Here is a 249,360-nt window from a genome sequence, read left to right as displayed (position 1 = left end):
AAATATGGTGTGGCCACGAGGGAATAGTATACAGCATGAAAATGAGAACAGCGAAGACTAGGAGCAGGCAGGGAAATGTGCTTTCAAAATACGTAAAAAAAGGGCACCTGGGTGGCCCAGTGGGTTAAAGCCTCTGCCTTCAGCTCAGGTCGTGGTCCCAGGGTCGTGGGGTCGAGTCCCGCATCGGGCTTTCTGCTTGGCGGGGAGCCTGCTTCCCCCTCTCTCTCTGCCTGCCTCTCTGCCTACTTGCGATCTGTCTGTCAAATAAATAAATAAAATCTTTTAAAAAAATACATAAAAAAAGAGTCTACAAAATTCTGTGTTAAACCCAATATTATGATGTATAAACAAAATTATTGGTAAATGTTATCTTAAAAAATAAAAAACACATCTACCTGTTGTTAAAAATTAAGAGAAAGTACAAAAACTAACTTGTATTGGGGGATGGAACTGGGGAAATGTTTAAAAGATCATTTCCTCTAATGATGATGTAGTTTTCAAAATAAAAATCGAAGTCCTTAGATGGAGACTAAATGCTAGTCTTTGTTGTGAGGGCTAGGGACCTCATCTTCTATCTTTTTGATCTCTCTTCCTGTCCCGCAGAAGGAGCTCTGAGCTGGGCACACAGCTTGTATTCAGAAAATGGCCCCCTGACGGACTGACAGCTCTGACCCCAAACACAAGCAACCTTGTCTTATCTTAAACACTATTACTTATCTGTACTCTCCAGTTTCCTCAGACCCTCAGACTCCTGCCCAGTCCTAGGTGAATGGCCTTAAGCAATCTCTCTGAAATTCAGTTGCCTTGTTATTATTATTATTGTGCAATCCATAAAAGTTTGTTGACAGAAACCGCCTCCATCAAATATGGGGAGGGAGTGGTGGGGGGCGGGGGGGGTGCGTTGCAGGAGAATTCAGGAGAAATGGAAGCAAGGAGGGTAGGAAAGAGTGGTCCGGGATATGAGGAGGGACAGTGGGCCTTGCCAGCTTTCCATTTCACAATGTGGAAAGGTTAGCAGGCAACTGCTGGTGGGTTTCCCGCAGGCTGGCTTCTGCGGACCTAGCAACCCCCACCCAGGGTGCCACCACTAGGACCCCCGAGAGCCGCTAGCTGGGGACTCTGGGCTTCCTGGAACAGCTCCGTTTTTTTAAGGACTGGGAGTCCGGGACTGTGCTAGGCTTGACATAGGTCTTATTTAATCTCCAGGACAAGTTCTGTACTTGGCCAGGGGACTGCAAGGCTCCCCTTCCTGGAGATCTCCGCCTTGACCCCTCCCCCGGAGCTGAGTGTTTCTTGCCAAAGGAGAGGCGAGAGGCGAGTGGGTGACTCCCAGACACCACGCCTACGCGGAGATCTGAGGCCGGCTCTGCCCTGGGGCAAGAGAGAGACGAAGCTCTGATGTCGCCCCGGCCAGACGCGCAGGGACACAGGGGCTCCCAAGTCCCCAAACAGGGGCGCAACTGCCTGGGGGCGCCCTGTTCAAATCACATCCCAGCGACTTGCTTCTCTTTTCTTTAAAAAGAACCGAAACCCATGCTCACGGGCTTGAAAAACAAAGGCATCTGTCCCTGTCCCATCAGTGCAGTCCCTTTTAATCCCCAGCCCTGCTCCGCGGGTCAGCGGGCCCTTTACTAGGATCCCACGCACCGCTCGTCCCCGCGGAGCTCCAGGACAGAGAGGAACCGGCCTAGGGGAGGTAGCCGCGACCGTGCCAGGGACCGGACTGCAAAAGGGCTCCTAATTCTCGCTTTTCTCCCACTTCCTGCTCCAGCCCCGAAGGAAATCCTGAAGTGGCCGCTTGGGATTGGGCGCCTCTCGGAGTCTGCTCTGCACAGAGCATGCTCCGTGGCGCCCGGGGCCAGAAGGACACCTAAGCATTGGCCCTCGGCACAGCCCCCTGCGGGCTGGTGAGGGTGTGGACAGGTGCGCTGAGCTGTGGTCCAGGTTGGCCCCGCGCAGAGTAGACAAGCAGCTACATTGTCTACCTGCCTCCTGGCTCGCTTGAGAGGTAGCACAAAAGTTACCAAAGGCAGAGAGAGGCCTGGACCGCTACCATTTCTCAAGCACTCCGCATATTAAAAGAAAAGGAAATTCCAAAACTGGATCACAGATAGGTGATTCATATTAACCGTTTATATATTGAAGAAGTTGACAAAAAGACAATGTCCTGTAATAGTGTTGTTCACCAGATAATGAATGGATTAATGAACAACGTAATTTATCTGTTAATGGGACCTGAATTTAAAGTTGTGTGATAAACATATTTCATTGCTGTTATTGTATTGCTGTGGCTTTACATGTAACCTCATCTAGAGAAACGTCAAAAGTCTTAATTTGAGTCTTTAGCTCCCCTGGAGCCACCCCTCCCACCCTTCGTGGGAGGGGTCCCACGAAGAGGATGAAAGGTGTCTTGGAGTCAGAGTTACCCAACGGACCCTAGCCCAACACCCAGACAATAAGCATTTTCCTCATTACTAAACAGTGACTGTGAGTCAGAGTGTGTGCTAGAACTTGACAAACATTGTTGCATTTCATCAGGACCAGAGCCCAGTGAAATGTCACGATGCAGTTACTATGGGAGGAAGCAGGAGCACTGAGCCACTGCCTGGATCCCCTTCAGGGAAGGACTTGTCATTTCGGCTGCGAGAGGCAGACAGCCTTAGGCTTCCAGCCCCTTCAAGGACTTCCTCCCCTGCGAAGAGCAGCCTTGTCCAAGGGCATGCCTAGCTGCAGGCCACCTGTGTCATTTTGAAGTGACATTTTGGCCCAAGGTGGAACACTGGATCTGGTCTGATGGATCATTTTGGCCCCAGAGCTCCCTGTGGAATAGATCCAGCCTGTCAGGTCTATACGGTAGCTCCTACACCCTTGCTCACCCTGGTTTTGCCTCCACTCCCTTGCACAGATACGGAGCCCAAGGGCCCTTCTTGAGAAACATCCTGCACACTGCATTCTGTCCCTGGGACCAGGGAACCCAGCCTGCAATAGGCCCAGAGAGGTTAAGAGACTTTCCTAAAGGAGTACCTGGGTGGCTCAATGGGTTAAAGCCTCTGCCTTAAGCTCAGGTCATGATCCCAGGGTCCTGGGATTGAGGCCCGCATCGGGCTCTCTGCTCAGTGGGGAGCCTGCTTCCCCCTCTCTCTCTACCTGCCTCTCTCTGTCTACTTGTGATCTCTGTCAAATAAATAAACAAAATCTTTTAAAAAAGAGAGAGAGAGAGAGAGAGGACTTTCCTAAAGTCACTCAGTAACGAAGTAACAGGGCAGAGTCTGGGCTGGGGAAGCAGAGGAGCGATAGGGTCTGCAGGGCTTTGTGATAGAAGAGGGAGGGGCATGAGGTTAGCCAGAGGTTTCTAGAATCCCAGAAAGACCCCTCAGACCCAGAATTCATGGACCCCCCAAGGGACAGATCTTCCTGCTTCACTGGCAAGGACACCCAAAGCCTGGGTGCCAGCAGCTCAACTAGACCAGATCCCTCAGGAATGAGCTTTTGGACTTCCTCCTTGGAGGAAGTGAAATCTGCAACAAGCTTTAGAAGTATGAGCACAGGGACACCTGGGTAGCTCAGTCGGTTAAGCAGCTGCCTTCTGCTCAGGTCATGATTCCTTGGGATCGAGTCCCGCCTCAGGCGTCTCGCTCAGCAGGGAGCCTGCTTCTCCCTCTGCTTGCCACTTTCCCTGCTTGTGCTCTCTCCCTCCTCTCTCTCTAGCAAATAAATAAACAAAATCTTAAAAAAAATATGAGTACATATGGAAGCACAAAGGCCATACCAAGTGGTAGCAACAGGACGACGACATAGTAGGAGGGGCAGGAGATGGTCTGCTGGAGTGACATTATTGGAGGACAGGCAGGCTGGAAAATCCTGTGGGGAGGGCTCTGAATGCCAGTGATGTGATGTGATGTGCAATGGGGATAGGCAAAGGCATTTCCTTAGCCTCATCTCATTCCAACCATTCTCTCTCTCCCTCTCTCTCTCTCTCTGCGTGTGTGAGATCCTCCCCCAAATCCATTTCCTCTCGGGGCTGGCCTGTGCTGTGGCCTGGTCTGGCAGTGGCTGATACTGAAAGTAACTATTTATAGCATTTGAGGACAGACGGGGTGGTAGGGCCAGTTTCCATGACGCTAGGGCTCCTAGTTGGTGGCTTCCTCCCTGCTGGGTCCCCACCGCCCCCTCTGTGTCCATCTCCTCGTCCATAACCTCTGACTTTCTACTTCCATGTGTTCATTCCCTGGGCAGCCTCAGGGGTGGTGCTGTGTGAGAACAGAGCAGGGGCCAGCAAGCAATGATAATGTCACCCTCTGTCCCTCTACTCCCTGTGTTAGGCCACATTCCAGGCTGAGGAGAGGTCCCAGCCATCACCGCCAGGTGCAGTGACCTGGAAGTCTTCTATTCCCAAGACGGGCCACCTAGCCTCTGCCTTCACCTCCCACCTGCTGACCGCCTGAGGTTATAAATCCCAGAGTGCATGGAGGTCAGATACAACCTACAGAGGTCTGGAGGTGAAAGAGTTCAGGAAAAAATTAAGGTGAGAAAATGAAAATTGCTGCTCTCCTAGCTGGACGTTTAGCTCCTATTTTGGGACCTGGAAACACCATGAAAAGAGGATTCTGCCATGTGTCAGCTATAACGATTTGGCAAGTCATGTGGCCCCATGGTTTCTTTCTTCTCTTTCAGTCAACAACTATTGATCAAAAGCTTCCCACACTGTTCTATGTGCTAGAAGATTAACAGCAAACCAAACAGCCACAGATTTTCTCCCTTGGGAAGCTTACATTTTAGTGTAATGGACAAATAAAATAAGTAAACTATGTGGTATGCTTCATGTAGGTATGTTTAGGTAGGTGTGCACATATTTAAATAAGTATTTGTATGTGTCTGTGTATTTGCATGCATATGTTTTCCAGCCAAAAGACCCCACAAGCAAAGATACTCCAGAGCGATGAGTACACCTGGCATCCTGATCTGGGTTTCTAAATGCCACAAAAGGAATCCAGGACTTTCAAAGAAGTTCTAGAGCTATAGCAGGATAGCTACAAGATTAGCCTGGGATAGCTTGTTATGTAGAAAAGTAAGAAAGGGCTTGAGAAGGTGGCAGGCACAGAAGCCTGTGAAAAGGGCTCTCCTTGGCCAAATCTGAGGCAACTTATTAAAATAATAAGGAATTCTAGCCTATTGGGAAAAATAAGAATCTAAAATCCACACAGTAAATAGATGGCTAGCTAGAGAGATTAGACAGACGGACAGAGGCAGGCAGTCAGGAAGTCTACTACTGTAAGTCTGCTTACAGTAGAACTTTGAATCCCGACTAGTAAATGTAGAAGGAGTACCAGAGTTTGAAAATCATCATTTTGCAGCTATCGTAGTAAAGATTAATTTGGGCACGAGTCATTGTTGAAGGCAAAATTGAGAGTAAGAGTGTGATGAGAAGCAGGATGTTTGCATGATTTTTTTTAAAGATTTATTTATTCCTTTGAGAGAGAAAGAGAAAGCATGGGAGGGGAGGGAGGGGCAGAGGGGAAGGAGGGGGAAGGAGGGAGAGTCTTGCAAGCAGATTCTGCACTGAGCATGTTGCCCAACACGGGGCTCGATCCCACGACCCTGAGATCATGATCTGAGCTGAAACCAAGTGTCAAACGTTTAATGGACTGAGCCACTCAGGTGGCCCTGGGTGTATCTTCCCACAGATTGCTCATCAGATGCAAAGGGAAAAATAACAATATGTGGCAAAATCGAAAACCACCTTGCCAGAAGGCAAAATTAACATCACTGGTGAGGAGCAAAAGTACCCTGTGTGTGGCTGAAATATAGAACACCGAGAAGGATACAATATTGCTTATGTAACGCGCCCGCCAGAGAAGAGTAACCTGACTAATCACATCGGACCACCCCTTTTGAAATCTAAAGAGATGGGGGAGGGACTATGTTCTTCAAAAATGGTAATGTCATAGAAGGCAAAGTTTACAGAAATATTCCAGATTAAAGGAGAATGAAGAGTCAGACCATCTCAATGCAGTGTATCTGGGAGGACACTCCCCTGTACTAGAGGAGAAAAATTGATGTGGGTGGGAGTTTATCAATGTTCAATTCACGGATGGAGAAGTAGATTACGATTATGTAACAGAATAGCCTACCTTTAGGAAACGCACACTGAAGCTTTTAGGGGTAAAGGCATGCAACTTGTTCTCAAAAGGTTCAGGAAAAATTATGTGTGTGTGAATGCATGCCTCTGTGTGTGTGTGTGTGTGTGTGTGTGTGTGTGTGTGAAGGGAGGGAGGATGCAAATAGGATAAAATATTAACAACAGGTAAATCAGCGTGAAGGATGTATGGGTGTTCTTTGTATTGTCCTTATGCTTAGAGCTTTTCTGTGATCTTTTTTTAAATTTATTTTTTTAAAGATTTTATTTATTTATTTGACACAGAGAGAGAGAGATCACAAGTAAGTAGAGTAGCAGGCAGAGAGAGAGGGGGGGAAGCAGGCTTTCCGAGGAGCAGAGAGCCGGATGTGGGGCTCGATCCCAGGACCCTGAGACCATGACCTGAGCGGAAGGCAGAGGCTTTAACCCACTGAGCCGCCCAGGTGCCCCAAACTTTTCTGTGATTTTGAACTGATCTCCAAATAAAATGTTTTCTTTAAAAGGAAATCATATAGAATGACAGATAGTGTTACATTCCGTGGAGAAAAGTAAACACGAGTTGCAAACGTTAGTAAAAGTGATGAGGGAGGACTTCTTCAGGAAAGCAATCTGAGCCAAGCCCGGAACAGGTGAGTGAGTATGTAGCTCTCTGGGGGAAGTGCATTCCAGGCGGAGGAACTAGCAAGAAGGGAACCAGTCTGGCACCTTCCTCAGCAAGGTGGTGGGAGGGGGCGCTGGAGCAGAGTGCATGCAGGTGGAGAGGTGAGGTCAGACAAACACGGGCACCTAGCTGGACAGCACCTCCTGTGTGGGGTGTCTGAGAACCGCCGGGAGCAAGAGGAAGGTCTGAAGACTTTGCGCTGTGGCTTCCCATGATCTGCTTTTTGTTTCCAACACTCTGTTCGCTGTGTTGAAACAAAGGGAAGAGGAGGCAAGAGCCGCAGCAGGGGAGCAGTAAGTGGGTTGTTGCAATAATCCAGGCGAGAGGTGATTATTGGCAAGGACCCAGGGTGGGAGCAGAGGAGTCTGCGAGCAGTGCTGGGATTCTGGCTCTATTTTAAAGCCTTTGCCGCTGGGTGGGAAGCGCAGTACAGGAGAGGGGAGTCAAGGATGACTCATGTGTTCTGGCCATGCAGCAGCCGCAAGGATGGAATGGCCATTAACTGAGATGGGGAAACCTGTGGGAGAAGCAGCTTTGGGGATATGCTGAGGAATTTGGTCTGGACATATTTAAATGTCAGGGGCCGGGTAGGCAGTTCTGTGGAGAGGAGGAACAAGTAGTTAGTTGTACGGAGGAGTCTGGGGTTCCTGGGGTGGCTGGGAGAAACTCAGGCAGGAGCTGGGCACATGGTGGGGGGAGGTTTAGACCCAGGAGTGGATGAGGGCACCAGGGAGTGGGACAAGAGGGGACCAGGGTTTGGGCCTGGGGGATGGGGAGGCGCTGTCAAAGCAGGCCTGGGGAAGGAGCCAGCGATGAGGCGGGACCAGGACTGAAAGACGGTGGTTCCTGGGAGCCAAGGGAAGAGGGTTTCAAGAAGAGGGAGTATTCGGGTGTGTCAGAAAAGTCCAAGGAGTTGAGAATCGAACGGCCCATGGGATTAATGCTGTTAAAGTCATCGAGGGTCCTCATTGAAGAGCTTTGGTAGGGTGGGGGCAAAATCCTAATTGGAGTGGCTTCAGAAGAGCCAAAGAGCAGGAGAGCCAGAAACGGCAGGTGCACACCGCCATCCGAGGCATTTCGCCGTAAGGGTAGGAGAGAAACGAAGTAGTTGCTGGAGGAGGAACAGGATCAGGAGAGGGTTTTCCTTAACTGGAAAGGGCCACGGAAAGGTTGCTGTTTATAAGGAACCTCATTGTTTTTAGGTAAACAGACACTACTGTTTCTCTTATTCTCTCCCTGGGCTGCCCCTGCTCTGGGCTGACCCTCTCATGCCCCCTGGATGAAGGGTCAGCTTCCTCTGTCACATTCCTTTATGCAGCAATCCTTGAAAGCTCTGGTCTCTACTCCTGGAGCCCCCTCCCCATGTCCTCTGGCCTGTTTCACCCGGAGGTTCCCGGAAGTGTCCCCTAGTTCCAGGCCACCTGCTGTGGCACACCCCCTGCATGACGGCCACCTGTCTTGCCCCCAGTGCTCCATGTTAAGGAGCCCCATTTTCGTTCTTTGGAAACTTTTCACAAATACTAAAGACCATTCACCTACAGTTGGAGTTCCAAGTTAAAGTGCTGAGGGCACCACTAACCCCACAATCATTTTGTGGGTTTAAAGCACAAAGAGGTTTTGGGGAGTGATATCAGCCGAGGGAGGGTGTTAGAGGATGAATTCTCAGAGACAAAGATGTAAAGACAAATCCAAGTGAAGTGTCAAGGAAGAACTGACAGGTCTTGTCAACAGTTGAATGACAATACATAGTTGTTAAAAGCCTTAAATATGGGGTGCCCTTTGATCTTGTCGTTCCACTTCTAGCAATTTGTCTAGAAAAAAAGTAGACATTTCAGGTACTAAGAGCATATAAAAGGTTCACCATAGAATTGTCCATAATTGCAAAATATTGGAAACATCCCATGTGTCAACAACAGGTATATCATGGCACATTTATACTGTGGAATACCATGTAATCATTAAATGAAGATGTAGAGGTGAACATGTCTTGTCAGGAAAGGCGTTGATGATAAGTGAAAAGAACAAGTTACACACACACGTGTAAACACAAAAGAGATTATATCTCAGTGGTAATGATTAGGTGAGTTCTGTTTTGCTTCCATAACTTTGTATTGCTTAATTTAAAAAGTAGAATAAAAGTAACGTAGAAAAAGTGGGTAATATTCAAGTTAGGAGAAGAGAGAAGATTGCCCAGGCAACAGATTACAGAGAGAAGCTTGGGGGAACATCCAAACTGAAGGAATGAAGGGAGGAGGAAGAGCCAGGAAAGAATTCGAAGATCCAGTGAGGGGAAAGGCAGGAAGACCTGATGGGAGCCAAAGAACCAGTGAGCGCCCAGGAATGGCTGCTGGTTAGTGACCCAAAGTCACCCCAGCTCTCTCCCACCATGCCCACCGCCCTCGGGCAGTTTCTTTACAGCAAGGAGTAGTCATGGGATCAGCTCCAGCCAATGAGATGTGGGAAAATGTCTGCTGGGGGGCTTTTGGAAAAGATGTTCCTTCCTTAAGGAAAGCATGTGCAGAGAAAACCTCTGTCCTCTGTTGCTCCCTGTTTCCTGCCTTCAAAAGCAGTTGTGAGGATGAGATTCTTGGAGCTGCCGTGCTACCCAGCTTGGCATCATGAGAGAAAGGCCAGGGGAGTCAGATAGACTAACCAGAGTTCATCTTTTCTGTGAGATAATGAGACACATCTGTCACATAAGCTGTCCCATTTGGGGGCCATCTGCTATTGTAGTTGAAGACATTCTTAACTGATAGATAATATGGAGAGTACAAATTCTTGGGCGGGGGGCTCTGAGCTTGGCAGATCTGTAACACTGCATAGGGGAGCCCCAGGGCAGGTGACAAAGGGTGGGTGTGGTGAGGGAGTCCGAGTACCGAGGCTGGACCACACTTTGGAGAGGCTCATGAGTGGTAGAAGAGAAGATGATATGGAATTGGCGGGGGCACCTGAATTTTTCTTCTGTGTCCTCGCTGCTATCTTGGCTCTGGCAGAAGACTGAGGAAATTGACCTGTTTTGAACTTTTAATGTTCAAGCACATAGTAGGTGCTCATCAAATGGTTATCACTGTTAGCATTATCCCATGAGGGGATTCTTGGAGATGTTATAATCTCTAGGTGAAGTTTTGACGTTCTGAGGTATACTGGTCTGCAGACTCATCCCAGCTGTCTGTCCCGGCTGTCTGTCCCAGCTGTCTGTCCTGGCTGTCTGTCCTGGCTTGGAGGCAGCAGGTTGCGAGCAGTGGAAAATACACCGGCTTTGGAGTCAGACTGAAACCTGTTACGTGCTGGATATCCTTGAGCTGAACTCCTCTGTCTCAGGTGCCTCAGCTATTAGTGGAGATCAGGGTTGGTATGAGAAGTAAATGAGAAAATGCATGAAAAACGCTGGGACAGAGCAGACACTGGAGGAACAGGAATCCTCTGGTTGGGCACTGCAGGTTGCCTTTCAAACATCATGTCCTTTTCCTCCTTTGTAACAGAAACCACGTTGGTCCTGGTGTCTCCCCTTCCCCGGTGACGAAACCCCAGCCCAGAGAACTGGAGTGGTGTTTCTGAGGACTCACAACCAAGGCACCTGAAGCAGCACTGAAACCGAGGTCTTCTGACTCCCAGCCCAGTGTTGTAATAGCCCTCCCTTTGGGAAGAATTAGCACATTTACCCAATATGACAACTAGGTCTTAGAACTTCTTTTTAAAAAAAACATTTTATTTGAGAGGCAGAAAGGGAAAATCAAGAGAGAGTGGGCAGGCGATGGCAGAGGGAGAGGGAGAAGCAGACTCCCCCTGAGCAGAGAGCCCGATGTGGGGCTCAATCCTGAGACCCGAGTAGACCTGAGTTGAAGGCAGATGCTTAACCGAGCCACCCAGGCACCCCAGTCTTAGAACTTCTCCCCATGAACAAGAGACAACTGCTACAATGGCTTGTATGACCTAGTCTTGGAAGTGACATGCCATTTCTTGTGCCGTAATCTACTGGTTCCCCAGACCAGCCTTGGCAGAGTGCAGAAGGGCGTGAATGCTGGGAGGTAGGGATCACCAGAGGCATTCATGGAAGCCGGCTACCACGAGCATCTTGGCATTATTATGAAGACAGTTTTGGCTTTATACATCTGCTGAAAGGGCCTAGGGACTCCAGCAGGCCCACGGGACACACTTGGAGATCCAGTGACCTTGATGATACAAACTCATATCAATCTATGTGATTTAGGCTACTATCTAGAAGATGATTCTCACCTCTCCCTCTTTTTTACAGATTCATTTAAGTTCGTCGGTTTCATTTTTTAAAAAAGGAATCTCCATGCCCAACATGGGGCTCGAGCTCATGACCCTGAGATCAAGAGTCGCCTGGTCCACTGACTGAGCCAGGCAAGCACCCCTTTTGGTCTCACTTTAAAAACCGGTAAGCCAGAGGGGCCAGAGACTCTTACTGTACCCAGTGTTTTGCCTCTGCTGACGTCAGGGTGAGAGTGCTAGAGGAGCAGAGTACTTGCGCCCCAGGACAGACAGCATAAACCAGGGTCACGTGGCCATTCGGGTGGCTCATCACGGGCTCTTCCATCTATGGGTTCATCTTCAATTTTCTTGAGTATGTTCAATCCGAACCTCCCGCCTGGCTAATCCATGCCACAGATGACTTGTATCAAGCAGTAACTCCTTTCATTTGTCTGAAGGGCCTCAGCCAAGTGTTCCCAAGACACTTTTGATCGCAACATGCCAAGACCTGGCAAATACACCTAGGTACAACTCACGCAAACATTCTTCATGTCTTTTGAGACACGAATCCTTTTTCTTTCAGAGGAGTCCTAGTACTTTTAGCACGCGATACAGTTGTGCCATGCCCTCAGGGTCACATCAAACCCCTTCTCTGGGGGGCCATCTTGTGCTCTCCACCACGTTCTTCTCAAGACTTTGGCCTAAAGAGTTTCAGCACACAGCCTGCATCAGCTCACAGGCATTTGTATCGAGAGGGCAATGGTATTCCATTTTCCAAAGCTTGTCACAGTAACGCTCGGAGCCTTGCTTGCACAGGGGAACATTGAGTTATCGATCTAGATGCCTTCTTCCTTCTTAGAGCAGCACACCCCTCCCCTGGCCTCCTCCTCTCCCCCAGTCCACATGATGTTGGTGAGGCTATCGCTCCTACTACACCCGTTTTGGCCAGCAACTAGTCAAAGGAAGGATGACCATCCAAGTTGGACCTGGCAGGGTCTGGAACTGTTTTCAGGGAAGCGCAACAGGAAGGCCTTTTTCCCTAGAAAAGGGAGTCAGAGACCTGTAAGAATGAGCCCAGAGCTGCCTACAGCTCATGTTTCCTACTGCAGCCCTCGGTAGGTGAAAATGGAGCCAACCAAGTCAACGGCGCCAAGAACAAGACAAATACGAGAGTTTGAGAATCTGGATTCACTCCTGCCTGAGGCTGGTTCCAACTCCCTTCTTTCCAGTGACTTGACCCAAGAATGGCCAGTGGTGTTAGGTTTCTACCACTTATCATCGATGGGAGCCCTCAGACAACTCTTTCTGCCAAATTACATTGTGAGGGATCTACTCCCTGAAGGAGCATGTGTTAAGAGAAAATAAGACAGCTGGGAATGCAAGTAAAGATCTAGAAAGAGGGCTGACCAGTGAAAAGGCAGACGAACTAAGGAACAGCGTTCCATGGAAGCAGATGACTGGGTGGTGGCGAAACAGACACTCCCATGGACTTGGCGGGAGTATAAACCGATGTGATACACTTTGGAAAGCAATTTGGCAGTATCTCAAGATTTGAAATGTTCTTGCTCTTTGAGCCAATAATTGTATTCAATGCAGCATTGTTTATTGTGGGGGGAAAAGCTGGCAATGTTTGCATCAATAGGGGATTGGTTAAGTAAATTATGGAAACATGTCCAAGCTCTATTGTTAAAGGGGGGGGGAGTGTATAAGACTATGCAAAGCTTTTGTTTATAGACGTGTGTGTGTGCGTGTGTGTGTGTACTGTGCAAAGAAAGCGCAGAGGACCATACAAAGGGTAGTCAACTGCAGTAATCTCTGTGGGGAGGTGACTGTAATTACAGAAAATTCTCACCTGCTGTTTGTACGAGTCTAGAATAATTTGAGATTAATTGCTGTTCTATGTCTGCTGCTATAAGAAAAAGGACTGTTAACACATCCCTTCCTTCCTTATTAGTATTGTGAGTTCTAAGATCTCTGGCCCCAGGGGTTCATTTACTTACCCATTTACTTGATCAAGTGACTGAGTGCCAACTATATTAGGCACTCTTCTTGGTGCTGGGCACATAAAAGCCAAATGGAATCAAACCTCAAGGATTTTACAGGATTGTGAAACAAATGATCAGATGCTGATGAGTTATGAAGCACAGAGGAAGAGAAGGGGGAGAGGATGCTGGGTGGAAACAGTAGGGTCCTCTTATACATAGTGGTCAGAGAAAGCCTTGTTGAGAAGGCAACATAAAGATGTAAAGAGAGGGAGGAAGAAAGCCATGCAGCTCCAGCAGCAAGGGTCTTCCAGGCACAGAAGACAGACGGAGGATCCTGAACTTGAAGGGTGCTTGATGAGTCTGAGCCCATAAGGAAGAAGAAGAAATGAAGCCAGAGGTAAGGGAGGGGGGTGGGACAGTGTACCACTGGACCTGAGGCCATGGTACCCCTCAGTGATGTGAGAAGCCCCTAGAGGGTTTTGGATAGACTTTAAAATGATCATTCTGGTTGCTCTTAAGACCAGAGTAGAGGCAGCAAGGGCAAAAGCAGGAAGGCGAGTTAGAAAGTGACTACAAGGACCCAGAGAAAAAATGGCTTGGATTCCAGTGCTGATGGCTTGACAACGCTGGGTTCTAAACGACCTCTGAAAATACAGCTGATGGATTTGTTGGAAGGGATGACTGGCCTGAAAGTAGTGCCTGTGACCCCAGGCTCAGTCCTGAGGCTGTCAGACCCCTGGAAGACAACGCTTCTCCCCTGTTAGACCTCTAAGCCCACCAAGAGGGATGCCACAGAATCACCCCCAAGAGGTGGCAGTGCTGAGTTGACAGAGGTGGAGAAGGACAGAACCAGGGGAAGGGGGAGGTTTGGTTTTGTGCACAGCAGGCCCCGCCCCACAGAGATGGGAGCAGTCCTAGCCACGATACCAGGGGAGGCTGGATGCCTATGCCACCATCTTCACACACTTGGTTTGCGAGGGGACAGGCTGCATTTTCACCCACCAAAGCAAGAGAAGGCTCATAGCCCATTTAACTCCATTTAGAAAAACCAAATGCGTATCATTTCCATACCCACGTCTTGCGGAGCAAATCAAGACCCACTGCAAAAAAAAAGGTTTTTTTTTTTTTTTTTTTTTTTTTAAGATTATTTATTTATTTATTTGACAGACAGAGATCACAAGTAGGCAGAGAGGCAGGCAGAGAGAGAGAGAGAGGAGGAAGCAGGCTCTCCGCTGAGCAGAGAGCCTGATGCAGGCTTGATCCCAGGACCCTGAGATCATGACCTGAGCTGAGCCACCCAGGCGCCTCTATACGGTTCTACTTTTGCTCTTAAAGACACATTATTTTTGTAATCAGAATGGAAAGCACGGTGGGATGGTCAATAGCGGCCAATTCAGAGGAGGTGACAGAGTTAGCTTATTGAGAAAGGAGTAAGGTAAGAAGTGCGGTCTTCCAGGAGCAAAGCCTGATGGTATGTGATTAAGAAGGGAAAAGGAGAGGATGTGATGTCGAAGCCGTGAATATAAGTCTCCCTTGAGAAACTTGGCGAAGGAAGGAAAGAAACAATGAATGGTAAGAACAAACATATGCCACGCAATTCTGAATAAAGTTTATTAAATAATACGTACAGCAAATGTAGTATCTCAACACACCCATTTATCAAATCGATCCACGGCAATAAAGAAAAATAAATGAAGAGAACAATCTGTTTCGGTATAGTACATGCTCTCCGTGTGTGATTAAAATGGCAACACTTTAAATTAATTGGTTATGTATAATGTCAGTTATTTTTCTCTCAGAATATAATCTTCTCTGTAGTGACCTATTCTAGCAAAAGAACTTATACCTACTGTAGATAAATAGGACTGCAAAAAAAAAAAAATCAAAAACAAAATTTAAAAAAAAACAAAAAAACCTATAACTGAGATAACAATTACCTTCTCTCCCAGAAAAAATGATTATTTGAAATTTTAACACTTTACAATGGCTATTTTTGTGCTAAAAATCTGCAGGTGAATTATTTGGAATTCCTTCATTTAAATAAAAATGCAAAAAACTTCATGACTTCCTTATTTTACCCCCCTTCAGTTCAAATTTTTAAAATTATTTTTCTATACAAAGTAGGTACATGGGCTATACAAAGTTAAATATACATATTTACAGTCCTACTTCTTACGCATATGATTTTTTTTTCTTTTACTGATCCGAGAGAGACTGCAAAAGATAAGTAGTTGGGGCTTGCCTTTACCCAGAAGCATGGCGAATATATCAAAATGTGTTGCAAGGCATGGTGCCAGTTAGTTGCGCTTGCTATTAATAAACTTGTATAAATATCTCGCATAAAAATAGGTATTTTATATTACTAAATGTCTGAGGACAAAAGAGCAATTGGAAACCTTGGTTCCTTGTTTTGTCATACATAGGAAGCTGAAGTTTGATGCAAATTTTCACATGATTTTGTTAAAGACTGGCAAATCGGTGAGGCATACCTGGGTTTCTGAAGATCTACAAATGCGTGAGGCTGGCATCATACGCGAATGTGGCTTTACAAATTGGTTTTATTTTCTAGCTGTATTTAAAGAGGTGTTCAAAATTACCTACTGAATCAAGAAGCACCCCTCAAAAAAAAAAAAAACAAACAGAACTATTAGAGTAAGATTATTATTAATGGTTTGCATCTATGACAGACCAGGAAACACGTTAGCCAATATAGGAGTTACATTCCAAAAATGAGTGAAATGCTGTCGTGCAAAACGCACGTGCATATGCACTTGTACTATATTCCCTCAGAGAGAATCAAACAGCACCCCCGGGGGAAGTGGACCTTCCAAACAGGGAGTCTGATTTAAAGACTCAGAGAGGCTCCTTCTACCCAGGAAGATCCTCCCCCACCACCGGCACCCCTACCCCCACCATTAGTTCCATAGCCTCATCCCTTGGGGTTAAGGCTCTTCTCTGTCCTAGTTAAAAACAAATGTCTCCAGGAAGAAGTTAACACATTCCTCTTATCAGTCATTTACACTCTAGTGTGAAGGAGTCAGCAGCATTTTCTTTCCTGAGACGAGGACTTGAAAGAAGGACAGGGAGAGAATGAGGCTGTCTGATGGGGGCACAGGGGTGCAGAGCTGATGGGTAGCAGGTGAGTGGCAGAGACAGAAGGTGAGGCAGAGGCACTGAAGACAGACTCTGCCTCCTTGTAAAGACTCCAGACTCTGGGACAATGGTTGGGGGGCAATTCTGAGCTATATGCAGAGAGCCAGGATTCCTGTACACAGTCTACCTACCTAGAACTGCTGTTCTTATTTGTGACCTTGGATGTGTATTTGTGGGGAGGATGAGAGTCTGAAGACTCTGGAAACAGTTCCAAGAATTTCTGGCCATAAACTACCCTCAGACAAAGGTTCTTCCAGCAGCCTAGTTGTTCAAGAGTGAGTTCATGGAGAGAGAAACACGACAATGCTTTCTAGAGTCTCTCCAGGGAAAGATAACCTCCTCTTCTCTCATATACCCTTCTTAGCACATATCACAGTCTCTCTTGACCCAATAGTTTTGTGTGTCTGCCTCTCCCATCACCTCTGAGTTCCCAACAGGCAGGTGGGCCAGTCCCTATTTCTTCAAGAGATCTCTAACAGAGAGGCTGACCAACATCCTTAAGTTGGATGGAGTTGTGACTGAGCACCCAGGGTGTCACAGGGGCCTCCTTCCTCCCATGTGGCCCCACGGAGGACAGACCTCCCGGGAGCGGCAGAATCACTACCTCGCACATAGGGCCACAGCCTCTGTGCTTCCGAAGAGCAGCCTCACCAGGGTGAGGACCCTGGGTGACTACCTCGTGGGCGGTTCCTGAACCTGCTTCAGGGAGTACAAATGAGGACACAGTGAGTCTAGGGCGTGGGGCACGTCCTGCTCCTCGGTGGCGCCAGCGTCCAGCGTGCAATGGTCTCTGTTCAACGATTCACTAAACGCCATCCCTGGTTCTCTGAGAGAATAGGCCTAGCCACCTCAAAATGCCCTGACCAAAAACAATCCAGAAAAGAAAGGTTAGCACTGGCATTCTGGTAAATGAAATTGTGCCGAAGGTGACCATTTACAAAAGTCAGTGATATGGGAAAGGGTCACGTTGCAAGCGACCTTGACAGCTACAGAACTTCCTAACGTCATCACTTGGAAACACAAATTTAACTACCTGACCTGGGCACCCCACTTCCACCGGCAAACCTCATGTGCTTTTCTGTCTGAACACCAGGGGCGTCGAGGGCCATGGCGCGTGCAGGCTCAGCGCACAGGGCACCCCCATGCTCCCTCCATTGCCCCATGTACCCTGGGAACGAGGCACATGGTCTTGAAGAGCCTAGTAGCTTCCACCACTGTCCAGGGGAGGCCTCGGCTGCCTAAGCAGATTTCCAGCAACGTTGGGAAACCGGTGGGCTCTGGGTGACTGGGGTACGGAGCCTTTGGAGAACGGCTGGGGATCTGCCTGGTGTCCCAAGGGCTGCTTCTGGCTAAATGGCCACGTCGAGCCAGAGCTGCTCAAGGCCAGGGCAGCAGGAGGCATTTCTGACCTCACTGATCCTGGACTATGTTACAGGTCAGATTACCCAAGAAGGGGAGAGGCGGGGAACGCTTGGAGTGGCTCCCAGAAGCAGCTAAGTAAATACAGACTTGCCTCATTCCTTTTTCCTCAGTCCGGCTTGCCTGATATGCTGTCAGCGTAGACAGACTCGGGCTTTAGACACAACACTTCTCTGTCCCTCTCTTTTGCTTCTTACTTTATCCACTGCATTAGTTTTCCTACCGACTCAACGTTTAAATAAAGAGACCAGTTCATGAGTTATGCTTCATCCTCCAATAAAAAATAATCTCCGGTTTTCAATCTTCTATAGATACAAAGGCTTTACATAGTTGCCTGGAAAAGTACCAAATTGCCTTGTCCTTCTTGAAGTACCTATAGAAAAACAAACAGAACATAAGCAAAATCAGAAAGCTCACCCATGAGTTCAGAGAGAGCCCTCTGTCGTTGTTGTTGGTTTTTAAATTAATTTATTTGAGAGAGCGAGAGTGCACACACATGAGCGGGGGGAGGGGCAGAGGGAGAGAGAATTCCAAGCAGACTCCCCATCAAGCACGGAGCCCAACTTGGGGCTCGATCCCACAACCCTGAGACCATGACCTGAGGAAACCAAGAGCCTGACGTTTGACGGACTGAGCCACCCAGGCGCCCCTGGAGAGAGCCCTTTGATAACAACCTTGCAGCGTGAAGGACAGCGTGTGGTTTCCAAAGCACTTCTCCCTGTCTCATCTCTTTTACACTGCAAAATAATGCTGGGTCGTAAGCCAGGCAGGCACTCTCGGGACTACCCCCAGCCCCCTTTCCAGACGAGGAATGGGAAGCCCAGAGAGCTTAAGTTCCACAGTTTAGCAAGCATCAGAAGCAGGCTTGGAACCCAGGACGCCTGACTCCCAGCCCACTGCTCTTTCCAATACTTCTCCTTTTTTGGAAAAAGATGAACCCATTTATTCAACACAAGATACCAGGGATTTCGAATTTCTAAACTGTACGATTTCTGAAAGTCCCCTGGATAGGGGCACACATCAAAAGGAAATTCCTCTCCGAAGCCCGTGCCTAAGCCCTGGACCGACTCTTGTCTCTGCTGCTCACCTCGCCAAGGCTCCCGCTGAGGCAGGAACACTGAGCTACGGGGGCACAAGGCCTTCCTGCACTGTTCCACATCCCGAACTGCCGGATCCCTAACCTGGCTCCTTCCCTTGGGACTGACATTCTAAAGCTGGGGCTGGGGGTGGTGGCAGATGCAGGCCATGTCCCTGGTCCGCACTCACTGGCCAACAGCACAATTGGGACACTTGCATCCTTTTCCCAGTTGGCGTGGATACAGCTTCACAACCCCAGGGACCACAGCATTCCAAGCAGCCATTACCGGCAGGTTGGAGCTGTTGCCCGAAGCTAAAAGAAAGCATCAATGCTAAAGACATCTAAAACAACTGGTTGACCCCTGAGGGAGGACCCCCCCCCCCCCCCGCAGGAGGCTGCAGAGAACTGAGATGATAAGGGCCAGAGATGTGCTCCTATAGCTGATTCGCACCTTTGCTTATGGACAGGAAAAATGAGGTCCGCTAGGTTACTTGATTCTCCTCTGAGCACTAGGCTCCGTTCTGAAGCATTTGAGGGATTGAGGTATTCCCCTCACCCCACCCCATGTTCTCGTAAAAAATGTAAATAGTCCTGGAGGGGTTTAACAGTGAATCTACAGCAGAGCTGCGCTCTCCTACGACTGACACGGACGGTGACTGGGCACTGGAAACGTGCCCAGTCTGAACCGCTACACCCGATCTGCAAAACACACATCAGAATTCCAAGGCTGAGGAAGACCGTTTACATTCTTCTTTTCATACTAACCATTTTTTATACCGATTCCGCATTCAAATGACAACATTTTGAATGCAATGGTGTTAATAAACTATATCCCTACAATTAGTTTCACAGGTTTCATTTTACTTCTTTCAAGGTGGCTTCCAGAAAATTTTAAATTCCATTCATGGCTTGACGACACTCCATTGGAGTGTTGCCGACTTCGCAGACCTGACTTCCTTCTGATCGGAGCAGTTCGAGGATGCTGAGGGGCCACAGGCTTCTGGGGACCTGGAGAATGGGGCAGCTTTCTAAGAGGCCGGTGAGTCCCAGGCAAATTCTTCTGGCTTCCCATTTCTGCTGGGGCCTTGCCATCCTCACTACCCCAGCCCTGAGAGGACTACACGTTAACAAGGATTTTCCAGAGAGATCAGGAAGGAGCCGGTCTTAGAAAGAAGATAAAGGTAAAGCCATTTGTACAAGGGGAAAACAGAGGCAAAAAGTGAGTCAGTGGCTCCCAAGAGCATATTTGTGCCTGAGGAGAAAGAACAGAAGCTCTGGGACGGATACTCCTGAGTCTGAGTACTGGACCCACGACCGGCTACCTGGGTGACCTGGGCTACTTATGTCACCTCTTTGGGCTTCAGTTTTTGAGTCTGTGAACTGAAGATAATTCTTGTGTCACGGGCTATTTATCGAGAACTTCAATAACCAAGCATATTGAGCAAGTATCTGCTTTGTAGTGAAATCTCAAAAAATATTGATCTTTCTTCTGTTCTCTAACGGTGAATCTTTTGTTTTAATTAAGCAGGTTGCTTTGATTAAAGTTATGGGAAGCCTGTAAATAAGTAAATAAGGTCTTTGGAATGTCTACACATACGCTTGAGTTTCACGGTTGAGACCTACGCTCAAATTCTCTTGTGTTGTTTCCTAAGAGTATAAAATAAATAAAATTTTCAAATGTAGAACAGATAAAATGTGCAACAGAAATACAAACAGAACTCCAGTAATCTGACAATTGCCCTCCTGTGCAGCTGCATTGGCGTGTTCGGATTTTGGGTCCGGTACCATTAGTGTCACCCACACGGTCTTCAGAGCAAGCAAGTATGCCCAACAGCAGATCCGGATCTGAGAAGGTTCTGTTTTCTGTGCAGCGAGGATTGCCTTTTATGTGGCTTGTCGCTCCTAGTTACTCCTTCGATACACAACTAGTAAGAAAAGCATGAGGAGATCACTTACCAACAAACCATCCATCATCACATTTTTCCATGACATCAACAATATCTCCATCTCGGAGTTCCAATTCATCATCATTCTGGGGTATATAGCTATACAATGCTTGGTAGCTAAACCTAAAAATGAGAGACATTAATTCAAACATTGACAGGATCAAATAATGAATTTTTAAAGCCCAATTTAGTTAAACCAACACATGGGTAGTGTTTCGTACTCATCAGTGGGGATGGAAGTATTTTAATGGCTACTTCCCTGGCAGGGTAGACTTTGGGGGGATCCACTCAGCATAGAATAAGGAAATGAAGACTGCTAGGGATGGGGAGCCTCTGACGAGTAAGGTTATGACAAGTCCTTTTATTTAGTTTCCTTTAGTTACCGTAGCTAAACATTTTGTTTATATCCCGCCACTTTATTTTTTTTTAAAGATTTTATTTATTTATTTGACAGAGATCACAAGCAGGCAGAAAGGCAGGTGGGGTCTGGGGCGGGAAGAAGGCTTCCTGCTGAGCAGAGAGCCCGATGCAGGGCTTGATCCCAAGACCCTGAGACTATGACCTGAGCTGAAGGCAGAGGCTTAACCCACTGAGCCACTCAGGTGTCCCATAGATTCCCCCTCTATTTTTTTTTTTAAATAAGATTTTATTTATTTACTTGACAGAGATCACAAGTAGGCAGAGAGGCAGGTGGGGGTGGGGTGGGGGGTGCGGTGGGCAGAGAGCCGGATGCGGGCTGGGATCATGACCTGAGCCGAAAGCAGAGGCTTTAACCCACTGAGCCACTCAGTCACCCCAGATGCCCCCTCTTTAAAGTTAACCAAAGTTTTTTCTTTCTCTTAACATAGGAGAAAGTATGCAGATTATCAGGGACAATCAGAAGTTTAAAAAAAAAAAAAGAAGAAGAAGAAGAAGAAGAAGTAACTTAGGTCCAGAGATAGACACTATATTCTGGACATATACACTGGAGAGCATAAAAAAATTGTTCTACATATATACACACATATATGTATATATATAGTTATATGGATATAAAGATATAAAAAGTACATTCCAATTGCTTACCTTGAGTTTCTTAATATGCTAATACATATTTCATTGTTTTTATTTTTTAAAGTTTTTAGGATTTTATTTATTTGACAGACAGATCACAAGCAGGCAGAGAGAGAGAGAGGAGGAAGAAGGCTCCCCGCTGAGCAGAGAGCCCGTTGTGGGGCTCGATCCCAGGATCCCGAGATCACGACCTGAGCCGAAGGCAGAGGTTTTAACCCACTGAGCCACCCAGGTGCCCCTTTTTTAAAGTTTTTAAGACTTTTTTTTATTTACTTGACAGAGAGAGATAATGAGAGAGGGAACAAACACAAGCAGGGGGAGTGGGAGAGGGAGAAGCAGGCTTCCTGCTGAGCAGGAAGTCTGATGTAGGGCTAGATCCCAGGACCCTGGGATCATGCCAGATGCTTAACCGTCCAGGCCACCCGGGTGCCCCTAAAATTTTTTATTTATTCATTTAAGTAATCTCTATACCCTTGACCCCGAGATCAAGAGCTGAACTCTCTTCTGACTGAGCCAGCCAGGTGCCCCTTGTTAATTGTTTTTAAATGTGATGTCCCTTTCCCAAAATTCTTGAAAGCTTTTTGCTTTCTTTGTATCCCAGTGATGTCTGGGAGTAAGATTTTTATTTACTTGTTAGTTGGCCTAAGGCAATCTGGTCTGTGCTGTTCCGTCTGTCCTGACAACAGCTCACTGGAGGATGCTGGCCCTACTTGTGAAGAAATCCGACACGGAAAAGTTTGTTTTCATTTATTCCTTAAGAAGCATCTTCACGATTCTGTGTATTACTATTCTGAAACACAACAGTAGTGGGCAAAACTCTGCAAATGAGCCAACCAGCTACCATTTCCAGTAGACGCCAGCGAATTCCAGTGAGTGGGCAAATGAGACTAGAAACGAGTAAGAGGAGCCAGTCCCCGGGAAGGAGAGGTTCATTTTCCTCTGCTAAAACTAAGGGACCGTTTAATTTTATACATTTATCCAAGTGTATTGATGATCAGTAGATGCCTCTGTCTACCAGAAGGAAGGTCTGCAACGAGGCACGAAGAGTTGCAGGTAACTTTCCAGTTGGAAAGCGAATACATTTTTGATGTTTCCATACTTGCCTGCTGTGTCCATCCAACTTGGACTCCTTAGAATACCTCATCTTCCCCTTCACTTCCACGACGGCTGCCTTGCTAACCTCAGCTCTGGGAGATGACTCTGGATACCTGCTTCTCTATCCTCACTCCCACACAGTGGAGACAGGTGGGCGAAGGTCCCACAACCTCACTGCTTGGGTCCCCCATGAACTCATGACCCTGAAATCAAGTTGCATGCTCTACTGACTGAGTCAGTCAGGGGCCCCTTCAATGTGTCTTTCAATGCTCATTCCAAATCTCTCTTCTTCTGGGAATGGAGTTTACCCTTATATGCTTACAGCACAGGAGATAGTCAATGATTTTTTTTTTTAAATGAGTAGATCAACTCTATTCCTCTAGGCAGAATGAATAACTCTTTCCTCTATATTCCCACAATACTAGGACTGAAGCCAGTCACCATTGCCCTTATTTGCCCCGGATGGCAGTTCAGTCTTTCCTGGTCTCTATCTTTCAGTAGTCTGTGACCTCCTTTAGTTACCAGCCCAGCACCTGTTTCGTGTTGGCTGATGAGAAACGTGGCCTCCACTAGAAATCCTCAGAGAAGCTTGGGGTGACTAGTTCATTCCCCCAGATAGCTGCCCCATACTTGGTCAATGACTCATTCTTTAAAGCCAACAGTCTACTAAAAACAATGAGAAAGGAAGTTCAAGTGTACTTACAAATCTTGTGAGGTTTGACTCCTATCTGGGGTGACTCTTCGCTGCTGGGCTTGAGGTTGCTGAGAAATGATTAAAGATGATTTATTGTCAGAAGGGGATACCTTGTGATGAAAGTCAAGGGGATGAGAGACAGTGCTGCAGTAATGAACAGATTTTTCGGCAATGTTTATGATCTCATTGCAAACTGCTTCCTGTGAGTGGCCCCGATATCCAGAAACCCCCATAAACAGTCAACATGGGGACAAAAAACAAAAAACAAAAAACAAAAAAAAAAAAAAGAGAGAGGAAGAGATGTAACATTCCAGACGAAGCACATAAGTCCAGGGAAACAACAGAGTTGAAGATCCAGGTTAAAAAAAATAGATATTCCAGTAGTGGAGTGCAGGAGGGATCCAGGTGTAAGCATGGAAAAAACAGGTAAGATACAGAAGAATTTGGAATTTAGTATGAATATTAAAAAAAAAAAGGCAGCAGCATAAAAGCCTGTAATTAGTGAGCAACTGTCACAAATGGAATAACTTCAGGATAGAAATGCAAGTATGGATTCCCCGATCATGCACTAACCGTTACTTTCATCCCACATGTAGGCAGAGTACAGATATTGTCTCTAAATTCCTCTGCTCTCTGAGAGGGAAGGGGTGGGCCTAACATTTCCCTCTGGGACAAGAGCCATATAACTCTTGCAAATAATGGCTCTGCGAGTTAGCCAGGCATTACTCCAGCTGAGACTCTAGAAGTCAGTAAGGATTCTCTTTAGGAAAGCTACGGTCTTATTCAACAGGCATCTTACCACATAGCTCTTTTCAGATTCTGTGAGATCAGGTCCTGCTCTCAATGAATGATGAGAAGGCTGTGATCACCAAGCAAATTATAAGGGAGACATTTTAGCAGATGTCACATTGGAACGGATTCAAAATAAAAGTGTGAGCAAATACACGTACCACACCATCACACTCGATGACGCAGGAGACTCATGGCCTACGGCCATCGAGTTTCCATGACAACACGGTGGGCGCACAGGAGAAAATGCAATGTACAGAATTAGAAGCAAGCATCCAGGCACTGGAATGGGAGGTTAGGGATATGAGCACAGTGAGCTGAGCATGAACACAGGGTCCCCACACCGGCAGGAGAGAGACACAGAAGGGCTGCCTTAGGGAACAGTTATGAGCCTCCACAGACACACACACTGGTCCTTTTGCTCTCAACTGGCAAGCATCTGCGGAGGGGCTGCTGCCCCAAAGCCAGTTTCAGTTATCTTGCTGACTGGAAGCCTCCGCTGGCAACGCAGGCTCATAAAACTAACAGGTATGCCACATCTGTGTACTTATGAAAACAAACAGAAATGCTTCTGAAAAACTCCTTGGTGATATCTGAAGTATCAGACAAGACTGTTCCCCCAGAGAAGTCTGCACAGGACACCCTCCAGCCAGGTAGGAGTTCAGATATCTCACAGGGCAGAGCTTGCTTCCAGAAATAGGACTGGGTGTCCTGACACAGCTGCAGAAATGAAACCATCACTCTTCACCCACTGGCTCAGCTACCACCTGCTGACATGGAAACGCAGGTGCAGTTATGGCCAGCAGACCCGTTATTAAAGTGGGTCTCCCACAGGATAGGCCAGGAAGAGTGTCTGGAATCATCTCCCTGAGAAAGGATTCAATTCCAAGCTCTAAGAAATCTCCCTAACTAGGTATTTGAAGAGCCATCCTTCTTGGAAAAACCCTCTAGGTAACGTGTACCAATAGCAACAAGCCCTGGTCACTAGGGGCCTTCTATAAGGACACTCAGATCTTTTATATATGACCCACTTGATTCACAGAGAGGCCCAGGGCCTCCCCTGAGGTCATACAGCAAGTCAGTGGTAGATTTGTTTTCCGGATTCATCTACTGTCCCACTGGATCTTTCATCCTTAGACCATTTCTCATGTCATTAAGAGTGCTCACGGGGGGGCGCCTGGGTGGCTCAGTGGGTTAAAGCCTCTGCCTTCGGCTCGGGTCACGATCCCAGGGTCCTGGGATCGAGCCCCACATCGGGCTCTCTGCTCCGTGGAGAGCCTGCTTCCTCCTCTCTCTCCCTGCCTGCCTCTCTTGCCTACTTGTGATCTGTCTGTCAAATAAATAAATAACATCTTTAAAAAAAAAAAAAAAGAGTGCTCACGGGTATTATTTTCCATGAGTCCCACAGAAACCCTGGAGATAGGCAGAACAGGGTTTATCATTCTGTTTGATTTTAAAACCCAGAAAGCTGATGCTGGGGGAGGGGGAGTTTGGGGCATGCCCCAATGCCGTACAGCTAGCAAGAGGTCAAGCTGCTGGGCTGGCCTCGTGTGTCACCACACCATCCCCTCAAGTTCATCTCCACTGTAAATGACCTCAAGTTCATCTCCACTGTAAATGGCCTCATCCTTTAGCATGTCTCACAGGACCGAATGCCACCCCAGACATCACTTCTGTATTCTGTCCTTTTGGGAAACCTCTTCAAGTTCTCTAAACTTCTTCAAGACACCAATCCTTTAAACCCTGGACTCTGGCAGAAGTAAAGGAGGAGCCGGACCTGCCAGAGGCCTTTTCAGGGTCCTTCTCTAACATCTCAGGACCTGCTGGTCTTTGCCAGGTGACCTTGTGTGGCCTCACCCATCCAGCCTCTGGATCAAGGCTTCTGTGTAATCCCTTCCTTGATCTCAGGTCATTGCCGAAGTAACAGTATTTCTAAGCACTTGCTATGTGGGCTTTAATGGGGCAGAAGGAGGAAATGTACTCTGACAGGAGGATTTTGACAGGAGGGAAAACTCTAGAAGTTCGAGCTGTCCGGTAGAAGGGCTGCCTGGAGAGGAAGGGAGCAACCGATCCCAGCCACTGTGCTATCACTCGATGGGATGCTGTGGGGGTATGGCTTCTCAACCCTTTGTGTGTGCAGCTTGGAGCCCTGTTAACAGGCAGAGTCCGAGTGGACACACCTGGGGTGCATCCTGAGACTACATTCAAAAATTTTTAATTTTATTTAAATTCAATTAATTAACATACAGTGTATTATTAGTTTTAGAGGTAGAGGTCAGTGATTCATCAGTTATGTAACACCCCATGTCATTCCAGCACATGCCCTCAAGACTCTACATTTCTGCTGATGATGCCTCTGGTGCTGGTCGACATTAATCTGGGAGTGTAAGGCTGTAGGGGACCTTAATTATCCTTCACTGAGATTCTTTGGCTAGAATGTGCCAAGACTGATGAGTGTGGGTCACACCTCATGAAAATGAAAGTTCTCATAGTAACCAAAATATTTTCAAACTGTGTCTGGTGGCCTAATGACCTCAGGTCAAATGCAGAACAGAAAGAGGATGTGGACAATCTCTACACTTGGTGGCCAAAGCTTACAGAAGCCCTGTAGCATCTTTCGGTGAACTTAATCTCAAAGGAGTGACTAGACTTGATCATCAAGCAAATATTTGGTGCTTAAGAGAGGTTTGGTACATTAGATATGTTAAAAAGGACCTGAGTATTTTACCAGCCCTTTTTTGCAAAGCACTTAAAAACAAACACACCCCCAGCTTTCAAAGCACATAGAGATCCATGACCTCATCTGACTTTTACACTAACCCTTTGACTTAGAGAAGGTGGAAAAGGACTTTTAAGGCTCAAGGAAGCATGAAGTTTGCACAAGGGGACAAAGCCACTGAATACTGAGTGCTCGGTGTCTAAGCGACATACACTACTTTCTTCTTGAGTCCCGTTGGGACAGCTAAGACCATAGCAACACCTAGCTTCTGCCCTTTGTGACAATAGGTCACTTCTCTTCCTGAATACTTTTTCTTTATGTAAAAGGTACAGTGTGCAGTAACAGATATGGCCCAGTCCTTAACTTAAGGATGCACAGTACTGAAAGGGATACTGACCCAGCTAATACCTTCCTTGGTTTCGGGTCATATGCAAATCAGAGGATAATCGCCATCATTGCCTTCACATCTAGACAAAGTTGACATCTAGTACAAACTGCAGTCATTCAGGTACCTCACCGAGAGGTAAGGATGATTGGACTCCTTACCCACAGTTTGTGGAAGGAAGGACAAAAGCAAGATAAACATTTATCCTATTACCTAAGGTTCAACTTCTCCCTGTTTGAAATACATTCCTTACATTTAAATCAAACATATCATGTAGTTGGGACAGAAACCAGTTTTTGATCGGGGGTGTGTGTGGCAATGTGGACCCTCAGGAGAGACAGAGACTGCTGATATCCGAGGCAGGGATTTGCCTTTCACTTTGAAGGTCATTTACCTTCAGATTTTTTTCCTTTCGGCATTTATTTTTCTTTCCCTGGCCCCATTTTCTATTTTATTTTATCTTATTTTATTTTATTTCATTTTAGAGAGAGAGTGAGCACAAGCAGGGGGAGCAACAGAGGAAGAGGGAGAAGCAGGCTCCCCACTGGGCAGAGAGCCTGATGCAGGGCTCGATCCCAGGACCCCAGGGTCCTGACCTGAGCCGAAGGCAGACACTTAACCAACTGAGCCACCCAGGTGTACCCCCTCCCCCGGCCCCATTTCTAACTGTTGTACCCCTTTATATATCTTTTCCTCTGAACCGATGCTAATATGGTAGCCAATAACACTTGAGATATGACCAGTATGAAATGTGCTGTAAGTGTAAAAATATAAACTGGATTTCAAAAACTTAGCACAAAATGTAGAACGTAAACTATACTACTAATAATTAGATTGATTATATACTACTATATAATTACATTCATAGTTTAAATATTACAGTAGCTATGTTGGACTAAATGAAATATATTGTTAAAATTAATTTCACTCATTCCATTTTACTACCAGGAAAGTTTAAATTACATACATGATTCACATTGTATTCCTACTGGATAGTGAGGCTCTGAACCCTCCCCTGCCTGTACTTAAGCCTAAAAGTAGACAAAATTCTAATTACGACCTCAGCCAAGATTAAGAATAAAGAGAGCATTATCCTATGCCAAGCAAAATTTCAAATTATTGGAGATACATTCGAGGTTCCCCCCCCCACACGTTTAGAAAAACAGCCATCAGCCCCCCACCCCCAACACACACAAGCTGCACTCCACCCCCCCACCCCTCCGGCAGCAAGCAGGGTTAGTTGCTGATCTGGAAACTGTTTCGCGTCTGTATTTGCACACACACTCACAAACTGCCCCCCTTGGCCTGGACTGCTGGTTTTATTGTCCCCAAGTGAGCAGTCCTGCAGGAAGCCTTGCTCAGTTGCCTTTCTATCTGCAGCTCACAAAAGACCCCCAGGAATCTGACCCCAGTCTCCCTTGGGCTATTAATCCCTCTGGATCCACAAACACCTGGTGCTCCCAAGGAGTTAGCAAGGTTCTCGTCCAGCTTTGGGTGTGTGCCAAAGCCTTGAAACCCCAAATAAACTCTCCATAGGGTAAAAAACAGCAGGAAGTCCTGGAGATGTGAACAAGATTAAGGTCCTCAACCTCAGAGTGGTCCAAGTCCCCGGAAGCATCACAGGTCCCTTCCGCACTCCTGTTCCCCCACCCGCCTCCCCAACCCCCGGCCCTCAGTCCCAGTCACTCAGAGATGACATTCCTCAACCCACTGCACACACCTACTCTGTCATCTGCTCAGACCCCACCCCACCTCTCTTTCTGGTGACCCACACTGGCCTCCCAGGGGAGACCAGACTGGGTGCAAGGAAATCTGGGTTCCAGGCCAGGCTACAACACTAATTCATGGTCTTTGGAGCAAAATGTTGAGTTTCTCTGGATTTCAAATTCTTAGTAAAATAAGAGGATTGGACATGATTTACATAAACATCCTTTTTGGCTCTGAGGTTCTCGCATAAAGGTCAAAGGGCATGCATCCTATGAACTGAGAGCTAGGGTCTGGGAGTGGGGAGGGGGGTGCTGACCTGGCTTAAGAATGGAGGCACCTCACTCACAGCCCCCTGAGGACCGGGTAGAGAGCTTCTGACGCAGCCTCCAGATGTGGACGGAGGGCTTCCTCTGGCAGTGTGGGGGGTGAGGGGTTGCCCTGCGTGGTGGCTGATTCGCAGCTCTTGGAACACCGCAGGCAAACTTGGCCAGAGGAGCCAGAGGCCTGACTGATTCAGGCTCCTGGCTTTCTAGAACACTTCCACAGGACCCTCACAACAGGACCAAGTTCTCCTTGAGCTCATTAAGAAAAAGATCCTAGCTTAAACATAAAACACAATTACAACCAATCGGTCCAACTGTTCCCCACCTAGATACAGTCTCCTTGCTCCACACAGAACACATTCCTTTGTCATCACTCGAATCTGATTACAACACCAAACTTAAACGCTCAGCCTTCTTGTCATGGTCTACAGTGTGTGGTCTCTTTCCCTCCTAAAGCAATCAGAGGAGAAATGGCAAATGTGTATTCAAAGATGAAGAAGCAAAAGCTTTCCAAGAGGACGCCTTCATACCCAAGGTGAGAGAGAATGGGGAGAAGCACTAACTTACAGAATGCAAATTTTACGTTTTCTAAATTCTGGATTTGTGGAACACAGAGTGGAAGGATTCTTCCATCTTCTACTTTCTTCTCCTCCCTGTCCCGCCATCTTCCTCTCTTAGGTGGAATGGGGTAAGGAGGATAAAGCAAGTTGCTTCTGTCTTTTCCCTGTTACCTCGATATCACGTAATGGGTATTTACAGAGTCCCAGGGACAGGCTCTGTGCCGGATATGTTAGTCTCCATGGCCTCTCATTTCATCCTCGTAACTCAGCAGGGTGGTCCACATTTACCTCATCCTACGAAACTACAACATGTGTGAGCTGGGAACTGAGGAGCCCGGATGTGAACCCCGGGCTCTCAGACCCTGGGTCCTGTACACCCCACTCCATCCTGATTCTCCATGCTTGTGCTCTGCCTGAGGGACCCATCAGAGTAGCCGGAGAGGTCACTGACCAGGAGGTCAGCTCAGGATGTACTCTGTAGCAGGCATGACGGTTGCTATGGCTACCTGCCATGGCTCCTAACACCTTTGGAGGGGTGGACACTTCAACTTTAGGTCTTAGTTCCCGACCTCAGATGTTGAGGGAACACCTGCTGGTTATTGTGGGAACTGCTGCCAGCGCCCCTCTCTATCCACACCGTCCGAACACATTTGAAGATTTCCCTTCCAGGTGAGGCAAATGAGAATGCTTCCCATTTTCAGCTGGGTATCTTACCACTTCTGATTTCCTTAATTTCCGTGCTCAAAGCAGGCCTATGTCTCTGTTCTTATCTTTCTGGGAACAAAGCTAGCTTCCGCATAGTAAGGGGCATCCCCTCTGAATCCACCAAAGCCTGTTTCTGTCATCACCTGAGCAGCATTCTCTCCTCGCCTTTCTCTGAGGCTGTGAAGTAGTTTGTCTGGTGCTTCTCAGTTGCTTTGAGGACACACGGCTTTCCCCAATACTGATTTCTATCGTTGACTGGCTTCCTTCCCTTTGGGACCCAAACAAATATCGCAAAAGTTTTGTCACTTTTCTCATCTCACGATAAAAGTAGAATAGACTAGGGGCTCTTGACTTGGGGTGCACGGACTCCCAGGAAGTTCTTGGATGGACTCAGGGGTGGATCTCCTGAAACTTGATGCAGAATTGTGTGTGCACGCCCCTCGTCGTCCCCAGACTACTGGGCCACAGTCCACAGCTCACCTCACATTCTCAAAGGTTCTGTGACCCAGAAAAGTCTGGGTCACTGGAGTAGAGGATCTGAAATGATTCTTTTGAATTCAGAAATTCTATGAGGATCTCTCATGCTCATTGTAGGAACTCTTAAAAACCAAGGCTGGAACCCAGTCAGCAAACGGTGCCTCTCTCTGGGGAAAGCTCAGCAAATCGTTGATGATGCTAATGACTGAAGATTTGTAAGATGATCTTCCCCTTCATGGTCTTGATCATCCTAAATCTTCTTGGCCAAAATGACGCCCGACAGAATCCAAGAATTTGGTGGATAATTCTGAACTCTTGGGCGTTTTGTCTATATGCATGTTTTTGTCCTAGTACACCCCCCAAATGAAGGGGAAAACTTTTCATTTTTCCGTTGTGAAGGTCTACAATAAGCTCCTTACTTAAAATTTTGAGTTTGTTCTTTTTTCCCCCTTTCAGTCACACAGGATTTTTAGCTAATCGTAAAACAACAATGCTAAAAAGACCTTCAGTTCTCTTGTCTAAATCTTTTGTTTATGGATGAGGAAGCTTCCAGAGAAGGGAAGTGATTCATCCAAAGACACACAGCAGGCCACCGGCAGCACTGGGCCAGAGCCCAGGGATCCCGACTTCCGACACAGTGCTTTCCCCACTACACCGTGGTTCCCCGAAATACCCCCTGCCCTTTATTCATACCTTCCGCTGTCTAAAGGACACACACCTAAAAACGTGAGCAACTGACCCAATGCGATTTCAGTTTGGGAGTCTACAAAGGCGTGAAAAGCCAAAGCTTTCACAAGTGTTTATCCACCCCCAGAGTTGGGGGCGGCAGGGGTGGGGCTGGACTGGAGAGGTGACGAAGACGGAAGGAAGCAGCCACACAGGGACTTAGCACCAAACAGGGAAGTCTGACAACGGACTCACAAGAGGCACGTGACCATGAGGAAGGTGACTGGATGTTTCCGGTGGGTGTCTACGTGCTTTCCAGCTCTGCTCCCAGCCCCTTCCCTGGACGCCCCTCTTCCATCCACCTGTGGACACCTGCCCCACCCAAAGCTCAAATCTCCCACACCCCCTTTCATGTTCCCACCTGTCTTGGCTGGGTTATTTGCTTGCCTCAAATGACACCCTCTTGGTATTTGCTTATAAACGTCCCTATTCTTGAAGTCCAACGTCAAATGCCACTTTTCTTTCCAAAGTCTACCAGACTGCCACCTTCTCCCTCCTGTTGCTTATTGTTTCTCCTTATCTTGAACGTTCAGGGTGAACTACCTGACTCTCCTTCCCTGTCCGCATTATAATGATTTGTGAGCATTATCTTATCCAACCCCCCACCCGCCGCAATGGAGATCATACATAACTTTAACTGGGGTCCGTCACTTTTTTATCTTCTCTTTCACTCAACAAGTACTTATATTTACTGAGTACCTTCCATATATCAGGTGTCATGGTCCCTGACCTTAGGGCGCTAGCACTCTAATGGTGACACAGACCAGTGAAGGTAAGAAGACAACAAAACTGAGATACCCCAAATCAGGTGCCGGAGCTGGGGACACACAGAATCGGGGCACTTAATCCAGTCTTGCAGGGGCAGGGGGAAGCTGTTGGGAAAGGCTTCTGGAAGAAGTAACATCTAAGTGGAGAAGTGAAGGGCAGCTGGGGATCATCTGGGCAAACCAGCAGGGAGGTTGTGGAAGGCAAAGCCGGCTTGCTGTCTAAATGGCTGGATCACATGAGGCCTTCAATATATTAGCAATGAAAGAAGAAAGGGTCGTAACATTTCAGAATGTCTTTTCATTTAAGGTATTCCGCTGAATTCCCTCCACTTACTGGTCAGATGTTCAACCTAGCTTCCTAACAACTATCATAAAATTGAACTTTGGTTCAGTTCCCCGCAGCAAGGAGAACAGTGACTGGCGATTTTCCGGATCATGCACGCTGGTCTGGAATGCATTTATCCAAATAAGTGACACAGCCCGAGGCCCTAGCAAGCTGACAGGCCAAAGAACAGTTGTCCCTGAAGTCCTTTCCATCTTTAGCTCTATCATCCCAAGAGGGCCTCAAGGGGCAGGAGCTTCATCCCCCTTTTGTGAGTGGTTGACTCTGGTCCCCAGTCACAGGAGGCTAAAGTAGAGGGGCCGGGCAGGAGGTTTGGGGGCAGGGGCCCCTCTCACACAATCTTCCAGCTCTCAGCAGGGAGCAAGGCTGGGGTCAGGGCCGGGCACACCCACAGAGAAAGGGCTGGCGCTGGAAGAGGACGAGGAAGGGCAGGGACAGGAAGTGGTACACTCGGGTTCTGGAGGCCCACCAAGAAAGGAAAACCATTTTCAACAGGTCCATCTTTCCATGTTGCCAGCTACGCACCCCACTCCTGCCCTCCCCCATCCTCCATTAGGAAGCGGGAAGTATATACCCCTGACTGGCCCAGAGTTCCCGCACTATGCACACTTCCTGTACAGGCCGGCTCCTGGATTGGGCTATGCTGACTCACGGCCGACAGTAAACTAGGTCTCCAGGCACCGTGGGCTGACTTGGGATGTTTACAGAACTGTTCCCATCAGAGACACTGAATTCTTCTCAGCTAGCCCCTTCGCCATCTCTCCCCAACCAACTGCTCTTTGCTTGGTGGGACGCACCCTTCTCTTCCTCCTGGAACACACATTCTAGGAGTACCTGCTCTGGGACCAGGCAAGGCCTGCCCCAGGTTCTGCTCTTTTCCCTGGGCCAGGGAAAATATCAGAGTGGGAATGGGAGAAATGATCCTCATTTCGCTCAGTGTGGGAGAAACAACCCACTTAAGGGAGCCCTCCCACAGGCCGGGCACCGCGCTTAGCTCATTTAGTCCTTACAACTACCCTATGAAGACCCTATGAAGAAGAGACCACTTTTACTTCTACTTTGCACGTAGAAAACTGTGGCTGGCTAGCCTGATTATTTAACACAATCCCACAGATAGATCTGGCTTTCCTACAGAATGTGATCTTGGTGTCTACAGGCCTCAAATAAATATTTGTTGAATGACTAAATGAAACTTCAGAGTTTCAGGTCTGAGGATCAAGCATAGTGTACTGGGGGTATTATACACAGTAAACAACAAAAGAGGTGTCTTCAAGAATTCCATCTGATACTGAAGGCATTCTAGAATGTTCTCAGTTCCAGAAGTAGCTCTGGAATCATGATCTAACTGCCAAATTCATCCTCATCCCCATCCCTAATTTTTTAGCCCTCAAAACACCCTAAAGCCACTTTGGTCCTTGAAATTGTTGTAGCTGACCCAGAGAGAAAATGGGACAGTCACCTAAAACCCTGAGGTGTCCATTCAAGGACCCTGTCCCTGCTGGGGTCCCAGCGCTGGGCCTGCATACATCTCCTCAGGACCCAAATGCATTTGTTCGTCAGCGAACAAAAGCCCTGTGCTCCCACACGAACACGAGACAGGACGAAGACCTGACAGAGCTGGGCGCTGGCCGTGCGCCAGGGGTTACGGAGACAAAGTGCAGCTCACACAAAACCAAACCACACGGAGCCAAACTGAAGCCTGGTGTTCTCAGCTGTGTTAGAGCAAACGGAGGAAAGTCTCCAAGGTGTGAATGGATGAGAGGAAGGCTTTCCTTCTCGTGGGGCTTTGGCACTGGGCCAGGAGACAGCCAAAGGGGGAGTGACTTCTGAATCCCCTCAAGAGGCCAGTGCGACTGTCCTTTACCTCCAAGTGTCCCCAGCCTGGCACTTTAATCAGTGGCCCCTCCATTCCCTCCTGGGTACTATTTCTGCCCCCAAGGCAAGCGAAGGGCTCTCATTGGCATCCATGGGGCCACGGAAGACGGGCCACAGGTGAGACGTCCAGCCCACCCTGCCAACTGAGATGCCAAGGCACCCGCGGTCATGCTACAGGCCTACCTGGCTCCCAGCACTCCGAGCGGCCCTCCTCTCGGCCTGCTCGCCACCTCTATGCAGCTCTCTCTGCTCAGCCTCCCTTCCCGGAAAAGGGCTACCCGGGGGCTTGCCGGGCCGGCTCTCCTCGGGCGCACGGAGGTCTGAGAGTCTCTGTTCCGCGCTCAGGCACCTGACCACGTCTGAAGGTCTCAAGCAGCTCTTCTTAGAGATCCTGGGTGCTCCGGGGTATCTCTCACCTGCCTCCCGCTCTGCTCTCCTCTCACACTGTCCGCGCTCTTCTCGCCTCGGCTGCCGCTTACCCTGGCTGCTAAAGGCGTTGCTGAGCTCCGAGATGACCCTATCAGAGCTCCCCGGCAGCAGCTGCGGGAAGCTATCCTGGGGGACACCTGGGGGTGGCATGTGGACACCACTGTCCCCGTTGACGTGAAGGAAGGTGGGGGCTCCGGGTGCCAAGGAGGCAGCTTTGTGAGAGGGAGGCAGGGCCAGCGGGGAAGCCAGTGAACGTGGGGTGGATCGATCAGACCAGCTCGAATGGGGAAGGCTGAGAGAGAGAGAGGAACCCGGCCTCACCCACGAGGAGAGGGGGTCGGTATTATAGACAGAAGTTTCCGGAAGAGGAGGCAGGGGTGGGGTCAGGGCCAGAGACCGCCTGCCTGGGACCCCAACAGTCAGGGAGATCCACTCAGAGGTGACAGCGTGCATCTCAGGGGACAGGGCTCGGTGGGGGTGGGGCAGGGATGAGGGGGCCGGCACGATGAGCTTGCTGTGACTGGCAAACTTAAAAAGAAAAGGAGAGAGAGGAAAACAAAGGAAAGAAGCAAAAAGGTACAAGAGTCAGCATAAAGAAGAGAGGAGGAAAATAATCACAAGGGATATACAAAGAGGAATGAAATGCAGAGGACGAGGACACTCTGGTGTCCAAACAATGAAATCATTCGGTTAGGTTGGAGAGAAAGTGAGATGTGGCTGCGTGCACGTGTGTGCACAGTGTGTGCAGGTGGAGGAAGGGGGGGAAGCGAGGGGTATGGAGACGGGAGAAAGGGGTCCATCGGGGTGGTTACAGACGGCACTGGCGCGGTCTGTGGAATCGGACTTTCAGAGGGACACACCGGAAGCTGCCCACCCCACCCCACCCCACCCCACCCCACCCCACCCCACCCCTGCTGCCACTGAAGAGCCTTGACCCACACCACGAAGGGAAAAGGGTGCCCTGCCACGGTCCTGCCCCTTCTTTGGGCTTTTATTCTCTCTAGAGTTCCCAGCAAAGAACCTTCTGGAGATGGATATGAGCAGTGGAGACATTTTGTTTTATAGTTGTGCTTGACTACAGTGAAGTGAAAAATCTCGCTGAGTCCCTCTAATTACTACGAAGCAGAACGGCCTGCCCTGACCCCACGCCCCCTCCCCGTGAGATCACAGGAGATGGAGCTCGCTGTGCAGGAAGCCCTGGGTCAGCCCGTCTAATGCCTTCTGCCAAGAACCATCCCTGGGGTCGGGGTGGGCAGGTGGAGGAGGAGGAAATAAGGACAGGATGACAGAAAAGAGGCACCACCCGAGTGTCACCCTGGGTCCAGGTCCGGGTCCTGCTCTCACACTGCTGGCCATTCTCCCTACACCTTACCACGGGGGTGTGGTCAGTGGCCTTCACAGGAAGTCACCCCACCATGCCTCTTCTGAACCCAAGGTCCTAATTCTTTCTTGGCTTTGGGGAAGGGGGGATGGGTTGGGAATAATTTACATATTTTTTAAAACAAGTCCATTTATAATAAACGTTTAGGGATGCAAACATCTTACTATGCCTGTAAAACTACTTCCTTTCGGCCCAGCGTAAACAGGGACGCTGTCTGTTCCTTTCCCAGCCTGGCTCCTGCTTGCAAACAACACTCTGGATCTGGTCTATCCGTCTGAGGATGAGAGCGCGAGATTCTCTCTTTCAATCTTTGCCTTCTGCAGGCTGGCCTTGACCAGTAAGATGCTGAAGAGAACTGGCCTGGGTCACGGTATGTATTGGACAGCAGCGGTCCCCAGACGACCAGTTTCACGCAGGGTAGGATGCTCCTAGTTTTGGACCAACTGCTAAAGTCTCTCATTTCTCTGGCCCTAACCATGTTATCCCGAGCCATCACCTTAAGCTCTTCTTTTCCCCAACATAATAGTTGTCCCTCCAAGTTCTCGAAACATGTCACTTGTACCCAGGAAAACAAACCCTGGTGTGTACCCTCTGCATGGCTGCAGGGGTTCCTAATCACAGTGCTGCAGAGCCACCCCAGAGGGCCTGCATGCCATCAGCACTGTGGATGGGTCGTGAGGAACGTGAAGACCAAGGACGAGAAGTCTAGGTACCTGCGGGCTCGCGGTGCCACTGCGACTTGGGGAGGAGGAGAAAGGCAGGTCGATGTAATCCACGGGGTTTTTCACCAGGGGCCGCTTGATCACATCCACGTAGGTGATGGGGAAGATGCCCTGCCGGGACGTCCCTGGGATCCTCCCTTCGTACCAGTTTTCGTCCACCTGTCGGAGCAGTGTGATCCTCTCACCCTGCAAGACACGGCAAGGATGGATCCTTGGGCCACCAAGGCCTTGTCAGGTCTGAGGCCCCTGCCTGCACCCTGTGCCATCCTTTACTGTTCATCACATCCTTTGTTCAGAAAAGCCTTCCTGGCTAGACTCGGATAAAATCAGTATCACAGAGATGAGGTGCTGACAGCAGGAGAGCTACCTGGAGGCTGGGAAGTCAAGCTCAGTTTTCAAATACTGCAGCAAAGGAGAAGGTCAGAGTCATCCCCCCAGCTAATAGCCAGATGGAGGTGTTTTGCCTCACTTATCATAAAATTGATATCCAGTTGTCTCCAAAAGCAAAGGTTTGGGAGGGTTATCTTTTTTCCTTCCCTTTTAGAACTTTGTTTCCCCCGTACCATTATAGAAGAGTAAAAAAAAAAAAAAAAAACATTAAGCGGAAAAGAAGTATTACTCAGAAGATTATCACTTGGGTAACCACAGTTAATATTTTGATATATGTGTTTCCCAGATTTAATTCTGTGCATGTGAATTAGACTTGCAACATATTTTTCTTATGAAAATTGAGCATGCACTACATTTCGCTTTCCAGCCTTCTTTTCCATCCTTTACGACACAGAGTGAACCTTCTTCTTTATCAAGAAATAGAATTCTATGGTTTTAATGCTATGGTAGCAACAGCAGAAGAGCCCACTGCAGGCTGTTCTGTGACACACACATGTAATGACTTAATTACTGGTCTCCCAATACTGGGCATGGAGGGTGCTTCTCTTTCCCAAAAGGTAGTTCATCTTTTTCTAAGGCACATGTTCACTTCCCTAAATCCTCACTAAAATTAGTAACTAATAACTCCAGCAAGCCAGAGAGTTTTGACATGGGAAGAGAGCATCTGCTCGCTGGGAAGAAAGGCATCACTGTGCAGCTCACTCGTGTGCCAGGCGAGCACACCGAGTCCTTGAGAGCACCAACCAGATGCCATGCTTCATGCTGAGGGCTTCACAGAGGTGGTTTCCTTGAATCCTCTTATAACAGCTCTAGGAGAGGGCCATTTGTCTTCATTTCACCTATGAGCAAAGAGTGGCCTGGAAAAGTCTTTAACTTCCCAGAGGCTAGGCTGACTTTTGGCTTCAGAGGACTTGTTCCTCTCTACTGGGCCATCGGAATATGTCATGACCACTTTCCACATCATGGGGTGCTCAATAAATGCTGGCTGAAGAGGTCTAAGACTCCAGAAACACTACCTTTAATCAGTGAACTTAATGTGATTAAACTCTGAGAAAGCCTAGGGTTTATTTTTTAAATCCCTCACCTCAGAAAATTATCCACCTGCCCTTCAAGCAGTCCTAGACGGGGCACAGCTCTCGGGCACAGGGACGGTACCATGAGACGAGTACATCGCCGTTGCGCCCCTTACCCCACGAGAATAGGGTCATCCAAACAGAGCCCCAGGGCTGAGAAGAGAGGGTGCTTACCTTCCTGAAGGACATTTCTACTTGCGTATCACCATTGAAGTTGAACTTAGCAACAGCTTCTCCATATTCCAAAACCTGCACCGGCGCCAACTTCTTGGGCTGAGCCTTCTCGGCAGGAGGAAGAAGCTGAGAAGGGAAAAGAGGCAGAGGAAAAGAGAAGAAAGCGAGGGGACGAGAGGAAGGGAGGAAACAAAAAAAATACAAGTTCTTGGTAAGTGCGTGGTGCTGGGGGCAGGACCAGGCTCTCCTGGGGAAAGAGAAGGGGCGACCGTACCTCGATGTAGGAGCGCGGGAAGATGCCCACCCGGCCGTGGTGCTCTCCTTCATACCAGTTCTGGTCGATCTGCTTGTAGATGTACACGATGTCCCCCTTCTGCAGAGGAAGCTCCCTGTCAGCAGAGGTCAAAGCACGTCAGCAGATGGTTCCAAATGCATGAGATGAGGACACTCCATTTTTTAGCAAAAGGAGACTGGCTGAGGTCAAAGGGGACAAATTACAGAAGGGGGGCTCCATATTCGGGAGGGAGAACCCTGCTCTTTAGGAGGTTATATCTCTTTGGGCCACCTTTCAGTCCTCTGTGGGATGGATGTTGACTTTCAAACAGGCTCCCCACTCCAAAGTGCTCACAGGCCTTATGCGTTTGTCGTGGGTTTTCTCAATGTATTTTTTGTGAATGCTGGTCTTACGCTCAGAATGTTTATGCAACACGGAACAATGCGTCCAGCAGTCTCAACTGATGTCCAGTAAATGACAAAAGTCTCCCTGTGGATGCTTTCATTGTTTTTACTACCCTTCCATGCCCAGGCAAGGCGTGCTTTCATTGCTGGAAATGACCATCAAGTTACTTGTGAGAGACTGACATCCTCGTGTCGTTCTAGCCAGCCAGCCAGCCAGCCACGTCACCCTCCCCCCATCCATCTATCATCATGCAGTAGAAAGGCTCTGAAATTAGCCAGATCCGGGTTTAAAACCCAGTTATACCATTTACTAGCTCGGAGACCCGGGGCAAGATACAGAATCTCTCAGAGATACTTTATCTGAAAATAGGAGCTAAGTCAGAGTTGTTGGAAAAACGTAGCAACAAACTCAAAGTAAGATGCCCAGCACGGTGCCTGTTACAGAGCTAGCTTGGGAAATGGGAAGTCACTACTTCCTTTTCAACATGGGAAGGAACCTTGGAAAGAAAAGTGGATTTTCCTTAAAATGTTCTTCATGTATTTGTGCAACTTTTCTATCTTCATCCATCCCTTTGCTGGCCTTAATAATGATGCTGTTAACCTCTAATCAGGGTTCCTTCTTTTTTTTTTAATTTTTTTTTTAAGATTTTATTTATTTATTTGACAGAGGGAGAGAGATCACAAGTAGGCAGAGAGGCAGGCAGAGAGAGAGGGGGAAGCAGGCTCCCTGCTGAGCAGAGAGCCCGATGTGGGGCTCCATCCCAGGACCCTGGGATCATGACCTGAGCCGAAGGCAGAGGCTTAACCCACTGAGCCACCCAGGCGCCCCCAGGGTTCCTTCTTAAAAAAAAAAAAATGAAAAAGATAAATTATAAGTAAAATAAAAACCCAAGATGAGGATAACAATTGTAACAACTGTAGCTTGAGAAGTTTTTTGAGTTAAAAAAAAAAGACCTAGATCTTTTCCATTTGCATCAAACCAACAGCAATGGAAAGAAAGGCTCTGACTGCAATTTGGAGGGGGCAGGCCTGTGTCCTCTGCCATGTGCCAGGAAGTCCCACGGTTCTGCGAGGGATGCTGGCTAAACAATGGGGGCACATCTGGAAGACTTTACACAAAGTCAGCTCTGTGCTGAGTGCAAGAACAAGGCGGCCTTTGTGGCTCTCGCACTGGTATACCAGATTCTGACCCTGAGGAGGCCCGTGAAGGGGATCTGGGACATTTGTCTCTGTAAGAGAATATTTGGGGCCAGTTTTTTGCTGTCGCTCTCCTTGGGCGTGTTTGAATTCCCTCCTCTCTTTACCCCCCAATCATGGACACATGGCTGTGCTGGACCCTCAGCATATCCACTCCTGCTGGAGACGCTCCCCGCTCTCCCACCCTCAGTGACTCGCAGCTGTGGAGACAGGTGGGAGTGTCACGGCCCCCCAGTAAGCAAGGAGGAGGCCAGCTTGTGGGGGGCTGAGAGGTCTGCAGTCAGCCTTCCTGCACTGTGGACCTCATGCCCACCTCTCGAAGAACCGCACTGCAAGGTCTGGTGGTAACGAGGTTTGAGAAACAGTAATACGATATACTTCAGATCTTTTCTGGAGTGTCCCCCTGTATATTCTCAGCACAGGAGAGGCTCAGATAAGTCCTGCGGATAAGAACCCTGTTTAACTCTGTTGACTCGAGTGCTCCTACAGAACACTTTTTTGAGTAACCTACTATGGAGAAAAGAAGAACCCGGTGATTAAAGACGTTTAGAAGACCCAAGTCAATGGATCTATCATTTACTCTTTAAAAAAAAAAAAAAAAAGTTTTATTAACTTTTCTGGGAGGAAGCAATAACAGCACCGAGCCAGGAGGAAGGACTCCTCTCTCCAATATTAGCACCATTTTGATTCTTTTTTTAGAGACAGTGTGTGTGTGTGTGTGCGCAGGATGGGGAAGGGCAGTGGGAGAGGGACAGAGAATCGTAAGCAGACTCCACGCCCAGTGCAGAGCCCAACATGGGGCTCGATCCCACAACCTTGAGATCATGACCAAAACTGAAATCAAGAGTCAGACGCTTAACTGACTGAGCCACCCAGATGTCCCCAGCATTAGCATTATTGATAAATGGTGACAATTCCATCTCAGTCAGCCTTTCCTCTTCTATTGGACAAAGATGCTCTAAGGAAAAAATTGTTCAGACTCTTTAATGAAACCTACATAAATATGATTATCATCACAATACCATTCAATGACTACATGTACCTCTCTCATTCCAAAGGAAAAAGGGGAAAAGGTAATATTAATTTGTATAACTCTGTTATCTTCTCTTTGGTTAAAAAGAAGGGACGGGGGAGATGCTGACTTTTGCTACGTGATGCAAAATGTTTTGTAAGTATTACCTCAACTGCCCTGCAAGAGTGGCATTTTTTTTCCATTTTATTTTTTAAAAATACTTTATTTATTTATTTGACAGAGAGAGAGACACAGGGAGAGAGGGAACAAGAAAAGGGAGAGTGGGAGAAGGAGAAGCAGGCTTCCCGCTGAGCAGGGAGCCTGATGTGGGGCTTGATCCCAGGACTCTGGGATCATGACCTGAGCTGAAGGCAGACGCTTAATGACTGAGCCACCCAGGCCCCACTATGTCCATTTTATAAATGAGGAAATTTGAGGTGGAGGTTGGTGACTTGCTCAGAGTCACAGAGACAGCTAGGGGCACAGTCATGACTCAAACAGAGGGCTTCCTGACTCTAGAGCCCATCTCTCCAGCACACTAGACTGCCACCTCTAGTTAGCTGATGAGCTAAAGGACTGGAGTAATTATAAACAAACCCAACAGACCAGATTTGTGCCTAGGTCTAGAGACTGTGGCCTGGTCCCTCATTTTGTGTTGGAGGAGATCAGAATCCAGGCTGAGTAGCCTTCTCCATGGCATTACTCAGTGTCCAGTGATGAAGAGCTTTCCCTCCCATCACCAAGAATGGAGATGTGGGGGGCCTCCCATCAGCAGGACAATGGGATGACTGCTGGTTATTGCTGCCAATGGAAACTCATGGCCCATTTTAATCCATAATTAGATAGGAAATGAGCGGGTTCCCTGTAGAACCCAGTCTTTGGTAGCATTTTCCAAATTCCATTCCATGGGACAGAAAGGCTTCCTGGTCATCCACATTTAGGTAACACTGGGTAAAATAAGCTAATCAGGTTTCTTCATTGAAAGCCTTCTAGAGCCATTACTATGCCAATAGCAAAGTCTCTCTGGGAAGAAGGAGGCATGGGAGGTATAGACATAGTGTGCAGTGGTTCCTAGACTCATTTCTAGGATAGAAGACACTTTTTAAGGAATATTTTACAGAGCTAGCCCTTTGGGGAACATACTGCCCTCCTGTGGGTTCCCACAATCTTTGAATGTCATAAGACGTCGTAGCAAAACTAATAAAGTTATCATCCTAGACACTGGTTTTGGTTCCTCCCATAGAAAGAATGGGTCAGATCGAGCCACCACTTCATCAAGCAAATGGAGTCCCTGGATAAGAGGTGGCAGGTGCCCCAGTGGTAGAAGCTCAGGCTCTGGCACCAGGCTGCCTAGGTTTGAATCCCCTGCACCTATCACTGACCAGCTTGGGGAAGATCCTTAACCTCACAGCCTCTCTGTCTCCCCATCAGTGTAACGGGGATAACAACGGCACCAGCCCCAGAGGGCTCTGGTAACCACTGAATCGGTTACCATATGTAAGAAACTTGAATGGCACTTGGCACGTAGGAAACTCTATAAATTACTGTTTTTAATCATCGTTGTTTTTCTCCATCTCTTTACAAGTGAGCTGTGTTTCAATAGAGGCAGTTATAAAAACAAATTGGTGGTACTTACTTGAGGGTCTGAGCTTTAAAGTCAAATTTGGCTCTGGCAGGTCTCATCTAAACACAAGAAACAATGACAATTTAAAATCACAATTTATGTACAATGAAAAGGACACATTTTCAAAAGTTTCCAGAAAGCAAAGCAGAAAAAGTCACTCTAACTAGTTCATTCTGGTGTAGAAATCTGGGCAAAATTCCACTTATCTGACCTCAGCAGAACACTAGATGAATGTTTGATCAACTATGTCATGCATGAGAATCTCCCTAAAGAAGCCAGATTTGGGGAAGAGATGCTTTGAAAAGTCCCAAAGCTGCAGCGCTGTTTCCCCAAAGCTGACCATGGCTATTAAAAACAACAAACACACACACCAGTCGGCCAGAAGTCCCAGACATTCCTACTCTTTGGGGGACATCTTCTATTTGCCTGACTTAAATTATGATTGGCAAGTGGACGAAACCCTCGTTCACCTCTCACATGACGTCATCTTTGACTCCATAGATTTCTCACGGCCTGTGAGATCATCCCAAAAACCAGACAAAGTGAGCCCTGAGTTCATGCTCTTTCTCCAAAGCTTCCCTTCCTTTTGGGTAGCCCTCTCCTTCCAGACCCCGGGCCTGGAAGTCCTCCACACACTCCAGTTCCTCAAGTCTGTCACTCAGTCACACCAACCCTCCCTCCAGAACCTTCCACAAACGCACTCAGGTCTGACCTCTAGCTCCTACACTCACAAAGCTTCCTTTGACTTTGTGTTCTCTTTACTTTCATCTACTGTCACTCAGGAGCACAAATAACATTCCTCAAATACTTCCGTCCATCACTTCCTTGCTCTGAAGTCGGCTGAAGCGCTCAAGTATCCCTCGGATCAAGTCTGAATTCCTGATAAGGGTTAAGGGTTTTGGGTAATTTCTCCCCAATTTCACATACTTCCTCTTCAATATTTGAGGACAAAGTGGAGAGGAAAAATGTGAGACTCAGGTGAGAAAAAAACTGGTATTTAAACGCTCTCTCAAGCTTAGTTTTAGGTCCTAAACCCATCAGTGATATGTTCCTTATTTGCAGGCTCCTCAAACTGGGTTCCTCTAAGGATTTTCTTAAGGATGGTGAATTTCCCACAGGAATTTCTTTTTGCATTTTCATGTTGATGTTTCGCCTCTATCTATCTGTTCACATATATATTTGAGGCCAACTGAATGTCTACTTTACAATCCATGCCACCCAATTTCAATGCCTGCATTTGAGTCTGTGGCCAAAGAGCACAATTTAGTAGTTGTGAGGGAATAAGAAAAGAATGGTTGTGGACTTAACGATAAATGACAAGTTCACAAGAGAAGGCCAGATAACCAACATTGTAAGATGAAAATTTCACAGTGATTCCAATTAAAAAAGAAAAAAATTACCCAAGGATAGCCAGTTGTAGAGCTGTGGGAACTTTAAGAAACGTATGACAAACAGCACCAGATTCACATTTGAGTGGCAACTGAGTTCAGGCAGAGGGATATCAACTAGCCATTACATTAATTAAGTTTTACAAGTGTGTAATTAACTACTTAATCTGTAAATTGGCTTAGGCCGATACTGGGGATTGGTGAAAACAAATTTATTTCCATTAAACAGAACCCATACGTCACTCAAAGATCAGAAAAACACTGATTCCATGGGGCTGTTAAGATATATTAGGAGTCTTCATTGCCTATGCAAAGCAGCATCTCCCTCTTCACCTGCTTCTGCCTCCCTGAGGCCCCATCCGTCTACCCCTCCCCCAGCTCCCACAGGACTGTGTCACCTGTCACAGCAGAGACGACAGTCATGTGGGTGCCCCCCGCCACTAGACTCCCAGCTGCCCTAGGGCACAGTCTGGATCCTGTTTCCACTTCCATATGGGGCCTCGCCCAGAGCTAGCGGTCACCCACATTCTACTCAGTGGGGCTGGAGTACATCTCCACAGCCCTGTGCACCTGGGACTTGTTGGTCTCTGTTCTCCCACACCTGTCAGTCAACGTCCGGGGCAGTGATTCTCAAAGTGGGGTCTCTAAATGGGCATCATCGTCACCTGGGAACCGGTTAGAAAGGCAACCCTTGGGCCCCACCCCACAATTAGAACATCTGTGGATGGGGCCCAGCAATCTGTATTTTAACAAGCCCCCGGGACATTGTGATGACCACTTGAGTTCGAGAATCACTCTCTGGAAGGGAGGCGAGGTGGGTTAGGCAGTTTGCCTGCCTCTCTCTCCAAGGCTGTTCTGCCCCAGCTGCATTTCTGTGCACGTGTATTACCCATCCACGTATCTATGTAGCCCTGTGGTGCCTTGTGTGTTCCCCTCTTCCCCATCACTAGCAAGCGGGTAGGCCTGCGAAGGAGGAGAATCCATCACCAGAGCCTTCAGAGTAGGGGGTTCTGAGGAGCCGGAAGGCCGAGGGCTGGGTCTGCCTTTCCCTTGCCTCTGAATTAGCACCTGCTAACTTCTGCCTCTTCTCATCACGTTTCCTTTCTCTCCATCACCTTAGAGTGTCCTTCCCCGTCCCTGCTTTTCTTTCATTCTGGTTCTCTTTCCTCTCTTTGCACAGAAAGCTTCCATTTCTTTAAAAACAAAACAAAAAACCATTTGATGAGAATAGCCAGTGCCTCTGTAACGCAAACATGGAAACATGAATATTAATCTGTTACACTGAAAGATTTATAAACCTGTCCATGCTTTGACGTCACTCCCCCAGCTCCCTCTCAAGCCTCAGACACACACACTTCCCCAAAAGGAGCTAATCCTTAGGGGACCCCAGGGGGCCACACGGCAAAACACACTGTGAGGCAAGAAGCAGCATCTGGCCGGGGTAAGAATTTGAACATGTCGGCCTCTGCGCAGAACGCCAAGGCCTGGATAAAATCGCTTCAAAGATCTGTGCTTTCTTCCTGCCTTTTATAATATTAAGTTTTGTAATCTCAGCTGAGAAACATCAAAATTAAGGGAACAAATGAAATGTCTCTCAGAGAGCTCTCTTACCCTCCATGGGCTTATCCCAACCCCAGCACTCGTTGGGTTTCAAAAGTCCTCAGTGAGGCTCAACACTGATAAATACCTTATTCAACTAATTCATCATTTGATACCGAGCAGCAACAATATTCTCTGATATTTGGGGACCTGGGTAAATGGCATAAACAACGCATTTCTTGCTAACTTTTATAACAAAGCTTCATGAACCCGCCTCGTCAAAGAATCATCTTCTAATCGCTCGCACGACAGCTACTAACGCGCGCGGACTGAGGTGCAAGGCTTCTAGGCGGGCGCGCAGGCAGCACAGTATCACCGTACAATGCAGGATGTGGGGGGCTGGAGTCATGATGGCGGCCGATGCTCTAGGCATGCATGGGGCGGGGGGTACGCCAGCAGATCCCGGGCCCACAGCCAGGCATGCTTGAACATACAGAGCACAGGACATGATGGGACTCGCGTCCATGACCAGCCACAGAGGAGCCGAAGCGAGCCTATGGAAGCCGGGGTGACAGATGCCATCTGGAGAACTAACTCGGCCTACGGAGGGCAGTGCTGAGGGGAGGCGCGGGCATTGCTTTGGGTCAAGCAGCAGACGGAGGCAACCAAAACAGACCTCTGACCCAGATTTCCTTTTGGCCGTATCGTCTATATTGAGGAGGTCCCCAAAGCGCTCATTAGTGATAAACTGATGGTGCGTCGGGATGACGCCCGTGTGGCGACGAGCTGCGATATCGGCCTCTTCTTGCTCACGCTTAAGTCGTCTCTGGTCCGCTAAAAGTTTCTGCCATGAAATTGCATAAAAGGGGCAGTAAATCATCCGGTGCAGGGTGTTGGAAAACTGCCAACGCAACAGCTAAGAAGCAAGGGGCTGGGTGAATAGGGGGGACACGCGGAGGGTCAGGCGTGGGAGGGGCTTCATGGCCACAACTCCCGCGTCCCCCTGCAGCCGCACCCCCACACGCTCTGCGGAGGAGGGAGACCGCACCACGCAGAGGACCCCGGGGGACCCCTGGGCCACGGGGGAAGGATGAATTCCAGACAGTTACACTGTCCAGAAAACTATCTCCTGGCTCAGCCAAGAGCCTCCTGATCCCAGTACATGGCCCCAAAATATCAGGCGCTCCGGGGGCGCAGCCGGTGGGGGTGGGGGGCCGTAATCTGGAGCATCTACAAGCCTGCTGGGCTGGACGCGGGGGGCTGGCAGAGCTCCCCTCACCTCACTTAGGCGGTGGGGATTTCTCAGTGTCTTCCCATGGTGGGACCAGGGATGGCTGATTCCTCCCACGTGGATCTGGGCTCTGACTATGCCGGAGCTATGGAACTAGGTCATTTTTTGTACTTCCGAGGCCTGTTACTCTAACATGCTCCAGAGCAGAGCCGCCCATTTCAGAAACTATGTACCCCTTCTCCTAGGCTGGCCAACCCGTCCCCTGAGCACAATGTTTAGGGGGCCTTGGCACACGCACCAAAGGCTACTTACGTGACGGACAGACATCATCAATTACTTGCTTACTGTACCTTTTACACAACTATCTCATTAGGTGAAATGAGGCTGAGTGTAAAGGAGGGATGTAGCATAGAAATATAAAAGATGAACTAGGAATAAAATCACCTCAGTTTAGAAGAATTATGCTCTCCTAAGTTAAGGAAATAGTAATCTACTTCTATTCTTAAAGACTTCTTTTTCTCCTATTTTTAAAGGCTTTTTCAAATAATTGAACAATGTTGCATTTTACCAAATGTCCTTATGTCCTATTAAAGTGACCCTGTGGAACAGAATTTTAATGTGTTTTCTTATTCTATACCGATCATACATTCCTGGGGTTACCATTCTTTGTAGAAAAGCAGTAACGAGGACTGGTAATTCTTAGTACTTTCAATAATCATTTGTCTTCTTCCAGCAGGCAATTTAATGTCTCACGTGACACCCAGCCCCAAAGGATGGTGGGCCTGATTTTCCCATCTTTCACCAGGGACTATGAATAATCAAGAAACCACTTCTCAAATGGCTGTAGGTGTCAAGGGCTCAGGCAAGCTGTCGTGAAGACTACCTGAGGAAAGACATGTGACGGTGCTTCGCAAAGCCCAACACCGCTGAAAGGGCACTGGCCCAGGAATGTGGAGCCCTGGTTTCTAGCTGTTTCTAGCTGACACCAGAGGGTGTAAGTTAATGTGCTGTGTGACCTCCGGCAAGTCACTACCCCCTGGAGTCCTTTCCTGGCTTACACAATGGGCTTGGCTACTAATGTCCCTTCCAGAACTGACATATTCTCATTTTCTGAAATGCCACGATCATCAGTAATTCATAATTTTTGCAAAGAAAGCTGCCAGGACTGACCCTCTATTAGCTGGAAGTGTGAGCTGTTTCTGTAGCAGTGGGGAGGGACTGCTGTTGGAGGCTCCCGTGGCCCCCCGTGCTTGGGCCACTGTTAAATCAGATCAGTGGAAGTGGACAGTGAAGGGAGAGGACCCAGTGCCTGGATCAGACCTCAGCAAATCCACCGTCCCCACAGTTTGACGACAGAAGCCAAATACCATGAATAAAGACACAACATTTTTAAGGATCTGGGAGCCAGTGTTATTCAGGGAACAAGCTGCTCCCCTTCTGAACACACCTTGTAATACAGCAACTGCTAAGCCAACTAAGTAAAATCTGCCTCCCACGGGGTAGGCAGGATTCTAGCACAGCCCCTTCCACACTGGATACTAGTGTTTGTACTAATAACATGAATGTCATCTTCTTCCACCTTACAGAGGCGGGAAACTTGTATCCTAGGGACGGCGGCTAGAAATGAAATGGTCTGTGGCCTGATGGACACTCACTGTGTCACCTTTTCTTATAAATAAGTCTGCACATCTCACGCTTCCTTCCTTCTTTACCCGGATAGATACAGTCTTAATGAATACTGTCTATCTTATGCCTGCACGGGGGCAGAGCTACGGTCTTTTCGTCTCGGCAGCCATAACTATTATCATCCAGCCCCATTCAAGGTCAGCGTTACCCTAAATCCTTAAGGAAAATCCACCTCAACTAGGAAACCGCTCAACAAAACGGAACATAGGAAAGGGGCTTCAGACTTTATGGGGAAAGGGACGGAGCTGTGTACACATGGTCAAAACAACCGTTCAACCTCCTAACTTGATACGGGAAAATGGTCACTGGAGCTGGTTTGATCCATAGGACCCTTCCTGCTAGGAATGCAAAGTCCAGGAAGCATGCCTCAAAACACCACTATATCACAACAGAAGCTGGTGATTTTGCCCCTTTAGCTGATAAGCACAATGGCCTCTTCTGAAATCCCAAGAGAACACACTCCTTCCCCAGGCATTCCATTGCCGTGTGGACATTTCAGCCGTGGCTAGAAGAGGTGCGTTCCCTGAAGTTCTGGTGGGGGTTTCCCAGGATCTATGGGGGTAGCTCTTCTTCTGAGTTAAAGACAACTTCTTCAAATTGTTTTATAAAATGTATTACGGTGGTCATTGTGTACTATTTTTTAGTTTCCTTTCTCCTGCGGCATACTCCCCAAAAGGAATTGTGCTTTGTGCCAACAGAGGGGTGGGCAGGACTGGGGAAATATGTGGGTGGGTTTCCCTAGAGAGTAAGAAGGCAGGGATGGAGAAGGGGAGCAAGTGGCACCAACTCTGGGTCCCCCTGCACGAAGCTGAAGGCAGTGGCGAACCTCCCCTGCGGGGACGCTAGTGGGACTTGGGACTTAGAACCTATTGCCTGTGGGGAAATCGGTCCTAGAGAGCCGACGCCACATAAAAAGCCATTTGTGAAGACATCAATCTTTGCTTCCCATTGCTAGGTCACGTCACCTCTCTGACAGATGTCTAGAAGGTCTGCTTCCTTCATTTTTTAAAATCTGCCTAAGAGCTAAGAGATTTTCAAGATGCCATTTACCTCTTTATCATCATGACGCCTCCGAATAAATTCTTCCGTGGATTCCAAATAATCAGCAGGTATAAAATGCCTTGGTGACTCCGAATCTTCAAAATAACAAAGTAGAATTAAAACACGCCAGGATTTAGCGGGAAACCAGATTGGGATTAAGATTTCACCCTTCAGCCATTATCATTACATTCACAGTCGTGGATTATAGACCAACACTCAAATTCTGAAGAAGAACCAAATCCTCCCCCCCCCAACACCTTTTTGGATTTACTTGTAAGCCAGTTTAATACAAAGAAAACTAATCAGAAGGCAACAGGTGAGCGGAGGGAGGACCGTCTGTGAAAAGTGTCCCTCCTAAGAGGCGTGCAGGATCTCACAGGGACACACCGTACACTCACACACACACAGGGCCACTGGGAGAGGCTGCCTCTCAAAAAACCACGGGGTGACTGAGGATTGGCGTGAACTCCAAGGGGTTCGAGGGTTCACATGGACAAATTTCTCAGCTGAGCTAAACGGCCAATTTTTCTTTCGAAACAGAGTTTGGTGGTTAGTCTAAATGACATGGGGGGCTTTGTTTTTAAAGAAGTGCAGCCACTACGAGCCATGATTAATTGCCAAGCAAAACAAACAGAAAACAAAGGACAGACCAGAAAATGAGCACCAAGGGCACATGGGAAGAGGGGACAGAGCAAGCAAGGTGGAGAGACGGGTGAGGTGAAACCGGGCAAATACACAAATGCCACCTCCGAGGGATGTTCCCAGTTCACTGTGTGGGTTGTTGTTCCTGTCCAGGCCGGGGTCTGAGTACGGCACGGAGTTGCCATTATGAAAGGCCCTCAGGCAGTCATCTGGGACTGCGGGTCTCCCCTGAGGGGGCTCCGAGATCCGGCCCAGCCTCGCCATGGTGTGTCGGGAAGACAGGCGTTTGGGAACCGAGGGCTTCCCCCCGGAGGGGGTCTCGTCCTGCTGGGGCTGGCTGGGGAGGTCTGGCTTCTGGCCGGCCAGGGGAGCTGAGAAGTCACCAGGGGGAGGCTGCCTGGGGTGGGACTGGAGGGGCTTTTTCAATCGGAAAGGGAGGGGGCTCATTAGGTAGATGTTCCTGAGGAGCGTGCTCCTGTCCCCCCTGAGATCTGGGCGCCAGTCGGGCTGTCTGGATGTCTGCTGCTGCTCATGCTTTCGGATGGTGGTGAAGCGGGTGTACGAGGCCGGGCAGGTGCCCTTGCACTTGGTGAGGCGGTGCTTGGGAAAGTCTCCGTGGACACTGCTGCTGCTGCCCTCTCTGCTGTCGCTGGAGATGTTTGAACAGTGGTCGAGCTCGTCGGAGCAGGCAGAGAGGGGCTCAGAAGGTGCGAGGCCCCTGAAGCCCAAGGGGGGCTCGACCATGTTGCCGCATGTTGGGGCGGCATAGAGGCCCCCTGGGTTCATCCCATCCATCTCCCGGGGTCTCAGCTTGGTCGACTCCAGGAGGGACTCAGCCGAGCGGGCTGAGGTCAGGCCACTCCGGGACAGCACAGGCGTGGGGGACTTGCTTAGCCTCCCGGACAGGTCCAGGGATGGCATGGACCTCGACCGCTGAATCAGCTGCTCAAACGCCGTGATGCGGGAGGAGACGGTGTGCTTGGGGATGTGTTCTGAGCCCTCCTGGGTAGAGCCCAGCTCGCCCCTGGCCAACGCCAGGCTGCTCCTTTCGAAGTGGGAGGCAAGGTCTCGCACGCTTGAGGAGGAGATGGAGCCCAGGAAGAGACCGGCTCGGTTGATCTGGTGCATGTCCCGGTATAACATGGTGAACTGCATCCCGGCCTTTCTGGAGAGAGGGCAGGGCCTCCTGGTGCCGGTGCCGTATTCCTGGAGGCTCACGGTGCTGCTGGACTTGCTGTCCCACTCCCGCCGGGAGCGCGTGAGCAGGTTCTCAATGCTCCCCCCCACTCGGAGGGGGAGACCTCTTTTGGAATCATTCAGAGACAGTGAAACACAAAGGTTCTCACAGCTCTGAGCCTTTTCTGCCGGCAATAAGACACTCTTCTGTTCCTGTAAAAGAGCGCTGGGAGCGGAGAGCCTGGGTTTGAATTTGGAGGGAAGGATTTCTGAAATGCAGGCCTTTGCAGCGGACAGGGGTTTCTTGTGCTTACACATGGGGCCTAATGCACTGCTAGAGCTAACCGTTCGGCTAGGAACTGAAGATGAAGAAATCATGTGAGCATTCCCACCTTTACGATCCACTGGAAAGCATGCAGAATAAAATAAACAGACCCATTAGGTTAAAGCTGAAAGCTGCTTAAAAAAAAAAAAAGAAATAAAAATAAAAGGGAGAGGTTACATGCTCGTTTGTCTTAAGGGTTTTGTTTTGTTTTGTTCTGTATTTTAATTTCCAGTTGGTGTCCGGAAGCAAAATAATCTGTGCTGCAAAGCAGGTGCAAAGATGCAACGAAAAATGGCCTCCCTGCTGTGAGTTACGGAAGGCTAAGGCTCAGCTACGTTCTAAGAAGAGGGAATCAGAACGAAAAAGAGAGAGAGATGCTTTAGGGAGAGCAAGGTCGGGGTTCAAAGGAAGGGAAACTAATACCAGAAAGAAAAATGGCCGGTGAAAAACTGGGGGAGGGGGCTCAGACGGCTCAGAGGCCTGGAGGTGGACCTGCACAAGGCAAAGGATATCCCAGGAGCTGGAAGTCACCCGCTGCCGACACCCCGACACCGGGCCTGGATGGGCGAGAGGCATCTGGATGACCGTGTGGCCGGGCCAGAGCCCCGCAGGCTTCACCCAGTTACCTTTAGTGGAGGCTGAGCTGGAGGGTCGCTTGAGCCCGCTCAGGCCCTGGAGAGGGATGTCTCCACCTTCCAAGACGCTCTTATAAATCTGCCTCTCGTTCTCCAAGCTAGCGAGATCCCCGGGAGCCCCATCTGATTCCCTCTTCACTGCGTGGAAGTTGGAAGAATAGATACTGAGGACAATGTAATGTTAAAAGAGGGAAGAGAGAAAAAGAAAGAACGGGACTTAGAATGCTTGACATTTTTTTCAAAAGCACATTACCACCTGAGGACAAACCTTTGGGATCCCAGTCAAGCGCTGTCCTTTCTAAAGGGTGTTCTTATTTAGTTGGAGTTCTTTGGACAAGCCAAGCCCAAGGGTGGCCCCAAATGCTCAGGAATCTGCCCAAACAGCAAAAGTGCCAAGAAGACAGCATTTGTACTTTGAAAGAGGAACTCTGCCTGGGGAGGCAGGAGGGAGGTGGGGAGGGCTGCTGGGGGCCCGGCGGGTGCACATGAGATGGCGCAGCCGAGGACACGAGGGGAGCCTCTGACAGGTCGCCAACCAGAGCTGGCGACTTCAAGGTCACCACCTGAATTATTTTTCTGGGTTATTCTTCACAAGCGCTTTGGCTGACGGAGCACGGAAGTCAACCATTTTCCTGGGTCTCCGGGAAAAGCAGCCCCCAAGTGAAAGCAGAACCTGGGATTCCATACGCTGTTACCATCCCGCCGCACGTTACATCAGCTTCTTTCAAATTTGTCGTCAGAACCCTAAGACAGGTAATAGGAGTATAAACCATGGCTCCTTTACCTTTCATTTATTTTTATCTTGTTGAAATTCTAGGTATTTTTGCAAGTTACCACAAATCCTTTCAGGAATGAGGTGGGGCGCAGAAAAAATTAAGAGCACTTACTCACTGAGCCCCTCCCTTCCCCTAATCCCAGTTTTCTAGGCCCTCACCCACGGGCACATGAAGACGCACAGACACACACTCAGGTACGTGAGCAACCGACCCCCTTCCCACAGAAGTACTCAGGCCTCTGCTCGGCTGCTTTTCAGTCCTACTGAATTTGGTTGACTGGTATCAATGCGGACTTTTTTTTTTTTTTTCAAGCAAACAGCTTGACAGAATTTCTCTTTCCCAATATTTTATGGTATGTATTTTATCAAGTGTACAGAAAAACTTAAATAATTATAACAGTGAACCCCCACATATTCTGGGCCCCCAGATTCGACACAGAACATGGGGCTGCCTTTGCGGCGTGACCCGTCTATCCATCTCTTTCCCTCTCCCCATCCTTCAATGATGGGATCATTCCCCCATTTCACACAGCCTCTCCGTCTCCACAGTCACAGACAATGGTAACAACAATTTTACACAACCGGCTGAGATATCCTATGTGGGAGGCTGGGCGATCCTTCTGTCTTTAATCCTCACAAACAATCCTACTTGCCCCATTTTTGGTCAAGGGAAGGAGGCACCGAGAGATCCAGACCCTTGCTGAAGCAGGCACTGTCTGTGCAGCGGCAGAGCCCGGCCCTGCATGGCATCCTCGGCTGAACATCTCCCCACGAATGAGGTGACAGTGCCTTCCCAGAGCCCAGGCCTGCACACCACAGGAGGCCTAAGGATGCTGGCGCTCCGAAGGTCACTGCCAGGCATCCCCTGCAGTGAACATACCCTGGGGACAAGAGGCCCCAGAGCCCAGGAGTCAGGAATGGAAAGGAGGAGCCTGTGGTAGAACGGGCAGTGGGTCCACCCCCGGGTAGGAACGTTCCCTGAGTAACAGCACTGCTCCCTAGCCCCTTCCCACATGCTGCCGCGGCCTCCCAGGGTTTTGCATGCTCTACTTCAGAGGTCTGCCTGGGAGCTCGGGGTTCCCCCCTGGTCCCTTCTCCTCATTCTCTCTGGCTGACATCAGGGGATCAAATGCTTTTCTCCTCTTTTCAGCCTAGACAGAAGAACATGACTGAAAACTTAAGGGGAAAGAAAACCTACTCTCAAAGCTGAGACCACAAAAGCGTGTGAATGAATGGAGTCTTCAGAGCAGCCTCCAGGGTGTGTCTCAGAGGGGAGAACTCTCCAGAAAAGGCGGCTTGACGGGGCAAGACTCTTTCCCCCAGGCCACGCCCTCATTTGCAGGGCCCCACCAGACGGCCCACGCGTACACCCAATAAATATTTGTTGAATGAATACGAGGTCACATTTTCTGAAAGTAAAATGGGTACACATGATCTGATTAAGGGAATGCTTTGATTCATGAAATGTGTTTAGAAATTCTTCCACAAGAGTTTCATCACATTCACTTAGGCTCCTCATGTCGGTGACTCTGGAACCCTCAGAACAGTGGACACAGTGAGACTGCAGGGACTTAGCATGGCCCCGGCCTAGGCTGGCTGGTCTTACTGGGGCCCTGGCCCCTGACCAGGGGTGTCCACTCCCACCCTGGGGACAGAGGGGAGGCTTTGCCAGGCTCAGAGGCCTCAGGACAACGGCTGCCACCTACACAGCTTTTGCTCTCCTGCTTCTACCTACAGGGGTGCTTAAAGATGTCCCCCCAAGCGTCTGATTGATAAAGGCATCAACTCCAACCAGAGGGCAGGAAGACCCTTAAAGGTGACTTGCAAGGTTGTGGCACTATATGCCAACTTCCATCAATGTAAGCACCTCTAAACTGACTAACTTCAAAGTTTTTAATTAAAAATAAATCTGCCCCTTATCTCAGTTTCTCTTTCAGAGCCTTCCCTCGCTTTGGTTGCATTTTCTGGTTTTATCGTTCAATTTAACTCCTTTGCTCCTCTTTATACAATCTCAACCTCTAAAAGACCCATGTACAGGTGTCCTTTAGCCTTGCCAACAGTTGTGGTGAGGGGACAGTCTCTTAGGCCCTGCTCGCCTTGGTTTGTGGTCACCAGACCTCCCTCAGCACGGGGGAGGGGCTGCCAGAGGCTTCTATCCTGCTGTCCTTTGAATTGCCTCAGCCTTGGTCAGAATGTCCACGCTGGTCTTCTCTGGTTCTGCCTAATTTCATTTGATCCTGACTCTTGTGGTACCCAGCTGCCAGACTTCACACCTCCCCTACTTCACCCCTTGTCAGAAATCCCCTCCTGCCCTCAGCCACTCCACTTGCTGGCTTTATTCCATCCCTTATCACCATTTCGTCCTGCTTCCCCACCAGAACGACAAACCAGCCACTCAGGAAACCCCTCAGAATGGATTTGCTATAGCTAATTGTTTTCTTTCTGATACCGAAGCCAATATGCTTTTTCCAGATGGGCAACTCTTCCCAACTGAGGCCCTCCTTGGTTAAAAACACATCTACAAATTCTGGAACAGCGTTTTCAAATGTATCCTCGCCATCACATCTTCTAGCGTTGGAAAGACATACATTTGTCCTGTTGTACCAAAGGGAAACTGAGGGCCTGAGTGTTGAAGGCAAGTGCCAAAGGTCTCACAGTTGCTGGGTCTCTGCTGTGCCCAAATAGATCAAATGATATGAAAAAAGCAGCGGGGCTGATGAGAAAGGCCCAATCAGAATTGGGCTGCCCAACCGGCAGCTACCGGTCCCATCACAGAACAGCCAAGTTCAGCTGGAGCTTAGCTCTCAGCAGCCTGGGCAAGCCAGTTTCCAGTTCAAAGACAGCAGGCCAGACAACTCATCCTCTGGCTAGGATGCAAAGGGGGCTGAGTTTCAAGGGGATTCAGCAGAAACATACTTGCTGGAGGAGTAAAGTGAGAGAATGGAGTGATCCTCTTACGGCCAACAGTTTGCAACCCTGTGACCAGGTGGGCTCAGGGGGACTCCAGCCTGACTCCAACAAGCAACGAGCAACGCGCATCAGCTAAGGATAACCCACTCTGTTAGAAAACTTGGAAACAATCTGTTTCTCAGGTTCTTTCATCTGTAAAACCAACAGGCATGGTAAGACCGTCCAACAAATCCACCTTCAAATCTGTTATCATATGCGCCTTCCTCCTGAGCTCCAGAGCTGTACATTCAGTTGCCTTCTAGGCACCTCCCCGTGGGTATATTCCTCAGGCATCTTAAACCCCACATGCCCCAAACCAAACCCAACTCTGTTCCTGTCTCCCATGGCCCAAGCCAGGAAGCCCACGGAATCAACCCCTTTCTCCTACTCCTTGCTCCCCAAACCTAACCAGTCACCAAGTACGGCTTACTCCCTGTTCTGACACAGTGCACATCAGTCTCTTCCCTCGACCTCCCCGGCCACCATCCCACCATTGCTCACCTACGTCTCTGTAGTAAGCACATCCTCACTCCTGCCTCTTCAGCCCTGACTCCCTCCAGTCATCTCTGCAAATCAACTGCCCACGATAATTTCTATAAAAGATCTCACGAGGTCATTCCACCGCTCATTTTAGTCACTCCAATATTTATTGAGCACCTATTAAGTGTGAATCACTCTCCTATGTAGAGCTTCAACAGGGAATACAACAGACAAAAAAATTCCAGCCTTGTGGAATTCACTGTCCAAAACCATTTGTTGTTTTCAACAAGGAAAAAAAAAACAAACAAACTGCTTTAAACTGTGGCTTTGGGGGAAAGGAGTCTAGGAAATCTGGGGATGGCAATTTCCTCTTTAGCCTTTGGACTGCAGGAAGAAAATGATCTTTTAGATTTATAATATGTGATTGTCGTTCCCTCTCTCCTGGGTCCTGTCGCGGCGTTTACCACACCGGCTTCTACCTGTGATTTACAAGTCTGTGTCCCCATTACACTCTGAGCCTCTTGAGGACAGGCGGTTTACGTTACCAATCTCTGCACGCCTGGTGCCTACCACTGCTTTTCAATAAATAATAGAATAAATGATTCTGTAAAGTTAAATGCTCGCATGTAGATTTCTGAGAAATGAAAATTACATTTTCAAGGCCCAAGGGAGTCTCTAATGTTTCATTTAGTTCTTCAGGTAATGATTTGTGTTTTGATCTTAGGTTAAGAGAAAGGGTTGATTTTGGGTGGGTTTTTTTGTTTTGTTTTGGTTTGGTTTTTTTTTTTGGAAAAAAGCTTGTTTTTGAGCACCACCTGCTGGCCAAATAGAGGAAAGCTCTTTGGTTAGGCAAAAAAAATATCTGAGTGGTAATCCATGCTGAAATGCCAACGATGAGAATGAGTAGTCTTCAGGACTGATTTAAGATCTGATAACTCTAGGGAAATAAAATACAAAATTGGATACTGTTATTGCAAGCATTAAAAAAATAATTTTTGAGAATAAGGACTGGTAGTTCTACTGGGATATTGGGGACTATGGGTAGATTTCTTCCTCTCTATACCCATATTCTTTTAACACAGTGATAATGTAATCATGCTAATTAATAAAATTCTAAAACTGCAATTCTGTCCAAGATATGAACACAACTTCTTCAGTGACCACTTTTTTTTTTTTTTTTTTTTTTTAATCCCAATGTTTTTGAATGTGGGGCATCCTGTGCCTTCTCCTTCAATCCTTGGGGTAAGTCCAGTCTGGCCAATGTTTCTTTCAACACATCCTCCCCAACCATCCAGGGAGAGGGGCCAGATCCAGGCTGCAACTACTGCCCTCAGCGCTGAGCGCGTTGTATGCTAGTTAATTAAGACTCACAAGCACATTCATTGATTCCGCAAACATTTGCTGTGCACCTCCCTGGGTGTCAGGCTTCCCACCAATTCCAAACAAGGAAAAAAACCTTACTTCCTCGTTCGAACAAAATGGAAGAAAACCCCGCCTGCCTTACTGAAAAATCCCCAAGTGGAAGACTAGCAGGAGGATAAAACTCATCTATTCCTGCCAAGTAGTTCATGAGAGCCAGGCTATGGCTGAAACACAGAGGTCTTTGGAGACCTATTTCAATGACACAAATAAGAGCGCTTGATAAATTAACCCAGCAAATATCTTCAGGTCCACAAATACTTAGAATTCTCTGAAAACAATTTGCTCTTTGAAGCAGTTTGCCTCAGGTCCTTCGATCCTGCTAACACAGTATTACACAGTTACTGACATTGTTGTTGTTTTTTTAAGCACTCAAGACCAGTCAACTGTGGCATGTTTTCTGTGAATTTCCTGCCCCATTCCTAATCGGGATGGTGCAAACAAGAGCTTATCACTAATACCCTAGAACTTCATTGTTCCTCCTTCAGCTACGGCTTTATCAGATGTCAGCTGGGGGAATCACGGGCATCATGCTGCCTTTATGTACCTGTTTCCTCACCTGTAAAATGGGGACCAAACACAACGCTCCGTCCTGGAATGGTGAAAGGACTAAATGAGGGAACGTAGCTACAACGCCAAGCACAGGGCCTGGTGCATCGTAAACGTCCAGGAAATCACTAGGATTATTTCATTCAAGACCTGCGTTCCTAACTTTGACAGCCCATGGGCACTGCTCTCTCTTCGGAATACATTTATGATTTATTTTCTTATTTATTATATTTATTAACGTATCATATTGACTGATTACACCCCGAGGGCCCAAACCAGGAATACTTTCAATCCTTAGTGTCCTTCATTCACCACTTTGCCTTCTCATTTAGCAACATTCTGGGGGACTTATGATTTGCTGCCCAAACTAGTAAGGGATGATACCTTGTGCCTCTATGATAATACTGAGCATAGTGCCCCGGATCCAGTAAGAACCCACTAAGGGAATTGACTAAGGAATTCACCCAACTAGCTACCAGCAGCAGCCTTTCCTGTCCCATGCACTCTGGGGAGATGGGGAAAGGAAAGGGGGTTGAGCGGGGAGACCAGGCAGAGGGATTAACATTGGGCCATCCTGAAAACAGGACTATAGGAGCAGGGAGAGACCTGGAGCAATCAGTGGGCAGTCAGGACTGTCCAGGTGACAAACAGGTGGCCTCGGGGGCCAAGGAGAGTTTGCAGGGAGCTGTGGCCTTTGTCTGCAGGTAGCCTAAGGGCATCTGCTGCACTTCACCTCTGAAAGCACATCTCTGGGGACCTAGAAGACCTGTGACTTATCATCCTTGCAGCTGAAGGCACAGTTCAACTAGCTCCTTACAGACAGTGAGCCTCCGAGCCCAGAGTGGAGGGAGATTGGCAAGGGGCCCAGATGCTAGATCTGAGCTTTGATGTTTGTCACACTGCTGGCCTGATGACTGACCCGACAGCAGGCACAAGATTTAACGCCTGGACTTGTCCCAAGATGGACTGTCCCCTCGGGCAGGTAACTTCCCTTCTAGCTGCTGTTCTAATATATCTTCTCAATTTCTTCTTATGCTGGGATAAATTGATCATAATCATTAAGAAACATATTTATAGAAAAAAAAGAACAGAATGGATCTAGCTAGAGACTTGGGTCACTGTGCTAAAAGAATAAAGATTTTTCCAATTTTTCACTGAAATATTCTAATCCCAGCTGACTTTCAAATGAAACTCCTCCTGCTGAATGCATTCTTTGGCAAGGTACATAGGGCATTCCCAAGGGACCACAACATTTGCCAAAAATTCCATAAACTCAGCATTCCAGTCAAGCCAGGCTTCTATTTGAAGAGGTGAAAATTGCTTGTTGTGGGTTTACCCAATCCCAATGGAACAGGAAACGCTTGTGCCTTTCCTCCTCATTGTACTTCTAAGAATGAGATATTAAATTGGGTACAGGGAGGCTCAGGGCCTACTTATACGAGCTCAGTGCTCGCTATGTACTGCGTAGGTAAGGGGCAGGGGACCGCATGGAGACGTTTCAGCTGGGATAATGGCTGCATGGCAAAATACTGAGAAAAGTCATCTGGTGCAGGGCTCTGGATGGTCTGGAGAGGGGAAAAGAGACTGGTGGTTACTCCTCGAAGTGAGCAGAGTGTGCTCATTATCACCCAGGCAGAATCCTGATCACTACGAGGAAATAAATCCACACCTTTCGGCATCAGTCAAGTCAGCCCCCTCCTGGCTCCATCTTTCCCTGGGACAGGTACTGACTGAGTACCCAACCCCACCATCCCCTGACCTTTACACCCAGCGCAGCGTGTCTCAGTCACACATCCCATCCAAGAACCAGCCAACGAGGTGGGTTTGGACTCCCAACTCAAACTCACATTCTAAAGGTAAAGATGCCAACACACGGAAAAGCTTCTCAAAGGTAATAGGAATCATCGCAAAATGAATTTGCAGGAGGAGGAGAAAACAGAAGAAAAATAATTTGAAGATGGTGATTAAACTGCTACTTATCACTGAAGCCATGAGACTGACACAAATAAAACACACTTGGATCCAAAACACAAGCCTTTTTCCATCTCCGACATTAATACATCAGGCCACGGATGTGGTGGCAACTTACTATCCAGGAGGCTCCGCAGAAATATCCGGGCTGGGGCTGACTGCCGAGCTCTGTAAATGTCAAAAAAAGAAAGAAAAGGAAAGAATGTAGATCATTTATTTTGCATCAGATGTTCCCAGTCAAGGGGGAAAGAGAGCAGCCCCTTTCCTTTCCTGATGTAGCCAAGGACCTTTGGGAGATGGGGCCCTTAGCTGGAAAGGGCTCTATGCTGGAGGATTTCTGGGCCAGCGGGTGCTCTCTGGGTGCGGTGGAAGATGGCCCCTAGCTTAGACTTATCTTTCATATAAATATAGATCCATGAGTGGAAAGCCCACCATCTGGCCAACATGCATTAGTGACATGGACAACACCGCCTTCAACAGCTCATCCCCAGTCCTTGGAGCCCCTGGCAAGCCCACCAGAGACTCCTTCATGCACCCCAGATGCCACATCAGGAGAGAGGGTCACCCAACACCTTAGGTACAGAAAATACAAAAATGCATTTGAAAAGACCACACTGTATTTAGATCATTTGTTCACCCCTGCAGATTTGGAATGCGGAAATGGGGAAATGCAGTTTCACAAAACCTAGGAGTAGGGGAGCTTTTCATAAAATGACAGGCAACTATGCTAAAGAAAGAAAACCACCAAGAGTTACATGCAGAGAAAAGGCAACATAATTAAGTAGTCTAAGGTTTCTGTTGTTGTCTTGGAGAAAAAAAAATGGCGAAGGACTCAATATGTTTTTTAAAAAATAATGTGGTAGTTGAATAAATCAATGAATAAGTTAACTTTTAAAGATACTCCTATCACTAATAATAATCACTTCAAGGAAAAGATGCTAAGTGGAGAAGAGATACTGGGGGAAAAGAGAGAAATAGTGGGAGAAAAGGAAGATTGTCCAAGAGGGAGGAAAGGACGGGAGGGGAAGCAATCTTTATCGGGGCTCACCCACCTGGTCCTCAACCTGCTGGGTCCTCTCACTTTGGAGGGTGCCTCTGCCCCAGGATGAGGACTCTACCCTCCCCCACCCCCAGTTGCCTGCCATTATTCCTCAGAGAAGGCAGCCCTCTTGCCTGCACTGATGTCTCCTGCCCATCTCCTACCTTAGGGACCTGTCCTAGTCTGGGTCTTCATCTTGGAAAACTTTTGTGTGACCCTGCAGAGTCCTTTGGGAACACCCCCTCCCTTCCTTCCTTCCACAATTATGTATTTTCAACAGTGCTGTATCCCTAGGGGATCCTCAGATGCTTCCCCACTCTAGCTCCTGGCAACTCCTCACCGAGCAACCTCGAAGGTTTCTAGAAACCTCCTGGTTATCCAACCCACTGACCTTTCTTTGGAGTCTACTTTTGGGGACCTCTCTGGAGCACAGGGTAGTTGTCATACTTTCTCTTCTTGTTCCACCACTCTGACCTGTTCACCCTACCTCCTACCTCTCTGACCTGTTCACCCTCCGATCCTCCCTTTCTTCTGCTCCATGTCATCCAACATCCCAGGGGGTAGTTGCTGCTCTCATCCTTCCTGTCCTTCGATCTTCCATCTGCTCCCAGGGTTTCAGCCATCTCTTCTCCACAAGTGACTCTAACTGACATTGTAGGCCCTTCCTCTCTTAGGAGACCTAGTCTTGTATTTCCAGCTGCCTACTGGATATGCCCTTGGTGATATCCAGCCAACACTTCAAGAACGAGTCACCTAAAACGAACTCCATCTTACCTCTGCATGGATTTTTCTCCCCATCTTTCTTACATGACAGACTGATGTCCCCATTCTTCCAGCTTCCTGGCCAAAACCCTAGAGTTGTTTTTGTCCCCATTCCATCCTCCAATTCTTTGTTCTTCACGCCAATTAGTTAAAATGTTCCATTCCAATTTCCTCTGTAAGCACTCTCACAGCCACCCCTCTCCCCCACTTCATGCTGACGCCACTGGAGTGTGGGCTCTCATCACTCCATGCCTGGACCACCACAGTAGGCTCCATGCCCTCTGCACCTCCAACGGGAGGGTCTCCCTTCAACTCAGCCTCTCTAGAGTGAGGATACCGACCTCCCTAAAACAATACTTGAATCACATCATTGGGCTGTGGACAAAATCATCTCTTAACTGTGTGTTCTGAGCCTCTACAATCCAGGGTCAACCCTCTTTCCCACACCTACCCATCATTACTACCACCCCCAATTTTCTATTACAGCTGATTCTACTTTACTCCTTGAATACATGCTAAACACGATCACTTCTCTGCTCTTTACGTGCCTCACATGGATTCCCCATCTCTATCACTATTCCTACCACACTGCACCCATCCTTTAAGGTCCCAGCCAACCCCCTGAGAAACTATCCCTACTTTTCCACAAGATCACTCTTCTGCCTGGCACTCAGAGCCCATGGCATTCTTTTAGCTCTTTGCAGGCACTGCTGCGTACTGCTGCAGATCTTTTATTTAGGAGCGTGCCTAAACGGTCATGTTCCTGAAGGCAAAGTTCATTTTTTTTTTTGCGCTGATTTAGAGCCCCTCTCAGCGTATCCCATACCTATTAGCGACTAATGGGGAACATGTAATTGAACCAATGTGAAGATGACTCATTCATGCATCAGACCCTTCTTTGTGCCCACCTTGCCCTGGGCAGAAGTCCAGGTGCTGGAAACTGTCTCTAACCTCAGGGAAGCCTCAGTGAATTCAGTAATTCTCCAGCTGCCTTCCATCTTTGCATGTGTTATAGAGCTGCTCTTATCTGACTACTTTGAAAAGGAACCCCTGATTCATTTTGTGACCTATAATCCTAGCACTCCTGTCCTGCTCCAGAACATGTTAGGACTTACCTGCAGTTAGTTCTCACTCTTGAACTAGCTCAGACCTTCTATCCCACAGTGGCTACAGCTAGTTCCAGTCTCCACCTTGGTTGAAGCTGAGCACCCCCTTTCCCTGCCCCATGACCTATCTGCCTTGACTGTGGGCACTGTAGCTCACCTTTGTGCCTCCCCCAAGTTCTGAAGAGGGGCCTGGATTCTCAAATCCCAACTTTCCTCATCCGTCTGCAGTTCCTAAGTGTCTGACTTTATCTCAGCCCACCCTGGCTGCTGCCATAACCGACTGGGTTCTTCACTCCCTCCTTGGCTTGACGGTCCAGCACCCAAGAGTTTTCAGAACCTGAGTCACTCATGCTGGTGGTCTGACCCTCCTTGTCTTGTTCTGCTTAAATAGAACACAATCTATAGTATTTTCACTCCTCCTGCCACAGTCTGTGGGCCTTCCTAGCCTCTTCAGCAGTGCCTGCCTTCTTTATTTTCTGTAAAGATACCGTTTCCTTCTAAGAGCCTTTTTTGTTTTGTCAGGGAGCCCTGGGAGCAGTTCTCCAAATACTTGGTATTTTTCTTCCCCTTGGGAACCTGTTTTCCTTGGACTCTCTCTATGCCATAGTCCTCAATAAGCCACATTTTGATATAGCCCCCTTTAAAAATGTCAATACAGGGTGAGTTTCAAATGCTTGTTTGTGGTCAGGCTGTCTGGTCTCTGGAGTGTGTTTTTTCATTGAGAACTTTGTGATCTTCCAAATGACAAATACAACTACTCTGCCAGTGCCATGCACATAACAGGCACTCAAATCACCACCACTGTGTTTCTGAAAATGATCTCTGAGGTTGGTATCTCCCAGGGATTTAAAAAAAAAAAAAAAAAAAAGACAAGTGAATCTCCCCCAAAAATGGCTCCCGGAAAATTTGGAGAAGATATACGGAGGCAAAGGATGGAAAGTTATAAGGGTCACCTCCTGAGAGCAGAGAAAGAGAATGACAAGGGAGTGATGTCGTTTAAATCACCAGCCACCCTGAAAATATTTGAAAAACTCCCTTTAAGGAAGATGCCAAGCTCAAAAGAAATTCAAGCAAAAATTAGGTTGGCGAGGGGAGGGGAGAGGAATCAAAAACAGGAGTCTGAAAGCCATGCAGTTTCTAAAGACCCAGCATAAGCATTCATTGCCTTGACTACATTGAAACCAGAGAGCAGAGAAGAAAACAAAACCGAGCTGGAAGAGGAACCGACAGCATGAAGAAAAACTAGGAAATACCTGGGACAGGTTTGCATTGGGTGCTTTATTAAGCGTCTCCGTGTTTTCTAAATGTGCCTCTAACTCTGCTGGGCAGAGGTTGAGATCTTTTTCTAGATTAGTCTGGTTGAAGAGAGAAAAGACGGGAAAGAATGTTTTAGTTTAGAGGACAGGCAGAAAGAATGGAAGGTTAAGTTTGAAAAATGAATTTGTTTAGTGCTATGCTTTAATAAGGCAAAGATGGCATGACCGAACACAAGAGCTCACTAGAAATCAGGTGAAGACGTGAAAACAGAGAATGCAACATTAGGCAGGGAAAATATAAATCCTGAAGTCATCAGAGCTTCAAAAGTCTATTCTACTTGCTAGAGAGAACTACAAATACTGCGGAAACCTACCTTTTGCAAGAGACCTATTTTTTTCTCTTTTCAGAGTATAGTGACTGCGACAAATAGGATATGTCAGGAGAATAAGGCATTGCTTTAAAAACCTCTCAGCATTAGTAGTAAAAGTCATAGAGACTTTGTTAAATCGTTTTATCACCAAGCCAAAAGAAAAAAAAAGTTATCGAGTTAAAAAAAAATGATTTAAGAAAATAAAAGAAAAAAAGAAAAAAACCCACGACACACTCACACTAACCAGGCTAGAGAACACACACACAGCCCACAGAGGAGGCACAGCAGAATTACCTTTCTATCCTCTCTAGGAAGGATAGAGCAGTCTCCAGGAGTATAATCCCATATCTTTTTGGGAGGCTGACGGGAAGCAGAGGAGGAAATGAAGAAATGAGCATAAAGACATAAAGACAAACATGGAGACTGGCTCAAACAAAGAGGGGCACGCTAGGAGAACCGTATCAACACAGAAAAGGGAACTCAAAGCACGGGGGGGCGGGCACCGGCCTCCTGAGGAGGCTGCCCAGGGAGGGATTCTACAGAATTTAGGAGCTAGAAACATTAACTGGGAAGTTTCTATGTCTACATCTCAAGAATAAGTCATTGTTGGATTCTAAACATTGAAAACATTAAAAAAACAAAAACAAAAACAAAATCAGAAGCAAAAAAAGCGTTAACACCAATTTGAACAAAAATCAAAACTTTAAAATTTCTCTTTATTGTTCTTCTTCTTTTTTTAAATTGAAGTATTGTTGATAGACATCCTCACTGTTGTTTTCAAACTAACCTTGACACCAAGAGTCTGTGTTTTTGAAGCAGTCTTTGAAGCAGTCTCCAAATTCATCATGTTTAATAAATGTGTGACTTTGGAGATTTGGCCAGGGGAGGGTAAATTGAACCAAATATGTTTTCTGTGGTTTGTGAAAATGAAATCCAGGTACAAAATGGGTATTCAATAAATGCATTAACTAGACAATTCCACTAGGCAACACTTACAATCTCCTTTCATGGCTTAACCAGACTTTGATAACACTGCTGGTGGTACAGCCATCCCTTCCATCTGCCTTAGAGAACAGTTTATAATTTGAATTTGAAAAACGGACTGTAGGGTTCTGTTTGTCTTCTTTGTTTTCTCTTTTAACTCTTTAAGTTTGAATGAGAGCTGCATTCCCAAAACAAAACTGCCAGGAGAACTATGAGTTTAATGAGGGAAGGGTCTGGAGGGTAGGACATCTGAAAGTTACAAGGCTCTTGTAATTCTTGAACCTCTCCCCCACCAACCAGACCTTCTTGTTCTGCCTGTTTAGACCTGAAATGTCTTATACAATGACCCCTGAAAAAGATGAGATCATTAGTAACTCCTGGAATTTTGTGCAAATATCACCGTAACTCTATGCAAGCATTCAAATTGGCTTACACTGTGACACTTTGCCTCAACCTTAACTTCTAGAAATCACACGGATTTCTGCAGAAATTAGAGGGGGAAAAAGAAAAAAATAACCTAACATCCAGACCCTTAGTAATGAATCTGCAAGTGTAAAGTAATCTGAATCCAAGGGACTTTCATCACTGACAGTGATGGGTCGGTAATGCTGTCTCTGTATATATATACTTTGCAATTTGTAAAGTAAGTGCTATTAACAATTACCATTCATTTTAAACACTTACTACACTTGGACTGTTCACCTGGAGAAGTAGACTTTTTAAAGTCACTTAGGATACATTACTCATTTCCATCTTTACTGCAAAAAAAAAAAAAAAAAAGGCAGTGCTTACAAATTAAATTGGTTTTAAATCCTTCCAAAAAGATCCCAGGAGTCTTGAATTATTTGCTATTCTACAACAACGTATCAGAGCTAAAAGGCACTCCAGCCAGGATTTTGCTAAAATTTCAGCTCATTCTGGGTAGTGGGCTTTCAGCGCAAGAGTTGAGGAAGAAAGGAGTTCAGGGTAAATGTCTAGTGTTTAAGTTCTGGCAGGCTTCACTTGGGGAAAGTGGGTCCTGAGTTGGTATGGGATAAAAAATAAGTAGAAATGATGATCCACATGATTTCATAGGAGTTTCAATTTCATGCTGCCTCTGAATGACTGAAAAACCTTACAAAACAACTTCCGTGGTTTATACCACTTTGATTTATCTCTCTTACTTTTATTATAGCCCAGAGTGATGAAGGTAGGACAGAAGTAAAGAAAAAATTTCTCCCTATCACACCTTTTTCCGCAACCCCGGTAGTAAGAGCCGGTCATCCAGTTGTTTCAACCGGATGATAATCCTACCCTTCAGATGCTCCCAACCATGAGGAACTGTTCATCTTGGACACTGTTCCTCAGGATATGGGCAATGATTAGGTTGTTTTGGCAAGTCTTCCACAGTATTATCTTTTAGTACTTTAAAAGACTCAGTTAAGTAGTCCCACTTAAGGACTCTAAGGTCTCTGCAAGGAACATCATGGCTTCAGAGGAAATGCCATTTTGGAAAAGCATCATTAAGTCTTTAAATAATTAAGAAGCAGTTAGAACAACAGAGTAGGGACACACATTCTAGGAAGTTCCCACTATACAAACGGACTGTGTTCTCAACATTTGTTTGGATTGGTTGTGCAGTGCTCAGACCATGGTTTCCAGTAGAAACAGTGTTACTCTACCAGGCTATCCACAGAGCCAACTTAATGTATGCTGGGACTGAAATACTGTCCTTTGCTAACAAAAATGGAATTATTTGCAATGACAGATTCAGTAAAACAAACAGATCACATTATAAGATTGTTTTAGACCTTTCCCTAAACGTTAATATTTCAGATGAAACTAATTTTAGTTATTTGGCAAAGGAAGAATGGCTAGAAATGTGTGGATTCCGAGAGGGCTTTGCAAAATCAATGGCACAGACTATCGTACATAACTTAAAGCTGACAGCTTTTGCTTTCCCTGATGCAAGGATAGCACTATTATTACATATACTAATCATGGTCTTTTTTTGTTTGTTTGGCAGAGAGGGGAGGGGACCACACAATTCAATGTGTGAGTTAATTGAGCAAGTTTTAGGACAAAGAGAAGGGTTAAGATACTGTCCAATATTTGAGTGTGGAGAAGGTTGCCTGAAGTAGACTTCTTTGATGTCTGAATGGTGAATAGAAAAAGGGAGAGGACCGAGAAATAATGATATGCACCACACAGCTTTGGGGAGAGAAGACAGTGCCAACTTTCCCTCAGACACTTCCCTCCACACTGGTCACTAGGTGGCGCTGTTCATTCAGAACAGCTCAGGGGCTACACGCGCCCTCCCCGCCCAAGTCTCGCAGAAGACGAGGCAGCAGGAAAACATCCTACCAGCAGGAAGTTTGTAGGTCAGGGGCTCCTAAACCAGAAGACGCCTCAAATTTCTAACAAATTTCTAGAAAAATTTCTCAGCCTCACTGAATCAAACTAGCATTTCCACAGCAACCGCTTCATTTGTCTTTGTCTTCATCTTAATGAAAAATATACAGTGTGGAATTTAACACTTAACTATAAAAACTCCTGTCTGCAAATAAAACTATCATTCCAAACCGCAGTGATCCCCATGCTGGTTTCAAGGTTTCAATGGTTAAAGTGTCATATGGACATCTAACAAAATGTCTTATCTTTATACACTGACTTCTTCCACCTGTAAATTCTTTTTTTACAGCTGTAATAAGACTTTAATGCAATGAGAGGTTTAAAGTCAGTTTCTAGTCCTCTCCAGTGGAAAAATGAACTTTCCCTTTTGTGTGATACACCTTTGGGGGCAGGGCTAAGAAAATCCTCCTGTCAGTGCCAAAAATCAGTTTGTGCCATGGCCAACTCAGCGACATCACAGGGAAATTCTAGCAAATGCAGCATTCAGCCTAACTCCCATTTCAAGTTTTGGGAAATACTATACCAACTCCTAGAAATCATTCTCCCAAGCCACCTGTAATGGGGATCCATTCGTGGATCACATCTACACACAGAGGCTCTCTGGCGCACTGCTGTTGCCTATGTACTTAAATCTTTTTAAAGTGGTAACAAGCTGCCCCTCTCAGTGTGTAATGCATTTTCCTGCTTATTTTCAGTTTGCCATAAAGACCCTGGTTAAGTAATTGAACCAATGGCCCAAATAATGTCTTCTACAAGGCGTGGGATATTTGTTTCTAATGCAATGATTTAGTCTTGTTTCTCTGTTATTTTTCTGGCAAGAAATAATTCCAGGGCTCACTGCTTTCTTGGTGAAGTAAAGTGAGGGAAAGCTTACAGGTTGTAGTGAGAAGAGACAATCTCACAACTGCCCACTGAAATCGCTGCTCCCCACCTCCTGCATTCCTTCCAAATAGATCTGATTGTTTAGCAGCAACGATGCATCAACAGCATTATTTAAAAAGGTGTCTAGAACCACTGAAGCTATTAAACTTACCGGTTTCCCAAACTCCAATTCCGAAAAGAATTTATACCAAGGTTCATTCTTTAAATCTATCTCTTCTGGGCTTATATCCCGACTCTATAGGGGTTGGTGATAGGGAAATGGAAGAGAGAGAAGGATAACATTATGCAGAGATTACATAGGAACAGGCCAGTAGAGATGCAGTGGTTTCCGGGGATACACAGCAACTGTGTCCAACAGCCGCAATCATCCATTTTACGGACATCAGCAAAAACAAGGAGCTACAACAGGTGGGAGAGGATGCGTTCATAAAAATGGAGAAACGGAGGCAGGAGCAGTGAGTGAATCACTCTCAGCCCTGGAGCAGAAGGCACGTGGGCCACGGAGGGGGAGCTCTGCACCGCACTGCAGCCTTCCACAACAAATCGGAATTTGGACATATTCCTCAATAACCGTACTGGGGGGGTAAGAGAAAGCCTGTACTTCCTCTTTATGAAGAACTGTTAGTGAGGAACAAATAACCTGGTGAGCACACCAAACACTTAGCCATCTATGCCGTATGAGTAGAGCAAATCATTTTTATGGGCTAGTACGGTTTTAGTACTTATTTGCAAAGCTGCCTTAAGGATCTTCAAAATAAATGCAAATACCAACACTTTAAAAAAGCCACATGGTTAATACTGCATCTTTAATGGCACATGAGTAGGTGAGAAATCATGTCCCATACACGGTACAGTGAAAGATGGTGTAAGTAAAAAACAGAGGACACAAGTGCAAAAAACATTTTAAACGAGCATCCATGGGGGAGGAGTACAAGACAGAATATACTTTGTGTTTTCACAAATAAATGTTAAAGAAGTGGGAAAAATAAAGTGAGGCAGAAGCGGAACAAGACAGACAACAGAACGGGGGGAGAAAACTTCTGGGTTATGTTGCAAAAATAAGTCAGATATCTCAACTTCATACAACTCTAAGAGGCAGTTCACACAGACTGACCATTTCATATCGAGTCAGAACTTTATAGAGTCTTAACACCTCACTCTGTGGAATAACATGTGTTTCTGGAGAGGTTTGGCTGGAAAATGAATGCCTGGAAATCATATCAGGTTGCCCCTTCAAACACTGGACATACAAGTTCAGAGCAGGCAAAAGCATGAGGGGCTCATGGCATCATGAAATTCGTCTACGTGGATATATTTCAAAATACGTTGGCAGTCACTACATGAGAGAGAGATGGTGATTTTTCTGACAACAATATGAATTAGAAAAGGTCTATTTTGTACCAAGACTGAAAACAGTATCTAAGAAACGTCACTTCCTCAGGGCAACGACACAGGGAGGAAACGGTAAAGTCCTGTGGCCACGTTTTCCAAGCCACGGCGTCACAGGGCAGCTTCTCGGGGACACGTTTCTCTCTACATTCTGTTCACAGGCCTTTTGCCGTTTGTAGAAATGGCTGTCCGCTTTCTTTGGGACCCTGACCCATCCCTTCTTCTAAAATCCTTCAAAGGGTCTTCACTGTTATTTCTACTTTTGTTTTAAAAGGAGGAAGATACGGCAGAGAACTTTCACTGAAATGCACTGAATAAAAGTGAGCGGGACTCCGAGGGAGATGCCTACTCAAACAGAGTCTGCCCTCTTGCATCCAGATTAAAACCTCCCCCAGCTGTCTTTAGGGACCTAAATCTCAAAGGAGAAGGTGGGCTCCTTCTCACCAGATTCTGAAAGGGTGTACAATAACGGATTCCAAATGGGATCTTAATTTATTCAGTGAAATGAGGCACAAGCACTAGGACACTATTCAGGAGGGACAGTTCAGACCCTGGGACATGCTAGATCCCCATATGACGGGAGTTTCATGAAACCCATTTCATGTTGATTATTTTTGAACACTATTTATAACCGCTCCATGGGAATAGGCTACGTTTTTGTTGTCGTTGTTTTAAATAAAATGTACCAACTCTTTCAGGAAACGGCCTGAATGTCTTGGTACTCAGTCCTGAAAGAATCAGCCCATTTTATTGCCAAAGGTTGCTTGCAGATGGCTTTTCCCGTGAAGGCTAACACCGTGTGGAGAACTGAGTCGGGAGGCATGTCAACTGCTGAGGCCCAGAACGGCCGCCCGGAGAGCGTGTGAAAGCGGTAGCAGCACACGGCACAAACGCCTGGATTTGATTCTGCCATTTGTAACTCGGCCGCAGATCCGATTATGGAACGGGCAAATAGGAAATGTCCTTCCAGACGCAGAGCAGGCTCTTGTCCTGGGAGGCAGGGCGGATTCCACAACACCAGGCTGAGTTCTCTGCTACCGTGGGCTCTTTTCCCCAGCTCGGCCAAATCCTGGGAAAAGGCAGGTGACCTGCTGGAAAAATGCCTCGTTCTCCTCAAGGATGGTCTTGCTTCTTGGACGGGAGCCAGAGACTGGCTTCAATTTTGAACTAAACAATCTGAATGCGGTACGTTCGTGGGCACAACCCTTGATAACGTTCATGGGGTTCTCTTGGACATTTTACCGCACCTGGCCCTCTCATTCGATACTTCGGGGAGTCTGCAATCTTCCTCAGGCCTCACTTCAATCCTCAGGACTTTGGTAACGTTGGCAGGCCAAGCAATACTTCTGTTTTACAGATGAAAACACTGAGGCTCTGAAAAGTTAAAGGAGTTGCCCCAAGATAGCTGAAGGCAGAGTCAGGATTTGAATTTCAGATCTTCCAATTCCCAGTCCAGTGCTCTGTCCAGTATATAACATCCCCCTTCTCATAATCCTGAGAAGAAGGCAGACCCTCTGTGTGTTGGCAGAGGACCCAAAGCCAAAATAGGGGGAAGTGACAAACTTAAAAAGCCAGGAAGGAACTCAAAGTGACCGTGTACTGGGGAGAAACCCCCTTGTTTTACATACCTGAATCCGTACCCTGTATCTGTAGTTACTATCTTAATGTCTGTCCTTCCCAATATGCCCCTGTGGGATCAGCAGGGAACCCAACCTCTAACCCGGGCTTGGCACCTAAAAGTGATTCTGTATGTATCTGTTGAATTGAGCTGAAGTTCTGGAAGGGACTTTGGAGGAAAGTAAAAGGGACAAAGCAGGGCCTGACCATTAGATCTCTAATCCCAAGGTGGGAGGACAAGACGATGGACTCAGACTAGGATGACAGGGGGCTCGGGAGTTATGAAGAACATCACAGGAGTCTGCCACATGGCTGGAGACGTCAGGCTGTAAGCCTACTGTGGGGGATTCTGAAGGCAGCACGGGGTTTCCTCTGCTTGCGATGGTTTGGGTTTGCCCCAGGGACAAGACAAGCTCTTCAGAAGCCTTTACAGTCTGCCACCAACCTTCCTGCAAACAACAGGCACGTGTGCCTGTGAGGTCACCGTTGAAGTTGGCAGGCTGAAGCGGACAGGAACAAATTGGAAAAACAAAACATTTTCCCCCTCGAAAGGAGTTGTGCACTTCCAAGAGCAAATTTAGATTCTATATCGGTCACTAGTTAGCATACTTATCCACAGTTAACAAGGCAAAAGTGTGTGTGCATGTGGTGGTTGGGGCGGGGGTGGGAGGTGTCCTCAAATTCTGGCAAACCGGATATTGGATGCCAAAAGGCAAGCGACACGGACACATTCCAACTTTTCTGTTCACGTGGCAAAAACAGAAGGGAAAAAAAAAATCAAAAAAGAAAGGACTAATTCAACTACTGGGAAGAGTAGACTGTGAAATGCAGACCTGGCTGGAATTTCTAAAATGAAAGCCTTCTCTGAGGAAGAACAGCGCTGAAGAGCGAAGGGCACTGAATTACGTGGCTGGCCACGGTGCTCCTCCGTGGCCCGCTTGGGGCCTTCTCGTCCTGTCACTGGGCTGGCCCAGGGTCCTGAACACCATAGGCACGGTTGCCACAACCGTCCAGAGCCCCCCAATGGGCACCTCTCTCACTTTCCAGGGGTTGTAACCATTGTGGTATCAACAAGAAAAACAAAACTATATCTTTTTTTTTTTTTAATGCTGAATAGTGGTCAAATTACTGGGAACCAAGGAAAGGAGGGGGAAATCAAAGAAAGGGGCAAGCTCTCCATTAAAGCAAAGACCACCTAGGAATAACAGTATCGCCCAAAAGAAAGCACCCAAAGGGCAATGGACTCTCTGAAGTCATGGAAGTGTGTGGACACGTGACGGTGTGTCCCTGACTTGTTATCAGAAATGTTCCCAAAGCACATGACTGTCTCTCTGGGCACACCTGCACGTGGAAGGTAACTTTGGTGCGTGTGATCTTCTAACGGGGAGAGAACCCCCAGGGCAGGGTGCAGACAGAGGCAAAGTTCTTGGCTCCTTTCTCAACTTTTTGCTTAAAATAACTGTGGTGCACAGTAAATGCTAAAGAATGACAACTCTAAAGCATTTCTGTGAACTGTTGACCTTTCTTCCTAATTAAAATTACTTTCTCCCTTTGAGCTTTTAAAGATGTCACATTTTTATTTTAGTAAAAGTCAAATCAATTATTACTTAAAACATGTAGAGCAGAAGAGGTGGAGGCAAAATAACTTGAACCCGCATTTCAGAGGCCTACTTAATCTGCTCAGTGTGGTCACCGCATTTTAATAAAAACCGATCCCCAGCGTGACAATTCCCTCCTGCTGGCACGGCTGGAGGGCTGCAATATTTATAGAGCTTTGGAGAATCCCTGTAACCATGATCAGAATTCTGAACCAGCTATCCCAACGAAGGGTGAATAAAAGGGAGCGTGGGTGGCAGATAGGAAACTAATCAGTTTGTAAAAATTCTTTCCTGTTTCACAGAAGAAGCTGCTTTTCCAGGGTGGTCTTCAATGCTCAGACAGGCCCTTTCCCCCACTCACAATTGCTTGGTGATGTGAACACATATAGAGAATTAGAAACCAGACTGAATAGGAAATGCGTCCTCCATAGTGCACTTGTCAGAAAAGGAAGATCTACAAGACGTATTCTAACAGGGTCTGGGTCTTTCTTCCCAAGTCACAATATCATATTAATTATTTAGCTTTTAATGATGTGCTCATAACTTCTACAAAATGTATGCATGTTCAAATAAGAGTCACCTATTAAAAAATAATCTGAGTCTAGTCCAGTTAGTAATAAGCCTGATAAATTAACAGTTAGACGTTTTTAAAAAGACAGGAGGAAAATAAATCTTTACATTAGTAGAACATTTTAAATTAGTTCAAATCATGCACAAAAAGAACAACAAAACACAATACGGCTTCTTTCAAAGCAGACTCTCAGGACTTATTTTATCAACACCTGCAGAAATGAAAAGGGTAAAAATACTTCATTTCTTCATTTGTCTTCAAAACATAGCAAAAGTCTGTCTCAGGGGGAAGAGAATGTAATCCAAGCGCCCAGTGCATCCGGATTAAAGAACACAGCAGGGGAAACAAAAGAACTTTAATATACACATTACCATCTTTTCGTTGGTCAGAACAGAAGACTTGCCCGGCTGGTAGTCGTAAATGCTTTTGGGCTCTGCGCGGTATTTCCTTGTATCCACTTTCTTATCTGGGGGCTCCCAGTCGTTTCTGGAGAAAAAAAAAATCCTATTAGAGCTATTTTCATGAAAATTGGCATCCGACAGGGTCTGACTTTGGCTGACTGCAGTCTAATCAAGGAATTTTTGTATCTGAAGCATGAAATCGGTCTCTGTGTGAAGCATTTAGTTGTGCTGGTTTCCTTCTCAAAATAACCAGTTACATCTCTGCGTTGGCTTCACAAAAGGGCTTGAGGCGTCCCCGGCTCAAAGCCGGGCACCAGCCATGCAGAGAACGAGAAGAAGGTTGGGAAGCGGCAGCGGCAAAGTCTGCTCTCTTCTCGGGCTCATCATTCTTGGAACGTGCTTGTTCTTCCCACTCCCACTAGTGTGGTGGGAGAGAACGAAGGTCCCAGAGCTCATCAGCTGTGGTTCCAGTCCCTGCTACAGCACTCGCTAGCCTGGCGAGCTGAGCCAAGCACCTCACCCATGGCTACTTTGGTTTCCTCATCTGAAAAATGGGAATATTGAAGGGATTAAATGAGACAGTGCATGCAAATCACTTGGCAGAGCACCAGGCCCACTGTGTAAGCACTGAATAAACGTGATTTGCAACTGATAACCACGTTTGTCCCTAATCCACACCCTGCCCTGGTAGTCACCCAAATCACAGCCTTGGGTACAGATACCTATCCTGAGCCAGCAATGGGTTCTAGAGAATACATGAACCCTTGGAAAAATTCCAAGATTTTATTTATTTATTTGTCAGAGAGAGAGAGCACAAGCAGGCAAAGTGGCAGGCAGAGACAGAGAGAGAAGCAGGTTCCCCACTGAGTAAGGAGCCTGATGTGGGACTCGATCTCAGGACCCAGGGATCATGACCTGAGCTGAAGGCAATGGCTTAACCAATTGAGCCACCCAGGCATCCCTGCTGACACATTTTTAAGGCACAGACAGTATTGCATTTTGCACTGTGAGTATAATTCCCTTTTTCCTGCAAAGCTATCAGCTTCTCGAAGGCAGGGACTGTGGTTTATATATGCTTCTATCCCCCCACAGCATCTGGTTCAATCCACGCACAGAATGAACCCAGCAGATGCTTGATGAATGCACCTGAGTGTGTTCCCACAAGGACTTAAGGGTATATACCCAGCTTTCCTTTCAAATTAATTATCAAAATCCTCAGGCAGATGCTGTCGTGTATGTGTGGGACTCAGCCACTCATTTGTCTGTGAAGATGGAAAAGGTACGGAGGTGTGAAACTGAGTGTGTACTTAGAGGGGAAAAAATTCTGCAGTGTGCTCAGAGCCTTGTTGGGAAGTGGTGAAAGAGGGAGCCCGAAGATGCACAGGACACCCTTCCAGGTGGCATACAAAGGTTGCTCCATCGGGAATAAGAACTCAGTGAAGAAAAATAGGTCATTCAGCACAGCCACTAGATGACCAACACAGTCATCAGAACCACTTCGAGCCTTATCTTTCCACAATAAGCATGTAATTATCAAAAGGCGTGGCTTTGGGGTGCCCGGGCAGCTCAGTGAGTTAGGCGTCTGTCAGACTCTTGATTTCGGCTCAGGTCATGATCTGAGGATGGTTTTTGAGCTCAAGCCCTGCATCGGGCTCTGTGCTCAGCGTAGAGTCCGCTTGAGATTTTCTCCCGCTCTGCCCCTCCCCCACTCACTCATGGGAGTGTGTCTGCACACACACATGTGCGCTCTTTTTCTCTCTCTCTCTCTCAAATAAATAAAGTCTTCAAAAAATATAAGTGGCTTCATTTTAAAATTATATTCTCTGGTATGGACCCTGTCAGAATGCACAAAGAGTACGAAAACACATGACAAACTTTACAGTTAAGATTCCTCTTGTGAGAAGGGTAAAGTCATGATAATTACAGCCAATGTTCATTAAGTCCATATGGGGAGCCAGAAACTACTGGAAACGTTAGATGCATTACCTTGTTTTATCCTCGCAGCATCCCTATGAATGTAAAATGCAATCCCATTTAACAGATGAGGACACTGAGACTCAGAATAAGTCACAGGGATTCAAAAATCAGGTTTGCACGACTCTTGCCTCTACAGCTGCCTGACCCAGCAGAGACAGGACACTTCCCTGGTAGCTTGGGGATGGAAGCCCTAACCCTCAGAGCTGATTGTGGGTGGGAGGCACTTACCTCTCTGGGCTTGATTTTAGTGAGGAAGAGCGGGCTGGGAGGGGAAGCGTGGCCGACCTCTTAACCACCTTCTCGCCGTCGATGTAGCTCATCTCACTTTTTGAGCGAGGCACAGAAAGGGGAGATTTTGCTGGAGAAGAAAAGTGGGTACGAAAGACTTGCAAAAACTGAGGAAAATCAAAGACAGGAAGATGTCTTTCCTCACCCACCACCCTCTGTTCCTCCCCCGCAAGCAGAAAATTCTACATCACTTACTGTCTTCAGAAAAGGAGTACCGAGGTGAGTACAGATCTGAATCATCATCTAGTGAACAAAATAAAACGTAATCAGGAGCAAGCCGGCTAAGGTAAGAAAACCAGGTGACATGTCCCCCCACTTGCCCCATCCTGTGCCAGCGTCCGGCCACACCGGGAGCCTGACAGACAGAGGGGCGGCCCAGGGCCGGAAGCTACACCCCCGCAGTCCCCATCTGAGAGCCCACCCAACCAAACAGGGCCAGCTGACCTGCAGGCCGGCAGGTCCACTCATGACACCTGGGGGCTGACTGCCACCTGACACTAAGGAAGCATGGGGACAAACAGCCAAAGGTCCTCCTCAAGACAACTTCCACGAGCAAATCGAGAACAAAGGGTCCCCAGCCTGGGCTGGAAACAGGGGCAGAGAGAGGTCCCTGAATGTCTCCGGTCTAGCCTGCTGAGTTCCCCAGAGTCTGCCGGTCCCACTACTGGACGGGCTGGGGGAGGCCCGGGAGACGGCCTCAGCGGCCCACCTCGGCTGGGACCTGTTCTACCTGGGGAAGTCCCATGTACAATACCATTGACCAAAGGGGCTGCGGCTAAGGAAACAGGCTGAGAAGACCCTCCTGGTCCTTTGCTTTGATTCCACCTCAGCCTAGTTCCTCGAGCAGCTTGCTTTCCTCACGACACAGCACATGCTGGCAGGGCTACCCTGCGAGGGTCCTGCAAGGGTTAGGGTCTAAACGGTAACTTCGGAACCGACCGAACTCACACGGTCTTTCGGGACTGCTCTGCAAGGGCGAGACACTCGTCCCTTAACAGAGAACCCCAGGACATGGACACTTGCAGAACCGAGACCAGAGCTGAGCCCCTCGCCGAAGCAGCCGCCCTGAACTCAAAACGAGAGCACACGGACATTTACTGAAACGGAGTTTTCAAACACAAGCCGAAGAACCCACTGTCACATGTTGGCTAAGTGTTAATCAAGTCCTGTCTCTGCAAATCTAAGTCTTAGAGCAGGAAAGGCTGGGATATTTTGTGAAGTAGAAATAAAACTAACACTGCTATTATTTTCAGTATTATTCAAAGACAACTTCTCTGGCAGCCCCTCTTTTAAAAAGTATTTTATTTATTTACTTGACAGAGCGCACAAGCAGGGGGAACGGCAGAGGGAGAGGGAAAAGCAGACTCCCTGCTGAGCAGGGAGCCCGATGCGGGACTCGATCCCAGGATCTTGGGATCATGATCTGAGATGAAGGCAGCCACTCAACAGACTGAGCCACCCAGATGCCCTCTGGCAGCCCTTCTCATTCCCTCCTCTCCTCTTTTCATCTGCTCCAGGTCTCCTTCCAGCCCAAATAAAGGAAAGGTATCAGGTACCAAGTTATCTTTCCCTCCCTTCCTCCATCCACTTCAAGGATAAGAACTAGTTGTTATCAAAGTTGAACAAGACTTGCCCTGCTATACATGAAATGTGCAGGCTGATTTACGTTAACTTTTGAATATAGGGCGGAAGAGGTAAAATGAGATCCAGAAATGTATTTTTGGAGTACTGTTCTGAAGAATTTTGCCTTGCCTGTTTTTGTTTTTTAACAGAACTTCTGATTACCCTGCTAAAAATGCCATGATGTCAAAGAAAGCAAAAAATCAGCTCTGACTGCAGAGATTTGACTGGAAAAACACTGGCTGCCAAATGAGAAATTAGCTAACTTAGGAACCAATTTATGTACCACTTAAAATCTAGCCTAGCATTTTAGCTCAAAACCCTGTATCTCTGAATCATGGACTGACAGCCTAACAGTAGACGGTGAGGAAGATCAGGGTTAGTTTGTAACTATGACCTGGTTCTTGGGGTAAGAAGCAACATTTTCATGGGGGACACATGGCATTTAAATATTCAAAAAATGTTTAAAGTCTATGTTCTTGAAACAATTTTTTCTTCCCAGAGCTTCCTTACATAGAAATCTGGAAGATTTATTAGAAGGAAATGAGAAATTGTTCTTATAAGATGGAAAAAAAAAATAGAACAGCTTGGGGAGTTAAATAATTTATGTATTTTGAAAAGTAGGAGGAGAAAAAAACGGGGGTGAAGGCAACAGACATCAGAATGACTGAACACTCTTAAAGCCACTTCTTATTTGATGGAGGTGGAGAAAGCAGTGTCACCCGGCTAAGCCAATGGAGGGCAGGAGCACCTCTAAGGAAGCAAGCTCTTCATTTTTCTGTGTCCATGGGACCAAGTCCAACATGTGGATTTCAGCTCACCTTTGAAGACAGCAGACTCAAGTTCCACAGATTCAACCAAACACAAGGAATGAGGGCAGGTCCCAGGGGACGTAAAATTTACTTTAATTGATGTTTGTCTTAGAAATCTAACATAAGGCTCAGGTCATGATCTCAGGGTCCTGGGATCGAGCCCCACATCGGGCTCTCTGCTCAGCGGGGAGCCTGCTTCTCCCTCTCTCTCTGCCTACTTGTGGTCTCTGTCAAGTAAATAAATAAAATCTTAAAAAAAAAAAAATCTAACATAAGGGGCACCTGGGTGGCTCAGTGGGTTAAGCCTCTGCCTTTGGCTCAGGTCATGATCTCACAGTCCTGGGGTCGAGCCCCACATCGGGCTCCCTGATCAGCAGGGAGCCTGTTCCCTTCCTCTCTCTGCCTGCCTCTCTGCCTACTTGTGATCCCTCTCTGTCAAGTAAATAAATATTAAAAAAAAAAAAAAATCTAACCTAAGAAAATTCTACCTCTGCTTATGAATAAAAACAATAGCAGCTTCCATTAAGTGCCGAATAGTGGCTGCTAATTTACTAACCTCATCTCACTCAACCCTCACGAAAACTGGAGGTAAGGAAATCTCTCAACTCATAGACAAGAAAAGGAGGCCCAGGGAGGTTAAGAGAATTTGCCCTTAGCCACACAGTGAGAGAAAGACAAAGCAGGAATGGACTCAAGGTCTTTCTGACTCTACTTCCCTGCGCTGCCTCTAAGCCCTGTGACAGGAATCAGGGCTTTGTTCTACTCCTCAGCCCGGCCTCATCTACCCAATCCTGGGAAAAACTGTGGCTCTTCTAGTATAATTTTTATTATGGAAGAGGCAGGAGAGGGTGTTGTTTTGAAATTCCAGTCATGCACCATGGTGTTGGTCAGACTGACTTCTAGACCTTGAAGCCTTTGCTATCTTTCTGAATCATCCCCTCCCTGGTGATGCTTAAGCAAATTTTCTTTCTTTTCCTTGTAACGGTGTATGTATGTATGTATGTATGTATTTGCCAGAAAGAGATCGAGAGAGTGAGAGAGAGAGCACAAGCAGGGGCAGGGAGGAGGCAGAGGGAGAAAGCTGAGAGTTAAGCAGGCTCCCCACCCAGCAGGGACCCAGACACAGCTCGATCCCAATCATGACCTGAGTCGAAGGCAGACGCTTAACAACTGAGCCACCTCGGCGCCCCTTACGCAAGTTTTCTGAGTTACCCACTTATAGTTCTTTGCTGGTTTCTAGGGACAGTGGGTAAAACTGAGTACTCTTGCTACGTCATCTACTTGCTGTTTCTCTAGTTCCCTTCTCCTGGCAGGCCAAGCCCACACTGGGGTAGATGGATATGAAGTTAAAAATACCGATGAATGGGAAAACTGGGCACCAGGATCACCCTTCTGCGTTTCTGCACACTGGAGTTAGCCAAGCGGAGTGTACATTTTTAAGCACAGTTAAGATGCAGTAAATGAAATGTTTTTTTCAAGCCGTTTGTGAGCACAGGCATTGTCTGTGTCTGAAATCCTGCCCTTACAGTTTCTCCAAGGGCTCTTTAAAGCGGCGCCTTAGGGGGCTCAGCTGAGCTGGGATCTTGTGATTGCTGCTCGTGGTGGAGCCACATGCTGACAGTGCCCCTCTGAGCCTTGGCAGCGACACCCAGAACTTCCGGTGCCAGCGACTTCCAGGAAGCCCTAAGTCTCAGCAGCATTTACTCAGGGTGAACAATCCACTTCTGGAACCCAAAGGCCCCTGCTGGGCTCCGATGTTTACACACCAGTGACTACCCTCTAGGCTTTGGCAATCTATCCTTGGAGGCTCGATTTGGGGACGGCTACTCTCCTAAAACTGCCGGGAAGCACATAATTACTTTTTTAACCACAGCAACTTTAAATGAACTTCTAAAAGAGACTTTTCCTGGATTTGGGGGTTTCTTCCTTAAGAATTTATAACAACCTTAAAAACACTGGAACAAATGCTGGTCGAGAATGATTATTTTACATAAAAAAAAAGTGACTAAAATGAGATGCACAAAAACCAGTATTTACACAATCACTTGCCTTTATCAATTAAATTTTAATTTTATGCATTTCTTAGCCATTTAAACTTAAGATTATTTTTGTAACATCAGGGGCTCATTTTTGACACAATCTTTTTCTACTGCTCGAATTAATTCCTTCTGCTTCGTTCCATACACTTTGGAAGACAAAAGATAAAAGGGTCAAGATAGATACACACACTCATCCCACAAACAAAAATAGCCAAAGAAAAAGATATATGCAGAAGTGGGGACAAAGTCTGGGTGGGATCGGCAAGAAGAATCAGCAAAAGGAGAAATGGGACAAGGTGGTCAGGATTAGTCCAAAGAGCCCAGGGACAAATTCCCAAAGCTGCTTTGGTTCTGGTTAAAGGCAAATTTTAAGGGATTAGGAAGAAGAAAAAAAAGACCAACAAAGGGTACAGAGTAGCTACAGAGAACAAACAGGAAAAGGAAAAAAAAAAAAAAAGAACTGAAGGAGAAGAGAACGAGACAGAGAAGGAAAGAAGTAAGAGGAGGAAGATGTGCGGAGGACCAGAGGGCTGGAACGAGACTCACCGTCCTCATCTCCAGCGGCATTCCCAGGCCGTGGAGGAGGTGGAGAGGGAGTAGCTGGAGCTCTCGGCTATCCTGCTGGCCAGTCTAAGGCTGCACTGGCCGGGCGGAGCCCTCCTGCCTGGCTGTCCTCAGGAGAGCAAAGGTGACCGTCCCCGGCCCCGCCTCCCCTGGGCAGCGCGAGCTGGAGCGGGGGGCAGGAGGCACGCAGAGCCCGGCCGGGCAGCTTCACAATAGATCTATTTGCTTGAACTCCAGCAAAGTAAGGCTATTCTTAGAAATTCTGTAAGGCCGGTGGAGGATTACTTTAACTCAAATACAGACGTGCCTGGGAGAAATCGGCCTCCTAAATCTTTGTCCTGGCGCATCCTCATCTAGGAATGAGGAGAAAGGTCCATGAGACAGACCACTGTGGCATGGTATGTCACCACGCCCTGGGGACGCCTTGAGACACTTCACCAGGAGGGGGCAGTGGTCACCATCAGCCGGACAGTGGAGGAAGCAGCATCCAAAAGCAAGAGGGAAAGCTGGTCTCTGGGACGTCCCCCTTTGGCCGATAGGACAGCCCTCTGCCCGATAGGACAGCCCTCTGCCCTGACATGGCCCAAAGTATTCTAACAGGCCATGCACCGTGGAGTAACACACCAGAGACTTGGTTTTGTGCTGATGTGGAGGCGTCATTTGAAAAGCTTGGCCACTTTGTGGACACAAAGCCCGTCAAGAGAGCCAACATCATTTGGGCATGTTCCGAGCAGGAAGGCTAGTTCTTTTGAACCTGTAGCCTCCCTCAAATTCTATATCCCAATCCCCTGGATTGCACTGGAGAGTAGCTTCTCCTTGGAGGGGGGAAGGGTGGTCCCCTCCATTCTGGTGGCTCTCAGTCCTGGCGTCAAATCACTTGGGGACATTTCTTAACTACATGCCCCCCCCTCCCGACGCCATTCTGGGAGATGCTGGCGCCTGGGCTTAGGGGTCAGAGGGGTCAGCCGAGAACACAGAGTGCAGCAGGAGAGGGAAAGGAATCAGCAGTGCCATAGAAGAGAGTAGGAAGGGCCCTAGAGATCCGCATTGAAAACCTGGTTCGGCTACTTACTGGGTGATCTTGCGCAGATTACTTAGCCTTCCCGAGCCTTAAGCCCTTCACCAGTAAAATGAGGACTTACCTCCTGGGGTCCCCACGAGGATGAAACAAGCTAACAATTGTGGTGCACTTAGCACGGGAGGCCGGGTATCCAGTAAGGGCTCAATAAATGGTGGTCTCAGCAGGCGCTGTGGTGGTTATGCTGCTACTGTTGTTATTATTATTATTGATAGAATTACGCCTGTGAGCTGCTGAGGTCCGAGCCACCACACGGCTGTTTCCTAAAGCGGGAGGCAGGGGACGAGGCCGTGGTGGCATGTCTGAGGCCTTTCCTCCACAGCCTGCTTCCCTCTCAACTCCTTCCCAGGAGGAAACCGTGGGCAGAGGGTCTGAAGACCCACCTAGCAGCCCCTCGACATCCGGGTGCAGCAGTGGGTGGGGCTGGCTCCGGTCACTTCAACAGCCCCTTCTCCCCACCCCCCCACCCCCACCTTTCTGACCAGACATCACAGAGGCTACAGAAGGACATTTCTCTGCCTGCAGGAGAGAGAACGGAATGGAATTCACAGACAAGCAGCTCTGGGTCACAGAGGAAGGAATGATGGGGAGGGGAGGGTGGGTCAAGTGAAGGTTAGAAAAAAAAAAGAAAGTAAAACTCATTTGCTTAGCCTTACTTAAAGTTATTCCCAAAAGGTTTCTGGTAAGTTATTTTTGATAAGCTTTCTAGGGACTGGGGTACATAGTGAAATTTCAAGAAGTCAGTCTCCTGAATTCATTCTGCTCTTGCTCGGGTCCCTAAACCCAGTCTCTCCCAACTACCTCAGGAAACAAAGAGCAAACTGCTCCTGTCCCACCACCTGGTCTCAAAGATCACAAAAGGAGTAGAAGGGACTGCTCCCCGTTGGGAGTTTACAGGTTTCTTTTCAAGTACATTTTAAACTTCACGGATTAAGGTGTGATAACTCTATTTATCTTCTGAAAGTCTGGACAAGTTTGCTTTTTCTTTATAGTTGGAGGGGGGAAAAGTTTGCTACGGCATACACAAACTTCCCTGGAGTCTTTTACTAGTCAGGAGAATCAGCTTTCAGACACTTAGAAATATCTTCTTTTATACTGGATAAACCACTAGGATTTCAGACAGAGACAAAGGCAGTAGCCCTTAGGCTAGGCTGTGATAGGTTTATTGCCAACAATTCTAGTTTCAAATTCTGAGTGAAACCAAAAACCCTGCAGCAACGACGGTCTCCTCGCAGAGGACAGACCCCAGAATGGCAGCTCACATTTCTCAGTAAAACGGGCTATTTTTTAATGCTCATTAAAATCTACGGGTAGAACCCTGGCTAGGTGCTAATTTGTCCTCAACACCTTTCTTTGAAAGGCATAAATACTTTCCACATTAAGAAGGGCATGCAGAGCCCAGGGCCTCCTGTCAGAAACACAGAGCTAAGGGGGACCTACCAAAGCTTACAGACGTCACAACCACAAGCCAGAGAATCTCTGATTACTTAAAAAAAAAAAAAAAAGAAACAAACAAAAAAACCAATTCCTTAATGTGATCTAGGTCAAACATCTTCATTTGTAAAAAGTCTTCAAGTGATTGAATACATCTGTGGTCTGTGTCTGGCTTGGTCATCTTCAGCAGGAGCAGGGGCAATGAAATCCACCCTATTTTTAAAAGCTCTCCAGGGAAGAAGACTTCTTAGACACTTGTGGTCAAGCCTAATCATCTTGGTTATTATTACTCTTTCATGTTCAACCTAATTTTCCCCCCTTTTTAATCCTTCACAATTTCACCCTCTTTGGTCTTTCAAAATAATAAATATTAAGGTCTGCTTCCTCCGTTACAGGTGACAAGTTACCATATCATCCCTTACTGTTTCCGCCTCAAGGCCAAATAACCCCAATTCCCTCTAGTGCCTGACTTGACCTGTAGCAAAAAGCAGACGTCATTGTTATCTGGGGTGCTAGGTGTGGCAGCTGAGGACCGTGGCAGCTGTGGGTGTGGCCACGAAACCCCGTCTTCAGACCAACAGCCAGGCTGACTGGAAGCCGCCGGCACCGCCCGCGGCAGGCCTAGGGCACTCTTCTGGACTCACGTACTCTCCGTGTTTCTCCACAGGACTCTCCAGGTAGCCCTCCACTGCCTATGGGACGCTACGCCTTCAGGTTTGCCATGCCCTTGTCATCTTCCCCAAAAGGGAGCCCAGAAGGAGGGTGCTGGGTTCTCAAGTGCAAATGAAGCACCAATCAAAAATGGCATTTAGTCAAAATCACCCTAAAAACAGAACAAAACTGTCTCCCTCTCTTGGCTCAGTCAATTGTTTCTTAAGCAATGCTTCTGGCTAGAATCTGCACTCCAGGATAAAAAGACTAGCTTATTGCACAGCAAATAGATTCTTGTCGGAAGTGAGGAGGTCACCGGTTATGATGAAATCATCGGCATGGAGCTGCAAGCCTGGGTTTGTTCGGAAGACTTTTTTTCTTCCAAACCAGGCATGAAATGGTTGGAAACCACTGATGAGCACATCAAAGGGAGAACCAAAATGGAATCCGGTATTTTAACTAAAACGGGCGTTCTTCTGTATGAGAGGTAATCAGTAAGAATTTGGTGAATGAGCGAACGCACGACCTAACCCATGACAAAAAGGGCTGTGGAGGATAGTCTGCTGAGCTAATCAGAGCAGAGAAATACTGAGGGGGCATGACAGGGCTGCATCTCTAAGAAAGAACCATGGTACCATGGTCCAAAGCCTCGCTCATCAACATTCTCAGGTATATACTGAGGATCTCCTTCGCACCAGCAAGCTTTCCTCTGGCCTTCCGGACACATGCCCTTGCAGCTGCCCCTACTCTGGACATGGTGCAAGGAAGGGGCCTTGTCTAATTCATTGCTGGATGTGCACTTTTGAGAACACGGGACATGTCTTATCCACAGCACTATTTTCAGTTCCAAGGACAACGCACGGTACTAACGCTCAGTACTAATCAAATCAAAGAGAGCTCAACATCTCATCCTAGAAGAACATTTAATGGAATTTCCTCTTGTATGCCCCCTTCCACATCCCTATTTCTAGGTCACTCACCCAAAGGTCAGATAATCCCTGGGACGAGGGTAATTCTAAGGATGCTGTCTTTAACTTACCTTTTAGAACCTTTTTTGACACTAGACCTTTTGCTCTTAGACACAAATGTGGCGATCCTTCCCAGCAGGTCCAAATTCCTAGCCAGCAAATTCATGAAACATTTTCTAACTTGGCCAAAACCCTTATTTTCAAGAGACATCATCTCCCACCATGAAGGAATCTCTTACCTGGACACCCCTTTGGGAATTCCCTACCAAGGAGATACACCCTGAAAATCCATGACAAGAGGGGCCCAGTGATGGGCTGTAGCACATATGGGAACTGGGTAACTCTTCTATTGTTGGCAGCATGATGACTGCCTCCCCATGTCACAGCTCAGCCACCAGCACCATGTGACCACCCCAAATACTGGCCCCAGAGCCCCACATGTTCAAAGCATTATAACTAAGCTACATTGGTAACTCCATTAATCATGGAAACTCCAAGGGAACAGGATTAAAATCCATCCAGACAGACTTGGGTCATACAGTCAGCAAGGAGTGAGGCTAAACCAACAAAACACAAGGTTGGGGGAAGCAAACCATTGGGAGACAGCCCGTTAGCCACCAGAAAAAAACCCAAGGTGAAGAAGAAAGTAACAGCACCAGCACAAAGAGAGGCACGTGAGTTTGCTTTAATTACCTTCTGATTTAGGACTAGGAGTAGATGCTGGAAACTGGTAGGTAGGAGTGTAAGGATTGTCCTCTGTAGCAGAGAAAAGCAGTGGATTTTGAAACTACCCACCATGAAGTGGAGGAGCTCACAAATCCCGCAACGGACTCTTTTGAATGATTACCTCCTTTAGTGTTATTAAAGCACACGGCATCACAATGAACACGAGATTAATGAATTAGGAAGGCCTTAGTCATTTTAATATAGCACATCATGCAAATAAGTGAAATAAAATTTTCACCAACCAAAAAGGACTATAAACACAAAATCTAAAAGCCAAATCTTATTCATAGGCTGGAACTCTAAGAATTAATTTAAGGCTAGGACAACAGATACACTGTCTAAGTTTATGGTACCTTCAGAATTTTGCTGGATTTCAGGAAGTTCAGGGAATTGGTACGTAGGGAAATAAGGGTTTTCTTCAGGAGTGTCTAGGCAGAGGAACAGGTTTGGGAGAGAGAATAGAGGAAGATACAAATGGAGAGAATGAACGAATAGGGATCCACACACAGTTCAGGCTCCTTGAATTCTGGAACATACTAAGCTTCAGTAGTGATATGAAAGAAACTCAAATTGCTTTTAAAAAATCCAGTCCTTTTGCCTGAATTACCGAGACACATCTAAAGAGACAATATCATTTTTCCTCTTGGACAAAGAATTACATATACACAGGCCCTAGTAAGCAAAAGGGATTTAGCACAAAGTTTCAAGTTTCCAAACAAACAAGTGGATTCTTAAATTTTTGCACATCTTTGCCTACCATTAGGGCAGCTGGTTTTGTTTAGAAATTGTAATTTGGGTTGAGTTAATCCCTCCCAAGAGAGAAGTGATGTTGCCCATGGGACAGAATAACAGACTGTTCACATATGCCTCTGTGGCTTGGCATTTGGGCTGCAAAAGCCAGGACTCAAGGTGAGAGAGACACAGAGTGTTGGGGGAGCTGGACATCGGCTTGAGGAAATGACCAAGAGAATGGACATCACCCAGTCAGAGACCCGGCCTTTGGCGTCCCTGCCATGACTGAGCTCATCCCCCTGACCACCGTGGATTCACTCTTGGTTTAGAAACAATAAACACCGAACATCTCGGTATTCTGAAAGAGTCGGAAGAGAGGCACAGCCAGGCTCATTGTGAACACTATAGGAGCTCAGCACCAGTGAGGTCAGTGGACATCTGCAGCTAATCAGAGAGATCGGTTACTTGCAGCTTAGGCCGACACCAACCAGAACGCTTTCCTTTTGCCTTCATGTGTCCTCTGTGCCAGGCGGCCAGACTGGATTTGGCTCCAGGGAACGACAGGATGCTCTGCCCCTGGGAGGAGTGGTGCCCTTCCCATGGGGCAGCTGCATCCCTGCCCACCAGCTGACGGGCAGCGCAGGCGGATGGGAGCTGCTGGAGTCATGAGCTGCCCGAGCATGGGCCTGGGGTTTTCCCACCATGCGGGATCACCTGCTGACAAGCCCAGCGGGGCCCTGATCCCGAAGCGCTTCTCTTCAAGCCTGAGTGGGCTTTGCTGTGTCAGCTCTTGACTGGCTCCCAGGGCTACCTGCCAAGTGCTGGCTCCCAGCTGGGGCAGATTATTTTTCATTTTAATACCACCTTACAGGTGTACCATGCATGCTACTTCCTAAGGCAGAATTTGCTCTCATCGGGACCTTGCAACATCCCTTGGAGGAAGGGAAGAGGGCTGAATGTGGAGAGGTATGTGACTGGCCCAAGGTCACAGGAGTGCTTAGGGGACTGAAGCCAGGTCAGACCAGTTCTCTCCACTCCCAGTTCAGTGCCTTCTCGACTTGCTCTGTCCACAGGGAAGTCATGGGCTGACAAGGAGTGGGGGGCTGCACCTAAAGCCAGAAGCAGGTGGGAGTCAGAGCTGCTCACATCCCTGGGCAGGCAGATGCTGGAGCACAGGCGGAGTGCTGGGCTCAACCTGCTACATCCCACAACATCTGGGAGGGAGGACTTGAGAGCTGACCTCAAAGCCCACATGTGAGGAAGAGCACAAGCGGTCCCTCCCTGCTCTGGTCTGCAGGCGTATGGCTGGGTTCAGGCAGGCTGCTCAGTGAGTTGTGCACAGGGCCCAGCCTTCTGACATCCTAGCAAAGCAAGTTTTAGTCCTCACCACAACAGTCAACATATGAACACAGCATAGCTTCTACAAATGAAAATCAGTACCTCTGTTTAGTTTGTGGATCTGTTTAAACATGGTCTTGTACCAGTCTTTGGATCTCTCAGTGTTCTAAAGAAAAACAAAGGCAAAGAGTAAAATAAAATGGAAAGGTCAGCACATTTCAGAACTTCTATGATCTTGAAATCACAGCTTCTGGAAAGTAACAACATCTAAAGCCAAAACTTACGTTACTCTATACATCTTGGTGACCCCACATATAAGTTGTTATTAAAAATGCAAAACATTTGAGAAACAGCAGCCAAACCAAGGGGTGCCTGGGTGGCTCACTCGGTTAAGCATCCTGCTCTTGATTTTGGCTCAGGTCATGATCTCGGGGTCATGAGATCGAGCCCCGTGCTGGGCTCCACACTCAGCTTCTCTCCTTTTCCCTCTGCCCCTCCCCCTGCTCAAACACACTCACTCTCTAAAATAAGATAAATAAAATCTTAAGTAAACGAAGATCCACTTGAAGTGTGTTCATTCATACAATTTTCTAAAATTTCATTTTTTAGAGAGATAACTAAGCAGAAGTAAAGCCTCCCAGAAACATGAGGCAAAGAATATCTCCATGCCCCCCGCCCATATCAGCTTTTTCTGCAGAAGTGCAGTCGCCTTGAAGAGGGCCAGAGAGTTTCATCTTCATCCCAAAGCTGAGCTGTTTTTGTTTTAAGAGCAAAATAAAACAAGGATGGGTAGAGATGGGTGGTTAGATCATGCATTTTCACTCTCACTTTAGAGATGAGGAATAAGGTCAAAACGATGCCCAAGGTCACAGAGCTGGCGAGGAGGTGAGTGGGAAGGCCACCTCACGTGATGGTTAGGGGTGTGGGTCTGGGAGTCAGAGTATGTGGTGTGGGTTTGGCAGGTTGTGCCATCCTGGGTAAGGACTGTAATCACTCTTGAGTCCCTGCTTCCTTATCTATGAAGCGGGAATTCTATCTGCGTTCACCTCGCAGAGTGAATGCCCAGATCGCGCAGTCTGCGAGCGGCGGTGGCAATGACCGTCCGGCACAACTCCCTTCCTATGAATTACTGTTCTTATATGCTTAGTGTTACTTAGGACCAGACAACTGTTCTCCCAAGGCTCAGCCCATTGTTGTTTCTACTCCTCTTCCAAAGGGACACCAGAAACCGCCCTCTCATTACATGGAGACCGTAGAGAGATACACTGCAGCTAGTGTTCTGAGGGGTTCATGGGACAAAAGGGGATTCACCCTAATCCACTTTCAAAGGCAGGCTTCCTTTGAATTCCAGGGGGCCTGCAGGAGGCCGCTGCGCCTGTGCAGAGGGGGACAACTGGGCAGCTGAGCCCATTCTGTGGCTCCCCTAGAGCTTTTTGCTCACCATGCGTGACAGGGTCTCTCCCAGCCGGAGGAACTTCTTCCTGAACACACCAACAGGGACCCTGAGCCTCATGCTCTCCCCAGGGTTCTGTAATCCTGAACCTGCAATTTGTGAGCGTGCTCCGTAGGACACAAAAGGGACACTGGGAGACGCTGACCATGACATCCTCCCCTAGAATAGGTACCGGCCTGAAGCTTCTCGGAAGTTCTGCTGCAGAGAAACGGCTCTGTGCTCCACCCTGCTTTTCCCCCACAGTCCCCGGAACCCCAGACCCTTTTCTCATGAGACTTAGACCATCTAACATGCTTTAAGGAAAGTTGCTGCCTTCTGAGCTCAGGACCAAGGTAGGACGGGAGACCAGAGCATAGTTCTGGGAGGCTCTGCAGCCCTCCGCGGGTCTGGAGAGTAGGCAGTGGTGAGGATTTCCACGTGAGGCCTTTGTCAGCCCCAAGTAGGATCATGTACTCAGGTGTACATGTGTCACCGGCATAAGAGGAAGCTTAAGTAGGACTTAGGGGTCCATATTCGTACCCGGAGTGGGATGCCCACATCATCCATGGAAATATCGCTCAGGTCCTGAGCACTCCTGGCCACCCGTCTACTGTCATCCTTCACCTTTTTTTCAGTAGCCCTTCCAGGTGAGGTGGGTTTCTCCTGCGTCGGTGCCAAGTCCTGCTCTCCCACTCTTCTTTCTGAGACAGGATCTGGAAGTGAGAAACAGTCATTAGCTAGAGCAGCTCTCCTTGTGGCTCTAAAGCAGAAATCTCCCAAAGGATCCAGCCAGGGCAAGTGTGTTTGCTAATTCCCAAGAGGCATGAGTCTCACTAAGAGCACGGTTGGCAAACGAGGGCCTGGCCGCCTATTTTCGTAGTGAAGTTTTATCAGGACACAGTCACACCCATTCGTTTATGTATTACTTATGGATGCTTTCAAGTTACAGTGGCCAAGCAGAGTAGCACCTAGCTCACCCTTTCCATCGCTGAGTGCACATTAGAGTTGATCAGGTTCAGGACTGGATGTTACAGAGAGTGGATAAACAAACCAGTTGTTTAGATCGTGCAGTCTGTTATTCCCAGCCATGTCCCTTACTATGGGAAGGCATCATGGCTCTGCACGGCAAGTCCTGCAGCCGTGGGGCATGGACCTCTCAGGGTGTGGGCTTACAAGGAGGTGACAGCCAGTGAGCAGAAAGGGCGAGGGAGCCGGCGGTGAGAATGCAGGATGACCAGGGCGGATGGAGCCCGCATCCAACTTAGCTGAGGAATTTAAGTTCAGGGCTGGCGTCTCGGAGGGAGTCAAACAAGAAGTGAAGAGTGCCCCTGGCAGGGGGAACAGCAGCAAATGCAAGGAGCCTCTGAACTACTCTGAGCTACACAGGGGCCAGGCACTGTGCTCAACTCTTCATATCCATGATCTCAGTTCATCCTCCCAATAACGCTATGAGGAAGAAACTATTATCCATTCACAAAAAAAAAAAAAAAAAAAAAAAAAAACAAACCACAACACACAGTTTGGGGCACCAAGGCACAGAGACATTTACGTGCCCTGCCTGAGGTCACACAACAGCCAGGTGGCCAAGCTAGGATGTGGATTTGGGACACCTGACCCCAGCGGGTCTCTGAACCATGTCCTGTCATACCGCCTTCCAAGACGGCACCAAGGCTCCAAGCCTGGCCTGATTCAAACAGAAGTTAGTAAAAGGACTGGGGTGGGGAAGGCAGGGAGAGATGGCTGCCTTCATTTAGACACGGTAACTCTGACAGTGAGACAACCAAGCAGAAATGCCCTCAAAGAAAGAGGGAGCGGAGCCCCGGTAAGGGGCCATGCGGGAGTGCCATTCCCAAGCTATCAGCAGTAACACAATGGAAGAGGTCATGGAGGAGTACGTGAGGGCAGAGTCAAGGGCTATCATGAGCTAAGGGATGTCGTGGGGACAGGCTGAGGAGCAAAAGGGATCCCCCAAAGGACACAGGAGTTATCGGAGGGAAAGGAGGTGAACGGGAGAGGAACAGTGCGGCATCACTGAAGCCAGAGAAGAGAATTCCAAGAAGCGGATGATTCAACCCATGAAAGGAAGGAAGGACGAAAAAGGAACACTGGGAGAACGGGGCATTCAATTAGGCAAGAGTCACGGGATCACTGGTGAGGGAGCAAGTTTCTGAGGGCAGTGGGGTGGGTGCCAGACTGCAGAGAAAGGGACGAATCCCGGGAGCAGGGAAGGCAGGGAAGGAACTAGGGAGGTGGTCAGCACACAAGGAAGACTATGGCAGGTGGCAACTAGAGAGGCCAAGAGGTTGGGGGTCGCAAAGGTCTGAGCCGGGGGAGGCTAAGTCCTAGCACAACGCCCTGGCAGTGAGACTGAAGGGGAGCCAGGGGTGGCCTGGCATCCAGGAGGTGCTCAGTCAGGATCCGGTCACCAAATGAGGGAGTACTTCTTACCCCTGGGAAAGGCAAGAGTGCAGAGGGCTGTTTAGAGAGTAAACTCCAGCAGAAAGGAGGGGCCCGAGGGTGCACGCGAGGTTTTGCCTGAGTCGGAGATGTCCCCGTGTGGAGGAGGGGCCGGTGAAGTGGGGACACACTGCTCAGATGCTATGACCTTCAGAGCCTGCCCGCCCGGAGAAGAGGGGGCAGTGACCCAGCTGGGATTTCAAACGAACTCCTGAAACAAGTACTCATTCTGCAACCACAGAATGGTTTCTAAACATTCTGTCCAAGACCCAGCTCAGCGTATGCTTCAGACAACCTGACCCCCAGCGTCACAGCCATGCGCTTTACAGGATGGTGAGGCCAGACTGGACTCGTGGGATGAGTTCTCATGCTCCCAGCAGTGCCAACAGGAGGCGACAGATTTGGCAGGAGGCCGGGAAGTGCAGGGCAATTTCAAGTCACCCAAGTCTACCCTTACCATGGCTCTGCCGAGCATTTTCCTCCTGCCTGGAAAGGCCTTCCTAAGTGCCGCCAGGAAGCAGCAGTGGGGCTGACTCCAAGCCATCTCACCTAGTGCTTGGAGGCGCTCACATTCCTCACTCCCATGTCCTCTCTTAGCACAGACTCGGCGTTCTCAGGGATTCCAGACCCAGAGACAATTTTTCATTGTTAGGGCAAGTGGCCCCAACAAGAATCACCTAACTGCAAAACTGGGGTGACAGTCCAGTGATTTGTTCCAAAGTGGTCAGAGGTCCAAAATGGTCTACAAAATGAGCCCTGAATTATTTTACTTTGGAAGCTTGTGATCACGGGCTTCATGACTGAGTGGATTTCAGGGCACAGAAAGATGAATGGCAGCCTCAAGAAAAAAAATTTTGTTGTTGTTAAGTAGTGAAAACCTAACGTGACACTTTCTTGTACCAGGCAGGTGACAGGACCACCCAGTGACATCCATGGGACAAGGGGGGCAAATACTGATTCCCTCAGCAAGACCTCCTGCAGCATCTCTGTCTAGTTTTAAACTGAGCTTTTAAAAGGAAGGTGCTGGAAAGGGCCACTCAGTAAATGACAATGCTGACAACCTGGGACAGGGCCTCTGTGTTTGTGGACAGCTTTCCTTCCCTTCACACCCAAAGCTCTGTGATTGAGGACCACAGCAGTGCCGACACCTCCCTGAGGAAAACATGCCGGACCCTCAGCCCCAGCCCTGACCTGCTTCTGTGCACACCTCCCCGAGAGAGCCACAGGCTTGAGGCAGCCAAATGCCACGTGGGTCTCCATCCCAAATGAAGGCCATTGAACAAGAAGCCCCATTAAGGCTTGACAAAAACCCATTAAGGATGGGGGGCTGGGGTGAGAAGGGTGGCCCTTCAAGGGCCATCACCCCAGGTACTGATGCTGGGGAGCAGACTGGAGTCAGCCCAGCTGGGCCTCTCTCCTTCAGAACAAAATCATGCTGCTGCTTTGTCAACAAAAACTAACATTAAGTGAGCGCTTACTTTATGCCCCACTCTATCAAACACCGTTAGTGGTTCTGCCCCAAAACTCAAGAAAGATAAAAACATGAAACTTATTTTGGAGCCAAGGAAGTGGCCCGAGCCTGCCAGCCTGGTGGAGAAGCCCTAACATTGTGTAGCCCTTTCTGGTGGGCAGAGCATACCCCCCTTCCTGTCACACATGAGCCTCACGCCTCTTTGGAGGAAGCTATGCTGCAGAGAGGTAAAGTCACTTACCCGGGCAAAAACGATGTCAATAAAAAGAGCCAGGAGCAAACACTGGGCCTCCTAACCTGTGTTTGGGCAGCTGTTTCATCCATTCCACTGCTCCTTCCCAAATCCCAAAGGCAGGAACGTGTTCCCAGGAGCTCCCTTCGTTTCAGAGCCACTCAGCTCTCAGCCAACCTGGGCGGGGGCCAGGCGCTGAAGTGGGCTGGTGTGGCAGAGTCAGGAGGGGGCAGCGAAGGGCACCTTGTGCTCAGCCACAGCCTGTCCTGGTCCTGGGGCCAAGTCCCGATAAAGCAGAGAGGGTGTGAGAAACCCATGTTCCCCCCACTGGGCTCTCCATGAATCCCGAGGGCAGCAGTAGCAGGAAGTAACAGAAATCGTGAAGCAGCTGCTCAGAAAACGGTGGCTTTGTGTATCTATGAGATCAGGGATTCCTGCCCCAGATTTATACGTGTCTATAATATCCACCAAGTGCCTGTCTGACACGTGTGGTTTCTTCTAGAGGTGAATCTACCGCCTTTATTAGATTCTCCAAATGAGTCCACCACCAAAAAAAGTTATGAACCATCACACCACACCATGGGCTGCTGGAGGGCAGCACAGTTCCCAGATACTGCCACAGAGCCTGGCCCGGGGTGGGATCCAAAGTAGGGTCTCAATAAAATGAGGCCCGAATTAATAGTGGTGTCTGCTGACCATGGAAACTCATGTCGACTGAGCACCTAATGAGTGCCAAGGCTCGGTTCTGGGCTGCTCATACGCAGGGCCTACGTGGCACTACTACGTTCCCCATTTGGCAGGTCAGAAAACTGACCTGTGGTTTAGAGCATTAGCAGCCTGCCTATGCTGCCCCACAGAGAAGCAGGAGGACCGGGACTCAAGGCAGAATGGCTACAGAGAGCCCTAAGGACATGGTGAAAGCTGCCCATTCCTGGGCTTCCTCCCGGTTCTGCCTATATGCGGCTACGCTTCATCAGGGAGGGAGCCCCGACACCTGAGGATCTAGCAGACCCAAGCCCACCACTGCCAGTTCCTGAAGAGACTTGCTCCCAAGCCTGCTCAGTACACGTGCAACATCAGCATCCCTGGGGACCCGGTTAGACACACGAGTGCTCACCCATACGCGCGACATCCAAATCTCTGGAGCTGTAGCCTGGGTATCCGGGTTTTGGACCAGCTCTCCTGGAGACTCTGATGGCTGCTCACGCCCCACCCCCACTTCCAGGCCCTGCTGGTCTGGAGGCTCTCACCCAGGCCCGTCACACACCACCGACTGGCATCTGGGCTTGCCACCCAATAAGAAAAGAACCTGCGTACATTCCCTAACCCTGACTTGTCACATCCTAGGACAGGGATTAGAAGCGACAGAAAGGGGACTTCTTCAGTGAGGCCTGTCACGAATGCTCCACCTGAGGCATAGCCCTTTGTTATTTTTTATTCACAGGACCCTGTTCCTACCCATCCAGGTGCTGATCACGGCCGCCCAGGGTCTGTGTATGAGCTGGGGTCACTGGTGTGGGGTGCCTCCTCTGCCCTCAGGCTGCAGGGAGGAGGCGGGACGGTGCTTGCTTTCACCATCCGTGTGGCCCAGCAACAAACAGAGTCCCCAGCACATCAGAGGAGCTCATCAGACTGTGTTGCTCACACATCTGAGGCGCTAGCGTGTAAAGAAATATTTGGCACCTACCTGAAAGGCTACTGAGTCGTTTTTGCTGTTCTGTGATTAAAAAAAAAAAAAAAAAAAAGATATACATCGTGAGATTTACACAGACACGGTAAGACCAGGAAGTCCTGCCAGAAGTCATGAGCGTCCCCAAACTGGCATCCTGACCGCCCCCTGGGCTCAGATGGCAGACTGTGGTGTGGCCACCACACCCAGCCAAGGGCCGGGGCATTACTGTGGCTTCGGTTACCCAGGCGTGGTGTCTCCAAGCACCCTCCCTCCCCCCACATCTGCCCCAAGATTGAGGAAACGGTCACTGTTTGCTGGTTGTTTCCATGTGGTTTCAAGGTGATCTGATCATGGAAGGAGACCCTCCCAACTCCCCTGGTTCCAAGGGACCAGGACCCTATGACGACCCCAGTCTTAGTACATTCTGAAGGAAACAGAATTGTAACTGTCACCATGCCAGTTCCCAGCTCCAGAGAGCTCTGTTAAACACCAGATATTGTTCTAAGAGCTTTCGCACGTTAACACGTTGAATCTACGCAACAACCCTAGCAGGTAGGGCGGGCAGGTTGAGACACCTCAGATAAGCAGCACACACTACCCACGGTGACACTGAACATCAGAGGAGGGCCTAGAACCTGGCTTCCCCACTCCGAGTGGGGCCTGCCTTCCGGCCCTGACCACCAGGCCACTACTGTTCCCCAATAGACGGTCTCTGGCTTGCTCACCCTCCCAGGCACTCGCAGAGGGGAGCCCAAGATCTCCTTCTGAGAGTTCTGTGTGTACGTGCTTCGGGATAGGCACAAAAATGACCTTTACCTTCCACAGCTGCTAAATATAAAGCAGCCACATAGATAAAAACAGAGCACTTGCCAGCCCCTGGGAGCTGTCACCAACCCCCTTGGCGGCAGCCCCACCCTCCCTCCAGAAGCCACGTGGGCGAGAAGTAAACAGAGCAGCAGGGGCACCTACAGCCAGTGGAACAGCCTGTCCACCTCTGGACGCGGACAAAGTTCACACCAGCTGGACGGCAGGAGCCTGGCCGAGCACTAGGCTCGGCTCTGCCAGCAACTTGCTAGCGGATGTTGACCAATCGCATAAACTCTGCCCTTGGTTTCCTCATCTGTCCAATGAAAGTGCCCACCTGACCTATAGTTCCCAAACTCCAGTCTGCCAACCGGAGGCAAGGGTTTCCTCACCAGACAACGGCAAATCTATTCAACTTCAAAGGCTAGGTTGCTCCTCCTTCTGGCTTTTCTTTCACAGAATGACATGGATATGTCACAGAATGACATGGATAAGAGCAGTTGTTTTTCAGGGGTGTTATTTACTATATTTAGAAATGAGCAACCCTGGGGTAGTCCCCAGGCTGCTTCCCGTAACCATGAGACCCAGAGTCTGGGGGCCACTGAACATTTGGTCCCCAGTGTGGTCTAGGGACAGGAACCACCAATGTATCCTGTGAGTTGCTGAAAAAAATGCAGGCTCTCAGCCCTGCCCCAGACCTCCTACATGCAAATCTGCAAGGCTGTACTCTCCAGACCATGCACATCAAAGACTGAGGAGCTCTGAGCGAGGGGACCCGGCACCTCATCATGCCTGAGCTTCCTGGTTCCAATCCTCCTTTCAGACTGGTCATAAGTGCCCTGCCCTCAGACCCGTGGTGTAAACGTCGAGGAGAGGGGCGAGGAGCTGTGCGGTGTGGGCCAGGGCAGACGTGTGGTGCCCCCTCCTGTGTCTACAGCAGGGGGTGGGGACTGGCTTGCAGAGAGAAGGTTATTGTCACACTGTGCCCTGGGGCCACGGAGGCAAGGAAAAAAAAAAGGGACCTTTTTTAGGATGACTAAACTAGAATTCCAGAAGTAGAGTAAAGTTATCATTCCCTCAGGAGACTTTGCAATAGTTAAGAAATTGTTTCTGTGGGTACTTTCTATGAGCACTGCTGCCAGGCTGAGTAAATTCCAAAGCAAGGCCAAAACACACGACCTAAACCCCACTGACAATTAGTGATCCAAGGCTGGGTGGCTGGGCGCCTCCATTTTCCTCCACTCTTCCTGCTCCGCCTCCTTAGGGAACATATGGTTTGCTCTTTAGGAGAAGCTACTTTTAATTCCAAAAAAAAAAAAAAAAAGAATGTACTTGTATCCTTCACTGAAGGATGTGTGATTCAGGCAGCATGATTCTGATCTTTAAATCCAAAGTACAGGACTGCACAAAAGAAAAAGGCAAGAACCGAAAGCCTTTGGGCAAATAAGAGGCATCCATTTGCCCAGAGAAGAAACAAAAAAGAAATACAGGCATTTCTGTGCCCAAAGATGTCTCGCTGTCATCTGAGGGACTTGGTGGAAGCAGCTGACATTACACTTGGCATTTCCCAAAAACGGAGTTGCCTTGGGAATAAATCCCATTTTTAGAGAAACTGCCTTTCCTTCTGGGAACTAACTTGCTTCTCTTTGGACTTTTTTTTTTTTTTAAGAGATGAGTCATAAAGAAGTTCATAGAGAACCAAAATTTCACTTTGTCCTGCATTGTGGACACTGTCTGGGCAGGAAAGCTATTGCCAGTAAGGGGTATGGCCCTTACTGAGAATGGGGTCTTCTATAGTTTAGGGTGGGGGTTGGGACCCCTACCGTCTTTGGAAGAACACAGATTCATGGAGGACGGTTAATATGGAGGCCATACATAATGAAAAAAAAATAAAATTACGAAAATAACTATTTAAGATTTGAGTGGGAAGATTTTTAAGTGAGAGGAAATGTTTCATTCATCTGTTTTACAAGTTAGAAGCAGGAAACAGAAAACTCCATTTAATATGGAAAACAATTAAAAATAGACTCCAGTTCCATTCTCGTCCAAGTTAATGTAGGGGAGGGGGAGTCTGGGAGAACTGCGCAGTAGGCGAGCAGCAAGTCAAGAAAAGGAGAGGTTTGGTGCCCAGCTTTTTTGAAACTCTGACTAAAAAGCTCTTTCTGCTCTAGGAAACAGCTTGACAACTTTACACTTCACACTGAAAAGGATTTTTATGAAGGGAAAGTTTCTCTCTCTGTTGAATTCCAACTAGTAAAAACTTGGGACTTAGAATCATCTTCTGAAATTTTAACGCAGAAGGGTCAACAGATACAACTATTACTTCAAAGTGCTCCTGCTTTGCCTAAGATGCCCCTTCAGAGAAGGGGAAGAACTAACCAGAAGCATTAAGAGAAGCAACAGAAAAGAAACATGGAAACCCTCAGCAGAGCTGTACAGGGTCGCACAGCATGAGGGACAAACAGCCACGTGAGCCTCCTATCCCCAGAGGGTGCACTGAGTGACAGCCCAGTGTGATAACTGCTGGCAAGAGTCAAGGCCAGTGAGTCACCAAGAGAAAAGTCCAGTGCCTGCTTCAGAGGCACAAAACCACATCTGACAGTTTATAAAGGTTTCCACCTATTATGCTTGCTTTTTAAAAAAAATTTTGGTAATCAAAATTTTGCTTTCTAGAAAATTCATGATGTCAAAGAACCACCTGACTTATTAAAAGAGGTATTATTGTACCTAGATTTTCCAGCCAAAACTCTGATCCGAATGCTCATGATGAGAGGAGTTTAGGTGCATAGACTTTTTCCCTTCTGTCTTTTCTTTCTTTCTTTTTGGTGCTGCCCTCTGAAGATAGTTGAGAAAGCCCCAGGTGTGCAATACATGCTCCAACAGCTTACGCAGATATCTGACATCGTCCTAAATCAGGGACCTGTCTCCCTGCTGTGGTCTACTCTGTGGGTCACGGGAGTGAGTAAACGGTGGCAGACAACCTCAGGGAAAGACGGGGTTTGTAAAAATTTCTGTGGAAAGGCAGAAGTCTTGCCCCTGGAAGTCACAGCACAGCTCCGTGAATGCCAATGAACTGGGGGCACTCTGTGAAGGTCCCTTACCTCGGTTGTGTTGCAAGAGTACAATAGTAGGATTGACAATTGTCGTAGAGGGGTAGGCAGAAGATGGCTTGCTAGCTGGTGCAGAGCTCTGGGGATCAGTTCCCACGTGGGATGAAGAAACTTCATTTAGTAGAGGACCTGAATCCTGAAAAGTGAACACACACTGTGACCAACTATAAGTTACGTGAAACCTAACGTTAATGCTTTTTAAAAAGAAGAAATTTACAGCTTTACAAGAACCTTAATTATGAAAAGAAATGTAATCAATGAGACATCACGAATTCCAGTTAGAAGCTTAATCTGGAATGCACAGTCTCTTTGTTGGTGTTAGTAAGGGTAGAGAGCAAAGGTGAGTGTTACTGGAAGTCTCAGCAACATCATTATTTTTCACCTGGTAATAACTATGGGTCACTCCGGTTACTAAAAAAGGAAATTCAGAACAAAGTAGAACAACATGCAAAACTCATGCAATTCCAAATGTGATCCGAGAACGAGAGCTGGTTTAAGGGAAAAATCAGGAAAGTTTAGTACACTTGTCTAAAGAAACATGAGACAATGTGAGGACAAGAAGCCATCGATGTAAAGAGTGAGGAGTTAAGTACTGGTCCTCCCGGAAAGCCACTCTTGCTATCTGCATCACTCCTCAGCCTTACTAGCACTTGCTTCTGTTATCCCGTTCTACCTGACATTTTTTTTCACTCCAGTCTTGAGTGACAAAGATCTCTGAAGTGGTAAAGATTTATGAAGATCCTGACTTCAAAAACCTGAGGTTTTGGCTATAAAATCCAATAGAATCATTACTATCAAAATTATAATTTGCATAATGTGAATGATGGCAGCCTTCTTTGAAGACAGGAAAATAAGACCTCAATATGTAGTAAGGATGCACTTTACAGTTTCCTCTATCATGCCTATAAATCTCATAAAGTTTCTATCTTGGAATTTATAGACCTCCAGCCGGAATGTCATTCTTAAGGAGTCTGAAAGGCAAGACTTTGATCGTTACTCTCCAGATGAAAGTATGGCTCCAAGCAATTAGTTTGCTCCAGAGATCAGCTTCTAAGTACCTGTAGGACAAAAGCTATGCCTCCTTCCTCCTTTCGACCCTTGCACCTAGCACAACACCCTGCAGACAGCAGGTGCTTCATAAATAAACACCACCTGAATGACTGGAGCCGTCTATTTGCAAAGGTACCAGAACAACCTTTGCAGCAAGAAAACACATGCCCGTAAAAGAGAGAACGTATCAGGACCGGGGCCAGCTCCTAACACACAGTAGGGCTTCAGTCCAATTCTTCTGAAAGTGTCCTAATGTTGCAGCTCCTAGTTACGGGCAACGGCTCAATTTAGTGACTAAAATCTTTCCCTGAGGCTCGAGAGGCATATAATATGATCTTATTCAAAAGTCTTCATCTCCACTTTTTCATTTGTAAAGTAGAAAAAAATTATACTTGTCTTAATTTACTTCCTAAGTGATTTAATAAAGATAAATGATATATCTCTGAAAACTCTGCCATAATGCACCCAAGAAACACACACAAATTGGGCGTGTGACTCCCTAAGGTAGAAGTGCCTCCTGTGGTGTCTGGATGGATCATGTGAACAGGAAGTATTCCACAAAATTTCATTCTGTGGCACAAGTCTTATTTCTGGAACATCACAAAAATGGCTACTGACTACAAGAACCCATTCAAGTCACACGAATTTTCTTTCCCCCTCTTCCTCTCAACTAGCCACAGGTGGAGCAAATCTTAGCTTGTGGCTTGACCACCTTCCCTGGTGGTTCTTCTTGACCGTTCTCATTGAGTACAAGACCCCAAGCAGTGCCCTTCCTCACCTCACTGTTAGTTGGGGCCCAACCAGAAGTTACCAGGCCAGCTGAGGGCCCCCCTAGAAGTCTACACCAAGCTGATCACCTCAGGTCTGAGAAACTGAGGACACTGTCCCAACTAACCTGTTCTGGATCACCTGTAACAAAACTCAGTAGGAAAATCTAGATCAGATTTTCATCTGATAATCATTACAGATGATACATTATAGAGTATACAACAAAACCACTCACAATCGTAAAATAAACGAGGGCACTAAACGTATCTTGCTTTATGTGCTGCTCTAGAGAAATACTCTGTGCCCAAGGGAAGAACACACCCTCCAAAGCAGGAGCAGCTTCTCAATTCATCTATAAGCTGCTGCGGGGAGGGGAGGGCATTAGAAACAATCTAGCATTTTCCTCCAACAGGATTGAGCTGCAAAGCTCAAAGCTAGAAGGATAACCAAAGAGGCCTGACCGAACTGCACTGTGTCGCATCTAGAGATCTGAGAAGAGGACCCAGACCAGAATGAAGCCGTCCCCAGCTTTGGCGGGCCTGGTATCTGGCTAAATATTCTCCTACAAGCCAAAAAGAGGTTACCCTGTTTTTTTTTTTTGTTTTTTGGTTTTTTTTTTTTTTTTGCAGGACTGGCTTTGGTTTAATGAACCCCTAGAGCCAGTTTTGTAGGCACACACCTTTACACAAGGGGACGTTACGGACCCTTAGCTGCATCAGCCAATTACATGACCCGCTGTATCTCAACATGTGATCGGAGGCCCCTCAGCATCAGAATCCCCAGACTGTGTGTTAGCAAATCAGAGCCCCAGTCCCCTCTGCAGACCCACCCAATCAGGACTCCGGGCCTATAACCAGGAGTTGACAACTTAAATGAGCTTCCATGCCTCTTGGATAATCCCAGGTATGCTAAGCTTGAGGGCCCATATGGTACCTACAAAAACCCTATGAAAGCAAGGGCTGTGCCTTATTCATAGTTGTATCTACAGAATCTAGCAGAATGCCCGGAACATGGTAGGAGCTCATTAATTGCTAATTAGCCAATGATTTATTTTTGAGGGACTCTCGCGCCCATTTGCAAGGGCAAGTCCTCAACAACGTAGCTAATGGTCACTGAGCGCTCTCTCCACTATCCTAGGAACTCGAACATACTCGGTCCCACCGCAGCCCACAGGCCTATGGGTAGATCCACCCATTCCCATTTTACAGTTCACTCTGAGGGTCTCAGATCCTCTGACTCCCAGGGCGGAAAAAGAGGAGAAAAAAGACTAAGTACCCTGATTCAGCTTTTCCTCTCAAGCACTTGGACCCTCCCACCTACCATGGGGACTCGGCTGTCATGGCCCTCGACCTTCATACAACATTTTGCCACAAAGACCCCTGGGAACCACTAGTCAGGGGCCCCGGCAATTTTCTGCCTTTGGAGAAAACAGCCCTAACATTGGCCCAAGGCTTTTAGATCCATTTACTCAATTAAACTCAACTCTCTCATTTTTTCAAAAAACACCTACGCTCTGCCTCCTGTGTACGTAACAGTGTTTACTTGCTAACTCAACAGAAGAGGCGATCTCCTCCTGCCCTGGAGCCTCACTGCTCCCCTGGCGGACAGACGGCCGCTGGCGTCCCCTCACGGCTCTTCGGTTTCCCTTGGCTCTCACCGCCACATCTGCTTGGCCTCTCAAGAATCACGAGCCAAAGGCGAGGCCACAGAGGTTCTCAGAGGGAAAACGGAGTTCTTTCAGGAAGGGGTGCATTCCGAACAGGACAGACAGGACGAGGGTCGTGAGGGGCTCGTGAGTGGCTGCAGGAGAGCGCGCGCACGCGGGAGTCATGCACTCTGGGGGAAGCAACACACGGGTCCGGTCGCCACACGAGCACAGTGGCAGCGGACACGTCCCTCACGGCTTAGTACTTCAGTGAGAGGGGGTTTCACTGCCAGGAGCAGACATTCAGGACAGCTGTGAAGAGGGGATTCCAGCAAGCTTACGGTACTTGAAACGGCTCCCGTGAGGTCAGGCTCCGAGGCTCTGCGGAGGCCCTCCGGGGCCGGAGGGAGCAGCGGAGGAGGTGGTGAGAAGGATGGTGGTGTCTGGCTAACGGGGGGGTGGGGGTCGGGAGCGCCGGCTGGCTGGCTGTGGTGGGGCCGCCTCTGCAGACGAGGGGGAATGAAATCATCTAGAGTCGGGAAGGTCAGAGGTGAGCCGGCAGGGGCGGTCGCCGGGCCTGGGGGGCCAAGGGGCCCCAGAGATGCTGGAGGTCTGGCTGTGCCTTCTTGCCCTCTGTCGGTATTAACCAAGTAGAGAGGCACAACTATTACCTCAGGCTGGGCTGAACTGGAGGAAGTGGCACCCTGTAGGAAATAAGGGGGTCGTTACGTAAAGGCGCACGGCAGGGAAGAAGGAATTCCATATTTAAGCGGTTGAGACTGGACATGCAGTGATGTACTCTGAGAGCTATTTAATCGGTGCCCATTCCTCAGAGTACATGAGACAGTCGGTGCTGGCCAGCTGGCCTCCTGACGCTCCATGACACAGAGGGAACCCCATCCAAGTCGACTTGCCATCCATCTATTTTTGAGTCCTTTTAGCACTTGAGAGAGAGAGAGAGAGAGAGAACAACAAAACAGGCAGGCAGGCTGCGTTTAGCCCCCCAACTGCTTGCAGAGCCCTAAAGCTTGGGAGCAGATACAATTTCTCTGGCCCCTTGCGATCAAACATCGACACGCTGTAACTCACCCTATTATTAGTCTACGGATCCCACATTCCGGCATACTTACATACTACCAAGAAAGGGCGGGGGACAGAGAGGGCTGTGCCAAGGTGTTTAGAGAGCAGAATCTGGGACTCAAGCTGTGGCAGGGTTGACAAGGAGAGGGAGGGGAGGCAGCCCAGAGAACCACTGAGCTGCCTGCATGACTTCGAGAGAGACAGTGTAGAAGACACACAAACATTCCTAGTTCCTTGCCTTGGCTGGATAACACGGCTGCAAAAGGTAAGGTTCTTTTCTCTTCCGGTGTTCGGGAGCAGAGGAAAGCTTGGGGCCTAGCACAGGTGGTCTCGCCGCGTCCGGGAACGGAGGCCGAGCACCCTTAGCGGCATCTTTACGGGTGTCAAAGAATTGCTGGGGAGGGTCAGGAGGAGCAGAGGGTGGCCTTCCCGTGCCGGCTGTGCGGGGGACAATGCTGGGAGCCAGTGCGAGAGCGCCTGCAGCTTCCAAGGGTGTGCCCGTGGCTGGGTCATGTGCAACGTGAGAGGCGCTTTCCGCAGCCACCCGGCAGATGTTCTTGGATAAACACGGTACATATAAGCTGCTGACCTTTTTATTCCCATTTGCCTTGTGACGTGGGTTAGAGCTCACATTCTCCCTATAAACTGTTCTTGTGGCCACACGGCGGTGCCGGGGTTGGGAGGAAGCACCGGGGACTGTGGGACCTGGAAGCGAGGGCCCGGGACGCTGCACACCTTCAGGGCCGGGCTGGGGTCGTGAGGGCCTCTGCTGGCTGGGGGTGCTGGGGGGCACATAAGGCTTTGGTGAGCTCAGGTAGAGGGAGTCCTTGGGGGTACTGTGGCCGGTGGGACGCTGCCATGCAAAGCAGTCTTCTTTAGGGAGAGGAGGCCGAGGGGGAGAGAGAACCTTTAGCGTTATTTTCAAGAGATAGTATCAAAATGGGAGAAAAAACAAAGAGGAGGGAAATGGAAAGAAGGACGACCATTAGAAACAACAGCATAACATGATCTGAAGAAAAACAAGTCTTGACATGTCTTTAAGCCAATCCCGGACTCCTTGAGGTCCCGACACGTCTCCTCTGGGTGAAGCCAAGGGCTGAATCACACTCACCTGGAGAGGCCAGCCTGACCCGCTCACATCTCAGCCCCGGAGAGGCCACGTGCTAAGTCAGTTTGACAGCAATCCTTGGTGACCTGCACCCTTTGTTAGCCCTCCTGACTGATGGGTGCCCAAGGACACAATGCTGGGGCAGGGGGACCCAGAGCCCCCCCGTTTTCTCACACTCTTTTCCTCAAATATTTCTCTCTCCATGCCCTTCGTGCTCAAAGTTTAAGTTTACTGAAATGCTTGAATGTCTTTCATTCTCTTCCCTTGGGAAATAGAGAATTGGAAGAATCGTTCTTATTTGTGTTCGCAGGAGACAGATGTCTTAATTGAATCACTGAGATTTAGCACTCAATTCCATAAGCATAACAAATTGAAGCTCACCTAGTAAAGAAAACTAAGGACTTGGAATCTACATGTGCTCTTCTCTCAGAGGAAACAACTTGAAGGAACTAATTATTAGGAGGAAGACAGGCATGAGATTAAAAGCACGTAGTCTCCTGTTCTGAAGCATAGAGAACAAAGGGACCAGGCCACGAAGCACTTGATTTACCTACCAAATTGGACTGTGCCTGGTTCATCCAATCCTAGTCCCTTCCCCATTGCCATCCAGACCACCGCCAAGCACAGACAATCCCACAGTGGGGTGACCAGCCTCACACTCCCGGTTCAAGCCCAAAGCTCTGGTTCCAGGCTGAGAGCTAAGAGGCTGTAGGCCACATCTCATTCCCTCTCCCACCCCACAGCTCCCAGCTCCTCCCTGGGTCCCAGTGGGGCAGAGGAAACAGGGTAAATCTCCAGAACGATCCTCATTTCAATGAGAACCATCTGTCAGCCAGTGGCTCGACTGGAAATGAGACCATAAAATGAGAAGTTTCTTTTCCTAGTGGAGAAGTTTCTTTTCCTAGTGCTACGGATTAAATGTGCATGTCCCCCAAAGTTCATATATCGAACCCCTGGCCCCAAGATGGTGTCTGGAGGTGGAGCCTGTAGGGGATAATTAGGGTGTGATGGGGTTATGAAAGTGGGGCCCAACGATGTGATTAGTGTCCTTATAAAAAGAGAGACCAGGGCTCCCTCTTTCCACCAGGTGAGGACACAGTGAGAAGGTGGCTGTCCACATGCCTGGAAGAGTGCCCTACTAGGAACCTTGATTTTGGACTTCCCAGCCTCCAGAACTCTGAGAAATAAATGTCTGTTGGTAAAGACATCTGTTTATGGTATCTGGTTATAGCAGCCTAAGCTAAGGCACCTAGATGTTTCTCACTGGTTCCTGTCTTGAAAGATAGCCCAGTGCTAGAGGAAAACCAGAACGTCCTCTCAACGGCACGGGTGAGGTGTATTAAGAGCTTGGCCACTACCCAGTGGATGGGTTATAACCAAAAACTGGGAGAGTGCCAGGGTGTGGGTCTGTTTGGGGGTTGTTTACTTTATTCTATTTTTTTTGTGGAGTGCAGATAGATAGGTGAGAAATCAAGGTTTTTGAGTGTGGATTCGATTATCAGCCCTAGAGACAGTAAGCAACCTGTCCCATAACAAACTCAGTTTTCAAGCTACAAATAACCCAGATCGAGAAGAAATGATCTGGATGACCCAGGTTAACTCGATGCCTACCCTTTCCACAGGGGACCCATGTCGGTGCCGGCAGAACAAGGCTACACGCGCTTGCCGAAGACACAAAACCAACGGCCCCTCTCCAGTAGGCAGCAGGGGTAAAACCTTCCAGCGGGGACTTCTGCGGTTTCCAGGAACTTAACACTGGAGGCCGGGGCATGTTTCAGACTGAAGGATGATCTCCAGAAACAAAACACTCAAAACTAGCAGCACGCAGCAAAGGGACTTCTGGGCTGAGCTGCTGAGGGTTGTCAGGGAGGTAAGCAAAAGACAATTCTGACTTTGGCTCAGATTTACTTTTACTTTGAGCTCGAGTGTCCCACATGTGATTCCTTCTTGTCCAAAGATAGAAATCGGTTTCAGGGAGTTTGTAACTTAATTTGGTTATAGCCCTATAAGGGCCTGGGGTTGCATCACGTCAGGCATAAGCCTTCCCAGGGCTTTGACCCCGTAGACAGGACGCCTCCCTAGAGTGTTGACAAGGCACTCAGAGCCAAAGGCCATCCTGTCCCAAAGTATGTCCCAAAGGGGGACAGGCACCATCATTTTATAAGGAACTACTTTCTGATCTACTGTAAACACTGTAGGTCTACATAGGCTGTTTCCACTCCTCCCTAACTGGTTCCTAATGCAATTCCATTTATCTTTGTAGAAGGTGGGGGCAGAGAAGAAATGGGGCTCCTTAAAGAATCAGGTATTCCTAGTTGATATAGTTCCAGAAACTACCAATCTCTGCCTTCACTGGAGACCCCCACGATGATGCCGTCAGAGAGCAGGAAGCCCTGGTTTCCCATTCCTGGAGGGGAGGAGAGCTGGGCAACAGGTCCAGGCCAGCAGGGGGAAAGGGAGCAGATGGGAGCACTGGGAGACAGGAATGCCCTCTGACCCCCGGGTCTCCTGGACCCCAGCTCATTCCTTAAAAGGAGACGGTAGGCCTGTGGGGCTCTGAGAATTGTCCTCATCTGAAGCTGAGCCAAGCCAGTCACCATCCCAGCTCAGCCGGTCCCGTCCAAGCCAGTGTCTACTTACAGCTCTGCCAATGGCTATCGGGACAAGAAGCCATGTTTATATTCAGAAAACAAATCCAAGAAATAATGTATTACCTAAAATTCTTGAAAGTTGGGGAGCCAATTTTACACTGAATATACAGAATAAAAACCTCTGTATTGGCAATTTGCCAGGCTCCCTTTAAAACACCCAGTATTTGCCTGGGTGGCTCAGTTGGTTAAGCAACTGCCTTCTGCTTGGGTCATGATCCTGGAGTACCAGGAATGAGTCCTGCATTGGGCTCCCAGGTCCATGGGGAGTCTACTTCTCCCTCTGACCTTCTCCCCTCTCATACTCTCTCTCTCTTAAATTTAAAAAAAAAAAAAAAAAAAAACAGTAAAAAAATTTGGGGGGGGGATAGTGACAGACAAAAAAATACACTATCTGTTGGGGCGCCATTGAGCATCCAACTCTTGATTTCAGCTCAGGTTGTGATCTCAGGGTTGTGAGATCAAGCCCTGCATCAGGCTCCATGCTCAGTGGGGAGTCTGCTTGGGATTCTCTCCTTCTCCCTCTGCCCCTCCCCCCCCCAAATAAATTAAAAAAAAAAAAAAAAGAAAATACACTATCTATAGGTGATACTACAGGAGGTTCGCCCTTATGATAAGGCTCACCGTTACCAACTCCTTGAGGGCAATGGTTAACATCCTGATCTGAACACAATGAATGCTCAATAAAGCTGCAGTAAATAAATGTATTTAAGACAAATTTTTATTTACTTCACATGCTTTTAAAATTATCTCTTTAGAAGAGCTGTCTAAGAAGCTAAAAGGAACCAGTGAACAAGGCTTTGGGCTAAGTCACTGATCGGGAAGGAGGATGTGCTTCCAAATCTGCCTTGAATTAATTAGCACCATTTCCTAACCCGGGTAGGAGCCAACTGTATCCATTCCTGAGACTGCAGAGACAGGAGCCCGTCTGCCACGGACAGCACACTTACACACCATGGCAGGTCTCGGAAACGGAACAACTATGACAAGTCATTTACTGGATAGCTGTGTCCCATGAGCGCCTCAGGAGGCCAGGCATGCTGGCAGCTCTGGCCTGGCACGCACAGGGCTATGCCAAGGGGAGACAAGCATGGCAGGGGTGGAAGGCTTAGCAGGGCTGCTCAGAGACACCTCGAGGCCTAGAAAGACAGGGTCTGCAGAGAGGAAGGAAGACGTTACCTCTGACTCAGTTAGCATTACAGAAGTGGGTGCAATTCTATGCCCTCAGGAACAGGGGCCAGAGGACCACTGAGGAGCGGGGTGGGAACCAGGCTGGCATTTGGAACCCCCAGGCTCCTCGTGAGGTCTGGGAGCACCTTCGCAGGAGACAGGCCCAGGGGAGAGTGGGCCCCACAAGGAACACGTCCTGCATTTGTGTGAGCAGCACAGCTTGCTTTAAAAGAAAGTACTGCTCTGTTCCATGGGGCAGGTTGATAGGACACCATAAACAAACCACAAATCTTCCTGAATTTGGAAAGACGGTGTAACAATCCTATGTAAAACAAAAAACAAAAAACAAAAAACAAAAAACCAAACACTCTTCACATATCGCCTGAATTAAAACAGGGTCTATTCTATCATCGAAATGGCAGAGTAGCCACAGGGAGAGGAAGGAAGAAAGATCAGGGAAACAGCTTAGGGAAAGACTTGAGCAAAATTATCCCTTCTCCAAGCTGTCCAACCTCAGGGGGTTTTCCTCCGCAGGCTCACGTGAGGCGGAGGAGGCTGGGGCTTCTGTCTGCCCGCTCGGGGCTGGTCGTCGGGGCTGGCTGCAACTACGTGATCATCATCATCCGAAAGGCTCGAGTTGCTGGAACTCTTACAGGAAATTAATGGAATAAACCTAAGAGCGTACTCGTCTCTTGACTATCCTGTTCCAGAGTTTTTAACACACAGGCTCAGACCTTCTCTCCCTTTCTCAGGGCTAAACAGAGTCTCTCTTTCAGAACATCTCCATGTGCCTTTCAGACCTAGAAAACACTGGGCTTACATTTCCTGTCCTCTGGTACAGAGAGACCATCTTCATCGTATGCGTCTGTGACCCTTGACCCCCCCCCACTTTTCACTCACTCTGGTCCTCACGGAGCTTTTCCAGAGCTGCGACTCAGAACCCAGCCCATTCCTTAGCCGGGCAAACAGGAAGTCCCAAGCGTAGACTCAAGAACAGGTGCCACTCACCCGTCCCAACCCCCCCTTGGGCACATGCCTACCTGGGGCTTGTCGGAAGGAAGGCTGGGATGCACGCTTCTGTAGCCCTTGGCAGCAAGTGAGGAGGGCTGGGCGTTTCCATTGGCATCTGCATTGGAAGAAAGCCTCCACTCATCTGAGAGATAGGGGGGAAAAAGAAAGAAACCCCTCACTCAGAGGAATACTCCCCGCTCCCCTCTAATCAAAGTCCCGGGCCGAAGGTGGGGCAGAAAGAATGCAAGAGAAGTCCTACCTGCTGAGGGAGTCTCTGAGTCCAGAACTACGTGTGGTGCAGAAAGGAGGAAAACAAAGGGAAAAGGGGGCAAACAGAAATGGTTACACTTGCAGGAAACAAGCATGTACCGCAGAGAGAGAGGAAACGCCAGCACCCCGTTGCCAGACACAAAATGCCCTCAGTCATGACGGGCCTAATTACCATAGGAACCCACTCTAACCCATGATGTGCTCACAGGCGCTGACCTTTGAGAACACAAGGCTCACATTCACAGTAATGAAGAAACAATTGTTCCTTGACATTCTTATTTTACGGACAAAAAGGCAACAGAACTCTCTCCTGCCTGGTCGCTAGTAACTCCCATTCCCCTTCTCCAGTCCTGCTGTGGGCTCGGAATGACCTCTCCTCATTAGCAGGCTGGGCTCCTGGACACGGGTGAGGGAGATAAGCACTTTTTCGGTGGCGACTGGCGCTGGGCTAGGGGGGACAGCATGATTTAAGCCCAGAGGTATTCGCTGTGATAAGGACTTTTTTTTTTCCTCCCTGTCTGCTTTTCTTCTTTCCACTTAAATGAGCCACATAAACAATTTAAAATTGAATCACCCTGAGTTTTCATCATGCTACAAGTCACTCTTGTCTCCCTGTAGCCGGCTACCACCCCGCCATCCCAGCCAAGCCAGGCACATCTGAGAGCCCCCTCACACCAAGAGGCAGCAGAGCACGGGGGTTACCAGCTTGGCTGGGAAAGCAGCTGGACCTCAGCTCAAATCCTGGATGCACTGCCAATGGGCTCTGTGACCCTGAGCAAATTCCAAGCTTATTTTCCCATCTGAAAAGTGGGGCTAATGTTACGCTGGCTTCCTGAGTGTTACTCTAAGGATCAACGACAGAATGCATGAGAAATGCTTAGCATGGGGCCTGCCAGAGCTCAGTGTTTGCTATCATCTTCTGCATCATCTCGTGTCTATGCTCTCTCCTCCACCTAGCCCAGAGGTCAGCACACTCTTTCCAAAAAAGGCCAGACAGGGAGTATTTTCGGCACCGTGGGCCATGTGGTCTCAGTCGCAACTATTCAACCCTGCTGTCCTAGCACAAAAGCAGCCACAGATCATAGGTACATGAATGAGTGTGGCCGTGTTCTAAAGAATTTTTATTTATGGGCCCTGAATTCTGAATTTCATATAATTAACATAGGCATCTAATACCACTCCTCTTGTGATTTTCCTTTTATCCATTTTTTCCCAAGAACCATTCTTGGTTCACAGGCTGTACAAAGATAGGCATGGGCCAGATTTGGCCCACAGGCCGGTTTGCCAACTCCTGAACTAGCCCATCCCTTAACTTCCTTCTTTGTGCCCTACGTACTCTTACCTTCCAAGAGAGACGGACACAGCCGCTCTCACACCCCCAGCCCATCTCCATGGGGCTCCCTCAAGAGGTGGGCTTTCCAGGTGTCAGGCTGAGATTGATCAATGTCACGGACCACCAACCTAAGTGCCAGATGCTGTTAGTCACTTTTGTGCCTATTTCACATTTGATTTCGTCACCCAACAGGTCTGCAGGGGAGGTGATCCTTCTACTTCATGGATGAAGAAACAGAGGACAAGGCACTTGCCCCAAATCACACAGCCAGGAAACACAAAGTAATCAGTCTGGGTCTCCAGAATCCAGGGCAGCACTCTGCCCACCACTGTCAGCCAGCAACCCCACCATCAGCCACCGACGTTCCCGGGAAGTGCGGGGAGCCAAAGGTGGTGGAACAGGAGGCAAGGGCAGAGGTCAAGGTCTTGGGGGATCTGTATCCCGGTACAGCAGTCTGGCTGCATCAGAATCAGCAGAGTGCCCACTAGAACGGATTGTCCCACCCGCCAGCATTCCTCACTCCGTAGATGGGAGCTAAAGCCTGGGACTTGACATTTCTAACACGTTTACCCGGTGATGCTAAGGCTGCCGGTCCGTAGTCCACACTTTGAAAACCATAATAAGAGGAATACCCAAAGAACATCTGAGGTGCCTAGGTGGCTCAGTCATTAAGCGTCTGCCTTTGGCTCAGATCATGATCCCAGGGACCTGGGATCAAGCCCCGCATTTGGCTCCCACTTGGCGGGAAGCCTGCCTCTCCCTCTTCCGCTCCCCCTCTCTCACTGTCTCTGTCAAATAAATAAACAAAATCTTAAAAACAAACAAACACACACCATCCTTTTTCTAGAGAACTGTTTTCTGTTAACTTTTAACTACTCAAGTATCCATCCTTGCTTCCTTTCCCCTCTAAAACAGTTTTTACAGCACGTTTCTCGGTTGTGTTCCCCTTCAGCAGGCTGCTGCTCACATTTCTGCCACCCCCGTACGCACAATCCACAGGTTGTCTCCTCTTCCCAATCACACAGCTGGGGACTCTACAGGACTTGAGTTCCATGCACACTACTGCAACGTACTGGCTCCTGCGACTGAAGGCAGGCTGCCAACCACTGTACATTTCCTTTTTCTCATCTATGAAGTAAGATCTTTACTCCATGGACACCTTACACGCTTGCTGAAGATCCAGAGATCAGGCATGTGGAGGATCCTAAAAATGACCATTTTTAACACTCACTGTAGCATCCATCCAGATTCCTGGCCCAGGGATTGCCTTCCACATGGCAGGCCCTCAACCACTAGGTGACACAATGTGACAGTGGTCCCCACCCGCCTCATCCATCAACTTCTGCTCCCTCTTCCTTTCTAAGTTCTCTCTTGTCCACCTCTGTCAAGTCATTCCATCCAATGTGTTAGATCGACACACACACTGAACCTCAATGGTTCGGAGCGAGGGGTTACCCCGTGAAGGACGCGGGCGTTCTACGTGGATGGGGCGGCACACTCTTTCGCGTGCTCTTTGGTTTTTGGTTGGTTTGCTTCTATTCCGGTGGTGCCAAGAAACAGATGTCTGTCCCTCCACAGCACTAGTCGTGAAGGGACTGCCATTCTGGCATCACACGGCCCAGTCCAAGTCCTTGCTAACTGCCCGTCCTGCAGCGAAGGACAACTTTGCCTAGGAAAGGAGGGCCTCTCGGCTTCTTTTGAGTCATGAGGACCAAATGGGAATATGTGACGTGAAGCAAGTGCTTTAGTCAACTTGGACTCCAAAGCGTAAGGAAAAAAAGGTTCCCCACACAGAGAAGTAAGTCAGAGCTGTTGACAGCTGCTATTCAATAAATAGCTTTGAGAACATAATATCCTTGGGATCAACCCTCTTTTTCATCTTATTCTGAGTCATTAAAACTGTTCCCCTCTCCCTGCCCCAGAAAAGGCAGTTCCCAGGACCTCTCTCGGCATTCCTCTTCCTTACCAAAGGAGGCCTGAATTCCCAACATCTTCATCCTATTACCTCGTCTTCTGAACCTTCCAGGTGGGCAGCGGCTCACAGCCATTTGGACCTGAGTGCCGCAGGTGAGACCTGATATACATAATCGTCAATTGTTAACTCTTGGTTGAGGAGGCTGTCAAAAATGCTTCTCTCACAAAGTGTTACCTCAGCGCTCCTGGAAGGGGAGGAGGGCCTAGGAAAGTTGGATTCTAGATAGGTTTTGCAGCCCTGAAGAGACCCAGCCTTTCCAGGACAAGTATAATTTCTTTTCTCTTATCTTTTCCTCTATCTCTTCTTTACACATAACCTTTCGTGGCCTGTGGCCACAGCCTCCTGATAGGTTCTTTCATCTCATTCTGTGCTAATTTCATTTTGATCAGCTTTAAAGTTGTGCTGCTGATCAGTTCTTCTTGGGATCTTAGGACAACTTTCACGGAGTCAGATTTCACATGTTCCAGCAGAGTATCCAAGAATTAGAGGACGAGTTCAAAGTGGGCCTAATAGTGTTCCAATCTCATTTGTGTTTATTTCTTTTATTCCAGTTGTGTGATAAAGAACAACCTTACCCCGAAAGAGGTCTGACTTTGCTTTCTGATTTCTGGTAGTTAATCTCTAAACCGTTGGAATGTCATCGCAATGTGGTCTCTGTGCCCGATCAATAACGTGATTGGGGGGCGGGGGCTCTGAGCCATCAAGACCTCAGCCTCCTAATGGACTGGAGAGTGAGGATCAGCTATGGGAGCAGTGGATAAAAGTTCTGGACACAACAGCTCAGGAGAACTTCCTGGTTGACAATACTTGGAACATACTGTCATACCTCAGTGCTGGGAACTAACGCATCCTGACTCCCTAGGAGAGGTCAACAAAAGGCCCCATGTTGGGCTTCTTCTCTTGGCAGATACTAATCTATCCTCTCCCTGTAATAAACCACGACCATGAGTATAATAGCTTTCAATGAGTTCTTGGAGTCCTAGCAAATCATGAAACCCAAGGACAGTTTTGAGAATCGCTTCACCTAGTATTTGGTGTCAGAAGTGAGGGTGTTCCTTGTCTGAGGGGAGCATCTGCATCCTAGAGACTGACTGGGAAGCCCGGGCTTTGGGGAAAGGCACTAACCTCTGCCTCTGCTTCTAGACTTCCAGCCTCCTACCTCCGAGTCCTGGGCCCAAGCTGTGGCTGCCAGCCCAGCCGTTGCTCCTGCAGACCAGCTGCCCCCACAACCCATGTCCTTCTGTCCCTCTTTTTTTAAAAAAAGATTTTATTTATTTATTTGACAGGGATCACAAGTAGGCAGAGAGGCAGGCAGAGAGAGAGGAGGAAGCAGGCTCCCCGCTGAGCAGAGAGCCCGATGTGGGGCTCGATCCCAGGACCCTGGGATCATGAACTGAGCCAAAGGCAGAGGCTTAACCCACTGAGCCACCCAGGTGCCCCTCCTTCTGTCCTGTCCATTTCTCCTGCCTAATGGGGTTTTGTGGAACTTGGGAGTTTTCCATAAGCTGACCCTTCTACTAACAGAGCCCTTAAGAGACTCTTGATAGAAACCAAAGACCTTCCTTCAGCTCTGAGCAGGTTTTTCCCTTGATTCCAACCCAAAGGATTATGTACATTTCTAGTTTAGCCAAATTTGTGGATGGCTTCCCGCCCTTTCCCATTCTACATTCTTAGTCCTATTTAGCTTTATGTCTCAGAAATGGTGAAATGTACATCAGTCCAATAAAATATGAAATAAGAAACAAAAAAAGGGAAGTGAGGGTATCCTCAGGGCACCCGGGTGGCTCAGTTGGTTAAGCATGTGACTCTTGATTTCAGCTCAGGTCATGATCTCAGGGCTGTGAGATTGGGCCCCATGTTGGGCTCCACACTCAGCAAGGAGTCTGCTTGGGATTCTCTGTCATCCTCTCCCTCTGCCTTTCCCTCCCTCATAAATTTAAAAAAAAAAAAAAAATCTTAAAAAAAAAAAAGTGAGGGTGTTCTCTTACAGAGACTTTTCCTTCCAACTTCTTACTTTGGCCGTCATTCTTGCACCGGCATTCATAAGGAGGATTCTGAGTTACTGGGGGCAGAGAGAGTCTTTAACTGGTCCCATGTCAATTTTCTCGTAACTTTTTGCTACTGCCATTTCTAGAGCGCAAACCTGAGAGTCAAACCAGAGAAAACGTGCTGGTACAGTTCCAAAGCTAACAATGTGGTCAAGGACCAGGCAGGAAGGACTGAAGCAAACTGCACAGAATTAACACAAATGGAAGGGGTGAATGGGATTTTGGCTTGTGGGTCAGAACACAGGGATTGATGGTCTTCGGGCTATACTAGACAGGAAGCTCCACGTCACACCCAGCAGCACACTGGGCTCCCTGTCTCTTCTAGAATAACTAACACCTGACCTGGGGACATGTCACCTTGAACCAAAAGAGCCAATACCCACACCTGGCCAGGCAAATAATATCAAGAAGCAGGGATAAGGTAATGGGAGTCAGCACTAAGATTACTGCAGTTCTTTCCAGATGCTTCTGATCCAAAAAACCAAGGTCCACAGAGTTTAGGAGGCTGGTCAGGAAGCCGTGGCTGGGGATCCAGGGTTAAGCTACCACTTGAGGGCCAGAGTCTGGAGGATAGGTTTGAACTGGGCAAGTCCAAGGGCTCGTCCACGGGCTCCATCTCACTCCACCTCAGAAAAGACCTCCAACCTCCCAGCGTTCATCTGGATGCACGTGGTTCCCAAATCCACATCCCGAACTCCAAATTTCCAAATGTCTATTAGAAACTTCCTCCTAGAAGTCCTGCCCTTGCCCCAAAGCTCAGTATGGCAAACAATGGAATTCAACATCCCTTTCCCTCCCTTTGTAAGCCACTGTCTCCACGAACACCACAGCCACTCTCCGGGTCACACAGGGGAGGCAGCAGGGAGTCCCACCTCTCCGTGCTCCTGACACACACCACACGGGGTCCTGCCACTTCACTCTTCCAAACACACGTCCACCGTCGTCCCCGTTCCTCATTCCCACTGCGCTCACGGCCTCTAGCTGAAATTACGGGAAGGCTTTCCCAGGCCTCCAACGTGCACAACTGCCATCGGAGCTGCCATCAAAGAACACCTGCAGTGTGCCCGGCTGGGTGCTGAATCTTGGTGTGAAGGAGCTCACTGGACCCCAGCACCTCTACCGAGGCCCTTCCATGTCACAGATGAGGAAACTGAAGCTCGCCGAGGTTGAACGAGTTGCCCACATCACAAAGATGCTAAGTGGCGAAGCTGAGCCTTGACAGAGGGCTGTGTCCCTGTGAAACTAGACCGTGTCTCCCAGGACGAGGGAGGTGGAGCAAGGACAAGGAACAGGAGATGCATCTGAAATGGGGGTGTCAAGGGGTCACGTAAGCAAAGAAGGTGCTGGGCAGTAATACTAGCCTGGAGCTTCCAGTCTGGGCAACTGCTCAGCAACCTGTGGGCCTGCAGGGAGGGAAGGTGGCGGCGAAGCCAGGGAGCGAGGCATTGAGGAGGCAGACAGAGCAACTTAGGGACAGACGCTGGCCCCAGCGATAAGGGAGGGAGCTGGACGCTACCTGACATCAGCTGTCTGTGAGGGCACTGGGAGGAGGAAGCATGGAGGAGACACCTGCTTCCTCATATTTGGGCTCCGGGTCTGGGCTGGACGTGGCTGCCTGTCGAGGCGCATGGACTCCCAGGCTCTGGGACAAAACTGGAGACTGGGGCGGGGTGGGGGCAGGGTGAGGAAGCAAGTTGCCATCCAGAGGCTCAGGTGCAGGGAGCTGAGAGGGACGAGAGGAGGGCTGGGAGCCACACGGACACAGCCATTCAGGCGCCAGCAGGACGCCGGCCAGTGAGCAGTACGGTAAGAGGACAGGATCTCCAGCTGGAAGGTCCCGTCTCTAGGGCCCCATCCTTCTTCAAGTGACCTGTGGCGTTAACTCATTCCAGCCTCTCTGGTACTCTCCCTCTGCCCAAACCCAGCTGGTGCCTTCCACCCAGACTGCCCTGAGATGTAATCTTGAATCTGTCCCTGGTGAATGGGATTCTGTTTGTGTCAGGTTAATTCCCAAAGTGCCCAAGGTCCCAGAGCATGCTGGAACTCAAAACCATCTTGCCCGGGTCCTTCGTACTTTACCTCGGAAACCACGACAGTGGCCTAGCAGCCCACGCCTGACTCTTCTCTTGCAGTAAACAGACTTCTGTCCTCAACTGAAGCACCCAGAATTATGCTGCTTTTCCCTCTCTTTTCCCTATTTCTCACCACAGTTCCCACGGACTACTCCGTGCCCTGCACACAGATGATGCTAAATGAATGTCTGCCGACTTGGGAGTCAATGATCTCCACTTACCAGGAGGAAAATAATCTACAAAGATCGATTTACTGTAGAGGTACGTATGACTGATCGCTCTCCCTTAATTCTTCGGTGTATTCGCATTTTAACACAAGATATTCCTTCACCTAAACTAGCTGTCAGAATTCATAAGATCTAGAATTATTCGGAGGATAGAGAGCTTCCTAAAAGTGCTCAAGTCACCGTATGGTCCTGTAAATCCAACCCCACAGATTGCCGAGGAAGGCGACCCGTTAGCGCTGTGTGTTAATGCCACCCGACAACCAGGAGGGGGAGCTCCAGGACCCTCTCCTCCCACTTCGCCCTGCTAATTACCCCAGCGGAAGGGTCCTGCACTTGATTTAGGTCATTTTATTGAGCCATGGGCTGTAGGTACGGTCTTTTTCTTTCAATTATCCCTGAGGATTCCCTCTTCCCCAAACATCCTTGGGAGCTGGATCTTCCCAGGTAGGCCAGGAGAGGCTGGATGAAGCTAGTCTTAGGAAGAAATGCTTTATGCTTTCACTCCTCGGCCTCACCCTTCCAGGAGGCTAGAGTGGCAGACTGCAGGGGGGCAAAGGCCGATATGGGTTGAAGAACGTAGGGCCAAGAAGCGACTTTCAGCCTATAGTGCTGGAGGCCACTTGTGCCTTCCCTGAGACCAGGGAGAAAGCAGCTCTCCACAAGGCACAACATTATCAGAATGGGGCTCGCGCTCAAACCCTAGCCTGCCTTTGTCCTCAGGCATCTGCCTTGGCGCTAGTTCTAGGCGGCTGGAACAGGAAGTCAGTTTCCAAGATGCTGGCCACTGACCGGCCCCTTCCTTCAGATTTCCATCTCATCACAATGGGGGGGGGTGCTCCCCACTGCACCCAGGAGTCTGCGTGCCCCACCTCCTTTTATCTTCAGTCCCAAGGAAGTGGTCTTCACCCTCACTCCTTTTCTTCCTCCATTTCCTTTAAGATGGAAAGAAAACCCCCCTTCCCTCTAGCAATAGCTCTCAGATGTGATCCCTGGACCTGCAGCATCTCAGCATGACCGGGAATTTGTCAGAAATGCAAACTCTCAGACTACCTCAGACCTGTCAGTGGGAATAACCATAAATCCTAAAGCCCCAGCCTGGGGCCCAGCATCCTGGTCTTTCACTCCAGGTGATTCTGATGCAGCTCAGGTGTGAGAACCAGCGCCCTGTGGAGTGGATGGGGGAGGGGGCTGGGGCTGCCCACCCTCAGCTAGCTGTCCCTGGGAAACCTCAGTGTTTCTCAACTCCCAGAACACTTGGGGAGGTCTGGAAAACCCTCTCTAGAGAGGTCACAGTAAGCACAATCATAACCTACTAATAGCAGCTAACCTCTAATGGCTCATTCCATGCCACTAGGCAGGTGCAACACCTTCACACACTCCACACTCGCAGTAATGCTATGAGGCGGGTGCAATTATCAAGCCCTTTCTCAAGAGGATACCACTGGGGCTGGGACAGAGAATGTCCTGTCCACAGCTGAATGGCCACAGATACGAACACAGATCTACCGGGTTCCAAAGTCCCAGGTCTCAACGCCACCCTCTAGGCACCCCGAACGGTGGAGCCGGATGGGAGATGGTCTGCAAATGGGCTTCTTCGTCAGTCTCCCGGTGCTCCTAGGGTGCAGTGGCCTTGGAATGGCTCTTCTGATCCTGCTGCTTCAGCTGCCAGGCCGCCTCCCCAGGCCTGAGTCCTGCCCCTCCCCTCTTTCTGGGAGCCAGGTCAGTCAGGCACCTGCATTTCTCAAGCTCCCCTGGTTTCTCCCTGCCTCCACTGCCCCAGCCCTGCTTGGCCACTTACAGCCATCTCGGGATGGTCTCTGAGAAACCTAACCTCTAGCCCATCTCACCACTCCCCTCCCACACAGCCTCTGTCCTCAAGTATGTGGTCTGCAGGGCCACCAGGCTCTGTGATGAGGTTTCTCCTCATCTCCCTGGTCACCAGCTAACCAAGTGGGGCCCACTGCCTCGCCTCTGCCTGAAACAAGTGAGCGCGTGTTAGCTCAGGGCCCAGCCCAGACAGAACAAGCTGCTGACCGCTCCAGGGACCTCTGGGAGACTCGGAGACAGCTGGTGAATGCACACCCTCCCAAGCAGAAGCACGAGGGCCTCTCTCCCTCCCAACGGGACTCTGAACCCCTCCCCTAGGGGTCACACACCTGGCTTGCTCTCATGCTGCGGGGTTTCCTGAGGACTTGTGGGGCCGCTGCTCGGGATTTCCCTGTAGGAAGACGAGGCCCGGAGCGTCACCGCTCCCTTCCCCGTGCAGATTTTTGTAGGATCCATGTCTGAAAAGGAAAGATGCAAAAGAGAAACCTGAATCCATGGCTCTTGCAGGATTAAAGCAACAGTCAGTTAGCAACTCATGACAGCCAGGGAATGAGATGAACCTCTTTACAGCCACGCAAAGTCTTATGGTCAATGTGATGGTCAATGAGAATTAATTTGTGGTGGAGGAGAAAGACGAATCCCATTTCCGGAGGTTTACCACGCATCATGAGGTTCAGGGAGAATGGAGGCAACAATGAGTTCTGTGTAAGTTATAATTATCAGCTGAAAACATTTCAAAATGAAAGCAGGTTAATTCCTTTCATTAGACGAGGCTTAGGTTGGTGAGTAGACTTCTGACCAATTAGTAAGGAACAATTCAAGAAAGAGTTGATGAGAGATTTCTCGAGCTTCCAGACCATCCTTCTTATGAAAGAGCAAGCTGGAAACATCAGTTGTTCCGGGGAAGAATCAAGTTGTTCTGAGGAACAATCACCCTCCCTGCAGTTCTCCAGTGGAAAAAGGAAAAGAAAATCTTCTATCCACAAGGCAAGACCCTTAAAATGATGACGGGATATGCTGCCTGGAGTGAAAGATCATGGGCGAGAACCTCACATCCCAAACTTAATGAAGAAAATTCACACCAAAGAAAATTACAAGAAACGCCCAATTGTTCAGTGAACAGTGTTCACTGTGCCCCCCGCCGAGTCTTCCCTGGGCCCCGATCTCTCCTACAGTTCACAATGGCCTAAGAGCACCCTCAGGGGCATCTTTCCGAATTCCATTGAGAAGGACTTCAAAACAGGATTCCAAAGATCTGGACGCTCATCCTCTAGAAAAACCAGGGATGAGGAGTCAAGAAACTGACGTAGATCACACAGTTCTAGAAGGCACAGGTTTCCTTCCGTTCAGGTCAGCTGAACTGAATGCCACAGTTCAGTTTTTCAAATTGCTCAGAGCACAGCCTGGATCTCTGACCTAAAATTGTCAAGACTGGGATTATGGGGTAAGACTTCAAGCGGGCGATGGGCAGGATGGAGGCGCAGACGTCCCCTCCTCCCCATTCCCACGCCAGGACAGCGAGAGGTACGGCCTCCTCTCTCCTCCTTTCCAGTCCAGCAGCCTCTCCAGCAACTCGCACGGAACGACCACTGGTGTTAGAGAACACATCTGCCCCATCAGCACCTCTTCCCATCGAATGCAAAGCACAACAAGACAACGTACGGCAGGGCAGCCGGTGACTTGATGGGCATGTGACTTGTCCAACCCTACCAAGAGGACAAGTGACCAATATCACAAAAGCACTGGGAAAACGGATTCATGGTCCTTTCAGAAGGGAGGAGCTGCAAAATGACAGATCCAGCCTGTCCCAGGCTCCTGGAGGCACAGCCAGATTGTCCCAAGGCCAGAGCATGCCACTGGGGCAAAGCACCGCCGGGGCCTCACTTGTGCCATTCCACACAGAATGAAGCCGTGTTTCCAAGCCGGCACCTGACCAGCACCCTAGGTCGGAGAGCAATGGCAGGAAGGGGCTGCAGGTGAACTCGGGGGCTGGGAAGCACAGCGGAGCGTCTAGGATTGGCGTCTAAAGCACCTGCTTCAAGTTCAGCCCAACTCAGAGGCTCCCTGTGTAGGCACATTAATTCTCGGGGAGACTGAAGTTTTCAATAAAGTACTGGGAGCTGAAAGCCCCCAGGGAGAGCCAGGTACCACATGCACCTCCACATATCACATACCCCATGTACCAGAGCCCCGTGCCTCTGGACTGACCCTTCTCCGAAAGAGAGGACGGGCAAGGCATCTGCCAGTACTTCTCCAGACTCGCTGGCTCCCAGGAGAAAAACAAACACACACACACACACACACACACACACACACACACACACACACACGAAACCAGCTAAGGATGTGAGAGGGAAGAGCTCCTAAACATGCAAGAGTTAAGACTCGAAGTCTTTGTTAGAAGGAAAGGAAGGAAAACCATGCATGATCTGCTAATAATTAAAAAAAGAAAAAAGAAACCAACCCAAGGAGAGATACCTGGAGGGAATACCAGGCCTGAAGAGCTTTTCACTGTCTTCACGGGAATTATTTTAACAGCAGAAACAGAGCGCACACGTAAAGGGTCGGCAGTTGCTGAAAACACAAGAGGGTAAATGGTGCATCCAGAAAGGACATTTGGGAAACACTCAGGCAGCTGAGGAACTGGGCAGGGACAACAGGAGGAAGTCGCCCACACGAGAACAATGGGAAGAGCAGGAGATGTGGTCGCCTCAAACAGCCTGCCTTCTCTCTCCGGAGTCCCCGCCAAGATGGCAGAACCCCTCCGCCGTGCCCCCCGTCCCCCTGTCCCCCGTACACAGTTGGTCAATGCTTGTCTGCACCTCCTGCCACACCAGAACGTGCCAAGTCTCCGGACAAAGAGGTTTCCAGACACGCCGATGGCCTGGCACACGGCGGAAGGGGAGAGCACTCAGGGTCCGAGGGGCCCCTGGGAGAATGCCAGGGTGTCTGTGCTGGCGGCAGGGCTGTGAGAAGAAGAGCTCCGGCTTGGGCCCCTGATGAGCACAGGAGGGAAGGGAACACGCTGGTGAGCTGCCTCCCCGCCATCACAACTTCTGCGGTCCTTCCTGTGCCTGTTCTGACCACCATGGGCCCCTGTCCCTGAGCAAATCAGAACCTCCATCTGTTGGGCAGCAGAGGGTCTTGCTTAAACCCAGGCTGTCCCGGACAGGAGGCTGCCAGGCGTCCAGCACACACTCAAGACTCTGGGCAGCACCCACGTCCACAGCCCGGGATGCTGACCCCCAGGCGGGCCATCAGAGAGCTAGCAGAACAGCCCAGGACGTGGCCGGGGCAGCTGTCCTCATGTGCTGGGCTCCCCCGCTTCTCCCTCTGAAGTCTTCCCCAGGCCCCCCCCGCCTCCCCAGATCCTGGAGCCTCAGAGGTGGCACATCGCCAAACTCTCCTTCGTACCACCTGCGGGGAAGTCTCCCCTCCCCCCACCTCTCCAGTGGGAGCAAGCAGAGATGGAGCTCAGGCCCTACGGTCCCAGGGTCACCCCACCGAGCCCACTCAGACATCTTCTGGCCCTATATCTACGTAATAACTGGGGGATAAGGGCTCCTGGGGAATCAAGACTGTCACTGGTGCATCAGTATCATGCTGGTGCGCCAGTCAGGGGACAGGAGGGGAGGCAGTCCCCTCAGCCACAGAGCACTCACCTTCCAGTCCCTCACGCTGCTGCCTCATAAGGCAGTCACACAGCACATGGCCACTGATAACTAAGTTGACAGTAACAAGCATGCTGCACATACGGAGATACAAACACCCTTGCGCGGCGAGCCCACCGTCTGCTCCTATGACCACGCGGGAGACTGGCTGGTGGGAGACTCCTGCTACCTCTCTCAGAGGAAGAAGCAAGAGGCTCGGTGCTACTCAGAGTCATCCAGCTCCTCGGGGAAGAGGCTGGAGCTCAGCTGTCCTGGCCCGTGGCTCAGTGACTTCCCCAGGCCACCACGACGACCTTCAGGTGACATGTGCTGCCTCCTTTCCACATGAGGGCTGCGTCTTACTGAGTGGAGAGTGGACGCCATGCCCACCTGCCGCCCTCTCCCACAGCCCTTGAGTCTGCTCCGGGGAGGAACTCACAGGGACGGGGCTGACGGCCACACTGCCCTTCAACATCCCCTCAGTGTCACTTAGCCAAGATTGCCCAAGGCCCTGAGGATGCGTCCCACACCAGGAGTGGAGAAAGGGGGTCGGGGAGGGAAGCAAGCAAGCAAGGAGCACAGAGCAGCAGCTGGACACCTCCTGCCACAGAGGAACCGACCCCCAAATACCCGGGCCCCCATCCCCCAGCTCCTGCTGGGCTCCGTACCTTCCCTTCCCGGCTGCCCCCCCGACTTTACGCTTGGCCCTGTCTCAAGAGGAATACTTGGCTGAACCAGATGTAAGTTACAAACAAAGGCCAAACAGGTCACGTTCTGAAATTACTCTGTGAGAGACGGTGCGTTCTGACCTGACTGCCCAATGACAGGACCTTTGCCCCCTCTCTTTGAGACCATAAAATTTAGAAGCCTGAGCAAGGACAGAATCAGTAAAACCCAGAATCTGAAGCAGGAATAAAACATCACAAAACATCTCATTCCCTCATTTTCTAGCTAAAGGGACGCACATGCATAAAGACAGTGGACCTCCCGAGATGTCCATCCGTGAGCAAAACCAGGACATGAGCCCATACCTCATCACTCGGCCCAGGCCGCCCTGCAGAAGTGACATGGGAGCCCTGGAGGCTGGCTACTTGGGCAGCCGTGTTGAGAGGCTGAGGAGGAGAGAGCACAAGGCACATGGCGCCTCAACGATCATCTCACCCGTCACTCACTTCCCACTTAAATCTTTTGTCCTAAAATTTTTAAAAACTGAAAACCGAGGACACACATGAAACTAATGCCACAGAAGTAACTGATTTCAGCAATCAGAGGTTCTTGCCTCCAGGTCAAGGCTGGGATCGGGTCACTATTTACAGCCACTGAAGATAAAATGCCAGGTAAGGGAGACTCCCGGCTGATAAAGGCCATTTGCACCGGGCGAAGTCCCAGCTCGGTGTACTTGACCTGTTGCCATCCACATCCTGTGAATGAGGGACAGGTTTTACCATGTGACCTCACAGTGGGAAAGAGTGGCCTCGGACCCATAAGAGGTAAGAACGTGCTCCCAGTCTCAAGGTCGGCATGGGAGACAGGTCTCCGGTTCACAGCCCAGTGCAGCCAGTGACTGCTCGTACTGGGAGCGGCCCAGGCCCCACACACTCTATGCCGCCTAGAACTGCTTCGTAATCGCCAGCTGGGCTTCCCCGCAAGCGCTTACCTTTGTCCTGCCCATTGCTGCCTGGCGCCAGCCCGTTGACCACAGCTTTAGAAGCACCAACGTCACATTCTGAAAGAGAGACAAAGAGCACAAGGCTTGTGATCATCTCTCCCCAACATTTATTGAGTCCTGTGTGTGTGTGTGTATGTGTGTGTGTGTGGCATGCTGGGGACAGGCTGCCTTTCTCAGGCTTGGAGAAGGCCCCCTTGGGCGCCACGGGAGAATTCTGAGAATGCTGTGTGGCCTGAACCAGGAGAGAACGCAAAAGCTGTTTGGGGATGGGAAGTATGTGGTAGGTGATGTAAATTCTCCTGCCTCCTCGCTATGGCTTCATTGCTGACATTTTAAAAAAATCTGCTTCGTTCCCTCAGAACGGCATCTCCTGAATGACAAAGGCTTACCTACTCCCTGGAAGGCCGGCTCAGTTGCATCCCCGAGCGTCCAAAGTGAGAGCTGTCAGAGGACGGAGACCTCAGGCTCTCTGACGCCCTCCTTCACCCCACCCACACTCCCCCAACATCAGAGGCATGCTATCTGTCCCCTGGAATGTCTCTGGACACTGCTCCTCGTCCCTCCACCCACACTGCCTCCATTGAGGCTCTTCGGTTACTGTCCTAGAGATGACCTGGCTTCCCCCACTGTGCCCCCTGTCTCCGTTCTGTCCATTCTCCACCCCCAGTCAGTCGGCCTCCAGATAGCACTTTCTAGCTCCTGAACCAACCATGGTCCCCCCTGAGTTACAAAGCCCCTGGGTGCAGGACTGACCACAATGAAACAGAACAACGCAATAGGATCTTCTAGAACAACTCTAAGTAGATGGTATTTTACCTCTGTTTTGAGAATAAAAATATTGGGGTTTAGCTCGGAATTCAATCACGCATATCATTTCTATGAGGAAAAATGTATTCCGAGTTCTCCAAAATGTACAAATGATTGTTTGGAATACAATTTTTTAGTAAGTTGGATAACTTATATCTTGGCAACCCTGGCTATATTTAAATTAACTGATCTTCCTGATAATTAAAAACAAGCAAACAAACAAGCCCCCCGGGGCCAGCAGCTACCTCAAGGACAAAGTCTGGGCAATTTATACTGGATTCTGGGCTCTCCTAACCATTGGTCCTACAGCCTTTTCCTGCTGCATTTCCCTCCTCCCGGGCCTGCCAAACCCACCTCCTCACAACCCCGGAGCTTGTCAGATACTTCCAGACCTTTAGGCTTGGTTCCTGCAAGACCCACACCTGGAATGCCTCTTCCCCTTTCCTTACATTGGGGGAAATACTGCACCTCTTTGCGCCTTGCTTCCCGGGAATGTCACCTTCTCTAGGTCAGCGGAGACCTTCCTGAGTCTGCTCAGCTGACAGGACTGAGAGCAGCCTCGCCCCTCCTATGTGGCTTGGAGTAACCCCACCCCCATCCCCACCCCCAGCAGCCAAGAGCCAACCAAGCCACAAATACAATCACAACACCTATGGTTTCTTAAACATCTATTTGCCTGGATCTGAGGATCCATGCTAACATTCCGTAAGTAGCATCTCATTTTGATCCTTCAGACCCAGTCCCCTGGAGCTGTGAGACCGGAAATCCTATTTCACAGATAAGAAATTTGAAGCACAGAGAGGAAGCCAGGCCTGCCTAAGATCACTATGCTGGGGTCTGAATTCTGGTCTGCTCCATCTCCCAGGGCATCCTCTCGCCTCCAACACGAAGAAGGATTTTCTTATTTTTAAAATAAAAAATTGCGGAACGCCTGGGTGGCTCAGTCGTTGAGCGTCTGCCTTCGGCTTGGGTCATGATCCCAGGGTCCGGGATGGAGCCCCACGTTGGGTTCCCTGCTCGGTGGGAAGCCTCTTTCTCCCTCTCCCACTCCCCCTGCTTCTGTTCCCTCTCTTGCTGTGTCTCTCTCTGTCAAAAAAAATTAATAAAAAAAACCTTTATAAATAAATAAATAAATAAATAAATAAAATTTAAAAATGGCTCCTGTATAGTCTATAAATACAAACTAAATACCTTCTTTATGAAAGACCTTGTATACGATCTCCTAAAATGCTGGGTCTGAAGCCCCGTCCCAAATCCCAGGAGCTCCTCTGGCTGAGACTAGGTCACCCACCTAGGCTCTCCTGTCAGCCTCCCTGACATGGCCCACATTGCCGGGCCCGCCCGGATACTCCTGGATCCAGACACGAGCAGGGCCACCACCCCTCCCCACCAGCAGCCTGGACCTCCCGACACTGGCCCCATAGGTTCTGTCCTGCTCGCTGCCCCATCCACCTCCAGATGAAGCCTAATTCTCCCAGATGCCAATATCTCCCTCGCACCTACATTCTTGGGATGGATGGAAGGAGGGTGTTGGCCAGAAATCCAAGTAAAAGAAATATCACAGGTTCCGTCACCCCATCTGCTCTGTCACTCTGTCTTCTCCCTGCACCTGTCGGAGTTCTTCTTCACTATCTCCTCTCTGGGACCGCAGGCCTTGCTTCGCCCCCCCACCCCCCTACGCTAGCACTGGGGCAGCCTCTCACCTGCTACCAGGCCCAGCCCCATGCATTTCCTTTCCTCCGATTCTGATCTCTTTGGCCCAGTGTGCTGGTGCCCACAGCCTGGCTTTGCCTCAGCTCCACCACACACCGGCTGGTTATGCCAGGCAAATCCTCCACCTCTCTGGGCCTCAGATGCCCCATCTACAGAATAGGACTGTATTCACTACATCAGATTCACAGATGTAGTGAAAAGGGGCACATGCACCCCAATGTTGATAGCAGCAATGTCCACAATAGCCAAACTGTGGAAGGAGCCAAGATGCCCTTCAACAGATGAATGGAAGAAGATTGGTCCATAATAATAATAATGGAATATTACTCAGCCATCGGAAAGGATGAATACCCACCATTTGCATCAACATGGATGGGACTGGAGGAGATTATGCTGAGGGAAATAAGTCACACAGAGAAAGACACATGGTTTCACTTATTTGTGGAACATAAGGAATAGCATGGAGGACATTAGGAGAAGGACGGGGAAAATAAAGAGCGGGGGAATCAGAGGGGGAAATGAACCATTAAGAGATTATGGACGGAGGGTTTTAGAAGGGAAGGGGGTGAGAGGGATGGGTGAGCCCAGTGATGGGTATTAAGAAGCACAGAACACATGGAGCACTGGGTGTTATACACAAACAATGAATCATGGAACACTACATAAAAACTAGTGATGTACTGTATGGTGACTAGCACAATTAAAAAAATTACAAAAAAAAAATTTAAAAAATTACATAAATAAATAAATAAAGCATCATTTTTATACTTCTCTTTCCACCAAAGGTTAACACTAATGTTTTCTACATAGCTTTCTTCCTAATGATCACTTTTAATAGTAGCACAATATTCCACCAAGTAAATACACATAATGAACTACTCATTCCCCACTTTCATGTAGGTGATGTTTTTGTTTCCTCTGAATTAAGACAGGAATTCCCAAGAGCGGGATTATCAGGTCAGAGGGTCTGGATTTTTTGGACTCTTTCTATAAAATGCCCTCCTAGCACCACGTCTGAGTGTGAACCCGGGAGAAGTCCCGCAGGCCTGACCACACCCTCCCCTCCTGCCACGCCCTCCCTTCTTCCTCCTGCACTTAAGCATGCCAGGAGCCACAACGTCTGCTTAGGCTCATCCCAGTAGAAGACCCAGAAATTTTAGCTGCAGAGCAGAGGTTTTAAATTTAAAAAAAAGAAAGAAAGAAAAAAAAAAGGCACTTCCCAGCCTGTTTTAAATGACCACAAAACCAAAAAGCCAAGCAAACAAAAAGAAAAAATGAATTACAAAGCAGGAGCTCCTGGCAGTACCCTAATCCACTTGGAGGGGGAAAAAAGGTGTATTTCTTCTTCACGTGCAGCGAAAGGGCTCAGAACAAGCCAAGTCCCCCTCCTTGCAAGGAGGAGATGTGAGCTGATAACCTAGGACGGAAAACTGGCTGCACGTTGGGCATCGTACATGGGAGGTACATTGTCACTTATTCCTCAAGGAGTCCCAGTGAGCCGGTGTTTTCATGCTGTTTCACAGAGGAAGAGCCCCTCCAGGCCGGAGGCCACACAGCTGGTCTGGGAGGAAGCCAACTTGAGGCCCTGTGCTGTTCCACCTGGAGCCCGCCTCGGTCCTAAGCACGTACCGTCCCGCACAACTTAGGATTTGGCTAAGAGGACACTGTATGTTGTACATGGAAAGGGTTGTTTTTAATCTGCAGAGATCTCTAATGACACTCCAAACATAATACAGAATTAGGAGACCCCTGAATGAGCTGCTACTTGGTCACCTGCCCCATACCCCACAGCCTGCGGGCCTCAGGAGGCTCCAGGGCACACACAGAGCCAAGGTGGGCCTTAATCTCCAGATGGAAACTTCTCTGCCTTGAATTCTGGTCTGGACAGCTGACAGCTCTTGGCTGCATAATGAGTAGGGACCTATTCACTTCTCTGACCTCGTTAGCCCGCGCTTTCTACCCCAGCTCTAAACCAAAAATACGCAAAACTGGTCATTTCTTTACATCTTGATTTTTTACTACCAAAGGCATAGCAAGAATGTGAACAACGGCTCCTCCAGCCTCGATGGAGGGAGTGTTAGATTAGCTCACACCCTGGGGCAATTACGGTCAATTTGTTTCCTTCTGCAGCCGTCACCAGGATTAAACAATGTCACTGAGGTGTACACATATGTCAACATTTATCACCCAGGATACTGAAAATATGTGCAGTTCAAGGTATGTCATTTCTATCTCAATAAAGTTGTTTAAAAAGAGAAAAAGGGAGATATTATAGAGATTAGGATATGGTGCATGTTAAGCCTAGTGCTTAACACATAGTAGGCACTCATTAAATCATTCATAATGAAGGCGATAGTAGCAATGACAACTTATGACAGGGCTTTGGTGCTTGCCCAGATCTCAAAAAATAAAAAATGAAATGCAATTGGGGCCTTAAGAAAAAGTGGGAAATCTGGGTACTCTACCCAGTCTTGTAGATTGGTCCAAAAGAGAAAGACAGGGTTTTAAATGGCTTACCAGAGCTCATGGTGGTAACAGGACAAGTCTTCTGCTACTGGGGCTCCGAAATGCTCTGCAGGAAAACAGACAACACAACACAACTGATGAATGGCAGCTTCACAGGAAGTCCCCATTGTGTACATGAAAAATGCAGACACCACATGTAACCAGGAGTCACCTGGCCAGGCTCCTAGTTCTTGGTTGGCTGCCTACAAACATGACCCTGACCTTAGGCACAGCACTCAACCTCCTTGGCTTCAGTTTGACACCTGTACTTGGTTTAGATACTAAGCAAGATCTCTTCCACTTCTAAGATTCTATTAAAAACCTTAAGTTCCATGAGTCTGCATAGGTCAAGGAGAGGGTAAAGGCAAGAGAGAACCAAATTGTAGGAGAAAGAGGTAAAAATCACAACACAAAATGATTATCAGAGGATAATAAGTTTATATACATAGAATTATGCAAATGGAAATGTTCTAGATGCTTTAAATACATTCATTTGATCCTCCCAATGGCCCTACAGAGTAAAGCACTAACAGTGTATTAGTGTACATGGATAAGCAGACCAAGGTACAGAGGCAGGCACAGCTTGGTACAGGGACCCAGACAGACAGATTCGAAGGCCCAGGCCATCAGGTTCTGCATCCTACTGGCTTGAGGGGGTGAGGGGGGAAGGCACTCTCCTGATTCACAAAGACCACCCCCTCATTTAGTATGGTCTCATCCCAAGTCTGCAGTAACCATGATCTGCTTTCTATCACCAGAGTCTAACCCTGCCCCTAGTATGTTACCCCTGGCAGCACGGTGTATGTATGTTCTCGTACCTGACTTCTCTCGTTTAGCACACCACCATCTAGCAATTGGCCGTTGTGTGGGGTCTACTTCTGGACTTTATTCTGTTCCATGGGTTCTAACTTGAGCCCATTTAACTCACTGTCTTGATTATTCCAGTTTTAGACTAAGTCTTGAAATTAGGTAGTGTGAGTCTCCCAACTTAGTTCTTATTCAAAAATCATTTTTGGCTCTTCTAGATCCTTTGCATTCTCACAAAGTTGAGAACCCTACCCACTTCTACCAAAAACAAAACAAAAAGCATGCTGGACTTCTGACTGGGATCGTTTTGAATCTATACATCAATCTGGAGGGAAATTAACATTTTACCAATATTGGATTTTCTGATTCCAGAGAGTAGACCCTCTGTCCCCTTATGCAGGTCTTTCATTTCTCTCCACAATATTCTGTAGTTTCCAAAACACTGGTCCTGCACATATTTTGAATAGAAAGGCCTAAGTGAACATCCTGGAAAGACAATCTGAAAAACAAGACCTCAGGATATGCAGAACCTTGCTATTTAAAGTGTGGTCCAGAGACCAGCCACACTGGCATCATCTGATTTTAGTATATGTGCTGCCGAAGCGAGCACAACACTGGCATCATCTGGGTGCTTACTAAGAGTGCAGAAACTCAGATTCAACCCTACAGGGACTGACTCTGAATCTGCATTTTAACAAGATCTCCAGCTGGTTTCTCTGCACTCAAAAATGTGAGAAATAAATAAATAAAATAAAATAAAATGTGAGAAGCAATGAGGGAGAGGAAATCAACTCCCTAGTTCATGAACTCTGCAATAAGAAGGCCCAGGTATGGTCTGAGGGTCTGCACAAGGAGACACGCGTTAGTTTCCTTTTTAACACACTGAAGCCAGGCACTGGCTTCCTCCATGGGTGGCTGCCTTGCTCACTGTCCTTGGAACAGAGTAGAATGCTAGGGGCAAGAAGGAAATCATTCCAGGTCCTCCGCTGCCCAAATCAGCAGTAGCTTGTCTCTGTCAAATACACCTGAGACAGGGCGCCTGGGTGGCTCAGTGGGTTAAGCCTCTGCCTTCAACTCAGGTCATGATCTCAGAGTCCTGGGATTGAGCCCCACATCAGGCTCTCTCCTCGGCGTGGAGCCTGCTTTCCCCTCTCTCTCTGCCTGCCTCTCCGCCTACTTGTGATCTCTTAAAAAAAAAAAAAATACACCTGAGACTACCCATGACCTTCAACAGCCCCTGATCCATGGAAACATTTGTTCTTTCATTGAAGGAACACAACCTGCTGTGTTCGTATGCCCTCGTGGCTTCCAATCCTGGTTTTAGGGCACCCCAGTTTGGCTCCAGGACCAAAAGGGCTGTTATGATAGCATCCAAACATTCTTATTTTTTAAAATAATTTTAAGTTTCATTAAGGTTTTCTTCAACTTTTAAAGTGATTAAAAAAGGGCTTTTGATTCAAACATGAAGCTATCTTAATAAAATGTGAATTTTCTTTCTTTACAGTCTTTCTAACCTCTATCTGCAGAATAAGCATTTACATATAGTTGCAATCGTAAATGTCTGGCCAGTTTTGTGTTTTACTTTTTAAATTAAAGATTTCACGCACATCTTTCTGGATTTTTACCCAGTCATCATATCCATTATTCTAATGGCTATATAATATTTTATTGCATTAACCCTCCATAATTCATTTACAACTTCCCTCTAGACAGTTCCGTTTAATTCATCTTCATTTTAAAAATAAGTACATAGCCCAAACGCATTCTTAGGCTAAGAAAGAGATGAATGGAAATGTCCTACGAACCAAACAAAAAAGATGCCTCAACTCACACATGATGAATATCACCATCATACTTGGGTAGCCCTTTGCACATGTAGTATTTTTCAATGTAGACACTAGTAATTTCTAAGTGTCAGCCCCACTCTTGCTTGCAAACAGATCTAATGTACATCCGGTCAGGGAGAGTACCTCACATACCACCACTTGGCCACAAGTGCCCAGCAACCACAGTAGAAGTCAGCTGCAGCACTCTCTGGGAGGCCCCCCCATGCCAGGTGTTAACCAGTTAGTGGCTGGACCATAAGAGGAAGGAGGATGCACCCAGAGTGCTAGGACACTATTTTAATAAAGGACTAGCATGACAATAACGGGTGACACCCATCCCACGCAGGTGAGCGCCGCTCTGGACACAGACTTTCTGGGTCATGGGTTCTGTGGCATGCTCTCATTTGGTGACTGAATCAGCAGCGGGTAACACAAAGGAGGAGGGGACGATTTAGAATAAAATAAGATCTCCAGCAAGAGTGGAGGTGGTGGCTGTGCCAAGGAGTGAGCCTGGTGTCCAGTCCTCACCAGTGGAGGCTACAGCCTATCCCAACTATCGCGGGACCCGATTTCAGCTCTCATTCCACCCAAATCAGGCTCCTTGATTTCCTGCCTCTGTTCGGAGGGCAATCCTCCAACCTCCCGCAAATTCGGAACTACCCAAGCTTTTACCAATAAACCCCATTTCCATCTGAGTTCACAAGAGGCAGTTTCCAGTCATTTGAAACCCAAGAATCTTGACCGGCACCAGATGAGGGGAGGAAGGAGTCCCAGAGGTTTCATTCCAAGAGGAGAATCATTCCTCTCTCCTGAAGTGAGGCCATCCAGATCTGAATCTCAAGGGGGCTCAGCAAAGGGTTTTCTCTCTACAACCTCAAGAGCTCAGAGTCAGGGCGGCGAGGCTGGGACTGGGAGGCTACACAAAGAGAGTCTGACCAGCATGCTGTAAGCCTTGAAAGTCATCATCTAGTCCCTGCGGTTTATTCAGAGATAATGCAAGCTATTAAAATCACATGTAGAATGTGAGAGTTTATTTTACATAAAACCCCCTGACACTTAATATTTACTTAAAAACTAAGCTGTAAAGGGTTTGATTTGGTTGAGAACATGATGCCATGTCTTTGGAATTTCTCCCACAAGTCGCCTCCAAAGGAGGCAGGCACCTTTGGGTAAAAGCCAAAAAGATAAACAGCGCCATCTAGTGGCAGAACCATACAGCTCCAACCGCTATCCCCCAGTAAATCACAGGAACCTCCTCAGAGTCACAGCTTGGGTGGGCCAGCGAGGGTCAAACCTGGGCAGTCAGGACCTACCGTACTTGGGTAAAGGGCCACAGCATCAACACAGACATTCCGCCAGGAGAACAAAATGTAAAGTAGCCAGACTTGTTAAGAATGCATCTGGGTAATTAATGGTTCTGTGTGGTCCCTCCCTAATTCCACGACCCTATAATTCTGAGATAAGTCTTGATGACACAGAGTGAATAATTACTAAAAAGCAAAAGTTATACTCGTGCTTGCAGCTCAAATCGGATCCAATAACTAAATATGGGTTGTTTACTGGGGAAGGAAAGAAGGTCCTTCCTTATATGGATAGTTCAGGGATGTAGGACAAGGGAAGAATTAAGTTTGTCTGTAAAAATGAACTCAAGGTCCAGCAAAGATTCTTGGAAAAGAAGGAGACTCAGACTGACCTCTCACAAAAGGTGCTCCAGCTTCTCCTATGCCCTATGGTGTTTGGCTTCCATTGTTTCTCCCCACATATATACTAAGGATGTGTACACACACACACAGACACACACTTTTAAATTTCCATAGGAGAGACACTGTGTCATCCTCAGGACCAAGCACTCAGTGGGTGCTCGGTCATGAACACTGTCCTTGTCTCTATTTAGCCTTCAGAACCTAATTTTGGAGTCTTCACTTCAAGACAACCAGGACCCTCCTTAAATCCAACATAGCTGTCTTAAAAACAAGCGAGGTTCTCATTCCAACCAAACCCTGGTTATACTCTGGCTTTGAAATCCAGTCTGGGACTTGATTTGATATATTTGCAGCTACTTCCTTCCAATGGCTTGAAAAGAATAGTGAAAGCTCACAAAGGCCCAGAATAAATGCTTGGCCTTATTGCTTTTTATACTTTGCTGACCCACAGGGCAGAGTCAAATTTCTCCAATTTTTCAACAGCTTATCCTCTTCTCAATCTCTATTAATGGTCATTTCTCTCCAAATGCACTCTCCACCTTGTTGAAGAGGGTGCAGAAGGTTCTCCACAAAGCCAGAAAGGGTACACACTGAGCTGCTGGCACTGCCCTTTCAAGGAAGGAAGACAGGATCAACTTAACCCTGACATTAACTTAGGTATGGAATCCCATGACATAGCGGGGGGGGGGGGGGGGTGTCAAAACACAACAAGCACAAGGTTTTTGTGAAAAGACCGATGCTTCTGGAGAGGGAGCCAGAGGAAAACACATTGGAAAGGCCATCCCCCACATCCTCTCATTGCCTCCTGGAGTCTCTCCAACTGGTTTCCGCTCTAACCAATTATCTGAAATGGCCTTCAGAAAGATTTCCAGCGCAGACACAGCCAAGCCCAACACTGGCTTCTGCACTGGTCAGGGCCTCACTGACCTTTTCCACTGAATTTAAAACACTTAACTCCTTCTTCCTCCCACACACACTTTTCAGTCCTGGTTTCTAAGTGTCACTGTGGGTTGGTTCACATCAGGCCAGGACGATCTTCTTTGTGGATCAAGGCTCCCATAGTTCTTCTAGGAGTTTAAAGACCTCAAGGATCCCACACTGGGTCCTCATTCCTTTCTATCTTCAAGCTCACTTCCTTGGGGATTTTATCAGGAACACAAGAGCCAGAAGGATCCATGTAGGTTACCTAGCCCATTTCCTTGGCTTTCTGCCTGTTTTGGAAGGATGTTCCATGAGCCCCCTCATGCCACAGAGCTGGCAACCCACCCACCCATTCTCCACTTTCCACTTCAACCAGGACAGCTGTGCTTTTGTTGATTTCATTCATTTATATTTCCTGAGTTTTCCTTTGATGATTGGGTTCTGCGGCTACCAAGAAAAAAAAAAAGGCTCATAAACCAGCAATCCAATCCACACCCTTACTGAGGTGCAAAAACTTAGATTCAGAAAAAGTTTCCCTTTGTCTTGCTTTTTACTCCTTCTGCTAAGGCCCCTTTCCCTCTTCTTCCTCCTCAGGTCACCTGCAGCTTTTGGCATCTTGGCGAAGGATACAGAATCAGTCCTCCACAGCCAACGCACAGACTGGCCAGTGCCATTTCCCCTTTTAGGACCTTCCAATATCATCCTATTACTCAGTGAACACCAAGTCCCAATAAACAGCGACAAGAGATGGTTGAGTCTGCTACTCATCTCGCCCCCACCTTGCCTTCCAGTCTGTCTCTGCCCCTCCAGTCAGGCCTCGTGCACTGAGTCCAGCAGTCAGTAAGCACCCTCTGGCCAGGCCCGGTCTTGTTCATCTCTGCGTCCCAATGTCTGGGATGGTGCCTGGCAAGTGCCAATTAATGGTGGAGTGAATCACTGACCCTCGCACACACCAGTCAGTGTGCTCTGCCTTCTCCTCCCCCATTTGTCACTCCCCTCACCCCACACCTGACAAGCTGTTTGGTCTAGTCAATTCTTTCTTATTCAGGAGTCATGAGCCTCAGCCGCCTCTGGGCCCCCAACCTCACACTCACACTATATCCTACTACCTCACTCCTAGACCATGACCATGGCCGGAGAGGCCTCAGAACCCCCCAGATAGCCATGGAGGGCCACACTGTGACTTGAGCTCTGGAAGACATCCTAGGGGTCCCAATTCCATGGGGAAAACAATCCACAGAGCCTATGTGATCTCAGAAGGGCTGGCTGGGAAGTACAGGGCAAAAGGAAAAAAAGGCACCAAACTCCTAGGAAAGAATCATGGTAACTAAGATACAGGCCTGGTGACACCATTCCAACAGTATTTCTCTCGCTGCTGCTCTGCGCCCAGGACAGCGCTTCACCCAGAGGAGACCAGCGTGAATCACACAGCTGCGGTCTTTGAGGCCACCACAGAGCTGTAGGGTGACAGACATGTCCCACTGAAATACAATACGATGGGTAGCCCTTCTGTGAGCAATCCGAGCTATGTGCTACAGGACCACGGGAAGAAAAGGAGTAAGTTCTGCATGGGACAGAGAATCAAGAAATGAACGCTAACATTTTCAAATGTTCAGTGACCTACTTCTCAGCTTACTTCGCAATATCTCACTTTGGGAAACACTGATCTAAAAACTGAGGTCCGGATTCCTGACTACAGCAGCAGGCCACGTAAGGTAAGATAAGGTCCCAGTGAGCCTTTCACGTTGCTCCCTCCATGTACTCAGCGAGTCCTAAACCTCACGGTACCAGACCATCATTCCTGCTGCACCCTGAACAAGAGGTCCCCATTCCCAGTCCTTCATCTCACAGTTTCTTCACACTAATAACCTTTCCCTCACCTCCCCAACCGTTAACGCCAACCCTAGTTGCCAGATGCACTGGTCCAGCAAAAATTATGGGTTTTTATTTGGGTTTAGTTTTGTTTCTAATTCCCACTACAGGTCATGCGGATAAGGAACTCATTTTAATAAGACCAATTTCCAAACACAGAATTCAGAAATCTGATGTCCAAGCTCCCATTAAAGTCATCACACTGTCATCCCAGACCCTTGCCAGAGACAGATCAGACCCAGAGCTGGACAGCTAATTACCAATACACCTGCAATTGTGTTTTACCTTTTATACTTAAATGAAGCTTTTAAGTAAACATACAAAGTTGACTCTGCCAATTGCCAATAAGTAAAATACAGCCCCCAAATAGTTTCAAGTCTTATAAATGCAATATTATTTGAGCTTCAGATAAGAGAATTTGGATGATAACTTGTAATCATACGTTACATTATCTATGTATTAAAATGCATGGTTTGTAGCATACATAATAGAGAGGGTTAATATCCTGATCTTACAGTATGCTCATACTTACTGCCACGAAAAAAATTAAGAAGGCATGAAGAAATAATTCCCTGAAGAAAACTGCAAACAAACTAACCCATGAGAAAATGTTCACTTAGCCTGATTTTAAAAAAAAGAAAAAAGAAAAAAAGATGCAAATAATGACTATTTTTTCCACTTCTTAATTAGTCCACAAATTTAAAAACACTAACGCTCGGTGTGGACAAAAGCAAAGGCATTGACATTTTCCTACCTGGCCAGTGACACAACCGTCATCACTGTTTTGAGCATAACACATCAAGAGCTATACACCTCAATCTCTTTGTGCTTTGGGGAATCTAGCCCAAAGAAAGAACTCCAAATGACAACAAAGCTACACAGAGATGTTTCTCATGGCTTTATTAATAATAGTGAAAACCTGAATACTCTCTGGTGTTCACGGACAGGGGACCAATTACATGGCCACACACATCCGAGTGGACTATTGAACAATTACAAAAATAACAGCCACGTAGACCACACAACATGGGAAGACACTTCTTATAAGGGTAAGTGAGGACAGCAGGGTGTAGGTCTGTGCGACATTTGTGCTTATAGTTATGTAAACAATAGAACGGAGCCAGGGGCGCCTGGGTCGCGCAGTCAGTTAAGCGTCCGACTCTCGGTTCCGGCTCAGATCATGATCTCAGGGCTGTGAGATCAAGCCCCATGTCAGTCTCCAAGCTCAGCACAAAGCTTCTGCTTAGAGTTTCTCTCTCTCTTTCCCTCTGCCCCCACTCCCACGCTTGCTCGCACTCTCTCTAAAATAAAGAAATCTAAAAAATTAAAAATAAAATAAAATAAATAAATCTTTAAAACAAACAAAAAGACATATCCATATATTTGAAAGGAAACATGCCCAAATTCTAGTAATAATTTGGTAGCATGGAATTATAGGCAACTTCTAAATTTCATTTCTATTTTCCAGATTATTTATGTTTCTTTTTATTTTGTAACCTTTTTAAAAAAGATTTTAAAATTTAAAATTAAAAAAAAAAAAAGATTTTATTTGAGAGAGGGTGAGCCTGAGAGGGGGGAGGGTCAGAGCGAGAAGCAGACTCCCTGCTGAGCCCGGAGGCCCATGCAGGACTTGATCCTGGACCTCCAGGATCATGACCCAAGTTGAAGGCAGTCACCCAACCGAGCCACTCACTCACCCCTTTTTTAATGAAAAGTCATTTTTCAGATCATACCTAGCACTTGAAATGCAATTGTATAATATTTAGAACTTTCAGGAGAAAATTAAGGTGACAAGCTAAAAAACACACCACTAACGATCTTGTCCATTAGCACATAGCCCCACATGATGCAATCTTCCCCAGGACTAACAGCAAATGCCCTAAGTGTGGGATTCCAACATTAATCGCCAGTGATTGCTTTTGTTTAATGAAGCCAAACTACTCCCGCATAGTTCCTTATGAGGACAAGGGGGGCAGTAAAATGACTAGAATGTTCAACCAGATTTCCTAAGAAGCAATTGCACCAAAACGTTTAGTCTTAAAATAGTCAGCAGAGGATGCCAGGTGACAACACACACGGTACCCCAATGCTCCCCAGGCCTGCTTGCTGCCAATTCCCAGCCCCTAACCCGACTTCATGGCATTCCAGAGCCCTGAGCTCTTACTCAAACTCTTTATATGTACAACTCTGGGCACACGAAATTTCTTAAACACGCATTGTTAACCAAGACAAGTCTTAAATACGAAAACTGGCCCATTTGTGTTTCCCAAATATGGCTCTGTCTCCAGAACCCAAACAAAGATGTCTAATTGCAGCATCCAGCACATTTGGAACTCTCCACTGAGACAACCTAGAGAATTCAAACAAGGGCAGATTCCCAAATTCATGAGATAAAAGGGAAACATCTTAGCTCGTTTCAATCGTGAACACATAACCTCCAAGTCTGGGATACAGACGAGGCCTTTCTTGGGCAGCTGTCACTACATGATGCCTACCTGTAGGGAAACCATAGCCACGGGCATTCTGAAACCTCAGAAGAGCCCAGGTTGGGCCAGTCTACAGGACAGGAAAAGGAGACTAAGAAGTTACTGTGTGTGACTGAAAGAAAAATCCTAAAACGCTGAAAAGGGGTCTGTTGGAGCCTGAGAACGGGAAAGAAGGGTGGGTTTCATACAGCAGGAGAGGCGTCCACTCTCAGAGACAATCCACAGCTCCCTCTGAACTTGGCTTTTGAACCACAACACTCCTAAGGCTATGCCGCACATCGTATATCACACGGACGTCTGTGGTACAGGCCCATACCATGCTCAGGAATGAAGGAACAGAAGTTCCATTCAGTAAAAAGACTCCGGGTCTTTTGCAAATACATAACTTAAATACTTCAATTCATAATGCTGGCTTATTCAGGAATGGCTTGTTTTCCTTAAGGAGTTTTGAAATTTTACCGAAAGTACATTAACTTAGCAAAGAGCCAACACGAAACACAGAAAACAGTATCTTTTCTGGGAAAATCTCTCTTCTCAGTGGCATCTGTTGAATAACTGAGGTAGAACACATATAGACCAGGCCCAGAATCAATGATCCTTTAACTCAGGCCTTGGAGGCTGAGGACTTCATCAGATCACTGGTCCCTTCCAGTAATGAACAGGAAACCCTGACTTCCATTAATCACTGAATTATCGGTGAACTATTTTGTAGCTACTTTTCTCTAGTCTCATCATCTTATTTTGTACTTATTTAGGCAATTTTTCAATATATCAGGTCCAAATCTGCATCTAAGCATTTGAGAATACAATGCAAATTTCTGGAATAGGTTTTCTTCAAACTAAACTAAAATCACTAAAATATAGCAGCTAGCTCATACATGGCAAACATTCAGTAGAAGTATATATTTTTAAATACCACAACTCTCGGACCAGACTACTTGGAAATAGACTGGCATCTATATTCTTATATAAATAGGAATAGTATATATATGCATATACACACACACATTTCTGAATTCAGTTGTTCTATGTACATCCAACTATATCAACCATCACTTTGAATGTAAATGGTCTAAATGTACCAATTAAAAGACAGATTGTCAGAGTGGATTACAAAAATGAAAGCCAACCGTATGTTGTCTCTAAGAAACCCATTTTGACTACAAAGACACATACAGATCAAAAATAAATGCATGGAGAAAAATACACCTGCTACCAGTTGCTAAATGTGGTTAGTGGCTACAAGAAAACAACAAAAATTCAGGGTGAGAACGGGGTTTGAATCCAAACCCTGCCAGGGCTGTGCAAATTGGGAAGTCCCTTAGTTTCTCGGCCTCAGTTTACTCACTTATAAAAGGAAATGGATAATACTGAATTTCATAAGGTGTTTCTTTTTTTTTTAAGATTTTATTTATTTATTTGACCGAGAGGGAGAGATCACAAGTAGGCAAAGAGAGAGGGGGGCTGAGCAGACAGCCTGATGTGGGGCTCGATCCCAGGTCCCTGGGATCATGATCTGAGCCGAAGGAAGAGGCTTAACCCACTGAGCCACCCACGGGCCCCTCATAAGGTGTTTCTAAGATTAAATCTAAAAATACATATGAAACCTTGTAAATTGTGTGGCAAAAGGAAAAGTGTTCTAGCAAAGAAGGTGCAGATCCAGCCCTGTATCCCCCTTTGTTTACTGCTTTCACAGCACCTACCTGTACAAAACATTAAGCTTTATAAACTGAAGGAGAATCTAAGAACCAAGAAATCCATCTCTGGCTCTGCCTTCCGAAGCAAAGTCGGGCAATGAAAAACACTTGGCGAATGGAGAAACTCAGCCTCAACGAAAGCGAAAGAGTCTTGCAGAAGCACTAGGAAAGTGGAATGCAGATCCCGGCGCTGGCTCCCATGTCCAGACTCTTTCCATTCCACAACGTGGCCTCAAAGAGGCGCTGCATAGTTCCTGCCTGAAGAACGACCCTCCTACATGAGGCTGTTCAGAGAACACACAGACCTAAAAGACAGCGACGACATTTGCAGGGAACATTTTTAACCAGCTGCGGCAATAATCAAATCGATCAACCAAAACAAGAGATGGTTCCTGCCCTCAGAGACCTTACATTCCACTTGGAGAGAGAAGACAAAGAGCCTTGAAACCTCGGAGAATCGCTTAAGACAGCATGGGAGAGCCCCTAGGGACCGCCCTCTGCTGTAGCATAGGCCAGCGAGAAGGACGCTTCGAGACTTACTGGGAAAGACGGGGACAGGCTGACCAAAGCACCCTTTGGTGAATGTGTAAAATACCCTGTAGCTCTTCTATTAACTTCTCTGGAGCAAGCGTTCATTGGGGGGAGGCTACACTGAAAATGATGACACACAGAATTTTCTAGTAGCCTTTAGGAATCAACGACACCCACGAATACCCCATCACCCACACACATGTCTTCGAACAATGTGTAGAGGAACTTTAAAGGAACATGGATTTCGGTTGCTGCTCTGCCATTTACTAGAGGCCCGATCTGAGGTTTGTCAGTTAAGCTTACAAGCCTGTTTCCCCATCTCTAAAATGGGAATACCAGCAGCCATCGGGCTCAGAGTGTTAACAGTGAGCATTAACGATGAAAGCGAGCCCACCAAGTGCCCATCGCAGGACTGGAAAGTGCTCAATGTTCACTTCTTGCCGCTGATCATCCTCATCTTCACTAGCATCTGATGGGGAGGCTCCAAACCACTTTGCCCTCAGCTGGTTTCGCTGAGCCGATACTCAACAACAGGGAAGGCACTGTGTGGCTGGGGAAAGACAGACCATGTGACTGGTCTCCTCTTTCACATGTACAGCATGGCTGGTACTGGCTATCACTCGACTCCCATATAAAATTTATTATCTTCCGCATCCTTTGCGAGTCAGGAGTCGCTCTCATGGAAGTGCCCGAGGTGGGCTTTCCAACGTGGGTTCTACGCCAGAGGTGGTTGGTCCACAGCATGGAATGTACACAGAAAAGATCCAAGTCCAGCCCGGTGGATGGGAAGGACTTTTACTGAAGAGCACATGGAAATAACATTGGGCAGACGGGGTGCATGGGTCACAGACTGGCCTCAGATGCCAGGCGATAGCATCTGTGCTTCCTTCTATCAGGCCATAGAACCCACGGTGAGATCTTTAGACCCATCCTAATTCCAGATCAATCTGACTGAGGTATGAAGGATGAACTATAGAGGTGCAGGCACAGGGACAGGGAGAGTAGGGGAGCTCAGACCAGGCCAAAGGATGGGGGCACTGACATCAACATCTTTTTTATCAGAGCTCCCCCTTCCAATTTCCATCAACCACATACACTCTCCCTGCCCGGGAAAGCAGCTCCCGGCAAACTTGTTTTGCCCACTTGGCTGTGAGAAGCTCCACAGAGAAGCTGATTACAGCAACCACAGCTGACAATTTCTACATTTGTCTCGTCTTGCTTATTTGCAGCAAAAACTGCTGCTCGGAGAGAATCTGACTTTTTGAGCTTACTCCTTCAATCTCATCCTGCCACTTTTGCCCACGGCCAATCTTATTTTTTGCCCAATTGCCTTGGTGGCTGGCATAAAATTATCAGAAAATAAAAGGTGTCAAAAATCCTTTATATTTCAAAGAACCTAACTAGACATACTACAATTAACCACCACTAAAACAGGATAAAAGATGACGGAGTCAGGGATCAGTTTCAAACTAATGTTAAAGAGAACAGCTCCCCACACAAAATGACCATGCATTCACAATTCACTGCTCGCGTAAATATGACCAAAGATGTTGGAAGAAGAGAACTATGTATTCAATTACAGTTAATGTGGGATTTGGGGGGGTGGGGGAAAGGATGACAGGGAGATCCTGATTGAGAGAATATTAAATGGCTCACACTGAACTCTAGCAGCAAATGGTTCCAGGTCCTAAGGCAGTGATCATACCGCTATGAAACTCAGTTCCCCCGCTTGTAAAACAGGGATTAAAACAGCGCTAAGGTCCCTGCTGCTGTAAGGATTCACGGGGCCCAGTGGTACCCATGGAGCACAGTGCCTGCACACAGTCAGAACTCAACAAACCATCAGGTGTTGACAAAATTGGTTTATTTCCCATTAGCCTCATTCCGACTCCAAAAATGAGAGTAGTATGTGGGTGGAAAAGCTGGTTAATAAAAGGCTCTGGTTAGTCACTATTTTACTAGAACAACAGTTTACTGGGATCCTGCTGGAAGGAGGTGGGTACACTGCCAGGAATGAAGGCTTTCTGCCATGGACAGAGAACACACCACACTTGGGGCAGCTCCACAAGCACCCAACATCAGTACAGAACTCTGCAGGTTCTAGAATTGCAGTGCCCTTGGCTATCTGCAATAAGGTGGGTAATTGAGTTCAATTTAAAAAAAAAAAGGGAAAAGAAATACAATGTGGTCAATCTTTAAGAAGGTCGCATGTGGTCAAAGGACTCTGAGAGCATCATAATATGTCAGGGTTGGAAAGGACCACAGTTTCCAAATGTTATGAAGTCCTGACCAATCCACTGACATGAAAAAGCAAATCCAGACACACATCCTCCCTGAAACAGAAAGACCCCCCACCCTGATGGGCTCTTCCCCCAGGATGGGGAGTGGGGGAAGGCCAAGCACATCAGCAAGAGTTGTTACAGCTCCTAGGCTTGTGTTCCTGCTGTGCTTTCTAGAAGCCCCCTGAAGACAAGCATCCATGATCATAGGCGTTTGAAAGCTCTGAGGGCACTAAAGGATTCTACATGGCTTTTAAAAATTTCATCATGGCATTCTTTCCTCAAGGGGGGGAAAAAAAAAACAGCAGTAGAAAATTAAAATCTAAGGTTTCATAACATTTATAGTAGGTTCAACTGTCTTTAAAACTGAAGTCTAAAATCTTATAGAACAAGTACAAAGTTGAGGAATAAATGACTTTCTCCTTTTTAAAAAAATAAATCATTAATTTAAGGCAAGTCCACAATCAAATGCCCTTTGGTACTGCTGAGCCCATTAATTCATTCAACAGAAGTTCACTAAATGTGAGGAATGAATAGCGGTTCTTCTATTTTAATTTATAGTATGTTGGGCATAGCTGGAAGTCAAACCACCAGGATTCTAACAGAGGGCATTTTAAGAAGACTGCAGAGATGGAGGAAAGATAAAGGTCCCATACAAAAATCTCCCCTGCCCTTTAAGCATGCAACAAAAATCTGTCATAGAAATGTAACTTTAGAACTCTTGGGTTGGTTCCCAATCTTCTTCCAGGGAGCTGCAGTATTTGCGGAGTTTGGAGAAAATCCAGTGTAAGAAGCACATAATTAGAGACTTTCTTCCTATCTGTTTAATAATAAAAGCACAAAAATAAGGCTTTTCTTATGCAAAAATGTAAAGCCTAAGTAAATACACTAGGTTATAAGGGTGGGGGGGACTAAAATATGAGCTTAAAATTCTTAAAAACGACATGAAAAATGCTTGAACTCTCAGCATGGTGATGAAGCATTTCAAATTCCCACCTGCTAATATCACAGCTCTAAAAATGGCCTGGCAGACATAAACACAGAGAATCAGGTGCGGTGAGGGCTTAGGGAGCAAGAAATCCGGGAGGACTCCAGGAAGTCTGCCAACAGGCCTGGCTAGATCGTCACGTCCGACCATGTCCGACCAGTGAATAAGGACAGAACATCTCAGTGACGCCAAAATTTACATCTAGGTGTGATTTAAGATACTCACTGCTCCTGCTTCACTGCTGGTTACACCAAAGTCCAAGGAGGAGGGAGGCAGGAGCAGGAGGGCTCAGGAAGGTGCCCCAGACGCTGACCAGACAAGAACCAGCTGGAAGGGCCCTTTCTTGGAACTGCCCAGCAGTTGGGCATTCGCTCACTGAACATGGACAAGCAGCAGAGTCCTTCCAGTGAGGGGCCAGACGGGGAAACCCTCCTCTGGCCATTCGGCTCAGCTCCCTCATTAAATTCAGAGTGAAACCAGCTGCCAAAAAAGGCAAAGGGGGACCCAGCCATGGCTCTGGGAATTCCTAGCAAAGAAAATAGATTGAATGCCTGGGTCGTGGGAGCTCCCAGATCACAGGACAAGAAGGCCAACTTCAGGCCTTCTGCGAAAGATAAGGAAATCATTCTTAGAGCATTGCTCTGCTCCTGCTGGAAAGAAAGTGTGATTTCTCTTAGAACAAGTTGGGTCCATTGTCATCAGGGAAAGAGAACAGATGGCGGAAGAGACAGACAGAGGGGCAGGGGTTCTCCAAAGACCAGGAAAACAGAGCTGATGGCTAGCAGACCAACTCAAACAATATTTTGACAAAAATTATCGATTTTTTACAACAATTATTAAAATTATATGGATAAATACATATATGATCCTTCACTGAAGGGGAAAATTTTATTTAAATCTTATTCTTCTATCACTGAAATCTACATCGACATTAAGAAATATTTAAATATAGATGTTATATGAAATCACTTCTAAGCCAAAGAAATTTCAAGATAAAGTGATTTTTTTTCCCTCTCATGTCCTGATTATTTTTTCTCCTTAAAAGCCGTATCTGTAATATGGAACATGGCAAGACCCAGTCTGACCAAGTTACTATTCTGAAAGCCACAAATGCTGCTATGTGGTTGGAAGAGCCTAATGAAACTGTCATTGTCTTTCTGTGGAAAACTGGCTGCTGGCTTTACTTCTGCCTCCAAATAAATCATATCTATTAAATTAAATATTGGTCTTAACACTGGATAGGAGGTTTCTCTCTTCATTCCTTTTCCTCCAAACTTAGCAATTTCCTCTTTTATAAATTCACAAATGACTTAATCATCAATGATTTCCCCAAATGTAAGTTTCCTTATGGCTATCAAAAAAGTTATCTTAAAGTACTAGTTCCAATGCTGTTCTTAGTCTACTCCGATGAACCAAGAATTCAGAAAAGGAGCATTTTAAAAATTATTTGTATGTGTGCCCTTCAACTAAATTTTTAACTGGTACTTCAATTTTCATTATAAATTTGAGTTCTCTGGATTCAAAAATATTGTCAGTTCAGATCACAACTGAAATAATCCTTGCAAAAATGTTCCCTCTGTATCAGAGGGTCGTAAAAGCACTGTACATTGGTCATGTTGGGGGAGCCCTTGTTTAAAATGCAGATTACAGGATCTGCCCCCCGATGAATCTGGAGAACATGGAGAAGTTCCACGGGGACCCTCGAATCTGCGTTTCCAGCAGACAGGGTCTAAGGCCGTACTTTGAGGAACACTGGTCCATGTGACCAAGTTACTGCAGACCAAGTATCAAATGCCCAGAGCTCCAGCACCACTCGACACAAAGCTGGAAATGATGATGAATTTGTTGCATCAAATTAAATATAATTTATAATTTGCATTGATTGTGTCAGAATTTCATTTAAGCAGGGAGAGAGTTTTTCCTTTTCTCCCTGCAAAATGTTCGCAGCACATAAGACAATGTGCAAATGCAATCCCACTTTCGGGGGCCTGCCAGGCATGACTGCTGCCCCATCTGCACACTGTCTGGCACGGGCCTTCCAAATGAGAGACTTCTGAGGAGCTCACTCAACTATTAGCTTAAATATTCCTGAACTGAATAATTGAGAAAGCCAAGAAATCAAATGCACCCCAAATTTAGGACTGTTTCATACCATAACCCATAAAATGACTATACCCTTGAAAAAAAAGATATATTTTGATACATCTGTTGATGCCATCTAAAGAGCATTGTGTTTTAATTAAACAGGCATTGCTTTCTAAAAGTCCATTAAATATTTTATCCTATCATATTATTATAAGGGTGACATTTTACCCAACTCAAACTCCTAACTTCTCAACATGTTTCCACTAGGTGGTTGCATTAACTACTCAGCAACAGCAAATAGTTTCTGGGAGAGAGCAATCAGGAAAACAGTTAAAACTCAAAGAATTCCGAAGTGGTTAAGTATCAAATGCTTTTTTAGAAGAATCCCTTTTTCATCTCGAGTGCAGTTCTTTTTACATCTAATAGGTTTATTTTTTAAAGTACAAAAAAAGTACAAGCACAGAATTTAACACCTGAAAATTAAAGAAAAAGATCCATACTGTCACCACCCTAACACAGCCTCTTCACCTGCAGGACCAAGCTTCCACAAATACAAGTCACGCCCTGGTGAGCTTGTTTCTGGATCCAGGTAACGGTAAAGTATTCAGGATTATACCACTCTGCAGCGTGCAAACTTTTTTAATGTGGAAAGCGGGGAGCTATATACCCAGGTCTGCTTCCCGTTTCTTTTGGAAGGTTGCCAAATCGGATTTGTCCCCCTAGCAATAAATAAAATACAATTATTTTTATCATCAAGAGCTCCCCTTTTAAGCACAGGCAGTATACGTAGCATGTTATATACAGTATCTCCTATAACACTAATAAGCGGATTATGTGTGTACTGCTGCTATCAGTTTAGAAAGGAGGCCACTGGGGTGCCTGGGTGGCTCAGTCAGTTGAGGCTCTGACTCTTGGTTTCGGCTCAGGTCATGATCTCAGGGTCATGAGACTGAGCCCCGCACTGGGCTCTACACTCAGCATGGAGTCCGCTTGAGTTTCCCTCTCCCTCTGCTCCTCCCACCCAATCCCATGTTCACACACTCTCTCTCTCCAAGGAAAAGAGAAAAGACAGAAGAGAGAGAAGAGAAAAAAGGAGGCAACAATTCAAAGTCTTCCTTGGGGTCACGTGACCAGTAGGCTGTGGAATTATGATGTAAAACCTGAAGGGACCTTCAATCCCAGGCTCATAAAGACCACCTCATACTAGCTTTACATTGCATTTCCCTTCCTTCTACTCCCTCCACTCATTTTGTAAACGGCATTTCTTTTTCCCGGTGGTTAAGAGAATGAGCGCAACAGCTCATTCCACAGACACACCCAGCCTTTACCAAGTGCCCGCTGAGCACCACACACTGCTCGGGGCTGGCTACACAGATGAACGCCATCATTGCCCTCGAGAGGCCTACAAGCCAAGCGTGGAGGGTGCTTAAAGACCAGATAATGGTGCTCCTTGTTTTGTTAAAGCCACAGGATGCCTAGACATGGTCCACGGCTGGCTGCTGAGAGCGTGACAGGGAACAGGAGCTTGGACTGAGACCTGTGACCAGACACAAGGGACCCCTTTGGTCCATGGAATGAACTGGGAACTAGGGAAAGACTCTAAGCCATTCACTGCACATTCCAAAATTAGAATTTTTTGGTTCTACAAAAGGAGATGTTAAAAGAGAAACATTAGTTTGAAGTAAGACAGAGTTTTGGAAAATCTGAAAACATTTTTAAAAAACTTGTCATAGTTCTACTGTCGGGGTCATTCTCTAGTTCCACGTAGTTGTTTGAGTCCAACTGTTTACTCCCTTGCTCTGACTCTCGTCAAGTCAAGTGGCGAAGATATCCCAAGTTCCAGTAAACACACACGGCTCGTTTTAGCTCTGGCACGAGTGCTGGGGGAAGGCTGGAAGGCAGGGTTTTGGCCAAGCGTGGGCCACGGACTTTACTGACAGGCAGTCTTCCCCGCGCCCCAGCCAGGCAGTGAAGGGGATCTAGATGAGAGAACCCATGGAAATGGGTCCGTGTCAGTGGATCATGGTCATGAACGTCCCCTTCTCCTTCCCTCACTAACCCTTGGCAAACCCACACTTTCCTTCAGTAAGAGAGGCCTGTTGCCTCTCTCTATCCACGCCCTCACCTTCCCACAGAGATGTGGCGATTAAGGATGTGGGCTCAGTATCAATTATCAGCTCCATCAGTGACCGACTGTGTGATCTTGGGCAAGTGAATGTGCGTTTCCACATGGGTACAATGGAGGAATCACAGCATTCCTACCGTGTGGAGGTTTGGTTTGGGTTTAACACTGGTCAAACACAGCACAAAGCTGGGCACAGTGCCGTGCTTGACAAATGACAGCTTTGACTTGGGGCACTCGCGGCCTAGCCCACCTTCTCCCTTTTTGGCTCTCATACTATTCATTCTTCTGTAAATCAGGAATAATTCTTTGAAGGGTGGCTAAGTACTCTACACGTTCACTCTACTCTTTGCAGTGACGGATTCTTGGAGGATGGTCAATAACTATTTGGGGGCTTTGTTTCTGTTTATCTGGCTCTGAGGAACCTTTAAAAACCCACAGAAGAAAGAGACTCTCTTATACTTACTGGGAACTATCTCAGTAACTTACGTGGAAAGTATTCAATAAAAATCAGTGTTGGGTTTATTTGGTCATGAAGGATTTTAGAAATAATCCAGTTTGATACCTTCACCGTATAGAGGAGAAAGCAGTCCAGGTGGGAAAGGAGAGGCCTGCCCACATGGTTGGAGTGAGCTTGTGACCTGGACGGGAACAAAACAAGGGCTTTTAACTCCCAATTCAGCACTGTTTCCTGCAAAGGATACTGTCTTCTTTTTCTATAGGCCAATTGGTAAGGAGCATGTCACGCTAACACCATATTTCAAGAGGAACAAAATTCTTTATTTGTTACAAATATTCTTTCTGAATTTTCACACAGTGCCTTGAACGTGTAGTACAGGGGCAATACATATTTTTATTTGCTTTTACATAAAAGTGCAAATGATGTTACAAAATACACCTTATGAAAAATTCTTCTAGATACTAACATTCCATATCCATTTACAAAGAAATAGTGGAATGTCCCAGATGACAAACGGTTGCCCTGGTCTAACGGCTTATGTCCCCCCAAAATTCATATGTTGAAAACCTAATATCCAAGGTGATGGTACTAGAAGGTGGGGTCTTTGGGACACGATTAGGTCTTAAGGGTGGAGCCCTCATAAATGGGGTTAGTGTCCTTACAAAAGAGGTCCCAGAGTGACCCCTCGTCCCTTCTGCCACACGAGACTATGAAGAGAAGTCTGCAGCATGGACAAGGCCTCATCACATGACTGTGCTGGTGTCTTGACCTGGAATGTCCCCAAACTGTGAGAAATAAATTTCCATTGTTTTTAAACCACCCAGTCTGTGGTATTATATTAGAGTGGCCTGAAAAGACAAAGACACTGGTTAACTACAACATCCAGTTGTTGAAGAAAGAGAAATACCATGGAATGAAGTATCCTAGCATCCTTATTACACTTTATCTATGAGCCAAAAGGCATCTAGAGAGCATCGCTCTGGGCATCAGTGACCACGATTCTGTGTTTGTACCACACACTGAACACTATTAGGATGGCTCCAAATTCAAATTTCCTATCTCTTCGTACCAATAATTTAAGTTCCAGTTTTCCAGAAACTGGAACTCGTCCAGTTTCCAGAAACTCGTCCCCAAATAAATCAAGTCAGTAAGCATTACGTAAAATACAACCATAAGACAAAACAGACTAAAAACCCGCAAAAGGAAGGCTCACGTGCTCACCCCCAGGAGCACACACTGACCCAAAGAGGTCTGTGGCTGTGAGTGGGATGCACACTCGTAGAAGCCCCCAGCGTAGAGCCAGTGTGACAGCAGACACAGAGCAGCAACGCCAATTCTACAACCAGAATCTTTACTTGCCTCTTTTCCTAGGAACCAAATGGCAAGGAAAGTGGGTAACACAGGCTTCTTAAATATTTAAAAAAAAAACCCTTTTTTTCTCATGATACTATTCTGAAGCCAGAAAACACCAAGCTCAAACTCCTCGACTTTCTTTACCGTTGTTATCAAGTTGAACCACACCAAATGCCCTGAGAGCCAAAAAGGGTCAAATATTGGAACATCACAGGACTTCGATTAACGTACAACATTATGAGGGAAGCTAAGAGCTCTGTCATCAAAGACAGCCTCAAGCACGGTTTCAGGGAAATTCTCTCTAGTTCATGATTGTCCTCAAAGAGTTCTGAGGTGGAGAAAGCAGGAGGGCCTGGGGTTAATAGTTGTCCAAGTTACCAAAAACTCCATTGACAAGAACTCTTCATTCTCCAAGCATCCCTATTAAAGTCGCACTGCAGAATAATTTATGAGATGTCTGAGGAATGTTGTGGAAAAAAAATACGTCTGACATTTAAGACTATTTTAAAACACCTCTCTTGTAAAAAGAGCTGGAGGTGTGGCAGGTCGGGCCTTGCTGGTGCCTGGGGGAAAGCTAAAGTGTTCAGCGGTCTGGGGCAGAGGCCTGGCATAGCTTCAAAGCTCTGGGGCCCAGGCGGGCTCTCCCAGGCCCTCTGAGGTGTGACCAGGCAAAGACGGCATCTCTGTTCCTAACTGGGGCCTCCTCACTGTTTGCCCTTCAAGGTTCCCTGCTGCCTAAGGAAACACGCAAAATATTTCCGTGAAGGACTGCTGTGTGGAAGCAACAGGAAATAAAGGTTTACTCCAGTGACTCCCTGCTAATAGAGAGGCAGGGGTCGCATCTGAGAATTACAGTTTTCCAAGCGACTTGTTATTTTTACCAGATGTTTTCAAAGGCAGGGCTTGTGCACAGTATTTGAGAGGCGTTTTTGTTTCTGGAATAAAGAGGACTTGACCATAAGATATATTCTAATGGAGCAATAAGAGCCAACCCAAACTCAACATCACATGGAGAAAGTAACCTCCTCAGAAACAGGACTTTTCAGTTTTCTCAGGGTATAAAAGGAATGAAGCATTCATATCCGAAACTTCCTGACAGAGGTAAAAATCGAGAAGATCTTAGAAAACTCAACCTTGACCACCCTCTAACAAAGGTCTTAGGCTAAGGGGACTTCACTGGACCAGTCCGGCCCCAGCATAAAAACTGGAGTCAGAAGCACCCGGGGGTCCCACCACGACCTCTTCCTTCTCCCACTCGCTTGCCCACCTCCCACCACCAGCACCATCTCCATTTGGTGGAGGCACCTAGGAATAGAGCACTCTTGCATGCTACTCCCACAGCAAGCCTTGCCGAGCTGCGCCATATGTCTCCAAAGTTTTGCTCTACCTCGTCCCAGCCCCAACGAGTTAAGCGGCCTCATTCACGCCCTTCCAATGGCTCCCATAGCACCCAAAAATATTTTCTAGAATGGGACAAATCCCCAAAAAAGGATGGATGACAGATTTCCACAGCCTCAACCCACCTGGGCATGGGAACTACCTATTGCCTGCCCTTCTCTCTCCCCCATATACGTAAGCTGCACACTTCTGTTAATTTAAGTATTTGCCTACTGCACTATCTTCTCCTGTCTACAGATTGCTCAGAGTAACACATCTGGCTCAGAGCACGAGCTTCTGGAGAGCAGTGTTTTCAGCCTCATCACACGGAGAAAGACGGAGGGGAAAGAGGATGTTCCTCTAAAGAAACACGTGGGGACAGCGCCAGGTTGTGAGTCTGACAGAGCCGTGACTGTGCCTCCGTTCCCCAGCTAGCATCGAAGGGTAACTTCCTCTGCCTCCTTGAACTTCACTTTCCTCTCTGCAAGGCATGAAATAATAAAACCTATCTTTGGGGTGATTATGAGGACTGAACCGGATACATGAAAAACCTTGCATATACAGAGGAGTAAGTCCTGCGTCAACCATTGTTGCTTTTCCCAAACTCTGCCTACACCTTTTATAAATAGTTCCTTTATTTAAATCTCCTAAAATTACCTGATTTGAATGTGCCATAGGATTCCTGCCAGGACTCCCAATACGCTTAGGAAGTGACATTTGCCTTAACTTGCCTTCCCTGCTTCTCCCCTAGTAGTACATGGTTTTTTACCTAAGAAAAACTTGCTGCTTTAAAAATATGTAACCTTTTATCCTTCAGTGTTTAGTTACTTCCGTTTTGTTCCAATGCTCAAGTTGTTGTGTAAGTCTGATTTACCCAAATTATAAATCCTGGCATCATGTCTGATTCGCCCTACGTTTGAAGTTTTGGACTCATTTACAGATTTACAGAGCTTTGAAATTGCAAGGCTGGGGCACCCGGGTGGCTCAGTCCGTGAAGTGTCTGCCTTCAGCTCAGGTCATGAACCCAGGGCCCTGGGATTGGGCCCCATGGCGGGGGGGCCGGGGGGGGGGGTGTCTCTGCCCAACGGGAGGCCTCCTTCTCCCTCTCACTCTGCTGCTCCCCCTGCTTGAGATTTCTTGCTGTCTCTCTCTCTAATAAATAAATAAAATCTTAAAAAAAAAAAATTGAAGGCTAATAGGACGCTCACACATCACCTGGTCCAGCATCTCCCAAAATGTGTTCCACAAAATATTGTTGCCAGAAAAGCCAACAGGCAACAGCAAAGACATTCTAGAATCTAACAAATTTGCCACCTCTTTCCACAGCGACTCTCCTTGACCTTCAGTGACAAATTTAGGTATCTGAGAAGTCTGGCCATAAGAAATCCTATTGAAATTCACTAAGGCAGCTGCATTCTGTTCATTTATTTGCCCACATAATGGTTTCCCCACCTGATTCTCTAGGGCACCCATTAATATCCTGCAGAACAAACTTCTACAAACTAACCCTCGAATGGGAGAGAAGAGACAGAAAAACTCCCTTCCCTAAGGTCAATCAGCAAACAGCAGAAGTGGCATCAGTCCTAGACCATGCCCGCCCCCAACCCCCAGACCCTCGTGCTTCTCACCATAGCAGAGGGTCTCTAACTCCATCATACAGCTGATGGCCAGGAGTGCTCATGAAACTGCGGACTGCTGAGCCCAGACAGTCTCATTCAGCAGGTCAGCTGTGCATTTCCAACAGTCCTGGGGGGCTGGGGCATTGCTGCTGCTGCTGAAGGAAGGAAGCATGCTTTCTGCCCTACACACATCTACAGTGGCACAGGAGCCCAGCACCCCTGCCTAAAGAGTGAAGACCTGGCAGGGAAGCCAAGGCATTGACACAGGAAAACGCCTACATGAATCTACATGACAACAGGGTTAATAACTAACAGTTCAACACACAAGGGTTTACCTAATAGCCAAACAGTCCAGAGTCAAAAAAAACTACAAAAACCAGACAGTGGGAATTTGCTAGATGTGAAAGGATATGAAAGCCTGAGGGGGGGTGGGGAGGATAACTGGGAAGAACATTCCAAGTGGCAACAATGGTTCCTATTATCCACATATTTGTTTGCGGAATGGAAGGGACCTGGCTGTGCATGTCTTTGGAGAGCACCCTGGTTCTTACATTTGAATATGGGTGTGACTGCTATTTCAAAAATTCACAGCAAAACACTTCATGCAAAATAGAGTAGCTCCTCTCCAAAGGAGTGATTTGGAGGATCTAGCAAAGTCTTCCTGCTCCCTTTCCAGCTGTAGCTTCACTTCCCCTCCTTGGGTGCCCAGAGGTCCACCTCCAAGACATTAAACCAAGGGCCAAGCAAAGGTGGCCACTGAGTCTGGAAGCCAGCTGGCTCATGATTCTTTTGGGAAGTGGGGGTAAAACGGTCAGAGCAGGCCTCCTGCAAGTGCCTTCTAATGGAGCTTCGATGAAGTGCAACATTTTCAAGACCTCTCCCGCACATCCACCTCCCCCACAAAAAGAATTATCTGGGAAAATAATTAGTTTTAAGTTGGCTATAGCAAATTTTCTCCAAAGGAATAGCCAAGAATGAAAACACCATTCTCTATGATCACCTCAGGAGCTGGTGTAACGCTCTGTGGCCCCTAATTGCAATCTTGCAAGGCTGTCACTTGCTACTGCTTTCAAAGGAACAGCAATGACCTCACTAGGGTAGAGAAACAGCAAGCCTGACTCTCACTCACTCACTTGCCGGCTTCACTGAAAACTGGTTAACAACGGGGAAGATGCAAGTGATAACCACTCGGACATCATCTGCTCTCCCAGCAGAAGCAGAAAAGGCACACGGGTTAGCCGTAGGGCAAGTCAGGAGGATAGTGGGGAGGAAGAACACTGGGATCCACGTGGGAGAGGTTACGTCCAAGGGCCGTGCTGATGGCAGGAGGAAGTGCGACGCAGGGCAGGAAGGGTAAAGGAACGGATGTCCTCAAGCACCTGCTGTGTGCCATACACTGCTGGGTCCTTTATCTACTCTCTCATCAGCCTTGAAGTCCTAGGAGGTGGGTGGATACCTTCATTTACAACACCCTGTAAGTGTATGGTCAAACACCTGGCAAATGCCAACACCAGGACTTTACCTTTGGTTTGTCTGAATCCAAAAGTGGTGGTCTTCGATGATGTGAGATTCATAGGTAACATAAGTCCCTGTACCTTCCACTGAAGTTAACTAAATCAGGGTAAATACACTCTCCGGTCTCTTCCAAAGATTTATACTTTCAAATATGGTGAAATCATTAAATAAATTTGAGTCATACGCACACGCACACAATGTATTTGCCTAAATGTAACATATTTAAGTATCATAAAGTTCTAAGCTAGTTACAGACGGGGGAAATTTTTGAGCCATTTGTTAAAAAGTATCACCATGGGCAATGTATTTGATACCTTTGAAGGGGTCTGGACACATGAGTGGAGTGGCCAGAAATCCAATCTTCCCTTTCCTCCTCCAGGATGTACACAGAAGCAACAAGAAAGGGGGAAGGGGAGGAGGAACATGGCATTTCAGTAAATTTAGGAGCTGGAACCCACAAACTCAAAAACTGTGTGTTACTAGTAGTGGTTCAGAAACATGCAGAGATAAGTTCAGATATTTCCACATCACACAAAACGATACCACTAGTGAACAGGTACAGACCTGTCAACGTGCCTGGCACTGTGCATAAGCTTTCTACAGACCAAGGCTTTTAATCATCACATCCTGCCTCTAAGATAAAGACATCTTAGAAATGATGAAACTGAGGTCCAGTAAGAATAAGTAACTGGCCAAGATCCTAGAGCTCAGTAGTAAATGAAGAAACTAAGACTTCAACCCAGGCCCTTGGGCTCTAGAGCCCACACTGATAACCACCGAGAGGGAGCGCCCATCCCATAGCAGATGTATGGGATTATCAGTACGCCATGATTTCAGCGGCAGAAGGGGAAAAGAGCCTAAATACCACTCATAGACTATTTTTTCTATGCTCTGACGCAGCTACTCAACAAAACTCTTAAAGACCATGAGGTAGCTCAAGATGTGAAATGGAATCATTTCTAAGATTATGGTTAAATAGAAAAGCCAAGTTCAAAACACCACGGATAGCATGAAGTCATTTGTGTGAAGAAAATAGACATACAGATTTACAGATGCTGAGAAAATCTTGAGCACAGTTTACAAGAAACCGGTGCCCAGCACTGCTTCCGAAGAGAGGGCTGGGGCAGGAATTCACAGAGAGAGAGAGAGAGACACACACATGAAAGATTTACTTTCCATCACAAAGATTTTTCTAATTTTTGAATTCTGAACATGGTCACGTATCACCTACTTATTTAAAGCAAATTCAGGGGCACTTGGGTGGCTCAGTGGGTTAAAGCCTCTGCCTTCAGCTCGGGTCATGATCCCAGGGTCCTGGGATCGAGCCCCACATCGGGCTCTCTGCTCAGCAGGGAGCCTGCTTCTCCCCCTCTCTATCTGCCTACTTGTGACCTCTACCTGTCAAATAAATAAATAAATGAATAAAATCTTAAAAAAAAAAAAAAGCAAATTCAAAGACAAAAATTATTTGAAGAAAATTACGGTGGAATGTCTTCCAACTTAATTCTGAGTAGGGAGGGTGAGAAGTGACCAGAACACCCTGTGATGATTCTCTATTCATTTCACCAAATAATTTCTCATAGCAGTGATTCTAAAACACTTAAACTAAAAAAATAAATTAAAAATGCCATCCACTTTCTTCCACTCAGACACCTGCCTCTTAAAAAATGCAATGGATAACTAGCAAGAAAGAATTCCCTGTGTAGACGGTAGTAAGAGTAGTTTCAGTGTTTGTGCGCGCAGTGTGCATGAGAAATCCCCAACAGAATCAAATAAAGAGGGCAGGTAGTGACCCAGCACAGCCACTGCGTGGCTAAAATAGCAATGGGCATGTCACCTCCGTGCCACTGAAGAAACGGAGTCTCTCATGTCCTACAAAACATGCAAGGCATCTTGCCTTGCCAAATTTAAACACGGACATTATTTTTAAGTTACTATAATTAGTTCCCATTTGTCTATGAATCAGCCTTTATGAGGCAATAGCATCTAAGCCCCATCAGATGAAACCTGAGGCGACATCATCTCTGTTTATTATTTTGAAAAGAAAGAGAGGGTGCCAAGTTTCCTGCAACACCCGATTCAAACGCTGAAATTTGGAGGACAGAATGTCCTGTTGTCCACGTTTGAAGATAGGACTATATTTTCATCTAATACATCAGTCCCAGGTTCAGCTGGTAACAGGAAGGAATTGAATTCCAGAGCTCAAAAATAGGACTTAAGTACTAAACCACCTTTCGTTGCGCATATAGAATTTTATATTTTAACCCCTGACGCTGCAGCGTTTTTTAAAAGCGTCTGTGTTAATGAACCAACACGAACATATTTTAATCTAAAGTTAGATGTTTAAGCAACGAGAGACTGGCAAATATAAGTGGTTTAAACCGATGTTCACATTCCCTGATACACCCCTTTCATAGCTAAGTTTCTTACAAGAAATGAAGTGTTTCAATACCAAATATAAAGGCAGGGGAAGGGGGTTAAGGAGGACTTTAACCTGGGCTCCTTGAAGGGGCTCGGATACAAGGTATATAAACACAGTAGAAACTTTTGGTCTCCAACCGGAGTCCGGCCAGGTAGGAGGCAGCCAGGGTCTGGATGAGGTTTAAACTGGCAACCTTAGTAAGCTTCAGAGACCCAGCTGCAGAGTACAAGGTCGATGCCGGAATTCACAGAGGACATACATCGGTTAGCAGCACGCCAGAGGATCACGGCCCATTTGGGTGAGGGCAGTAGGTACAGAGGAAGTAAATACACTCTTCACTTGTCACCAGATTTACCATAACAATGCTTAAAATGCTTTATGTTTCTGTGACCCCCATGAGCCCTTGACAAATGTGTAGAGGCATGCCCATAACTTTCATTGCAAAGACCATGGGTTCTAGGCCCGCTTTCCACACTTACCAGCCAGGCTCCCTTCAGCAAACCATTTTAACCCATCGGCTTCTCATCCGTGACCCTCAGACATAACAAGAGGCAGGTGACAAGGGAGGAAAGACCTGCCCTACCTAATCTCACAAGAATTCTAGAATAACCAAAATAAAATAAGTTTTATAGTTTTTAAAATTTAGCAAATATTTATGGAACATGACAGGCCAGGCACAAGGTGCTGTAGGAGCCGTACTTTTTTTTTTAAGATAAGCATGCATACATGGCATTTAGATATATACCTGAATATAGATCAGAAAAGGGGAAATGAGGGCTGGCAGGGTTAAACATGGGCCTGAGATTACATCAGAATTTTAACTGAGAGCTGAGACCCAAACAATGGCTTTACTTTGCCAAAACCACAGGCAGGAGCTGCCTGGAATGCTGTCATACTAACTCACCCTCATCACCTTGGAAGACTCTGGGAGTCGTGTCCAAGTCTTCCTCGTAACAATCCTCTGATACAGGTACTCGTGTTGATCCCGATTCCGAAACAAGGACCACGAGGCTCAGAGGTGAAGTTACAAGCAAGCCAAGATCACGAAGCGAGCCCACGGCAGCGAGAATGTGAAACTGAGTCCATGTGACTCCGGATGGGGCACGCTTAACCGCCAAGTTGATAAGCTTTGATCCACAAATATTTATTCTGCCCTTCTATGCCCTAAAACACTTTTTTAAAAAGGCAAGGAGCTGGCAGTGGTGTCCCATCGGGAGCTGGAAAGGCTTTCATAGCCCCTCCAGGCTCAATCAGGGCAGAGACCAGAGCCCTACACACAGCAGGTGCACGGTGAGAGCTGATGCCAGTGAGGATGAGGAGGACAGAAAGATTTTCAATGTTAGCATATGGCTGCAAAAGGGAATCTGACTACTCTGTGTGGTACGGTGGGGGGGGGGGGGAACCCAAAGGCAGAATACAGAAAATTTCTAAAACAATGTGAACAGGTGTGATCTCCATTACCAGGGAGAACACTTTAGGTAGTTTAATTCCTACTACTCTTTCAATTCCTGAGGTAGGATCACCAATTACCCCGGGGTTCTCCCTGGACTTTCCGGGTAGTGTCATGTCCAGGAAACCCCTCGGTCGGTCACCCTCGAGGGCAAACATCGGATTCCGTACTCTTGACCTTTCATGCCCAACCCCCTCGGTTCTAGCCCCGTTCCTTGCAAACAGAAGACACGCAATATGTCTTAGTTGGTTAGATGGATGAAAGGAGCAATACTTTATTATTTCCAAGTACACTCATTTCCACTATCCAAGTGTTGCCAAGCAGCAGTCCCTGCACTGCTAAAATGACTATGTGAGAATCATTTTAATTAGCACTCTCATTGTTTGTATGCAAATGCACATTCCTAAAGTGGGTCCTCTAAAAAGCTTTCCCTGAACCAACATCACTTACTGAGATTTTTCTCAGTAAATCTTTGTCCACAGACAGTAAAGAGATAAAATTCCAGCCAGCCTGAGTCTTAAGATCCAGAATCTGTAAAGGAGTTAAGAGGCTTTTCCTTACAGGAATGGCAAGTCTAAAATGAGGGAATGTGAGGCACTTCCAGGAGCCCGGACAGAGCTGCTCCTTGACCTACTCATCCCAAAATAAGATGGCGACTCAGAGGGCACTCTCCCAGTACTGAGTTCCTCTTGTAAAAGAGTAGAACTCCCTGTGGCTGGGCCCCCTGGATTAGAGTCCTCAGAGCTATCGAAAGCAAAGTTTCCAGGCTCCCCCAGATGTCCTGCTTCCAGCTCAGCCAGCCCGTCTGCTCTGCTGGCCCAACCCTGGCCTATTCCCTTCCTTTGGCTCTCTGACCCAGGGGCTGGGCGGCTTTGGTCTTTTGCCTCAGCTCAGGGAGAGGCTCAGATGCTCCTTGAGAATTCAACTCAGGCAGATGTGTCTATGGACCCAGCCCTGCCCTGCCCTGGGTGGGAGTTCTCAAGAGCTGGTCTCCTGGGGAGTCAGGGTGGGAATAAAAGTTCTGGGCAGTCAACATGGCTCATCCGGTCCTGAGTCACCAACTCAGCTCTGCACGGTTACACCGGGCAGCCCAGAGGACCAGTCACAACTTAAAATTAGAGAGAACACGATGGTGAGAAGCTAAGTCTTGGAAAGGCCAAGTGGAGGCAGAGGTTATCTGAGCTTGGAGAAAAACTCCTGTGGTCCAAAGAGGGTGGGGAGGACAGCCAGAAAGGCCCTGGCAAGTCCTTTAAAGGGCTGCAAAGGACTCCTAGCACGGAATGCTTTATTTTCCTGTCTGGGCCGCAGGAAGATGGAACAGAGTTGAGGCCGAACAAAGGACAGTAGCATTTATCAGTCAGAAGGCAGTCCAAAAGGCTAATGTCTGGGATGCGTTAAAACACGTGAGAAACATGAATAACCATCAGGGGTAGGTCTCTGTTTGTTGATTTGTTTGCAAAGCTATGATCAGAGTGACAAGAGAAGCAAAGTACAGGCCTGTGTGGGGAAGCCAGTGTCATGTTAGTGAGAGCAGAGCAGAGCTCCTCGCCTGTGCTGAGGGAACGTTCTTCATGCTGGAAGAGGCAACTCTGGTAAGAAGAGACTGGACCGGAAGACAGGTGTGGAGCTGGGAGAGCCACAGCCGCTTTAAGTCAGGTTCCTAGGCTCAGATGAATCACAACCACAGACAAAGTATGGACACATGCCACAGATGAATCACTGTCAGGAGTCCTACAGAAACCTCAAAGAAAGGAATGGTGTTCAAAGATATGGAACTAAATAATTCACAAAAGGAAGATTCTAGAAGTATATGCCAAGAGGCTTGGCATCCATGTCCAGCAAAATTCTAGCCTGGAGTATTCTTTTAAAAAATATTTTATTTATTTATTTGGGCAAGAACAAGAGCATGGTGGCGGGGAGGAGCGGGGGGAGCAGAAGGAGAGTTAGAAGCAGACTCCCTGCTGAGCAAGGGACTTGATCCCAGGACCCTGGGATCATAACCTGAGCTGAAGGCAGATGCTTAACCAACTGAGCCACCCAGGTGCCCTAGCCTGGAGTATTAAATAAATTAAACTTAAACAAATTAAAATTAATACAATATCCAAGAAAGTGACGATCGCCAAAAACTGTCAGAAGTTCCTTATAAACCAGTTCACTACAAACCAGAGGCTCACCATAAACCACTGTAAGTCAGGTTAACCAATTCCCTTTTTTGTTCGATTTATAAGACAGATAATTAGATGAGTGTCACTTCCCTTGAGTCAGGTTTTAAGAGTTCAGGACTATTCTCATGAACATGAACAGGCGCACAGAGGCAGATTTATACCAGGACAAATGAGCCACCAGCCTGCAGACACATGGACTCGGCCCTGACCCATACATCTGGGTCAATGACTCCTATCTAGAGGTGACACACATGAAGGAGGGCTCATCACCTTGAGAGATGACAAAAGCTGGATATTAAACGTTCCTCATAGGTCATAAGATGAATCAAACCTAATAAGATAAAATCTGAGACGAACACATGTGAAGTCTACCTACGTAGGGGGGAATCTGGGGAGGGGGCAGTACCCTAGTTGACCACCTGCTTCGCAGAAACCAGGTTCCTGGAAGGAGCAGTGAAGTTTAGTGGTCCTTACAGTGATCCTCAGGGAGCTTCCGGCTAAGATCCCAGCACGGCTCTGGGGCCCCAGCAGAGCCCCTTCTAATGCTCCCATGCATGACTACAGAGAGGTTATGGCACCACGAAGAAAGATTACACATACCTGGATGAGAGCTTAGGGTTGGGGCTCGGAGATGCCACTACTTGGAAGACAGCGGCAGTGGGCTAGCTGACACCTTAGAAACACATTCTGATCAACATCTGCTATAGTCCAAGCTGGTTCTGTCCCAAAACTAGCCAACATAAGGACCACTGCCTGCAGGGTGGGTCAAGGATGAGTGGCTGTCAGGAACATTTGACAATGGGTGATCCCCGTCTCACCCAGTGACCTGTGCCTGACAAGCCAAGATCCCTAAAAGGAAGCGCCTGGTTGGAGAGTGCCTTCTTATTAGCTCATCAGTCAGACGAGCATCTTTGGAATTATTTTTCCCAAGGAAGGGGATGTCCCCGAAGGAAATGAGTAGATGCCAAGCAGAAAATATAGAAAATCAAAATACTTCCTGATACAATCCAAATCCTTGGCTGATGTATTTCCAGCTCAAGACCTGGAACTCAAGACCAGCCCAGGGAGAATCAGAAACAGGCTCCCAAGTGGCTGGGAGCCAGGAAGGTCCAAAGTGGCTTCAGAAGCCCCGTAAAACCAAAGACAGTGGACCTGTTCCAAGACATAGGATTTCTAAGCTAATGGGGGCAGTGGACATCATCTTACAGAAAGAAAAAGAAGAAAGAAGAAGAAGGAGAAGGAGAAAAAGAAGAAGAAAAAGAAAAAAGAAAAGAGAAATATGGCAAAGGAAAAGAAGAGAGGAATATGGAAGAGCTCAGGGAGAGCAGTGTTGCAGAGCTCCCTAAAGTAAAAAAGAAAATCTGAAGACCCTGGTCTCTAAAGCATTTTTACCAAAGCGGGTTTGTTTTGTTTTGTTTTGTTGCCATATACTGTTTGGTCAATTAACAGAGGAGCCCCAAGGTTCAAACCTGTCACCCCACCCCCCAGCACTCAACAAGTGGACCTTCTAGTTCTATAACTGACCCGACGGTACTTCGGACCAAGGCTGATGGGCAGGGAGTTGAGAGGATCTGCAGGGAACTGGAACCAACCTCTCGAAACTGCGTCATCCGTGAAAAGGCGGTCAGGGAACTGGCCACACCCCACCCTCTGTCACACGGAGACTTTAACCCTAGACAGAACACCAGATACTATCCAAGAGCTCAGAGGCAAGTTTTGGAGACGGAAAACACACAACCAGCATTTCTAGACACCCCCAAATGTATGCCGTTCTCCAAGGATGGGTCTGGAAACCGACAGATCTGTTTACCGGTACAGAATGGTTCAGGCATGTGCCCACTCTCGTTCCCTGAAGGCTTTCCTTTTTCAGGGCTCTGACAGCTCTTATGCTTGCTCCAAGAAGGAAACTTCCACTGCGCGCCACCAGTCTTAAACACATGCTAAATCAGGGCAGTTTGGAGACGGGAGTAGCAATGACAGCAGCCAGAAGGGGGGGACAGGCGGACACCCAAAGCACTGAGCGCTGGACGCGCCAACCCTGAATCTGCAGTTCCTCTATTTACTTAGAAACCGTTGCTGATGCTCGCCCTGACCAAAGATAAACTGGGACGAACCCGGAAAGGGAAAGGGAAGCAGTGAGGTAAGGGCTGTTGTAAACCTGGCACGATGCAGAGGAAAAGGGCCTCGGGTTGTTGGGACGCGGTTTCCCTCCGTGCGAGAAAAATGAGATAACACACCCCTATGAACAGAGACGCGAGGCAGCAAGCGTGCGCTCAGCAGAGGCAGACGCTCGCCCTCTTCACACACGTACAAGTCACACGCAGACACTGTCGGAGGCTGTTGTGGTCTAGTGCAAAGAACGTGGCATCTGGACTCAGAGAAGGTGAATGGGAGTCCTAGCTTTGCCTTGAGCAAGCTGTGTGACATCGGATCAGGCCCTCAACCTCTCTGAGTTTCAGTTCTCCATGAACAACAAAAAGAATAGTTCTTTTGGGGGTGCCTGGGTGGCTCAGTGGGGTAAAACCTCAGCCTTCAGCTCAGGTCATGATCCCAGGGTCCTGGGATTGAGCCCTGCATCGGGCTCTCTGCTCAGTGGGGAGCCTGCTTCCCTTCCTCTCTCTGCCTGCCTCTCTGTCTACTTGTAATCTCTCTGTCAAATAAATAAATAAAATCTTAAAAAAAAAAAAAAAAGAATAGTTCTTTTGGGGCCAGCTGATCTCGCAGTTTTCTTCCAGATCTAATATTCTGTTATAAACTAATATTGCAACACAGCAGTTAGGCCTCCACTCAGCAAACATATACTGAACACGTTCTGTACGCCTAGGGACGAGGACGGCCGTGTACTCAATGGGCCCATCGACCCACAGATGCCAGCAGCCTGTAAACAAGTGTCCACGGTGCCATGGGAGACACATGCGGACGGGGCACAGGGTCAGTTGACCCAGCAGAGAACGGAGAAGAGTGCAAGCAGGAACAGTCTCCCAGCAGTGCTGCCTGGGCCAGAGCTTGGAGGAGGGAAGAATTTGGAGGAGGGAATAATATGTATCAAAGCACACGGGAATGGCCCACGGGGAGTGCACAGCGGGAGGAGTTCAGAGCAAAGGGCCTTATAAGCCATGCTAAGAAGAGATGCCGCCCAGCGCCCCCAGGCCCCCTCAATGTCCCTACTGTCCACCTCAACAGCTCCCTGTATGGCCACACTCTCAGGGTTGGTGTATGCCTACACTAGGTCAACCATCAAGCAACCATCCAATCTCTACCCGCCCGTCCCCCCCAGCCTCTCCCTTCACCCCCGAGTCACACAGCCAAGCCACACCTGCTGTCCACGAGAGCTTCCGCCCAGGCACCCGGCAGCCCTTGCTCTCAGCTCTTGCTCAGCCCCTACTGCCCAGCCCACAGCAGCTGTTCCAAATAGTTTCCATCTCCCTCCGAGCCACAAGCGCCTCCCACCCACCCACTCATGCTCAGGAGAGGACTCCCACCACCTCTGTTCCTGGGCATCACTGTGCAAACCCAGCTCCCGTAGCAACCCTTCTGCCCACCTATCCCAAGCTCCTTCCCAAATAGCCCAGGCCATGCCGTGGGTATATCTGCTCTCAAGTACAAAAAAAAGTAAAAAGACTTTATTAAGAAACAAAAACCACAGGCCTTGATCAAGGCAGGCTATTGCCTACAGATAGGCAGGCTATCTGGCCGGACTCTGAAACAAGCACATCTAAGGGGGATAAGGGGCGTGGATACAACCCACAGGCCAAAGGCATTACACAAGTATTAGCTACTCCATCAATGTCGACTGAATAAACAAGTCAGCAGATCAATGAATCTGATGTTGAAGAGACAATCTAAAGAGTTGCAAAGTCCACAGTATCTTCAGGCATGTGAACCAAGAATGCAGCCTAGAATCTGCCAAGAGCCGTTTAAAACAATCCCAAGGCCCTTGCAAGCCTAGACTCTGGTCCCTGCTGGGCTCCAACACGCACAGCCGACCCAAGCAGCACAGAATCATTGCAGCATCATTTACTTCTGAAATAGATTTCCTAAAGTATGCCAATATATTTAATATAAAATATGAACACAATACATTTAATGTATATGTGGTACATTGTATGTGTATGGATACACATACAATGGTACACTGTATGTGTATGGATGTGTATCTATTTCTCTTTCCATGCCCTACGTGCCATTATAAGCTGTCAGACAAGGAAAGTAAGTGGGGGATCACACCCTCAGCCAACCGCGGACACGGGCCCAGCACAAAACACCCACAGCAGCCACTAGGAGACCATCCTATGTTGATCACGTTCTAGAATATGTCTTGTTTACTCTGTGAAAGCCTCTCTGTCTGCCATTCACTTTTTGTTACAGTCAACAGTTTTGCCACAAGACTGTACGTAACTGGGGTTGGACCTGCCACAGAGACATAAAGGAGAAGTGTGACCAGGACTGTATGATTCAAGTGTGAAGACTGTCTGGCCAGTGATGAGGAGTCCACTTATAGACCTGGGAGCACCTAGCATCAGAAATATTCTACAGAATGCCAACAAGGTAAAAATCTCTCTTCCTAGTTCACTTTTGCCCCATCCATTAAGCAGAGCTAGGGAGTTCTCTCCCAGGGTGGGGAGCGTAGGGTTGGGCCACGAAGTCACCGAGTACAAATCTCATTACACCTAGTTCTTCTCTGTATAGTAGAGGCAAGCATGAGGAATTCCTGACAAGAGGAGGAACCTTCTCCACTGAGACTCTGCTCTTCTGACCCCATGGAACTGGTTATGTGGCCAGCACACCAGGGCATCCCCAAACTCCTGCCCAGGACTCAGAGGGACATATGACATATGACAGAGAGTTCAAGACAGTTAGCCTTTGAGGGGAACCCTCAATACGATCTCATTTAATGCAAGAAACAGATGAAGCCCAGGGTGGGGAGGCAGTTCTAAGGTAGGTCAGGGCCCTCGGGTGGCCAGGGTGAGGAGACCAGGCTCCCTGGTGATTGGCTCATGCCTTAAACCTAGAAACTGAAGGACAGAGACTGCATTCTGGCTAGCATTTTGTTTACAAGAAGGTTACAAGAGTAACTTTAATAGGAAAAGAGGCATCATTAGAAGACACAAACTGCCCATCACAAAGCTCATAAAATGGGAATGGTTTCAATTAAATTCACATGCTTCTTAAAAGTTTTAGGTTGGTTTGTTGGCTTGGTCATGTTCATATGAAGTTCCTTTCCCGTAACCTACTAGTTACTTTGGAAGGGCTCAAAAACTAAGAACCGTGTCTCATGAAAATGGTGACTTCTGTCATCCAGTTTTAGGTCTTGGTCTTATTGTAGAAAGGGGGGGAAAACCATAAAAAAATGTTTTGCTCCTTCAAGTTCAGTAGTTCAGTTCTGTTTGAAAGAAAGGGGGAAAAAGGGAAATATTTAAAAGAAAATATGATTAGATTTGTATAAATGTTCTCAATATGGTAATTTTATGAGCAAATCATATTATGCAGAGTACATGATATGTTTCAAAACTAATACAATGACTTGGTATTTGTAAAGAATGCTCCAAAAATTACATTATTGCTTTCTTTCCTTCCTCTCATTTAAAAATGCACAGATCTCTTTAGGGAAAAAATATTTGTTTCCACTATTCCACTGCTTCAAGTATTTTCCTCCCTATCATTTTAAATTTGGTTTCCATTATTTATATAGGAGGACACCAAAATGATGTTTTGCTAAACCTCAAGATCCCCTGATTTTTCAAGATAAGGTTTTAAACAGAAACTCTAAGTCAGGGGTTATGAAACCAATAGCCTGAGAGGGCCACGCAAGTGACAAGTGGGTGGTGTGGGGACTACAGCAAACTGGGATCTAAATGCCTCCCCTTGCCACCCCCAGAGGGGACAACACTGGTTCTCACTCTAGTCCACACTGCTCCCATGCAAGAACATGGCTCGATCCTGCAACATATTCTCGCTGTCAAGAGGAGTTAGAAATCAAACTATGAAAAAAAAAAAAAAGAGAAAGAAAGAAATCAAACTATGTGAAATCTCCTGACTTGAAATTCTGGACACTTACTTCGAAAAACTTAAAACTGGTGTTTTGTGGGCAGCTAGTTTGCAACTTGCCACAACAGACCGGATGCCATAAACACAATTAACTCCGGGAACAAATGCAACACCTAGAAACACAAAGTTTGCTGGAAAATGAAGGCTGATCTCTAAATACTTTTTTAAAAACCTGTATTCCTCTACAATAACTTTTCTCTGGAACAGGGAGGCAGAAGGAGGGAATAAAGGAACTTGAGAAAAACATGAAATTAGTTGCCACAAAGCAAAAAAGGTAAAAGGTACCTCTTTCCTCTTTTTTTAAAAAATTAAAATAGAAGAGTATTTCCAGCTTTGGAGTCCACGTTGGGACAATTCTGGCAGTTGCACATTTCACTGAGATTAGGCTGTTGGAACAGAGCTGGCTCCCCTAATCTTTCTCCAACAGAAATGCTGTGCAAAGCAGGTAACCTGTCACTCAGAGCCATTTTTATAAGGACAGGCTAATGGTTTTTGTGACTAAGCAAGAAGGCATGACAACTGGGGGGAGGAGCGTCACCACCAAAAAATGCGAACACATTATATATGCGTACTGGGCTTGTGCATATGGACCTTAGAGGGGTTCCTGAACCCTCTCCCAAAAAATCTAAGAAACAATACCTCACTGATTATAATAGTGAAGTTCAACTGTGCAAGTTCAAGCACAAGCGGTTATTTTTTCCAGCATACCTCTGCAGGAACCATTCTTTATTTAATCACTGCCACGATCAGCAAACCAGAGAAAAATCTCTCAGAGTGAGGAAAACAGAGTGAGTCATCTCCACGTTGATAAGGAGACTGCGGGATGAGGGCACCACGCTGGGAGGTAGGTATCAGATGGTGCCTTTTCTAAATTAGTCAGTGGAGCGATGAGAATGATTTCTTCCCATGACGTTCAGTAATCACGGGAGATATAGGGTGATGAGCTCCCCGTTTTAGTGACGACCACAAGTACGATCTAATGTTTACTTCCCCAAACCAGGGAGGAAAAAGAAAAGCAAAAGGGCTTCCTCACTCTCTATTTGTGGTCACTGAATGGAAAAGGAGAAAAATATCTTGTTTTCACACGTGGCCGACAAATGTGATAAAACTTCCTGTTTGAAAAGTACAAAATCAAATGTGTAAATCTCCTGGAGAAATACCAACACCTCAAAAATGTCGCTGCTGCCAGAGAGGAACAGCATGTCTTTGCAGGACGCGATAACTCAGGCTGGGAAGTGGCCGAATGAAACGCTGGTGACACAAACCAATACAGCCAGCCCAGGGAATTGCGTTTAGACAGTGACCCCTGCGCAGGCAGCCTTCAACAGCACACACACAGCCCACAGCAGTACTGGAGCCTGCAGCGTTGGTCTGAGACCCTGACTTCCAGCCTTCGCTTACAGACAGGTGACAACTCATGCAAACTGCACCCTCAGCATTTCCCTCCAGTAGCTGAGATCCTTAAGGAAAATGAGCTTGGGCTGCTTTTAAATTAGACTGAACTCTGGGGTTAGAAACCGTCCACCATTTTGTTTCAAATTCTATCTCCTATTCCTCAATACTTTGCTTCGAAGGGCGACAGAGAGAGGTCCGGTAGAAACAGCAATGATTTGTGGTTCAACTCCTGGCAAGCCTACCACCTCACTTCAAATTCACATTTTGTCTAAAGCCGCGGAATAAAATATCAGCCAGAAACAGCCTTAAATCCTTTCTGAAAGAAGGGAAGGAAGGAGGAAAGAAAGCAATTGGACTGACTGATATATGCAAAAGATATGCAAAAATTTGAAATTCAAGTTAAAGAAGCCTAGTCCCAACCTGCTGAAAAACGTGGAGCCTCGGAACAAGTGAAGGCAATGTCTCCCATCAAAATGCACATCGAGCAAGAGTACTCCAAGAACCAAGTAATGAAAAACTCGAAGCTTTCTATTTCTAGATCATGTATTAAGAGTGAAAAGGGATACTTATCATGCTTTTTAAAGCTAACACATAAACATGATACAAAAAGAAATTAGAAGCTGTTAAAAAACAAAACAACGGAGTATATTCAAAGATCTTACTGGTTTTATCCACTGAGTCACGAATTGGGTGGCCTCCCACCTAGGAGAAAGGAGCTCTGAGGAGCTATACAAAATGGAAGACGTTTTTTAGGCAGAAGGAGGTGGGGCAGAGAAGTTATTCTAGCAAAAAGTGGACTGTTTCAGGCAAGGTCACCTTCCTTTGGGGGAAGGCGGGAGGGGCGGGGGGGGGGGGGTCCTATCAGGCAGATTCCCTCCTCACTAGTGCTGACCAGGTAATTTCAGATTGACTGTTGAAGGTTACAGAGGTAGGCTAGGTATTAAGTCTTAGTTTGCGGACATGGGCCTTAGCACGAGTCACTCCACTTTGGACCTTTTTTTTTTTTCCCTAAAAAAAAAATACCCTTTCCCTATAAAGGGTATAGAATGAAATGTAAACATCCTTCCTATACCATTGCCCTTCTCAAAGTGCTACTCCTCTCTAGCATCTTCTCCTGAGACAGTCTACATGTGTACCAGCACTGAAGCACTGTTTCGCTTTTCAACTTAAGGAGAATACCACCACTTTTTTTAATGCCTGACCACTCAGTCTCTGGGGACATGAGAAGGTACCAGTTTTGTTTTGTTTTGTTTAATCCCTAAAAGCACTTACTAAGAAGGAATCAGAGAGGAGAAATCCTCCTCCGCTGATTATCAGTAACTTTCATTCTTTTTAAGCATATTTAAGTTCTACTCTATGATAAAAGACAAATTAAAACCCAGGTTGGTGTCAATCATCACAAATACCAGTCCATTGAAACCTCCACTTTGCCATAAACCACCGGTTATGGATAGAGAATGTTATGTAATCAGTGCTTAGTAGATACCCCAGAAGTCCCTTTGAGAATATTTTCAGTGAAATATGAGGGCTTGGAAATACACAAAAATGCAAGTTAGGGATGCCCATTGCCCAAGTGATTTGAAACAGCACATTCCAGAAGGTTGCTTATCACACTGCCCTCAACAGCTGCACATGTGGCCTCTTGTCATGTCCACAAAAGGAAGGAAAAGACCAGACCTGGGGAAGGGGTGACAGTGTCCTCAAAGAAGGGATTCCGAAAAGATCCTGAAAAGCCTCTGGGGAGGGCTAAGCTGAGAGGCTCTCGAGGGCAGTCAGAGATGAAGTCTAGGGGGCCAGGGAGGTGGCCAGCCAACTTTGAGTGGCGACTTCAGGAAGGCAGCGAAAATGTCTATGGAGCCTGGAGATAACAAGACTGAAGAAACTCACCAGGTAGCACAAAATGGAAATAGAGGAACTCAATGAGAATGTGCAAGTAGCTCAATGGGGCAATTTCTCTTAGAAAGGGACAAAACCAATATGGAATGGCTGCATTTTGTGCCCAAAGCCCACAAACAAATAAAAACGTGTAGGATTTAGAACAGATTTTCCCCTGCCAGTCAAGGGCAGTTGAAGGATATGGGTGCTCCCTGAAATGCATCTCTCTCCGACAACCATCGTGGTCTATTTTTGCTGCTTTTTATCTTATAACATTTATCCTTGGTTATTTCAGAGATGTTCTAAATATTTCCTACATTGTGGTTCTACAAACCAAAAAAAGGCATTTGGCCTTTTTCATAGGACATGATCATATCTAACTTTGATTACACAACTGATGGCTTTCGTGCACTGTTTGTCACTTTGGAGAGCCTTCATTTAATGAACTTCTGGGGCACTTGGGTGGCTCAGTCAGTTAAATGTCCGACTCTTGATGTCAGCTCAGGTCATGATCTCAGGGTTGTGAGATCAAGCCCCACACTGAGCTCCAACTGTTTAAAATTCTCTTTCTCTCCCCTCCTCTGCAGGCCCTCCCTCTCTAAAAAAAAAAAAATAATAATAAATAAACAATGAACTTTTGGATGGTACGATTTTAGGATGAAAAACCTGAAATGTATTAACAGTGAATTATACTTAGTCATCAAAATGGCTTGCAGAAGTTCCAGCACAGATAAAGAACAGTGTAGTTTACAGACTATTAATGGCAAAAGATGCTGGAACCTTCTGCTTGCCAGCCAAAGGCACAGCCATGTGCCAATTGCATAAATGCAGTTTATAATTCACTCAGCCAACCTGATTTAAAATTATGAAATTCTAAAACTAATTCTCTTAATTTGGGTATTACAAGTTTTTTTATATAAGATGAGGTTTTACTACTTTTATGTTATTATTTCATTTGAATAATTCATATTCTTGTGACATGAAATCATACCATGTTCATTAGCACACTGTGTCTTCATTCATTTCCTAGGGATTTTATCTGGAAAATCCACCCCTTGCCTCTTTCTCTATCCAATTCCGACTTAGTCCTCCTTTCTTTACCTAAGTAATCTCAGTCTCATAGCTTTTAAATACCATCTACGTGCTGATGACTCCCAAAGATACCACCTCCAGGCCCAGCCAACTCTAGATCTCAGGAGAATACCAAATGGGCACCTCTAGATTTAACATGTTCAAACTGAACCCTCAGGGTCCCCCACCACACATCCCTCTCTCTGTTCCTCATCTCAATAAACAGCAACATCATTCACCCAACCAAAAACACTAGACTCTTTCTGCCCACACTCAATCCAGCACGCATGACCTTCAAAATATATCCTGAGCTTGACCAGCTCACATCATTCTAGAACCTCCACCCTAATCCAAGTCGTGCCCGTATCTCCTGCTTGGACCCCTTCAGGTTACACTGATTCTACTCTTGCCCCCAGAATCTATTCTCTACTCAGGACCCAGAGAAATAATTGTGAAGCACAAAGATGACTGCTTTGCTGTTCCAACTCTCCAGTGGTGTCCAATCACACTCTTCTTATCATGGCCTCCAAGATCTGGCTCCCACGTGCCACTGACCTCATTTCATATCACTGCTCCCATACCTACCTCCCAGCTCAAGGCCAGCCGAACTGGCTGCCCTCCTGTTCCTCCATCACGCCAAGCTCAGCTGATGTCAAAGGCTTTTCTTTCTGCTTGCTGTTCCCTCTGCCTCCACACATCCGCCAAGATTCCTTGACTCCAGTCTGATCTCTGTACAGAATTTCTCCCCCTCTCTCTCCCAGGCACAGAAATCTTCTCAGGCCACTCTTTCAAAAACAGTCCCTCCAGCCCTTCATTTTGTCCCTCCCCCATGGCACTTATTACTACCTGAAATTATTATTTAGTGATTTACTTTGTTCGTAAAATAATTTTTAGTGCGCACCCATCATGTTTGCATGTGAGGCACTCTTCTAAGGGCTGGGGATAGCAGTGAACAAGAAAGTGAAGATCTTTGCCCTCATGGAGCTCACATTATTTGCCACCCTACTTAACTCTAAGCTCCAGACACGTGACACAGTCTGCCTTTAGACCTCAGAATCTCCAACGCTCACAGCAACAACGCCTTGGCACACAGTAAGCATTAACATATATTTGAATGGGTAGTGTCCCACCCACCTGAGACCATCTGCTTCTCTGAGGACCTCCACCATGGAGCTCTTCTTGCCCACCAAATGGGACTCTGGTTGTGGGACCGTGTATGTCCATGGTGTCCCTTTAGACACTGCTGTGTCTGGTCAGCCTCCCACAGCTGAGTTGGGACTCTAACCCTGGGCCAGCCTGCCTGCCTGTCCAAACTGCCTGTCCTTCCTGCACCAACCTCCAGCACTCAGCCACTCCCCACATGGCCATGCCGCTGGGACTTGTCTCCCTGGGTCATACGAGCACCTGGTCCTTAACGTGACAGCTGACCAGCTAGTCAGCAAACAAACAGCTCTTCTCAACAAAGAGTGGTGGGAATCCAGACACACAGGTCCTACTGCATCCTTGGCTCATGGTGGCCCTTCCCCTCAAGGAGTTCACGCGAGACCTTCAACATCACTAGACACCGTGCCCCAGAGTGTCCTGGGCTCAGCACTGACGTACTGCTGTAAAGGACAGATCTCTGCCCCTTCCCACTGCCACAGAAGCAAGACGCTTACCCGCTGTGATGAGCAATTAAGTTTCTTTTAGAAAAAAGAACATTTGTTCACGGAAATGATCTGATCTCAAATAAAAATGAAGGTAATTGGGAAATGTAGTTAATTCAACATCTCAAGAAAAAGGCAGCTGCAGCCGTGGTAGAAAGGGGGAGAAAAGGACAAGGCGACGGGCTTGAAGGACCGCCCTCGAAGACTCAGAAAACAGGCATTTAAAACCCGTGTTTGCAATATATGTGTGTCCACATTTTAATCTGTGAGCTTAGAACTACCCAGCTCTACATCTGAAAGCTAAACAGGATTACTTTATATTGTCCAGCACTTTATTCTGTATGAAGCATTCTCATCAGATATATAATCTCTTTTGGCAGGGCAGGATTCATTTCTCTGTCCAGGGCCCAGAGACGTCAAACAATTCACCTGATCTCCCACAGTAAAAGTGGCAGAACCAAGTAAGTACCAGAACCCAGATATGTCTCGGCCCAGCCCAGTGTTCTTCCTCCCAGAACAGTATGGACAGTGTGGTTCTCTGAAAATCACATTCTACACTCCACCAAAAATATTTCCTTTGTTACAGCAGAAGAAATAAAACAGAGGCGCCTGGGGGGGCTCAGTCAGTTAAATATCCAACTCTTGATTTCCGCTCAGGTCGTGATCTCAGGGTCATGCGACCGAGCCCCGTGTCAGGCTCCACACTACACGTGGAGTATGCTTAAGATTTTTTGCTCCCTCTCCCTCTGCCCCTCCCCTGCTTCTGCACACGCTTGTACTCGCCCTCTATCATACAGGAAGGAAGGAAGGAAGGAAGGAAGGAAAGAAAAGAAAAGCTAAAGAAAAAAACCAAAACACGTATTTACCAGTGGTTTAAGGTGGTGGGATGCATTGGTCCTGAGCTCTGGGCAGAGAGAAGGTTCCACAAACTCTTCCAACCAATGCCAGCTCCTGCAATGACAAACATACAAAACATGTGGTGTGAATCAGGCACTCTGCGGCTTCTCCCCAAGGAGGCCAGCCAAAACGCCAATTGGCAGGCAGCCTGTTTAGGCTGCAGCCCCCATCCTCCTCTTCCAGCCCCACTCCCTTCTCACCCTGACTTCCCCAACTAGAATAAGAATCTTTAGTTCACCAGCTAAAATGGTCCCCATTAGAATCAGTGGACCTTGGTCAGAAAGAAGCTTCAGAGATCATCTATAACAGGGATCACAAACTGAAAGCCCAGTGAGTTACATCTAGCCTATAGCAGTATTACAATCGATCTGCAGGATAGGTTTAGAAAATTTGAGCCAAAACTTTAAAAAATCAGAGAGGTCACATAAAAACCCAGACTTGTAAGTTCTCTTAAAACAACAACAAAATCAGTCAACATGGCCCACACATATGTCTAAAAATGATCAGCTGTGCTAAGTAGCTGCCCTTCATAGGCAGGCTTGGCTATTCCAGAATGCCACAGTCCCTACCACTCCCTAATGTCTCACCATAGAGAGAGCTAGTTATCATTGCCCTTGTATTGTTGGGTTTTTTGGTGGTGTGTGTGTGTGTGTGTGTGTGTGTTACAGAAATAATTCTCTCTACCTAACAAAAGTGGGAACATAAAAGAAAAAGGGGCAGAGTTCCAAAAGGAAAAAAAAAAGAAATGGTACAGCACATCAGCAACTTTAGTTAGTAACCCCACTCTGGCAGGCATGTGAAATCTCTGAACAAGTACAACACGTCCATGTTATAAAAGTATAAGCAGGAAACTGACTTGCCTACTCCCACAGTTAGAAGCAGAGCTAATTCTAGAACCTAGGTCTCTTGACTGTCAATCCAGGACTCTTCCACTCTGCCCCACCACATGGTAATCTTATATTGTAAAACAAAAAAATATTTTATATACACAGGTGTGTATGTATGGGTCTTTCAAAACTAATATTAAAATCATGGAAATAGAGTTGAAGTACCCAAGCCACTCTACTGAAAGGCTTGCCATACTCTTCTATTCTTTGACAAATGAAGGTAAATTCCAACAGGTTCCCTAAGGGTTCATTTACTAATGTGACATGCTCAAGAATGTTGATCCTTGGGTGCCTGGGTGACTCAGTCGGTTAAGCACCTGCCATAGGCTCAGGTCATGATCCCAGAGTCCTGGGATCAAGCCCTGCATTGGGCTCCCTACTCAACGGAGAGCCTGCTTCTCCTCTCCCTCTTCCTCCCACTTGGGCTTGCTCTCTCTCTCTCTCTCCAGTGCTCTCTCTCTCCAATAAATAAAATCTTAAAAAAAAAAAAAGTTTCTCCTTTAAGTACAAAAAAAATCTCAAATATCATGCATCTATTCCTTCAAAAGTGCTCAGTTAATGTCCCAAAGTGTCTGAAATACTCTTTATATGCTAGAAAAATGTTCTTTAATATGCATTTTGAATACAAGGCTACAAATAAGCTTCTACGGAGGTACTAGACTATAATAAACAATGTTCAACCACAAGATCTAGATCTCGGTAGGCGTTATTTCTATCAGCCCCTCGAAGAATGCATGGATTCACCGACCACTCAGCAGATATTTACTGAACCCAATTACATGCCAGGCAGTGTTCAAGGTGATGGAAACACAGAAATGAACCAGATCCAGTCCTTGCCCTTAATCTGCTCCATCCAGGTAAAAGATCCAACACTCAAAAAGAGTTCTAACACGACGGGTAACCCTAAAGACCTGGGAAGGCGCTGGTGTTCCAGGAGCACAGAGCGGGGGCTCCTGGTGCAGCCGAGGGGAACGGACACTTCCCAGCAAGGACAGACGTTGAAGACATCCTAAAGCAGGGAGCGGAGGGGAGCAGCAGGCAGGGGGAGAACAGAGGAGAAGGTAGGAATTACAGGCCATGGGGCAACATGGCAAAAGCAAGGACTGAACAGCCCCTCCAATTTGGTCTCATCCACATGTCGTGTCACCTTGCCGGTGGTAAAGGTCACCCTGCCCGAGGTAAAAGTCACCCTGCCGCCTGGGGCCACTGGGCTGACTCAGCCGGTTAAGTGTTCAATTCTTCGTTTCAGCTCAGGTCATGATCTCGAGATTGTGAGATCAAGCCCCACGGCAGGCTCCATGCTCTGTGGGGCGTCTGCTTGACCTTCTCTCTCTTCTCCTTCCTCCCCCGCACCCTCCACCTTGCTCACACTCTCTTTCTAAAATAATAAATCTTTAAAAAAAAAAAAAAAGCCCCTGCCACCTGACCCAACATCTGCTGAGAGGTCATGTACACTCTTGGACATTTGTCTCGCCAAGTGTGCACATCAAGGGTGCCACCATATCAGCACTGATTCCTGGCAATGCTGGCCTAGAACTCCCTCAGGGCTACCAATGCTATCCCAGAGTCTGCGGGGCCCAAGAAACGTGGAAGTAGAAATACTGACACTTCTCATATTTTTAGTACTTCCATCATGGTTCTAAGAAGACAGCTGATAGTTTTTTCTGTCCTGTGCCAGTCATGAGACCATCCTGGATCTACCTCAGGGCCTGGATTTCTATGGCCAGGATCTACTATGTAGTCAAGCCTCAAACAGGAAGTTCTACGAAAAAATGTCCCAGAATATCTGCTCATCAAAATCCCCCAGGTGAGGTTCTCCTGTTCTTCAGGGATGGCACAGGGATGACCCGCCAGCCCCAATGTAGGCTGAAGCAAAGCCACGGGGCAGCACCCCAAAAGACACATTTTGGAAAGGGACATAAAGAGGAGTGAAGACCAACTATGTGGGCACAGTTGGGGTTGCTCGGGGTTTGAGGCCAAGAGGAGCAAACAAGGAGGCAACATTCACCTCAAGAGTGGGAAGAGGTTCCTGGATCTGTCACTGGTGGGCAGGCTTCCAAATCTGGCTGACAGAATCACCATAATTTAAAAAAAAAAAAAAATGCCTGGGCCTCCGACTCATTAAATCACAATCTCTGATTTGGAGGCCCAGGCATTGTTCAGGTGATTCTGACGCCCAGACTCCTACCCATTTGGAAAAAAGCATCTTTCACTCAGAGGCTTCAGGAGCTCCAGAACAATCTCCTTAATAAGGTCACTAACTCGGCATCCTCCAGGCAGGATGCAAGGTTCTGGGCTCTGGGGGCCGTTGTGCATTCTTAGTGTTTGCCACTCCCTACATCACACTAGGAGAACCATCACTTAACTCATTTTACTCTAAACACATAAACATAGAACACCAACAGGGCGGTGAAAGCAGACCCTCTTGCCTCAGTCCCTGTACAGCGTGACCCAGCACCACTGCCTCCAGATGAATTACTGAAGTTGTCCGGTCTCAGATCGGAGCCCTCCCACCTATGCAGCTTCACCCCAAAGGGCAAAGAGTCTGGGAGCATCCAGTCAACCAAGGTGGCCTTCGAGGAACAGCTCGTAGGCACAAAGTACTCTGCCCCAAGTCCTTCCGGCCCACCAAAGAGCAAGACACTGAAAATCAATGCAATGCCTAGAAATCTGCCACACCAGCTGAGCGCTTCTCTTTCCAGATTTTCACTCTGTGGTTAACTGACGGCCTGAGCCATTTCCAGCCAAGAATGGCAAAGTAAATGCTGCGTGCCACAAAGATGACAGACAGGAGTAAACTGGTTCCATGAATGGGCCAAAAGACCTCTTTCCTGACATCATCATCAGATGCCACCAAGTGACCGTCAGATAACCCTGCACCAGAGAAGCTCGCAGCTGACCAATGTCAGCCTTCCTGAGCAGCAATCCACAGTATCCTTCACCAGAAGGAGGCCACTCTTAGACACCCCATCAACCTAAGGGTCCTCCACCTAAGCCATAATGCAAATTTCAAAGAGTGTAGATGGGAAAAGAAATGTAGTAAAAGCTCAAGATACTAATCTGCCCCTTTGGGGGGTCACCAATTTTTAGGCAATGCATTGTTTCCTGCCGTACCATTATGTTCTTGCCTAAAACAAGACATTTCTTTGACCCACCCCTCCAAAAGAAATCAACTACCAAACACCTGGAACCATTACCTCTCTCATTTACATCCTCCTCTCTACCCTACCGCAAGAATACAGAACAATGCAAGACGTTGTGAAAGTCACATTAGCCACCTCCAATCCTACCAATCGAGACCATCCAAACAGGTCTAGTCCAAAGGGAGCCTCCAGGGTTATAGGTCCTCAGAGCACTATGTACTCCTCCTTCATGGCATGAAGCACCAACACATGCTCACCTCTTTCATTGTTTACCTTCTAAGGAATCTTTGGTCGTGTGCCCAGCTGATCACGGTATGCCAATACAGTGCCTTCAATCCTCCAGGTTCCCTCAAGATATACCTCAAATTTCTTATCTCCCAGCTGAAGGATGATCGAGCCAACCCATCCCCCAACTACTCAGGCCTGTCACTAGCCTCTGAAATCTAGGCAACCACTAACTAGCCCACTAATTTAGTAGGCTCAGAAGAACTCTGCTCAGAAAGCTAGTCTAGATTTGGAGAAAATCCCCAACTAGCCTTGAGGCTGACCAACTTGGGAAAGGAATCAAATCAAAGTAATTATCTTCTTTTGTGTACTGTGTATTATTTTGTTTAAGATGATTTTCTAATATCAACTCCTTTTTTTTTTTGCCCAGAAAGCACTTCCCTATTTCCCAGAACAAATCCCACTAGGACCACCCCCAGGTGCTCAATGCCAAGGTAGCTCAAACAGGTCTCGCCTCTGGTCCCCTTGCCCAGCTATCCTCCCTCTATACCCATTGGCAGAGAAATGTGAGTCTGGAGGAACTTTTTAAAGCCTTCCCACCTTCTTCAGATTCAGTAGGAAGCAGAATGAAGCACTAAGTTCCAAGTTCTGTGAACGACACAAAGCTCATAAAATAGAATCAAATTAGTTGAAAAATAGCAAAATAATTTTTAGCTCCCCTTTAAAAAAAAAAAAAGCACGCCTACTTTATATGAATCATTTAAGTATGAGTGACTTCATACTTTTCTTCCACTGGGATATGGTTTTCTTCCCCACAAAGATTCTTCCCAGCTCCCCCTCCACTCCTGAGACAGGATACCTCCACAAAATACCTGTTCTGATTTGGGCACACACACCCCCACCCCAAGAAAGTCTCAACAAAGCCCAGAGTACTCTCCTGCAGATGGCCAGAGGCTCTTTCTCGCTAGGGTCTCTGCATTTGCAGTTCTCTCTGCCTGTGAAGCTCCTTGCCTGTCTCTTGCCATGGCTGAGCTGTTCTCACCATGGGGAACTCAGATCCAATATCACCTCTTGACTTAGGCCAGCCCTGACTGCCTAATCTTAGACCCACCAGCAAAGGCTACTTTCTCAGTAGGACTATCACAATCTGTAACTACCTTACTTATCCATGCTTCCCTCCAGGCAGCAGGAATATTGCCTGACTTGTTCACTGCTGCAAACCCAGCACCATTAACAGTTCCCGGCACAAAGCAAGGGCTCAGTAAGTCACTGCTAAGCAGGTGATCGAGGAGGAGGTGGAGGCAAGTCATTGGAAACAGAGCTGAGAGCCCTCCGAACATGTCCTATAGCATGACTTCCTCATGGCACAGCTTTCTGGAATAGTCTCCTGGCTTCCATTGCCTTGATTCTTCTTAGTCTTGTTGATCCTTAGATACTGGTTCTACCACTGCCTATCACACTCCCTACTTCAGCTATTTGGACTTGGATACTCCCCCTGGAGACTCAATTCCCGTATTTGGCTTTTCCTACTCTGCTTCCATTCAGCCATCCTGAGCTTGCAAAATTCAGACATCCACAGGGGTAGCTGACCTGCAGGACTCTGACCCAAGCCCACACTTCCCGCTGTATCGCCAATATCCCAGTCCCCCATTTCCATTCCCATCACCACTAATCAACTCACAGCTCAGATGTGTGCACCTACCATTCCTAAAGTTGAAACCTTTATTGGGGCCTCTCCTGCTGCCTCAGTACCTGCCAGCTTCCTCTCATCTCTCAAAGCCCTTCCAGCTTTGGCCCTGTGCCCTTCCCCTCTACCCCAAAGTCATGATATTTACCCTAATATCCTGAAATTCTTTCTTTTGTTTCCCTCAATGGACTATGCCTTGATGGTTAGGATCCCATCTAACTCAGCCCCGTTGGTCCTGAACCCAGTACACAACAAGTATCCAGTAAAAGCGTACCCAACTGAATTATCTTATTTTCTCTTTGACAGTTTTCATTTCCACAGTGACCCCTGGAAGAACCTTATCACTCAGCACAAGTAATAGAAGACATTCTGTTGTTAGCACGTTTATTAAAAGCAAGTAGTTTTATCCCCATATTATCAAAACAAACAGCTGAATGGTGAGAGGCAGAAAGGTATTGGTTCTAGGTTCAAGTCCCGTCTTGGCCACTCACGAGCAGTATACTAGTGGGTACCTCACTTTCCCCTCTGGCTCCACACCTCATTCTCTGTAAAATGAAAGGGCTAGTCGGACACAGAAGACCAGGACACAGAGTAGCAGGATTCCATTGGTACGAAATGTCCAGAAGAGAGAAGTCCACAGAGGCAGAATGGAGATACGTGGTTGCCAGGGACTAAGGGGAGGGAGGGACGGAGCGAATGCTAACCGGTACAGATTTCTTTGGGTGGTGATGAAAATGTTCTGGATTAGGTAGTGGTAACAGTTGTACAACATGGTGACTCTACTAAAAAAACATTAAATGAAATACCTTAAAAGGGTTAAAGGAGTGAATTCTGTTACACAAATTGTATGTGAATTAAAAGAGAGAGAAAGGGCAAGACTAGAACAGAGGTTGAAAACTGGAGGCTCGGCAAGGCCACACCAGGCCTCTGGCATGTGCTTTAGACTGAAAGAATTTTTGATGCATCTACAGAGCTGAAAAGCCAGACACTTTCTCTGTAGAGGTGGCTACACAAATCTGCCCTTGATAAACTTCCACAGAGCATACACATGCGTGCCCACACACAAATGCGCGCCTATATACGCTGAACTAGTGAAATCATGTGAGGAGTGCGGACGGCAACAGTATCCGCTTCCGGGCTTTGATTCTGTACTGTAATTATGTAAGGGGTTACCACTGGCCAAAGCTGGGAGAAGGACATATAGGAATCCCTGGACTTTTTTTTTTTTTTTTAACAACTTCCTGTGAATCTGTAACTACAGTTGACCCTTGATTAACACAGGGGTTAGGGGCACCTACCTCCTGCTCAGTCAAAAATTCACGTGTAGTTTTTGGCTACCCCAAAACTTAACTACTGATAGCCTCCTTGTTGACCAGAACATAACCAATTAACACATATTTTATGTTATATGTAAAGCTAGAGAAAAGAAAATTTTAAGAAGATTGTTAAGGAATTAAAAATACATTTATAGTACTGTAAATAAATCTGGGTTAAGTGAGCCCACGTAGTTCAAATCTGTGTTGTTCAAGATTCAATTGTACTTTTTTTTTTTTTTTAAGATTTTATTTATTTGTCAGAGAGAGCGAGAGAGCACAAGCAAGGGGAGCAGCAGGCAGAGGGAGAAGCAGGCTCTCTGCTGAGTAGGAAGCCGGACGCAGGGCTCGATCCCAGGACCCTGGGAACATGACCTGAGCCAACGGCAGATGCTTAACCGACTGAGCCATCCAGTCACCCCTCAATTGTATTTCTTAATTAAAAAAAAAAAAAAAAAGGCCACGCTATTACATTTTACATATTCTAGATGTGTGGCTTCTCCTTAAAATAACAAGCTCTGGTAACGCTGGGCCTCAGCGACAGCAGTGGATGGGGCTGGGTGCTAGCTACTCCCCCTTAGAGGGGTATGGCTCGCAGATCCAGCTCCCTAAACACCAAGTGAGTGTCACTGCCATTTATCACAATGCTTACTTACACTGAATGTTCGCTTAGAGAAATGGTTCTCTCTCAATGGTAAGAAAATGACAGACCCAGAGGGTCCTGTATTTCCAGAAAAAAAGGAGACCACAATCTTTGTGGAGGTGAAGAACATTCCTAGGATTGGAGCTGGAATCTCCTGCCCTTCGTTCCCCGTCACCTGCTGGACCCTGGAGGCATCTGAGGTTTGGACCCCCGGACTGTAACTCTTCAGGACCAGATTTCTTCCACTAAGTCAGCAAATAAATTTTAAAACCAAACCACTGGAAAGGAACACAGCTTAAGTATACACGGTATCCCATTCTCCCCTAAATATTTTTATTCTTTTCATCTTACCTTTCCTGAGAACACAGGATTCCGCTCTCAGCCACGGAGAGAGGGAAGGTCCCACCCCTTATGCAAGATCACATCCAGATAAATAAGCAGTCCTTTTTTTCCATTGAAACTGAAGTTCTATTTAGTAAGGGAGGAAAAGGGCCCTCGGGGCATACATTCCCCCACCTTTCCCATCACACCACCACCCCACCCCCAGAGAACGTGCTTGGAATGCAAGTGTCCCTGAAAAGGGGGTGGGGCAACGCCACAGAACCCAGGGAAATGGCTCAGTGACTGCTCTGAGTGCAGTTGTTTCCAATCAGGTTACACAGAAGAATCACCTGGGACCCTAGTGGAGGACTTATAATACCCCCCTCTTCCAGGGATACTCATGCAGACCACCCAGCCTTGATTCATCGTGTGGCCTTTATAAACCAGTAATTTAGAAACCCCTGGCTACCCTGGGCAGCAGGGCAGGACACACCTCTCCAGTCCAGAGATGCCAGAGCTAGGCTGTCCAGTAAGGTGGTCAATAGTCACACATGGCCACCAAGCCCTTGAAATGTGGCTGGTGGGACTTGAGAGGTTCTGTGAAGGTGACATACACACTGGATTTTGAAGACTTGGCATGGAAATAAGGAATGTAAAATATCTAATTGACATTTTTTATACTGATTAAATACTGAAATATTGGGGCGTCTGGGTGGCTCAGTGGGTTAAAGCCTCTGCCTTCAGCTCAGGTCATGATCTCGGGGTCCTGGGATCGAGCCCCGCATCCGGCTCTCTGCTCAGCAGGGGGCCTGTTTCCTCCTCTCTCTCTCTCTGCCTCTCTGCCTACTTGTGATCTCTGTCAGTCAAATAAAAAAAAAAATCTAAATACTGAAATATTATAGATATACTAGGTTAAAGAAAATATGTAGTTAAAATTAATTTCACTTGCTTTTTACATTTTCAGTGTGGCTTCTAGAAAATCTTAACATGTGTGGATCATATCATACTTCTATTTCACAGCCATGCTCGAGGAGACACTCCACATTCCAGCATGGGGATCCCAGCCATAATGGAAAAATCAATGAAGACTTTGGTCAAGCCCCGGTCTCCACCTACCAACTGAACTGCACCATCCTAAGCAAGTTACGAATCTGACACTGTTTCCTCCCATGTACCCGGCATCAGAACACCCAATGCACTGGGCTGAGTGTAAATAAAAAACACATGTCATCGCCCAACAGCAGGTACTCAACACCTGCACACTTCCCTCTCTTCTCCGACTTCCTTAAGGCCCTAAAATCTGGACCCAGGATCTCCTGGCATCAAATTTATCAACCATAACACCCACTTCTACACAATGGCTGCAGAAGGCACAGTGGTCCTCCACCCCGAGGGTACGAAGGAATCACCTGGAAGGTCCCATCCCCCAGAGACCCCAACTCAGTCCACTTGGCATGTGCATTACTTACAAGAACCATGGAACATTCTGATGCCCGCGGGCTAGGAGTCCCTCTGAGAAACACACGGCTCAGAACTGTGACCGACATCATCAGAGCCACCCGGAGATTTCCCGCAGGGATCTGGGCCAGGCTGGCCGAGGCAGGTGCTGCCCACGGACAGGCCAGGAACCGTGCAGGGCCTTTCCCCGGCAGAGTGCTGCCTTCCTGACAGCTTTCAAAGCTAGGTAGGAAATGACCGTCTGCCCTGGACATTGCTTCAAACACCAGAAGGCAGCTGACACTTCCTGCTCTCCCATAAGGCCCCTTAAGAGGATCAGAAAATGTAGAGAGATAATTTCAAGGTGCCCAATAGCTCAGCAGTTGAGCTAAAACAAAAACAAAAACTATGCAGCTGAGCACTCCCACCGGCACCGTGAGAGGAATCAGAGCAGGTCCTCTTTCTGCCCTTGCCTGGTTCCCAAAAGCACCTCTGCATGCCTGAACTTTCTCAACATCAGGCCAAGGCTTGAGGCTCTTCTCCAGAAGCCTTTATCCTGCCTCAGAGCCCAGAAAGGGGAGAGAGAGACCCTTCACACACAGACCTACTCGGTCCAAAAGCCCATTCCCTCCGGGGCCTTTAGGAGCGGTCAGGAGTCCTCTGACCGGATGTGTGTGCAGGACGGGCAGAGCACACACATCAGCTGGATCCCTAGCGGCACGCTGACAGAAGAAAGAACTCTATCTACACTAGGCCCTGCTCCTTCCCTTGATTTAAAAACCCTGTGTGCTAAGCCATCTCCACCTCAAAACATTTCAAGAGAGCAATTTCTTGGAGGACAAAAATTTAAATATCCTTCTCTAAGAAGAGTTCTGTCAGTAAAACATAGCCAAGAAACTCAACCTTTTGCTTTTTCTTAGGGCAAATTTCCTCTCTGTGGAAAAAATACAATCTCAATGAATCGCTGCATCGCTCCCCACTATATCCAAATGGTCTTGCCTTTTTTTTTTTTTCCTTGCAAACAGGGTCCAAAGTGATTAAGCACTGAATCTGAGAACTCGGCATATTTCTTTATTTTTAGTGCAGGAAAATGATCTAGAAGTTGTTCAGAGAAGAGAACGTAACCTGAATGCTGACTCTGGCATGCTACACCTCACCACCAGCCACTTCCCCTGGGTCACCCACACTCTAGACTCTGCCTCTCCCACTCTCCTGCCTCACAGTCAGCCTCTGTCCCCAGACAGAACACACCAGAGGCATGTCAGTATAACCTGGTCTCCATGTAGCCCAGTCTTGGTGACTTGCTGGCTATGACAGTCAACAGTCCAGTGTAAACATAACAAAAATTCAAAATGTTATTGCATCTCTTATTGAACGCCAACAGGAGAGAAAGAAAGTCTTACTGCACCAGGAACCATCCTTAAAACTCCTCCCCCCTCTCTACTGTTTGCATCCCTCAGACAGACAGAAACTATTCCTTCAAGTTGACTCCTCTCCTCCTCCCTCCTCTTCCCAACCCCTGGCCTGGAAACACTTCTCCCTCCCTGTCCTTTCCTTTCTCTTGCATGTCTTCTTCTGTCACACAAGCATTGAGCCTTCTCATATACAAATAGAGCTCCTACACGCGCGCCCCCCCACCCCCCACCCTCCCCAGCTCCTGGTCCTCCAACTCTGCTATTTGTTGCCTGGACTCTAGATGAAAACAGCCCAGGAACTGAGATGACCAAGATAAAATTCTAACCATGTAGGGTAACTGGGTGAGCTGTTCAGCGAAGAGAAGAGAAAGCCCATGGACATTCACAGTGGCTGAGGCAAGAAGCAGGGTGAGCTCAGCAGTGCAAATGCCCCGTGGTGCTTTGTCACTGCTGAGATCAGCCACCCTGCTTCAGAAAAGATGCTCTCAATAGCCAGCTTAGACCCCGGCTGCATAGAGAGTGCCAGCACAGCCATTCACAAGCCAAGCCTGGCTTCCCAAAGCTTCCGGGAACACATCGCTGGCATGTCCACCATTACATGAATGGGGATAAAGCAGTATATGGAGGGGGGATCTCCCAGATCTCTGTCGACAGCAGAAATTCATCCCAGTGCATGGAGGAGCTACACGGATCTGAATGTGTGGAGCCTCTGGGCCTAGTGCCACAAAGGTCTCCTGAGATGGCTCTGCCCACACAGATGGTGTGGTTCCTTTGTTTACCAGACACGGAGGCAGTGAGAAGTAGGGAGAAACTATGAGGAGACTGACCCAGCTTTGGGGCACCTGGGTGGCTCCATTGGTTAAGTGTCTAACTTTGGCTCAGGTCGTGGTATCAGGGTCCTGGGATCAAGCCCTACGTCAGGCTCCTGCTCGGCAGGGAGTCTGCTTCTCCCTCTCCCTGCTCTTGTGCTCTCACTCTGTCTCTCTTTCTCCCACCTTCCCTCTGAAATAAAATTTTTTAAAAAGATAATAATAAAAAAATAAAGAATGACCTAGCCTCTCCTTTCAAGGAAGCACATAGAGCCGATAAGGGCCACACAAAGTAAAAACTAATGCAGAATTGTGTCTGGGTGACACAGGGACAGCTGTATGGCACAACTGAAAGATTGCTAACCTAAGTTCTGGCTCTGCCATGGATTAGTTGTGAGGTCTTAGGCAAGTTCCTATACCTCTCTGAGCCTATTTCCACTCCTACAAAATGAGAAGGCTGGCCATAAGCGATCCGAGTTCCTTTCTAGCACTAACATTCCAGGTATCTAGGATTTGCGGGAAACCTGCTGTGGTCATGAGCAAACAGGTAGGGGACAGAAAGGCAGATGGGTAGACGAGTACAGAGTACAAACTATTCCAAAATCTCATTAGGCTCACTGATTGCCACTCCACGAAAATACTCTCTGTATCTTCTAAAGCTGCCATCGTCAAGCATGGTCAGCAGCCACAGCTCAGTCTCTGGGTTCATTAACCTTAACAGAACGATATGCACACTGTTGGCGCAGGCCATTTGCTTAAGGGCACTGCCTTCCTCCCAGAGTGGTGACACCTTCCTTATCCTAACGAAGGCCAGAGGTATCTGCTCTGGTTTGCGGATGAGCAGACGGGCTCAGAAGAGTCTCAATGACTCCCTAGGCCCCACAGCTTGGAGGGGCCAAACCAGGAGAGAAGCCCAGATTGTCTGACTCCCCACCCAGCATTAAATGCCAATTAGATAACTGTGTGGGATCCCCACAAAGCTGGGACACTTAGAAACCCCACGCAGTTGCACCTAACTGGTCCAAGAGGATGGGGGAAGATTCTGCAAAGGGGAGCCAAGAGCAGCCTTTCCTTCCTCCAGCACCTTGACAGCAGGTTGAGCACCAGCTGTGGGGGGGGCGGCATCCACTTGCTATCTTATTACACATACGCATTCCCAACTGTAAGCAATGCAGGAGGTGGTTTGTACTCTAGAACTGAGGTACTCCAGCTCATGGGGTCCAACTGATAGCATGTGCAAAGGCCCTACCACTTTCTAAATGTGTGTCCACGGGCAGGGCAAGCCATGTAACATCCCAATGCCTCAGTTTCCTTGTCTGCAGAATAGGGAAAACAAGAGCACCTACCCAAACCTCACTGGGTTAGGAGGAGGATTGGAAGAGGTGATACGTGCTTTCAAGTGCTTACAACATAATGTTAGTTATTCTTACTCTAATTTTTCTAGGGAGGAGTCCAAACTTCATCAGATTCTCAGAGGGGTCCATAACCCAACAAAAATTAAGAATCCCTGTTCCACAAGCCCCCTTGGAATGGAACGGAGGTCATCCTGTGAGCAGAGAAGTTACTTCCCCTAGCTTCCTCATCCTTCCAGAAGGATCTGAGACTTTCTCTGTCCCTTACTCCTGGAGGGAATTAGAAAACAAGCACTCCGATGAACGGCACTGAGGCCGGAAGTCATCATTTCTGTGGCTGGGGAATGCCTCCGTGTACCCCTTAGGGCCCCACTTCAAAGTGGGAAATTCGAAGGAGAGACCGGGGCCCAACTCCAGTTTTATACACTCAGGGATAAGCCCCCTCCAGCCTGGCCCATCAGGGTGCAGGGCAGCAGCCACAGCCCCGAGCCTCCACTGTCGGGGTCTGACCACCTTTCCTGCGCCTCCTGCTGAGGACCCATGAACACAGAACCCCCACACTCCAGACCCATGCACAGGTGATGTGTTGGTATGTGAGGAAGATCCGAAGCTGAGGTCCTGGTCTGCAAAGAGCTGACCAAAGATGAAAGGTATTAAAGAGAAAGGGTATGGAAGGCATGAGAGATAAGCGATTTAAGTTCCGGCTTTGTGGCTCTTTGGCCTCATGACCTTGGACAAATTATTCAACCTCTCGGAACCTGTTTCCCCACCAATAAAACGGGGGCTAATGAGCAGTCTTTGCTGCCCAGAGGAGTTGGAAAGATCAAACGAGATCTGTGTAGACATCAAACCCAGGATCTGGCACTCAGTACGTGCTCATTCAACTGATGCCAACTGTTATTACCATGACGACGATAACGACCAGGCAGAGAAAGGTTAGCGTAGTCACGAAGGCTTACTGTGTTATTGGTTTGGGGGTGTTTCAATGTTGTTGCATTAGAAACAGAATCAAGGACAGTTTATGGAAAGAGATAGCAGTACTAGAGAGAATGCACGTCACGGGCCCAAAACACAGAAGAGCTCTAACTGCAGAACTCCTACTTTGGGTCCTCGGCTCAGAAAATCCCAAACAGGCAGCAAGAAAGGCGCATACAGATGAGTGCCTAACGGGGGGCCAACATTACACTCCCCCCCCACCCCCCGCTGGAACAGCGTCAACTCCACAAAGTAACCAGGCAACTCTTACAGGCACTTAGTCTATCTTTGACGGATCAGCTCTGGGGGAATCACCTCTTAATAAACACAATGTTGGGTTAGATGAAAGCTTTCAAAGCAGGGACATTTGGAAAACAAATAAGTATTAAAGTAAAAACAAAAGAGAGGCATCTTTGGTGATAAAAAGATGGGACAGAGATTATGCTGAGTGAAATAAGTCAAACAGAGAGAGTCAAGTATCATATGGTTTCACTTATTTGTGGAGCATAACAAATAATATAGAGGACAAGGGTAGATGGAGAGGAGAAGGGAGTTGAGGGAAATTGGAAGGGGAGGTGAACCATGAGAGACTATGGACTCTGAAAAACAACCTGAGGGCTTTGAAGGGGCGGGGGGTGGGAGGGTGGGGGAACCAGGTGGTGGGTATTGGAGAGGGCACAGATTGCATGGAGCACTGGGTGTGGCGAAAAAACAATGAATACTGTTACGCGGAAAATAAATAAAAAATTAAAAAAAAAAAAAAAAAAAGATGGGACAACCATTCCCACGGCAGCGCAGGTTCCCGATGTTCCCTCCTGCATTCTCCACCTTGTCACGTCATTGGCAGACTAGAAGGAGTTAGAAAGCAACCATGCTTTCTCCCTCCCCCAGAATTTTCTCTAATATAGATTAATATACGTTCATCATAGAAATGGAAAAACAGGAAGTCTCAAAGGAACCCAATAATCCAACTACCAACATTAACAGTTGATTTATTGCTGCCAGTCTCTCTTTATGGCAAGTCGTCTTTATTTAAGGAATAATTATACCCAGTTTTCCTACGATAACAAGCATCTCTGAAGAATCCATAAAAGCAGTAAGAATCAAGGAAAATTTAGACCTCGTTGATGAAAGGGAGATAGGTGCACATGTGCACGCACGCACACACACGTGTGCGGGTCTCCTTCTCAGAGGCCTCTTACAATACAGGACTGATCACTATGGCCACCCCCGAACTAAGAAGTTTAAACTCAGAGGATCAAAAAAGAACTACACCCTCTAAAACAATGTACTTTAAGTATCAAAAAGTCTAGCATTTCAAACAAGCATTTTTAAAAACACATTTTTAAAAAAACCCAAACCTATGATGTGTTCCTTGGCATGAATCTGGGTCGGTTCCTGGTGGGGTTCCAGGATAGAATTTCAAAAGATACTGTAATTATTCCTCCTGTCACTGATACCATTCTATCAGACTCAAATAAATCAAAATCATAACGAAAAAGAAAAACAAAACTGAACCTCTCTGGCAACACACTCAGTGCTTAGAAAACATCAATTTTTACCAGCATCTTTTACAGCTGCCTCTTAAAACCATTTTTAATACTGCTTGTGCAAGAGTAATGGGGGTAATAATTTGTTGACTAGTTTCAACACACTGGACCTTCAAGTTTGTCCTCACCTGTTTAGTGGAGTCCCAGACAAGGACATCAGTCCAATAGGAAAGCACTTTCCAATGAGATGGGCCACCCAACACTGAATGGGGTGGCCTCTAGAAAGAGTGGCCCCCTCACTGCTGGGAAGTAGGTAAGAAGAGCTGAACCAATCATGCGGTTTCCAAGGTCCCTTACACCTTTAAGATTCGGTCTTCATTTCTTACAATGTTGCCTTCCCTCATTCCTCATGAGTGAGAAAGACTGGAAGATCACTGCTGTGAGCCCAGCGACGTCTTCTCCAGAACTCAGAAGGGCCATAAATCGAGGCAAAGGACAGGAGGTAGGAGTCACTCACAAGCCTGGAGAAAACCCGGTAAGGCCAGAGGAATGGCCTCTAGAATTAGAGAAAGAATTCAGAGGAGTCTGTGGGTGGCTCTGGGACCAAAGTGAAACCCTTAAGACTCAGAGTAGAGCCTGCGTGCTCTGCCCGGAGACTGGACTACAGCAGCTTTTCTGGAAAAGGGGGCACTTTTAGGACTTCATATAAATTCCTCAGGGTTCCCAGGACACAAGCATCTCTACCCCCATCTCACAAACTTTGGATATCACCAGTCAAATGGAGACAGAAGCTGTCTCCTTGAGAGTGTCCACGACCCCAAGGCTGGCAAACAATGGCCCACCATTAATTAGGATGGTGGATTTTCTCTACCCTCTACTTTTATGGAAAAGCAAAGGATAACTAAATGAGTTGATATTTGGTCCCAAAAAACAACATCCAGGAGACGCCCTAATTCAATCCAGATTCAAACAGGCTCTTGGTTTTGGTTGGTTCATGGAGCTAGTAACAACACATGGCTCAATTCAAACCGGGAGCTTAGAATTTTGGACAGACTTTAAAAGTCTTGTTGGCAAGATCGCGAAAAGCCCAAAGACATGCATGTCACTCCACATCAGGAACCTATGTCCCTCTGGGATAAGGCAGGATACACAGGACTTTTAGAGAGGACAGGATTTTTCTTCCTCCAGAGTCAAAAGGGGGCAGTATACAGGGAGGGGGAAGAGAGCTAAATCCTCATCTTGTGTGGTAAGGAGTCCGAAGATAATGCCCAAAAGCAGCAACACACGCAAGTTACTGAAAAATGTGGAAGTAAATGCTAGAAGAATCCATTAAGATTTGTAAATGAGTGCCACAGGGGAATGGGGTGGAGGTGAGGAGACAGGAAACTGTGTGGTCCTGTAGAATTATTTGATTCTTGAAACCATACACACATGCAACTTTGGTAAAAACTACAAATTTTAAAAGGAAGAAGGGGGAGAGGGTCTAGGATACTTTGGATGCATCTATTTTCCAACTTAAGTTTTTATAAAAAAAAAAAGCAACAAACAATACTTTAAGGTTGGGGAGGGAAAAAAACACTTTAAGTCTATGATATCATTTCTCCATATGTTCCAGAGCATTATGTTTTAATAACTTTTTCCCTGATTAAAGTGATACTGTTCAATGGAAAAAAAAAAAAAGAAAGAAAGAAAGAAAATAGTACCCCTCCAAAAAAGGGAGAAAAAAAGGAAAAATCGTTATCACCAACCAGAGAGAACCACAGGATGGTTTAGAGGTAGTTTCTTCTGACATCTGTGCATATGTATATGCATATATCAATAAAAAGAGAATTTTCATTAACTCTTTGGATTCATCCAATGATCATAAGGCTTTTATTTGGAGGGGGAAGGAATATTTTCCAAAGAATTAAATTGGGCCTTAGCTCCTTAAACCATCAATAAAAATTTCTTCCTATAAGGACAGGCAGGTCACGTTGTCCTATTTTAGCTACCTGATACAATGACAAAGAAAAAACAAACCCTTTTTTGATAGCGGTTGGGATCTCCCCAGAATTCCTAGACATAAAATTGCAGCAATGGGGCAGAGGCCTGACTACAAATTGGTTTCACCTGTTACTGTGTTGTTTTCTGACCCTGTGTCTTATTTCTTCCTGTGCAAGTCTCTTTGCCTCTCTCTCTCCTCTCCCACCTGTCACTAGCTGCCCTCCCCCCTGCCCCCCTGCTTCCTGTTTTACTCCCCTCTCACCCCGTACCTTCCTCCTGCCACCCTGTGGAACTGAACTCATACTCTTAATTATTCTTTGCACTGGCAGAACAGATTTGTCTTTACGTTTAAAACAGGAACACAAAGCGTTCCATTTATCCATTTTCCACAGACCATGTTGCAGGTTTTTTTAACAGACAAAGGCAGCTGTTAGCACCAGGGCCTAGGGCCTGATGAGGAAACCCTCAGAAATAAGAAGAGCTCAGACCCCTGCCTGGAAAAGCCAGCGCAGGCATGACAAAGGCTCTGTGTGGGCAAGGTGGTGGTTCCTCAGGGAGGCCAGGGAGGAGGACTAACGTCAAAGCCAATGCCCCCTGAACCTGGGGCGCCTACAGGCAGAAGGGGCATGTACCCAGCCCAGCTTTACCTTGGGGGGTGGGAGCAGCAGCTCCAGAAGGAAACCTAAACCTGTCAGGGCCTCCAGCTAAAGAACCACCCACTCCTCTCGCCATCCTTCTAAGAGGGACCTGCCTCTTTTTCTGATCTTCCAAAATGAGTCTTTTTTCCCCACAAGAGCTTCTCTTAAAATCAGGTCACCCCCATCCTACACATATGAGACTTTTTTTTTTTTTTATAACCCAGATACTGGACATATCTTAAAAGAGCTTTTTGGGGGTCTGATTACTTTTTGCAATGTAAGCTCTCTCTCCCGGCCCTAAGAGATCTGTGCATTTCATACAGCCGCCCTCCATAGTTCTGAGGGTCTGAGAAAAAATACGGACCAGGATAGAAACCAGGCACAGTCCTAGGTCTGCAGCCAGTGGTCTCCCACATGGAGAGTGCAGGCCTGTTCAGGTAACCTGGCCAGCCATGAGTCCTCCTGCAGCCTTATCACCCGCCCTCACCTTCCACCTTAGCTACAGGCTCCTCATGGGCTTCTGTCCCATTGGCTGCCTCCTGGAGACCAGCACGCACGGTGCTGTGTCCTGCACATCCCAGAGCCTAAAAAGGAATAGGATCTGTTTGACAGGCTTGTACTCCAGGAATTAATATTGGTTCTTAATGACTGCTGCATTCTTCTCCATAACAGTCCCTAAGCCATCTCTTGATGAAGATACATGAGCACTCCCAGGAAAAAAAGAAAAATGAGAGCGCAAAGAAAGCAATTCTGCTTTCCTTAAGAAAGTCAGGCACTACCTTCCATTTCGAGAAAGAAACCAGTAAATTCCCATATGGCAAGTTTTCTACCTAGGATTTAGGCCACTGGGGGAAGGGGTGCAGAGGGGAGGGTAGAAGGGATGGTCCAGTTCTCATCAAAGAGCAGCAAGATGAGACGCGTTTTCATACAGTGGCAAGTGTTCCTTTTGGACTCGCTTCAAACCTGTGTGTGGGCTGATTCTCTGAAATAAACAAAATTCTCTTGTATAACAGAGGTTAGGGGTGACTAAGAGGGTGAGGATTCTGGCAGAAAAGAAATCACCCACCAATCACCTCTGCCTAATTGAGATCCATTCCTCCACCTGCACTGGGTCTTGACTCGGCAAAGCCGGACCCGGGATGTGGAGCCGTATCCAAGCACCCGTGTGACCCCAGATGGGCGCATATGTGCTCCCGTTTAAGTTCAACGACAAACTGAACGGGTACGGCTCTGGAGAGCCCTGAAACGCCCTGTTCCACCCAGCAAAGAGCCGGAATGCCAATTCTGGCTTCAGTCGGCTCCCAGACGCCACCGCGGGAGGCCTGATGTCCTGAACGACAGTTGGCCAAACACGTGTGAGGGAGGTGCAGCTGCCAGGCTTTCATGTTTACCAGGAAGAAAGAGTGTGGATTTTGCAGATTTTGATCGTGTTTTTACAGCCAGTGTTATTCCCAAACCATGTTAAAATGCGATCTGAACAACACTCCTTTCCTCATTAGTCTCCTTGAACTTAAGTGGTTCCGTCGGCCACTGGCCCTGGAAGCCCTCTGCTCTCCACTGGCCACATGTGAGTTGGGCCAAGCGGCGAGATCGCGGGAACCAGGATCTCTGCAATGGCAGCCTGGGCAGAGGAGAGTATTCGATTCCGATGCGGGGCCCCTGGACTGAGGACTGTGGCCCCCCGCAGTTGCAGGATCTCTGCGGGCCGGCTACGCCCATTCGGGGAGAACTCTGGCCCCTCCGACAGACAGTCTTGGGGTCTGTGGTTGTGTTATACGGATTCTATGCTCTACCTTTAAATTTCGTTACCCAAATGCAGGAAGCCACGAAAACTAAAAAGAACTAGAATGAACTGAGAAGTTACTTTAGACCAAGAGCAAAGAATGGGCAAAACAGCCAGCAATCTTGCCAGAGGGACCTGGCAGGCCACCACAGAAAGCATCCAGGCTAGAAAGGTCCTTTTACAAAATGCTGAGGGTTTGCCCAGGCTCTTTTGAAAATTGGGTTTTTGGGTTGTTTCCTGAATTTTTTCCCCCACAATCTTGAACATTGACTATTATGTAGAAAAAAGAGAAGAAAAAAAAAATTTTAAAGGGACAAAATATATCCTTGGGAGACACAGGAAGAATGCTGTTTGAAGTAAGGACCTTTTCTTTCTCTTTCTTCCTCATACACACACACACACTCAACTAGCCTTCTGAGTAATCCACTGCACCAGATGATGCCCAGCTAACTGTCATAGCCAGCAGCCTCTGCCAACCACTGATGCAGTGCAATAGTTATCTGACCAGCTCCCTTCCTGATGCTGGTCTATTTTTGGTTAAAAACTCAAGCTTCGGTTGGGGCCGAGACTTGCCGGGAGCTCCCTCCTTGGAAGTACTATTTCACAGTAATCCTCAAGGGCCTAGACTAAAAAGCACACACACGCATACACATAAAAGACTTTCCATCTAAGACACTGGAAATCAAGCCAATTCTAGCCCTTATTCCCATGGTTTTGAGATCTGTCAGACATCAAGCGGTGGTCATTCCAGCCCAGAAAGGTCATAGTAAACCTACCTATCCCACCACTGATTCAATTATCTATATGCCCAGTACCATGTAGACACGATGCTTACAATAGAAATTCCACAATGCTTACAACAGAAATTCAGAGATAAAAATCTGCCCCATGAAAGCTAGTCAGACAGCCATATAAAGCAAAAGAAAAGAAGTTAAAAAACCATTATCAGCCACAAGAAGTTGAAAGAATGGATCAAGTGTTGGCTACAGAGGTCATCCAGACTTTGCACAGGGCCTTGGGGTAGGCATAGTCTGTGTAAGGAGAATATGATGGAAGGTAAACGATCTCTTTAGAGGCCAAAACAGAAACCCTGAAGCTTGCTTCCCCTCAGAAGACTAATGGCCAGTTCATCTGTTGGCCGAACAAGAAAGCCAACATTAAGCAAAACCTCTCCCCTTCCAACCCCAGAGCTCTGTCTCTCTCAGGTATGGAATATAGACTCGGAGGAGGACAGACATCCAAGCAGAGGCTCCTGGATGACTGGAGTAAACGGCCCCACACAGGTTGGCAGATGAAAAGCAAGTCAAATTCTCTTTAACTGTCTCCTTAAGTCTAGGTCTCAGATCCCTAAAATCTCTCCAGCCCTGAGGAAACCAAGTCTTCCAGGGAGTAGCCAGGGAATTTGTGTTTTTAAGCAAGACACTCAATATGATCCCGAAAGTGTGAAAATTGCTGCTAGCCTGTTCCAGCCTTTCTGCTGAAATGGGGCTAATTAAAGGAAAGGTTGGGTATCTCAATTAGGAAAGAGATCCAAGCAGAAACCACAAATGTCATGGAGAGAGGGAGGAAAAGTGGTTGAGCAATTAGTGAGGCATCTCTTAAGGTAAGAGACGGAATATGAAGATGAGCCCCCCAGCCCAAAAGGAAGACTCTCTCTCCATGACAACCTCAGAAGATCATAAGAAAAGGTTCCTTTATTGGAACCATAGAGGGCTTCAGTTTGGGTAGGTCTAGGCCGGTCTAGAGAATGAAAGAGTTCACCAGTGCAGTTGGGACTGCCCAAGTTTGGCCCAAAGCAACCTGCAAGAGATACTTTCTGCCCCCAAATAGTGGGGACTACCAAAAGCCATCCTAACTAAGGGATTCAAGAAACAGTGAGCTGCTCCCACCCAACTCCAGACATCATAGCCACTGACCTAGGGTCACCAATGCCCACTTGGCTCTATGTGGCTACAACATGGGCCTGTACAGACCACCACAAGCACCATCCTCCAAAAGTCAACGGGTTTCACCTAGCACTCTCTAGGCCTGAGTCTGCAGCGGGTCCAAGGGGCTCCAGATCTATGGTGTGTGTCAGTGATTCTCAAAGTATGGCCACACCAGCCCAACAGCATCAGCATCACACGGAATGTGTTAGAAACACAAATCCTGGGGTGCCTGGGTTGTGCAATCAATTAAGGTTCCGAGTCATGGTTTTGGCTCAGGTCATGATCTCAGGGTCACGAAATCAAGCCCTGTGTCAGGCTCTGTGCTCAGCGGGAAGTCTACTTGAGAATTCTCTCCTTCTCTCTCTGCCCCTCCCCCTGCTCACTCTTGTTCTCATGCTCTCTAATAAATAAATCTTTATTTTTATTAAATTATAATTATTATCAAATAATAATAAATTGCTTTTATTTTTTAAAAAGAGGAAGAAATACAAATCCTCTGGCCTCACTCTAGGGCTACGACATCAGAAATTTTGGAGGGAGGGCACCTGGGTGGCTCAGATGGTTAAGTGTCTGCCTTTAGCTCAGGTTATGATCCCAGGATCCTGGGACTGAGTCCCACATCGGGCTCTCTGCTCAGGGGGAAGCCTGCTTCTCCCTCTGCTTCTGCCTCTCTCTCTCTCTTTCTCTCCCTCTCATGAATAAATAGATAAAATCTTAAAAAAAAAAAAAAAAAGAAAGAAAAGAAAAAAAGAAATTCTGGAGGAGTCGACCAGCAATGTGTGGCTTAGTGAGCCTTCCAGGTGATTCTGATACAGCTAAAGTTTCAAAAGGGGCATGCTATGCTAGTAATACGAAACACAACGATAAATCAGCAAGAGTGGCATCCGTTCACATGGGCCTACAAAACATTTTTAAACCTTATCTCATGGATACCCTCTTCTAGTCCTAAGGTCCTATAATTCATTTGAATCTCACAGCAATGATGAGGAGATAAAGCAGCATTACCATCCCATTTTATCTTATTTTTTTAAGATTTTGCTTATTCATTTGCCAGAGAGAGAGCACAAGCGGGGGGAACAGCAGAAGGAGAAGGAGGAACAGAGAGCCTGACATGGGACTTGATCCCAGGACCCTGGGATCATAACCTGAGCTGTAGGCAGCTGCTTAACTAACTGAGCCACCTAGGCATCCTACCATTCCATTTTACAGGTAAAGAGACTGAGGCTCAGAGCGATGAAGTGATTGACATACGTCACCCCTATCCAGAGCCCACTCACTGACAAGCCACAGAAGAGTGGTAGAGACCTAACTCTAATTAAAAATTACTAGCCCACACCAAGTTCTTTGCCCACGGCCCAAAGGGAGACTGCGGGCAGCAGGCATCAGAGAGGCAGCCCTTCTATTTGGCCCACTGTTACTCACCTCAAGTGACCATTCCTAAGACCATCTTCCATTAATGCTGGAAGTGACCATTTCTAAGACCATCTTCCACTAATGCAATTTTAAAACCACTGTGAGACAGATCCACTTAGTCTCAATGCTGACCTGACACAGACAACAATCCTCAATGGACAAGTGGGCCATGCTCCAAAAGTTCATTTCTAAGTTGGAGGGCTGGAGCTCAGATGACGTGTTCCCCATGGACATCACATGGAGATAGTGGTTGGATCCCCAGGTCAAGCCACAAAACTCCATCTGCAAGAGGGAGAGGCGGAAGGCACAGGTAGGTCTGGCAGTGGCCCAAAGGGATCAGAGCCCAACTTTCCCATCATTAACCAACATGAAACAAAGCTCAAGTCCCTCTGCCTTTCTGAGCCTCAGTTTCCGCACCTAGAAATCAGAATCCTCACTTTGCGGCTTGGCTGGGAAAATTACATTGTACGTACAGCGCTTGCCACACAGTAGACATTACAAAATATAAACTATAACCATTTGTTAAACTCCTAAAGTAGCAGCCATACTATACTTTTGCCCCGAAAACTATTCAATTAAAACACACAAACACACACACACACACACACACACACACAACATTTGAAATTACAAAAGGATTAACTAGAGGAGGATGGACTGCTTCCTAAAAGACCAAGGAAAAGGAAGGAGCGTGGCTGGTCAGCCCCAACTCTCCCCTCTGGTCTTCCTCCAGCTCTTGGTTCAATCGAGACTTCTTTGGGAACGTTCCTTGGCCTCCCAGACTGTGTCAAATTTCTCTAGAGTATGTTCCAAAGGCCCCAAAGTACTTCTTCACAACCTTACAATTATAATAATTTTATTCTTATTTGCTTAATGTCTATCTTCCCCACAACCCCATAAGCTCCATGGAATCAAGGCCAGGGTCAGCGCTCACCAGTGTGTCCTGCCCCGCGCCTGGAACACAACAGGAACTCAGATATTCAGAGACTGAACCATACCAGGGCAGCAGGGCAGGGCTGGGTAAAACACAGGCGGCTTCGGGCAGCTGGCTGTATGCATGTGCAGGTAACTCAGCAGTCGGTGGTCTGAGACGCAGGGTTACCTTGAGAAGCAGACAACTCTTCTTCCTGCCCCTCTAAAATCAGTCTGTTTCTGCCATATCGCTCAACCAGGAGAGGAGGTTTATGAAACCCATAGGTGTCTTCTTCCAATGGGCGCAGGTCCCCCGGGGCCTCCGTCTGCCCACAGGGTAAGCCCTGCACAAAGACAGTGCAGGAGGCCAGGCAGGGCTGGGATCTGTTGCAGTTCTCCCCACCTCGATATCCGTTAAAGAGGATGGAAGACTCTATGCTCACCCTGGCCTGAACTCTGAAGCAAGGTGTGGAAAATGCTATTGCCAGTGGCAACGTGATAATCATCTACATGTCCCAGGGATCAGTCCGGGGTGACCCACAGACCCAGTGAGGTGGGGGGATGGCTGCCATCCTAGAGATGAGGAAACAGAATCAGGGAGGTTAGGAGCACACTCACAATCCTAAATTCAGAAGCAGCAAAGCCAGAACTGGAGCCCAAATTAGATGGTAAAGTGTTTCCTCTTGGCCACATTCAGCTCCTAGCCCCATGCTGATGCCATCTAAGTTTCTCCAGCCTGTGAAGGACACACAGACCTTGGTGAACTAATGTCATGGTGGAAATGCTCTGTGGAGAGCAGGCAGTTCTAGTCTGGGGTCCTCTGGTATCATGTGACGCAGAGGAAGTCATTTTACCTCCCTTGATCTCAGGGAGGCTTCCTCCCCAGTAGTGTAGAAGAAAAGACCAGATGAACCCTCTCGAGAGGGGACCCCATATTGCTGGGCACACACAAACCCCTGCCCGATAAAACCGATCACATCTGCCAGGCTCCCGGCCGGACCCCACCATGCGGCTGCTCAGCTCTCCCTCACCCAAAACAGAGGTCAGCCAGAGCCCAACACCCTGTGCTTTATGGTAGGGAAGGAAGGACAGAGGCCACTGCCTTTTCCTCTAGGCCCCCTGAAACTGGCTTGGAATGAACCAAGGATATGCAGGAAGGGAAAAGGCCCAGTTTACCATATGTTCTGTGAAACACAAATCTCACTTCTGCAGCAGGAAAATGAAAAAAAAAAAAAAAATCCTTCGCTGGGAAAGAAGCAGGTGTCCATCCCCAAGTTTCCCTCAGGCTCCTGCCCACCGGCCGTCTATGCGGCACCAGCTCCCTCTGGGACGTGTTCAACATAAAAGCCAGGGCGAACCCGGAGGAGCAGACTTCAGGGGCCGAGGCCATCCATTCAAGCAAGGATCTGCCTCCAGTGTCAGCCCCTGCATGGCTGTGCAGAGTGATCTGGGATTTACAGTCTCTCTACCAAGCCTTACAAGGTCAAAATTGCTCAAGTTGTGTAATTCCTAGGGTGAAAAGTCTGCGCAACAGCACAGACTTGATGGCCAACACAAACGACACTTCACAAGCCAAAACACAATAGCCGAAAAGCACAGTCAGCAATGGGCGCAGCAGGAGCCAAGGAGCCTGGCGTTGGCCACCAAACCCTGCTCGAGTCACCACCTCCTTCCAGTCCCTGCCAAGGGGGAGCACCATCACCCCCAGCACCAAAATAGGAGGCACAAAGAGCAGACATCCATTTTTGGGAAGGTTGCTGACCCCCGAGCCATTGCATCCTTTGCAAAACCCATACAGACTTTTTTTTTTTTTTAACATGTACAGCAAGACACGGGGAAATGACCAAAGCCATTCTGTAAAATGGTCGTCAAAATAAAGCCGAGCGTGGCACCTGGCTGGCTCCGTCAGAAGAGCAGGCCACTCTTGACCTCGGGGTCGTTAAGTTCGAGCCCCATGTTGGGTGGAGAGATTACTAAAAAAATAAGCATACTTTAAAATAAATAAACAAAGCCTGAGCTAGGAGGAGCAGCCGAAGGCAGAGTGGGGGGGAGAACATCCCCCTTCTTGCCAAGCCTCAATGTACTAAATCTAGTAACATACACAAAATACTTCGGTGGCACACGAGTCAGGAGAAACAAGGGAAATCAAATGAGAAGAGAAGGAAAATCAGGGAACAGGGTAAAAGGGCAGCCCAGCACCAAGTCAGCACCACTCCCGGCCCCCCAGAGCTGCCTGGCCCTATTTACCCAGGCTGCATCCCAGAGGGAGGTGTGCAATTCCCCCCAAACATCAACCATCAAAGACAGAACAGGCCTGACACCAACTGCACGGTGTGAGCACCCAATCTCCCGCAAACGGACAAATGGGGAGCGGACCCACCCCCCAGATACCGGACACAGAATGTGAAGCCATTTTCTAGCTCCTGAAATAAGCTCTGACCGCCTAAATATACTCAGGCACACCCTCAGAATGATAAAATAAACATTTATGAAGTAACAATGTTAAGGTATATAAAAATGAAGTGTCCTCGCTTGCACACTTGAAAGAACGTAAGGAATAACTGCCAGGATTGCACATTAGATGCTGGGAGGGGCGGAGACCCGCAGCGAGACCGGGAACCGAGCTCAGCAGTCAGGTCCCAAGCGACAGGTCTGCACACTGGGGAGAAGGGTCATGAGCCGTTACACTAGGAGCAACAGATTTCCACCTTCTACAAAATGTGTGAACATGGACATTCCCACGAAGATATTTAAAGTGGTTTTTATATAGTGACCTGAGTCACTATATAAAAGGAGTCCTCTGAATATGTCTCCTTGACTGTGCAGATATTTTAAAAGACACACAGGATGGTTCCAGTTCTAACCGTGCCCTGAATTCAACATAATTACCACACATGGGTCCTGCACCTGACGCTGAAACAGAAGAGTCTTTATTTTTTTTTTTTTTTTAAATTATTTAATTTTTTATTTGACAGAGAGAGAAATCACAAGTAGGCAGAGAGGCAGGCAGATAGGAAGGGAGAAGCAGGCTCCCTGCTGAGCAGAGAGCCCGATGTGGGGCTCGATCCCAGGACCCTGGGATCATGACCTGAGCCGAAGGCAGAGGCTTAACCCACTGAGCCACCCAGGTGCCCCAACAGAAGAGTCTTTATTAAACCCCTCTTGTGTGCCAGCCCTCAGAGCTAAGGTTCTATTTTGCCTGACCCCTTGTCCTCCCCGTCCCCAAACAGCCATGCCACGTTAAGGAAAAAGGACGGAAGTTCGTCCCGTGTCTTCAGATACAGCTGGCACTTACCAGCAGGCAGAAGTGCACCACATAACTGAGGAATAGGTCAGCCCTACTGAGTGACGACTTCTCCATCTGAAGAGGCGGACACACGTGGACTGATTAACCCCTTCAGCATCCTTTCTCTGGTGGCTTCCGAACCAATCCTCCCACCCTTGGGACCTCCTGATCGAGGGCAGAACTTTCTCTCCTAATTTCATCTTGTTTCTGGTCACACGTAAGACTGACTCTGGGATTCGGTTGGACTTTAGAGGAGTAAAACAAAAAACAAAACAAAACAAAAAAAAAGGTAAAACCTGGGGCTTTCCTGGGCAGAGTATGAGGTCACATCACCAACCTCAAGAAGACAAATTTTTCAGGCCTTCAGAAAGCTCAGAGCCAGCTCCCCATGTGGTTACAGGTCAGAGAAGGGCAGGAAGCATGGGGAAGCTTTGACACGGTCCCAAGACCCAACCCGGAAGGGCCTTTTTTTCTCCCTTATCTCCTGTTGCTGATTATTCCCCTTTTGTTTTTCTAGTCAATCAACACATACCTGAGGCCTTCACATTCACGTGTTTCCCACTTTATCGCCAACATGATGCAACTGGACTTCGCACCTGGTAATTTCTGAAACCCACCCTTTAGGGCTCTTGTAGGAAGTCTTTCATGAAACGCAATCTCTCCAAGTGAGACTCTGCCAAGCGCTGTTTTAGATAGGTGGACCAGAGCTCCCATCAGCACCCCACACCCAGCATCTTCCTGTCAGTATCCGGAATCACTGGAGCAAAGTGCAGATCACTAACTCAGGGCCAGAGCTCCTTCGCACAACCAGCTCCGGGACACACGCAAGCCGGGCGCTGACAACCCAATAGTAATAAGGAATAACAGCGTCAGGAAGTCCTGAGCACCTGCTCCTAGAGCGAGCAATAGGTTAGGGCTTACGTACACCCCTTCCAACCGTGAGGACCATTTTCTCACCCCAGTTTAATGGACAGAAAAGGCTGAACGCAAACACCTTGCCTAGAGTCACAGAGCAAGGAGAGGGCAAAGTCGAATTCACACCCAGGGTGACCTGACAGCCCTCCTCCACCTCGGTGGGGGAGGGGAGGGAGGAAACGGGCCTCGGTGTGTGCAGCACGCTCGGCAAGGCCCGCACCAGCACCGGGTGCCCTTTGGACACGGCTGGCGGAATGAACCCTGAAGACCGGACGTGCAGATGCCAGAGGTATCATGGGGCCTGGCGGGTTCTTTTCATGACAACAACCAGGTGTGGGGGAGAGGAGGGAGAGTGAAATCTGCATGTAAACATTTTGTGTCCTAGTAACGTCACTTACCTCCCAAACCATTGTCTCAAGCTCCTGCACTTGAACATTTCGACAGTAACTCTTGGTATGTCAGCGGCTTTGGCACAGAGAAGCAAGGTCGGACCCAATCCGGCTGGGTTGCAAAGAACAACCTATATCGTTTTCCTCAAGCGACATCCAAGAATTGCCTAGAACTTGCAAATGTCAAAGCTAATACTGGACGACTCCTAGGGATCTGGGCTACCAGGGCATGATCAGGGTCTCAACTGCATCCTCAGGTGCCACCGATGAAAACAAGGCCTCACGAAGCCTGCCTGCCTGGCCTGTGCTCTGGACCGGGTGGCAGGCCGGCAGCCATGCTCCTCCATGCTGGCGCGCTGAGGACTGGGGCACACGTATGCGGTGTTGACAAAAATACTAACAAGAGGCAATAGACCGCCATTTGGAAAACCAGAGAAAACAAAACCACGTTCGCCAACATTCCTAACACAGTATTATTTTGCGACATCTCCTTGCAGTTTTTTTCCATATACATCTAGTACATGGTTGTGACTGTAGCTTAGATACGATTGGGTTTCCTCTTCCTCCAACTACGGCTTCTGCTTATCGAGTGGAGCCTTCCGGAGCCATCTCCCCACCCAGGTGAAACGGACCCTTTTCTCCTCTGTGCTTCCACTCCCCTCTGAACACACTTAATCCTGCTCTACAGTTTTAATAATCAGCTTAAACATTAGGCTCCCCTACAAACCAAACCCTCCCAAAGCAGTCTGGTTGTAAGCTTTATTTTTCAAATAGTTGGCAGAAATGAACCAAAAGGTTACCAGGGGCCAAGCCGGAGTGGTGCGCCATGACTGATTTATTTCAGCATTCCTTCTACTTTTTTGATGTGGTTCCAAATTTTCTCTACACAATGCATAATTTCTTTCATGCATATTTAACTGACTCTAAAAGTTTCTTAGAACTGCAATTGATCAACTTCAAAAATCACACAAAGGAGAAACGGGTCTGATGGCAGGAGACATGGACAAATGTTCCCATTTTAGTAGGAAAGTGGGCGATCCCTCGACACCTACAAATAATTAAGCCCTCATAGCGACAAGCCAATAATGCTTCCTGGCAAAAGTACACAAGGAATGATTTGAGGACATTTAGAAAAGAATATGATGAGTATAAGATGAGCAAGCCATGCCAAAAAGCAGTCAGTGTTTTCTCGTTGTGGTAACCCAATTGGTGGAGCAGGTGAAATGTGAGATATGATGGGTCATGATGGCAAAGCATCTCCAGCTCCCATGAGTCACTTAAGTTAGGGAAACAGAGTCAAGCAGCTTACAGTTGTGTAGGACTATGGAGCCTATTGAACAACCACCCCCACAAAATGCACATCACTCCCTCCTGTCTTGGGTCCCACTAGACTTTGTACAGACCCCTCTCACAGCACTTATTAAACTTGACTGAGCTATAAGTCTGTCTTCCCACTAGACCAGGGGTCAGTGCACCATAGCACGCAGGCCAAACCCAGCCAGTCGCCAGTTTTTGGAACTTTTTTTTTTTGAAGATTTTATTTATTTATTTGACAGAGAGAGATCACAAGTAGGCGGAGAGGCAGACAGAGAGAGAGGAGGAAGCTGGCTCCCCAGCAGAGAGCCTGATGCGGGGCTCAATCCCAGGACCCTGGGATCATGACCTGAGCTGAAGGCAGAGGCTTTGACCCACTGAGCCACCCAGATGCCCCAGTTTTTGGAACGTCTTACTGGAACAACCATGCTGTTGGTTCCCATGTTGTCTACAGCTATGCTGGTGCTACAGGGACAGTTAAGTGTTTATGACAAAGACTGTTATGGCCCACAAACCAAAAACATTTACAGTCTGGCCCTTTAGAAGAAAAGTTCTCTAGCCTCTGTACCAAATGATTCTCTCTTCTCAGGCAAGAAGTGGTCTTATTGGGGCACCTGGGTGGCTCAGTGGGTTAAAGCCTCTGTCTTCAGCTCAGATCATGATCCCAGGGTCCTGGGATTAAGCTCCACATCAGGCTCTCTGCTCAGCGGGGAGCCTGCTTTCTTCTCTCTCTCTCTGCCTGACCCTCTGCCTACTTGTGATCTGTCAAATACATAAATAAAATCTTAAAAAAAAAAAAAAAAAAGAAGAAGTGGTCTTATTCCTGTGTACCCAAGCACCAGCACAGTGCCTGGCACAAGAAGGGCATGCATTAAACATCTGGGGAGTAAACAGGCACTCTGCCCTCTTTGATGGCTCAATGACAAGCCAGAGAAAGGTTACTGACAGCATTATTCAATCCTTGGCTACACCCCATCTGGACAATGGCTTGACTAAAGATGGACACAGGTGGCAGGCTCCCCAAACCCCCCGAGGGCCCAAAGCTGAGAGGAAGAGCTAATGCGACAGGGGACTGAATCGAGATTCAAATGATCCCAACAGCCTTGCATCCTGAGCCAAACACGGGACCGGGTATGCAAGGACAGGCTCGGGGCAGTTCCAAACTTCCCCCAGTCCCAGAGACCTGCCCTGGCAAGCACTCCCGTGAAACAGAGCTGGGTCCTGCTGCTGACCACAAGGTCCATCAGAGCCCGCGGTGCCAAGAGTAATGCAATCTTAAATGGCATCAAAAGCAGGACACTGTCCAAATCACGAGAACGGTGACACTTGTACTGTACCCCGTAGCAGTCAGACCACAGGTGGAGGATTTTGCTTGGGACAGCACACTTTTTTAAATGATCTTTACAACGGGTTATAATCCCAATTTAAAAGGCACCCCACAGTCAGAGTGGAAAGTCCCCATGCTACCCTGTCCCGTGGCCACCCAGTCTCCTCCACAGAAGGCAAACAATGTTACCTGTTTCTCTGTTCCCCTCCAGTACTATACACATATACAAGCAAATAAACACATATTGTCCTCCCCTTTTATTGCACAAATGGTAGCACAATAGATGTGCAGTTCTGCTTTTTTCACCTAAAATATTGATCCTACAGTGTTCTCTGCCAGGACCCGATGAGCAGACTCATTCTTCCTGGGGTTTGCAGGATTCAACTGCATGGAGATTCTAGACTGACGAACACTGAGGTTATCCCAATCTTTTGTTCCTCCACTGTGTGAGAAATCAACATACAGCACCATTTCTCACCTCTGCAGGTAGAGCTATAGGACCAATTCTGAGCACTAGAACTACAAGTATAAAAAGCAGGTGCATTGTAATTGTGATGGATACGGTCAAATGGGACACTGCCCTTTAAAGAGAGTCATGGACAAAACAGAGTTTCCCAAAAGAGGGGGCAGGAAACTATGCCCCAGAAGGAAGAGTAGAGGCTTAGTGTGGAGAAAAAGAGGGCTGGGAGAAAAGACGAGCATCATCGACTTCAAAGACCCACGCTACCACCTGTAGCGTCAGTCCTCATTCCCTTACCAGCATGCCGGACACATTCTGGGAGACCTGTAGACATCACCCCACTCAACTCTCTTAAGACAACCCTGAAGGGTGGGCATTTTTACCCTCGTAATGCAGATAAGAAAACTGAGGCCAGGGTCTTCTTGCCGAAAACCATGGCATCTGATAATGGGCAGAACCAGGACTCAAACCAAAGCAAAGGAACTCCACTATCTGCACTCCTTACCCCATAACCCCCAGCTTCCTCCAGCCCGGGCCGTGCAGGAGAAGAGCCTGGATAGTTTCCGCACAGCCCCACCTTCAGATTCTGAACTAACTCCTCAGGGCACAGCGGAAAAGCCCAGCTCCCAGGTGAATCCAAGTTCACTCTAGTGATCCTCCAACTAGGCAAGCATCAGAATCACCTGGAGCCCTTGAAAACACAATCTGCAGACCCCACCACCACAGCGAGTCTCTGAGCCAGCAGGTCTGGGGTGCTGCTACAGAATTTGCATTTCTAGCTGGCTCCCAGGTGCCGCTGATGCTGCTGGCCTTGAGCACCCAGACCCCGCCCCCGCTTTGAGAACTACTGCTCTAGAATAACAGCTGCTACTCCTCCTAGTAATAATCAGTAATTAATACTCTAAGATACATCAACCCAATGAGCTTTCACTGCCTTAGAAGGTCCGAGGGGATCACGTCCTCTGTAAAATGAAGTGAAACTCAAGTGTCTTAGCCAAGTTCATACAGGTGGCAAGTGGTAGAAAACCTCCTCTTCTTTCTTTCTTCTTTTTAAATTTCCTCACTTTCTGACATCTAGTTCAACGCTCCTTCCACTACACTACCACGAGTTCCAGGAGGCAAGAACTCTATCTTGTTTACTCTTCTTTCTCCTGAATCTAAAACTAACGGGTGCTCAACGCATATACTTGAATGAATGAATCATGGCGTGAAAATATGGTGAGAAATGTGTCCTAAAGTAGAAAAGTAACAGACAAGTTGATGATGGCTCATATTAAACAATTCTAATAATTACAAGCATTAAAAAATAAAAGGAACTCTCTCAGTGAATAGTGAGCTCCTTGTCCTTGGAGACACACCAGCAAAAGCTAAACAGCTAAGTGACATGTCACAAAGCAACCACATACCCCAAGGTGACCTCCTGCACCTCTAACGGCCTTTGCAAAGCTAAACTTTAATTCTTGTGGATCCCAGTAGAGAGGAGGGACTCCAAATCCTCCTTGATTATTGGTCAAGGAGCCTGCCAACAGCTTCGCTATGGACCTTTACATTAATTACTTCAATCCTGTGCCTCAGTTTCCCAGGACACAACACAACACAAAAAAGGTTTGTCGATCAGTCTCTGGGGATCATCTAATGACTGGCAAATAAGAAACAACTAACAGATGTACCAAAGTACTTAACATGCATACCACGTCTACCCTGTCCCTTCACTGCCATTCCACAGTGCAACTAATCCAGCATCTAACATATTTCCATGAAAGTGAAACTTAAGAACCAAGAGCAAATTCAAAGTCATACTGTCCACCGTCTGAACACCCTATCCTCACCTATTTAATCACCGGTCTATCATTCTTTAAAAATCCATCCTTGGGGCACCTGGGTGGCTCAGTGGGTTAAAGCCTCTGCCTTCAGCTCAGGTCATGATCCTAGGGTCCTGGGATCGAGCCCCACATCGGGCTCTCTGCTCGGCGGGGAGCCTGCTTACCCCTCTCTCTCTGTCTGCCTCTCTGCCTACTTGTGATCTCTGTCTGTCAAATAAATAAATTAAAAAAAAAAATCCATCCTTCCAGCAGCCACACACTGGGCACACACCGTGGGCAGAGAACTGGGCAGGCCCCTCAGGGAAGGCAGAGAAGCGTCACGCCAGCCCTGTCTGCTTGCGCACATCCCTACATCTGCCACTTTCATGGTTTAAAGGCTGCTTTGGATTCCTCCCACCTGGGTAACATTGAAACGTTCGTCAGAATTTACTAGCATAGAATTGCATTTACAGATTGACTTTGACAAGGAAATCCAAAACACAGAATAAGAGAACCAGAACTGAACCAAGATCCTGAGGAAAGTTCTTAATTTTTAAGGTTTGGAATACCAGGTGCCAAGGTTTCACCGTTACAATGGACCAAACTACGACGATGTGCCTGGTTCTCACTGAAGACTGGTTCATTCACACCTGAATACAAGGCGGGGGTCAGGCTGAGAGTGGTCTTAGGCAACAGCTTCTCAAAGTCACCCTGGTGGGGTGAGGCAGCAGATAAGAAGCTGGAAAAGATTCCCAGGCAGCTATATATAGCCCTTATCTACTTTGAACATTAACAACTATGTTTTCAGACACAATATCAAAAAAGGAGAACACATGCAGCCACTATTAAAATAGTGTGAACCTCTGTTAATAACCTTGCAAAGATGATTGGAAGGGAATCAAAATGGAGATGATCTCGTCAGGAGGCAGGAGGCCGAGGGGAAAGGACCCAGAAGAGGGAAATGGGTCAAACATCCAGAGCCAAGATGAAAGCCAAGATAGGTGTTTATTGTAATGATTCATAAACAGATTCTGACAGTCACATTCGGGTGCGTGTTAACAAGGTTTTTCTTCCTCAAACAGGAGCAAAACCAGCCTTCGGATTAGGTCGACACCTCAACTACGGAGAGTCTGCTGAAGGCATCCACTGCAAGGATAAAACATCAAGGAAGGATAATATTTTTTCTTCCCAGTTCCTGTAAACTTACATGTGGCTGAGGAGATAGGGGCTGAAAGGATTAGAGGTTGCAATCCTGTGGCCCAGGTGTCCCCAACTCTAAGATGTGTAAGAATAACCTGGAGTGCCTATTAAATGCCACACCCCAGGCCCCGCTCCCAAGGGTCTTATGAACACAGAGGAGGTACCACCCCCCGAGGACTCTGCATTTCCACAAGTGCCCCTGACACTCTAAAGGAGCTGGTTGGGGCCCCTGGGTGGCTCAGTCAGTTAAGTGTGCCTTCAGCTCAGGTCATGGTCCTGGAGTCCCGGGATTGTATCCCAAGTCAGGCTCCCTGCTCAGCGGGGCGTCTGCTTCTCCCTCTGCCCCTCACCCTCCTCATGCTCTCTCTCTCTCTCTCTCTCTCACAAACACATACACACACACACACACATAAAATCTTTAGAAAAACAAAAATAAGTAAATAAAGTAGCTGGACCCTAGACTGCTATTTGAGAAACACTGACCAGATCCAACAAGAACCTTTCTTCCTTAAGTGGCGAGGTGGTGTGGGAGCCCAGACTGGGCAAGGGTTTTGCCTAAGTCCAACTTCCTAAACCCAGTACAGACTCCACAAGGAAGAAACCCGTAAGTACGAACAGATGTCTCATAGAATAATCCAAATTGTTGAAGGCCACAGTCCACCCCAGGGCAGCAGACAGAGAGCAAGCTTCCTGAACAGAGCCTCTCACCAACGAAAAACCTGCAAAGGGGCCCCGAAGGACGGAGGCTGATAAGCCACTCGCACAACTGACTTATGCAGGGCCCCAGTTTCCACAGACTCCGTCCACACGCCCAAACCCACTGTCACCTGCACTGTCATTTTCTCTTCAGCCCTGACTGCGAGCGCAGGCAGGGCCAGGCCTGGGTCCCACCCACCGCGGCCTCACCACTGCCACAGAGCAGGCTTTCAGGAACTGTTTTTATTGTCAGGTGAAAGCTATTACCGCCCTCCACCTAGATTCCCTTCCAAGAGGCTGGTCTCCCTGGCACACTTCCCTCCCAGCCTTCATGCCCTGGCTCCAGTGTCACCTCCCTGGAGAAATAACTGTCCCTGCCCCCACCTGACCCAACCAGGCGCTCCCTCCTGCTTCTCCCAGAGGACCTGTACATACCTGTCAACACTTATCACACAGTTTTGTAATGATCTCGTTTATCGACAAGACTCCTCCTCAAGGGCCAGATTTTGGTCTTTGAAACCTCGGCACCAGGTTCGGCTTGCCATGCGGAAGTTGCCCAATGTCAGTGGGAAGGGGAGGAAGGCTGGGAGAGAGAAACTGCTCTTAAATCTCCTACTACAGAGTGAAAACCTGACGAAGGCGCAGATGTGCTTCATTGGGTGGAGTGCGGGAGAACTCCCTGTTACTTCTTCTGTTCATATCAGAAAAGTCAGGTTGCTGTGCCTCCCGCAGCACCATAATCAGAGAAGCATGCTGGCGGCACTTGGAAAGGACCTCACCTGTCTCTCTCTCTCTCTCTCTCTCACACACACACACACCCTATGATCCTTCCTCTCAGCTTGTCCCCAGCCTCCTGAGCCCCCAGGTCCTCCCACAGCAGCCAGGGTCCCGACCTTCTGTACTGAGCATGGGACACTCATCTCAGCCCACGCTGTGCTACTGTTCTCTCCCCCTGGGCATCTGTGGGCAACACTCCCCAAGGCATAGGCCGGGCAATGCACCCAAGGAGGGACCCAAGTGGCCAGAGCTAAAAAGGGGCTTTCTCCTTGAATCGAGCCCAAAGCCAGACGGCTGCCCCTGCCCACTCCGACAGGTGACAGGCGCCCCTGGGCAGCTCACAGCTCACAAGCAGGTAGAGCTGCATGGAGCTTTGCCCGTGTGGCCTACACCCTGCTGCCCCCTCCGCTCCCTCCACCTTTTGAGGCCCTGCAGGGCAGGTGAGGCTCCCTCTGCCCCACCAGCCCCAACCGCAGGCCGCACGTGTCACCGCTGTGCTGCGGGGCTGGGTGACTTGGGGAGAAGACGGCCCACAGCAGAGCTGGGGGAAAGCGGGGTGTTCACGCTCCACCTCGCACTCCTGCCGGCTGCCACACCGCCCACCTTCAGCAGTCTCCCGTGCCCGTGGGGCGTTTCCTACCCTCTCCATCAGGGCCTGCTGTTTTCAAACCCAACAAACTGTTAGACCTTTCTGAGGGTTTTCCTAGTGGCATTTTAGCTGCTCTATAGCCCACCAGATTTCCCGTTTCTTTCTTGTGTGTCTTATGCTCAGGATATTTTTCCTGGTGCCCTGAGAATTATTCCCAGGAGAACCATTCGGGCCCCTTACGAGCTCTTTTGACACTAAAACCCCTTTCCCGGAGAACCTTCCCTCAGGGGCATAAACAAGGCTGGCAGCCGCTGATAAGCCTCAGCATGGAGCAGGGAGAGGCACTGCAGTTGGGAGCCGGCAGTCTTGGCTCCACCACCCCCAGCTGTGCGACCCGTCACCCTCAGCTTCGCCTTCCTGCGACTCAGTTTCCCCACTCATAAAACACGGAGAATAAAGCCTAGTAGGTTGTTGCCAGGATTTAAGATAGCGTGAGCACTACACCCAGCACAGGGGCTCACGTGCTAGCCACCCCGTTGCCCCCCAAACTAGAGTGGACATCCTGATCTCAACTGCTTTCAGGTACAACGAAAGCGGAGGTGGGGAAGCACAATGAAGACTTTTCCTCGCACCTTGAGAAATCTCCCCACAGGAAAAACAGAGGGAGGCCCCCTGCCATGAGTGACTGCAGTCATGGGAGAGAAATCAGAAAGAAGGAGGCTGCTCTGACACGTCAGAAAGACTAAAAACAAAAAACAAAAGTAGGATTACTCTCCTGGGGCTAAAAAAGGACTCACAAACACCTCAGCTCCCTCACTCCCAACCCCCACAACCTCTGGGTGTGTTATCTACGAGTCACTGAAGCTCAGGGAGTCTCATTTCCTCATCTGCACGACAGAGATAACCTTACCAACAGCCCGGCCGCTGGGACCACCTGCACACCGCGCCCTGGAAACGGCCTTCCCAACCGCGGGCTAGTCCCTGCTCCTTCCTTCCTAACACAGCCTCCGTTTTGCCAGATACCTGCCTCTCCTCCAGATGGCTCCAGAAGTGTGATCACCTTCCGGTCAACAGTGACTGCCTCAGGGACAGCAGGGCAACCAAGCTCCAGCCAAGGAGGCATCATGGGAGAGAGCTGGAGGGGCCTCAGGAAGCTTCCTGGCTCCTGGCTTCCTAGATCCCTCTTCTTCCCCTGGCTGTGGCTGTCTCACTAAGATGTTTGGAAATGCTGCAGCCATCTTATTCTCTGCAGATGAAGCCTACACCCAAGATGGCAGAGATGGGAAGAACCTGGGGCCTTGCTGACATCACTGAGCCTCCGAAACCATCAACCCCAGAGTCCACCCTACTTCTAGATTCAGAATGTCCCATTGCTAACTCCAAGGGGCACCATTCACAAGGCAGCCCCACAGGACCGGTGGGTCTTGGAGTTACACAACACACCCCTCCTGTTTGAGAAACGAGTTTTGCTATTGTTAGCCAAGCTGAGCTGGAGTTTGTTATGTGCAGCTGACACTCCCCGGACATAACTTGCCTAACCGAGGGAACATGTTAAAAATTCAAATCCTTGGGCCCCACCAGGAAGTGCTAGGCATTTGTAGCAAGTATCCCAGGTGAATTCTGATGCTCCCCAACGTTTATGAACCAGCTCTTCAGTGGCATGTGAAGACGCCCAGGGCAGCGTCGGGCACACGGTGAACACGAACCATTGGTCCAAAGCGGACTGACCTGAGAAACACCATCCCACCGTCCTTTTCCCTGCAGAAAGAACAGATGAAGGCAAGGGAGTGTGATCTGTCAAACAAATCTCACCTCGTCCCAAAAAAGGCTGCTCTGCACACTTTCAGAAAAACATCCGCTAATGTTTGGCCAAAACCCTCTTCCAGGACAACCTGACTCTGTTCCCTCCTCCAGCAGCTACAGCTGGTGTCACTACCTGGGACTCTCCACGCAGACCACCACACACAGCGCACAGCCCGGTGGCCAGCCCCACTCTCCCAGTGGCCCTTTCCACTTTATTAAAAGGTCATTTTCCTGGCCTGGTGATTTCTTATCCTGGACCGATCACCCCCTGTGGCACCAGGAAAGTGCAGGGGAAGCTGCATTTATGAGACGGAGATAAAAGGAGCTGGCTGTGCCATAGCTGATTCCTGAAATCATTGTTTCTGAAATGGCAGACGTGCAATGTCCTTGGGGGTCCTACCCTCCTCATTCCACCGGGGAAACCAAACCAACAGGGGGTGGGACTTAAGTTCCCATTCATGCAGCTGTTTCTTGTCAGCATCCATCAGAGTCAAGGGGCTCCTGAGCACAACGGTGGTCACAGATGGAGGGGGAACACTTAGCATGGAGAGAAGGAGACTGGAGGGAGGGGCAGGCACTAATTTAGAGGGGCTTTTGCAGAATACCAGTTGCCTAGATAAACCATGAAGGCCAAAAGCAGCAAAGAACATCTCACCTGCTCTTTCTGATATGAAGATCCTTGAGGCTAGGTCTACTTAATTAATCTGGACTTTTTTACTCAAAAAATATTTGAATGACTATGAAATGCAGAGCACCACACCAGACATGCAATGACAGGGGAAGGGGCCAGAGCTGAGGGTAATATGAAGAACCTCGGTGTAACAGTGAAGATAAGGCAAGTACTTAGAGAAGAAAGTAAAAAGCAAGTCCCATTAGGGGAAGCATCTTCAAAAAGCCTCCCTAGCCCTCCCCCAGTTCAACAGCATTCGGGCACCCTTCACTCTGTGCTTCCTCAAGCAGTCTGAGTGCTGCATTGTAACTGTCCACTCACACACCCATCTTTCTGTCTCCTACAGAAAGGGGCCCCTCACCTGTTCATCTCTAGCACAGATCCTGGCACAAGGATGTGCTCAGTGAAGGCTGGTTGCTGAAATGATAGATGGACGGATAGATGGATGAGTGGATGGATGGATGAGTGGATGATGGATAAGTAGATGGATGGATGAGTGGATGGATGGGTGGATGGATGAGTAGATGGATGGATGAGTGGATGGATGGATGGATGGATGGATGGATGAGTAGATGGACGGATGAGTGGATGGATGGATGGATGGATGGATGAGTGGGTGGGTGGATGGATGGATGGATGAGTGGATGGATGGATGAGTGGATGATGGATAAGTAGATGGATGGATCAGTGGATGGATGGATGGATGGATGAGTAGATGGATGGATGAGTGGAGGGAAGGATGAGTGGATGGATAGATGAGTGGATGGATGGGAATGCCGAAGAATTCTGGCCAGGGAATCAGGGAAGGCTTCCTGCAGGGCTGAGGCATCTGAGCCAGATTTTGAAGCACTTAGACAAGCAGAAATAAAGGCAGGACCCACTTCATCCAAAGTGCCCAGTACCATCTTAGGCAGAAAGCTGGTGCCTTAAAGCTTCCTGGATGAGTTTACTACTGAACTGGCTTTCCTACGGGAAGGAAGCTGGCTTCATTTCCCACAGTCTTTTGTTTCTCTCTAGGTAAACAGAAGCAACTCCTACATAGTAATTAAACTGATAAACCAAGGGAAAGTTAACTGCCTACTAGTCTCTACAAACACAAAGATACTTCAGCAGAATGAGGAACCCTAATTCTACAGATAGGTAGTTTTCCAAGGTAGACACGTAACAAAGGCAATGTATGTTACTCCCCCCCTTACATATGCATCTGAATATAGAAATTCTGGGAGGAAATCTAAGAAACTAACAAAAATGATTACCCGTCTATAGAGGAATATATCATTTAGTACCTAAACTGGGACATTTTTGACGTTGAAAGCGGGTGTTACTGGACATTCACTGGGATGAAAAACACAAACTAGGACTGTCAGAGGTAAACTGGAACATTACATTTAGCCCACCTAATAGGGGCCAAGTTGGAGGAGGGAGTGATGTATACCTCACAGGGGTAAGAATGAAAATTCTCCATGCAGGTGGGTTCAGTCAGTTAAGCGTGGGTGGCTCAGTCAATTAAGCATTTGCCTTCAGCTCAGGTCATGATCCTGGGGTCCTGGGATGGAGCCCCACATCAGGCTCCCTGTTCAGTGGGGAGTCTGCTTCTCCCTCTCCCTCTGCCCCCCCTCCATGCCCCTCCCTCGTGCACGCTCTAATAAATAAATAATGTCTTTAAAAAAAAAAAAAAAGAAAATTCTCAATGCATACACTTAGTGTTTTGATGTCTGAACCATGTGTATGTGTCAACTATTTTTAATGCTATCATTTTGTGGGGTGCCTGGCTGACTCAGTCGGCGGAGCGTGTAACTCGCTCTCAGGATTTTAAGTTCGAGTCCCACATTGGGCGCAGGAATAACTTAAAAATAAAATCTTAAAATGTGGTCCTCTTTTTAATGGGAATTTCAAAAGCCAAGGAATTTGGGCTTCTATCTCCAAGACAAAGGAGGCTCATTCAGGGGCCCCACGGAGTAGCTGCCCAGAAGAGCACCCCAGATACAAGAAAGAACTGACTGCTCAGAGCATAGCCCTTTTGCAGCAGGCAATAAACCAGCCCCGGGAGAAGGGAGCGGTACATGGTACATGGCCTAAAAAGGCTTTGACTCCGTGCAGGGCCAGCGAAGATGGGGAACAGCAGGGAATATAAACAGTGTGAGACGGACATAAAGCAGGTCAGGTTTTACACAATCATGGCAACAAAGTGAGATTGATTCGGGACTGAATGAAGCTCTTTATATTGTTTCTACTTAAAAAGGAAATGTATTGACTACAGTCCTCCTCACAGATTTATCTTTCCTGACATCAAGCACATTCATAACCTATTTTAAATTCCAAGGAACAATGCTGGGGTTTAGGAGAGTGAATACCAGTGTGTTTCACCAGAACGTTTTGGAGGCTGGGGAGAAGCTTCTCTGACTTTTAATTGCTCAGGAAACAGACACAATGTAGATGTTTTTCCTTATCAGTCATAACTTCAAGTTAGAGAAACAAATACCCGGTGGGTCTGAACTTTAGAACGCATCTGCCGTGGGAAGAGCCACTTTGGGGCCATCTTAGAGACCATGTGTGGTGTCACTTGGGCCTCAGTCTCTTTTGTGACTCTCTCCTTTCAGATGCCGCTACTACTTCTTGGGATCAGGACTTCTCCACCTGGACCAGAGAAGGTCTTGTCTCCTGCCTCCAGGAGCCACCAGGCACTGACCTTCCCCTCGCCAGCGGGACCATGTCCAAACGTGAATCCTTCCGGGGCACCCCACAGCCTTTAGGATTACAGGGTCATACAATTTATCATCCAAACAGGGACACCTGTGAGCTGGGGGGGGCCACAGGGGGCAGTGCACTAATAATAATCACAAGGGGACAACAGCCAAAGGCTCACTGGGAAACTGGAATGTGACTTCATCTTACCGTAGGATAAATCCAATCCCTTGAACACAGCTTGAATTCAGGACTCTCCACATCTGGCCCCACTTTACCTTTCCAGTCTTTCTGATACTGATCTTATCACAGGGTCCAGTCACAATGGACTTGAAAGTTAACCAGCATGCCTTGGGCCTTCCTACATCTGTGCATTTGCTCACACATTTCCTCCTCCTGCCTCCACCCCACCCTCATCCCCTGTCAGTCCATAATGTCCTCCTCCCCCATCTAGGCAGTTCTAACCCCTACCTTTCCTTCAAAACCCAAGTCAACTGGTATCATTTTTTACTGCACACATTCAACAAAAATCTGACTGCTTACTCTGTGTTGGGTGCATAGTGAACAAGACTGAAAAAAATTCCACCTCTTACAGAACTTTAATTCATAGGCTGGGGGGACGTTATCTCAATTGTGATAACTGATACTAAGGACGGACGCAGGGTGATATGCTGGAGAATCTACTCTGTTATGGTGTGGACATACTTGGCCCCTACAAGGCTATGATCTCCTTGAGGACAAAGCCCAAGACACCCCATCTTACAGCCCTACTGAACCTACCACACCCCCTTGATTATAGCTGGCACTCAACAAACATTTGCTGAGTAAAGAATTTAAAAAACTTGCTTAGTTGGTCCAAAGATGGTTCCTTAACAACCAGTTCTGAGTCCTCCATGAATCTGTATGGGATCAAAGGAGAGCCCAACTTGCCAAAGACCTTATAGAGAAACACCCCAGGTCCTAGGGCTGTGACTCTCAACACTAATGCTGGAAGCGAGTTGAAGTCATCTGACTTGGTTCAATCCTATGCTGCTTCTCTAGAGGTTAAGTGACTCATTGAGATCACACAGCTGGTTAGCGACTAAAAGGTGACACAGGGAGCCTAGAATTTACTGACTGGATAAAGACTAAAGGACTCACTGGAGCAGAGGGCATCTGGAGGACAGAGGTGACCCTGCTGGCTGGAGTGGCCAGAAAGCTTTGGGATGGGGCCCTGGGGATGGAAAGTAGTGGGGGATCATTCCTGTCAGTAAGGCTGGCAGGGGGAAAGGCACTGTAGTAGAAAGCTTGGCCAGGGCGGGCTCACTCGAAACCAGGGTCAGGCGAAAATTTTACGTGGTGATGTAGACCATCTGAGACCAGGCCACAGGCTCACCTTTTCCATGGCTGACCTGGAAGAGGGGCCTGAAGTCCGAGCAGCTGGGGGTGAAGCAGGGAGGCTTTCCTCAGGACTGCCCAAGCGGTGCCCTCTCAGGAGAGGGGGCTGTTCTCTCAGACCTATCGGGCACCAGCAACGCTCAGTGGAAGCTGCTCGGAGAAGCTCACACAAAGGCCAAGGGTCCTGGGGCTTCCCCAAATTTGTTTGCTGTTCTGCCCTATGTGACATGGGACAGACCAGAGTTAGAGTAACCAGTAACAAAGAAGTCTGGCAGGCAGCAGAGCACTATCCAAGTTCTAAGCACAACACATATGCCCCTTTCTCAGACCCTTCCCTTGGTGAGTAGTCACAGTAATTTAATAAAGGCATCGGAATTACACAACTCCCTGGACCTGAGTGATTCCAGTTCCACAGAGAAACAGCTGAACCCATTCTTAGCAGCCGGACTGGGCCCCACCTGCCTCTCACCTGAGGCCCTGGGCCACCCTGGCCTGTCAGGCCTTGCTGGAATTTTCCTTCCTGGCTTCCATCCACCACGACCACCATGCCAGCCTCTCAGGGTTCAGTCGGGGTTGGGGGGGGGGGGGCACAATCTGCAAACATCCACTGAGGTAAAACAACAACATAAGTCCCTGCAGGTAAGGGAACAACCTGAGTTCTTCAGGCGGGCTCTCCAAACGGCCTTCCACTAGTCTTATGCTCTGAGGTGAAAACAGAGCCAGGTCCCCAAAGGGCAAGGTTCCTCGATCTCAGCACACCAACACGGGGCACACAATCCCCCTCTGTGGTGGGCCACCCCGTGCGCCACAGACTTTTAGGCGCACACTGGCCTCCACCCACCAGAGGCCACAGCACCCCCATAGGTCACCACAATTGAAAATGTCTCCTCCAGACATTGCCAAATGTCCTGTAGGGATAAAACTGCCCTGGGCTGAGCACCACCGCCAAGGGGTGAGCTCCCTAAATGAGCGACTCCATACAGCTCCAAAGACTCAGGCACCCGGAACTCCTAGTCCTACAAAATAGCTTGGGCCTTGAAGGTAGCACTTTGGATTGGGTGGACCCGGGTTAGAATCCTGCCTCTCTCTGTCTTATCAACTCCGAGGCTCTGGGTAGGTCACTTAGCCTTGCTGAGCCTCAGTTCCTTCATCTTTAAAATGGGAGCAATGAAATAGCACCCGCCTGATAGGAAGGCCCTGGCAGTTACATAAAATAACACGTAATGATTGCCTGGCACTGTGAGTGAATTTAACATTCAATAAACATTAGGGATTATTTATGGGCCTGGAAAATTCCTTTTAGTCAAGCCTAGCGTTTAGTCTTCTATTTCTGTGGCCCTCTGATCTTCCCCCTTCTTCCTATGCTCCTTCCACCTGTTAAATGCCTTTGGTCTTAACCTTTGGTCTTAAGGAATCCTTCCTGCTGGTTCAAAGGCATCTGAGGTTAAAGTGAAGGAAAGAAAACACACACACACACACACACACACACACGCACGCACGCACACACAGAGAACCTTTCAGATCCAACCCTGCCCAGACCAACTCTCCAGACAAAGGTTTCCATTGTTGTCTAAAAACAAACTTTTCCACAGGGAGGCCTTAAAAGAGCCACAAGTCTCCAAGCCTCCAGACTCTTCTAGTTCTCATCCCCACTCTGCCCAGACCCTGGCAATATCCCTTCTCCTTGCTGGGCCTCAGTTTCCTAATCTGTGAATGCGTGTCCCCCGCCCCATTACTACTCTCCAAGACGCCATACTGTGTCAGAATGCTGCGTGTGGACAGCAGCTGGATCCCCATTTTAAGTAAGTGCTTACCTGGGAATAAGGGTCACAAAGACAAATGCGCCCCTTTTTCCCTATGTTCCCCAAGAGCCAGCACAATGTAGTATTTACAGAATATAGAAGTGGGTATTCGTTGCCATGGGAGTCAGAACTGAATAAAATGAAAGCCTGCCAGACCATTGAGACCTCGTGCAAATTAATAATGTCGCCACATCTGTAAAATGGGATAATAATAAAAGCAGAAATGATGTACAGATTATTAGACAAACATTATGAAAGCACACACTAGGTATTCAGAAAACATATCCCTTCTTTCTAGACTCTAGTTTATATTGGGTAATATAACTCTGTGTCATCCTCCTCCTCTGGAAAATCCTTCCTTCTCTCCTTTCCCAGGGCTTGTCCAAGCCCTCCTCTGCCAGGAAGCCTTCTCTGCATGGACTCTATTTCTAAAGGTCCAAGGCCAGAAGTTTCCCAAAGATTGGCTTGGGGAGGAAAGGGGAGGAGGGGAAGAAGTTCCCTGCCCTGAGAATTTCCTTCCTGTGAATTCCGGAAGATTAACCCCTCCCCTGCTCCACCCCGGAATGGAGCACTGACCACAACATCTGTGTAGGCTTTGAGTTTGCACACTCATTAGGTCAGAATCCCATAACCACCCTGAGATGGGCAGGATGAGCTGGGACAGCATCCCCTCCCCTGCAACTCGGTCCCCCAGAGTCCCTCCCATAGCTCACTGCCCACTCACTCCAGGAAGACAAGGAAGACGATCATGTGGTTTCTTTCCCCTCCATGGGAGGGCCTCACAAGTCTCCAACCCAGACCCTTCCTTTTGCCCAAACCCTAGGACTGTAAGGACTCCATGGTCTCCGGTCATTTTGAATCCTACAGTAAAAACACCTTCTAACCAAAAACTGGACCGCAGGAGAGGAAGGAATAGGCCCAAGGTCTCAGCCAGTTCCAAGGCAGGGCTGAGTTAGAACGTGGGTCTCTGGGCTCTAGACTCTCCATGCCTCTGCCCACTCCCTCTTTCCCACCAGCTGCACCCCCTTCCTGTCTCTGGTACCACAGGCTTCTCCCAGGCTCCGAAACCAGTAGGCCTTTGTGACACCTGCCTGCAGACCACCAGTCCCACCCTCCCAAACCCACTGCCTCATTCCCATCACCTCATGACAAGGAGCCCAGGCTGAACTCCCCAGAAGCCCATTCTGCACAACAGGGCCAGATTCCTCTTCCCTCAACATACCTTTTCCGTGCCACTCTCCTGTCCAACAACCTGCCATGGCTCGTCTGTCCCACGGGATCAAAGCTCTCCTGACCAACACACCCACGAAGCTCATTCACCTACTCCAGCCCACCTGGGTTTGCCCTGCTCCCCTATGTGCTCCCTCCTCTCTCTCCTGGATGACCTCCTGGCTCCCTCTCAGACCTCTGGCCACATCACTCCCCTCCTCGGCAGGTCTTCCATCCTCCCCTTCCTCCTGTCCTGTTGGTCCCCCCATGAGGACCTTCCCTGACCTCCACAGCCCACAGCAGTCTCCGACTCCTCTGCACGTAGTCACCACAAGCAGTTAAGGGCCTAAGCCTGGTGTTCTCCTGGCCTCATGTTGACCCTCTACTGTCTGAGCTATATGAACGTTACCTCATCGCCAAACTGCAAATGGCCAACCACCAACTTGGCCATGATCTTCCCACCTCCAACCTCAGCCTGGCATTCATTCCACAAATATTATCTGAGTGCGTCCGATGGGCCAGAGAGTCCTTGCCCTTGCTCTTGAAACCCTTCTTACCCTTCAAGCAATCTTAAATGCCACATGCTCTGTGAACCTCCTCCCTGTTCCCCAACTCCCACACACCCCCACAAAGGAGTCTTCATCTCTCCACCGTAGGACCTCCCAGTTGTTCTCCAGTCAATCTCCCCACCACCCCTATGTCCTCCCTAGATGCAGACCTTCTCCTCCTCACCCACAGCTGAGCCTCCTACAATACCCTTTACCAAGAAGATGTTCAATGAATAGGCTTCACAGTGAACTGAAAGAAACAGAATCTGCCCAGTTCTCAGGCCAGCCTGGGCTCCTGGGTGGCCCCGTACATCCAAGTGACCTCTTACTGTTCTTCCAAGATTGGATTTGGGCCCAGACTGAATCAAATGACCACTTATCATTCTTCCAAAATTAGGCTTTCCTCTTTAATTACACCTTATCTAACCACATTCTATGTGGATTCTAATTACATAATTACTTTAAGCCTTGGGACTTAAGAGAAAAAAAGAAAGAAAGGAGTGTGTATGATTACACAGGTAAGTAAACACATCAAATACGCGTATTTCTACATGCCAGATGTCATTTTTCTCTTCAGATACCATTTTGTAACCCAGAAAATATAGTCCATGGAGGTGTCTAAATCACATTAAGGTAAAAAAATCTTACTGGGTAGGAGTCGATGAAGGAGAACTTCAAGGAGAGCCTAATAACCCTGAGATGGGCTTCGAAAGAAGCTTGAAGTCAGTAGCCAGCCCTCCCTCTTCCCTTCCTGCAATGAACAGGGAGCTGCGTGGTTGGGCATGGTAGATTCTGAAAATTTGACCAGCCTGATCCCCCCCTAACCCAAATACCCACTTTGTTCTGAATCCAGGCACTCACTGCACTCTTCTCTCCTTAGGGCATGCGTGCACCATTCTCTCCCCAACCAGACTATGTTCACCCCGCAGGCAGGGGCCCTATTTCAGCCATCTTGGTATTTCCAGTTCTCAATCCTTCCCCCGACCAGTAGGGGCATTTAGCAGGCCCTTCCCCGTCCTTATACTCATCCTTATACTCCCGGCCTTATTAAAGTATTGACCTCCCAGGGTGCCTGGGTGGCTCAGTGGGTTAAAGCCTCTGCCTTTGGCTCAGGTCATGATCTCAGGGTCCTGGGATCGAGCACTACAACAGGCTCTCTGCTCAGCGGGGAGCCTGCTTTCTCCTCTCTCTCTGCCTGCCTCTCCGCCTACTCGTGATCTCTGCCTGTCAAATAAATAAAATCTTAAAAAAAAAAAAAAAAAAGCATTGACCTCTCCCAATCCACTAAGCCTTCTCATGCCACGCTGCCTTTGTTCATGCTGGTGCCCCCAACTTTTATCAGGAACACCCTCTTCTGGTCCTCTTCCAGCCCCCTCCCACCTCCATGGCGGTCCCCACTGCAGGTGGTACTTGCCCTACCTTAGTGTTTATAACACCTGGGCGCAAAAACCTTTTCATGTGCTACTTCTCCCTTCAGACCAGGTCACCCAACTTTCTGATCACACCTTCCTGTTAGTAAAATAGCTTTGAGCATATTTACTTATAAGTTAATTATAAAATCCGTACTACTATAAATAGGAAAGCTACATCTTTCTTATGTTTGAGTTAAAGAATAAATAGAACTTTCACTGATGTTTTCTTCCTGCCACTCAATCGATCTCTTGAGAGCTCACCCACTGCTCTAGATTAGGAACAGCGTGAGGACAGCTAGGCTATTTTGTTCTCTTTATATTCCCAGAATCTGCAACAGAACCCAAAATTTAGTAAATGAATTAATTTGCTCACGGCTAGTGAGCCCCTTCTGTGGGCCAGGAACACGCTGGGCCCTGGGGACAGAATATGGCTAAGAACCAGCTCTGGCCACGGCCATCATGGACCCAGCTACAGATGGCTGGGGTGGGCAGACAAACAATGATTTCCCCAACAAATGTAACAAAGCAGCTGAGGCAGATGCTGTGATGAATGTTCTGTCCAGAACCACTGAATCATGCGAGCCTCAAACGGGAGGTTTTAAACTGCTCCGGGGGATCAGAGAAGGCTTCCCCGGGAACATGCTGCTGCAGGTGCCGTGTGCAGGACGAGCAGAGTTGGCTAGGTAGAGGGAAGAAAGAACACTCCCCACTAAGGAAACTAAACAGGCAAAATCCAGAGGCTGGAATGGAGAAGCGTAAGTGCCAGGGACTAACTGGCCAATAAAACAAAATGAATGAACAAGCCCCAAAAGGATAGTGAGTTCCCCTCCCCTTTACTCTCCCCTATTTATCAAAACAGACCCAGCTTCCAACTTCTGAAGGGGTCGCTCAGTCCCAATACCGCCCAGCCTCTGGGCCAAGCAGGCAGGTGGGTCTCCTCCAAGCCTCCCAGCCGGCTGGGAGTGGGGTCCTGCACCCCTCCTGAGAAGCTCAAAAGCTTAGGAAGACACTCCTAGGAAGACACTCCTGGAAACCATGCCTGTTGCTATGGGCACCACCAACCCAAGGCTCCTAGGCAGTTTAATTTTTTGAAGAGAGTATTAAATATTTTATGTCTTCTAACAGCCCGGTTTCTTCCCTGCTACAATGGAAAAGAACACCCAGTGCAAATACCCAGCAAGGCAGCCCAAGGAGGTGTGCACCCTGCCATGGAGGCTAACCTCTGGATTCCCTGCTTGCCCAGGGGGACGTTCCTTGCGGGAGCAACCTGGGAATCCAGAACTGCGGCCACAAAAACTCCTTCTCTACTGGGGCCCCTGTGACCCCAGGAAGGGAAAATTATTCACCACGATGCTTCAGGTGAGTGAAAGGTGAGTGAAACAGCCCACGACCTTCATCATTCAAGATCAGACAGAGACCGTGGACGGTACTGTAGGCTGGCAGGCCGGGGGCCTCCTCCCACAGCAGCTGTTCTGAAGAGCAGCCTAGCTTCTCTCCGCGCTCAGGCATGACTAACATCTCCCAGCTCCTGGGGGGCCTCGCCCCCTCACACCTGCCAGGCCTGGCTCGCTAACGCACCATGCCCAACAGAAAGGCCCCACAAAGCAAGCACAAAACCGTCCTCCAAGGCCTGTGACTGTCTTGGGCCAGGCTCACAGGCCTGGCAACCCATCTGTCAGCAGCCGGCACCCTCCCCTGCTTAGGCCCTCGGGCCTCCGGAGTCCAGCTTTCTCTAGCTACTCTATCTTCCATCCCTGTTGGGGTTTTTCTTTCTCTGGAGACTCTATTCATTTTGTCTTGCTTAAAGCGGCCCAGTTCCTCCTGTTGCCTTGGCTTTTCCATCCAGATCCCTGGCCTGCTCTCAAGCCCATGGCCCAGGCCACTGGGGCAGTGACAGATCTCCCAGCTGCAGCTCTGGCCCGTCTCACCTCACCCCACGGGCCGCGGGATCCTCTCCTCTCACCGGCCTGCTGCGCGTGTGGTCTATGAGGAGAGGCACACACAAGAGTCAGCGGTGTGTGTGTTGCAGCAGCCTGGGACAGACGCCCACACAGCCACACAACACGAAAACGTTTCCATTGTCCCCCCTCGACGCAGCATCAACAGCTACGCCCCCTGACCATCATTCTGGGCTCACAGGAAACAGTCACTCGACTCTGGCGCTGCCCCGACAGATGCCAGACAAACTCTACATGGAGATGAGCGATCTGCACGTGAGCGAGCTCCTTACAGGTCACACTAGGAAACCACTCACACTAGGAAAATGCACAGCTGCCAGGTCCCCCACAAATTCCGGCAACAAGAGAAACTGTTTGGATTTCAACAGCTATGTCCCGGTGACCTTTCGTACTGGGAAACCAAATTCAAAGGCCGGCCTACGGGCTGATGTTCATAATCGATGCACCAGGCATTATATAAATGAGTAATGAGTTTGCGCATTGACACGTGGGCAGTTCCGGGATCTTCTAAGCACCCATTCCTGTCACAGCTGCCCTGGGCTAGAACGTCATCCATGAATGGTGGAAAGTCACGGCCCCAAGGAGAACAAGCTTGGCAAAGCCAGGTAGAGGTCACAAGTACTCAACAATCCTGACCACAGGTCCTCAGGCAGCACATGTGTGGCCCCGTGAGAAGCCAGGTAGCCAGAAGCAGTCTCCCCCCAGGTCAGTCCTGAGTCCACTATCACCAGACACCTGACTGTCTGTCTGTCTGTCTGACGGTCCATCCCTGGCCATGTTCTGCCCCCTGCCCTGCGTGCCTCACCTGGCCGAGGCTGTCTGTCTGTCTGACGGTCTGTCCCTGGCCATGTTCTGCCCCCTGCCCTGCGTGCCTCACCTGGCCGAGGCTGGCTGTCTGTCCGACAGTCTGTCCCTGGCCGTGTTCTGCCCCTTGCCCTGCATGCCTCACCTGGCTGAGGCGAGATGCCGGATAGGTCAGGGGTGTCCCAGGCGCCATCACCACCCCCGCCCCCACACACGCTGTCCTACCAAAACCTTCCTGCCTCAAAACCTGAAATAAACTGCTGGACGCCTACAGGGAAGCCAAGAGCCCCATGCTCTTGTTCACGGACACCTGTTCTACACGTTCATGGATGCCTGTTCTACACGTTCACCAATGCCTGTTCGAGGGACGAGATGAGCCTGTGGCTATGAAAGAACTTCTTCGACTGAAGTTCCGCGTGCAAGCAGGGATTCGCCCAGCAAATGGGGCGCCCTCCCAGCCCTGGGGCTAATATTGGAGCTCCCTTTCTCCCCAAAACAGGGCACCCTGAGCACACCAGGCCACACCAGGTGGACCTGCTTGCAAGACTGAGCAAATCACCAAGCGACGAAAATCCCAAAGAGAAGCTTAGGCTCCAACTGCCAGATCACCCAGGATCCGTCCTTTCTCTCCTCCACACACCTCTGGCACATCCCTCTGCTCCACGGGGCTGACGGCCAATGTCTGAGACCTGCCCCCCTCCAAGGCAGAAATACAGTAGGGGGAGAAGAAATGTCTGGGGACAAGACAAAGGGCCATGGGTAGAGACAGACCAGAAGGAAAGGGACATCAAAGGGGTTCCTTGTTCAAGCGTCAGTGACGAGCTTCGCAGCCGGCATTTTTATATCAGGTCTCACACCCAAAGCAGCCCCCAGCTTAGACACATTCGGTTCTGGGTCCCTCTCCAGGCGGTCAGTCAGCTCTGCAAACACAGCCTCGCCTGCCAACGTTCTTTCTCTGCTCTGTGGTCTCCTGTTTAAAAATGCCTCCTTGACTCCACCAATAACTTGTCTCCCTCTCCTCAACATAGCAGCCACCACTACCACGTGTCAGGCACAGGCTAAAGACTTGCATCATTGAGTCAGCCACAACCCTGGGAGGGAGGCACCTTTATTTTCTCCATTGGACAGGGGAAAGCCTGGGGCAGAGAGGAGCCACTCGCTCCAGGAGGCAGCAGGTGTGGGCAGCACGAGCACGGCGACCACGCTCTTCGTCATCTGCTTGCCCCTCACGTCCAAGCAAGAAGAGCCAAGCTCCAGGAGAAGAGATCTGTTCCCAGCTCGAGCCCATCCAGCGACATGGCCGAGAACAAATGGCTTCTCTCTGCATCGGCTGCCTCTGCTGTGAAACAAGACTGATCACAGATGCCTGCTCTAGAAACTTAGCTTAGAAGCTTTGCTCTCTCTGTAGCCCAGTTCAGGCTGCCCGAGAGAACGTCCTGAGATGACAGGACTTGTGTCTAGGAGCGCTGGTGGGAACGAGGGACTGAATGGCAAACTGTATTTCATTTTAATTAACTTAAAATGAATATGGCTGGTGTCCACCACACTGGAAAGCTCAGCTCTAGTCTAGAATTCTAGGAGGGCAGAGGCCACTTCTCTTTGGTCACTGCTGCATTCCCAGAGCCCAGCCCAGACCCTGGTGTGTGGCTGGTTCTCAGTAATTATTTGTTGAACAAATCAAAAGCAAAGGACTTTTCAGGTGCTCTAATAAGGCTTCCTCTCCCACCCCAGGATTGATTTCCAGGCTTTCTGGCTAATGGATATCTAACCTTGGCTTGGCAAGGAGTTCAGGGCCTCCCAAATGCAATACAGCAGGGACTGGCTCTCAGGATGAAAAGTGCTTCTGTGAAGCCAAATTTATCTCCCTGAAATTCCTACTTACTAGTCCTGGCACATTAGCTCACAGGTTTAGAAAAACCAAACTGAATTATGAAAAAGCACTTAAACATCTGTAAACACTATAAACGCAGGATTGTATCTATAATTCACTTTCTTAGTTAAGATGAATCTGATCTTACCTTGTAACGGTGTGAGGCCCATTAAACAAATACATGACAGTGACCTGTTTGGGGGAAACAGTCCCCCAGTGTCAGGGCTGTGGTACAGAACAGCTATCGCTGCTGACTTTCCCATCAGTGCATTTGAGATTTGGGCCCCAAGCTCCATAACTGTGCCAAGAAGTGTACAGCTGGACTTCCAAGGAGCAAGGCCTCGTTCTCTGAGCAGGGTCTGGGCATTCTGGCAGATCAGCTCCTGTTTTCTTATTTCCTTGATGTACTCTAAGTGGAAAAGCCTAACATGCACCAAGGGCCATGCACCCAGGGCTACGTCAGACACAAAGATGACTGTGATGTAGCCCCCACGAGGAGCCCGCCGTCCAGAGGGGGAGGTCAAACCTGCAGCGCACCGACTGTTTCAGGCACGGAACTTCAATCAGGAGCAAGACATACATGCCACAGTCACTCAGTGTGACCAAGGTCCTCACAGACATATCTACAAAATATTGACCGGGCTGCCTTCGAAGAGATACCCGGAAGGATGCCAGCACCGTGCCTTGACACAGCAGGTATTTACAGCCATGAACTCAATCAAATCTTGACGAACAGCTCATTTTAATGTGGGGGAAACCAAGACCAGGACAAGTTAAGTGACTTTTCAAGGTGCCCCAGGTCATTAGTGATAGGGCTGGACATAACACCTGAGCCTCGTCACTCTCCAGCCCACCATCCCACAGTGCCCGCTCATGGTGCTTTTTCGGCTACCTGGTGTGGGGAGAAGGCTAGATCTGCTGCCTGTTACTAGGTCTATCTCAGAATAAACAACGGATTTATTTTTGTAAGACTGCATGCTTGGGACACTCTTGAAATCTCATGACTAACTGTATGCACACCACCTTAGAGACATGCATTCAATCCGTGTACAAACATTTCTTGAGAATATACGCTACCTCTAGCAGGTACTAGTCTAAGGGCTTGGACAAAGAGATGAAACTTCTGGTCAAACTGGAAGGTGAAACACCCATATTTCTCCCTGCTCTCTCCTAGAACCCCACTAAAAGGACAGAAGAAAATTCTGATTTTTGATGGAAAGAAGACAATGACAGACAAGATATATCAACAGAATTCTGGAAGACAGAGAGCTGACCGCCATGCAGTAGTGGACTCAGGTTTCTGCCCGCTAAGTGCAAGCAGGGGAGGGAAACACTAAGCAAGCGGGGACTTACGCCACAGAAACAGAAGAAGCCTCTGGAATTGGAGGCACCAAGGATTAAGAGGGGAGGGGAGAGGGGCTAAAAAAGAGAGTGTGCTAAAAGTTTGTTGAAGGAGAACTTCCAGCCCAGGGATGTCTCTCCTACCATCTACTCAGTCTGGTGACTTTCCTCCCTCAGGCAGAAGAAGGCAGAGATGGACTGTTTAGGCAAACTACACCAGAGACTCGGGATGCAGACACAGTTGAGAGAAGAAAGGAGAGAAGGGGGCAACCTTCAAAAAAGGACAGAGTAAGGGAAAGTCTGCACACCAAACAGGGTATGCAGCCTCCTTTCCCACCAGGGTTCCCACAATGTAAGACATCCAGGCTATTTCACCCCAGGCAACATCTCTCTCCAGGAAAACCCAACATACCCCTGAGAAAAGATCTATAGGCACAGACATCGAAAGGGGGCTCTCTTCCGGAGCCCACGATGAAGTTAAGCCCCCTTCCTTGTCACACAAATGCCCAATCAGCAATCTTAAAATATAAATGTACAGTCAAGGATCCGTGGAAGAACAGCTCCAGTGGGAAATTCAGTAACTGAAACAAGCAGGAAAGGGGGCATGGAGGAAACAAAGACAAAGCAGGAAAGAGCCAAAAAACACCGTAAACAGAAACAAAAACAAAAACCTAACCTAAGTGAATTTATTGCACCCATGAAACAAGAACAACATACTGTTTAAAAAAAAAAAAAAGTGAGCATCAGAGAATGACGTATTCCAGAAAGTAAGCATGCAAGCATGTTTCATGCAAAACCATGAAAACATAAATTTGAAAATTCAAAAGGGTTAAGAATGAAGCTGAAGAGGTCTCTCACTAAGTAAAACAAAAATAAAATGAAAAACAAGAAATAAAAGATTTTAAAATTATAAACTCGGGGCGCCTGGCTGGCTCAGTTGGTACAGCATACGACTCTAGATCTCAGGGTTGTAAGCTCAAGCCCCACACTGGGTGCAGAGATTACTTTAAAAAAATAATAAAATGTTTAAAAACATAAAGTGAAAATAAAAATTATAAACTGAACCCAGGAAGTCCAACATCCGATTAATAGAGGAGTTCCAAAGACAAAAGAAAAAAAGGAACTTACCAAGGAAAAATATAAGAAAATTTCCCAAAACTGAAGAATTTGAGTCTTCAGATCAAAACAGTACACTAAAGCAACTAGCACAATAATTTTAAAAGCAAGAAAATTTCCAGTACAGAGAAAGAGAGATGATCCTAAAACTTGTGGTGAGAAAAAAAGCAGATTACCCATAGGTGATCAAGAATCCACATAGCATCTGAATTTTTGCCATTAATATTAGAACCTAGAAGACAGTGGAGCAATGCTTTTGAAATTCCAAGGGACCATGGCTTTCAACCTAAAATTCTAGACAAATTAAGTCACCAATCCGGATGCCAGGGTGGCTCAGTCAGTTAAGCGGCTGCCTTCGCCTCAGGTCATGATCCCAGGGTCCTGGGATGGAGTCCCACATCAAGCTCCCTGCTCCACGGAGAGCCTGCTTCTCCCTCTCCCTCTGCCTGCTGCTCTGCCCAGTTGTACTCTCTATATCTCTCTGTCAAATAAATAAGTAAAATCTTGAAAAAAAAAAAAAAACACCAATCAAGTGTAAATGTTGAATAAGGATATTTCAGACGTGCAAGTTTGAAGTGAACCTCCATAGACCCTCTCTTAGAACCTCCTGGGAAAATAAACCAAGAAAGAGGAAACAGAGGATCCAGCCCAGGACAAGGTAAAGGAATTCCCAGGATGAGTCATGTCACAGGCCTATAGGTCAATCAACCCAGAAAAGAGGAGAGGGTTGGAGGCCTCTGGGAGGGAGGTCTCCAAGGGAAAAATGGTAATAAAATAAAGAGGAACATGTGTTATAAAACATAGATGTTTTAAAATTCTTTCAGAGACTTTGGGAATTAGTAATAAGTACATAGAAAACAAAATAGAAAAAAAGAAGGCAATGATCAACTAAAAAAAATGATGTACAAGAAAGGAAATACAGCACAACTATATGGTTCAGCCATGAACACTATTTACACAGCCAAGATAATGCAAGCATTAAATATCAATATAACCCAAAACTGTAATGTAACCATATTGGGAAGACAGTGTGAACAGAGGTATGTGGGGAAAAGAGGGGACTAAGGGCTCCTCTAATCCATGGTAGGGCATCAAGGAATAATATCCAAATTGAACAATCAGGAAACAGCACTGTTAGCAGGCAACTCACAAATATAATAGTACTATCAGGAAAAATAGCTAATAGAGTTGGAAGTGACTGTGGTAGGCAGAATAATGGCACCTCAAAGATGGTGTCCATATCCTAATCCCCGAGCCTATAAACATGTTATCTGGCATAGGGGAATTACGGTTGCAAACAGAATAAAGGTTGCTGATCAAGGGCACTTAAAATAAGATTGCTAGATGACGCAGGCGAGCCCAAAGTACCCACAAGTGTAGGGAGTCAGAGGAAGATGGGACTCTGTGAGAAGTCAGACTGATGCAGTGGGAGGGGCCTCGGCCAGCCGGCTCTGGCAGAGGAAGGGGGCCGGGGGCCAGGGGCCAGGGAATGCAGGCAGCCTCCAGAAGCTAGAAGACCGCAATCAAGGACACAGATTCTTCCCAAAAGGGAATACACCCCTGCTACCACCTTTATTTTAGCCCAGTGAGAACCTTTTCAGACTTCTAACCTACATAACCATAATATGAATTTATGTTGCTTCGAGCCACTATGTTGGTGGTAATTTGTTACTGCAGCAATAGAAAATCACATTCAGTGACCGACTCCGGGGAGTAATCACTGGAATGAGAAGGGGTGACACAGCGTTTCTTTATAAGCCTTGCAGTGTTACTTGACTTTAGAAAGTATACACACCCACAAACACACACTTCTAAAAAAGTATGTGTGTATATTACATACACACACATATACACATATATACATAAATAAAATATGACTTTGATGTAAATTAAAATTGCATTTCAAAAGGGATGAAACATAGATTCTGTCTTGCCAGATCTCACAATCTGGTAGAAAAGACAGACAGGGAACCAGCTACTGCTGAACACAGGAAGAAAAGCAACTTTCAGATGTGAGGAGAGTCTGAAAGGAGAAGGAGGAGTCAGCCAGGCCAAAGAGAAAAGGCCCTCCATGAGGGACAAGCTCTGGAGGGAGGGAGAACCTGGTTTCTGGGGACACGTATAAGTGTTCATGACTGGGACATCCAGTGGGTCTGGCAGAGCCAGTGGGAAGGGCCGGGGGCAGGGGGCAGCTCTCCACGCAACCAGGCTTGGTGCCTGCCGCAATGCTGGCTTCTCCAGCTGGGCACGGAACCTGCTGTGCATGATTCAAGTGGACATGGGTAAGTGAAGGCCCAGTATACACACAGTATTTTCCTGGACCATCAGTTGTACTCAATAGCAGAGCATATATTTTTTTAAAGATTTTATTTATTCATTTGACAGAGAGAGAAAGAGAAAGAGAGAGAGAGCAGGAGCAGGGGAAGAGGTAGACGGAGAGGAGAAGCAGTCTCTCCACTAAGTGGGTAGCTGGACATGGGGCTTGATCCCAGAACCCCAAGATCACAACCTGAGCTGAAGTCGGATGCCTAACCGACTGAGCCACCCAGGCACCCCAACAGTAAAGCATTTTAAATACCTTTATACTAAAACCAGCACAGACATATTATAGAGTAGAGTACAAAAGTCATGTGAATTTTTAACATATTAACTAGAGATTTCAAGGCAACTGCTTGCTTGCAAGGCCAGCTTTAGACACTAAACTATCTGCTGACCACTGAGAACCAAGACTCAATCTTCTTTGTAATTAGTCTGAGTCAGAAGAAAATTTTAAAGCACTACACCAAGCATCCATCAAAGCACCAGGAACTTCATACCTGCAACCTGTCAGTGGGTGCCTACCCTCCTTGTGCCTAGCTTCCCTTGGGTCCCAATCGACATGAATCAGAAAGCTGAGCAACATCTCATTCTTCTCCAAAGGGGCCTGGGTCTTGCCACTGACTGTTGGGTTAGCCCAGCTTAGGGAAACAAAGAAAAACCATCACACTGAATTCTTACATGTACTCTCTTGGCCATAAGTGCCCCCACTTCCCCGACTCTGAGCATTAAGAGAATCACAGACAAGAGTCCCAGCTTCACCATCAACACCTCCAGCCTTTACAGTACAGGCCTCTGTCAGAGAACACACTGCACTCTTTCCATGGAAGGAAGTCAAGAAATAGGGCACATCTCTTGGGAGAGGGTGTCCCTTGTGTCCACAATACAGGGGTGGAAACTTTTTCTATTGTTGTAACTGTTTTTGTTATAAAAACAATAATATCCACATGACAGTGAGCCGGGAAATTTTTTTTTCTATAAAGAGCCACTACTGACCACAGAAGAAAAGGGGGGAAGGGAGGGGAGGTGGAAATCAATGGAAGGCCACACAGAAAGAAGTAAAAAGCAATTTAATTGGGTTTGGTTTGTTTGTTTTGTGTATAAAACACATACCCACACATGGAAAGAGAGTGAACTCAACTGACTGTAAATGAAGAGCAGAGAAGATTAAATTTTAATAGCAGTAGATGTATTAAAATATACTACAAAGCTGTGTTATTGACAGTCAAGAAAGAATGGGGAGGAGGGTAAGAAGAAAGAGAAAGATTCAGCAGGAGGAGAGAGAAAGACATGTATAAAGGAGGGAAGCGTGAGAAAGCAAGAAAGAGAGGATAGTGAGATACACAGACACACAGGCCTATCCCTGCACAAAAAGAGGGAACAACTCAAGGAATCTAGAGACACTTCCGAGGCCTGACCAAGGAGCCAAAGTAAACTACACCACACAGGCCAGCTGTTGGCTTGGGCTATAGACTTCAAAGTATTATCACCTTTCATCCTTGCCTTTGAACGGCTACTGATCCGGTTAACCACTATTCACAGCTCTTTAATTGCTCATTGAAACATTCGGAGGCTTCGCTCAGGTCCCAGGCCAGAAGCTCCCTGCACATGGGCTAAGTTCAGTGAATCAGCCAGCTCCAGGGGTGCCCTCTGAAAAGGGAGTGCGTGAAACACTATCTCATAAAACATACAAAACCCCATGAAAGTTTGAGGAGAAAACGCTGCTTGAGTTGAAAAGAGATTCTTTGGAGAACTTTCTTTCGTTTTGCATTGTGAAAAAAACCTGGGACTTCAGCAGAACTGGGTCCCACCTCAGCATTCTCTGGCCTCACCGCCAGCACACCTGACTTCCCACGTGTTCAAGTTCCATGTGGCCCAGTGGCTCCAAAGGCCTCAGCTGACCTTACGGCAAAGCAGCCTCTACCATACTCTGCAGTCTGAGGGTCAACAGGAGAGATCCCAAGGACACTCCACAGCCACCCCGAGCCCAGGCAGGTCCACCCACTCCCACCCCTGTCTAAACCAAGCCTCTTCTTGCTTCCTTCACTCCAAGGCTGCAGAAATCTGCTTCCTCCCGGCTGGCAAAGGCCCCCTTTCAGCTCCATCCCTCCCTCCTCCAAGCTTGGAGGCTGTGTTTTCCCCTTCCCCACCTGACCTGCCTCCAACCTCTCTCTTCTTCAACCATGTTTCCTCCTCACTTTCTCTATCCCATTTTAGAATCTCAGAGAAGGAGGGAGTAAGAGCTACGTATAGAACACAGGACCTCGAATCAACACACCTGGGTTCCTGTCCCAGCTTTGCATCTTGCTACCTGTGTGACTTTGGACAAATCACCAAACCTTCCCAATCCCTCAAATTCCTCTGTGAGGGGGGAGAAACCTGGCAGTCACAGTTTTCTTCCAACACTCATGCTCTAAACACCTGAATATTCACCTGTATAACTGTAAATAAAGCAGAGAGTTAAACATACACAGGAAGGAGGAATGAATTCTAAAAATTCCTTTTCCTGAGCATTCTGCCAATTCAAGTCACCCCAGTCAACCTCCAGAGTCTGTGCCCCTCATTCCAGGCCATTCTAGCTCTGAACTACTTACATGCAGTATATCCTCATCAATCACACTAATTGAGGAAAAGTTGAATCTGAAGCCATCAGAGGCCTGAGTCCTGGACTACTTCTTTCATGCCATTGAGCAACACTATGACTTTTAACATCGTTTAGCAAACTAAAAGGAATGTTAAAATGCCCTCACAAACTGGACTTGTGAATCTAAGAACGGTGATGCTGTCAGGAACCCGGGAAAATAGTCTGCTCCAAAGCCTTCTGCTTTTTATTCCCACAAGGACACAGGCCCAGAGCGTGGAAGCCACAAGCCCAAAGCCCTAAGCAGGTTGGTGGCCAGGATCAAAGCCAGCTGTCCTGCCTCTGGTCCCAAGCTCCTTCACCAAAGTTTTTTGGGACCATCCATCTCCTTTTACAGAGATGGATTAAATCCTAAATGATCACTGAGTGCCCTCTACAGCAAATCTATTTCCACATCCTGGGAAGGGTCCAGACCTAAGTTTGAATGACCAGATGATTACCAATGCTGCCTGATAAAAAGCCTTCTTTCCTGAACCCTGCCCATTCATACTCGGTGAAGAAAACCCCAGTCTACTATCTATATGGAACTCTATTTTAGGGAAGGGAAAATAGGGGAACGCTGAACAGTTCTTTGTTCTGCGAGTAAGAAGCATCTGCTCGTCCCCTCCCAGGACTCCAACCTCACCCCCCATTATTCCCAATCCCTTCAGAAAAGTTCACAGAAACTGTCCAACTAGCAGGAAAGAGAGCAGGTAAGAGGAGGATTGGGCCAACAGGGGGTGGGCTTGAAGGGAAGATGACAATACCCTTCCCACCTCTTGGCCTGCAGGGTAGAAAGCATTTCTTTTCAGTTGCTAATTCCCTGCTGGGAAGTCACCAAAAACAGCTAAACTCAGGGCCCTCCAGCTGAGAAATGAGCTCTCCGCAACCCCAGGAGAGCTACCCCTTTGCTAATTGTCCACTCTAAAGTGCGCAGGGCAAAGGTGCCAACAGACCCACCCTTCTCTGCCATCCCCTCAGGCCAAGAGCCTGAGACAGCAGAGCTTGGCTGGCAAGGAGCTATTTAAGGCAGCATCAAGAGGGTGGGGCAGAAAAATTGCTGGCAGCATCCTCTTCCTCCACCCCTCCCTCAAGCCAACACACACACACACACACACACACACACACCCTCCCAGTGGGTAGACAGCCATCTATCTCACCTGCGTCTCTAACGGCTGTAGATCTGGAGTCTCCAAATGTCCAGCACTGAGTGTGCTGTCCCCATCTGCTCCCCACCCCACTTTTAATCCATCCCCTTCTCTTCAACCACCACCAAGCTTCCTTTCCCATCAAAAACATAAAACTGAATCTAAATAGAGGAGCTCAAAAACCAAGGAGAGTGGAGACAGACAAGCCATCCCCGGCCTTCACTTATGAAAGGAAAAGGGGTGTGGGGGGGGTGATGTCAGAGGCCTGACTACCAGATAGGTTCCATGATGTCTCTAAATGAACCTCCCTCCTATTGACAGTGAAATCAATTCTGGCGATTTCAGCAGGTCGGCCCTGTGACAACAGGAGCATCCCAGCGCTCAGTTTAAAACAAAAATCCAAAGGTTCAGCCAGAACATGCTGGGAAAACACAGGGTCTGGATAAAAGGAGCCACGCTCAGTGGGATCCCTTCTGCTTTTATGTAGCAGTGTAACAGCGTAATAAATTCTGCCTGCTCGAAGAAAGCATGCACTGGTGAATTTCAAAGCCATCTTACGACAGCGGATGCAGGGGGGATGCAGAATTCGACAGCACATCCCCCCATGAAAGGTACATAATGACTTCAGGCCTCTCTCCCTTCTACCTTGAACGGCGCTACCGCTTATTAAGGAAGCCACATCGGAAAGCAGCCAGGTGGGAGCTAGGGATGCCCGGGGAATTCGGAGAAAGGAGTTGCTTTCCGTCCATGTCGGTGATGAGCTGCCTAGCAAGATGCTGCCAGTCACTCCGGGGGGATGAAGCAGCATGGGCGGATGGGCACGCACGGTGTTCCCGGACCCACACACGTACCCGCTCATTCAGGCGGGTCCTAGGCCAGACCGATCGTCCTAGCGCCCCTCCCGCCGCCCTCTCATCCCGGGGGATGCTGATGAATGAACACACCTGCGATGCCTCCATCCTGCCGCTCTCTCCCTCCTTCTTCCTCTGGCTGCTGCAGAGGAGCCCCTCCGCGGTAGTTTCACTTTACAGCACAAACCCACCCGGGCTTTGATGTCTCCTCCACCCACCCATATTGCAGCCAGCCTGAAGTAGGCGGACATTCTCTCCTAGCAGTGGCCATGATCGCACGTACCCCCACCCACAAAAAATAAAATAAAACCTGAATCCCGGGGACCCCCGCACCCTGGGGAACTTTCCTGGAGAGACCGGGGATCCACCCAGCAGGAAGGAAGGTTCGGCTGAGGGGGACCACGGCTTTCCCCGTGACCACGGGGATGCTCTGGGGGAGGGCGTCCCCCAAGTCCCTCCAACAGCTGGCCCTTTAAACGCGCCTCCTCCGAGCGCGGAACAAAGGCGCCGCCCGCGGGGGCCGGGCCGCCACACGCCCCCGGCGCCGCGGCCGCCGGTCCGGAGAGCGCGGGTGGGCGAGCGGGAGGCTGGCGCGGGCTTACCTTGCGGGTCTCCGGGCGGGCGGGCGGCGCGCGTCCTGCCCCACTCGCACTACACGCTGCAGTTGGCCCCGCTCTGTTTTTCTGGGACTCGGCGCTGACTTCACCGACACTCCGCGGCCGGCCAATGGGCTGCGGCGGCCGCCCCCTCATTAGCATGCGTCTGGAACCGTCCACTCCGGCAGCGCCCGGGCGGTGGGCGGTGCCCGGGGGCGGTGCCCGGTCCGGCCGTGACAGGAAGGGGCGTGTGCGCCAATGGGAGACGAAGAACCGCCCTGCCGCCCCGCCCCGCGGCATTGTGAGCGGAGAGCGCGGGCCCGCGGATCCTCCGCGACAAGGCGCGCGCGGTCTCAGTAACCCTTTCTGTCCAGGCAGGCCACTGGCTGGGCCCTGGGCTGGCCCCGCGCGCCCTCCGGTGCTTGAGAATGCTCCCCCGTGGGGAGCTGGGAAGGAACCTAGGGCATAAAAATAACAGCTAACGTGTCTGCAGTGCATATATTACTTACCCCTGTGCCCAGTTTGCTCATCTGTAAAATGGTATAATAGTAGATTGTAGTGGGGCATCTGGGTGGTTTAGGTGGTTAAGCGGCTGCCTTCGGCTCAGGTCATGATCCCAGAGTTCTGCGAACAGTCCCGCTCCACCTCCCTGTTCCACGGGGAGTCTGCTTCTCCCTCTCCCTCTGCTTGTGCTCTCTCACTCTCTCTATCAAATAAATAAATAAAATCATTTTTAAAAAAAAATAGTAGGATGTAGTGAAGATTAACATAGTTAACCTATGTAAAGCATTTAGATCAGTGCCTGGCCTCTTTGCTACATAACTGTTTGCTACTATCGTAATTATACTCTGTACCAATCAATGTACTTAATGCTTCCTGGATATTTTCTCATTTTATCCTCAGAGCCTTATAAAGAAGGCACTGTCACTAATCCCTATTTTTCAAGTGGGAAAACTGTCGAGGTTTAAGTGGCTTGCTCAAGGTCACACAGAAAACAATGCAACCAGGATTTGAACTCGGGCTCTGAGATTTCATTCATGCATACGACACACATTCGAGGCAAATGCTGGTCCCTGGGGTTACAGCAAAAAACAGGGACGCTTCCCTTCATTAGGCTTCCATTTTAGTGAGGGAGACAGGCAAGTGAAAAAATCATCTGCAAAGTGAAACAGAGTGAAGAGAATAAAACAGGGTAATATACAAGTGAAGAGAAGAGTACTTTTTGAGTTCAGAGCTAATGGCCACTGGGCATACCACCCTGACCTCCTCCAGTACCCCCTCAGTGTTACAGGAGAGGAATCAGAGAGGGGAAGCTGCTTACCCAAGGTCCCAGGGCCAGTAAGCAGGCACACCTAGATCCCAACATCCCTGGGACATCCCTGAAGGCAGAGCAGTCATCCCCTGGGCTGAACAAAACTGACTTTTGTGAGCTGCCATTGACAAGAATCTTCAGCCAGAGCACGTTCCCAGTTAACAAGCGGTGTGTGGTGAGGTAAAGACAGGCCTTAATGACTGCACAGGCTGATGGGAAACACATCTGCTAAGGTTCTTAGATGTCAAGGAACAGTGACGAGTTTTTGCTGAGCATCAGCTGTCCTCTTCCGTGTAAAGAAAAAAAGAAATTTAGAACACTCATAGCTGCCTGGGAGCTCATTGCACAACTGAGGAGACAAGATGCTACCAGGAAACCACTCACCCTAGGGAGCTCCCAGCCCATGTCTCCTTCCACTTTCACCTTATCCTTCGGCTTTGCAAAAAAGACTAGATTAGGAATCAGGTTCCCCAGGCTCTGCTATTAGCTTACTCCCTGATCTAGACAAGACAGTTCCTTCTGGGCCTGGAAAGTAATAAAATGACTTTCACTCAAACACAGCTAGTCTGCTAGGCACTGTTCTGTACCTGCGCTGAGGGCTTAACAAGTGTTAACTCACACCACACAACCACCCCAGGAGGGAGTCCTACACTTATCCTGACGTTGTCCACAGAGGAGGAAAATAACAGGGAGAGAAACCAGAGAAGTTGCCTACCTCGCAAACTTAGGGCAACACCATTCAGAATTAAAAAAAAAAAAAAATTAGAACAATTCAAATGTCCAATTTTAATCAGATAAGAATACCTTTCTACTAAAACCATATGACAGAATACCATACAGCCACAAAAAAATGAAAAAGTACAGTGATACTGACACACGAAGATGTACATAATACATTATTGAATAGAAAAGTAGATTGAGGGGCACCTGGGTGGCTCAGTCAGTTAAGCATCTGCCTTCAGCTTAGGTCATGATCCCAGGGTCCTGGGATCAAGTTCCACAATGGGCTCCCTGCTCAGCGGGGAGTCTGCTTCTCCCTCTGCCCCTCCTCCTGCTTGTGCTCTCTCTCTCTCTCAAATAAATAAAATCTTTTTTAAAAAAGTAGATTGAGAGCCACCTGGGTGGCTCATTCGTTGGATGTCTGCCTTTGGCTCAGGTCATGTTCCCAGGGTCCTGGGATCAAGTCCCGCCTCGGGCTCCCTGCTCCACGAGAGGCTTGCTTCTCCCTCTCCCAGTCCCCCTGCTTGTGTTCCCTCTCTCACTGTGTCTCTGCCAAAAAAATAAAATCTTTTTAAAAAATAAATAAATAAATAAATAAATCATAGATTGAAAACTAGTTTGATACTGCAATCCCATTAGAACTATTTTTATGGGATTGCGAGTAATTATTTTTTTGCTCATGTATATTTTTATTTTTTTCTTCAAAAACATCTATCAAATTATCTAATTAAAATAAAACAAAATAATTTTAAAATGAAAAACCAGACTCTATCTCTGGAAATTTTATATATAGATAAGTCCATCCTTGTAAGTGGGCAAGTGCTTTGAGGAATCTTAAGTGAGATCTATGTCTTTGAGCCATCCCTCAGATACCGAATTCTGCTGGTTCCAGGCTGTGTGTTTATGATATAAATGGAAAAGATATGAGATAAATGGAAGGACAGGAGGGAAGAGAAGTGGGGAAAACAGAGAGAAAGAAAAAATCCTACTATCCTTCGAGACTCATCTCAAATGTCTCTTCCAAGAAGTGTTCAGAGTCATGGTCTAATAACATCTTAACGCTGAAAGCCACCCTAGAAAAATCAGCAGGTGTAATTGTGTCAACTCACTTTTGTCTTCAGTCATTCACTGATTCATTGATTCAAGGCCCTGTACTGGGCTGGTGAGACCTGACTCCCTACCTCCCAAAGATAACTCCTGAGAAAGCAGAGGCCCAGAGAAGGCCAGCTCCATGGATGCACATTCTACACTGGAAAGGGTCCCACTTGCGGTTTACTAGCATCTTTAAATTTTTCATTTCAAGTGAGGGGCCTCACATTTTCATTTTGTAGTGGGGCCTACAAATTCTTGTAAATTCTGGGGCCTGTCCCGGGAAGGAGAAACGCCAAGCCCTTCTCAGTGTATCAGTAATCAAGCCTGGAGCAAAGCACAGTGCTTTCCGTTCTCATCCCATCTCATAGCACAGGCTCATTCCTGGTTCCCAAGGAAAGTGAGCACCCCGCCTTCCAGTCCCATAGCACTTCACTTCTTCCTTTCTCATGGTATTGGCCATATTTGGCATGAACTCATGTACATACGTGTATAGTCCTATTCCTCATCCTCTCTACCCACCAGACTGTAAATTCCATGAGGTCCTTGCTTGTGTCTGCTCATCTCCAACAGCGCTTAGCACTGTGCTTTACATACTGTAAAAAAGGCCCTTAAACTTAGTCTTATTAGTAACTCCTCGTTTTCTCTTCATGGGCATCAGATTATTCCCAGCAGTCCTTCCACTGCTGGAGAGAAATAACAATATCGGGCAGGAGAGTTGACCACACAAACCAAGATCATAAACATGCTGTAGGAAGCAGCCCCCAAGCAGGTTGTAACTGTGGGAAAGTAGGGGAGGAGGGAGAAGGATTCTGCAGAGGACAGCCCAGAGTGGTCAGCATTTCCTCCATCTTTCCAGTCGCACGGACTGTAGGAGAGGGAAACAAACAAGACGACCTAGAGATGGCAGTGAGCATGGTGGTGAAGCCTGTGGACAGAATCCTGTCTCCAAAACCTAACATGGAACTCTTGTGTAAGCTCTCGGGTCCCTCCTCTGCGACGCGAGGAACACACAATGCTCTGAGGTTTACTTGCGAGCTGTAGGTGAAAGCATGCATGGAAAGTGCTTACACACTGTCTGACCCATAAGCACTCAGTAAGTGGATATTATTACTAATATTACTGGGAGGCCAAGTCATGAAAGATGCTCTCCTAAAATGTGTGGGTTTTGTTAACGTGTTTCCCCAGTTACCCAAAAGAAGGACCGTAACTATTTTCAGCCATATCAGGTGGAGAACGCCAGAATGGGAGAGAAGAAAACAGGATAAGGGAAAGGGAATTATGTACCAAAGAGTTTAGCAGATACATCTCTAAAGCTCTGGTGAGCATTTGTAGCTGATTTCCTTTGTAACATCTTGAAGAAAGTGAACTAAGTAATGGAAAGAGCCAAACTTCCTTAAAGAACAGATTTTCTTGTTTCTTGCTGATTAATTACTGAGAAAAAGTGAATCTACACTCTCATGTCTGAGGGCACAGAACTGACAAGAAGATCGGTGCCAGATCAATCCCAGATCAATGGAAATCAATGCCAGACCCAAGAATTCCATATTCCTTGGAGGTCGGTAAGGAGGTCAGGACTGACAGATAACTGTGTTACTGTGTTAGGGAAGTTTGGTGAGACGGATGGACGTTGGTCAGAAATCTATGAGACCATGGAGAAATAAGAGGAGCCATGGGGATCACCATGCTTGGGAAGCTGTGCCAAGATGAGTATGAACCAGTAACTTCAAGAGTCTAGTGACAGGCTTCCATTTATCAATCTACAAACACTTGCTCTGGGGAGCCTGGGTGGCTCAGTGGGTTGAGCATCCAACTCTTGGTTTCAGCTCAAGTCACTATCTCATGGCTTTTGAGATCCAGCCCCACAGCAGGCTCCATAATCAGCAGGGAGTTTGCTTGAAGATTCTCTCCCCCTGCCCCTCCCCCCCATAAATAAATAAATCTTTGAAAATATATACAAAATAAAAACACTTGCTCCAGTGTATCTTGTTTTGTTACTTATATAAAAACACATGTATGTAATAGAGTACCAACCTTACACAACTGTATTTGACCAAGGGCATAAGGTTTGGTTTTGAGATTGCTTTATGCTATTAGTCAAAATAAGACACTCAAAATGTTGACCTGGGTGGACCTTTGAGAGAAATCAGTAGTATAGAAACACACTTCCAACCACTGTCACTGAATCAATGGAAGAGTCTGTCGAGGTCAGGAGTTTTGGAGAAGGACAAGAGGAGGGGGGCATCTGACTGGGCAGGGGATTCATCCACTGGAATACACTGGGTTTACCTGAGAAGTCTTACTACTCTGAAGTAATTTATTTAATGAAGTATTTACTTGAGGGAAGCATTTCTAGGGCTGGTGGATCCAGCTGCCAGCTCTGAGACAGGCATTCTGACTGAGGCTGGAGAGAGAAAGGGAGAAAGCCAGGAAGGAGGAACAAAGGAGGAGGAAAAAGAGGGTGGCTTTGGGAAAGCGAGAGAAAGTGAGAGAGACATCAGGTGAGAGGAAGAGAGATCACTGAATCTCCTGAGGCAAAACAAAACAACAACAAAAAAACCCACAATGTCAGAAACGGGGCAACTAGCCTCGCTAAACTACGGTAACCTTAACAAGGTTAAAAAATCAACAACAATGGTGTTAAGGGAATAACTGACATTCTGGAAGCTGTTGGAAGCTTGTCAGAGGTGATTGGAAGAGTTCACTGAAGGAACTCATTACACTGGGCCAAATTGAGTCACACAGGTGCCCTGGGAAAATTAATAACTCTTTGTCAGCATTTGTCAAGGGCAGATGCCAAGTGCCGTGTGGGGAAAGGGCAGAAGGGAAGATGGTGGGCCTGCCTATCAAGTATCAGCCCCATCTCCACGACCTCAGCAAGTCTGTTCTGTCCACAGACTTGCTCACCCTGATTCCTAAACCTGAGTGACCTTGACTTTCATGAACAACAGCTTAGGGACCACCTCTAGTCATTGTGCCATTCCCTTAGGGAACTTACCTCTGCTTCTCTGTCAGGCTGAACCAACCGATTCATCCAGGCATACACAGTTCTCTGTGACAGGAGGTCTCAGAAAGTCACCTATTCCCAGGGATGTCTGGAGCCCTCTTCAAATTGGCAGTCTCAGCAGTGCTTGCACGGTTTATTATCTGGCCCTGTAAGAAGGAGATAATCTGAAAGAATCTAGTTCTACCACCAGGAATTGAAGGCAACTGGACTTACACAAAAAGAAGTGGACAGAGATAACTATCTCCTCTCTTAAGCCAAAAGAACCAAGGACTTCTTCATCTGGCCCTGATTAGAAGAGCAGAACCATAAAGCATGCTAAAATGAGGTTCCCAAAATCTGTTGCAGCCCAATCTGCCACCTTCAAAGAAGGAAGGGTTATGCCTGGTGAATCCTTCAATAGAAGGATAATAAGGACCCCTGAGGGGTCAGTGGCAGCCCCTCTATTGAACTCAATGTGACCCCGGGACAAGGCTCAATGGGGTTAAAAAATGTGACCCCACCAGTTGGTGTGCTGGTGTAAGCTGCTCCACTCTTTGGTTCCAGAGTATTCTATACTTGGATGAGAGCTTCTAACCCCCAGATGATTCATTGAGGGTGGGGAGATGAGCCACCAGGTAGATTGTGGGAAGAGGACTCTTGAGTCATTCAATTAACCAACATCAGTCCTACTGTGTCCAGCTTCTCTACTCAGTGCTAGGAAGCCAAGGAACAATGACAGGACCTTAACCTCAAGACACTCATAATCTATTGGGAGAGATCAATAAATACACAGGCAATTACAAGACATTCTAGACATTTTTTTAAATTGAGATGTAATCCATATACCAGAACATTTATCCTTTTGAAGTATACAACCCAGTGGTTTTTAGCATATTCATAAGGCAGTGCAACCATCACCACAATCAAATTCCAGGACATTTTCATCACCACAGGAAGAAACCCTATACCTATTAGCAGTCACCCACTCCCCCATCCCTGTCCCCCATTTCCCCTCTCCCCTCAGTCCCTGGCAACAACTAACCTAGTTTCTGTCTCTCTAGATTTGCCTGTTCTGGACATCTCATATAAAGGGGATTACAGGCTTCTTTTCCCTTTGCAGCATGTGGTAAAGCTTCATCCTGGCTATAGCGTGTATCAGTACTTTGCTGCTTTTTACGACTGAATAACATTCCACTGTCCGTGTACCATTTTTTGCATGGGTATATGTTTTCAGTTCTCTTGGGTATATACCTAGAAGTGGAATTGCTACGCCATATGGTAACTACATGTTTAACTTTCTGAGTAACTGTTGGACTAATTTGAGTTAGGTTTCTGCTATTTTAACTGGCAGAGGTCAATACACCTTGCTGAATGAAAGGCATGGGTCACTTTATTTCTTCATGTGTGTATTACTACTTTACGTATTTCTATAAGATTTTTCCAAGGATACATATATACTAGTCATTTCAGACAATGTTGAAAATATAGAAAAGCTTAAAGGAAAAAAATGAAAATCATCCATATCCCTGCCACCCGAACCTACCACTGTACCCGCATGGCTTTTTTCCCTTTAATCTCCTTTTTCCTCTGTATGCCTTTTATGAAGCAATGTCAGTTTTAGTATATTTTATATTTTGTGATTTATATTCTGCTTTTCTCTTTGATCATCATATTGTAAGTAGTTCAGCATTCATTGTTTTATAGACTCGTCTTCAAATTTATTATATGTTTTTCTTTTTAGAGTGTTGTCTTTATTCTTCTTACCTTTGAGGGGTTTGCTGAGGAGACTGGGAGAGAGAGAGAGAGAGAGAGAGAGAGACAGAGGCATTTGGGGAGGGAAATGCCATGAAGGATACACGAGCAAGAAAGGAGAAAGCAGACATGACCCTTGTTTGCTTTCTCATGGCTCCGTATTTTATCCTGCCTGGTTGAAGAGAAAAATTTAAGGCACCACTGCCTTGGTGGCCTCAGACTGGCTCTCCAGTCTCTCACTCTGGTGGTGGAGCCCACAGCGGCTGCTGCAGTTCCGGGCGACCCTGCCCAGAGGCTGAGCCAGGGCTGGCTCCTGCAGCCTGTGATTCAAGATGGCCAATTCGCAATCCTAGCAAAATCAATCTATTGGGAACTAATGAGGCACAAATAGTTCATGCACTTTGGGACTGATGTGCCAACTAAGATAAACAGGGCTCAATCAGCAGGGAAAATCAATCATGCAAAAATGCGTTTCAACTTAGTGTTATTCCCCCCTGGGATGCCCACGACATCACATTCTATTGTTTGGAGGCTTCTGTAGCAATTCTTGCCTAAGCTCCTGTAGGCCAGGCTGGGAGAACTCCCTCATCCAGGGTTTCATGTGTCCAGGGGGCTGATCGATGCCAATCCTGGTGGCTGTGACAGAGAGGCCTGGGCAGCCAACGTGTGAGAAGCGAGGACTTTCAGTTTTGTGAGCAAACACTAACCTCTGTGTCTCTAAACCACCCCCTTTAACAGGTGATATAATTAGCAAGGAACATAACTATGAACTTTCCAAGAGAGCAAATCACAGAACTATTGTGTCAGTAATTCACGTTTACATAACACAAAATATAGAGTGATGTTTTTAAGATCCTTTTTTTTTTTTTTTTTGGTACCACCAAGTTTATTTTCCCTTAAATATTCTGCTGGCGAGATAGAATCATTGTGAAAAATTTAGAAACTATTGATGAGCAAAAATAAACAATTCAAATCTTCTCTATTAAATTGTATGTGTATCTTGCCAAATTTCTCTCCACACAAAATTAACCATTAACGCATACCTGTTCTAGAACTTCCTTTAAAAAATACTTTATAACATATTGGAATTGCTTATTCTATAAAGGCCTTCTCCACAGTGTCATGGTGTTGCTTGGGAGGGCCGGACCCCCCCTGCTTTCCTGTTTGTTTGGAAGCCCACTTGGGAGTCTGACTGGAATGGCTGGAGTCAGGGAAGTGGGGAAGGAAATAGGTAACATGAAGTCTGATCCCAGACCAGGGGTGTCCTGCAGGAATGGGAGTCCTGACAAGAAGCTGAGTCCAATGGGCCTCACCAGGGAGCTAGCTCCAAAGCAACCATTAGGGATGAATCCTGGCCCATTTCCCCTGCAGGGTCAGCAGGTTAAACCCAAAGGGGACCAGAAAACTGAGGGCACAGGTTAACACCCCAAAATCAGTCTGACCAAGGAGTCTCAGGGTGAGGCCGTTTCAGGGTCCTGGAGAGCCTGTGGGTGATCTGAGGAGCAGACTCTCTCCTTAACAGCAAGGGCTAGACTGATATATGGCAGCCCCGGAGCCCAGCAGAGTGGAAATTCAGTATTTGTTAAATAAGGGAATGATGGCTCTACTTCTTCCTAATCATGCTTCTGGTCTTAGCTCAGATATTACCTCCGCTGGAGAACAGGTGAAAATGGGAATGTCTGTCCAGGCCGAGGGAGTGGCCTGAGGATCATCCTGGAGATTGCAAGGTGCAAGATGTGGGAGAGGAGAACAGAAGGTCTAGGAATGTGGGCGGTTACAGGCATGAGGGCTGGAGCGCAGCAGCCTCGAAAGCCAAGCTCATGATTTCCAATTGTATCTGGTAGCCAGTGAGGAGTCGCCATAAGTTTTTCAACAAGGGAGGAGTGGGACAGAGGTGACATGTAGGAACATCCCTTCTGGCAGGATGAATTAGCACCAAGAAAGGCCAGGGGCAGAACAAGCAGTTGAGAAGTGACTGTAACAGTCAAGCTCGGAAGAAGAATGAGGATGA

General features: G+C 47.7%; 2 protein-coding genes across 4 annotated transcripts; both read right to left on the bottom strand.

The window, feature by feature from the left end:
• Positions 1-14,584: 14,584 nt before the first annotated feature.
• On the bottom strand, positions 14,585-239,571 carry SORBS1 (sorbin and SH3 domain containing 1). Of its 3 annotated transcripts, XM_080822787.1 has the most exons (31): positions 239,497-239,571; positions 176,225-176,309; positions 131,658-131,712; positions 126,609-126,677; positions 123,780-123,875; positions 121,631-121,759; positions 111,809-111,835; positions 111,579-111,691; positions 101,061-101,205; positions 91,864-92,036; positions 89,994-90,057; positions 78,125-78,172; positions 77,870-77,999; positions 75,635-75,749; positions 70,240-70,323; positions 66,126-66,191; positions 65,458-65,559; positions 61,416-61,465; positions 53,146-53,318; positions 51,123-52,598; positions 50,386-50,471; positions 47,095-47,262; positions 43,504-43,550; positions 39,255-39,369; positions 38,981-39,106; positions 37,335-37,529; positions 34,995-35,768; positions 24,235-24,294; positions 23,445-23,635; positions 20,604-20,716; positions 14,585-17,942 (listed from the first exon to the last, which is right to left on the bottom strand). In XM_080822787.1, exons 3-31 carry the CDS (start codon positions 131,665-131,667, stop codon positions 17,875-17,877), a joined length of 5,013 nt encoding a protein of 1,670 aa, XP_080678913.1. In that variant the 5' UTR covers positions 131,668-131,712; positions 176,225-176,309; positions 239,497-239,571; the 3' UTR covers positions 14,585-17,874. The 3 variants fall into 3 exon arrangements, with proteins under 3 accessions (XP_080678913.1, XP_080678914.1, XP_080678915.1); XM_080822788.1 differs by lacking the exons at positions 24,235-24,294; positions 34,995-35,768; positions 51,123-52,598; ... (5 more) ...; positions 176,225-176,309; positions 239,497-239,571 and adding exons at positions 97,171-97,200; positions 160,613-160,821 and having other exon boundaries at positions 23,445-23,503; XM_080822789.1 differs by lacking the exons at positions 24,235-24,294; positions 34,995-35,768; positions 47,095-47,262; ... (6 more) ...; positions 176,225-176,309; positions 239,497-239,571 and adding exons at positions 97,171-97,200; positions 160,613-160,821 and having other exon boundaries at positions 23,445-23,503.
• On the bottom strand, positions 105,839-110,025 carry LOC308355453 (uncharacterized protein; the record flags this gene model as incomplete). The annotated part of the gene is made up of 2 exons (XM_080823683.1): positions 105,839-106,519; positions 109,993-110,025. The coding sequence occupies 2 exons, from the start codon at positions 110,023-110,025 to the stop codon at positions 105,839-105,841; spliced, it is 714 nt and encodes a 237-aa protein (XP_080679809.1).
• Positions 239,572-249,360: the final 9,789 nt, after the last annotated feature.

Source organism: Martes martes (genome assembly GCF_963455335.1).
Source record: "Martes martes genome assembly, chromosome: 14".
NCBI lineage: Eukaryota > Metazoa > Chordata > Mammalia > Carnivora > Mustelidae > Martes > Martes martes.
This window is presented reverse-complemented; position numbering and strand designations above follow the sequence as displayed.

Bases quoted from the DNA above. Each gene is read 5' to 3' on its own strand.
- SORBS1 (XM_080822787.1), bottom strand. The intron at 50,472-51,122 runs GTGGCATTTGTG...GTTATTTTGAAG, and splicing joins ACTGGGAACATCCCTCGGAG to ATTCGGAGTCACCAAGGCAT. The intron at 43,551-47,094 runs GTCTGTTTTGGT...TCTTGTGTTTAG, and splicing joins AAAGGAAATCTGGGTCAGAG to ATGAGACCTGCCAGAGCCAA.